At 40.3% G+C, this 288,358-nt stretch overlaps 2 protein-coding genes across 3 annotated transcripts; one reads left to right on the forward strand and one right to left on the reverse strand.

The window, feature by feature from the left end:
• Positions 1-26,107: 26,107 nt before the first annotated feature.
• Positions 26,108-183,223, forward strand: FBXL7 (F-box and leucine rich repeat protein 7). Of its 2 annotated transcripts, XM_074146720.1 has the most exons (4): positions 26,108-26,123; positions 34,587-34,676; positions 172,904-173,515; positions 180,148-183,223. In XM_074146720.1, exons 3-4 carry the CDS (start codon positions 172,918-172,920, stop codon positions 180,882-180,884), a joined length of 1,335 nt encoding a protein of 444 aa, XP_074002821.1. In that variant the 5' UTR covers positions 26,108-26,123; positions 34,587-34,676; positions 172,904-172,917; the 3' UTR covers positions 180,885-183,223. The 2 variants fall into 2 exon arrangements, with proteins under 2 accessions (XP_074002821.1, XP_074002820.1); XM_074146719.1 differs by lacking the exon at positions 26,108-26,123 and having other exon boundaries at positions 34,593-34,676.
• A 26,257-nt stretch (positions 183,224-209,480) lies between these two features.
• On the reverse strand, positions 209,481-239,051 carry MARCHF11 (membrane associated ring-CH-type finger 11). The gene is made up of 4 exons (XM_074146741.1): positions 238,761-239,051; positions 237,501-237,656; positions 216,840-217,032; positions 209,481-209,803 (listed from the first exon to the last, which is right to left on the reverse strand). The coding sequence occupies exons 1-4, from the start codon at positions 239,049-239,051 to the stop codon at positions 209,481-209,483; spliced, it is 963 nt and encodes a 320-aa protein (XP_074002842.1).
• Between the last annotated feature and the right edge of the window lie 49,307 nt (positions 239,052-288,358).

The raw sequence follows: 288,358 nt of genomic DNA on the forward strand, positions 1-288,358 counted from the left end.
GCTACTGATCACAATAATTTGAGCCCAGCAGGTTAGTCGGTTTTCAGTTTGTCTCACTGTCCATTTTAGCTTGTCTATACTTCACCAGTTTGTCTACGAAGGTTCTATGGGAAACAGTTGAAAAGTCCTACTGAAATCAGAATAAAACCACATCTGCTGTACTCCCCTCATCCACTGAGCCAGTCCTTTACTGATCAGTGTCTGTCAGCTTGGTCAGGCATGACTTCCCTTTACAAATCCACACTAAAGGTCCCTTCCAACCTTGAAGATTCTGTGATTCTAATCACCTTCTTAGCTTGGAAATGTTTTCCAGGAAGCTCTGTCACCTTTCCTGGATTGAGGTGAGGTTGACCAGCCTGTGGCTTCTGAGATTGTCCTGCCTGCCCTTCTTGAAGTTAGGGGTGATCTTGGCTTTCGTCCAGTCTTCAATAACCTCTCCTAATTGCCATGACCTTCTAAGATAATTGAGAGTGACCTTGCCGTGGCACTGGCTAGATCACTCAGCCGTCAGAAGTGCATCCCATCCGGTCTCATGGATTCGTGTCTGTCCAGTTTGTTTAAATGTTCCCTAAGTTGATCCTGCAGTACTCCTACTTGTTACTCACGTTTACAAAAGGTACTACTAGGCTTTCAGAAGCAATAGAGTTCAACTGTAGCAAGTTCTGGCAAGTTAAGGCTGTCTTACAGTAGTTGAGTATCTCTAAACAGTGCACTGTAAACTTGTGTCTACAGCTGGTTTGCAGTTTTTAAGCTATAATTTATTTTTACCTTACGTTATTAAGGTTAAAAAAGAAGTCTTCATTTCCACTGTATAAAGAAACTCACTCTTTCTCAATGACTATGCTTTCTCTTGGCAGAGAACAGATAAAATAGAGGAATCCTCTTAAGAGTTGTGGTGGTAGAATCTGGATCTGTTTTTTTCTGTTGCTGTTTCTGGCAGCATAAATGGTCTGTGCTTTTATGAAGAGCTTCTTCAGTGAAGTTTTGCTTGTTTCAGAAGGAACAGCTAGCCTAGGAGCATGTTTCTTTTGCTTTCCTAGAAAATTAAGATTGTTGTTTTAATTAATGAAGAAATCATATTTCTATTAATCACAATAGGAAATAATTTCTGCAGTTTTCAACTTGATGTAGCTGTGGCTGGTAAAAATACTTGACAGTAATCCATATTCTTGCTTTTTTCTGTGTATTCTAGAATTGGATCAAAAAGGATTTAAATCCCCCATTTAAATTATGGTGCAAGGGGTAGGTTAATATTCACGTTCAGAAAAAACAGCTTATTTTTCATGAGCGAAATAATGAAATACAGTTGTCTTAAATTTTCTTCTGAAAGCAAAAATCAATCATTACCAGATGACACGGTTAATTTTTAATCCTTTAAAGTGCTAGTAAATCCTTCTCAGTTCAGAATCTTCTATTTACAACTAAAGCCACGTACAACACAAGGTGTTTTGGGTATTGCTACATCTTCTGCTACTTGGCAATGGAATTCACATTTTTGTTTTTGTACTGAAAAGCTACCTCTAGGTTAATGCACTTGTTCATATTATCTATTCCTTGAACATTTGTTCTGTGTGGGACAGAGGATAACTTTCTAGAAAGATGGAACGTTAAATGCCCTGTGACATAATCAGAGCTCTGAAAGAGATTAGGATCAGAACTATATCCCCAGTGCCTGGATTAAAACATTCAAACATAAGAGATTTTAGGGGTGACTTTTTAAAAACAGTTTTTCTTTCCATTTGTATGTATAGACTATACAGCATAGTTCAGTATGAAGTTTTCTTTGGCACTCGTTAGGCATGAACAGAATATTTTGCTTATGTCTTCATGTCTCTTGGGAAATTATTGCTCTTTATTCCCCTGTGGGTGTACCTTTTGTTACACTGCGTGGTTGTCTTTTATGGAGAAACATGAATGCTTGTTGTGGGTATTTATTTCTCTCGCCAGGAACTTCTGGAACAAAGGTGAATGTGAGACTTCCTCTCCCTCAAACAATTACTAATTTTTTTTCTGCTTTGACTCTGGTTTCAAGAGGCTGTGTGGGAGAGAGCTTTTCTCATATCTGAGAAATTGCCCAAGTGTGAATGGGCTTACAGTATATCAAGAGGTAGCATGGGAATTGTAAGGGGAATGGTTAGTTTCTGTTTGGTTGTCTAGGAATTTATTGATTGAAGTATTGTTTTTTGATTTAGGGCTTTGTTAATGATGTAATTTTCTTCTCACCATGAAAGAACATGATACATCAAGCTGTGTTTCTGTCTCAGAGAGTTGAACTGGGATGACTGCTCAGCACCTTAAGAATGGTACATGTTTCTCTAGCTGTGAGTCAGGTAACAAAGCGGAATTGAACACCTTATCGCTTACCATTTTTGAGCACAGGAAGAAAAGTTGGCAGCGGAAGTTGGACAAAAGTGAATGTTGCAGACTTGTTCCTTTCTGGGTTTCCTGCTTTCATTTTGCCAGGCCTCACTTTCTATAAAAAATAAATCCATGCCCTTCTGCAAATAAGATCTCCTCCTGCCCTTCCCCCGGCTGTGTCCTTCACTGGAGTGTAGGGTTTCTTCATTAAGTCCCTACATGAGCAAAAACATTCCTAGAAAGTGAAGTTTGGCTTCCACAGGATTAGAATCTAAACCAGAACAAGTCTAGTCAGACACAGGAGCCTTTCACGCAGCAGAGTTGGCTGTTAGTGGTTGTGTGGTTTGTCTGTTTGTGCCTTTTAAGCACCAATTAATCCTACCCATGTTTTCCTCAATTTTCTTCCTAATTGAGGTATGGGCACTTGGCTGAAAGGAATGTGGTAGGCAGGACACAGAGCCTGGTCATTTTGTGAACTGAGTCATACTGATAACTGCCTTGTTTCTAATGCTAGTTGTCCATGGTTTTGAGGAAATGTAAGACAAATTGTGAAGGATTCTGAAAATTTAAGAGGTATTTTCAAGCCAAGGCCGGGTCTCTAACTATGCACTTGAGAGAAGAAGAATCCTCACACAATCTTGCTTTAACCCTGTAGATGCTGGCTTATGGGTAGCAAGTAGAGGGTGGATGAAATCCCTGTATTATCAGCAGAACTCATTCTTTTAAGTTTTTCTTTGTTAGTTGAACAAATCTTGTATTTACGGAGGGCTGAAAGCAGTGGTACTTGGTCATTGGGCAGCCCTGTGAGGAGAGCCCTCAAGTCTCCTTGGTCGTACCTAAAAGCAACCATTTTGTACAAGGTGAGTCCTTTACCTCACACAGTAAAATTTTCCCGTAGGTAGTATTCTCCAGAAATATCAGTCCAGTACAAAACCTGTCTATAATTAATAGGATAGATCAAGCTTACCTATTGGTATGTAGTAATCTAGCCCTGTAGTCCTAGATGGCTGCTGAGGAAGCCTGTTTTAGGTACCCTGGTAAGGAGGGGCAGGGTGGGGAAGGTGTCCCTGGAGTTCCTCAGTCTTTCATGCAAATCCTTGACTAGCAGGCAGCATGACCACACTTAAGTGTGCTGTGTTTTATTTTCAGTTTTACATGACAAATCTACTTTGGATATTTGTGTTTGTACCCTTTAGCAATGTTGGAGGTGCAGGATGAGCAATGTGAGAGCTCAAGGGCAAATGCAAAGAATTCTCAGGGTTTTCCTAGATATCTAATCCGTTTTGATTTAACACGCTCTCCAGAAACTGTATGATAACAGTGCAGTGCTGCTCTTTGATACCTTTCCACACAGCTTTTTCCAACTATCCGTTAAGCCCTCCGCAATTTCTTCCATCTCTCTAGAGCTTTACTTTCCCACAGGAGGGAAAAGTATGCATAGTTTCTTCTTCATACTTCTTGCAGGTGCTACACTTCACCTGGGTGGGATTTAATCTGTTTGAGGTTCTGTAGTGTCCAATGAAAAAAATCTTTTTTTATGAGCAAGGACTGCTGCTATCTCTTTTCCGTCCTCATAGGTGTGGATGTGAGTTGCCAATGCAGATTTTCACTACTTAAATCAAGTAGGGTTGTAAGAGAGCTGGGGACTGCTCTTTAGTTGGTGTCAGAACTAACACTAACAAAACTGTTCCACCTCCTCTCCCCCACTTCACAAATGGTAGGTACCCTTAAGTTGATTTGAAGATAAAGATTAGTCCTTCTGAGCACTTAGTGTATTGTAACAACATATGCTGTTCCAATGTGAGGATTTCTGTGTAAAATGTTTTCTTTGCTGTAGATGATAGAAGGTTTCAGAAAAAAAATTAAGTGTAATCTAAACTACATATTCTAGAGTCTTGAGTCTTACAGCTGAAAACACAAAGAGATGGAGTTGCAGTGGAAACGTGTGTGTATGTATAAGATTAAGAGAAAAATCTTTCCTAGACCATACAAGATATTTAGCAGGTACCCAGTAGAAACTTCTCTTAAATTAATAAAAGCATGCTTTGAATGAATGCCTTATAGATAGCAAGGTCAGTCTGTTTCACTAGTGAATCATCTAGTAAACTGAGATGTTCCTGGGTTTAATTGTGTGTATGTTTGGATGACAGCAAATGGTGGAAGATTAGCAAACTATGTGAAGTGTTCTCTGCTAGTCCCTACAGCAATAGCAAAATTGAGTTTCCTTCAGTTTTGAGAAAGGGACCTAATCTCATGGTATGGCTGAGCCTATAGTCTCTGGAACAAGAGCTACTGCCTTTTTAAAAGGGATATTTTTAAAAATAAGGACTGTTTTTAAAAAAAATCATCCTTCCTGATAGAGCCATGAAAAATAAAAAGCAACAACAAAAAACAAAACACCACCACCTCCCCTCCCTCCCCCCCCAAAAAAAAAAAAAGAGACAACCTTAACATGCTAATTCTTGCGTTCAGCTGTCTGGCAGGCAAAATCAAAACCTAAAGTCCTGCATTAGTGATACCAGGACGGCAACAGACTTGGTTGGACTTGGTTTGGACTTCTGCAAAGCTGTATGATGAGAATAGAAATACCTGAACAACAAAATTCTTGAGGAAAATGACCTTAAAATTTTAAATTCTCTAAGGTCAATGTATGTAATGGAGGAGTTGTGTATTCACAGTATGCAGTGTTGTCGGTATTCTGGCCTTTTAGTTCCCCAGTGTAGTGTATTTAAAAAATAAAATTTGCATTCACAACTTGCTTCTGGCCCCTATTTCTTTTTAGTATACGTGCCAAGTTAATGGAATTGCTAAAATTTTAAGCTCTAGAATTCCACTAAGAATCCTCAAAGTAGTTTTGAATTTGGATCCAGTAAAATGGCTTTGAAGAGTTAAGGCTGAGAATATGATTTTCCGTATTCTGTGATCAGCATTGACTTTTGTGATCTAAAATGGATGGCTTATTTCTCAAATACTTCATGTGAGTAATGGAACTGTATTGCTATTATATTTTTTTTATTAAAATTCAATATTCTGATAGGGACAGTCAAATGTACTAAGTTGTGCCTGAAAAAAACCACAAACAACCCAGCACAAGTGATGCCAGAATGAAATTTGTTAAGACTGGAAATCATACTCACTGTACTTTCCTTGAGACTGTCTAATCCACATCAGTTACATGGGAAAATCATTAAATCCTGGCTGTCTTCTGAAATGCGTCAGCTGAGTCCTAATAATTCTATTTGCTAGCAGACCAGAAACCTGGTGTGCTGCAAGCTAATTGCATTTTTCATAAACAGTTTACCATAATGGTTTTGTAGCTTCGGAAGGGAAGGGACTGAGAAACAAAGCAAATGGGGCAAAATCTGTGCTCTTCAACAGATGTATACGTCTTTAACTCTGATGAGTTTTATGTAGGTGTTCTTTTTTTTCACCAGTGTTGTCTGCTTTTTTAAACAAGTTTATATCAACACAACCCCTTCCTCAGTATTAAAAGCTTTAGTAGTGTCTTCATTAAAAGCAGAATGTAATTTGTATTTGAATGTATTCAATATATACAGACAATGCTAACACTAATGCTTTGTGTTAATATGTATTAGTGTAGTGCATTGAATTGACCCAGTGAAATGTGACAGACCTAGTCTTTTTTTGTAGGGCTACACCCTTTGGAGAGTTGGGAAATTAAAATTCATTTATTAATGTAACCTTTTCCTAGTTTGCTGCTCTTCTGGTGGAGAGCAGATGAGACACCAAATGCAATAAGCTGGATGTTCCCCTGGGACTCTTTGGTGTTCTGGGATGGAGGAGACAAGGCTATCTGAGAAGTGGCAAAGTGACTCCTATGAAGTGCAGCTGTGCAGTCATAACTTTTGTGAACTTAAAACTTTTTGCTCTCTTCCATTTACTAATGGACTGACTTTCATCTCTCTCTTTCCCAATAGGTAAAAAGAACTAGAGTAACTTAATACTATCTTTCCTGTTTGGTCATAGTCCAAGACACCTCAAGGATCTGGCATACCAGGCAGTCCTTCAGTGCTTTCTAACTAAGTTGGGAAGAGTGTCATTGGTTTGATTTTTCTTGAAGACTGACTCTTCATAGGAGACATAAGAAAACTCCTCTGGAGACTGCATTAGTTGCAAGGGGTAAACGGAGAACTCTTCCTACCTTATGTTGTAGTTGCTTTTCAACTTATATGAAGATTTACTCTTAAGTGTAATGGACTTATGATTAGATAACACCATTTAAGTAAGTGACATGAAGGCTTTCAAAAGTGTTTTTAAAAACAGCTCTCCACTTAAATTTCTTCCTGTGCCATCTTCCAGTGTGAACTCCTACAAAGCTCTGCAACATTGTTGGAACAGTAAAGATTAGTTAAGAAAGATGTTCTCATTTTTCCAGGTAGGGCTTTGAATGAATGAAGTTGGAAACAGAATAGGTAAGGAATCCATCCAGAAGCTGTCAAAGGAATTTAAGTTTGTGATTTTGGGTCAAATCTGGTATTTTTCCTTCAAGAGCTGCTCTGCAGGTGCTCTTCAATCCTCTCTCTGCAGCTGAAAGCAAACACCAGTCTAAGATGGGGTCTGGATTCACTTTATTGTATTCTGGGAGACAAACATCACTGTTTGTCTCTGATTCTCTGATCCTTGGATTCACCGTTAATCCAATTGCCTGCTGCCCTCTTGTAAAGTCTGACAAAAGTTCCTCATCATTCAATGGCTGTTTTCAAAGTAAATTAAACCTTAGGTCTGCTCCCATGTGGAAATGGTTGGCTGGCTGCAACTGCTGATTGACTCTTTGCAGCTCAGGTAGTGTTTTTCTTCTGTTTTGGTGTAGTTCAGACTGTCGAGAAGTGTTTAACATTGTGAAGAATTTTCCCTTGCACCTCCTAATCCCTTTTGAGTAAATTGTGAAGTCGTTAATAAGCTGTTCTTCCCTTGCTTAATGGCACAGTTGTCTCCTCAGAGGAATGTATTTCTCTTCTGCTGTGTAGTTTGAGGAGAAGTGTGGGAGAGTGGGCACTCCAAGTGCTTGTGTTGTTTTGAAAATGCTTCTTGGGATCCAGACAAAAAGTAATGTCTGGAATATTTCTGTTTATTGTCTGTGAGAGGCACAGGAAATAAGAAAGGCCAACTAAATTATAGCAGCCAGCAAACTCCTCTGAAGCAAAGGAAAATTTAGGAGTGACAGAACTGGGCCTTGCTGCCCACTGGGTCTCTGTTGCACATTTCTCATAAATCTAGTGATAGAACTGGACCAAGGCTCCTTCATTCCAGAAAAGTGGAGGGGGAAACGAAGCCAGAGGTTCAGAGCCTGATTATCAAGTATAAAAGGGAGAAACCTCTCCCTGTCTCTGCCAAAATCTCCTGACTCCGTAGGTGAGTTCTCAAGTAGGTACCAGGGCTGCAGGCAAGTTTGTAGGCAGGATTCTTTCCTACTTTCACTTAGTACTATAGATGGTCTTGATTTCCTCTTGCTAGTTAGAATTGCAGTTGTAGTGGAGGATGCTAAGGACAGATAGTCTGTCTAAGTGTGAGGGCATTGATGTAAAATGTTGGATGATTCTGTACTGCCTCAACTAATTGGGAATCTCCAGTCTTGTTAAAACTTCACCTACGTTGCTGTAAAGATAAACTACCTGCCAGGTTTGCAGGTCCCCTCACCTCAAGGCAAAGCTTGTATTTTCTGCCTTCTGTTTTCTTGGAGCCTAAGCTGTCCAATCTTTAGCTTAAACAGATGCACAAAAACCCCCATATATATAAAATTTAAATCTGGGCATTTGGCCATAGTAAACAGACTAGAGTTGGTGCTTCTTTGAATGTTTAATGACAATAAAATAAATTGTTGCAAAGTACTGTATGCCTCATTTGTAGCAAAGCACCACTTTTATATTAGAATTGTTTGCACGTGTGATGTAAAAATGCTATTTAGACTTGAACATCTTTATTTCTGGTTGCTACTAACCTCAAATGGTGATTGATCCTTGGGATTCGTTGGTGTCCTTTCTGCTAACCCAAAATGTGTACTTGACCTGTGAGAGTGTGCTGCTGTGGGTAATGTGGGTGTCTGAGTTTGTCCTTCAGAGCAGTACTTTTTTTGTATGGGTTTCCACCAGGGAGAGACTCTGCGTGTTGTGCTGTTATGTTTCTGTCATGGAGTTTAATACTAATTCTTTGCTCTTATCCTAAGAAATGTTGTGTATTGACTATTCAAGTGATGCTCATCTCTCAAGGCTGAGAGCTCAGGGTTTGTGTAGTGACTGTGTGTGTCCAGTGATTCATGATTTAAATTAAAATCTTATTGGCAGTTATCAACAGGTGCTAGATGTAGGAATTGGAAGAAAAGGGCTGTATGGGCAAGATTGCTCTCTCTAAAGACGTTCCTGGAAGTACCTTTGCACAGATCCTGAAATACATGTACTGGCTGAAACCTGTAGCCTGGTGTCCCATCCTCCACAGTAACCCTTAATGAATCCCAAAGAAAGACTGGTTTAATGGGATCACATGAAGAGTTATTTGACAGAACCTGTAAGCTAGAATTTATATATATATGATTTTTTTTTAGAGGTATGACTAATACCTGAAGCAGGAATGAGAGATGTGTGGCTGTGCTTTTCTTGTTAGGTCTTCACTGCTCCTTATTTGAAATACTACAGTTCTACTGACTACACCAATCAGTAGAAATGAAAAGCTGCAGTCATATTTTTCTGTTTAAAAATGAAATCCTGCAAGTCATGATCATGCATCACTACAGTTATCTGAAAATGTTTGTTTCTGACACCTTGTGGTTGAGCCCCAGAGCAGCAGCAATATGAGAAATTTCATTAGAGAGGGTGAGTCTGTTTTTTCCTTCCTGTATGCTGCTTTTCTAGCTCTACTCCAAAAGTGCAGCCTTGTTGTGTGACAATGTATTAACCTAGTTGTGTGAACTATTCCTTTCAACATGAGAAAATTAATTGAAGCTCCATCAATTTGCATTGAACGATAAAGGACCCTTCTAGGGTTCTGGAAAATCAGTTTTGTCACATCTATAGTACCTCTCTAACTATTGGATTTATGGACCATAAGAAATAAAGCTGCCTTTTTCCAAGCTTTTTATTTTTCCTGCATAAGCATTTTTATTGTTCATCTGTTTTCAATAGCTCTCAATAAGGGATGGGTTTTATAAAACATTTCTACAGTAAAAGCTTTGAAGCATATCGTTGCTTGAGTTCATCTTACCCTGAAATAGCTTTTTCTCCAATACTTTGCTCATAGCACATGGGACTGCTGTAGCTCCAAGCTCTGGCTTGGACTTGGTGGGTCCGACTGGGACGGTTTTCACTGAGAGTGACTCTGCAAGTCTAAGCCTCTGTTTGCATTCAGAAGGTATGCTTGTTCTTCTCGAAGTCTCTACTTCAGAACAATGAGACTACCTTGAAAACTGAGGGTGAACATATAGTCAGAGCTAATCCACCAGCTAGGTATAGCTATAAGCCCTTTTAGTTTTGCTTATCATGGGAAAAGGGTATTTTCAAATGTAGACTATGATGGTTTCCTCAGATCAGGTAAAGTACCATTGAAGAATCCATTTATTGCTGGTATAATTGTCTAAACTGAGTTCCTCATCAATGTAGAAGCTTTGCATGGGAAGAAATGCTGCTGCTAATGGACATTGCTTCTTCAGCAAAAGTTTCTAAAGTTGATCTGGCCTATGAATTTCAAATAAGTTGTGCAGAATTCCTTTATGGACTTGAAGCCATTCCAGGGGTTTAAGAAGAATAGGATTGCGGGGTCTATGTTTCCTCCTTGGTAAGGATAGAAGACACGCAAATGGACACATTTACTATCTGTGATTATTGGCTGAATCACACAAAAAGCAGATTTTGTAGCTTGATAACAGCTCTCACTCAAAAGCTGCATAATTTGCATGTGTCTCTGTTTGTAATTATCTAATCCTGCTTAGGCTTGCTTTCCCTGAATACTGGTTTTTGTATGGTGAGCATTTCCTCCAATATAGGACTAATATAGGACTGAGGTTCTTTCCCATCACAAGAATGGATGTTCCATATCTAAACAAATGTCTGGTAGTAATGGCTTAATTTTTTCTGACATTTTGTAGGTCATATTTCTCTTTAGACCCAGTGAAGACTGTTGCTCTCTCCTGGATGATACTCTTAAAAGAAGAATGCTAAGTACTCTAAATACCTTAGGTACATTACTAAAAGCATCTGCTGGTCTTCTCCAAGGAGTATTCTTGTTACTGGCCTATTTGTTCATGTTTTGTGTCTACTGGCAGTAAAAGCTCCTGGCAGCTGGATATCAGATACCCACAGGCATGTCACTATGGCTCTGCTTCCCATGTTGGGGAATCTGTGTTAATGCTCTGAATTAAACAGAGCAACTGGGACCTGGAAACACTGACTTGTTCACATGCCCTGGTCTTCCCCATCTCAAATTAGCAAACAGCTGTAATAGGTGATTCAAACTGGGGGAAACCCACGTCAAGGAAACTTGTTCTGTGGAAGTGTAACTAGAGGAAACTTAGGCCTGAGGAGTTTTTTCATCTACACGTGCTGGTTGAATTTTAGGTATACTCTTGATCATGTAATTCTGGAAATACAGAAGCAATTCAATTCTTAGTTAAATGTCAGGTCTTTATTTAAAGCTAAAGCATCTGCATGATTTACCAGTCATTGATTGATTCATTGAAAAATTAAATTTAAAAAAGTTCTAATAAGAACCACTATGGGAATTGTCAAGGTAAGTTCCAAAAACATAGTAGTAAGAGGTAGTTCTCACTTCATACACAAATCATAAATAGCTAAGAAACATATGGAAAATGGCAGCATGAGTAGATATAAGTGTGCTCCCAGTGTGACTGGGTCTTCAGAAATTTTTCCAAGCAGGAATTCAGACTTTCTGCCATGAGAAAATCAAGGTAAATATTTTGCTTGTTTTTAACAGGAAATCATATACATTCTTTTTGTGTTCTGCTTAACTTATATTTCTGTTAAAGGGTCCATGTGTTGAGGATTGCTTTTATCATGAGTTTTCTGTTTCTGTTCATATTCTTACCCAAATCATCTGTAGCAGGCACAGGACCCAGAAGCTTAAGCAGTCTGTCTAGCCTGTTTAAGACCTCTACTTGAGCTAACACCAGTCTGTGTTAAGCCCTGATAATAAGTTGTTATTATTCCCAGGGACTTGTTTATTTGTTTGCACAATTGACCAATGCATCAAGTATTTACTGGTAATCATGGCTGCCCCGCCTTTTTAATATGATGTTGCCTGAAGATGAGGATGGTGACAGAGGTAACTACACGGACCCTAGCATTTACAAATACGACAGAGAGCTCTAGCTTATTAGTATATTTTCTGAAGCAGGTCTGTTAGGCAGTCAGAATAGTTAAAGAGAACATTTAGCATTCGTTGCAACAGTTTTCACTTCTACACAGGTGTTCTTGGGTAGCTTTTAATGCAATTGGTTTTGCAGAGCTGCTAAAGGATATGTAGACTGTGAAGTTTTGTAATTAATTCTCACAATAACTGGCATATAATAATCCAGTTATGGTTTAGAAAGGTCTGGTTAAAAATTGCAATGCTTTAATGAAACCATTGGAACCTTTGACATGAAAGAATAATAAGCATATAGATTCTTTATGTTAAAAATAAAATTTGGCAATGGAATGCAAAGAGCCCTTGTGACTTCTTCTGAGCGAGTTTGGAAGCCGTGTGGGGAATGCCTGACACTGAGCATGTACTGTAACCCATTATGAAGTCAGATGGTAGTTGGAACTTTCAATGTTTCTTTAAGAATTCTGACTCAAATGTAGGTAGTAGTTGAAAAAATACAGTTGTATTGTAAGGTACTGAACCAATGCATGTCATTTACCAGTATGCATGCAGTTACATATTATTTTGATGAAAGGAGATTGAAAGGGTAACTTTCTGAGATGGGATCTGACACCTCTACCTTGCTGGCCCTAAGTGGCATAAGCTTTTGTATAATGTGTTTCTCTGTTTTAGTTCAGCTGTGCTCTGTCTTGCCTGCCTGCCACAGTATTTCTCTCAACTCCACACATAGCAGGTTAATAAGGTCTTTGGTGGAAACACATTCCAGAAGCCTCATCTAAAATGTGGGTGTACAGAAATGGGTGTTTGCTCAATGGGAGCATCAGGACTCCCATTGTCTCTTGCTTAGGTCAAATGGAAATTACTGGCCTAGTTGTAGCCGTGGCCCAGAAAATATAGTTATTATTGGTTTCAAATAGGTAGAGAAAAATAATCTGCTGTTATTAATCTTGATAGTAGAAATTATGTTCACAATGCATACCAGCTTTCAAGGGGTCTCTGTGTTTTGAAATCATTGCAGTCATATGAATTTTAACAGCCCTTAGATTGTTGGATTTTTGTGGAGAATTTTAGCCTCTTTTTTAAAAAAATGTCTCTCTTTAGAGTTAAAATGACTGTGCATACAAGAATTTAAAATCTGATATGTCGGATGGGATTAAATTTGAAATTTCATGTTTGCTACTGTGTCCTGTAGAAATCCAATCTTGGCATGAGAACAACTTATAGTACCATACTGCAGCTATTGTATACAGCAGAGAAAATTTTAAAAGGTTTCCAATGCCCGTAAATTTTTGTTTGAACACGCAATGTGCTTGTAAAGACAGTCCAACTTCACATCTTCCCTGTAAGGTACTTTGTCTGGAAATGGCTCAATTTAATGGGTTCTCATGGCCAAATATACAAAGTTTTTCATACATTGAAGCACTACAGTGTTTGTTTACCAAGATCAAGTCGTCTTGAAAACATGGGTTAGACTTAAAGCAAGTAGCTTGACTTGCATAACTTTTAGATTATTTTAGCTGCAGATATTATTACTGTTATTGGTTTGTTTGTGTGTGGGTTTCTTGTTGCTGTTGTTGGGGTTTTTTTTTTGTTGTTTTTGTGGATGCTTAGCTTTCAATTTTTACATGTGCAAGTATGAATCTTTATTGACTAACTTAGAAGTCAAAGTTCATTTTAGTGGAGTTTGACCATAAATCAGCCCTATGAGTCTTCACTCAACCTTGTGTTACATTTTTGTTTTGTTTTGTTTTAGGGTTTTTTTGGTGGTGTTTTTGTGGTGGTTTTGTTTTGTGTGGGTTTGTTGTTTGTTTGTTTTTGTGTTTTTGATTGGTTTTGGGGAGGTTGTTTTGGGGGGTTTTTGTTTGTTTTTGGTTTTTTGTTTGGGGTTTTGGGGGTTTTTGTTTGTTTGGGTTTTTTTTTTTAGGTTGGCTTGAAAGTAGTTTGATAAAGCGAGAGGAGACCTTTGAATGGATCTGTCACATATTTGGTGTCTTACTCTTCCTTTTCTCTCCAAGTGCCATCAAAGAAAGCTTAATGATTGACAGTTCACAGATAGGAAGCTGTAAGGTGTTCGTAATGCTTGTGGCAATGGCTGTCATTATGTTGAACATGATGCTGCTGGGTTATATTTTCAAACTTTTCTTTTTGTCAAGCTGAATTTTAGTGAAAAATTATATCAAAACCAAACCTATGTCAGTTTTAGTTCCTTAATGAAAGGAAGCTCTGCCCTAAGTTGTTTTTGTTTAATGCTTACTTCAGAAAAGGAGTGCATCTTCCAAAGTTCAGTGTCTTTTCTGCTGGTCAGTACCTGCAGGGTCACTGGAGCTCTTTATTGCCTCATCTCCTTTTTCCCTACCACCAGTAGTCCTTGCAAACCTGTCTCCTGGGACGAGGCATTAGCCTCTGAGCATGCTAGTCCTACTGCTGTTGTAGTCCAAATTTTCTCAAGTAGTGAGGCCAGCCTGTGCAGTTCCTGCCTGTCACAGGCCTTTCGAAGGCTTAAGGAAACTGAATTCACACAGAGTTTGTCTGTGTTAACCCTTCAGCCCTCTTTCAGAATCCTCTTCATGCTGCAGCTGTAATCCTCTGTTGTAGAGGCCCAAAGATCTCTTTACTATAGGGTAACAACTGCAAAAAACCCAAAACTGTACAGTAGCAATTTTCTGGTAGCCTCTCAGGTTGGGGAGCAGATGGCAGTGGTTTGAGTGGAGAAGTGAGAAATTAAGTACTCAATTGGAAATATTTGCTTCAGGTAATTGGCCTGATTGTCGTCGTCTCCAATTCTGTGCATTTTTGAAGGTGAGAGATCAAGCACAAGGGTTAAATGTGAACTCAGACAAGAGATGCTATCTTGGCAAAGGTGGGTTGTTTCTAGTTGAAATGTAAGACATCTACTGCATTAGCATTGCCTGTGTAGATTTAATTAAATCCTCTGTTACAGCTTCCTGCTGGAGTTAAAAAATGGGGATTGAAATGAGACTTGACTTAGAATGAATGAAAGCTTTGCTGACGTGAAGAGTACAATAAGTTATTTTCAAGAGGGAGTTACCACAATGGAGATATTTCTGTTTTTGTTCCCTCAGGTACCTTTCTTGACTAACACTTTCATTATTGGCTTTGAACTAGATGAGCTTCTGCAATTTGTGAATAACGATGGGAAACAGCTCTGCTGCAAAAGGACTATACTATACTACAGTGAAAGAACTTTGTGGAGTGGAAAAGTAGATGTGCCATGAAGTCAGTGGTGCAAAATGCTGAGCAGTGCAGGGAGGAGACCATTACAATAAAATTTTTAGTGGCCGTCTTGCTGTTTGGAGGCAGCTAAGGATCAAGGGTGTGTTACTTGAGTCTAAACTGACCATGGATTGTCAGCATGGCATGGTGTATAGCTGAAGGCAGGAGAAAGGCTGCTGTACACCAGAGAAAGCATTCTTTTATCAAAAATTCTAGAACCTGTGTAAAAGATCCTATTTAGAGGGCCAGAATGGAAATGTTGATTTAAACAAGAACATCTGTAGGAAATTGCTATTAGAGTGCTTGGAGAAAGTAGGAACTCTACCTTCAGTGTAGACTTCCTTTAAGACTATTTTGTTCAGGACTGTGAAACTAGAAACGGGTCTTGTCTCCCAGAGGTAGAACAGATGTTCTGGGCGGATGTGCTTACTCTGTGTGTACTCCTGAGGAGTCATCCTTGGTTCTTCTACAAATGTTCAGAGGGATATAAATCAGTCATGGGAAAAAAGGCTGAAACTAGAAGTTGTAATGCTAGATCACAGGAGTAAAGTTTTAAAATTATCCTCCAGACCTGGCAGCAGGGTTAGGGATTCTATGTTAAAGCAAGAGGTCTTTAAACTGTTACAATGGTGCTGGCCTTTCTCTGTAACACAGGGAAAAAGTCACTTTCTAGGTAAAAATGCCTAAAAAATTCTGACAGTTATGCTTGCTATTTTATTATCTTTCTGTTGGGCCTTACATTTGTAAGTGCCTAGGGAAATATGGTGGTGTGGCTACTCTGTGGACCGTTTCTCACAGCAGAAGGAAATTTGGAAGGACCCAGACCATCTTTTCCTAATAATGGCTGTATGGCTTTCATTTGCCTGAAGTCAGTGTCAACTACGGTTTTGACTGTTCTTGGAAAATGTGAGTGGCTTTTGTACTCCTGGGTGTAGACCACCCCTTTTAGCCTGATTTTAGGCACCCAGTGGTCTGAAATGTTGCATTCCTGGTAGAACAGGACTGCTCATGAAGTCAGGACTGGGCCATAGGGAAAGAGCTATTATGAGGCACATCATCAGGCCTCTCTGTCTCTTGGTCTGCCCTACCGTGGGCTTTGCCTCAAAAAACGGCTGTTTAATTAAATGCCAGGACTGTTGCCAAATTCTTGTTGTATGTTGTAACTAAAACATTCTCCATAGGCAAAATCTGACCGAGCAGCCAGTGTTGATGAGAAACCTGATGCACCCTGGAGATTGTGCCCTCCGGAGGGTGTTCTTCCAGTTTGAACAGAGACTGAAAGGGGATGAACAGATGGAGAGCAAACAAGCTCATCTGCAGTCCTGTAAAGTTGTCAGTGAACTGAGTCTCTTCCTCCCGCCTGTGCAGGAGAAGTAGTGAGTAGCCATGTGCAAGCACACAGCTCAATCATCCGTCAGTTACCAATGCTTTTGTGGATTTTGACAATGCTGTCATGGAAGTCAGTCTAGTTCAGTGCTCTGTATCAGTGCAGACTTGTTAGATGAAGAGGGTGGCATGACCACCTACTTTATCCCCTGATTTTTACAACTTTTTAAAAGAAATAAATCATTGTGGAAGATAGTGTGTATCATGACCCTGCATTCCTTTGCAGGGATCCTGTTATATGTCACTTGGCAGTTTGTTTTACCCGCTGTGGTGGGTACTTGCTCAGCTTGCAGAGAGGCTTTTATTCTCTGCTGCTCTTTTCAGTGAAAATTAGAAGATTAACTGCTTTCCCTTGCCAGCAACAGGAGAAAAAGGTTTCCCTGGGCTCTTCCAGAATTTAAACATTGGTTGGGTTGGTTGTTTCCTGTTGCTGGACTGCAGCAATAGAAAAAAATTCCAGTCCTCCAGAGCTTGTTGTCTTGTGTGTTGAACGAATCAGGTGAACATAGAAAGACAGACTTAAGGAAAAAAAAAGAAAAAAAAAAAAAAAAGAATTATTTAATTTAATACTAGTTGGCTTGATAGATATTTGCTTACTTACTGGCAGACTGCTTAAGTCACAGACAACATTAGCTGAGAGACTCAAAGGGTAAGGTAGCTTTAAAGAGATTTTATTAGCTTGAAGGGCACCTCGGGAAAGTGCCAGTGGACGTCAGTAAGGGAGTAGCTGGAAATGAAGGTTGTGAAGAAAGAGCCACTTGGTTGGTTTGTTCCAGTGGACCAACGAGCAGGACGGGTACAGTAAACCATGAACAAGTCTGAATTAACCAGTCATACCTCCCTTGTGTGAGGTAGTGCCTGGGGATAGTTTTCATTGTGTTGACTTTTAAAATGAACAGTGCAAGCAATGTGGGTTCTTGCTGTAAGATGTTTTTTCTCAGTGGTGCCTACTCTGGAAAGGGAGACTGCCAAAATGCTTAAGGAAGGTTAGTCTGCACTATTGTAAGCCAGTGGGGCGGGGTTATGAAAGCTGAGGCTGAGATTTACCCCTCTGAAATAGGGATAGTTTTAAATAGTGAAAGGTCAACCTGGTGAAAAATGGAGCTTTACATAATGGGTTCCTCAAAAAAGGTTTCCTTTCTAACAGGTACTTACTAATAACCGTTACGTGGCTTTAAGGTAAGAGGAAAAGACAAGGGTGTTATAGTATTCCTTTCTGAGAGAGGTGTGCTTTTCTTCAGTCGGATGAGATAGCTGTGCCAAAAGGCGTCTGCTGTCTGGTATTGTCAGCCAGAGCTCAGAGAGAGATCGACCTTTCTGTCTCACCCAGTCCAGTGGATGTATGCTCAGTATCCATCTCTTCATTTGTGTGCCAAAACCACTTTGGCAAAGGATCTTCAATAGTTGTGTATGTTTGAAAATGCTTTAGATTATTAAAGATGTATGCAGTCATTTGCGAGTGGACTTAATGACAAACATCTCTGGTAAATAACAGATGCCTGTCTCCGCAGCTTCAGGTTTTATGGTGATGATTCCTGAAGCTGAATTTTACTACTGTGGCTCAAATTAGACTATTTTTCACTTCAACAAAAAGTGTCCCGTATTACAAAGGAAAAGGTCAAGGAGCGTCGCACCTTAAAAAGTAACCAGTGAGAAAGCTTGCTGTGAAGCATTCAGTGGCATCTGAAATAGAAATCATGAATTTCAAAGAAGTAATACTGGTGCAGTTGTTGCATTGTATGACTTCTGTTTCTGAAGTGATCTTAAAAATGGAAACACTATTACATTTCTTCTTGATTGTATGCATCTGCCTTTGTGCACTTATATACAGAAATAAAGTCCCTCACTGAGTTTTCTGGTCATCATGGGTTTTCAAATAGTATTTATTCTTTAGTTTAACTATGAATTAGTAGATGTGTCGTGCTGATATCTTGTGTGCTGTACCTAGTAAAATGGTTGCAGACGGAACCTTTCTAGAAAAGAAACAGTGGTGGTGTTACTGTCTAAAAGTCTGCTCAATTATTTTCCTACAGTGACTTCCTTTTGGTAGATGGTGGTTTATTGCAGAAGTGTAGTATGATCATCACATTAGTACAAACATCTGTTCCACACTGTTGGAAGCATAGGTTTGCTTTTTTTTAAAAAAAAAAACAACTGATTATATCACCTCACCTCTGCTACCCAACTCTTTATATTTATTCCTACTTAGGAGAAAATAAATAAAAATAAATAAATATGCCTATTCTGACATAGGCATAGGATAAGTTTCTCTTGTGTTCTTCACTTTCCCTTCTTTCCTCTACAGACTGTCACTGCTGATGTTTTGAGCAAGTAAGATCTAATAAAGCTTGTCATCACCTTTGTCAAAAGGAGCAGCAAACAATGAAAAAACAAGTGTGGATGATTTTAAATATTCTTCCCTTCTCTCAGGTCCTCTGGTAGTGCATTTAAGGTGAACATGCAATTATTTGGTTTAAAATGCTGCCAGAGCTGGCTTGAGCTGACATAGGTTTTTGCACTGAGGCACATACTTCGCGAGAATGTGATCTGCTCCGTTTATGTTTGCAAGTAGTGCTTACTACCCGTGAATGTGGGGCACCAGCTGAAGAGAGGATAATAGTAACATTGACTGCTGCTGCCCTACTGGAACCTGGTCTGGGTACCCAGTGTCCTCCCTGGACAGAGTTAGTGGGCTTGATTGTTCCAGCTGGTGTGGACTGTGATGGTCTTCCTTCTGCTGTAGGGCTTGTAGCTACATTTAGAAAAATGTTGGCCTTAAATTTCCTTTAATGAAGGTAAGGAGTTCTTGAGGAAATACTCGGATAATGTTTAAGTGAGAAATTGCTACTTCCGTATGTTGTATAGTTTTGGAGAAGTCAGCTTTAGTAAATGGGTGCTTTTGTTTCAGTATTAGTACATATCCCACTGGCAATTATTCCCTCATACGTGGAATTATTTTTGCATTTCAGTTCAATTATATTTTGCACTACATACTAATGAACTGGTAAAAGAGTATCTTGAAACCTTCTGGAGGTCCTTTCAGTGTCAGAGCAGTGGTTTTCACTTAATAGCATGGTAGAGAATGAGATAAATCCGCAAAACTTCTAACTGGGTTGGACAAGCAGTACTGCTCCTTGTTGTCACAGTACAGATGGTTTCTGAAGACTAAATTTTAAGAGGAGTAAGTCAGGTTCTTGGCATGGCAAGCAGTGTTTCTCAAACTGTAATTTTATAGTGGCATTTAGTTAAAACATATGTTAGGAAAAAAAAAAAATCCTATGAGCAGTTAGCAGCTCTCCTAAGCATAGTTAGCAAAGGATAAGCTGTCCCTTTAAAAGGATATTGTGGAAATGAACACTGGAGCAAGCTTCCTGCACCTGTGTCTCTTTGACATCAGCTATGTTTTGATCTGATATGCAGCCATGGGCATACCAAGACCAGAGAGATGCAGGTGTTTCCCTCTGGCTCATGTAAACTATATGCTTCCCTGGAAATTAAATGCAGCTTGCTGCTGCCTACAACTACAAAAGTAGATGCGTACCAGTTAAGCAAGTGCTTAGGTACGAAAGGTGCCAAATGGCACCAGTCAAGATTTTTCTAAAAGGAGGGAGTGGGAGGAAATGCACAACTGTCGTCAATTCCCAGGGCAGAACTTCTCTGCTCCATGCTCTACTTTTGCATACAAATGTCCAGACTTGCTCGGTCTGCTAGCAAAAACTTACTAATGTGATTGTGAATTTTATTAAACTTAGGTGCTAGAAATCATCTGACAGGTTGGTGCAAATGTAAAAAGATACAAAAATACATTCCAAATGGCTAAATTGTCAGATCTTTCTATTCCTTTCTTGGAGGTTGCATTGAGAATGTTTCTGGTCAGACAGATTGTGGTCAAGGAGTCAGAGTAGTTAGTTCTCAGAAGTGAGTTAGCAGTGATGACTGCTTTCAACAAAATGAAGCTAACCAGAGAGACTGAAAGAACTGGAAAAAGTTGAGTTGCATTTTGTTCATGCTGGGATACTCGGTCTAATGGGTCTGCCATAAACAGACTCCAGAAGAGCAGCCTTTAATTTCATTCGGTTCATCAGGTCACATCTTTCAAAGTCACAAGGAACAAGGTGCTCATCCTTGAATAGAGCCAATTGGGCCATCTCCCTTCATTGCACTACATAGGTAGCGTAGTCAGTTTCCAAATGATGCAAAAACCATTAAATGAATAATTGTGTGGAAGTTTATGCAAAGAGACAACCAGAAGGAACTTGCAGATAGGGCACTTGGACCTTAGCCTGTTGACCACAGACTCTGTTCTGTGTTTTCCATTAGCCTCAGACCAGTTGACAGCCCCATTTGGATTTCTAGTTTCATTCCCATGTTACCAACCCTTTGATTCTTGAGAGCAATTTTTTCGAGATAATGAACTTTTTCTTCTGGCATTGTTGCTGTTACATTGCCGTAGGCCATTGTACCACTTTATATGCCCTCTCTGAACTTTTAACAACTCCCTCAGTTATTACAAAGCTTAAAAATGTTTTTTGTTGGATCATTTTAGAAAATATTTTTTTCATGTTTCTTTGGTGTGGCTTTTGCTAGTTTTTACCAGTACTGTTTAATTAAAACATATGTGTTAAAGTGGGATCAAGAAGCAGAGATGATTTACTGAGGTTACACCAAGTGTTTCAGGCTGCTCACATGACATTGCAGGAAGTGTGGTGAAGATCTGGTGCCAAATGACAGGATATCAATGCAAGCTTTGTGTCTTTCTCTGCCCCCTCCCCCCCCTCCTCTTCTGTACTGGTGATGAGTTGAGTCGAGGAAGAAACTTAGCATTAATAAATGAATGTTGCAAGAATCAGTGTGGCACAGAGCAGGGCAGTAGAGAGCTGGAGACCGGCCTGCTGTGGTGTTGCTGGGACAGGGAATGATGGACCTGGGGGTTTGAAATTGGGGTCCTGGGCTGTGGGCAGGCAGGGGGAAGCCCAAGGGGGTGAGAGGTGGGCATGAACAGACTGGGCTAACAGCACCTTCCAGGCCATAACTGTAGTAATTTTCTCCTGGTATGCTTTTTGGTTCCCAGAAACCATCCAGACAAGAACATCCTGAGCTAGAGATTGCTTGGACTGTTAACGATCAGAAACACACACACTGCATATAAATGTGGCTAACTCCTTTGGCTTCCAGTGTCCTGGCAGTTCTACACCTTTGCCAAAGGCTCTCGTGACTTTACAAGCCTAACCTACCTCTCATTATCTTTTCTGGTTTTGTCTTAAATGCAAGAAGTCTAGGCTGGTTAAAGTTGAACTGTGTGGGCTACTCTGGCTGTGCTAAAATAAGGTGAAGCAGTTGCTGTCCTTACCCTTCTTCCAGCTGCCTATCTTGCCTCTGGCTATTAGTGGCTGTCCTGTTGTTTCTGCTCACTTTATTTCTGCTGCAGATGTACCTAGCTTCAGTGTTTATTTTTTTTTCTTAATGCGGTGCTGATACTGAATACTACAAATATGATTTATCATACCTAAGAATAGAATCATTTCCTGTCTGTACTGCAGGAGAGAAAGAGGACTGAAGCATGTCTTTTCACAAAGATATTGGATAAAACACTTTTGAGAGCAACACTGTTCTGAAATTCTTACAGAATCACTCAGTTCGGTCTGAGCTTCACAGACATACATCAGAAGGGATTTATTTTTTTTTATTCTCAAAATATAATCAAACAATTTTTATGCTGGTTGCATACATAGTACTTAATAGCAAGAATGAAAAAAAATCAAAAATAATTACTGAATTATCAATAGAGTAGATATTAGCTACCTTCATTTTTGCCTTAATGTGTCCTTTTCCCACTGAATACCTATATAGATTATAAATAACAGTGCCCCAGTGAAGGTTGAAGGGCAGGCTAAAAAGTGTCCTTTGTCTTTTTGTTGCTAGTCTGTTGGGATACCTTGAGTATGCTATGCTTAAAATAGATGAGGAAATTCTAATGTCTCATAGCTGATGCTTTATTTTTAATTCTGAGAGTTTCCATGCCATGTTTCCATGTTCTCTGAAAGGAAAGCTTAAGTGGAAGACAGCTGAAATAAAGATAATGCTGTAGAAAAACCAAAAATGATGAACTGGCATTGAAAGCCACATTATTTCTATGGAGTATTACTGTCCTGCTCATATTCTGGGGACGGATGAGCCTCTGTTGCTGGATAAGCATCAATTCCCAGTGTTCAGGCAGTGACTGCAGCAACAAATTGTAGTGTGCACAGTCTCTGTACTGAGGTAAGACCAGAACATGATTAAGTTGTGCAATTGAAACTACAGAGAGTTTTCAATAGGAATAATGCCATTATTTCTATTATAATAAAATTATCTGTTAAAACTGTGTTTTAAAAACAATTAGGCAGGTACTGTTTTTTGGGGGGGGGATCCTGGGTTGGGGTTTTTTTGTGATTTTTTTTTTTTGTTTGGTGTTTTGTTTGTTTTGTTTTCTGTTGGTTTGGGTTTTTTTTGGTTTTGTATTTTTATTGCTCTAACATTGCCAGACATTCTGTGGTAAGTGCAGTGTTAGTTTCTTTAGATTTCTTCTTCCTTTTTTCTCTGAATTCTATGAAGTTCAAAGTTGATTCTCAAGTATACAGTGTGAAGCCTTACTTTGATTCAATTTTCTTTTGTAACCATATCTTCTTTCTTACTCTTAATTGTTTTCAATTCTGTTATGTGTGCTGATGTCTTTGGTTTCTGAACTGGCTGGTATGGGGCTTATAACTTTGCCAAACTTTATGGCCAGTAGAAAAAATATAGACATATTTCTCAAGTGTGCAGATTTTCTCCTTTTAACTGCCTTTAAGGTACCACTTTGTATCACTGCCTGCCTTTTTCCACAAATCCCTTTTATTTAGTTTTCATAATCCCAGAATTCTTCAAAGTCTCTTTTTACTTGCATCCTTGAGTCAGCCACTTCCCTTTCCCCCCTCCCCCTCCCTGTATCCATCAGTGAAGAAAAGCTGGAAGTGACTGTGCTTATCTAAAGGAGTAAAGTGATCTTTGTCTAATTTTTTTCTTAGCCATCAGATTCCTTTGTTCTTCTTTACTTAAAAAAGTCATCATAGGCTTTCAGGTTTGTATTGTCATGTGAAAAATTTTCACATAGCTTTTCATAGCACACGTTGATACCAGAGTACTTTGTTTCTATGCCGTCTTGATAAAGGTATTTCACTTCCTCACCTCTTTACCATTGGCTCTGTCTTAACCAGCTGTCAACATTCAAACTGGAAATTTGGGGGCTATTGCAAGGTTGGTGATTGTGGTGTTACTATGTGTTATGCCAAAAGAGCTGCTCCTCCAGCACTGCTGCAGCAGCCACCTCCAGCTGTGGGTTCCTTCTGCTTCCGCTGTACCTGGTTTAGTAGTCATGCTGTTATAGGAAGAATCTGTTTAGTTTGCTCATCCAGCTCAGGACTAAGATAGAGGAAAAAGGAATTACTTTTTAAATCAGATTCAGCAATCTATGATATATCTTGTTATGCCAATTTAGTGTCAGACCAGGAAAGTAGGACACCTTTAGTAGAAACTTCCATGGGAATATTTTCAGCCTGGTACCCAAACTTTGTTAGATTTTGGATAATAGCATAAAAAGTAGGCTGTAGGAATGATGATACCATGGGAGGAGTCTTGGAGATCTATTACCTGACTTAAGCATATGCAGAAGCTCCTATATGGGTGGAAAGACTTCTATAAAAATCTAGGCTTCAGTCAAGCTTGATAGATGTCATACCAACTGCTTTCACGCTCTGTGTTGCTGCTGTGCTTGTTTTGGTAAATTGAAGAATTTGCCTTCACATGTCAACCTTTCCCAAGCGATGCTCCGCAAAGTACTCATGCTAAGAACCAAGTCCACAAGGGAGGCTAAGAGCAGGGACCAGTGAAAGTTTAGCCAGCCAGGGAAAGGTCTGGTGAAGTTAACAAACAGTAGTGTGCAGTAAGATTTCAGTAGAAGAGATAAAAGTCAGCTATTGAAAATGGGTTGAGAGCTGGGAAGTAGATTGGGACCGAGACTTGCTTTGGATCCTCCTCACAGATGAGCAAGTAGAGTTATGCAGCCATGCTTACTGGGTAGCCTTGCTTTTAGACTTCCTTTTGGATGGAGAAATAAGGCATGACTGGGGACTAAACACTGTATTCAAGAAAAGGTTCTGTGTGCCATAGTTACATCTTTAATTGCTGACTAAAACTCCATGTGTGAGATTGATGATGTCTTATAAGCAGGGTAGCTGGGCCTTGATGCCAGAACATTCACAGCTGCTTTTGACTGTGAACGTAGTGCATCTGCTCATGCAGCACTGATAGGCACTTTGCATTTTAGTGTACACATTGGATGCAGTTCTAATAAATGGATGAAAATTATCATTGAGAATATCGTAACTCTTGTGCTTCAGGTGAAATGAGCATTAAAATTGATAGTGCGAGTTTAATATTAACCTTTTGTGTTCAAATGCTGGGACTACTTGTGAAAATCTAACTACAGATTTTAACTGTTAATAGTATTGTCATGGAAGACAAACATATATTTGGTGGTTTTGATTTTGGACTTCTGGACAGCATGTTACTACTTAATAAAACTCAGACCTATACCAAATGCCTGATGCATTCCAGCGCAACAGTGGGTTCTGCACCCACTTCAGAATCTATACGGGAGTTCAACCTCTCAGGCTACAGCCATCCACTGGTATGTCTCCTGTGGTAATGTGCAAATGAAGGCTACTAATTTATGTTTCGTATTGAACTGCATAGCCATTGCCTTTTCTGAATGCAAGGGATTAGAATTTCATTTAAATTTTGGTGGATTTAGGGAGAAACAAATTTGAAGCAGCCATCACTGGAGAACCTGGCAATGAAGTGACATTCTCAAAGATAGTATAAAGCCAAAAAAGGGATTTTGTTTTGTTCTGACTCAATTATGTTTATACTTTCTCGTGTTGGTTTAATAATTATTTTCAGCTGTTGGATTAAAATAGTAGAGTTAAGGTTAGGTAGTATGTACTAAGGAAGCATTGTTTCTAACTAAACTTTAGAACAGAATATCTTGAGTAAATAGCTTTCTTAAAACACGTTGGTGATTGGAAGACAGTGTGTAATGAAAAGCCCAATACTGAATGAATGTAAGAGTTTCTAAGAAAATTCTGTGATTGGTAGGATGGCCAAAGTTTTATTCCCCTGTTTTTGCGGCAAAGTAGAAGGCTACAGAGTAGGAACCATTTTTGGAGTAGAGGCTGAGCCATTTCAATGGAAGATAGTATTTTAAGACTCAGTCATGAGACACGCTAGTCCTGTTAACTAATAAAAAGAGGATGTTAGAGATTTCTCGTCTTGTTTTCTCACTTTGAGTTCAAGTAAGAAATGTACTTGCGTTCTTTCCTTCTCAGGCAGTATTACTTAAATAATATTTACCTCCTAGACTAAATTATTCACGGGCTGTTACCAGTGTTTGAAATGTAGAACTTAATGCTTGGAGCGGGTGCAAAGTTTGGCTGCAAATTAGCATTGCCTTCTGGCACACAGACTGCTTCGTAGACCTCAAAGAGGCTTTGCATCAGAGTAGTTTATGACACATTATTACTTCTTTATAAACTCAGTAGTGGTGTGTGCTGTTCATCACTTTGTACAGTGAAATGCTTTTATAAGCAGAGATGTACTATCTTCAAAAATGATCATGATTTTAATAGTCCCATTTAGCAGCTGTTGGTTCACAAGCCTCGTTACTGAGTGTTGAAATTCTCTAGAAAAGTGATCAATATTATCAACTGTTACACGGCAGAGGTATGGGAGTGAGACAGGTTGCTTGAAAAAACTGAAATATGTGCCCTGCCCCTTTTTAGTCATTAGATTAGATGAGTCCACTTGAAGACTTTATTTAATGAAGTCTTTAGCCATTCTGAAATAATAGTGAGTTATTTGGCACAAAGATGTGAGTTAAGGCTGTCCCAACTACAAACCCGGTACATCAAATCTGTTTCCAGCACGGCAAAGTAAGTACAAACTGGGTCTACATGGACAATCTTACTTAAGATTTACATTTTTAATCCAGCCTTTCTGAGTAGGCTTGCCTTGCTAGTATTAAACATCATTCTGCTAAGCAGTCCTGAAAAATTCAATCTCAGCCGTGGATTTTTATGTCAGCTTTTCAAATGTTTTGCAGTATAGTGGATAAACCATTGTGTCTTGCTAGCTGCAGAACTTTCACAGTCATATATTTATGTCAGAATTAAGCCAAGCCTTACTGCCCTCGCTATTACAGCTTCACTCTGCAAGCGGCTTGTTGAACCTTATTGTGGTTCAGCCCCGTGTGAGGGGCTCAGCTGTGCCCTGTGGTGGGGCCATTGGAGCCAGCTGGAACCAGGCCATACGGGGCCGCCCGGCAGCACCCACCACCAACACCGGGGCAACCCACAACAAGTACGAACTCCTAAAAGATATTAAAAATGAGTAAGCTGATTGACTCCCTAGAAGAGATACTTTAGGCATACTCATTATGTTCTGTTAGCGTTTGCAGGAGGTTTTGTTAGCATGCTGTGACACTTGGAAAGGTGAGGAAGACAGTGGCTGGAAGAACGACAATGAAGGACAAACTGGCCTATGCGGCCTGAGTTGAAGTTTAGCTTAAAACTTACAGAAATGCTGCAAAACTAAGTATACTATTTCATAGCTAATTTATGCCATCTTTCAAATTAAGAGATGCTGGAAGTTGGAGTTACGATTTAAAAATAAAAAATAATGTAAAAATTTGTGTAGAGAATGCATTCTGAAATATTTTAAGAAACATTGTCCCGAAACAATGTTTCTTAAGAAACATTAAGAAACATATCTAGAAACTCTTCAATCTTCAGTAGGCTTCCTGTGAACCATTCAGCTTATTTCCTTTCCTTGGGATTGGAGTTTGTGCAGATTATTGTTTGTTTTATCATATCCTGACAAATGTTGGGTGGAATGAAATTTGTAGCCTGTGTGTATTATGTTGACATGTGTTTTATTTGATTTGAAAAAGAAAAAAAAAAAAATCACTTGAGAACCCTACTCCCAAGATTCTAGGGCAGAAGGAAAACATGGACTTTTAAATTAACCTGTAACATGCTGAAAGCAGTTCAATGAATGACAATGCTTGTAGGTAGATAACTTCAATGTTAAATCAGTGGTAGTTTGCTCAGCAGTTAAGAGTTAATAAAAGGAAACCAGTTTTATGACGTATAATTTCCATTGGTAGAAATGTGAAGTCCAGGGAGAATGATTGTCCACAGTGTGTAGTCCAACTTGTGCTTTTACTTTGGATAAATGAATTGATATATTGCACCTTTAAAGGATGCCATATATCCTCAAAGCCTAAGTATGACAGTGGGCTGCTGATTTCCATGGGAATACTTAGAAACGTACTAGGGGTCTGCGGTCTCTGGAGGTGCAGATTGTAAAGGGACACGTTTGAGGTTTTGGAGACTTGGACCAGCATAATGTGTGTCATGGAAACAGGAGAAGGGAAAGAGCTTTTTCTTTCCTCTTGCATGATCTCTGATGCTTTGAGGTTTGGATTTTCTCTTTTCTGGAACTCTTCTTGATGTAGTTGGCATGTATTTGATTAAAAAAAAAAAATCTTGTCTGAAGATATAAAAGAGAAAGTAATGATCATCTGGTAGAAAAGCCATATGTATATGCCCTCTCATGTTGAGAAGTTAAGTTTGACTAATGTAAATTTGTATAAGAATTGATGGCTTAAGTAGAAAAATTTTTCAGACCTTGCAATATAATGCTTTTGGACAATTAAAAAGATTAATAGCTCCTATTATTCTGGACTTTACTGCTTTTTGCTCTTCTTGCTGAATTACTATGTTTTGGTTTTCTGTTTTGGCATTTTGGGTAATGTTTCACTTCAGCACAGCAAACAGTGGATTTGGCCCTGCTGTACATTTAACTCCTGAGGTAACTATCACTGCCTGCTGAAGGCAGGTATCACTGGATTAAACTTGATGTTGAGACTAATACTGCTGTTATTTTCCAGGGTGGCATATTAGAAGTCAGCCTGCTTGATGAGATCTTAGAAGTGTGTGTAAATGCCTGTACATCAGAATGCAAGAGCCAATGTGCTGTGGAAAAAAAACTAAAAAAAACACCAAAAAAATCCAAAACCAAACCAACGAACAAACAACAACAACCCCTCCTAAACAAATAAAAAACCCTAGTAAAACTATTCTAGAGCAGAGTGAAAGGGACTCACTGCCAGAACACACCTTCATCTATCACATGGGTCAACGCATAGTGTATCATGTATCTTATGACTTGCATCACATAATTCAAGCAACCTGTGTTTATGCTGGCTGGATGTGCAGTAACAATGAGGAAAATAACACAATGCAACAGAAGAGGTGGCAGCCACGCAGTCAGAAACACTGTCTGTAATATGGCAGCTTTGCATGTATACTTCTGAAAATGGTTTTTCAGACTTGGACAATCATAGACTGTACTTTTCAGGGTAATATTAAACTGCATTGCTTCTGTCCTGACTGACTTGTGATGTCTTTGACACTTCTCAGCAGTGAGTGTGACTGGCAGAATCCAAAGTTTGCTTTTTACGCGTTCATGCTGCTTCCTTTCCAGTGTTTATCAGATGCTTCCATTTGGCCAAGATGCCTTGTGTGTGTTTAGCCTTACTTCTGTCCCGCAGGTTTTTAACAGCCTGAAATGCACTGATAGAGGTGTTTGGAGAAATACTGCTCTAATCAGTATGCTTTTGGAAAAAAAGATTATAAGTAGCTATACAAGCAGCTGGGAAAAAAGTAGCAATATTGAAATATGCATTAAGACCACCCAGTTCCATGCACAACCTTCTAATAACCTTTCATTGGATAGTCTGTAGCATCTCTTTATTAATATAGGTATTCGTAGTGATAGCAAAACTGAAGATGCAAACACTTTTATAAAACAAACCAACCTGATGTTTTAGTCAGTATAACCATCTGTGATGGAAAGAAAATGGAACACATTATTTTAATTGTCATGACTGAAAAAGAGACCAGATAGATTTAATACGGCTATTGAGTGCAAAGACATCTATGACTAAAAAAAATTCCTTGGGCTACAAAGAGCTGGAGGCAGAGACAGCATTCAGGGGAAGTATCTGTTACATGCTTGCCTTATTCTGATTTTCTTTCCAGCAGGATCAAAATAAAATGTGTAGGAAATAGCTACACATTAGGTTAGATGGCTGGAGTCTTGTTCCTATGACTATTGTAAGGTTTTGGCACTAGTATATGGAAAAAAATATCCATACTCTTGCTTCTTCAGAAGCAGGTCGGAGACATGATTTGAATTGCAACTGTGTAGCTGTGTGATTCTTTGCAGGTGTGGTGAAGTCCATGCTACCTTCACTCCTGGTGTGAATTATGTTGTATTGTAGGAAGATAGCTTTCTTCCACCATATCTACCTACTACCATAGTGCAGTTTGCTTTCTTTTGGATTGCAGCTTCTGGCTTTGAAATAAAAAAAACTGTTGAATATATGAAGGAAACTCTAGACAATAGCAAGCCAAGCTAGAGAAACACTTGGCAGGCCTTTTATTTGTTTAAGCAGAGGATCAAATACAGTCATTACTTCTGTAGTCATTGCAATATTCCCCTCTGTTTGATCCTTCTAGTTGTCATTGGTTTAGAACCCCTGTCAGGTTGTATTTAATTGCTATGACTTTCTCAGCGCACTTTTTGAGTTAGAGAGATGAACTGATCTCTGAAGACCAGTATTATGCTACACATCAATTTTCCTATGGCATTAGGGAAATCATCAGTTTTTGAATTTACATGGCATGTTAGGCACAGGGTGCCCTGAGAAAAGCACTGCAGAAGAACCCTGCCTCTGGTGAGCTCAGATGAGTGTGAGATACCCGGCAATTCATGCTCCTTGGTGAACGTTTGCCAGCACCAGTCCCGTTACTAAACCATAATTTGCCTCTTTCCTTTGCCTTGCAACACACTTCCTGAAAGTAGTATGTGGGCACCAAACACACAACATGGCAAAAGGCTTCTCTGTCAAGTCAGGTGTTTTCTGACTTGAGGACTAGGTGGTGTCTCTTCTAACGTGGAACTTATGCTTAAAACATTTTTATTGAAGTGTTTCCTACAGTTTCAGACCCTTCTTGCTATGGTTTTCAGAGAATGAACCCTGGATGATAGGCCTGCTTTCTTTCATGTCGTTCTAGTTTTGGGTATTTAACTTAGCATACGTTAAGGATCATAGAAGGTGCCTACTGCTCTTGCTGTTATTCATTACTAGTGCAGCTGTCTGCAGATCTTTCTTAAAGAGCTTGGTTGAGATAAGCTGTCTAAGGGAAAAAAGGCAACATCTTTGGGAGCTTTTTTGCAGCTATTTTTGGTATGTATTTGTTGCGTAAATAAGTTTGTGGTGATTTGCATAGTGATATCTAATACCTTGCTATTAAGTTACTATTTTTAAAGGTAAAAAATAAAGGTGTGGTAAAAACTGACTTACTCAGTTGGAAAGGTATTTGTGTAATGAATTTTCTTAGAAGTGCTGAAATCACACGATGATTAACACAGTTTACTGGTCTATAAAACACTGTCCTCACAGAGGTGTCTGAATTATAAAACTATGGAGTTGCTGAAGTGGGAAGGGACCTCAATCATCTGATTCAACCTCAGTACTCAAAGCAGGGTCAACTAAAGCAGACTGTTCACGTCCACCCAAAATGCCCATTTGGGTCTTGAGTATCTCCAACAAGGCAGACTCTACAGCCTCTCTGTGCAACCTGTTCCAGTGGTTGACCATCATCACAGTAAAATAAATAAGTGAATATATCTTACGTTTAAATGTAATTACTGATATTTTGATTTGTGCCCATTACGTCTTGTCCTGTCACTGGACACCACTGAAAAGAGCCTGGCTCCCTCTTCTTCACACCCTTCCTTTAGGTAGTTACATACATTGGTAAGATCTCTCCAAGCCTTCTCTTCTCCAGGCTGAACAGTCCCAGCTCTCTCAGCCTTTCCTCTTAGGAGAGATGCTTCAGTACCTTCATCTTCATGGCCCTTCTCTGGAATTTCTTCAGTATGTGCCTACCTATTCTGTAATGGGGAGCCCAGAACTCAGCCCAGCACTCTAGATGTGTTTTGCCAGTGCTGAGCAGAGCTGGGGAAGGATCACCTCCCTCAGCCTGCTGGCTGCGTTCCTCCTAATGCTGCCCATGGTGCTGTTGTGACCTTTTTTGCCACAAGGGCCCATCACTGACTCATGTTCAACTTGATGTCCACCTAGCTTGCTAGGTCTTTCTCTGTCAAGACACTTTCTAGCTACTCAGTCCTCAGCATGCGTTGGTGCATGGGGTTATTTCTCCCCGGATGCAGGACTTGGCATTTACTTCTGTTGAGCTTACTTCCTGAGGTTCTTGGGGTTTTTTTAGCCCATTTTTCTTAGCCAGATGAGGTCCCTCTGAATGGCAGCAAGCTCTTGGTGTATTATTCATTCCTCCATGTTTTTATCCTCTAGAAACTTACTGAGGGGTGCACTCTCGCCCGTTATCAAACCCAAATTGTTTAGAGAATGCTTAGATACTCTTAGGTGTTGGCTCTTGCATGTGTACAGGAGTCTGTAATAGCCAAATCTAGCCTATTAGAGGCGAATGGCTTTGTTTTGCACTAAAAGAATAGATGTAGTGCCTGCTAGACTATTTAAAACACATTGAAAATTTACTGGAAAGTATCTCCTGCTTCCATTCCCACCCAAATGGAAAGTTTCAGAATGGACAGTGAGCAACAAGGCTTGTCTTGGGGCTGTATACACTAAGAGAAGAGACTAACTCATAAGATATTAAAAATATAATTGCAGGAAGAACTGGTATCCAACCAAAGGAGTAAATGCTATGGATTCTTTTTTATTAATTTCTAGTTTTAAATTCTCACGAGGAGTTGAAATGTCTTAAAGTTCAAGTAGATTTAAATGGTAAATATCTAGACTGGTATCTGGCATTTCAGTTTCTACAGAAGTATGCCACTGTAAATAATATCTTGCTATTCATTGGACTGGAAATCAGCACCTACAGTGGGTAAAATATTTCTGTTGTGCTCTTGGAGACTTGCTTGTATGTGGTGTAAATAGAAATATTATTGATGTTAATGTGGGAGGTATGTAGCCACAGGAAGCATTCACTTTGCAAAAACAATCTATGCCACAGATGACCAGCTAACAACTCTGCTGTTGTTTGGTATCCCTGACTTCCTTTCCCCCAAAAAGGTTTATTTTTTTTTTTTTATTTTTTTTATTTTTTAGAGGAAATCCTGTTTATTTGCTTTGAGGAAACAGTTTTTTTCCAGACAGTTCTTATTTTTTGTTTTGTTTTGGTTGTTTTTTCTTTCTATTAATCTGTTAAGAGTGCCCATACTCCTTGGAAGTTTGTTTTCTGCCTCTGCAGTTGTAGCCCTTGGTACATGAGGAGTTGCTGGTAGTGGCAATACCATCTAAATACCTTTCTTGTTGTTAATGATTTGGTTATCAGCTATTGCAGGTGTTCCGAGTTCTCTGGTCTCGTCGTGGGAAAGAACATTTTACATTTATCCTTCTCTTTTCTCATCTGCCTTTCTTCTACCACAATCCTAGCTGCCTTAGCTGGAGAGCTATTTTGGGGTAGTCATTTCTATAAAGACCACAGTCTATTACTCCAACTCATGTCACAGCTTGAGAGCAATTGAAGTGATATTCTAGAGGCACTGCTTCTTGGGTTTGCTTGACTTTTTAAAGGAATGCAAAAAGCAGTTAGTGAATCACTGAAAATACACTTTTTTTTTCTCTTCACCCCACCCAACTACTAGCCTTAGCCATCTATTTTTTTACTTCCTTCTGGCCTTTTTAATATCCTTTCACTCCACAATCATCTCTCAAATCTGAACATGTTAACTTAAGCAACTTTATGTGGAGAATGATCCTCTAGGGCTGGCTGACGGATTAAGTGGCAGTACCTTGGTTGTGAAGCAACCTACGTTTGCACATTCTCCAGTCGTTTCCCATTAAAACTTAAATCCTTGTTCTGTTGTGGCACCTTTAAAAAGCAGACCTCCTCCTTACATCTCAATGTTATGAAAACCAGGCATGCTGTAACCCAGACCCCCAAGGAATGCTTGATTGAAATAACAGATCAGAAAAGTCTCTTACTAACATTCCTGTGATTATAAGTTTATTCAAGTGACAGAAACATGGTCTCAGCTAGCTTTCTGCATACAGCCTAATTTTGGTCCAAAAACTAACATAGTTTTTAAAGACTTCATGGATGCAGTGTTTGTGAGGGTAGATAACTTCTTAAAATGCAACTGTATTCATTACCTTGCCTCTCTCTAGAATTATCTCACTAACTGCTGATTGAGCGGTTGGTCTGGTTCCTGGTGTGGAGCGGAGTGTATTCCATCTTAGTAGTTACTGAGATTGAGTAGAGTGAGGGAAGGGAAAGATAAATTACTCATTCTTAGAACCTCACGGGTAAACAAAGAGACAACTTCGGGTTTGCACCCTCTGCTCTTCTGTGGTATCTTTCTGAGCTAATTTTTTCTTTGGATTTCTTCTGCTGGTAACTTGTACCTGGTTTAACATCCCAAAAATAGGTAGGAAATGCAAGAAAAGATCTTAATAAAGAAAATAAGAGAAGAAACATACATTGGTTATGATTTACAGTTAAAAAACAAAAAGTGAAGAACAACAACAGTAGAAGTTAGGTTTTTAAAATGGTGTATTACATGAAGCAGTGAGCATGGTGTAGGACGAAACAACAGATATCTGTCTTTTGTTTTTATGTGACAAAGTGACTTGAATACATGTTGTGAACACATAAAACAGAAATTTAAACTCATTTAACACATTTTGAATTTAACCTTTCATGCTGATGAGGATCAGCATCTATTTGTCCTGATCTGTATTAGATGTATTTGAATGAGAAAACTGATCATGGGAAGTTCTTCTAATGTTGTTAATCACAAACTTTTAATTTACAATAGAGCTTAGCAAATACATAATGAGAGCCCCTGTGACACATAAGGCTGATTGCAGCCTTAGTACAAGTAAAGATGTACATGCTATAAGTTATAATGCAGTTAACTCCTACTCTAGTACGTACAAAATTAACATCAGCTACTTTAAACTTAGTTTAAAGCTTCCTGGAATTGTTCCAGATTCTGATATGGAAGGTCTTTCTGTTTCCCTGTTGATACTCATGTTTGTTCTCTCTCCCTCCCACTCTCTCCACCTCTTTCTCCCTTTGCAGGCAAGGGCAGCTCAAGCATCTCATCCGACGTGAGTTCAAGTACAGATCACACGCCCACCAAAGCCCAGAAGAATGCAGCTACCAGTGAAGGTAGGCAGCTGGTACTCATTACTCAGGTCAGGTCCCCCAGCATAATCCTAGCTATTTTCAGAAAAGGATCCCCTCCTCCTCATTCCTTCTGTGTACAGTACCATCATACTAGAAATTAAAAAACAATTCTGCTTCCTGTTTGCAGTTTCCACTCCTACCTGCTGTAGTTTCTGATTTAAGTTTGTGACAAAGCTTTTAAGATTCTTCTGCAGAACAGAAATGTAGAGGGTTTTGAGTAATTTTGCATGTTACTTTTTTAGCAAAGGCTTTTATACTGAAGGTATGACGCGATCAGATTTTGAACTTATTTTTGAAGAATATGCTTTATGGAAGATTTTTTGGCATATGTTCTAGGTTAAATCTCAGCCTCTTATTTTCATACTGTAAATACCATGAAAATGTGAGTTGTTTGTGCCAGGTTTTCAAAAGTGTAGCTATGGACATGATGAGCTGACAACTTAATTAGATCAATGTGTCTTACCTGCAGTTATTGGAGTATGGGATCATCTGGGATTTTTAATGTCAGGGGAAGGAGATGTTTTGTGTGCCAGTATTAACACAATGTAGTACTAACTGGCCTATGAACAGAGAAATGCTGATCCTTTCTTGCTGCCTTATATGTGAGTAGATGTGCTCTGTTAAACGAAAGTATATTTGCCCTGTATTTTACAAGAGTGTCTTCGAGGGCTTGAGAGGAAATCATTTGATCTATATGTAGTTCAATGATGTAAGCTGAAAGAATTTTTTTTTAATAATAGATTTATGTGCCTTAACTAGCATTTCTGCTCAGCTCTGTCACATTGATTGTACTCTGTAATTGTCAATTAATAATTCTGATTTCTTAAACTTCTGTCATCACAAATTAGGTTACAAGCTCTCGGTCTGGCTTTAGTTCTTATGGTTAAAAGAAATCATAGACTTTGAGTAGCTCTAGTTTGGCAAGTCTGACTATGACTTTAGAATCTGTAGAGTAAAAGCAGTTCATGTAAGTAATAAATGACCATATAAATCACAAGAGTTTATTGTTAGGCATGCATAATCCCAAATCAAGAATGAAGATCTGGCACCTGTAAGTTATCAGAGGGACTGGTTTAGAATCTCTGCTTTTTAGTCTGGGCAAAAAATTTAACAATAAATGAATACATGGTAAAGAACATTAAGTTGAATAGTAGACCATGTTTCTCTAAGCCTTAGATTCAAAAGTTTTTAAATACCTGAAGGAGGTGAATTGGCAAGACATGAAATAAATTTAGGAAATGTATAAAAGCATTTTAACTTTTCTGTATGACAGCCGGGGGGGGAAAAAAACCCCAAAAACCCAACAAACCACAAAGGAATAGTGTAAACTCTGAAGTTAGTACTTAACATTTGCTTTAAATTTCTGTTTTACTTCAGTTAGTAAAGGATGGGCTTTTTTCCTTATTTTCAAATCAGATAATGCAAAATAATCCTTTACTAATGTCTAAGATTTATGTTCTTAATTTAACTCATTATAGAGCCAGTGAATACCAATGTTGACCCTGAAATCTTCACCACTGGTTTGCAGCCGATTGATTCATTAGTGAGGGATGCTTAAATGCAGGCCAGCAGAGGCTGTAGTAAAGATAGGTTTTTATGAGCTCTTGTGCAGATTCAGAAAGAGTTCGGAAAGTGGAGTTGTATATTCTATACTTGGAGGCAATTTCATATGTGAGGCTAGTTTTCCTGTGCCCTAGAAGAGTGTGATTTGACAAACACGTACTTTATAGATTCATAGATTCATACATTGGTCCAGGCCGGAAGGGACCTCCAAAGGTCATCTAGTCCAACCTCCCCGCAGTCAGCAGGGACACCCCCAACTAGACCAGGTTGCCCAGGGCCTCGTCGAGCTTCACCTTGAATATCTCAAGGGAAGGGGCCTCAACCACCTTCCTGGGCAACCTGTTCCAGTGTTCCACCACCCTCATGGTAAAGAACTTTTTCCTAATATCCAATCTAAATCTCCCCTTCTCCAACTTAAAACCATTGCCCCTCGTCCTGTCACTGCAGGCCTTTGTAAACAGACCCTCCCCAGCCTTCCTGTAGGCCCCCCTCAGGTACTGGAAGGCCGCCATTAGGTCTCCCCGGAGCCTCCTTTTCTCCAAGCTGAACAACCCCAGCTCCCTCAGTCTGTCCTCATAGGAGAGGTGCTCCAGCCCCCTGATCATTTTGGTGGCCCTCCTCTGGACCCACTCCATCAGGTCCATGTCCTTTCTATATTGAGGGCTCCAGACCTGCACACAGTACAGGTGATTCTGCCCCTCTACTCTGTGCTCGTGAGACCCCTCCTGGAGTACTGTGTCCAGCTTTGGAGTCCTCAACACAGAAAGGACATGGACCTGTTGGAACGGGTCCAGCGGAGGGCCACGAGGATGATCAGAGGGATGGAGCACCTCTCCTATGAAGACAGACTGAGAGAGCTGGGGTTGTTCAGCCTGGAGAAGAGAAGGCTCCGGGGAGACCTTATAACAGCCTATCAATACCTGAAGGGAGCCTACAGAAGAGCTGAAGAGGGACTCTTTGTCAGGAAGAGTGGTGACAGGACAAGGGGCAATGGTTTTAAATTGGAAGAGAAGAGATTTAGATTAGATATAAGGAAGAAATTCTTTACAGTGAGGGTGGTGAGGCACTGGAACAGGTTGCCCAGGGAAGTTGTGGATGCCCCATCCCTGGAAGTGTTCAAGGCCAGGCTGGATGGGGCTTTGAGCAACCTGCTCTAGTGAGAGGTGTCCCTGCCCATGGCAGGGGGGTTGGAACTAGATGATCTTTAAGGTCCTTTCCAACTCTAGCCATTCTATGATTCTATGATTCTATGATTCTACTCCAGGTGAGGTCTCACCAGAGCAGAGTAAAGTGGCAGAATCACCTCTCTGGATCTGCTGGCAACACTTCTTTTGATGCAGCCCAGGATGTGATTGGCCTTCTGGGCCGCGAGAGCACATTGCCTGCTCATGTTCAGCTTCTCGTCAATCAGCACCCCCAAGTCCCTTTCCTCCGGGCTGCTTTCTAATACCTCATCCCCCAGTCTGTATTTATACCGAGGATTGTTTCTTCCCAGGTGCAGAATCCTGCACTTGCTTTTGTTGAACCTCACGAGGTTCAACTGGGCCCGCCTCTCCAGCCTGTCCAGGTCCCTCTGAATGACATCCCATCCCTCTGGTGTATCGACAACACCACACAGCTTGGTGTCATCTGCAAACTTGCTGATGGTGCTCTCAATCCCTCTGTCTATGTCTTTGATAAAAATGTTAAACAGTACAGGTCCCAGCACGGACACCCTTGAGGGACACCACTAGTCACTGCTCTCCATCTGGACTTCAAGCCATTGAGTACCACCCTCTGGTTGCGACCATCCAGCCAATTCCTTATCCACCGAACTGTCCACCCATCAAATCCGTATCCCTCCAATTTGGCAAGCAGGATGTTGTGAGGGACCGTGTCAAAGGCCTTACAGAAGTCCAGATAGATCACGTCCATAGGTCGTCCCTTGTCTACTGACCTAGTCACTTCATCATAGAAGGCCACTAGGTTAGTCAGGCAGGACTTGCCCCTAGTAAAGCCATGTTGGCTGTCCTGAATCATCCCCCTGTCCTCCATGTGCCCAAGCATGGTGTCCAGAAGGATCTGCTCCATGATCTTCCCAGGCACAGAGGTGAGGCTGACAGGTCGGTAGTTCCCAGGGTCCTCCTTTCTTCCCTTTTTAAAAATGGGTGTGATGTTTCCTTTCTTCCAGTCTGCAGGGACTTCACCTGACTGCCATGACTTTTCGAATATCATGGAAAGTGGCTTTGCAACTTCATCAGCCAGTTCCTTCAGGACTCTGGGATGGATTTCACCAGGTCCCATGGACTTGTATATCTTTAGATTCCTTAGGTGATCACGTACCATGTCTTTAGTTATAGTGGGATGGACTTTGTCACCTGGATCCTCAACTTGTGGGCCATCAACACAAGAGCTAGGAGGAGAGGGGCTGCCAGTGAAGACTGAGGCAAAAAAATTATTGAGAACTTCCGCCTTCTCTTCCTCCGTTGATACAAGTTCCCCACTGCTGCTCATTAGGGGGGGTACATTTTCTTTAACCTTCCTTTTCTGGTTAATGTACCTGTAGAAGCCTTTCTTGTTTTTCTTTATGTCCCTTGCCAAGTCCAATTCTAGCTGTGCCTTGGCCTCCCTGACCTCATCCCTACACAGCCAGGCAACATCCCTATACTCTTCCCGGGTTGCCTGTCCCTTCTTCCATTTCCTGTGTAGCCCCATCTTACCCCTTAGTTTGACCAGCAGGTCCCGGCTCAACCATGGTGGTTTCTTGCCTTCCTTACTCAATTTCCTACATGTTGGGATTGAGATCTTTTGTGCTCTATGGAGAGCATCCTTAAAGATCTGCCAGCTTTGTTCTGCTCCCTTGTCCCTAAGGGCAGTTTCCCATGGGGTCCTATTTACTAACTCCTTGAAGAGTTGGAAGTTCGCTTTCTTAAAATTTAGCATCCTGATGGTGTTCCTCTTGGGCTTCAAACTTCTTAAGAGAGTGAACTGCACTAGAGCATGATCACTGCAGCCCAGACTGCCTTCAACTTTGATATCCAACAACAGCAGAAGTAGTTTCTTCCTCAGCCTGTGCTACTACTACTTTCCTACCAAGTTTTTCTGTTGAGGAGTTACTAATGTGGGTCAATTTAATATAAATTGCCTTAATGTGGGTTGCTGTATAATCTGGCGGTTATTTTGAATGTCATAACCAGGGAGCATAAGAGTTCTGGGAAGGCAAGTGAGAGCAGAGACACAAAAGTGGTGTTGGGGAAAAAACAGGGACTGTTGAAACAAGTGCTGTTACTGGAAGGCACATTTATCAACAGGTGTCTGGATTTTTTACTATTGATGCCTCTTTCCCCATATACAGTAGACTTATGCAGGAGGATTCAGCCGAACATAAAGACTCGTTATCTTCTGCAGGATGAGTAAAGTTCCGTGCTTACAAGACTGAGTGCTTTTATACTGTTCGGTTAGAGTAGTGTCTAGGGACCAGCTAAGAATAGGAGCCTGATTGTGTTAGATGCTGTACAAGTAGTGGCAGTTATGTCTTTTCATTGGGCTGTTTACATAACATTTTATAACTGTTAATTAAATTTACCTTTGTAGTACTCCATACTCTACTATTTACTTGCCATCATTACAGTAGTACCTGCCCACCCCAGAGACTGGTAAATGTATCTTGCTCATCACCATGAGAATGGTTTATTGCAGGGAGAGAAAGCTGTAATTCTGCCCTTTGTCTTAGCTCTGTATTGTAAATTCATAGCAGTGTATGCTGTGCTATGAATGAGCCACGCGTGTGTGGTGAGATGTATGGAGTGGGAAGGACTATTAAAGATTACAGGTGAACTTTTCTTTGCTTTCATTGGCATGTGAAATGATCTTAATCAAACAAGTCACAGACAGCTTTTTTGTGCCCCTTGAATTTCTACTGGCAGCATGAAGAACATAGAATTTGTGTCTGAGGCTGAAGGCCTTTCACTGTTCCTGTTTTCCGGCTTTGCAAACAGACCTAATTCTTTCCAGTTCTGCACAGCATGTCTTCTCTTCTGTTTCTGTGAGACAGTTGACACAACACTTTTTAAATCTGAATCAATGAAATGCCTTGAAACAGCTAGAAAGGAAATCTGTGGGACTGACCTATTCAAGCTCTGTGGTGCCCTACAGCAGAGCAGCAGTCATTTAAAGTACTACTTAGGCAGGTATGGATTCCCAAAGACTGCAAAATGGTGTAAAGGAGGACTCTTACTTGAAAGAGCAAACCACCTCAGGAAGTATCTGACAGCAGATGTTATCTTGTCATCAATCTGAACAGTCAAATGAACCACACTCTTCATTTTGTCTACTGCAGCCATTATATTTGTCAAGCTCCAGTGCTGTGATGTTTCTCTATGTGTGGTTTGGGCTGGACTGGCCACTGAAAATGAATGACAGATGCTCTCCCCCACCTCTCTCTCCAAGGAGAGAAGGGAGAGAGAGAAAGAAACTTATGAGTTTAGCAGGAACTAAATGACTTTAATGAAATACTAATAATAAAATAATAAAAAGGAAATAATGAAATATAATTTGTACAAAACCATATCAAGCTCCTAGGATGATGATCACATCACTGACAGGCACTGGGGAAGTCCCAGACTGGACTCAGCAACAGATGGGAACTGGATTTCCAGATCTGGAGTCAGGAGCAGACAGATCAGGATCAAGGGCAGATGAACAGATGGGGTCCTTCTTGGATGTTGGCCATTGAAGAAGGAGGGGCTGACCCTTTGATCCCTCAACTTTTATGCTGAGCATGGAGCAGATGTGATGGAATATCCCCCTGGTCCGTTTTGGGTTACCTGTCCTGTCCGCTCCTCCCTGCAGGTGTGACCCCTCTACACTTTTCTGACCCTCCAACGGGGCAAATAACAAAGTTAGCTGGCCTTGGTTGTTATAGTAATAAGTATAAGCAAGAGCCTCCCTGCATACCATTCCTCGGCGTAATTACAAATGATCATGTTTTTTGTTGCTGAGAGCAAAGAGTGTCTCCACAATACGCTGTTAATTTCAGAGAGTTCAGTTAGTTAGTTAGAAGAGGCTTACCTGCAAAGTAACATTACTAAGCAGAAAATTGGTTCTGTTTTACTTCAAACCAGGACACTCTATAGGATGGGTGCAAGGAATGAGTAACAAGCTGCTTGAAATGGCTTACGTGGTGTTTCAGTCTAGACGTGCTGTTATGGCAACATCAGTTAAATCTCTTGATGGGAGTGGGAGATGCACGTATAGCCAAAGTATGGTGCCCTCCCTCACATGGTAAATTATGAGCATCTGTAGAGTTGTGGAAGATTTTATGTTTCAAAGAGGCAAAATGCTTGTCATGCAGTAAATGTACCTGGGTGAACTGTGCATTCTCTGCCAGTGAAGAACAGACAGTATGTGTTAGCATCCTTAGCCAAGGATACTAACTCACTCAGTGATGCATTGGAGAGCTGACTACTGCCCTGTTTCTGTCGTGTAGAGGAATGCAGACATTAGCTGGCAAGACCATGCATCTTCCTAAATTCAAATTGGAGATACCAGTGATGCACAAGGGACACAAAGGTGAGGCTGTAGTGGTGCAGAAACTGAAGTCCAGTCTGCAGTTAAGTCGCTCTCATTGTGGCTTTTGCTTTCTGTACTTTAGTGATAGGCAGGTGGCAAAAAAATGGGTGTTTGTCTCTGTAAATCAGAGTATGCTGTAAGGACTGTTTGTTTGGCTACAGCTTAGCTCAGCTCAGAAGGAAGCATGGTAGACTGTGGGGTGTGCATGGACACTGGTGCCTCCACACTGTCTCCTCTTTTGGGGGTACAATCTTCTTTAGCTTTGAATATACACTGCCTTTTACTTCTTTTCCAGTCTCAGACATTGTCTGCAATTCTTTACCCCATCAATCAACTACAGTTAGAAACTTGAGAACGCATGAGTTTTTGCTACCCCCCATTGCTCTGCTGGCAAGTGAAAGACTAAATGGATTTTTGTGGGCTATTTAAATGCAATTTGCTAGACACAGTCTCAGCTGGAATGTTATTGTCTAAAAATTGATTTAGAAGATTAGACTGCATGTTTTTGTATGGGCTTACCTTGATCAGGGAGCTTTCTTCTAACACTTACCTGGAGAGGGTGGAATGTTATGTCCAGGTTGGATGCTCCACATTAACTTGATTGTTTTTCAAATTAAAAATCAATACTGTTTGCACTTCATGTGTATGGCTGTTAAATGGGAATCTGGAGACAGGTTTAGATTGAGAGCTCTTCTATGAGCTCCATGTATGAATTCTAATTTATTTCTCATTTTTTTATAAAATCCAATTGAAGGATTAGGCCTGAAGCAAAACACTGTTTTAGCAGAGGGACTCAGTGCTGAAATACCCCTGAATATATCCTGTTAAATGTTTATATTTTGAATTTTGCAGAAATGCAGTGAAGTTGGCTATCATATTCTGCAGAATTTAAAATTATATCTGCTTTTAGTGATGTTGACTTTTAGGGACCTTCAAAAAGTAAGTATTTAACTTTGCTTGCTTGTTTGTTTTTCCTTCTGCAGTACTCTGAGAATTCTAGAGTCTGGCTTCCTCATATGATGTTCATGTACTTTAAACATAACTTTAAAAAGACTGTGGCTGGAAATCAGGAGAATTCAGAAAACACAGATTTTCATCCATTAGCTCTGTGATGTGTGTTTAGTGTGGAGATCAAATGCTTTATAGGCAGTATTTGTGTCTAAGATTGACAGACACTTTTGTCCCTGTCTTTGATACACAGAGGTATAGAAAATTAGTGAGATCTTGACTTTCTGTATGGAAAAAATTGTTTTCCAGAAAAATTTGAGCTCTATATCAGAAAATGTTTATCACTCTTCTACATGGGAATATATTAAGTGCCATTTCTTGAACACAGATTTATTTGGGTTGTTTGCCTTTCATTTCACTTCACAAGTGAGGAAACAAAGTATATAATATAGAATATTTTCAGGGAGGATGTCATGCTGTTAATTTCTGTTGACTTCAGAATCACATTGTCTCAAAAAGCTGGATGTCTTTTGGATCTCCAAGTAATTCTTAATTTATTCAATGATTTAAGAGGAGGGGGCCTTGTGTTGTGCCAAATTATGGACACTATGAAAAATTTGGAAAGGTGGAACAGTTCTTTTTGATACTGAATGCTTTTGGTATTTAAAATGGTTCCTGATGGAGAATCACTTCAGACTTGAGATTCAGATGAGTGCAACCGTCATCTTATTTCAGAAGAAGATAAAAATCTCAGAGAACTAGTTTACAAGTAGGGAACCATTCTGTATATTATGGCTCACATAATGAGGTAGGTAGCTATGTTTAGTATACTGGAGTTCCACTGAAGCTTTTGAGCGGTTTGTCTATCCTCTCAGGGCATTGAGCTCATTAGATGTTGTGGCAAAAGACTTGCTGAAAAGAGGTGCTATTTCCCACCCAGTTTTTCTTGACGATCCTTTTGATCCCTTCATATGTCAGATACCTGTTCAGAAATCTTATCCCTTTTTAGTTCTTTAATATTTTTCCTTTAGTTTTCTTTTTAACATTAGAAGCTTTCTAACCCAGTATCAGAATGAAAACCTATATATGTTCTTTCTGGATGCATGCAAGCATATGCATAATTCCTAATTCTTTTCATGGCAGTTCTCTCCCTGTTTATCTCTGTGCTGAGATGATTCCCAGGATCTCTTACTGGGAACTTGGGCTCTTGGTTCTACTGTTGAAACGCTGTCTAAGCAGACTTTCTGTGCAACAAACCGTGTCTGAATTTGATATGAATGCCTGAATTTGCCCCTGCTTACTTCGAACTGGGCTGAGATTCAGTTGGCTTTGAGTGAACTGTGGCTGTTTTGAGTTGGTAGTGAAACTGGAGACCAGGTAGGTTTCCTAGGGTTTTGTGTTACTTTTCTAGCAGTGGAGTTTTCTAGAAAAGTTAAATGTTGCATTACTGAATGTGCCAAAACAGAATCATTTGAAGCCAAAAAATTGGGGAAGAATAAGAGGAGGGTGGGAGGCGTGACAGTTAATAAATCCAAAACTATAAACACTTTGGCTGAATAAACAGAGCTCACTATTTAAATTCCTTTAACCAACATATCCAAATGCATACGCAAATATAATCACCTCAAGCAGGATGTGGAGGTACAAAGTAGTATAGAGATTGTTCTTAGGCACTATTTTTTGTGTTTAACCACATCTTGTTATGCTTTTACTATCTAATAGGCAGTGTTCCTGCAAAGCTGTTCTGCTAATTATAACAATACCATTGCAATCAGCATTTAAATCAGAGTTCAAATACAAGGCAAAAGTAGTTGGGACATTGGCAAGGTTAAAGCTGCAAATTGAAACCTTACGTTATTCTGGCTAATTTGTACTGAAATGCTATAGCCAAATGTTTAAAACTTGCCCAAATGATACTAAGAACAAATTGGAAAGGTACATAAAACTGCAGTCTTACTTGATCTGCTGCCTGAAATGTGAGACCTACCAGAGCAAATTCATTTACAGTGCAGCTAAAGAGAAATGATCCCAATTTAAAAACCTGGCATTAGCTTTTCCAAAGTAAGGTCTGATGCTTGGTAGGAGTGATTACAGTTTATTCAATTACCTGTAAATCTGATTTTAAGGATTCCAAGATCCCAAATGTAATTCTTTCTGTAAAATGCTATACCAAACTACTTAAATACTGTTATCACAGGGAAGTTCTGACACTAAACTGCTCTTTGTCTGTTATTGCCTATGCTAGATATTTGAAGTAATTTCCTTCTCTGAGAAGTGAAGAGTCATGTTGAAGTATCTGATGATTGCCCAACATTTGCTAGTCTAAACCCCATCTTTCTTGAATGCTAGACTGTCTCTTAAAACTGCTTGAAGAATATATACAACCTGATAATGCGTATTTAAATATGTCGGGCTTATCCTTTTAACAGAATTTATGAACTGACACTAGCAAGTTCCTCCAGATTAATTCTAGTACTTGATCGAAATAATGAAATAAAATTGGAACAGCAAGTTTTTGCCTTCAACTTGACAATCCCTATGATGCTGTAGTTCAGATATACTGCACAAAATATCCTGCCTTATTTTCCTGTATCTTATCTTTTTATGTAATCTTGTTAAACAACTGTATAATGTTTAAGACTGATAATTGCCAGCAGTGCCAAAACTAGCAACATGCTTGAGAAATATCTGCTTAGAGTTGCTGATTCATTCTGTTCTTCTCTTCTGGCTGTTGTACCATAGTGCCTGCTACTGTGTTTTCCTCAAGTTACTGAAGTTTGGCATCTCCTTGTTTCTGCCAGCATTTGTCAGATTTCTCTTGGGAAGTATGTACTGAGATTGGCTGATCAAAATGGCAGTTCCAGAAAGGATGATGGTAACTCTTATGTTCTTGTTAATTCTGACTGCTGGATCATCATTGGTTTAGGCAGTTACAGTAGACTAGGCTGGAAGTATAAGCAGAAATTATGAGCGGGAGTACAATCTGGTGATTAGCCATCTATATATTCCTCTAGCCTTAATCAGCCATGCTTCAACATATAACTTGTGGTATGGTGTTGTGCCTGCTACATGTTCAGCAACTGTCCGTTGTGATATTTTCTTTCATATTTAAGGCTAGTTTTCATCTTGAACTGCGATGATGGATCGGGTATAATTGAACCTCAAAGTATAATTTCTGTTTTAATGGTTTAAATAAAAGATTATTATTTTTTTTCTGATACAGGAAAACAAGTGCCCGTGGCAGCCTACCAGCTATACTGAGCTGGGAGATTTCTACTCACCTACTATGGCCTCTTGCACGTGCATAGGCTTGCCAGAAGGTGGACAGGTTTTCTTTAAAGATGCATTGTAAATGCTTGTTTGTAAGATTTGGTAGTCAATTTAGATTAACTAGTTTGAGTTACCCTCCAACAAAGTGAAGTACAGAGACTTTTCATAGGCATGTAGCCTACCTGTGATGTGTTTATGCTGACTTGCAGATGTGAATGCATGAGTGGGAAGAAGCTTGATGGCTTTACTGGGTGACTGTAACCTGTCATGCTGCTTGCAATGATTTGGGTATATCATAAATCTCCATTGTAAATTATTATCCTCATATCCAGATCCCTGACAGAGAAATTTTATTTTGTACCAGTGGCTAATCTAATCTATAGTGCTTTTGGTTTTCCTTAACATGAAATTTGTTTCCATCTTTTCTATCCAAGAGAGTGAAATTTTACAGCACTATCAAGTATTCATTGTTTATGGGAAGTCTTTTACTTGTTCATTATAGTTAAATAGCACTAGGTGGGAATCTCTGAAAGACAAATATTAATGTTAGGAGATCTCAAATATGTGGGTAGTAGGAACAAATTCTTCTTCCCAGCTATGAAGTTTGTGATTTGCCTAATCTGAAAATATTTATATGTTCGTGTAGTCATATGTAAATGTAGATTATTTTATTTTATTTTATTTTTCCTCTTTCTTAAACACCCCCATCACATTACCCTGGCAATATAAACATTTGTAAGCCTTGGCAGGTTGTCTTTAGCTCCCACTTGAGCAATAGAAACTTTGTGTGGCACCTGAAACCTCAGAAACTGTGTACTGTGCAGAGCAGTTGTTTACCTCGCACAAGGAAGGACTTTTAATAGTAATTTTCCATATAGAACCAGAAACAAATGTGGTCTAAATGACAAAAACATAATTGGACTGTAGTAGGTTCTAGCTTGGGAGACTAAGTTTACTTGGTCTTTCTTTATTGTGGCCTGAGATAAACCATGAACTTGAACTCTGCTCTCTGAAACCATCATGCCTTTTGGTGCTTTCGCTTTTCTTTTGCTTTTGAAACAAGATTTTAGTAACTTTCTGTAATCTGAGACAAAATTACAGTCCAGTCTGATTTTAGCTGTGAGTGTATTTTCTCTTTGCTGTTCCAGTAGGGTTAACTTTCTCAAATTTTTTTTAATGCCCTTGTACCTCAGATTCAGTTGTTCTACTCATTTTCTGTCCAGCCTTGCATCTGTACTTGGAAGGCTTTTGCAATGTTAAACATGGCAAACTGATCAAGAAGCTGATGTGCTTGGTTTTAATGGGATATTATTCTGGATCTGGCTAATATTCACAATATACTGAATCTGCTTTGGCTGCTTCTAGTAAAAAGATCTGATGTCAGTATGTGTCAATTTGTGCTGTTAATTTGTCAAGCTACTGGACAAATATATTTTTGGGGAAAAAATTCTTGAGGAACATTTGTTTTTCTTTTTGCTGATGTGACATTGGATGAATGATGGGTCTACTTGTATCCTTCAGTATTTAGTAAGATCGATTCTATCACCGTCTAATTAAGGAAGTCAGACTCCCATAGCATTTAATGAAATCCGAATATTTTGCTGGACTGTGCTAAGAATGTCACCCCCAATTAAATTGTATCCTAATCAGAATAACAGCACTACCGTTCAGTCACTGGGTTCAGATTTTACAAATCATATTAAATAGCTCTTTGGGATGAAGGAGAATTGGTCTTTTCTCAGCTTGGTGTGTTAACAACTTCATATACGTTTGATTTTTGTAAATTATTTTTGTTTAGACTGTGTATTTGTATATGGCCAAAAAAAGAAATGAACCCAAAACACACAATAAATACTCATAAATACTCATCCTCCACCTAATACTTTCTGTGTTACTGTGATGATACTGGTCTTTTTAAAATATTGCTCACAAGGAGAAGACTGAGAGGCTTCAAAAGCAAACGTGAGATTCCATCATGAGAAACTATTTGCCATGATTAGCCATAGATGTCCATTTTAAATTAAACAGGAGATGAATGCTGATGTGAACTGAAAAAACAAGTCTCAGAACTGATGTAATTTATCTCATGTCCTGATTTCTGTTATTGATTATTCCAGTTCTGATTTGGACAGATGTCTAAAGAGAAGCACAAGGGTATCCTCTTGAAATTGATGATAAATTAATGCATTAATACATTACTAGTGTAACTTTATTGTCCTTCATTCATGCTTTGACTCAGAAAGTTTGAGTGTTTCTGTTGCTTAAATTTTGCATCTGCTAATTTCATAGAAATTGGAACATATAAAATTAAGAGTAACTCCTTATTTATCCCTGTCTAAGAAAGATCTTTTCTCATGTATCTTGGAAATAAGATGACCATAGAAGGACAATATCCCATGCCATGAACTTGTTACTGTTTAACATTTGTGGGCTCTAAATTAAAGCAACCATGTTTAAATACGTAATATTCTGCACTATTTGGGAGGGAAGAATAATGAAACATAATTAAATGGTAACAAAAATATTGGCCTGTCTAAGGGGGGGGGAAAGGCATGTAGGTGGGAACTGCAAGCCGTAAAACTACGTGAAAGAAATTGGAAAAACAGATCATGTTAGCTGCAAAGTCATAAAAAATGAGAATGTGGTTAAAAGTATGAATGACCAAACTTTTGTATCCTACTGCCTATTGCTCAATATGATACATTATGCTTATAAACTTAGCAGGCTCAGATACTACTGAAAGGATAAAGTGTTTCCTTTGGGCCCCTTCATAGAAATTGTGTCTTTTTGTCTGAGTGTTTAGCCATTTCAGGACTGAGAAACAAGCATTTAGTAGTGGATGGTTAAGAGCAAATATAATCATGGCGAATCTTTGGAATTTGGTGGCTGATGGGAAAACTGATATATCGTGTTACTTTGGTAACCAGGTAGGCTTCCTTAATCCAAAAGTAAACTCATAAACTTTATGTGAAACTTACTGATATTTATCTTGGGATTGTGACTGTGGTTCTAAAAAATAATTCACATATTTGTCCCAAAACATTGCTTATTGTACTGGATTAAATTATGCTTTTAGTCTTGCCAAAATCCAAAAGTAAGTGTCACTTACTAATTTCAAGTCCTAACAGAGATCATATTTTTTCAAAAATTTGAAAGAGTTTAATCAACATTTGAGGAGGTCATGGAACCTTGTAGATATATCCCATCAAGAAACTTCAGTTTTTAGGGAAACATTTGACTGCTTGAGCCATTCTTAAAAGAACTCAATTGCACTGGAACAGGGGTCTTGCAGACTTAAAAATGCACACGTCTTCTTAAGAAGCTGTTACTGGACTGAAATAACTCATCAAAAGTTTTTCCTTTGTTAAAGGGATGTAAAAAAAAAATATCACTAGAGCCAGTAATAAACCGTTGTACAAATCCTCTATGGAAAGAAAATAGCTGAAACTTGAGTGAAAATCTGAGGCATGTTTGTCAGCTCCTTTTAACCTCAGGACCAAGGTCATATTTGGTATGAAATGGACCGCTGTCAATGATACAGGTCTCCGTTTATGTCCTCACATATTTCTCTATAGCAAGAAAAATGTGTGCGCTTTAGGTGCTAAGGTGCTATTTGTGTGCTGGGTTTTTTATTTATTTGTGTTGGCATTCATTTGCTTGTGTCCAAGAAACTAAATTCAAGATTTGGATGAACTTCAACTCTTCTCTTCTGTGCACTTCTTGGAATTTTCAAGAAACTTGGCATGGGAGGATGCTCAACTGAAAACACGTCATCAGTCTTCACCTCGTTACACACTGTATAGCAGTGGCTCATGGTGTGTGTGTTTACTAATTAGAAAAACTAGAAAGGTTTTGTTGCCTTGGTTGCTTCTTGCAAATTAAACAAGTAACACCAATTCTGTTCTGACTTTGAGTATGTTTTAATACTACTGTGGTTCAAATATCAACTGAAAGAATGTTTCTCCTTGGACAGTAATCTTTTCATATCTGACCCAGTTTTGTGGGCACTCTTGTCGTGGGCTGTGAATGACTTGCTCAGCTCAGAATTAGGTCTTCTACTGGGCTTGGAAATTTTTAGGCTCCTGTGCTGTTTTATTGACATACTAGCTTAACTTCCTCATTTGTACATCATGTCTGTGTTAATTTGATCAAAATGAAGGACACTCCTGCCCCCAGTTTGTCGGGGCATCCTACGCAGAACTCTGAAAGCGTGACATAACACCTTTGCTCACCGAGTCAGACACATTTAGGATGATTCATCTTAATGCCAATTTACATATTAGCTGAAGCTTCCAGTATCCTGGTTAGAGCCATGGCTATCTAACATCTGGAAGTAGTATAAAAATCAGCATTTTCCCTTTTTCCTTTCTCAGTGTGTGAACATTGCATGTTATATCTTGGGCCCAGGTGAAATACTGTGTAGGATACTTAAATACTGATTTGTAATGATTTTTATTCCTTCCCCCTCCTCATCCGCCCCTTTTTTTTTTAGGGGTGAACTTTTGATTGTGGAGTTAAATCTGATAACACTTGTTCTTTTGTGTCTAATTTTTGAACTTGAATGGAACAGTGATACTTAGCTCTGATATTGAGCTTGTGACTGATGGCTCTGAAATGGACTAGGATTTTTTTTTTTTTTTTTTTTACCATTTCTGCCACAAGTTTGTTTGGTTCCATATCATAGAAGTACCAAACTAAATTTTATTTTGGGGAGGGAAGAGAATACTCAAACTAAAGGCACTGAATTTAGACTGGGGAAAGGAAGCAATGATGACAAAAGATAGCAAAGGTAGTAAACCTTAAATTGAAAATAAATCTCCTGTGGTGTATAATACTAAAAAGCTAGATGTAGTTTGGGGTTTCACATGTAGGGGTAACACACTGCTAAGCAATGGTAATAGATATTAAGGCAGATGTAGGCTGTTGCATTCCATCCCTTGTGTCCCTTTGCAGAAAACTTCTGGTGGAAACAACAACATAATCTTTATAAACTAATATAGGGGTCTAATAAAAGGAACCTTGCCAATTCTAGGTGGATGGAAATCTGGAAATGGTAGTAGATTAGCACACTACTGAAATAGTGAGACCTTGTGATGTTGGATAATTTTGAGTTTTTACTCACTGAAGAATCCTTATGTGCTGGGCAATCCTTGAAACAAGGTCTGTGTCAGGATGGTTGGATTGTTTTGCTCCAGGCAACGATGGCCACCTTAATGTACTGGTTGGAGCTTATGACTGTGGGTATGTACCACTGAACTCAACTGAGCAAACACATTTCAGCTGTGAAAAATGGCATGAATGAGCTAAAAAGAAAGTCCTTGTCTTTACTTGGCATGCAGTAGAAGCTGCTTTTCATTGTGCGGAGAATGTTACTGGTTCAGTATTGTAATCACAGAATCATGATTTTATGATTGCATAGAATAGCATATTACAATGCTTTTATCTTATTTGTGAAGGACAACTGATGGAATAAAAGTTGAGACTGAAATTTGTTATGTTTAACTGAAGGTTACATTGGAAATTGTACAGTTTAGAGTTTAATTCCTACTTCTCTCATTGGAAAATCGTATAGAAATACTTATGTATTTTCTTTTATCTAACGTCATGCTCAAAAATGCAAGTCAGCCCAGCAAAATCCATTTATTTTTGTCTGCTTTCTTGTGGCAAAAATACCTCTTTGCATGGCCCTGGTTTTAGTATTGCTCTGCCAAACTTTGGAAGGTACCGGTAACCAATATACTAGAAACCTGTTAGATGATGGAAATGATGGAAAGGCCATGGGTTTAAAGACCTGCACGCCTACCACCTCCTCCTCTGTCATGATAAAAGCTTGTCTTGCTGGATACTGTGTTCCCTTGGTCGAATGGATGATATCAGACCCCATGTCTCAAGTTCAGCTCCTGGAAATGTCTTGCCATTCCTTATTCCTACATCAGTCTCTCACTTTCTGAATGTGAAATGAAGCTGTCCTCACTGCCAGCTTGTTGTTCTGAGTATGCTGGCCAGGCTGAAATGATATACATCATATTACAGGCTGCTTGCTGCCAAATTTTAGTCATATATATATATTGCTCAAGCTGCAAACCTCCAAAGCAAACACAGAAAGGAAATCAAAATTAAATTAATCCTCTCCAAGGATGTATGAAGTATGGCTGCACTGAGGTTTACAAGTTGAGGGTGAGAGGGACCGTTGGTTGTGTGGGAGTCAGAAGCCACTGGTATGCACAACCCCTTTCTATTGCATTGCTGGTGTGGGCTGGCGTTGCTCAGCATGAAGACCTTAAGGCTTTTTAATGATAGCTAGACAAATGACTTTGCGAAACCATGGTTAACTATAGAACCATAGGGCATTCTTGGCAGTTTGCATTCACAGGATTAAAGGCAAATGACTCACCAGTTTCTCTGGAGCCCTCAGAGCTGTGCATTTGCTTCATGTAATGTAGTCAAAGCATCTTAGCTGAGACTGAACGAAGCTCTGGAGTCTTCACTCTGGACATGGTATGAAGGTTGGGTTGGAGACCCACTTTCTGTTGCTCTTGGTTAAGAGGACTGGTTTAGTTCTGTTGTACCTCTGCTTTCCTTCTCTAATTCTGGGTTTGGTCTAGCCAGCAGGAGAAATCAGTGCATCTTGAAGGCCTTGATGCCAGCTCTCTCTCAGCTGGCACAAGAGGTGAAAGCATGACGTAGTGCCTGATGGCTTTCTTGAAACACCTAATGGCTATATCTAGCCTATTTACATGTGGAAAACATGGATGAAAGGAGTGAGTACTGGAGATAAAAATGAAATGGCATTGCGTGGCAGAACTTTGTGCAATTGCAAAGTAGACTTGAATGCTCTTTCATCCAGAATTTTTTCTTTTTTTTTTTTTTCCTGGAGTTATAAACTTTGAATTTTGATAATCTCACCTAAAATGAAATTATATCCCATATTGTATCGTTATTAAAAAAAAAAAATGCCTTAAGAAGCTATGGCAGTCATAAAGGAATTAATCTACTTCCACAAGCAGAAATGTAGGCTTGATTGCTGCAGTGACAGTCATGACTACTCTTCACCAAATATTGTGCACAGGAAGAAGGTAATAAAAACCCTACCTGTTTTTCTATAAGCTTAAAAGGGCTTCAGGGTTGTAAACCTAATATAGAATGACAACAGTGATCACCATGATCTACCTGCTGCTTGCTCTGAAGTTTATTAAATTATTAGGAACAGTTAAAATGTTGTCTTGGATAGTTTAAATGTCTGTTGAAATTGTTTTGACAAGTAAAGCTGTAAATGAGCAGCTCAATCTTGAGTTTTTCTGGGGGAAAAGCTTTGAAAATGAACACACCTGAAGTAGATGAGTTTGGGGGTTGAAAATGTGCTTTCTTTATCATGCTAATACAGAGGAAAGCATCTGCTTGCAGTCTTGCAATATTATCTGTCACTGAGACTTTGCTACTACTCCCTGTTTTTCAAGATGAGACGTGTAGAGAATAGTAAAGCTTTACCTGAAGAGATCCTGTGGTGGGAAGTTACCTGTGTGTTGTCCTGCTGCAAATCATCTCTCCCATCTTTTGCAAGCTTAATCTTTGTACAAGTCCTGTATGATTAATTTCTACTGAAAGGCAAACAATTTTCCATGGCTTCCCTGCTAAATATGTCGATTTACTGGTGAAACTCGGGTGTCATTAGTCAAGCGTATAAGATAGACCTAGAAGGGAGGGTGTATATTGTCTGTACTTCTTGATGACTGTACAAGGACTGGCCACTTGCCAAAATGGTTAACAGAGTTGAAGTAATGTGCTGTGATTGTCAACTTGTTGATCTGCGGACCACAAATTTTTTCCATGGAGTACAGAGTCCAATCATGAACCTAAGCTTGCTGACACTAGACTTGCTCTTTTTTTTTTTTTTTTTTAATTTTTTTTTTTATTTAATATCATTGACAGTAAAAGTTCTGGATCCCATGTAGAAATTTGTGATGTAATAAGATTTCTGCTGATAAAGGAGCTGTTGTGGGGAGAATCAAGGAACTTGCATGTCTTAAAACCCGTCCCTTGAAGCTGTCACTTATCATTTCAGTTCATTTCCTCACTCACAAATGAAACAGGGCAGCTATCTGGCATTGAAGGCAAACTTTAACAACATGTAAAAACATGAGGTTTTTCTTGTTTGTTTAAATGGTTAATATTAACTTATAATCTTAATGACTCATTTAACTATATTTTTGCTTTGTCCTATGTGTAATAAACCTGTTTCTAATTTGAATGAACAGGTATTAAATATCCATTTGATACTCAATGGCTCTGAATCAAGTTAAGGCTCTGATTTAAATTGTATTATGTAGGAAAAGCTTGGAGCACAAGACTGACTTGATAGCTGTGTAGCACAGCAGAAAATACAGTAGGAAGGGTGGCATGTATCTTGCAGCAGTATTAAAAAATGCTCAACAGATTTGGCAAAGTTGCTTTGGGAATTGCGTGATCATGAGAATACAGTTTCTCCCTTAAAGGTCTGTAAACTACACCATTAAAATTATTGCAAGATATGTTCACTAAGGGAGAAAATATTTAAGACGAAAAATGTCATGCTAGTGGGCAACGTTTTCTCATTGCTTTTGTATCTTGTCTCTTGCCGTGTTGTAGATATGAGTGTCTGCCAAACTAGACTGGTTTGTAGAAGTCAAATGCAGCCCCTGGTAAAAAAGAATTGTGTGATTTTAAGTAGTTTATTTTTCATGATCTATTAGCTTAATTTAAACTGTTCATAACTTGGTTGTGGTTTACTGAAACATTTACTGAAAAATAAAATGGAAGCTGAATTTTGTCAAAGTTAAATTCTTAAATAGAATAAGGATTTTTCTTTGATTTTTCAAGTTCAGTGAATGACAGTGGTTAGCCAATTAATATTTAATTTTTTTCTTTTTTCTTTTTTCTCTAAGCTGTTACAAAAGTTCTTCTGCAATTGGAAAGCTGCTTTTATATAAATAGATACCGAAGTATGCATGTCTCATAGTTGTTTCCTGGTAGTATCTAAAGCAAGCATTGGTATTGTAAAAAGAATACTTCCCTTGAAAGACTGTGTAAAATGAAGTGTAGCTTTTTAATCACTGTAGCTTTTACTTGAAACAGAGAGTAATTTTATATTTCCATTAGTGGATGTGTGTTGGATATATGCTATTTATTTATTTATAGCATGTATGTAGTTATAGCCATTTTGGTAATATATAAATAAAAATGTATATAACTGGGAGCTCTTCAGTCTTACAAGAAATGCTAGCAACTATCTCTTTTAGACGGTTGTAGTAGATCCCTTAAACTATAGAAAAGAGCATATTTCCCTTGTCTAGCTTAACTGAAAATTAGTCAGAGATACTATTTTTATATAACTTTTTCACAAAAATAGGTTTTCATATTTAGCTAATATTGTCTTGTGTCAAGTAGCATGGCTTGAAAAGTAGTCTTTTGAATCTTCAGATTTCAAATGCATGGTTTTTTCCCCATCTACCTTCCGTTTTTGTCCTGCATACTTAAAACTATAGTGAGAAAATTGTTAACAGTATTGAATTGCATTACTTTTTCCTCTTTTTCTCCCTGTCTTATTTTAGAGGCCAACTTAATGCTCCATCTAGGTAGACTTGATAAATGGAATTGTTCCAAGTCTTGTGTGTGAAAACAAGGCAAGGATAGACTAGAGGGTTGAAAATCTGCCAAAACAAACTTGAGTGGAATAGCTTAGTTCGTCCGGTGCTGCACTTTCTAACACCATGGGGCTTTTTAAAGGTATTTCCGTTCTCAGATATATGTGGTCCATTGGGTGTCGCGAGAGGCAAGTGCCTTTGTATTGAATGAAATCTGTGTCCTGTTTCAGTCATCTTGGTTAGGAAGAAGGGACTGAGGTAGACCCAACCATGCTGTTTGACATCATAGAAGCTTGTGGTATTTAACATCAAAACTACTATTATGTAGATAAGTGGCAACAAGTACTACAGGGTCTTAAGAAGAAAAGCTAATGTAAATGAAGTTCTTTCACAATTCTTTCACAGTGCCATTTTGAACGCCTGCCTTCAGTTTGTAAAGCACTAAAGTAGAACATACGAGGTTCTCTCTACGTTGAATTTGAAGTACTTAGCTTTTTAAGCCGTGTGTTTACTTTCAAGAAGCATCTTGGTAGTTGATTTGAGGGTTTATTTCATTACAAGTGTAATGACTAGAGTAAGTTCAAGGAAAGCAAGAATGAACAGAAGTCCAGAAAACCTGACCTATAAGGGAGATCACTCAAAGTTTTGTATTTCTTTAGTCTAGGACAAGGTTGGGAAGGGAAGAGGAAATAAGCGTGTCTTTTGAAAACAGAAAAATCTACTACAAGGGAGAGAGGATTAAGATCGTATCCGCTCTTGCTACGGATGAGAGAATTAGATTTTAATATTAGATCAAACTTTCCTATGTGCATTGAAAGATTGGCCTAGATATTTGCAGGACTTGTAGCTAACACTACTGTGAAATAGAAGAACTAAAGATGAAAAGGGACTATTGGTCACCTTTTGCAGACTCTACCCCTTGTCTGCTGCCATGTTCATTTGTGAGGAAGTCCAACATTTTCCTTATGACAGTGCTAGTTTCAACCTGTAAATTGGAAATGGATTGTCATTTATTAATTAAGAGTGTATATTCACACTGTGGACAGACTCTGCCTGCCTATGTGGAATATGACATCCTTCCAGATTTACTACAAAATTATGGATTTTCCCTTTCGAGAATACTTGTCTAAAGAAAACAGGGATTTGAATTGCCTCACAGGCTGGAAAAGCATCACTGACAATGTAGCTGCTGAGGTAGTTTTTTTGGAAATGGCTGTGAGGTTTTGTTAAAGGGTCTCCAGAAAGCCTTCAGTACTTTTGATCTACCTGTTCTGTTGTTGGATCAACTTTTATAGGCATTAAAATTATAATAAAATCTAGCAAAAGGGCACATAGTGGGGAGTGGGGTGTGAGTGGGGATTATTTGGCCTTTTTCTTCTCAGAAACATGTGAGATAGAACATAGAGGCTCTCCTCTACGTGCGAAGGAGTGCAGTATACGAAAATGTGTTTAGGGAGCTCATTGAAAGTATGATGCATTGTAAAATAATAAATTATTTTGCTAAAGCAAATACACGTAAATAAAAGGGAGCACTATTTGCTATAGATGTGCAGGGCAGAGTGTGTCCTGTTATAGTCTCCACTTCAGGTAATAAAATGTGGTTAGCTGCTGCATCAAAGCTTGTAGGCTCTGACTGATACAGAGTATGTCTCTGGACATTAACCTCACTGTAAAGTTTGATAAAGTTAGAATTTACTTCCAAATTCTAGAGGCTGAATGTCATAATTTCTTTATTACATTAAAGTCCTTCCTCAAACGTTAGGATGAGAGGACAATTGATGTAGGAAGGGACAACGGGAGGTTCCCTTTAGTTTACTGTACAATTCTCCTGGCTTTTTTTTGATGATGATTGCTATCTTGTAGTAGCTTTCTTCAAAAGGTCTCAGTTTTTTTTCTTAGTGAACTGATAAGACTGTAGGCTTAGAGTATTTTCTAGGTGTAGAATCCCCCTCCCACTCCCTTCTCTAGCCAGAGATAACATGTATATATGTGGGTTCACACAGATGCTATATGCAAGTGACAGTGAGCATGATTACCACGAAGAGCTGAAAATTTTCTTTCCTGAAGGTAAAAATCAGTCAGCACTGCAGAGTATGAATCGTAGAATTAGTATGAATTAGGGGCAGACACTGGGTGAGGGTGAGGAAGTGTTTGTGTTTTACAGCCATCTGTGACAAGGAAGCTGAATAGGTATCTTAAGGAGGAAGGAAGGTAAGAATGAAAATCTGAATGGTAAGAGTCCTTGTCTGGTCAGGAAGAGTGGGACAGGGTAGGAAACCTCCAAAGTAGATGGTGGGGGAACTACTTAATGTCTTCTGTTTGTAAATGCCTATGAAACCTGTTGGTCTCTTCTCATTCTAGTCTGCCGGCCTCCACCACAGTATATTACAACTGCTGTTTTTTAATTCTCTGCTTGCTTGATAGCAGAGGTTTGTGTAGTGGATCAGAAGGTAATCAACGATTGTTGAATCAAGCAGGTTTCAACGCAAGACTGCAATTTAAAATTTTATTTTAGGTTGGATTTTTAAAAATAAACTTAGAAGTGGTATAAGACTGAAGTTCAAACAGTAGTCATGACTTTGAACTCAAGCATTCTATAATTAGGAAATTCTTAAAAATTTTAACTTACCTTTGTCATGCTTATGAATTCTAAAAATTTGCATTTCAAAGCTTTTCTGCCTCAATTGATACTAAGACCAGGGGGTGTTCATTCAAGGAGCTACTGTTTATTTATCACTCTGGAAAATATTCTAACCAGTATTTCATGTGTAGTCCTCACAGCACGTTTTGGGTAGAGTGGTGTTTGCCTGCCTTTCTGATGTATCGAGGAAGCTTTGGAGTGGGTTGCATGTAAGCACTCTTCAGTTGCCTGAGAGTTCTTGGGGGTGCAGAGGTAACCTGTCTAACAACTAAGTCATTTTGTCATTGTCAAGTGTCCTACATTTTAGCCTTAATTTTTGCCTTGCATGCGACAATAGGTGAAAGCACATTCCATGCTTGCAAAATGGTGGCTCACAGCTTCAGGGACTTTGTTAGGAGATATCTAGACTCCTGGCACTAGAATAAAGAGCATTACCACAGCAAGCTCCTATTGCAGATTTTGCTGTGAATAAACTAGCCCATTAATAATCTCATCACACAGTTTTTTTTGGGCATTGTGCCTCGTACATGTCACGTGTGCACTTCTTTCTCGAAAGAAGAGTGAAAAAATCAGTATTTCATCTGTAAATGACTATGGTATAGTATAGTCCTACACAGTAGAAAAGGTGAAAAACTAATAGGGCTCTGATTTATTTATTTTTTTTCCCAGCTCTGGAGTGCTTGACTTTACAACCTTACTAGAATTTTTAAATGCAAAAAAAAAAAAAAAAAGTGTATGATTCCAGTATTGCTCAGTCCAGTTGCGCAGGCGACTGAATGGAAGAGTTAAACCCAAACTTCTAGTGTCTGGATTCAGCTCCCAGCTTTGCTTTAGACTTGCTTATGTTTCCTGACTTTTGCAACTCTTCCCAGTTTTCATTTAATTATAGGCTTAGATTTTTGTACTAACTCTTAATGTACTTTAAAAAATATAGTTATATTCTGGATTTCTTAAATGCCACATTTAAATATTCTTTGACTATCTGAACCTCTGAGTCCACCATAAATCATATGAGTTCCCATGACCATCAGATGCTATTGTATGTGAAAGCATTCTTATGCTGCTGTGAACAAACAGGAAGCAAAGTGTATCTGTACACCGCCATCTTCCTTCCAGTTAGCTATGATTTCCGTAAACGTAGGGTCCCATTTGCTGCGACCTCTCTAGGTAAGAGAAAGGGAATGAGTTTATAGTTTGCCTTACTACTGAACTCAGGCCAAATAGTGACTAATGAATGTAGCAGATGTTTCTACTTTTGAAGGCTTTTTTTGGAAAGAACTTTATTAATCAATTTATCCTTCCTCCCAGGAGATAACAGGACAGCAGTGTAGCCGAGATCTGACAATTCATTACATAAGAGAAGAAAATATTAATGTTGACCCTTGCTATGTTGGTAGTAGGATTTGAATCTAACCTGCTGCTCTTTTTGCTCAGAAAAACACATCCAAATAGAGTCATCCTCAAATCTTTCAGCTACTGTGCTGCGTTGTGATGTCAGTTGCTTTTTTAGCAATTTGGAATATAACGAGCCAGATTTTGTGTGCAAATCCAGGGTAGCTCCATTGACTTAATAGTGTTACTCCAGATATTTATTTATTTTACCATGAGATTGTAATCTGACCTCTGTTTTTTATGAACAACCAACCCGTGTTTGATTTGGTTTGCCATTGGGATAAGGAGGGTTGTGGAGCTGAAAGGTTATAGCAAGTTCCTTCTCCCACGTTGTTGATGATCTCTCAAAGGCGTTCATCTGTAGTTAATCGTGTTAAGCATGAAAGAGGATGGCTGTGTTGAAGTTTCTTACCAGAAAGTGCAAGGAACTTTTTGCAGGCAACCTCATTTCTAAAGTCCTTTGTGCTTCAAAGTATGTTCTACCTTCTTTTCATGGCAGGAAGGTGAAGGGTAGCAGCTGTGAGGACCTCTGTGTCAGATAGCCAGTGAACAAGAGATAGTTGTAGTTGCTTTAGTCATTTTTAGTAGTAATGTAAGTTATGCAAGATAATGAAAAAGAGAATACAAGCATGGAGACATCCTCACAGTCTTCGTTCTTCACAGCTTTTCCCCAGGGACTCCCCCTCGAGGTGAAAGGAAGGTCCTCTCCTTGGTACCTGGTCCTGTTGAGCCCAGTGGAGTGGCAGCTGCCACAGGGAGCAAGGTTTTGCATGGCTCCTTTCCCTCCCTTTCTCTCATTATGTACAACCATTCCCCTAATGCCCGACACCCAGCACTTTGAACACTTCAGTTCCCTCATCCTGCACCCAAGAGTTCCGGATGCAAAGATATTTTGGGTACCTCACGCAGGTGGTCTGTGTGTGTGAAGAACTTATGACCTCGAAAATTGGCTTCCTTTGATCACCCTCTGTTCCATTGTTCGGGAAATATGTTTAACTACAAGGGGTGAAGTCAAGAATGATGTAATTGTCATGGAACCATTAATCAGTACAGTCACTGTGCTTTTCCAGGTGGAAAATAGTAACAACAGTTAGTTATACTCACATCTGCATAGAATATGTATGATAAATTATGTACAAAATAAAACATCTTCTAAGTGAGCAGCATCATTTAGGGCATGCTTCCAGAAATCAGAAAAAACAAACCCACTTGATAAGCAGGTAGTTGGATCATTTCAACTGATTGCTTGCAGACTTCTGCTGACACAAAAGACTGGAGCAATGAGGGTTCACAAACCAGTTATTTGTCTTGAGCCACCCAGTTAATGTGAGAATAGTCTCCTTGGAAAGCTTTCGTCTGTGCATGTGTAACATCATGATCTCTAGTTTGTGTACTTCACCTATAAGATTTAGGAGATGTTAAGCTCAAAGGTCAGTAACTTTTCAGTGCTGATTTCTCAGTTTCAGCCAATCCCATGCTGAGATGAATGTAGGAATTAACGAAAGAGTGAGCTATGCCTAAACTTCTTTTGAACATCAAATTTTAAACAATAGGCTGACACTTGTAAAGGGCCATTTTAGACCAAAAAAGGGCTGCTATTGCCGTTCAGAGAAATCAGATTTAGTCCATGCAATCTATCCATGTCTCTATGAAGCAGCGTAGATCTCAAGTCAGTTGGAAAACACACTAAAGTACTTAATTTCTAAGCAGCAAGGATTGTGTTGCTTTTGTAACTGGACACGTGTTCTCCTGTAGTAACATCCCTGTAATGGGATTTGTGTGTGTGCTTACTGCTCCCATACACAATGTGGGCTAGAAAAATTCAGGAGTTTCCAGGGTACATCGTTGTTCTTCCATGCAACATAGAAGCTTCTTGGAGAGTTGTGTTCCTCTGTGGCCTGCACAGGTTTGTGGAAGGGCAGAGACAGTCCTTTTAGTCTTCTGTTTCCTTGGCAGGATGCTCTGGCTCTCGGCTGGAGAGGGGAAGAACAGAACCAGACCTGGCAAAAACTGAATCTGGTGTTTCAGTCTGTGGTTATTGTAAATAGAGAGTGTTTCAGCTTTATACCCTGTGTGTCAGGAGGGTGCATGCAATTGGACAGCATATCTAAAAATGAGATTACTTTTTTCCTCCTCATTTTTAAGCTTGCTTTGTTCCAGAATGTGGTGTCTACTTATAGGTGATTTAATAATAAGATTTAACTGTTGCTTTTCTCTTCTTGCTCATACATTGGACTGAGTGTTTATATCAGAGTGTTAAACTGTGATTCCAAGCACCTCCAGTCTGATCTGGGCCTTATTTTATGAGCTAGTATATGTATGTGCCACATAGTGATAACTTAGTGTAAAGAGCTTTTGAGCTGCTGCTGTTCTTGTGTGGCTTTGGTTTGTTCCATGTGACTTAAGGTGGGAGGGAGGCTCTTGACCTAAATACTGCATTAATATTTCACTTGTCTTCTTGTTAGATGTTTTCATGAGGTTGTAAGTGTACTGGAGGACAAGAAGAAGCTTAAAGATGAGTTCTGAAGTTGTTTAGCTGAACATGGAATATCTTCCTTGGAGCACGACAGAGAAGGAAAGAATAGCGGAAAAAAGGCAGCAACTGAAGGGGGGAGAAAGCTGGATGGGTTTTACAACCATAAATGGTAAAAGTAACCTTGCTCTGCTGCCAGCAAGCAGAACGATGGAATAAGGTTTTGATTTACAGGAACAGCTCAGCAAGGGCCTTGTAGAGTGCTTCATGCCTGCTATAAAAATGTGATTAGCTATAAAATGGGAGAGATTTAACAAGAGAATTTAAGCAACGGCAACAGCGCTGTTTCATGCAGAATGTGGATGCCTGCTTTTAGAGTTCTGGGAATGCAAGCTAGTTTGGAAAACATGAAGTTTTCCAAGGAAGAATGTGGATTATTTTGACTTATTACCTGAAAAAGTTAAATTTTCGTTCTTTGCCCATTCATCATGAGGTCTTTAAAATTAACCAACATTTATCCCTGTAATTATTTCTTCAGATAGTTGTCTCCTAGGTTTACAGTCAGCCGCCGAAGGACATACAGGTAGGTGTAAGATGCTTTCCCTTAATTCTGGTATTCTGTCTTGTTGTTATATAGCCTGTATGGTCTCTCCTTACCTGTATATTACAGCTTTATTCAAGAAGGTAAATTTGTCAGCTTTAAGCTCATGTGGTCAGTTTACCAGTAAAACTTCACGGCTGTGGACAGCAAAATCCTTTCCCCACTTCACTGTTCCCCAACCTCCAACCCTGGAGTGATGGAAGCTCAGAGCTCAGGTTTTCTTAATGGAAAGCTCATGAGCAAATGACTTACCACCAAATGTGCCAAGTGATGTTTGGGGAGTGGAGGAGGGGGAACAGTAACATTTTTGGATGCTCAGTGTCATTCCTTGTGAGGAGTCCACTGGAGGGGAGAGGAAATGGGAATCTCTTGCTGAAAGTGAAGCATCAAGTTGACTGTAAAGAATTATCTGTCCCTGTTAAAATCTGAGGCCAAATGTTTCCTTTAAAGGACTCACTCTTAGTCAAAGACAGAAGGGGGGACTCAGTTGCATACGACTGTATGACTTAAACTGAAACTGAATGCTGAGATTATCTATCACTCTTAATTAAGCCAAGTTAAGCCATCGTCATTTGTTTTACTTGCATCTCAATAGTTTCAGATATTTTAGAAACAATTGGTTTAAGAATAAAAAAAATCCCTGAAATGTGCAAGAAGCAGGACTAAATTATTAATTTAATTGGGAAGCAACTCAAAGGTTGTGGGACACTAGCGTAATAGAATGTATTGTTGGTATAAACTTATGGGTATCTTAAGGCATTATTTTTGTTTCTTTTCAAATCAAATGGAATCTTTCTTAACCTCTAATGAAGAACAAAAGATGTTTTTATCTTAGTTGTTTGTATGGTTTGTCTGAAGACCATTGATGTCATGTCTTTATAGAAATTTAGAAATAATTTGAAGTTTCATTTTTGTGTTTGGAGGTATCAAAATTACACAGGTGAACTATTGCATTTAATCTGCCATTGGTACATTCAAAATAGCAATATGCTTTTTAAGTGTGTATAAGTGAAAGTTAATAAATACACTAATTTATATCAACAGTTCCACAAAGTCTATGTTTAAATATGGTTCTGCCAGTATTTCACTTATGAACTCCTCATTTCAAGGTTTTGATACTATGCACAGTGGTAAAACTGTGTTGCAAACTATCTGGAGGATGTTATCCTCCAGATCAGGAATAAAAGCCCAGTACTAGAAGTATTTCCTTTTTTTTTTTTTTTTTTTTTTTTTAGCATGCACAAAAAATAAATGCAGAGATCCTGAATGTGATATTACACTGTCTACTAATTTTACTTGAAGAATATGTGTTTAATGAAAACAAAATGGTTTAAAACTTATTTTTCAATATATTTTCACAATAGGATCAATAAGTAACGCTTTCAAACTGCTAAGTAATAAATCTCCTTAACTGAAAAAAGTAACTGAGAGGATCCATACAGGCAAACATTTTACTTTCTGTAGTATTGTAATTTATGTACAATCACTTTGGGAGGAAGGATTGCTAAAATCTCTCTCAAAAATAAGATTATTTTTTTTTTCTCTCCACTGCAGATACTGTGTTATTCATTAGTATCATGATATACTGAGAAACTATTGCACTGTAACAATTTTATGGCTCTCTAAGTATGCTTACATCAGAGTTGTTATACAGATGCAGAATGTAGAGTTATATTTGGAATATCTTTTCTTTGGCAAAAATGTAAGTGTAGCTTTCCTCCCTGTGTTATGTACTCTTTAAATATTGAAGGTTTAAAAAGTTAAAATTAAACTCAAAGATGGAAAATTGGTTGCTGAGTAATTATTACTTAAATACAAAAAAGCCAATTTTGTTTATATCTAGGGAAAAAAAGTTGTGATTGAATACAGTGCATTCACCCTCAAAGGGGGAAAGTATTTAAGTAGTTCAAATTTCAAGATCAGTAATGTTTCTTGGTAGTTCAAAAGCAGAAAGAGGTTAAAAATTTGGATAGTTCTGCTAACTCTGAAGATTTAGGTTACGGATGACCGAGGTGAATGATTGGCTTTTCCAAATGATCAGCTAGTTACCCACTGAGGGAAGGGATTCTTGGAAACTGAAAAATAAAGCAAAACTGCATTAGTATATTCAAAATTGAAGGTACATCCCAAGTAGATCCAGGATCCCATGCCTATATAGGATAAGAGAGCCTGTCAGCATCTGTATATGCGCTGTTATTGTATGTTAACTGAAATCTCAGTGTATGCCCCATACCCTGTATGGGTCTGCCTACTTGCAAATCTTAAATGAGGATGCATCCACCTCAAACAACATAATGGTTTAGTCGCATATCTGGGGAGAAGAATGCACAGCTGTGCCTTTTGTTTTGGCTGGTTTTTTTTTTCCCCCCATACTGATCATTAAATTGTGATGTGAAAATTATACTTTTCATTTTGCCTTTAAATGGAGAAGTACCTTGAAAAGGATAGTCATACTATCACTGTGCATTGCACTAAGTAACTCCTTGCTATTTTGTGGGTGTCCTGTGTGCAACCATGAACTTGATCTGCCGTGTTCTTGTTCTGGTCTCTGATTTCGTAGCTGGAAATTTCTTCTCCAAGGTTAAGAAGCATATCTAGTTGCTTAGCAGTGATTTCTTCCTTTCCTAAGTAGTAGTGGGTCAGTGCCTCATTTACAGCTAAAGAACTTTCCCTTCTTAAGAACGTGTTCTTTGCTTTCCTACATTGGCTCATGAGGAAATAGAAAAGGCACTGGTACCAACTTATTTGCAGGTACCAGGACTCTTGGCTCAATGTAGAGCACAGAATTGGTTTCACAGGTTTAATCAAACCTGATCAGTGATATGAGGGTCAGCTCTTGTGTAGGAATATCCCATTTTATGGTTACATCTCAGGGTGGGTCATAGTCCATCAGCATCCTTGTCCACTGAAAGGTGTTACTTATAGTGGGTACGCTTACACACACCTAATTGTGCCAGTTCAAAATGTGTTGCTAAGTACCCACCAGCAAATCTGTTTGCCCATTTAGTGTGCAGGGAAAGAAAAGGAGTGATGACATCTTCAGGACTTGAGAATATGAAGCTGAAGCGAATGGAGTTGCTTCTGCTAAGCTCCAAAAGCCTACAGAGTATTTGTTATAGGATGGGGTGGAGGAGACTTGCTTGTAATTTTCCCAAACTCCAGCTTTTATCCTAACCTGGTTAGGATGTGTCCTCTGGCTAGTAACCTGCTTGTAAGTACGTTGGAATTAATTCCACTGGAACCTGCACAGAGTACTTGGGGTGGGGAAGACCGTTAGTAACTGTGTAAAAACTACTGAGTGGTTCCACATGTTGAATTTCCTTCCCCTTGTCATTCACATCACCATCAAGCGTTCTCTCTGGCAAGCACACCCCTGCTTTCAGGTATTTAGGCTTGGCATTGGGAAACAGAATGTAACATTCTTTTCTCTCTCTTCATGTCCTTGCCTGTATTTTTCCCTCCCTTAAATCTCATATGCTTACTGAACTTAGTTGTGCCCTTTTGGATCCTTAAAACCCCAAACTTTATTTATCCTTGCCTACATTCCATTTTATACCCATAGAAATTAATTTAATTTCCTGTGCATACCTACCTCCCCCCTTTTTTCCTTCCCCCAATCTGCAACTTTGTGCTGTTTCTCATTATGCTTTGTGGTGAGGCTTTGAGAAAATTTACAAAGTAGAGGGGGCTTAATCCCCATAACTATTACTCCCCACCATCCAACCCCCTCTACCCTTCTTTAACAGACACTTAAACAGTTAACTGTGATCTAACCTTCAAGGACAAAGATTGCTTTTTAACTTTTAAAGTTTAGTTACTGCTGGTGCTTGAGCAGAGGGAGTCTTTCCTCTGGGGTGTTCCTGCTCCTTTCCTCTCTTTCTTCATCCTTTTTTTTTTTTTTTTTTTTGTGTGTGTGTGCTGGAATTTGTGAAGCTATATAGAGCCAAATTTCTTGACAAAAGGACAATCATGGTGTTACCTCACCACCATGGTTCTACTTGGTTTCTTTTGGAGGTAGCAGTTCTGTGGGATTGTATGGGGTACCTCTGGGTAAAACTCTTTTCAATAGTGCAGGTTCTACAGTATAACTTCATTTTTGATTTCTTCTCTTCATTTTCCTGGTGAAGTTAAGCTTTCTCCATATAAACTCATGCCACTTCCATGGCCACAATGAAAAATTGAATGTCCGTAGCTGTTCTGCCTCCAGCAGTGCTGTATCCTTATGGCAACTGTGGAGAGAATTCACACCCAGTGTGAATATATTCCTTTTCTTTGGGACCACTTGTCACGGGTGTGATTTTGAAATGGGTGTACTTCAGAATGGAGGGTCACCAGGGCTTTTATTAGTAATAGTTAGGGATATTGAAAAGAAGGGGTTGTGGTTAAGCTTTTGAAATACTCTCTTTTGTCTGTAGAACTGAATCCATGAGCCCAGTTAATGGCCTGGAAGTGTGTGTTGTGTCTTAAGAATTCAATTTGTGAAATTTCATTCTTGATAGATTTGTTTTGGGTAAAGCCAAGAGGCAAGACTTTTTGGGAATAGCAACTCTGGTTACATGTGCTGCTCTTCTGACAGTTTCCTCTGTGAAGGCTGAACTTGCAGGAAACGAATTCTGATCTGGTACGGAATGTATTGTAGTTATTAGTCCAGAAACATTACTCTTCCTACTGTTAACCTAAAATAATATATACTCTTGTACAATTACCATTTTATAGCCATCAGGAGAAAGGGATAAAAACACTAAAAGGCTTTAGCTAGGCATAACTCATAGATGGTAGGGTTACCCATAAAATTATGCTGACAGGAAAAATAGTCTGCTGCATTTTCTGTTACTGCATTTTTCTCAGTCATGCTCATTTGTGCTACCTTTGAGGAGATTATTACGTCTAGGACTTAGACACAAGGACTTAGTCCACCAACTGGCCATGTCATTTTGTGATGGGGAAATTCTTTAACTTTTTCTCTTAATTGCTCCTAGAAGGGAAGAAGTAACAGCCCATCCGGGTTTTCTAGCTCGTTGCACCTGGAAAGTTGTGCCTGGAACATCTTTTATGAAAATGGGATTATGTTCTTCCCTGACATCTAGTGGAAAAGTAACAATTTATGATTATGTGGGCTGTTACCTGAATTCAGTTTGCTATCATAGAATAGTTTGGGTTGGAATATCATTCTGTTCAATTTAGGAAAATCAAATTTAAATCCTACTAGCAGTTGAAAAAGCAGTCATTGCATTGTGGTGAAATGGCAAACAGAGAAGGCAGCCGTAGGTAATGTAACCTCCGGATTATTTCCTGGAGAGTACTGCATGTACTCTGCTTTTCCCATGATATTAAATGATCTATGTTTTTATGACCTTTGTGCTGAACCAAACTTATTTCCATCCTTCAAGCCTTTCCCTCTGATACTTGTTGTCCAAGTTATTAAAGCTTTTCAGTATTAGACTAGTGTAGGAATCCTTTGCAATTGCTCTGATACGGAGTTCAGAATATTTACATCTGTGTAGGCACAAGATTTCTGAACAGAGATCTGGTTTATTCTAGGTAATCTTTGACTGATTACTGCTTGGTGATTGCTTAAGAACAGCTTTGGGACTAGCAGAGAAGAACCGTTATAAAACCAGCACTACTCCTTCCAGTTAGCAGAATTCAGCCTTTAAGAACATTTAGGGGAATGATTGTTTTTGTAGAAACTAGCCTCTGATTTGTGAATTTTATTAAGAACAGTATGATCATCACTATTACTCAATAGATAAGACTTTGAAAAGATATTCTTGTTTGTCTCCAAAGTGATAGGAGAAAAGAGCTTTTCCTGTCCTAGGCACAGAAGAGCAAGCTTGTGATGCCAAATGTGAACTGTATTAATGGTGCTTTTTGGACAAACCATAAATGCTATGAAGAGCTACTTTCCTGTAAATGTGTGTCCTTACACACACTTAAATTTCAGCCTCTTTGCAGATGGTTGTTTGGGGGAGAGAGGAAAGAACAAAAACCAAACAAAATAACAATTGACCATCCTGGTAATAATCAGAAGTTTTCTCATTTGGAAATGTTTTCCCATTTAGAAATTATTGCTTTCAGCTGTGAAAATAACAGGCTTTTCCTGCAAAGAAAAGGAAGAGGGAGGGAGGATGCATTTAAGTATTTAAAATAAATATAAATTCTGTTTTGCAAATATGGAGTCATTAGTTTTAAGATCACACAGGGATTCCATAAATAATACTTGCATTTGTGGATGAGTTATTTCATTAGGTTAGGTCAGAGAAGCCCTACTTGAAAATGTTAAAGCTGAAGCTGTGCTGACACCCTTTTTGAAGCAACCTCTTAAAAAAGAAAATACCTTAGCAGCTGTATGTAAACAGAAGACTGAAATAAAGTTCTTTTATTGGTTGCACTGACATAATCTAGCAGCGATAATTATCTCAGGGCTGGCTAACTGCAGAGGGCTGGGAGAGATTTTCTGTGTTTGAGTGAGAACCACCAGTCTATCAGAAGATGTGATGTTTCAGAACACTGCCAATCAGGTTCGTTTCATATCTCCCATTTTCCTAAAAAGCAGCCAGACCTTTATTCATGGTACCTTCTCTCTGTTACAAGAACAACTGCTGTTCAGGCTTTTTTCCAAGTACAGTCAAATATTTTACAGAAACATACTGTGACTCAACAAAGTGTGACTTGGTAATCAGAGTGGAAGCCTCCAGTGAGCGTGCAGTATCGGATAGCTGGGCAATAAAACTTCTTGCTGGCATGTTGCTTTCTGTGACTGTTCAAGCGTTACTGAAGGAGAAAAGCAAACCTTTGTGTAAAGGGGCTACATGTGCCACCCAGTGAGAGTTTCAGGCCTCTATGGGTTTCTTCTATTTTCTTTAAGAGCAAAGGTCAGAGTACCATTTGCCTGGTTTCTTCAAATTCCCCCACACCCCACAGAAGCGGGTCCAATTCAATTTGAGACCTCCACTGAGCACCCTGCTCCCAGAGCAGTGTTACCTGCTGGTCCCTCCTACTGCAGCATGGAAATCTGCCATCCCACATGGGAGGACGGGCATTGAGTGAAATGGTCCAGTGCTACATTGGTTTTGTGATCATTTCAGGCAACAAGGGTGGAAATGTTTTGATGTAGGGGCTGTTTTGAAACAGAACAGGTAGGTATTGTGCCATGTGCCTGTTGCTGGGTTGTGGTGTTGGTAGTGGCTGCTTTAAAGACTAACTTAAGCCTCATGCCAAAGTATGGTTTAGTGAAAATACTGTGTGAAAGATAATTTAATCAGGCATGTACTATCATTTTTTTTATTATACTAGTCAAAGGAAGAATTTTCGGCAAAAATTTATTAATAAGTAGCCAACGACCATAACTTTCTAAGGAGCTGCAGATATACTACTTGGAGCATGATGTTAGCTTACTCGGCCTGTCTTGAAGCTGATGTACAATAAAAGCCAAATGCAATTTCACATTCAGACAGGCTTAGTTTGCAGAGTTGACTGTTTAAATAGCTTAAACCTATGCGTGTGATAAGAGAATGAAGAATTACTCAGCATGGCTTATCTCTTCAGAAACATGAATAAAATGTTAAATGAAAATGGTTCTGTAAACAGCAGCATGTCAAAAGAATATTACTGCAAGCAATGCCCTCTGCATCCTGGGAAGAGACAGAAATAAGCAAGACACATGCACAGTGTGGTCCCACACATTAAAGCATAACGAGTCCAGTTTTTAATTTTGGGACTTACAGTCCTTTTCTAACATGAATCAAGGAAACAGGGAAAACTACTGGGGGTTTTTTGGTTGGTTGTTTTGGGGTGGGTTTTTTTTTGGTGGTGTTTTTTTTTTTTTTTTTTTAAGTTCTTTCTTTAAAACAGCGGTTCAAACTTAGCCCAGTCTAAGTCTGCTATTGGACAAAAATGGTAACTGTGGTGTGTTCTCCCTGAAGTACCTCGCAAAAAAGAATTGTATTTCCATTTGGCCTGGGTTCGGCCTCGGCAGGCAACGGTGGTTGGATGGAGTTTCTCTTTCAAGGTGGAACTAAAGGTACTGCTCCCAGTGTGTTCTACTGTCGTCAAAGACTTGTAGAGACCGGTAGTGACTATTAACATACTTAGGTTGCCTAGGAATAAACTTTCTATTTACACCTTTAGTTTTAAAGGGTAGACATCTATGGTTGCTAAAGCTTTATCAGGCCAACATTGCCACAAAGTAAGATGGCAGGGGGAAAAAAAGAGGTGAAGACAAACCACCAAAGGCTAATCTGAAAATTTCTTTTAACTTTTGATGAATTCTATGGCACTAGTTGATATAACTAGAAAAATGTCTTTCAATCATTATACTTTTTGTGTTATTGCACTGTTTTGTGTACTTTGGCTCATGAGACACAATTACTTGCTTTCTGATTTCTTTTGGACTAGTTTGTTTTGGAAGGTGAGCAGGCTGCAATAATTAAGCAATTACATTGTCAATTTGAGTTGACTGATCTATTCTAGTTGACTAATCTGATCTATTCAGATTAGACTCAGACCTACGAGTGTAACTAAGGAGGAAATATGCACGCCAGGAAAAGTAAAAATTTTGAGCAGCTCTGATGTGAACAATAAGTTAGTCTGCTCTTGTGTCTTTCCTAGAGGAGTCTAAGAGATTTGACAGAATGGGCGGTTCTTGGGAGTCAAGGGCTTTGTGGTCTGGAAGCCATAATTTCTCTCTCAAATCTCTCTCCAGATAATATTCTTAATGAAAATGATGAGAGTCTTTTGTGGTGGGTTATCAGCTAAAACCTGCCATTTGCCTCTGGGGTTTTAGCTCAGTTTGGAGTCTGAAGTTTGTGATACTTTCTTTTATTCTTTGAAGTATCTCATTTATTCATTAGTAGGAGTTTCTAATGGATATTGCTCATGCAAAGTGGGGATGTTTTTTTCTGATTAAGGAGTTTTGTTTTAAGATACCTTTTGAAATAGTGGAATAATGTGTCATTTGGGTGCAGATTTAAATGATAAGTATAGTTCACAGTTGTAGTTCTTGAACCACTGGAAACCGGTATGTTTCACTAGAAATTGGCACAAAGTGTAATAGGAATGCTCATATGCATCAAACTGAACAACTGTCAGTGAGTGCTGGGTGAAAAACCGAAGAATTCCATCGATACAAAACTACTTTGCAAAAACATCTTACGTGACAAATTTTATTCATGAGCAGTTGTCTACATGCTAGGTTTCAAAACAGGCCTTGTACATGAAGACTCCCAACTCAGACTCAGGGCTTTACACGAGTTTTGAAGTCATGTCTTACCTCTACAACTAGAAAATTGTTTTGGTTAAAATGAATGATATTGTTTCAATAGGTTAAATACTGTGCCTAAATGGTTTGATGTGTGGCTTACCTTGGAACCTACCTTTATTGTTTACAGTGTTAAATTACTCTTATGTGATTTCTAAAAACATAGCAGCAACTTTTAAGTCTAGAAGAAGTGCTGTTTAGATTATTATCATTGATGCTTTTCTCCTATGGTGTACAGCACAACGGATGTGTTTTCTGAATATGACAGAAGATACCAGTATAGCATCAGCTTGATAAGAAATAAAATCTGTGTCTGTTTTAAGCAGAATAAATAATTGAAAATCTTGTATATTAATAAGCTGAACTCTGATTTTGGATAAAGATTAAAACAATTTAAATTAGCAATATTGTCTTTAAACAAGTTTTCTGCCAAGCATGACACATTATAATGTCAAAAATGTTGCATGGCTGATTTCTAGCTATTAGTGTGACACAGGTTTTGTTCTGGGGGTGTTCAAAATATTGGTCCATGGATCTGGGGGGAAGTCTATCAACACAATAGGTGCAAAAGGCAGTATCTTAAGTTATCCTTCACTGTAAATGTGGAAGTTTAGAAAAAGGAAACTTTCTGACATGATTGGGATCATTCTGGCGGGATTAGCTGTTATGGAAACATGAAAGAAAAATTTAGTGACTGTGGTTGTTGGTTTTTCTCTGAGATCATCTAGAAGTTGTGAACTCCTTTCTCATCCCCTGCTTGCAGAGGATTGTTCAATGTTTTATAGAAATTGCTGTACAAGGCACTAACCCCACTAAGACCTGTCATGTAGGGTTCAATCCTACTTCAAATGAAGTGTGCCTGTAAAATCTTTGGGTTTGATCAGTGTTGCTTCTAATGACAACTCTTTTTGTCTTAATGTGGAGACCTATGTTACTAAACGTGCGTCAGCCAGATAATGTTCTCTGACCATATATAGTCTGCCTCAGAAAATGTACTTTAGTGAAAGTAGTATAGAAGCTATCTAAACATAATCCTCTGGCTTCAAGAGTCTTGGTTCTTCATGTTGAGAGCGCATACCTGCTCAAAAATTGGCAGATAACTTACTTTATTCCAGTAGCACAGCTGGCAGACTATTAGCTGATCACCAATATACTAAGTTATTTGGTTCAGGTTTTTTCGTATTATCTCAGTTTAACTCTGGGCTTCTAAGGCATTGCTTTGATGTGAGAGCAAAATTTGACCCTTACTCTCAGGGTCATGGCACTCATTCTACAAGAGTTAAGATGTATCTAAACATTGGCTATGAATTTCATAACTGTGTGAGATAAATATTAGATGGGAACTACAAGTGATAAATACAGCAGTGGAGAAGAAAAGTACTGTTAGGCAGAGAGATTTATTCTTTCTAGTACATGACATTTTTGTTTCTTATAAAGGCAAATTATATGACTCAGTAGTGAGCTGTGATTTATATAACAATGATGTGTAATTTATTCTCAGAGGCATTACAGTCAATGGGTGGCCACAAGAAGAGGAGTCAGTGTGTGTTACTTTGTTAACCAAGGAATTTCCCAATGAGATCTTGGTTTAATGGTCTCTTACAGCCATTTGATACCTAAAAGAATGTACAGTATGTTTAAGTTTTGGACACTGCTAAGCGTTAGACTTTTTTAATGTGCTGGGTCTGATATTCCAAGTTAAGCACAGCTTTCTGTGTTCAGTGATACTAGCCTGTCTTCATCAGCTGATGACATTTGTTTTGTTGTGTTTTGTAGTGGCTGAGCAGCGCACAGATGCCTTTTGTCTAATGGAGTTATCTGTATTTATATGAAAGGGATATAACATAGTGATATAACAAGTAGGATACTTGTTTCTAGTCACTTTGTGGAGGTACCAAAATAATGGGGGGGGGGGGGGGAGGGAGAGTAGTGTTTACTGTTTTTTGGGGGTGTTTGGATGGGTTTTTTTGTTGTGGGGTTGGTTTTTTTTTTGAGACCTGAATATTGACTTGAAGTAGTTTAGAGGATTGTTGCTATTGGTTAACTTTCTAGGAGCTACTAAGAGACTGCAAAGAGAATCACGCTAACAAGAAACCAAAGAGTAAAACAAGTACATCTGTTTAATAATATGAATGGTATGAATATTATGGGAATTGTTGGGGGAAAAAAAGGTGCAATTCATTTAGGTGTTATGCTGCGTTGCTGTATGATCAGAGGGGTGATACATATGTGAGAAGCAAAAGCCACGCCATTTAAAGGATAACCATACGTTTTGTTTGAGGGGGGAGGAAGGGGGGGGAAATCCTATGGGGATTCATACATTCAGGCAGGATGTTAACACTGTAGTTTTCTTCATGTCTAGGAGTGCTAAAATGACACCAATCTACACTTTTGTATTTGTATTTCCAGGTGGTGTTGTACATTGTGTGGTCATTCCAATTATGTAAAATTTAAGAAGGATCATTAACACTTTTTTTTGGTGGATGAGTGGATTTTTGTAATCATAGCTCAAATCAGTCTGTCACATCAAATGATGAATTGTCTGTGCAAGCCTGAGTATTACTTGTATTAATAACATGCACCTTAATTTTCTCTAACTCTATATATGTATATGAAACTTAAGTGTAAGAAAACAGGTAATAGAAATTATAGCTATTTTAAAAAGTTAATTTAAAAGTAACTGTTCCAACTGCACCATGTCTTTAAAAAACTAAAATGTAGCGACTCTGCTGCAAGCTAACACCTGATTTTAAAACAATAGTCATATATTCTGGATGCATTTCTGAATAACTGTCTGTAGGTAATGGTATAAAAAATCTGGAGGGAAAAAAAAAGATTTGTGATTCTAGCAGGTTTTTTTCCTTTGCCTCCCTATAGAACCTGTGATGTACATGCAAACGTTTAAGAGATCCTCTTTCAAACTTGGCAGTTGTGATAGTCAGTTAACACAGCAGTACCATGGATTTCCCTTCCAGTGTTATTTTGAAGGTGGTAATATTTTGTATTTATTGAGAAATATTACTGAGACCAGCCTTTGTGGTTCACAGACACTGGTCTCACAGGCTTGGAGAGTGATACCTGGGCTTCTTAAGAGCCTTATGTAAATGCCTTGCCTCTGTATTGGGATGAATGGATGGTTTTTCAGTGTTGACATGGATGCATGCAACTAACATATTCTAATTTAGTCTCTTGGAGGTTAAGCACCTATTTTGTTTCCAAGTTCTTCCTGACTCTAGGAAGAGTGGATTTTGCAAGGCTACCTTAAGGCAGGAGATATTTTGCATAAATCAGGAGGAAATGTGAGGGAAGACAGAGGTATTACCTGCACTCTTAGTATTGTCCAATTGATGTGGGATTTCAAGGAGACTGGATGCTTGAGGACTGCAGGACTAAGCATGACTAAAGGTTGGAATCTCCAAACAAGCCTTAAAGTGGCCCCTGGGAGGATACTGTAAAACTAGATGCCCAGTTGGTGACAACACGCGCGCTGGCAAGTTGCCTTATACAGATAATATGGACCTCAGTTCTGGGATGATATAGTAACTGGTCAAAGCTTGCTTGCCATGTGCAAAGGAGTCACAGATAGGAATGCTGAGTGGCCACCGCAAGATCACAACATTAATGAAACATCTAATGGACGGTCTAGAAGTGGTTGAGTTGGAACAGTTTAAGAATTCTAGGAACTGAGAAAGAAAATAAAACTGTAAATCATCTGAGGAGAAAAGCGTTCAAAATGAGCATAAACAAAGTAGATCATAATTCTCTGTGAGTATGTCTGCTGCATACACAGTATTAAAACCCAATACTTACTGTTGATTTAGAACAGGCTTGTTGCAGTATAATCAGATTTTTATGACCTAACAACTATTGTTATGATCAATGGTTTCCTTACGCTGAAAGATTTCTCTGCAGTATTGGCTATTCAGCCAGAAGAGCAGGTGAATGTAGTCTGAAGTCCAGAGCCTTTTTTCCTTTTCCTCGGTAAAAGAAGCAGGAAAAAGTAAATGAACTCTTACAGTGCCAGTATATTTCCATTTGAATACATTTAGATTGGTCAGCTGTTAGCCTTGACGTTGAGTTTCAAAGTATGCAGTTCACTTATCTATGCCAAAAGTTAAGTCCTTGACATATGTTTGTAAACTCAAGCATCCAAGCATCACTTAAAATTTTTTGCCCCTGTTAGTTAAATGTTATAAAAACATCTTTACAAGCATTAAGCTTGCAATTAAGCTGTTTAAAGATTTGATGATGACAATAATTCACCTGAGGGCTTGTTTTATTACAGAATTTGGCTACTGAAAGACTTGAGATTGCTTTGAAAATTCTAACCTAATTGTGCTATTCCTGTGTGGAATTAACTCATGTTTTAAAAAGCGCCTACTGTTCTCAAATATGGAAATATGGTTTGTTCCAACTCCCCGTACGCCTGTTTTTATTTATCCTAGAAAAGCTTTTCACTGAGTTTTAACCTATCAAAAGCTAACCCTATCTGTTACATCTAGGCAGAGCGTCCTAGAAATGTGGAAGGCTAATGGAAGGAAGGATTCCCACTCATCTTTTTGACCCCCATGGTCTTTAAGGAGTGTGTTTGATTTGTGTGTGAGATGCTCCAATTCTGTTCTGTTGCCTGTAATTTTAAATCTGTTTCAGGTGAGGCCAGTCTACTTCTGCAGCTGGTAAGCGCTGCTCTTTTAGGGCACTGTAGTTGTAAGCAGGGGAGGTTTAGATTAGATATTAGGAAGAATTCCTTTACTGAGAGGGTGGTCAGACACTGGAATGGCCTGCTCAGGGAGGTGGTGGAGTCACCAACCCTGGAGGTATTTAAGAAACATGTAGACATGGCACTTCAGGGCATGCTCTAGTGCCCAAGATTGTTGGGTTGGGTGTTTTGTTTTGTGGGTTTTTTGGTGGGTTTTTTTTGTTGTTTGTTTTTTTTTTTCCTTTCTGTGTGTGTATGTGTATGGGTGGACTCGATGATCTCAAAGGTCTCTTGCAACCATGAAGATTCTGTAATGAAATCTCCTTGATGTCCATATTAATGTTGACATATGAGATGGGGGATGTAGCTGTGGGGCAGGATGAATAAAGTCGAAATAAATTCCATGTGTCTATCTTACCCAAAGGGTGTGATAGATGAGTTTTGTCCCTGATAGACCTCTGCTTTTTCACTTGCCCTGTGCTTCAGGAGGTTTCAGGAAGGCTCTGTCCAAGTATGGTGCTGCTAGTTAAAATTCAGCGCTGTGTTTCTTGTTGCAGAGCTGTTGGATATAGTGAGGGAAAGGGGGAAGAAGAAAGGGCTGAATTTGTTTAATTGGCAATGGCTTTTTCTGGCACACTAGTATGCTCTTGATGATGCTATTTATGGATGTCCATTGCCAGAAATAACATTCATGTCAAATTATACTTCATGGTTGACAAAAGATTATCTCTCCAGTATGTTACCATATTTAAGCCATTTGTTCACTCTCTGCTGTTATTTGTTGTTTCAGACCCCTTTGGTGAATCTTTTTAAGTCTTTTGCTCATTCTGTATTTTCTTTCACTCTTTAGAAAAAAATGAAGATCTATAATTTAATATTGGAAAGTTGGTTCTGGCGAATGCAAAACAAAAAGTCTTGCAGTAATTTTGCAGCTGTTTGTTTTCTGTATCCAAACTGCTTTCTTTCTCAGACATCAGTAACTCTGTAACTCTCCCACTAGTCAGCTACTGTTCCTTTTGTTATATATGAAGAGCTTTTTTGACTTGTAGCATGCGTTTTTTTATGGAAAGAGGAGGGTTCTTCTTTGTTGTCCAAAACACATGCAGATTTCAAGTCTTAAAGCACAGATTTTTACCCGAATTCCCAAATTTCTTGTCTGATGGCAGTATTCAGCTGGCATCTGTGTCAAGTAGTATGTTCTTCTGTGCTGTTTGAACAGCCAGTGTCTAGTCCAAAGATGCTATGAATTAAACATAATTATCAGATTTCCATTCAAATCTTTTACTTGAATCTTGATGGGAACTCCATGGTTTTTTTTTCTAGAAATGAGCATCTGTTACAGATAAGATGAATTACTATGGAATTTTGTTTTTAAAGGGAATTAAGATCCTATGTGCATTTCCAGACATCTTCCTGGGGATATCTATTGGAAATATGCAAGTTTGAAGGAAAATTAGTGTTTTGACAGTCAACACTACCAACTGCAGGCAGTTGTCTTGTTTTTTCTATGTCTGCAGCTGCCCATCTTGGGTAACCAGATGATTTTTGTATTCTCACCTGTTGTTTGTGCATTTAGAAGTTCTGGCTGCCATGCTAACTCCAGCCGTCTTTTTCCCTCAGGGTTTGGCCATATGTGGTCATCAAATCATAGTGGTCAGCTGCTGAGACCGATTAAGTCATTTAGCTGTTCAGGTCTGAAATAAATTAAGCAGCATGAAGTAAGGCCAATCTCCCCTACACAGTTGTTAGACTTGTATCTCTTTCCAGAAGAAAGACATGTTATTTGCTTACATAGTACATCAAATGGCAAATATGCTTGGGTTTTTGTGCTTGCCTTGGAACGGCTGCAGTCTTGGAAGGGTTGGAAGAACAGTGGGAGCCAAGTGAATTACCCAGAACTCCATGGGACTCATTTTTGCAATTCATCTAGGAGCTGGAATTCAGATCTGCAAGGCAAGAGAAACTTTCATTGCAAGGCAAGACTCTTGAGGAACAATGCTCTGCCATGGCAATAAAGCTACCCGTAGCATTTTTGACTTAAAATATAAATTCGTTTCCTGACAGTTTAGTTTTGGTTTGGTTTGTGGTTTGTTGGTTTCTTTGTGTGTGGTGGTGGGGTTTTTCTGTTTGTTAGTTTGTTTTGTGGTTTGGGTTTTTTTTTTTAGAGTAATGGGAGACATAATCCTAGTTCATTAGGATATACAGATATAGGTACTCTGTGGTAGATTACCCCTATCTAGCCAAAAACATATTAATAGGAAAGTGTTCGTATCCTGAGGCAGACTTTGCCTGTTTGTTTGAAACAGAACAGCTGTCTGGAAATGTGCAACTCATTGAAATCTAAAGTGAGGGAAAGATTCTTTTTGCTTTGCTGCATGCCAGACCCTTTGTATTTATTTCTCTTTTTTTTTTTTGTTAGGTAAAATGGGGAGCTGCTTCTAAACTTTACTCTTTTGTTTATTCAGTGTTTGTGTGGGTTTTTACTAAAGACAGTTTTATATCATGTTTTCCAGAAAAATCCTATTGTCTATAGTGTGGTATTATACTATCCTTTGCATCTTTCTACAGGAGAAAAACTGACATATTAATACATTGAAACACCAGCAATAACTCCATCCACTGATATATCACAGTGAACTGTAGGGTAGGTCAAATGGTCGTAAGCACATAGAAATATATGCCAGAAAGATACCTTGTGTATCATGGGAAATTTGGTCAAGAATGTACCCAGATATGCACATCTTTCCCAATTGGTTTTGTGTTAGGAAAAATCCCGAAGATAAATAATTTAAGTAATCTTAAATCATTTGTAGGGTAGTTAACATCTCAGTAGCACATAATATTTACCCATTATGATGATGTAACTTTCAGGATAAAATCATAGAATCATAGATAAAATAATAAAATAGTATGGTTGGAGATATGGTGGAGTTGAAATACATGGCTGTATTTAACTCCCTTTCAAACTTGCTGTTAGCATTTCCTATTGCTCTCTTACTTGCGGCAGCAATATTTTAAATAAGCAGCATGCTGTCACGGATACCTGCACCTTCTTGGTGGCAAACGCTTAAGGATTAGCATCATTTACTATCCAACTTCATTTAACATCCAAGTGGAACAATGGCAGCTCCGCAAATCTGATGATAAAATATTATAGGAAAACAGACTGGGTTGTAAGTGGATAAATGAAGGACTTAAATTTGCTAAACAATTTGCAGATGCTAGAAGCACAGGGGATTAAAATGAGAACAGCAAACTTAAGGCTAACAAGTATGTACGCCCTGGGCCAAGTTTGCAGAGGCCTCTACTTGGCATCCTGCATGCTGTTTGGTTACTTCCACTCACAATTGACTTGTTGAAGCAAAATTGGAGCCACAAAAAACAAAATCTGAAGTCCTCCTACCATAATGTGCAGAGGCAAACAGCGCCTGTACCCATAAATCAGGTGTTTAACTATCTGCAGTAACTTGAATCTGCAAATGATTGAAAGCTTCCCTCTCCCTCCCGTGTGATGGAAGTAATGCTTTTTGAACGTTTTTACGCATAGAGTAGGCAGCTCTGAAATAAAGGCACCTTGTCACCTTACAGAATAGTTAAATGTTCTTTCAGAACTGCAGCTATACAGTATTAAGCTCAAATGCAGTCGTGGCAAAAAAACCCAGTTTTTGCCATTCACATCTGCACTTAGAAGTGCAATTCAAGTCTTTTCACAGGATAAAAATCTGGAAATTGGCTTTCAGAACCTTGATTCCAAAAGTACTGTTGGGGTTCTAGAAACCACCAGTGGGGATATTCTCACTGTAATGCTGAGCAGTGTCAGCTGTTTGAATTTCTATGAGTTCATATTGTCAGGTATGGTAAGTAGAAGCCTTCTCAAACATTGAGATATACTAATTCCTTGAGCCAAGGGACAAAGTGCATTTGTATTAGCAGTATCTTGAGACTTGCAATAAAACTGAATTACTAATGTGAGCTTTTCTGGCTGCAGATATCAGACTCTTGCTAAAGTGTTTTCATTTGTTCAGACATCTTTCTGGGAGATCAGTGACAGCTGGAATATTCCAAAAGTGAGTCATTTATCTAGATAGCTTCCAAACCGTAGTGGTTGGTCAAAGATTGCAAATGATGGAAGTGGAAAATCTGTGGATTTAGGAATCTTTTGGAAGTCCTTGTTCTGGATCTTCTTCCCTGCCCCCATTTCCAGTGAAAATAAAACGTGTTCTGTCTCCAAAGGGCAAGTCTTTCATTGTGAGAGTAAAATATGATTTTCTACATTAATTTTCTATTTTAGGATAGAACAATATATCAACAAATGCTGTAGTACAGGTCTGTTGCTAAATGTTGTGAGAATCGAAGAAGCATGTAGTAGTACAGTAGGATGATACCTGGAAATAAATGCTACAGCCTGTTTTAGTCTCTTCCAGACTCATTTGGTCAACTTCCAATGTGTTCCTAATTTATTTCCAAATTGTAGATTTGTCCTTAGTGGTTTTGTGATTAATCATGTGTGCTGTAAGCACCTTTAATTCATTGATGTTATAACACTTGTAGTATGAAGTTTGTACAGAGAGTATCTTGTGGGACCAAGGCATCAATATTCAATAACTGGCAGAATGAAGTACTAAATAATTACTTCTTTTTATATGAAGCACGAGTATGAATGATTTAATGCCATGAGGCACTCCTGAGTTTTAGTTCTTGGAAATTTAAGTAGTATTTTTTTCATTGGATTGGATATAGGTTGACTTTGCTGGGAAGAGCTGCTTTGGAAATGTTTGTGTATGTGTAGCTAATGTAGGTTTGTGCTAGCAAATCTGTTGCATCTGTGAGTATATCATTCTATAGTGATGTTTTCCTACATTTATAGAATAATTCATGTTAGAAGACAACTTCAGTGGACAAGTTCTACTTCCTGCTCAGAGCAGGGTTTCCAGGTATTTATCCAGTTGGGTTTGAGGTAAACCTCCAAGGACACTGGCTGCACAAGCTCTGAGCCTGCTGTTCCACTGCTTGACTTTCATCAGGGTAAAAAGGCTTTCCCTTTTATAGTGTCTGACCTCCTCATTTCAACTTACTGCCTCTTGTTGTCACACCGTGCACCACTGAGAAGAGCTTGGCTCTATCTTCTTGATAACCTCCTTGTAGGAATGGGAAACTGCTGTTAGCCCTCTCTCCCCACCACTTCCTCAAGCTGTCTCTTCTCCAGGCTTAAGCCCAGGTCCCTCAGCCTATCCTCACAAGGTAAGTGCTCCAGTACCCTGACCACCTTGGGGGCCTTCTGCTGGACTTGTTCTAGTTTTTCAATGTCTGTCTGCTTTCAGGGAGTCCAAAACTGGAATTATTGGAGATGTGGTCTCATGAATGTTGCATAGAGGGTTTTTAACTGGGCAGTCTCCAGCCTGTACTGTTGTGTGGCTTTAATCCTACTCACTGCAGAACTTTGCATTTGTTCTTGATGAATGTCATGAGGTACCTGTTGGCCCATTTCTCTAGTCTGTCTAGGTCCCGAAGGATGGCAGCTCTGCACTCAAGTGTGTTGACAGTTCTTTTCAGTTTGGTGTGATCTGCAAACTTGGTGAGCCTGCACTCTGTCACCTCCTCCAGGTCATGGATAAAGATGTTAAACAGGACAGGTCCCAAGACTGACTGCTCTGGTGCTTGTTACTAGCCTGGGTAAAGTCAAGTAATCACTACCCTCTGGGGACCAATCATCCAAACAGCATTTTGCCCATCTGGTTGTCCAGCCATCCAGACCTTGATGTACCAATTCAGTTACAAGAATATTGAAAAAGATATCATTAAGAGGCTTAAAAAACCCAAGGTCACTGTATCACTGAAGCAGTCACAGGGGTCAGACATTATTTCCTCTTGGTAAAGATATACTGACTGTTCCAAATCACTTTGTTGCGTGTGCCCAGAAATGGGTTCCAAGAGGGGACCCACTTGAACTTTGAAATTTGGGTCGCTTCTCAGATGGGAGAGGTAATGAATAGAATTTGGATGGGCCCAGCTCAAGAAGTTGTTAATTGCAGGATGATTATTCTGCTGCAGTTTCTCATACCAAGGACTTTGCCATGTAAAGATTTTCATATGCATCGACAGAGCTGAAAACTGTGAATTTTCCTGCTTCCCATAGCTAATACAGATTAACAGCGCGGAAGGATTGAATACTGAACAGGCAAATTGTTTTGACACAAAGCATCATTCCAATACCAGACCCTAGGCTGACCAAAGCATTCAGTGGAATGTCACATTTTAAGATGCTTTGTGTGGTGCAAGAAACGATCTTTTGATGAACTTTCAAAACAAGTCTTGAATTGGCTGGTGGTTTCCTAACTGCTAAGTAGATGTTAAATGTCTGGCAGAGATGTTCCTTGGGCCTTTCAGGAGGCATGAAGAATTTCCGCAGCAATCACTCCGTTGCTATTACTTGTAGTCAGTGCTTGGCTTTGTCAGCTTTGTTCACCCCTTCTAGGTCTAGCCCCACCGCTTGCTTGCATGGGGGCTGCTTTCCTGCAAAGGCATCCAGTCTCACTGCAGCTTCTGCCAAGACTTCTCTCAACGTTCCCCTGTGGCTTTGTTCCAGCAGCACTAGAAAGGGGCAGTATTCACCCTCCTCTTTTGTCAGTATCCTTGCATTTTAAATGCAGCACAAGGTCCTGGAAACAATAGATTTTTGGCTGCTCAGAAGCTCCTTCCTCACAGCCCCTCTCCCCGGTTGCCTGTGCATCAACTGTGTGCCCTCATGGGGGTGTCATCCCCATTCAGCTCTGGCACCTGGCAGTCCTCCAAGCAAGGCTGTGCCACAAAGCCCATGCCCCTAAAGCCCGCACCAGCTTTCTTGCTTCTTCCCCATCTGCTCTGTCAATCAGGACTCCAAGGCTCATGCCAGTTTTCACCATGGTGCTTGTGTGCCCAAAGTGGAACTTAACATTTCCAGCAGAGATGAGTGATTTACTTAATTTGACTCCTCTACAGGGCCTGTAATGTCTGTTGTTGTTTTTTTTAAAAAACATACAAGCAAGAGAAGATTTAATATTTTTATTTAAATGCTTTTGATTGTTGTTGGCTGGGTATTTGCAGCTGCCTAGACGCCACAATTTTAACAATTTTTGCTGTGGTTTATACAGATTGACGTATCACGGCAAAGAATGTAAGCCACAGAAAGCTGAAGATGAAACCAAGCAGGGACTATTAAACTGGTAGCAGCGAACAATTTAGTTGCAGTTTAGAATAGTATTTAATTTATGGACAGTTCAGTTACATTATTCCATTTTTAACTTGACACCCCAGCAGCTGAAAAGAAGCCCTTTACGTATGTACTGCAAATCCCTAGATCCAGCTCTTCCTGCCCCTAAGCTTGCATCATATGCCTTGTAGCATCTTTTGTTACAACAGAAAAAGTGGTACATTCCTGAAGACTTATTCCATTTCAGCTTTTCTTCTAAATTCTGTATTCAGATGGCTAATTTAAGCCTGTATTTAATTGACTGAGAGAATCAAGTTTATTTACTGTGTGCAGAGAGGTCTTTTCTCTGTTCAATTTATATTCTCATTCTAATACATCTAGTAAACTTTTATAAAAGCAGACTTCTGCCTTAACTTTTTACAAAGGGATGAGGGATAGTAAAATTTTAGAAAAAATGCGGGGGTTTATACAGTCTGGGAATATAGGTAATAGAGTAAGATAGAGATCAAAATTTGACATAAAGGTAGCTTACAGTATAAAACTACTCCAAACAGGACAGCTTTTTCGTTATATTGTCAGAATTTTCATTTGTTTCCTGTCAATTGAAAATTTATATCTATTTTGACTTGTAATACCGTTTTCCTGATACTTGATGCAAGAGAAAGTATTCATTTCACAATGAAAAAATTTACATTTATTTCTGAAAATCTTCAACTGTTGTGCTGACTTCTTCCTAAAATTGGGAAAATGATTGGCCATTATACCACTCTTCTGAAAGGCACTCATTTCAAGAGAAGCACATCTTGCCAAAGTATTTCCACTGAAACTTTTCCAGTAATTTTTTCTGTAAAATTGAGTTAACATTGACACATGTTAACAAACTGTGTCCTAAGCATGTCTCAGAATTGAGAGCGATGTCATTAAGGATGGAGGAAAATGCTTTTCAGTGTCTCTTCACGTGTAGAGTAATTTGGGATTTTAGCAACCTTGATTTACTCCCATACAGATCAATCAATTTTTGGAGATGGATTAACTGTATGTGGAGGAGAAAAGGCTATGTAGAACAATGCTTCAAGACTTTTGTTCTTTAGCACTGACACTCATTATTTCTTCAGATGTTTGGGGTTTTTTTTTGCACATAGTGATGAAATAACACTTAAAAGGTTAAAAAAGTTTTGCAAATCGTTACAGTGTGTGAATGTCATACTGACTATTGTAATAAAGGTGGGCAAGGATTTTACTGGCTTTTTCTGGAGGAGAACAAAGAATTTGAAGGGATGTCTTGGGACACTGGGACTGACTGCTCTGCTGTTGGAGCAACCGCCTCATGCAATCCCTTTCATTAACTTTTTGAGTCCTTCTTGAAAGCACTCTGTCCCCTCCCCTCCATTTCTGTGGGAGATTATTTCAAAGCTTTATTTCTCTGAGGATCCAGAATATTTATTTCATTCAAAGCCTAAAATTGTCCAGGGCCAAAACGCCTATTTGTTCTTAAGCAACATACTTTAGCTAAAACAGCTCTTCTCTTACTATTGTATCTTAGTTATCCAGCTGCTCCTAAGCGATCTTCATCTGCAATTCTTTCTGGATAGCATCTATACTACTTATCTTTGATTTTCTTTTTCCTTCCTTGCTTTTTATTTTTTTTAATGTAGCTGAAGAACTTCATACTAGATGTTTCAATCTTACAAGTTTGAATTAAACTTGATTTTTTGGCAGTTTCTGTCTCATCCTTGTGCTTCTTGACTGTGACCAGTGCTTCTTTTGGTGTTTTCCTATTCCCTAACAGCACCCTCCTGTATTCCAAGCAGATGCCTAGATGTCATCTTTCAAGGAAATCAGTGATGCTTTCTTATAGACTTCCTTCCCTCCAGGGCATTCCTCATGTGGGATAATTTCCTGAGTTCAAGCATATATGAATCTTGGCCAGCCCTCCTTCTGTTCCGTTAGCTGTCTTCAAGTGGTTCTCTTATTGTGTCATTGTTTGTCCCTTTTCAAACTGAGTGCTCTCTTTCCAGGTTGACTGATGACATATCACTTTTTCTTGGGTGGCTGTAGAAGCTTGTTGGCTCTAGTGTAGATGGAGTGTTCATTTCCCAGGAACCTACACTGTCAAGAGAGCTTTGGGAGCTGGTGCAGATTCACTGGGATTTTCAGCAGAGTTGTACCATAGACTGGGCATAAATTTGAGGACGTCACATGTTTCAAATAACATGCTTTGAGCTCAACAAATACTCATTTCCAGTGATACTGAGTTAATCAGAAAAAAAAATTAAATTACTAACTAGATGAGTCAATCTGGATTTATTACATTCCCAGCTGCAAGTTCTGAGTCTTCAGCTTTGGAGTTCAAGCCTAGTCTTGCCCTTTCAGGTGTCTCAAGAAACTTGTGACAAAATGATATGGCAACTTTTAACTACTTTGGACTCACTTGGGTATGCTGCCTGTCTTTAAAGAGCAGTGTTTCACTGTCACTAGAGTTCATCTCAAAAGCCCTTTTTTTTCCATTTTATATTTGCCAAACTGAGAATGCTTTTCCTGCTAGTTTTTGTGGATATTGTGGTGCCAGGCTTACAATTTTACCACTCTAATTCTTAACCATTAGGGTACTGCCAAAACCATTAGGTAAATCCTATTAAAGATACCTTTTTGAAAAGTTATGTTTTGAACTTGGACTAGATGATCTCCAGAGATCCCTTCCAGCCTCATTCAGCCTTTGAAGAGAGTCCATCTGCCACCTGTGTCAGATGCCTCTTGTAGGCCCTGTGCTCCATTTGCGTGTTCACCTTGGGGGTCCTCCAGGGTGCTCATTGCAGCTTGGTCATGTTCTTGTTTTCATGGGGAGCCCTGAAGTGGACCCAGCCTTCCAGGTGGGCTCTGACAAGAGCTAGGTAGAGGGGAAAAGTGTTTTTTCCCACTGTGCCAACTCTGTTGTGGCTCATACAGCATGATCAGTGGGTAACCATCTTTGCTGCAAGGATGCACCTTTGACTGGTGTTGGACTGGCTGTGCGTTGGGCTGCTTAGGTCTTCTGCCAGGCTGTTGCCCTGGTCATATGTGATATTATCCTTGGGACAGGACCTGGTGTTTGCACGTGATGGGATTTGCATTGGGCCATTTTTATTTTTCTTTTTTCAACCTGTCAAGGTGTTTCTGCACAGTAGCACATTGACTACTCACCCTGAACTGATACTGTCTAGAGACTTGCTGAAAGTGCACTTGCTCTCATCATCCAAGTCCTTAGTGAAGATGTTGAACGGTATTAATCTCAGTATTAACTGCTGAAAGTTTTAATCTTAAATTATTTAGCTGGCTTAAGACAAGGAATCTCTGTGCTTCATGTAAGTATAGATGAAGCGTGAGTATAAACTGAGTGATTAAACTGCATGGTGCCATCAGCCAGTCAGCTGGTTGCCAAAATATTATCACATTTTTAGTGGCACTGCAGCAGTAAGTGTTTATAAGGAGCGAACAAAAGATATTTCCTGCCTATGGTGCAGGAAATTATATATAAAAGGATCTATATAAAAGGATTCCTCAGAGGAATCACTTAAACTGTGGCAGGTGCTGGTTTATATTTGATGTTTCATCAGATGAACTGTGATGTTTTCTTGTAGTTTACTAAGAAGGTATGAAATTGGATTTGATAGGGCACCATGAGCTTGAGGTTGTTCTTCACTCTTTGCTGCCTTCTGGGGAAATGAAGGAAACTGTTCATCCCCACCCTGCCCAGCCATTTTTCTTTCTTTTGGAAAGAACACAAATGCAGACACACATACGGTCCTTTCAAATGTTAGGCAACAAGTTGTTGCCTAAGATACCAGACCGAGTTGTTCAAAGTTGCTTGGAGGGTTGAAATGGCACTGTTATGCACACAAAAAATAAAAAAAAATGCAAGCTTTTAAAATGCAATTGTTTTAAGCAAGTAAGCTACTCTTGTTCTCTGTAAAATTTTCTAATAGAAAATCCCTCCGCCCATTTCCATGAATTATTTATACAAGTTTCAAGCTTGATATTTAGCTTTGGACAGAAATGAAGCTGCAACTGTTCTTACAACTTTTGCTCCAGAAATGCTGGTGGTTTAGCCCTCTTCAGGCTTAAACTTCAGTGCCAATTTAGCTTATATGAACAATTCCTCCTGTAAAAATGCTAGTGAAACCTAGGCAATTTTATTGTGATTTGAGGTAAACTACATGAGTTCAGCAATCATTTGTAGCCTGTCTAAGGCTATGGTGTGTTGGCTCCAGGTGATTTGCTTTGTTTTCCTATGTTAAACCAAAATAGTATTGGATGCCCCCAAGCAAACCCCATGCTGAGGAAACTTTGTAGCCTCACCAGCACCACTGGTCATACCTTCAGGAGCTTAAGGAGGAGTAACAACCCAACCATTTACCCACTCTTATGGGCAAGTTTTGCAACCAACAAAGGTATCTGAAACAGAGTTAATTTTTAAATGACAAATTTTCCTCGGCTTGCTTATGTACAGGGTTTTTTTGTTCTCTGTTCTCACCACTGTGATGCACAAACACTAATCTGTCTTTTTATCCTAGTAGAAGACCTAGGATAAGTGTATGGGATGCTTAAACCCCTGTAGGCTGGCCAGAAAAGAAGGAATCAAAATGGCAACAATGGAAGGAAATAACAAAAAGCAAAGAAATTGACAGAGGTCCTGCAGATGCAGGTACCCAAATAATGCCTGTTTTTCTCCACCAATACCTTGGATTTCTAACATTCTGCTATGAGTCTATCAAACTATGAAAGCTAATCTGTATGCAGTTGTGAAGGGGAAAGGATTTTTTGTATCCACAGGGAAATACTAAATGCTGAGTAGAACTGTGGGTAGATTTTTCTTGGATGTATTCAAGGTTGTTTAGGTTTGTGGCTCAAGACAGTAATTTGAGGAATGTAAGGTGTGTGATAGGTAGGTAGGCATATCTCAGTGGGGCTATGCCTGTGCTCACACTGATGGAAACGGTTCCGTGCAAGCTGCTCTCAGTCTGGTTTGATATGAAGTCCACAGTACTTCCACACAGTGTATACCTACGGGACAATTGCAGTGAGATTTTTATTTTTTTCTTCCATACCACCTCAGCCACAATTTCATGTGATTAAAAAAAAGCTTACCTAAAGTTTTGATGGTTGAATAATTGCATCAGTTGGTGTAAGAGAATGCAGTGGTAGGCATCTGACATGAGATTTGAGTTGGTAATACATGGCATTCGGTTCTCTTCATGTGCATTGCCTCAGCAATAGCTGTGGTTTATTAGAAGGCCTGAATGGGGTGGATTACATCATTGCTCTGAATGACAATTGCATAGGGCTTGGAATGTGTGGAGTATGTCAGCGATGCATTCTAGAAACAAATAAACATAATATGTAGCACTCTTCCAGTAAACTGTAATTCTGTTGTGTGAATGTAATACATCTCAATGCAGTAGAGTTGGAAGCAGGTGACTTCTAGCACTTAGAGAGGCATGGCCCTTCATGGCAGTTTAAAAGCAGCCTTCGTGATTTGGTAGACCTAATGAATTGGAAACAACCTTCAATAAACTGTAAAGTTTAGTGTTTAAAATCTGTATGTATTGATTTAATTTCCCTATTAACTTGTTTATGAAATATTTGGTAAAAACATCTTGTTTGCCTGTTGCAAGATGTTTAAGAATATTAACTGTGTATTAAACAGTTGGCCAGAATTAATGACTTGTCTGGTAAGATTGTGAAGATGTACCAAGTAGTCTCAAATGCTACTCCAGAGCTAGCATCGTTCAAAGAGCTGCTTATTGTTGGCTCAATAAGCAGCTACCTGGATGAATTGAACTTCTTCCTTTCTGTTGCTTGCTCCCATTCATGTTTTCAAAGGAAGCGGGAAGATATGCAGAGACGTCACAAGAAAATATAAAGTGCACAACTGCAGATCATGCAAGCAGGGAAATGGGGTCAGTTTGTATGTGATTACATATCTCTTCTTCAAACAGTTGTTGGAACTGAAAACCGTCCCACTTTGCCCAGTGTTTTGGCCAGGTACAGCAGAAGATGCGCACAGAGGGAATAAGACGTTACAGGAAGTAGTGTATTGTGTTGCTGTTGGAAGGAACATTATTCTTCGATTTCCTCTCCTTTGTTGCAGTGCGCTGCTGAGTACTACGCAGCATTAATTTTTTAAGTAGGTAATTTCCTTTTCTCTCCTTTTTAAAGTAGTTGTAGCAGAATGTGCACCAAAAATATTTCTGCTTTCTGTCTAAGGTTGAGACAGAAAATGGCAGTGACATACCACAGCTGTCCAGCACGGTGGCAGCAAGAACTACTCCTGTTGTGTGTAAATGGGACTTGGGTTATATGGGAACTGTTTTCTACATCGGAAATAGCTCGAATTGCCTGGAACGTGTGTGCAAACGTTCATTTTTCTAGACAGTGAACCCAGCTGACTTTGTAGTAAATCAGTAGCCTACTCCAGGTTGTATCTAGGTATGGCTTTGGCCCGCTGCCTGAGTGAGAGCCCTGGAACGCTTCAATTTATGTGTGCACCGAGCAGTACAAGTTCCTGATAGTTTTCTCATCTGTGTGAAGCGGCACAAAGCTTCATGAAATCATGTTGCCTTGCTCAGAAGCAAGCTTACAGGCTGTTAAAAGTAATTTCAAGTAAGGAGTCAGTCTACATCAGTCTACTTTTCTGCAAGTATTTGCATTTTTCGTATCTGTTTAAAGGAAATGGATATTTTTTCTTAATTCTATTGAAATTCCAGGTGGTTTTCCTTGAGTTGATGAGAACTAGGAAACTCGTCCTTGAGACACCTTTTTATTTGCTACTGTTTTTCCTGAGCATGGAGGGAGAATATTCTCAGACTTAAAGGAATATTATAATTGGGATTTAAAAATGAATAATTAGGTGTCTTATTTGGGGCTTTGTTTTCAGCTTTTTTCTTACCAAATAGCTTGTAGTATGAAGACAAGAACTCCAGATGTTAAGAACTTGAGTTCGCAGCACACTGGGGAAATTAGGATAAGTGATCAAGAAACTGATGAAAATAAGTGCTCTTTGTAGCACTGTCATAAAAGATGAACTCGTCTGGTCACACATAATGTATTTAGTTGGTGAATAAAAGAAACCTTTCCTAATTTTGAAAGTAATCTCTGTCTTGAAATTTGGTGAATCCTTTTCCTAACATGAGGAGCGTGCATGCAGGCCTCTGTAGGAGCTCATTTAAATTATTTTTGTTCCCCCAAACCACTTTCTGCATTTCTTCATCAAAATGCTATATGAGTAAGCCTCTCCCAAATCAAGAATGGCTGAAGGGCTGAGGTAGCAGATTACAACGTTCTTATAAATACCTTTGTTTATGCATGGTTTTGTGCTCATATGTGCTCTAAAGGATGATTTAGAAAAAAAACCAACCAAATATATTTGGTCTTCCCTGTGCTCTCAGGGCAGTGGCAGAAGAACAAAAGCTGGGAGTAAAGAATTTCCTACCAAGTTGGTGTAAGCATTTGCGATATTCCTTTCATGTGAATTTTCTGCTAGCCAGATGCATCTAGAAGATATTACTTACTGCTGCCAGGGCACTTGTTACAGTCTTTTTCATCTCTTAGGCAGACAGGAATAACTGTCGCTTCAGGGAGACAAGCTGGTGTTCACCTAAGTAGGAGGTTCATAGAAGAACTACCAAATGCCTGTGTCGCTATATTTCTGAATGCAGTGGAGAAAATTTGTCAGGGAAGCTTAAAGGAAAATTTCCCCCAACAGCATTGTAATTCTGGGGTGGTTTATCGACTCTGATCGTGTGTCAAGTTTCACTGTCCTCTTTAACATAATTATTTGGGAAAGGTGGAGTAGGAGGAGAGTGAAGAATAAGCTCCTGATGCCAAGGCAACAGCTGGCAGCTGGCCACCTTATTTAATGTTTTATTTCCTTCATGACCTATTGTTGTCTGCCTTGACCTTGGTTTGAGCTTTTTGGCCCTGGCAACAGTGAGATCAGATTAGGTTAACTACTATATTGTTTAAAAATCACTAGACTGACAACTACAGTAGCCTGTAGTTAGTTTTCTAACAAGATTTTCAATCAAAAACCAACCTGACAGATGATCTGGAACAAAAATACTTCATTGTTTCACCTCCTTACTGCTACAAGAGTATAAAACTTGCAGTGAATTTCAGATTTATACTTTACATACTTTATAAAAATCCCTGATTTGTCCTAAGCACCACTTGTTAATGTCAAGGGTTTCATAAATTCTGTCTTTATCCTGTTGATTGCTGGAAACTGTTATGTCCCTTTTTAAAAAGGTATGGTGTAGACGTTATTCATTTTACCATAAATTGCTATCTTGCATGTTATATAAGTGTAACTATTTTTCATTAACACCGAAAAAATATATTGACAAATTCTGCTTTGTTACTCCAGTGTAGTTACAGGATTCTGTTGCCTCGAGCTGAGAGCAGAACCTGAGTAGCAGTAGTTGCTGGTACTGCTTATAGGCAGCAATTCCCTGGAATTCCAGTAGAACTTCTTTTTACAGTACATTTTGGAAAAGTTAGTCAGTAATTTGGAGTGAAGAAGTTAGTAAACTTAGTTATAAGAGACAAGTGTGTATTAATGAGAACTGCATTTTAGAGTTTGGGGGAGATTTTTACCAAGTGTTACTGTCTTCAATAGAGGAGAGAGGAATGTTTGAAGACTTAATTAAAAAATAAACAAAAAACATTACCAGGTTTTGTGACCAGGGCTTGAAAATGCTAAGGGCCTGTTGTTAGAGACCTGATGCTGCTGTTATGACTGTAGACTTACAATAAGCTTGGGTTGGCAAAGCTTTTGAGCACTCCTAGTGTCACCCTAAAAAATTCAGCAAAATCGACATCTTGAGTAATGAAGCATTAAGTCCTCTTCCCTCCGCCCACCCCCTAATTTCTAATTTTGCTTTATGCTTCAGAACTGACTTTTTTCCCATGTGGTGCCTCTTCCTGCTATGGCTTATGTGGTAAGGGAATGTTGTAATTTAATTTAATTAAGTCTTGAAGGCACTTTCTTTTCAGCTGAGGCTGCTGTGACATTCCTTCACTAGTAGGCAGTGCCTTTTAATTGATTCACAATAGACTCAGGATCTGAAGTGATGGAAATTCTGTTGCTGATTCCCTCATTCATCATGGGCTAAAGTGGTGGGCTGGGTGCTAAGACCCAATGACCCAACATTGTTAGGATGTAGTTTTTTCCTAATTAATAGATTTAAATTTTTCTTCAGTATGAATGACTGGACACACCCAAATTAAGTCTAACTTCTGTCCAGTGGTAACTACTTAACAGACTGGACAAAGGAAATGTTTTCCCCTGCAGGACTCCAGGCACTGAGTGAAGCATACATGCTCCATCTTGTCCTCCCTTGCTGGGGAATTGGCACCTTGTGTTGTCTCAGCGTTTTGCTGCAGCCTCTCGGTGGCTGTCGCTAGAGCATAGACAACCAGCTCTCTGCTGGAGGTTGAATGTAGTAAGCTTTCCTGATGATTTGCAAAAACCACTTAGATCTATAAAACGAATTCCGATCAAGGAGCTAATCTGTGCAAGCTTATTAAGGAATGGTGTACAGTCTGGGTGTACGGGCATTTTCTGCTCTTCCCCTTTAAATGCTACACCATGCCAGGAAATCTCCCATCTGAGATGATGCTAAATGCACTGGCTGTCAAAGTAAATGCTTGCAGAGAAAGGAGTCACAAGAGAATCTTATCTTGTATTATAGAGAATATGATTGGACACAGACTATATAAGGCCACCAGCGTAGGTACTTGGGGCCTGCAGAGATTTCATGTGAAAAACAGCACAACACTTGCTGTTTCGGTCAAAGGCCATCCCTGCAGAATTACGGCTGGTTATGTGGTAACTTGGCAGCATCAGTTCGGTCCTGGTTTGCCCTGTGCTGTTAAACTGTTACAGGCTGCACAGTTTCTCATTGTTGGAAAGAACTTTTCCTATCGTATTATTATTCTTCATCCCTTTTGTTTTCTCATGGTACACCTCTTGGTTTTATAGTTCTTTAATGAAGAGGTACTGTGTCTTCTAGTCTGTTTCCATAGAAACACCCAATTAGAAGAGTAATTTAAAGAGATTGAGATACAGCTGCCAAACTTCTAAAGAGAAAAGAGGAGGGGGAGGGAAAAGGGGAGAAGATTTGGGCTGGCAAAATGCAAACAACATTGCCTGTCTTCTGCCAGCTATTTCCTAACACTTGTCTGTAAACTCATATCTGACTGTACATCTTGCACCCATTTGGTTTGAGCTACATCTGTAACGCATTTTAAAAGTATAATTGAGTCTGGTGCTCAGCATATGTGATGTTAATGCTTGGAATGTGAGAATTTTTTGTTGTTGCATTGCTTCTTTCATATGTTTTTTATCAAGCAGTGGCCAAGGCATTGAGACCAGAAGGGGAGGGGAGAAGAACTGAGGAATCTCCCTCTTGCCAATGCCTCATGTATATACACATGTTGAAAAAGACATTTTTCTGTCCTTGTTTTGGCACAGAGCAGGATAACCCAGGTACCTGTGATTCAATGGATCTCAAACCATTTATAAAGGGAAAAAAACCTAAACATTCCAGAGTCATTTCTCTGGTAGTTGGATGATTAGGTGATCTTCCTGTCTTCTTTTTGCCAGCTGGAGACAGTCAGGAGTAGAATACTACTAGAAAAGGAGAATGGAAAGCAAAATGAACGAAACGGAGTATTAGATGTATCTTTTCCCACAGGTGCAAAATCTATTGTTTGCATAGATAAAAATATACCCCTATCCCAAGAATCATCTCTGAATTTAAAAGGGCAACTTTGCTACTACATTTCACATAGGAAAGAGGATGAAAATTTAAATCTGTCATGGTATGTTAGACTCTGCTTATATGCGTAGAAATCTGTACTTTACTGTGATCACAGCTTGCATGCACCACTTTAATATCTGTTTTCTCAAACAGCGATGGGGCTTCTTCAATATTTTCTTTACTTAGTGTCATCTAGACTGACCAGAAAGAAGGCTCCTTGCTTTCCTTCCTTACTATAGGTCTGCCTTCCAAGACTCACAACAAAAAAACCCAAACCACCTAAGCAAACCCAAAACAAACAAAAAATCCCCTCTTCAAAAACCCAAACAAACAGCAAACAAAAAAACCCCACATAAAGCCCACTCTCGAAACCCCTCTTTTATCAGAGATGCTTTGGCACAGGGACATGTTAGAAAACTGGCTGCCTTTAGGGAAGGCAATTGCAGAAGCGAGCTAAAGTTCATGGTTGATTCCTACTCAGATCTTTAGCAAGATAACTAGGGTGGACGCTCCAAGCCTTTTGGCTGGCAGACTTCCAGCCTCTTCTGGAAGCAGCAGCAGCTTCAGGTATATTCTTATTTGCTGTGCCTCTGCTGCCCCTTGTGCAGCTGAGCAATTAGATCAGTGCTGTCTAGTCGCTTTCCTTCCACTTCTGGTTGTGTCTAACAAGCTGTGTAGAGTTTGATTGTCAAAAGTTTGCAGTGATTGATATATCACTGTTTCTGTGGAAATGGATTTGGGACTACCTGACATGGGGATCCCAGCCGAAATAGCCAACATAGATGCCACCTACTGATTCCACAAGTCTTGCCGGCAACTTTTAGCACAGCATCATATGGTGAGGTTGCAAGGGTCTGGTTTGCATTCCCTCTGTGCTGTCTGGGTACCTGCTCGGTGACAGAGTGGTTGCATTTGAAGTATGCAGGTCGAAGTCAGTTAATGACAACATCCTTAGATGCTCGAGGAGGAGAACGAGAACTTCATGACCTGTATGTTGGCTCAAACAAGCTGAGCATTCTTAGATGCTTCCCTCATCCTACCTCTAAACCTTCATGAAAGTGAGGTGATTTGGATAGTATTTTTAAAACCTTAAAAACTTCAAGAAGTTGTTTCTGACTGCTTAGGGAATTCCTGAGGCTCATTAGGGAGCAAGGCCTTGGGGAAGGAGAAGGTTGGTTCTATGGCTCTACAACTTGCTGTCTCTGAGTTAATGCATGTTAAAGATTAATTATTTGCAAATTTTGTTGTTCAGCTGGTGGGTAATAGGGATATTTCCTGGGTTAAAACAGAGTGGGGAGAAGAATGCAGAAGCCTCAGTGGAAAAGTGACCTTGCCCTGTGTTTGTGGCCTTACGGTAAAATGAGCTCTAGGTTGTCTAACAGCATTCTGTACTTTACTGTGATCACAGCTTGCACACACCACTGCAATTTCTTAGATGTATCATCACTGACTTTGCCACACTGTCAAACTTCCGTGTCCATTAATATCTTGGATCTGACAGATAACTCATAATTGATAACGCTGCAGTGTTTGGGGCCTTCAGGAAATGCTTTGTGGGTTATTAAAATTACCAGCCACTTTTATTATGGAAAGTAGAGGCAATTTAGTTTAACATTTGAAACTCAGTTAATTGAAATGGAAATCTTGTAGGAATCTCCTATGACTACCTTTTGCCAACTACATACATATTACATTGAACCTCAGGGAAAGCAAGAATGCTCTACGAACTTAGGCAGTGTAGTATGTTGTGGTAGATGTGGGAGATGTGGAGGTCGGAGGCTGTCTTGGTCTTAGCGATCATGAAATGGTCAAGTTTTCAATTCTTAGTGAGGTAAGGAAGGAGGTTAGCAAAACCTCCACCTTGGACTTCCAGAGGGCGGACTTTAGCCTGTTTAGAACCCCAGTTGGGAGGGTCCCTTGGGAGATAATCCTGCGGGGCAAAGGGGTCCAGGAAGGCTGGACGCTCTTCAAGAAGGAAATCCTAAAGGCCCAGGAGCAGGCTGTCCCCACGAGGCACAAAATTAAAGGGAGGGGAAAATGGCCGGCCTGGATGAACAAAGAGCTTTTGATGGGACTTAGGGAAAAAAGGAAGGTTTATCACCTTTGGAAGAAGGGACAAGCAACTCAGGAAGAGTACAGAGATCTTGTTAGGTTATACAGAGAAAAAATTAGGAAGGCAAAAGCCCAGCTGGAACTCAGCCTGGCCATTAATATAAGGGACAACAAAAAAAGTTTTTATAAATACGTCAACAAAAAGAGAGTCAGGGAGAATCTCCATCCCTTACTGAGGATAATGATAATGAGGGGGGAAATATTGCGACTAAGGATGAGGAGAAGGCTGAGATACTTAATGCCTTCTTTGCCTCTGTCTTCAATAGTCAGACCAGCTACCCCCAGGGTGTACAGCCTCCTGGGCTGGAAGATAAGGATGGAGAGCAGAACAACCCCCCTGTAATCCAGGAGGAAGTAGTTAATGATTTGCTTATGCAGCTGGACACACATAAGTCCATGGGGCCAGATGGGATTCACCCAAGGGTACTCAGGGAGCTGGCGGGAGAGCTCACCAAGCCTCTCTCCATTATCTATCAACAATCCTGGTCAACAGGAGAGGTACCAGATGACTGGAGGGTGGCCAATGTGACACCCATCTATAAGAAGGGCCGGAAGGAGGATCCAGGAAACTATAGGCCTATCAGCCTGACCTCAGTACCAGGAAAGATCATGGAGAGGTTCATCTTGAGTGAGCTCTCACGGCAAGTGCAGGGCAGCCGAGGGATCAGGGCCAGCCAGCATGGGTTTATGAAAGGGAGGTCCTGCTTAACCAACTTGATCTCTTTCTATGACCATGTGACCCGCCTTCTTGATATGGAGAAGGCTGTGGACATTGTCTACCTGGACTTTGGTAAGGCCTTTGACACCGTCCCCCACAGCGTTCTCCTGGAGAAGCTGGCGAATCATGGCATAGACAAGGGTACTCTTCACTGGGTAAAAAACTGTCTGGATGGCCGTGCCCAGAGAGTTGTAATTAATGGGGTGAAACCCAGTTGGCGGCCGGTCACCAGTGGTGTCCCTCAGGGCTCAGTTTTGGGGCTGGTCTTGTTTAATATCTTTATTGATGATCTGGATAAGGGGATTGAGTGCACCCTCAGTAAGTTTGCAGACAACACCAACCTAGGTGGGAACGTTGATCTGCTTGAGGGTCGGAAGGCTCTACAGAGGGACCTGGACAGGTTGGATCAATGGGCCAAGGCCAATTGTATGAGGTTCAATAAGGCCAAGTGCCGGGTCCTGCATTTCAGTCACAACAACCCCAGGCAACACTACAGGCTTGGGGAAGAGTGGCTGGAGAGCTGCCCAGCAGAAAACGACCTGGGGGTGTTGGTGGACAGCCGGCTTAACATGAGCCAGCAGTGTGCCCAGGTGGCCAAGAAAGCCAACGGCATCCTGGCCTGTATCAGGAATAGCGTGGCCAGCAGGAGTAGGGAAGTGATGGTGCCTCTGTACTCGGCACTGGTGAGGCCTCACCTCGAGTACTGTGTTCAGTTCTGGGCCCCTCACTACAGGAAGGACATTGAAGTGCTGGAGTGTGTCCAGAGGAGAGGCACCAAGCTGGTGAGGGGTCTGGAGAACAAGTCATATGAGGAGAGGCTGAGGGAGCGGGGCATGTTTAGTTTGGAGGAGAGGAGGCTGAGGGGGGACCTCATTGCCCTCTACAACTACCTGAAAGGAGGTTGTAGAGAGGTGGGTGTTGGCCTCTTCTCCCAAGGGAATAATGGCAGGACCAGAGGAAAGGTCTGAAGTTGGGGCAGGGGAGGTTTAGATTAGATATTAGGAAGAATTACTTTACTGAGAGAGTGGTCAGGCACTGGAACAGCCTGCCCAGGGAGGTGGTGGAGTCGCCATCCCTGGAGGTATTTAAGAAACGTGTAGACATGGCACTTCAGGGCATGCTCTAGTGCCCGAGATTGTTGGTTTGTGTCTGTTTGTGGGTGGGGTGGGGTGTGGTTGTGGGTGTTTGTTTTGTTTTGGTTTTGGTGTTTGGTGTTCTGGGATTTTTGGGGGTTTTTTTGTGGTTTTTTTTTGGTTTGGTTTGGTTTTTTTGTTGTTTTGTTTGTTTGTTTGTTTGTTTTTTGTTGTTTGGGTTTTTTGGGGTGTTTGTTGTTGTTGGGTTTTTTTGGTTTTTTTTTTGTTGGTTGGACTCGATGATCTCAAAGGTCCCATCCAACCAAAAATATTCTGTGATTCTGTATTGTAAGAAAGGAAATACTTTGTGTTGTTGAATGATGATTAGATTAGAAAACAGTCATTCAGGCTGAGTAACAGGTGGTTTGTGATTAAGGTGTTGCTGCTTTTTTTTTTTCTGTAGAAAAGACAGGAGATCAGTCTTTTTCTGTTTAGGTTGTCATGCAAATTTTCCACAGAACAAGAGTTTCTCAACATTACCTTCGTAGAATGAACAGGCTTAAAAAATGAAGCAAGCAACTATCCCCTAAGAAACAATCCCTAAAACAAAGAAATTATAAAAAACACTCATTCAAAAACATCTGCAAGAAACATGGAGTGAACTGACAAACTTAAAATCTTCTCTTAAAGGAGACTGACAGTATCATGTTTAATACCACATGTTTATATAAATGTGGATATGTATGCATATAGGCCCTTATTAGCCAGCAGCTCTGATTAATATTGAGTGCTTAAGCGAAGTGTTGACTAGTATGTGTAGTTAATTAGATGTAAGCATCTAATGGACCACTGTCAACAGTTGCTTCCTATTAAATGGTTATCTCTATTACAGAAATATGTTGCTGAGGTTTTCTTTCAATGCTGGAGTGAAAATATATGTATTAAAACTCTATTTCTTGCATAAATTTCAGGTGTAAAGCACACCTGAAGTTGATAAATGCTACCTGTTTTGAGAGATGTCAATGGTATAAAGTTTGTTTTAGTTGTTCCCAGTAATAACTATAGCTAATGCCACTTGTATTTTTGGCAAGTGGTCATGATTTTCCTAATGCATCAAAGTCTAGACTGAATATGGAGAGACTGAAGCACTACCAGCCTGAGCTCGTAACTTCGCCTTTCACAGAGTTTCTTTTTAATATCCCTACATTTAGTATGGACAGTCGATACAGCTTGGCATCAGGAAAGATTTTTAAAGGAATTACCTTGTTATACATAGCTTTTTTGGGGTGCTGTTTAAGTACTTGTAAGTTTACAAGAAAAATATAGTTTCCAGTCTTGACAGAACTGTAGCAAAGCAGGAGCTGGGACATAGTTTCTTGTAGTTAAACCAGCCAAAATCTGCAAAAACATGTGTCTTCTGCACAAGTAACCAATTAAAGCATAAAAAACAAAGTACCTGTTACGACCAGACCGTTCTATAAATGATACCATTCTGTTTGTGTGATGTATCTTTTTGATAGCAAGTACTTATTTTTCTGCTTGTAGATCTGTACGTATTTGCATACATATGGCTTAAGCCATATCGCCTGAACTGCCTGCTTCCTGCTCCTTCCTTTTTATCAGCAAGGGTTGTGCCAGTGTCAGTCTTCCAAGTTTTCTTTTTCCCCTCCTGGTATTCTGATTAATTACAGCTCTGCTGGGTTGTTGGCTTCTTGGGGGTTTTTTTGTTGGTTTTTTTTTGGTTTTTTGGGGTTTTTTTACAGCATTTATTACTGATGTTTTCATAATGGAAAGTTTATGGTCTAAAATTAATTGTTAGATGATTTTATTTGGTAGCAGTGATTTTCTGCAAACTTCCCACGCAATTTTGGGAGACCCCAAAAAAACTTTATTCTGCTGTATTCATTAACTCTTTTTCTGCTTGTATGACAGTAGCATTCTTTTTATTATTTCATAACAAAGAATCCATAAGTGTTGTGGGTTTTTTTAAATAACATTGTATTTAAAAAAAAGGCTGCTTTATGTAATACTCTATAGTAACAATTTTTTTTAGTCCATACTTCTAAGGACATGTGAGGAAAGCAGCAGGAGCCAGACTCTGAGTTCTAACTTTGAACTTGTTTTCAGCATCTGGTTTTAGGATTTGATCCCAGAGGAATTTCATGATGTCCTACTTCCAAAGCTACCTTTTGGATACACCTTGTGCTGTTTTTCTTCTATCCCCATTGACATGACTGAAAACACCCTTAAGTCTTCTCTGAATCCTGAGTACAAGGAAATAAATTAGGAACAAGACTTGTAGGACAGGAGTCTTAAGCTTGTTGCAGCCATTTTTATACCACGTACACACCCAATTTATCTCTAGGATGACCTTAGCACGTGCCCGCTCTTTGCTTACTGTGGAAAAGTGAAGAAATAGTGAAATGTGTTGTAAGTAATTGGCAGATACAGTCCTACTCACCAACAATAAGCCAGAGTTGTGACAGTGAAATGCGTGAAGTTTAAGACGGCCTAGAATGACTTTTTGAAGGGAAGTTTGTAGATTGGCAGTTCTTGAAGTCTATTCTTTGTTCTCAAGGCATTTTTTGCAGGTGCTGGAAAAGACATTGAGTTTATCCGATGAGTGACGGTTATTATTTAAAAAAGTCACGTGTTAGAAAAGCAGGCGCCACTAAACAAGAAGACTTGACAGTTCCATCTGTAATGTTTTTGCTGGCAAAGTAAATCAGATAGCGTTCCAAGGTCTGTACAACGCATGCTGCAAACCTCTAACACTGGAAAGAACTTGAGAGTTTAATGTGTTCTGGCTTCACGTTACATAAACAGGGGTCCCCATGGTCCTATATTGATTGGGCTTGTGTTCCACCACTATTTTTGTGGGTATACGCTAGCCCATAAAATCACATTTTTGTTTTTGCCTGCCAACTCTCTTCTATTGCTTTGTCTATTAGACTGTAGTGGTAAGTGCTACAGCTGGTGTGCTGAGGGATCCAATGCAGAACAGTCAGACCACTAAATTTCAGGCTGATGAGCCTGGGAGAAACCCTTGCAATTTGATAGTACAATTAAATGTATGTCATGAATTGTCAGAATTACTTTATGCTATTTTGAAGATGACTGTGTATCCCCTGGTATCAGCACAGGCTAACATCACAAGCACTACAAATACTTTGCAGCACATCTCTAGCAGCCATAGCCTAATAAAACGACTACTGTTTGTAACCCAGGCGTAGTCAGATGGGAAGAAGACCCTGAAGTGAAAGATCACATTTAGTATACTCCAGTTATTTCATCTGTTCCCTCTCTTAGCCTTCAACTTTTTTTAGTAAAACTTTTTGTCATCCTTACACATGAGTGTGGAACATGAAGTTTTAGTGAAATTGGGAAGCTTTCCTAGCTTTCTTGACTGGATGACATATGACTACACAGTAGGATTTAAGAAGTCATCAAAGTTCTAGGAATTTTTTTTTTTTTTTTGCAGTCAGCAATTAAAATGACTTAATAATCCTTGTACAAAGGAGACTGCAGCTTCCATTGACAGCTTATACAGTTACATGGTGTGTTTAGACTTAATTAAAATACTGACTTAAAATAAGGATGTCTGACACCTGCGTAGTAAAGAACTCTGTGAACTAGCATCCTTAGGCTCAGGATTCAGTTTATGTGGCCTTCTGCTGCTTCCTGACGTGTATATATCTACATCTCTCTGATGGGGGCAGACATTTTAGTAGGGCCAGTAGCAGCAGGACAAGGCATAATAGTTTTTAACTAAGAGAGGGTAGATTTCAACTTGATATAAGGAGAAATTTTTTACAGTAAGGGTGGTGGAACACTGGGACAGGTTGCCCCAAGAGGTGGTAGTTGCCCCATCCCTGGAAACATTCAAGGTCAGGTTAGACGGGACTCTGAACTACCTGGTCTAGTTGAGGATGCCCCTGCTCATTGCAGAGGGGTTGAACTCGATGACCTTTAAAGGTCCCTTGCAACCCAAACTACTCTATGATATCTAGAAGAGCAGTGTAAAACCTTAGCTTAGTTTTCCACTGGCCTGCAAATTTAGTAGGGAGTGACGGGGTGAGAAAAAAGGACATCTTTTTATTTAACTTTCTTGACTGTCACCAGTGTCCATGTGAGCAAGGTACTGATAACTCTAGTTTTACTGCCAAGGAGTGAATGACAATGAGCTTATTTTTCTCAGGTAATGAAGTCATCCTCTTGCCTTCAAGTGTTGTGATATATCAGTTGTTATGGCTAGCATACTTATTTATCTGTAGATTTCCCTGTGCCAGTCTCATTAGGACTTTATCCCAGAATGATCCATTCTCTGCCTTCTCTTTGTGAATGGGAAAAATGCACTGGTCAGCAAATATGTTCTTTTCCTTTCTGCAGCTTCTGTTCTTATGATTCCTTCCCTTTTGCCTGTTTTCACAACACTCCCATGTGCTATGCCATGTGGAGGTAATGATTAATGGACAGAATTGGAAAATTCAGCATGCTGTTCCACCACAAGTTAAGCAAAGATTCACCAGGGGTGTTTGTGTGGAAGTTATGAGCAGCGCATCTTAGCGCTGTGTAGTGTACCACCCCATGAGATCAAATCTTTCTTAAACATCTACTGTCTTTTAAGGAAAGGGGGTTTTATTGACTTCACTCTGGAGTTAGTGCAACCATACTAGAGTGAGATGATGCCCATGTAAAACTGAACCAAGAAAATGTTATCTGAGTGCAAGAGGTACCTCCTGAGTCTTGGAGCCTATTGGTAAAACTGTTGCTTATGCAAACTATAGAAACACAAATATTGGAATAATTTAAAATGAAACTAGAGGCAGAGTTTCCAGCAGATTTGTGCACTCTGGACTTCTAGTAGGGTGACCTTGCAATAAAAAGCCTTCAATCCAGTGACTGTCATGAGTTCCATGGCAGCAAGCAGTTGAGAGCCTGAGAACTAGCATGCATTTGGTCATAAATCCTCTGAATTTATTATAATTGCTATAATTTTGCATAGAGCATTCAGGTGTACTTACTCCTAACTGAACTTCATAAAATTAAAGTCTCTGTAAATTTGGTTTGTAATATTCATAAATTCAGAGTGGGCTGACAGAGGAAGCTATGTGGGTATTTCCTAGGTCATCTAGCACATCTAGTATTCGTAATATGCTGTTTGCTCTCTGGTTACTATTTGTGCCATGGATTGCATTACAGAAGTCATCACTCTAAGGAAAAAGGCATTTTAATAGTATTTGAGAATAAGGATGTTCCAATGTTCTGAGTTCATTTTCTGGTGAGATAAATAAAATCCCAATAATGATTTCTCTAGTTAATAAATAATGTCCTGTGTCACTGGAGGTATTGCACTGTATAACAAATAACTAAGCATTGCCAGTTTAGCTTCCAGTTGTCTAAGGCAATGCTTTCATTCACCCATTTCTTACTGCGGCACTTGCTGTCAGCGGATCAGAAAGTGGTAAATGTACTGAGGTCCCTATTGTGGTGCTATGCGATACAGGTAAGAATATTCCCCCAAACAGTTTTTAATTCATATGGGAAAGATATAGCTGAGGCAGGCAAACTAAAATATCCACAGTTAAACCTCCATTGCATATAGTTTCTTAATGATCAGCACAGCTTCTGTAAAGATGCTGTCTTCTGGTTGTCGATTTCCTTGTAGCAACTCCTGTTTCTTCCTGCTTTTATTTGCCATTTGGATGCCATTTGCCATTTGGAAGGGTTTGCACGTGATTGCATGGGGATGCTGAACAAGGCAGGCCTCCATGTGAAACACACAGTCTAAAGACCTGGGACATGTTCAGTCCTGGAGGGGGTGGGTGGGAGGTTGTTAAGTGTCTTATTTCTACTTCTAGCTTCCATAACTTTGGCAGATGAAAGCTTTCTTTAATCTCTGTAAAATAATTTTTAACTTATAAATTTTACTATATAACTTTACAGTATTTTAAGAGCTGTATCTGTTTTGGACACTTCATTCACCTGAAATTCTCTTTGCCTGTAGTCTTAAAGAGGCTCTCTTTATTTTTCTATGCATCCTACAGCTGATGTCTAAGATGTGGTAGATAACGTCTACTGTGATGCTGTGAATTCCTTATCTGTATGTTGCCTATTGTTGTATTTTACAATTTCTTTAATTATCATCCTGATATGTAATTATATAATACGAATATCTATTATTGTAACACATTAAAATATATTATTATGGAGTATTATCTAATAACTTGAAATAAATTGTTATATAAAAATATTTTTATTTAACAATATTTGGCATTTTTTCTACTGTTGTTTCAGGTAGTATTACCAGGGAGGTTACATCTATATTTAGTTGAGCAAATGCATAGCAGGACAACTTCTATCATTTTATCATGATCTGAAGCAAATTGAAGGACTCCTTCCAAATATGGACTGTACATATTTACCCCAGTGCTTGTGGGGAGATTTTTGTCTTAAGAACAGAGGTGTGTTAGGACTGCTTTAAATATGCTTCCAGTACATGCTTTGTTTACCACATCAGTAGCATATTTTATATGAGATATAATTTAATAGCTGAACATCAACAAGACAAGAGGTAATGTTCCCACCACTGCCTTGCAGGCAGGAGTGCTGCAATGGAAAGAGGTGAGGTTTGAAGAAATTACTAGACTGTCCTCCTTTTTTTTTTTTTTTTTTTTAAGGGGAGGGGAGACACACCAGCACACCCTCACCCCTCAAATTCAATGACTACAGCATGGAGTTCACAGAAGGACAGCCAGACTGAGGTTGAGTAATATCTATCTTAGAACTGTACGGAATTTACAATGAATCTTCTCCTCCCCAGCATGTGAGTCAGAGACTACTTTGGATCACAAGCACCTGAGCTGTTGAGTTAAAGCAGTGTGAGCTGAGCTGAAGCAAGTCTCTTTTTTTTCACGGTATAATTGGATTTCTTGCTGGCCATTTAATCTGTATGGCTTTGCTGGATGGAATATATGCTGTTTAGCATGACTGGTCACCATGTGCAAAACAGATCATGCCTAAAACAATCATCTCTTCATCTACAAGTAACAGATGCACTTTTCAGCAAAGGCTTATAATTGTGGTGAAGAGTTTCACCACTAAGCTTGGTGCGTAGTTAACTCCTTCAAAGTGAAGGAGTAGGGCTTCTAGCACTTCTAGCAGCCCTGCCGCTACATTTGGTCAGTGTAGTGGCAGTAGCAAAAGGTTTTCTAAGGTGGGCATCACCTAGTTCTCCCTTTTTTTTCCAAAATGGGACAATTTGCTCTTATGAATGAACACCACAAAAATTTCCTATTTGCATGTGGGATTCTGATCCACTGAAAAAACAAAACAAAAGCGCAGCATATTGTGATTATATCTGCTAGTAGGGTTGAGTGAAACAGATAACTGAAGTCCTTTGATGCTACAGAGACCAGGCACAGCTGTAAACCAGCTGAAAATCTGCACAGTGACTACTGCTGCTGCACACCCAGAAGGCTCTAATTATATTGTAACCAGCCAAAAATACTTCTAGAAAAGTCTTTCCATTTCTGGACTGATACTTCTGCCCTGGCTACATGATCTGGAGCTTGGCCCTTGTAGGCTGGACCTACCTCAGAGATGCCAAGTAGGGCAGGACCTGGGTTTTGGAGCTTAGGGACTAAACTGCTCAGTGTCCCAGACCCTCCTTCATGTTCAAGGACATAAAGTCAAGATTATTATTGCAAATAAACGTTCCAGCTTTAGGTCAGTGTTCTTGTTTCTCCTAAGAATATCTATGGTCAGGATAATTAATCATTTAAGCAGTCAAAACTGACAGCAGTTATTTGATGGAGGAAATTGCGCAAGGAAAGAAAAATTGGCAAGAGATTGTGGGAATACTGAAGTGGCCTTCTGCATTGTTGGAAGTGACAATTTTCTTCATTGTTTCCCTTGGGCTGTCCTTTATCTTCTCACTAGTCAGCTGGATAGCCTTGTGCCTGCTGTTTTTCGGAAAGGTTGGGACACAGGGCTGTGCGATGATCACACAATTGTGCGCGGAGCTTCGGCTCCTGTATTCTTGCTGTAGAACAAAAAGGCTATTGTTTCCAGCCTAATAATAAAGCAGGAAAAAAATCACAAAGGTCTTTCCTCTAGATAGAAGGCTGGCTTAGCAACTGGCAGGAGAGAGCTAGCAAGGAGTTTATCTGCTGGAAATGGCTTCTTCAGTCTGCAATTTTGTTTCATTTTGGTTTACTGATGGCTGGAGAAGATACTTCATAAAACAACTGCAAAATCAGGTAGGGTACGTCTCTGACTGTGAGCTGATGATGTGAGTACTCTAGCACGGGAAATTGGGGGGTTTTCAGGCTGTGTTACAGGATTTAAAAATCCTAGTGGAGGGGCAACCATGCCCTTGTGTATGTGCATTCCCTTGTTTGACTGAGGGGGGGTTCAGACCATTGTTAGGAGCAGCATACATCAATAAGAAAATACTTAAGGACCTGCTGAAGTAGAATATATAGTACACATTAGTTCTTTCTGGGAGGCAGGCTCTGCTGAAGTAAACTGGGATATGAAGCCTCTTGTAGGAAAATCCACTCATGAAAGGTAATGGTAGAACAAAATACCTCAAGTGTCAAATCTAATTTTTATGGGTCAGCACAACTCTGAAAAGAGTGGCTAGAACTCTTTTTTTTTTTTTTTCATTTAATATCAGACTTAGACTCTCCCACACCCCCATGTCAGTTCAAAGGGGCTATGTGGCAGGCTTGAGTAGTGCTACATGTGGAGAGATGTAATTTGTGTTATGGTAACTTCAGGTGGTGGAACCATGACTTCACTATTCATCCACATGTTGGAGGAAGGAGATACAGAAACTACCTTCCCACATCTGGCCTTCTGCCATTGCCAGTTTGGACTCTTACTATGTCTTACTCTGTTGTCAGTAGGGTTGTCTGGTGTTGACCCAGTGGTTGTATTAGCCAAATGTAAATCTATTTTACTGTTAATATATAGATAGATACACACATATATATAAATAATGAAACAATTATTCTATAATTTCTTGTACTAACCCTTGTATGTTTGCATATAGACACTGCCCTTTCTAGATGAGATCTCTTGTGGCTTTAATCAACTGCCCAACAGGTAATATGATCTTCAGAAGTGCCTATAGTTAACAGCTGTTAACAGTCTGCCTTCTGGCACAAACTAAGCTTTATTGAATGGCTTGCACTAACATGGTAAGAGGTGACTTGTTCCTAGAGATGTACAATATTGAATGCATAAGAAAAATACTACTTCATGGGGAGTTATAACAACTTTATAAGGGGTCTGTATTCATCAGTGATTTCTTAGTGAAACTGAACTTCACTACTTCTAGAGTGAGAAAAATTAGGAATATTTAATTATCAGGTAGAAAATACTGCTTGATAGATTTAGGAAACAAGGGTGACTGTTTTTTCTTTTTTTATCCTTTCAAATGCTATCAAACATACTTAATATTGCAAATGGTAAACGACCCCACTTTGGGACAACAGTCTTGCATTGCCAAGTAAGCTAGAAACATGTTAGTTTTTTTCCCTTGTTGATATCTCTAACAGAAAAATAGGAAATAGTCATTTTAATGTTAGATAAATGAGCATTATATCCATAAGGCTCAGAAATGCTGCTTAAATGGAGTCAATGTTGTAACAGCACAGTAATGAAGAAATTTGAATTTCTAGAGGAAAACCTGGAAAATGGATACGCCCCATTATACATAATGATGGTGGTGATAATACTTCATTAAAAGCACTTTATTAAGACCATCGATAGCTTTGTCTACTGTATATAATGAAGTTTTACCAACACGCTTTGCTCAATTATCACAAACAGTTCCTTCAAGTGCAAAGGGAGAAAGTCTTTGGCTATTTAAACCGTACGTACTGCCTTTTGGCAACACTGTTGTATAGGAGCTGCAGCTGGTCAACGCCATGCCTTGAAATAGAGAAATATTATTTGAAATAGCCACTGCACTAAAAATTTGTTAGCTTTTTTAATGTGAAATCTTCCAGAACAATTTTTCCAGTGTTCCAATTTCCCCAACTTCCTTTCTCTCTCTTTCTCCTCATATCAGTTTAGGTAATTAAGCTTTACCTAGGTTTTGGAGAAGTGGTTTTGGATTCCCTAATCTCTACCTGCCGTCTTACCTGAACATTCCTGCCACATGCCATAGAGCTGGTGGTAATTTTAGGTAATTGGTGGCACGCTCCAGAAGAAGGAAACTAAGTAGCCAAGTCAGGAAGAAAGTTTATGCTGAAATACAAACACTGTAAACCTGTAAATAGAAAAGTTGGACCCATTCTAGCAAGTGCTCTGAAAACCATCTGCAAAAGGAATTAGAGGTAGGGATTTACTAATCTACGCTTGAAACAGTGCAAGGAGAAAAGGAAAGGTCTTCTGAAATAGAAAGTGTATCAGACGGAAGAGTAGGATTTTTCTTCTGGAAGGAACCAAGATTGGTTCTCAGCTTTCTGAGAAGTCATCTCCAGCCTGGCTGGAGAGCAACAAGCACTCTGTAGCAAAATGGAGGGTGCTGTGGCTGGCTTACTGCAATGTCCTGCCCAGAGACTCCTAGTCTGTCCTTCTTGGGATGTGATAAGCTAAGTGATAATGGATACCTGTTGGTGCTGTTTTCTGGAATTAGAAATCATGAGGTATTGATTTACTTCCCTTTGTAAGCAGGAGGCCAAGTTGCCTGATAGCTTCATATGGCTCCCGTTTCTTTGTTGGACTGCTGGAGAGGTTTATGCAGATGAATAGTGAGTTCTGGCCTCACTTCCACCCTTAGGTGTAGAGTGCCTGGTCTGTGCCATTGGCCTGCTGACTGTTCAGGAGAGGCAGAGTCTGTTTATGGACAGAATTTCTGTCAGTTCCCCTATGGACTGAATGAGACAACAGGATGGCCTTCCCTTTGTGCTGCTGCATTACTGTGGGGTGAGACTGAGCAAACTTTCAGCAGTGCTGAATTCCATTTTAAAACACAGACAAGATGTGCTGCGTATGGACAGCAGAACATTGAAATGTCTGCTTGTTCACTTTCTCCCAGTGAGACATTATATTTTTGTATTTTTCTTGTGGTTTTGACACCCATTGAATATATCAGACTGGCAAAGGGACTGTAGCACACATTGGGCACATGGTGCATTGTCCAAAGACTCATAGAACATTTTGGGTTAGAAGGCACCTTAAAGACCATCGAGTTTGAAACCCCCTGCCATGGGCAGGGATGCTTCTCACTAGACCAGGGCTCAAAGCCCCATCCAGCCTGGCCTTGAACACCTCCAGGGATGGGGCATCCACAACTTCTCTGGGCAACCTGTTCCAGTGTCTCACCACCCTCACAGTATAGAATTTCTTTCTGATATCTAATCTAAATCTACCTTCTTTCAGTTTAAAGCCATTACCTCTCGTCCTATCACTGCACTCCCTGACAAAGAGTCCCTCTCCACCTTTCCTGTAGGTCCCCTTTAAGTACTGGCAGGCTGCTACGAGGTCTCCCCGGAGCCTTCCTTTCTCCAGGCTGAATAACCCCAACTCTCTCAGCTTGTCCTTATAGGAGAGGTATTCCAGCTGCCTGATCATTTCTGTGGCCCTCCTCTGGACTTGCTCCAACAGGTCCACAAATAATACTGGTCCTCCCCATGAGGGATACCGCTTGTCAGTGATCTCCACCTGGACATCAAGCCATTGACCACAACTCTGAGTGCAACCATCCAGCCACTTCCTTATCCACACATCAGATCCATGTCTCTCCATTTTAGAGACAAGGATGTTGTGTGGGAGAGTATCAAATGCTTTCAAAGAAGCAGATGTAATATGACGTGGTGCAGAATGTACCTAACTCTGTGATTCTTGACTGTTAAGAAATGCTGGTAAAAGTGCTATTTTAAAAAATGGTGGCAATGTAGACAATTTAAATTGTTCTTTATGCGTGGAGTTCTGAAACTTTGTTCAAACCTGAAGTGGTGGAAATCAGCAAAACACATAAGAGGCAAGATGCTACTTTTGGTACCTGATGGGTAGTGTTCCACTTTCTTTTGAAAGAAGGAAAGGTAAGAACTGAGCTAACTTTCCTTTATCACAACCGAGTTACTGAGAGAAAGTTTTTTGATTGAAATGTGGTATACCTCAGTGTAGTGGATCGAATAATTGGGCTGTGACCTTAATGGTGTTACAGGGGTAGAAAGGAAAGTATGATGGACTGTCTGGACAAGAAATGGCCAAAGGATGCATCAAGTTTAGCAAGAAAAGAGTTTAGATAATTCTAGAAATGTCACTTTGTAATTTAATTAAATGCTAGTAGCATGTCCCAATTATTAATTTAATTACTTGTTTCACTTGTTCCTTTTACTTTGTATGATATAGCTTGACTGTACAAAGTGGAATAACTAATACAGCATGTTGAAAGATCAGGATGAAATCATCCCTGTTTTTCTAAATTAAGTTGTCAGGACTTGATTTAGGCTATAGGAGTGTTTCAGGCAGAACTGATGATCTTCCCATGTTTCTCCAATCCCTTGCCTACTGCTGTTGCCAGTCAAACATCATGTCAAGTTAGGTGATGCACTTAATTTGATATGTTAACCAACTCTCACTGGTATGATGTGTGGAAGCTAATGCTTTTGACCTGGCATTAGAGTTGTATCATCCCAGCAAGCACTATGCTAACATTGCCTGTTAGGTTTTGAAAAACAGCTGCAGTTGTTTTGCATAGAAATATATTTCATGAAGGAAAATGTAAATAGGTTTGGGCCTTGTCTCACTGGTGCTTGAGGAGGTTTTCTATTTGCTTCTTTGAGTGCACTGATTATTAACATGGCTAGGAGGTTGAGCTGGTTATTCTAATTTAATGGATTATAATTTTAATATTTTTTTGCAGTGGCCTTCGGAAGTCTTTGGGATGGGCTGGACTCTGCAGTGGGAAGGTGAAGCTGGTCATGCAGCATGTGCATGTCCTCCTGAGTTGGTTGGTAGGAAAAGGAATGCACGTAGCAGCAGGTCCCTCAGCAGCAATACATAAGTGGCTGCTGTTTTGGCGAAAGAGTGAGAAGTGACTGTGTGAGGCCTGACAGGGCTGTCATAGGCACACGTGAATACAACTCCAGTGCAGATGAGTATTACCATTTTAGTGAGATATCTACATGTCTGTAAGAGATTCACAGAGAGAAGAGAATGGCTCATAGGACACAAAGTGCAAAAAACCCAACCTAGTCCATCTTAGAGCAGTGAAGTGACTGTTAAATAAGACTCACTCCTTTCCTACTATTTTTTTCCAAGTTCTCAAAGTTTTCTCTTTTAACTTTCAATTTTGATCCTTTACTGCTCCAGCCACTGTTAAGTTTCACGTTAAGCATGGCAAAGTTCTGTGCATCAGCAGACGTTAGCTCATCTACTGAAACATGGATGTGTCAGGCAGTTGCATTTGTGTTCAGGGAAAAGAAAAAAGTTGTTGTAACACAAGCAAAGACTTTCTAATAATTCTAAAGAATATCTCCTACAGCTGAGTTTCATGGGAGAGGCTTTTGTGTTGAGTTTTTTGTTTGGTTTTGTTTATTTGTTTTTTGACAACTGGTTAGTCTGACCAGTGTAATTGGAAAAATACTTGTTTGATTATTTTACACTGCTTTACAACAAAGATTTTACTTTCAACTCTCTTAGAACTGATAAAGGCAAGATGCCATTATTTTATCCTGCCTAGTTCTTTCAGTTTGGATGTGGACTAATGAACCTTGTCTATAGGTGTGCTGAACTGGCCTTTAGTTTCCTTTGACAGTGGTTTTCGGGAGACCGCTTACAGTTCACAACTGAACAGACTGCACATGAATGCTGATCTTCTAAACTAAAAGACAGTTTGCCCATATTGTGCTCTTACTCCAGTAGGGTTTTAACAGGGTATTAACATAGTTGAGCTGACTAAAGAAGGCACCTGCCTTTCTGCTTTGTGTGTCTTAATGGAACGCTTTGCCCACTTTCACTTGAACTTTGATGCAGTCATGGACAGGTACGGGGTGGTTTTTTGTTCTCCTTAAGCTAACAGTAACTCCAGCCATTTTTACCTATCGTTGCCTTTGAGTATTTTTAAACGATTCTGTGTAGGTTGACCACACGGAAACAAAAAGATCATACTTGTACTAAGAGTTCATGGCTTGTAAAATGATAATCAAAGCAAGCCAATGAACTTGAAGAGCTGCTAGATTTGAAACTTCCTTTTTAACATGCCTTGAGTATTGCTGTGGAAATCCTTTCTCCAGTTTTGGATTACTTAGTATTATGTTGTGAGAAACCATAGCATTTTCTTTCTACTGTTCACACAGTAACTGTTTTGATAAGTAATTGTGTGATTAATGACCCTGAAGTTGAATACTAATGACTGAAAACTTGTGGATTTTCTGTATGCATATAACAAATACATTTATCAGTATATAGTTTTCAATAGCTAGGTGGGCAGTTGTTCTGCAGTGAGAAAGTGAAGCAAGCAATTGAACAAAGACCCTGCTGTCATTTGGCAACGCTATCATGAGCAAAACCTGTAGTTACGTTAGAGACCACTAATGTTTGGTAAGTTGTTGGCACACTGCTCATTTTATTTGTGATGGCAGGTCCCCGAGCATCTGTATGCTGCAGCACACAGCAGTAGATGTAGCCAGAATTCACATACACACACTTCTTCCTTAAAGCACTTTCTTTTCATAGAGGGACAGCTTAGGATAGGAGCTTTTTAGTTCATGTTTCTTTTCGTCCTGTCATGCTCCCTTCCCAGCTCAGTTTATAATTCCCTGGCCTTTTGTGTGCAGATAACAAACATTGAAATCTCTGCATTATTTTAGTCTTAATCAAGTACTGTTGTTTTTATTTTGGGGCCAGGTTTGTTATTTTTAAATGTTTTCCCAGCATCTCTGCTTTTTGGAAAGTTTTAAGAGCCATTAGTGACGCGTGATAGCAGTGGTCCTGTAAAATGCTGACCACATTTTTTTTTTTCTTTTTTTATTTTGTTTTATTTTTAAGGTCGTTGGAGTCTTGAAGGTCACACAACAGCACTGAAAGTTTGCAAGTGTTAAAATCGAAATCCTATAGTTACCGTTGTCCTTAGAGGGTACAAAATAAAATCTGGTTTAAAAAAAAAAAAAAAAAAAGAAGAAGCTTTCAGAGTTTGTAGTTTTATTTCATAAGCTATAAACACCAAAGACCCAAATTCTATTGAACTTACTCAAATGCAGTAGTGCTGGGTAGTTTTTGTCTCTCCTTCCACTTGAAAGGAACTGCATACAGGGAAATGAATATAAACATCAGTCTGGTCTCCAATCCTAACCTGAAATTTGGCCTAGGAACAGAAAATCTCCATTTCTCCAAAATGTTTTTACAGGATCTGGGCCCCAGTCAAGCTCTGAGAAATTAGGTGACTAGTTCAGTTTCTACCTTTACCATACAAGCTTGTGTGTTTTCACATCTTTATGGCCCTTAAGTCAAACAAAACTAGGCAGTTATGGCTGCTTCTTTTGTGTTGTAATGCAGGTCAGAAAGCAACAAAACTATGGGAGTGGCAAGCCTGTGAAGATAAATGCTGCCAAGTTCTTCACAGGCTTGATTTGAGCTGCATATGTACACTGGTGATTGAGATAAGTACAAGCTGTCCTGGGATGCTCACAGGGAGTTGCTCCTTTGAGCATGTAACATTTTGTAGTTGCAAGATTCCTTTTTCCATGACTTTTTGCATTAAAAATTCTAGTCTAGAAGAAAGGGAAAGACAAATGTAATCAGAAACCTGAATTATAGGAGGTGAGCAAAACAATCTGATTTTCAATAATTATATGTTGAAGATCACAGAAAGCAGTTGCATGTAAAAATCCTTCCTTAGGCACTGCTTTAAAGATGTGTTCAATTCATTTCTTTGCCAGTTCATGGAAACTTGGGGTGCAGCTTTGCATGGCATTGATTTAATTGCATAGCTGTGCTCAAGATGAGATTTTGCCTTTGTTTTGATCCATAAAGTCAAATCATCCTAATCCAGCAAAGTAATGTAAATTGCCCATTTCTCATCCGTGGCATGCCCAAAGTGTCTATGTTCATATTTGCAATCTAGGGTACTAGGGTATCACAACATGTTGTGTAAAGCAGCATTTTTCTACAAATTCCTTGCCAGTCTTCCTGTGTGTCTATTGAAGCACTTTACACCATTTCATAACCATATAGCTTCATTGTCACTTCCCCAGTCATTCTTGCCCATCTCACTTCACTGTGTCTTGGCTAAAATAAGAGGATAAATTCTCTAGACTAGAGCCTGTGTTTAGCTACTGCACTAAGAAGAGGTGCCATAAAATAATATAAATACGTGAATCAGCAGGGTAGGTATGGATGGATAGCTTATGGGACTAAGGAGACTTTCAGTACAGGAGTGTTTTTAATTGCTTGATTTATTTAAGTGGGATCAGTTAGGAGCTCTTCTGAAAACGTATGTGATCTTAATAAGATATATCTTGATTTCTCTAGTTAGCTAGCCTACTTAGCTAGCTAGTTTTGTTTAGGAGGCTGAAACTGCTGTGGATCATAATTCATGACTTTAGGAAGAGTTGGTCCTCTGAATAGATATGAAAATTGCTCAGCTGAATTTACAGCATGTCAAGGACGCTGGAGAGGGAAACCCTGACAAATGAGCAGGCTTCCAACAGCCAAGATCTATAGCTTTAACTTGGGTAGCAGAAACTGGTGCTCAGATAGATTAGCAGTGCTTTACATAGCCTTATCTTTCATCAGTCAAAGAGAGAGTGTTGCCATATTAACAAATTCTTTTAGGACACTGTTTTGTTATTTAACACAAGCTTGGCAGAGCATCAGACAAAATGGTTCTTCTGTTCTCCCTGAGCTATTGTTCTTTCCCTCTAATCTTCCCCAAAGTCTGTTACCCGGACCCACTTCTCTTCTGCAACTTCTATCAATGTTTCTCAAAAAAACCCCCAACAACCCAAACCAAAATAAAATCAAAACACCCTGACCCCTAGCTTGCCACATCTCCTAAGTGTGTGGGGTGTGATGCTCTATTCCAGTGCTGCATTCCCTGAGATGGAGTCACCTCTGAATATGCATGTAGTTTAGTCACCTGCTTTATTTCATGACTATTTGATCTTAGATAGCAATAGAAGTGTGTATTTTATGTGGCTATAATTTGCACCAGTGTGTACACTTACATAGAAAAGCTATGTGTAGTTTGTCACTACAACATCTCTCTGCTAGTGGTGCTGGATGGGCCCTTTCCATTCCTAGACCCTCACAGGGTCTTTTCCCCACCTCTCATAGCTGGAGACAACACCTTGTCTTCCTTGCTACTCAGTACCACTGCAGCCACTTATTTCATTGTGTGAGTGAATAGAAATGGATGTGAGATGACCCTTAGAGGCAAGAAAACATTAATTAACAGCACTGAGCAGTTTTCAGATGAGGAATAACTTTGTTTGCTCCATGGAAACAGCATTCCTCACTAATTCCATTATATATGCAGACTTGTTAAGCTCTTTAAAAGGCTTGAGCCTTTGAGATGCCTGATGCTGTGAATTGCTATGGAAGTCACAGGGTGTTACAGCAGGTGTTGTTTCTTGCTTGCGGGAGGCATTAAGAATCCTAGTAGATGAGGGAAGGAGATGCTGGTGTATTTATTAAATCAGTTAACAATGTTCATGTGACTGTTGCATCTCTAATGCATATTTTAAGCAAAGCAGGAGGTGGATTAACCTCTCTTTAATTAGAAATCTGGTATGTGAGGGAGGGGGGAAAAGGATTCTTCTGTTGAGTAGCAGCAAGTTATGCTGTTAGCGTAACTTATGATGGAAGCTGGTAGTTAAATCTCCCAGACCATAAAAGTGACAGTTGAGGCCACAGAAGCGGTTGGGAGACTTATTACATATCCTGTATTTTCCTGTGAGTGCAGAAATATGGTGTTGCTCTTTCTGAGCCATACAAAAAGCTTGCTAATTTCCATTAGCTAGGTGTACAGTAAATTAGTTTATAGACTTCACATATTTTAAGTGGCAGCTCCCAGCAGGTAGAATGGAAATAAATGAAGAAATAAAATGTTTTTGTGGTGAAGGATATGAACTTTATGTAGTGTTAGGTGGGTGCGGGAATGTTTGCCTTTAAGATAGCCACCAGTGAGAAGAGAAAGTAGGGCTGGATGGAAAACTGATCCTTTCTTGTTTAGGTCCTTTCCCAGCATTTTGAGCACTGCTGGTGAGGTCTGCAGGGTTTGATCAGCCTACCCTCAGGCCTCACAAAGTGTGTAATGCATCTGCTCCTAAGTCTGAAGTCTTCAGTGTGCTTAAAACTTGAGTTCTCTGGGAAGTTTGGGATGGTGTTTATGTTCGGCCCAGGTCTTTCTATAGTGCTGCAAAGGTGTGGGGCTTTTTTACTTTTAACTCTTTTTTTTTTTTTCTTTTTCGTAATTTCTGAGCAGGAAAACTTCTCTGTCAATCAGTACTTTCATGGAAGTCAAGTGATTGCTTCAGATCACCTGTTTGTAGCAGGCAGTAAGGTAAGCTGCTTGCAAATAGTGTTACCATTGCCCTCTCCATGTCTGCCATGGCACAGACTGACAGAGCTAATGAATTCAAAGGCTTTTGTATAATCCAGTTTCATACTGCTTGAGTCCATGCCCTTTAAAAACATTGTGTATTTTACTTTCCCCTCTTCCTGTTCACCAAGGATTTTCTAAACTGTGTGCACACATGTATGTATATTCAAATAAAAACTACATGCACACACATTGTATATGTTTAATTGCCTATGCTATAAAAATTAATCAGTAAGACTTTCCAGTAATATACTGTGGAACTGGAGATGGGAGAGAGCAGATGGTTCATACTGAAATGCCTCTTGCCTTCTGGATGGGCTTAACAATACAAGATTTGGATGCAAAGTTATGGTACTTGATCCTAGGGCTTAACTCAAAGGCATGGCTGCAGATGAAACCAAGCATCTTGATTCAGCGAGAGCGTATCTGTGTGTTGCTGGACCAGTGTCTTGTTTTTCCATTCCCTTTAATCATTTGAAATTTAATAAGGGAAGACAAAGCACTTAAGTAGCCTAATATTTTCAGAGATGGATGTCAAAAGCACTATTCTGTCTATTGACACTGAGAATGTGTCTGCTAAGAGATTTTTTTTTTTTTTTCCTTTGGAAAAAGCTGACTTATTGGAATCAAAACTTTTAAATAGGAATACATGTGTCTGGGGAAGCAGAGGTATCATCTGTTTTTAAGATGGCTGGAAGTCCAGTTACTATGGATATTTGTCTGAGACATGGACCCAAATCTGATCTCTCCTTGAGTAAGGCAAATTCTAGTTTTCAGGAAAGCCTCTTTGAAGAGACATGTTTTTATCCTAGTGTGAAGTAGAAAAATACTCTGTTTACTGAATAGTTTGCTGTGACTACTCAGTATCTTGGGCAGAAAGAGCACCTTGCAGGAAAACAGACACCACTAAATGCCTCAGCAGAGGTATGTTGTGCATGTTAGTCATTCAGTGGTTTTTCAGCAAGGCTGAACCTTCAGGTGCAGACGTGCAGCTGCAGCAGAACCAAGCTACCATGACCTGTGGTGCCCAGGAGGTGCAGCATTGCACAATAAAGCTTAGCCATGACCTGTTTCGGTATTGCCATGAGCTGTAGGAATGCCTATACCCATTTCACAGATCAGAAGAGTGGTTGCTGACTGCTCAAAGGTGACTGGGATTCTCCAGCAGAAGGCCTTGCAGCTTCCTTCTGCTGGTTCATAGTCTGTGGAACCACAAAGACAAATAACTTTCATGTGCTCCTGTTGCTGGAGGCACAGGTCTCCGAAGTCTTTCCTTGCTGTTTGAAGCAGTGTTTGCTAATAGTCCAGGTTCTCAAACTAATGTTGTTTGTACATGGTAGAAGTGTATTTCTATAGAAACATCCACTACAAGTAATAATGAAAGTTAATAGACTGTCATCCCATGAAGAAGCTCTCAAGCAGGATGAGTATATGTCTGGATTGGAAAATTTAATTTAATGCTGAAGTGGAGTGGCTTTGCATTCTAACCAGGTAATTCATAAGCTTTTCCTACCCCCTGCAGGCATGGTCTGTCAATTTTTGAAGATTAAATACTTAAGTATTATTAAATAAATTTCTTCTCAGTAAGAGCCTCTCATACTTGATACCAAATACAGGTCTCCCAAGCAACATTCAACGGCAAATGGAACTGAGTTGGACTAGGTTTTTGGAACCAAGAGCAAAAGTTTTGCATGTGCAGCATCCTGCTTATGGAGAAAAGCAAGCTTCAGTTGTGGGTCTGGGCAGTCGGGATCCCTGTCATATGTACTTCACTGCACTGATTTTGTAGAATGACTGTGAAGTTGTCCATCTTTCTGTGTTAATCTTGACAGACTGTAGTAGAGCTTGCACTTGAGACAGAGCAAGTCTAAGCAGCTCTCAGTGTAAAATATTCCCTGAACTGCGGCATCACTGAGAGTATGTGGTGTTTCCTGGTTAACTTACAGCAACACAAAGTCCTGAACTTGTGCCATGTGGACTTGTAATTGAAGGAAACAAGCCTCTGTTAGGATAGACACTGAGAGGTAAAGAAGGTTTATAATGAACTCTTTTTTTTTTTTTTTTAATTCTTTTTCAAACTATAAAATCCATTTCAGAAGTGGGATTATTGGTTACAATATGAATCAGCAAGTGATCAGCTGCACAAAACTCAACAAGAAGCCAGTTACCAGTGGTGTCCCTCAGGAATTGATACTGGGACCAACACTGTTTAATATCTATACCTAAATGATGGTATAAAGTGTGTTCTCTGTAAGTTTGTGGGTAATACCAAATAAGTGGAGTGACTGATATGCCTGAGGCCTTACAACATTTAGCAAAGGCAGTTCCTGAGTCCTGCACCTGGGAAGGAATAACCCCATGCAACAATACAGGCTAGAGGCCAACTGACTAAAAAGCAGCTTTGCAGAAAAGGGGGACTTTGGAGGGGACCTGGTAGACACCAAGTTGAACATGAAGCAGAGGTGTGCTCTTGCACTATAGAAAACCAACAGCATCTTGGGCTGAGTAGCAAAAGTGTGGGCAACTATCGTGGTTTAACCCCAGCCAGCAACTAGGACCACGTAGCTGCTCGCTCACCCCCTGTGGGATGGGGAAAGAATCAGAAGAGTAAAAGTGAGAAAACTCATGGGATGAGATAAAGACAGTTTAATAAGTAAAGCAAAAGCTGCACATGTAAGCAAAGCAAAACAATTAATTCATTGACTACTTCCCATCAGCAGGTAGATGTTCAGCCATCTCCAGGAAAGCAGGGCTCCATCACACGTAACGGTTACTTGGGAAGACAAAACGCTGTAACTCTGAATGTCCTCTGAACGTTCCTTTTCCTTTCCCCAGCTTTATATGCTGAGCATGATGTCACATACTATGTAATATCTCTTTGGTCAGTTGGAGCCAGCTGTCCTGGCTGTGTCCCCCTCCCAACTTTTTGTGCACCCCCAGCCTACTTGCTGGTGGGGTGGTGTGAGGAGCAGAAAAGGCCTTGACTGCTTAGCAACAATGAAAACCACCAGTGTACCATCAACACCACTCTCATTCCAAATCCAAAACATAGTCCCACACCAGCTGCTAGGCAGAAAGTTAACTCCATCCCAGCTGAAACCATGATGCCAACAAACTGAGGGAAGGAGTTCTTTCTCCTCGTTTGGTACCTGTGAAGCCACACCTGCTGTACTGTGTCTGGTTTGAGCTCCCCAGTCTAGGAAAGACATCGGCCTAATGGAGTCAGTCAAGTGAAGTGCCATCAAAGATGGTCAAAGGCTGGAGTACTTACCTGTAAGGAAACGCTGAGGGAACAGGGCTTGTTTTGTTTGCAGAGCAGTCTTGGGGACATCTTATTGCTGCCTACAACTACTTAATGGAAGAGTAAAGACGAAGTGGACTCAGACTCTTCTGGCCATGCTAAGTAAGGTGGGTTAACCTCTATTTATGCTGTCACACTGGTTGTCATATGAGCATGACAACTGTTGTTTTTTCTGTTTCATGAAACTGTTGTTTCCCCAGCAGCAGAAGTTAAATCCCTAATACCCAACTTTCCATCACTATTTCCAGTTCTTGTGTAGTACCGACCAACCCAGAAGTACTTTGAGCTATAGCAAGTGGTATATTCAGTGACATAGGCATAAAAATAGCAGCTATATAACATCTTCTGATACTGTCATGATATTCAAGTGGGATTTTGAAGATTCAATTGATAGTCTAGATAGTTCCTAGGAAGCTTTTGACTTTCTGAATTTGAATGAAAAAAATCCATTACACTTGTGTATTTGTGGCATGAAAGGACAGCTTTAGTGTAAAATCCTGATTAGAAACAGAAGTCCTCTGAAAACACTGAAGTAAGTTATAATTGATCAGTCCTTATTCAGGTTAGGTTGCATCTAATGGATAGAAGAAAGTAATTAGGCTATTTGCATGCGGCTTGCACTCTTGTAGCTAAGCGTGCTAAACCCAGCAGATTTGCTGAGATGCGAAGTGATACCATTTTGTTAATGAAGGGGGAACAGAAGGCCTTATCCAGCGATACACTGAGTGTACAGAGACTATTCAGAAAAATCTGGCATCCTTCATTACTTCTTAGAAGGGATTTGGCACCTCATTGCTTGTGCTGTTCAATGAATTCAGTGGCCATGAAATTTGCAGGCTTGGAACCTCTGGTAGCAATGGTATGACCCAAGTACATATATATCAGGCTCTACAAAATTAGAAGATACAGAGAGAAAGGTTCTGGCTGAAATTTCATCCAAAACCTAGCTTGTCTCTGTTGCCATTCAGATCTGTGAATTTTCTTGTGAAATACCTGTCATAGTTATTGATTTTTTTTTTTTTTTTTTTTTGCGCTAATTGGGATTAATTCTGGAGTTTTGGCAAAGAGTTCCTGTCACCAAGAGCTTATGACCTTTGATTCTGATTCAGTATTCGTTGTAGTAATTATCTGGGTGGGTGGCAGGGTGGGGCGGGGGGAGGGGTTGGTGTGAGGTTTTTGGTTTGTGTGTTTTTTCTTGTTTGGGTTTTTGGAAGGCTGAAGGGTTTTTTTCTAGGTTCTATTCCAGAACTTTCATTCTAGCTTCTTTCCCAAAAATTTGCTGCTGTTGTATAGTTACGCAAGGAAAAAAAGAGCATGAAGGAGATTTGGGGAAAGAAACAACACCTAAACAGAAATGTTTGGAGGACCTTCAAGTGAGAGAACTTTTACCCAACCCTTGGTAAAACTGCAGAATTGTAGAGTAGAATCAAATGGTAAAGCAGTAGGAGTAGGGCTGGAAACAGCATTAATACCAGACTCATAATTCAGTTCCCAAGAAGGAGAATCTTGCTATCTAAGGCTCCCCAAGCAACACACAACTATCAACTTCTTTTTCAGTCACAGTGATACCACTGAGTGTTATTAAATCTGCCAAGTAAATTGATTGCATGTACTCAGCGAAGCAGTAATTGCTTTGCGTAGGAACAAAACTCGGCAGGAAACTTGGAGTCAGGTCTGGACTTCCTCTTCCAGACGAGGAAGATGAGTGTGAACAATCATGTGGGTAGGGTCATTTCTAATGTATTGGAAATGGTTTAATTTTAAACCTCTTTACATTTGACCTATTAGGCTGAAGACATTCTTTCTTCATTAGTCTTGGCTTGAGAAGATAAGCTTCTCTGTTTAGAGATTAAATGAACTGCAACAAATGAGACCAAATTGCTTTTTCCAAATGTTTATAGACTGTAATAGTGCCTGCTGTCATCTAGAGAACATCACCTGCACTTTTCTCTAGTTGGAGTTTGTTTTCTCTTAAGGGTTTATTAGCATCTTGAAAGTGATGGTTTTCTTCCTGTTTTGAATATTATATTTGAAGTGCCAGGGCTCTAAGCAATAATTTTTAACAGCATTCTGCTTACAATAAGACCTTTCTAATTATTATCTCTTTTTTTTTTAATTATTATTATTATTTTTCTTTATCCTCACAAGTTTATTCCCATCTCTGTGTTATGGTTTGAGAGAACCCGTAACAATCTATTGTCGTTAGACAATTATTCTATCACCCGATGACCCCTCCCCACCCAGAAAGGGGAATCGGGGAACACAAAGAAACACAAGGGTTGAAATATAAATAGATTTAATAGACTAAGACTAAATAATTAACAATAGTACTAAAGAACCAGTATTAATCCCGATACTGATATAAGATATACAGGAATTATACTCAGCCAATTCTATCAGTAGGAAGCTGTGCACTCCCAGCAGGGACAGCAAATGGCGGACACTGGGAGCGCAATGGCTTCAGGAGGAAGGGAAGGCCTCAGGGCTCCGGCACCGGGGCAAGGAGCTGTCTGGACCGCCGCCATCAGGGAGAGCGCGAGCTACGCAGCAAACTTTTCTAATTTATATTGAATGTGACGTTCGTGGTATGAAATACTCCTGTTGGCCAGCCTGGGTCAAATGCCCAGGCCTTGCTCCTCCTTGTCCCTGCCCCTGGCAAGGCTCAAAAACACTAACCTTGAATCCCACGGAGCCTGGCCGGCTATAAAGTAAATATTTTCACAAATTCAGACCCTAGAGTCTTCTAAAAGTGTAATTTTCCCCAGCATTAGAAGAAAAGTTAGTCCTGTGTCTCTCAACCCAGGACACTCTGAAAAGGCTTGTGAAAGTTCTGGCAATTTTTAATTAATTTTTTGATCAATTCATCTGTCTTGACACTCTTCCCCTTTCGTGTCTGTTTGATATCCATCTTCTTGTAGTGTATCTGTTGTTTCATGACTGGCTTCTTTCCTTATTGGTTTTCCCAAACTCTCTGGAGTTCCCGCCATGCAAGTCCTGGGGGAAAAAAGGGTAATTTTCTGGTTGAATTTATGCTTCTAAGATTTTTTTTTTTTAGTGAGGGGAGGGAGGCGTCATTTTGAAGCATGTGTGTCGTGGTAATTTCATGGTCACTGTGCCTGTGGAAAGCCCTTCCCAGATTGCTGCTTTTGCTCTTTTTAAAGCTGATCAGGCAGGCAGGAAGCAGGTGCTGTAGGAGTGTTAATGAAGCATGGAGCCTTTTGTCTTTAGATTACAGGCTCACGTTCACCCTCTGGTTGTAACAAAAGTTGTGGTGACTAGTGTCACGTGTTGCCTACCATATTTGTTGGCTATGCTCTCTCCTGTCTAATTTCTGGTAGAAAGATGGCCAGTATGGAGAAGGATTTAGGAAAACTTTGCTTGCTTGGCAAATTTGCATGAAAACTGTGGGAACAGAGATCCAATATTTGTTGGATGACTCAACAATGAACTCATGGCAGAAATACCACTGAGGAATTTCAGGTTAAACTGTTGTAAGCTACTCTCTGATTCCTTGCTAAATCAGATTACCTGGGGTCATGGTTGCTTTAGAGGCATCTTGACTGATTTCTTCTTAAAAGTTCTTGAGTAATTGTTAATATACACAGCAGAGAAAGCTGGCTCAGGAGAGCTCTCCCGTATTTTCCACTTCAGTAAGAAATTGTGTCACTCCATCTGCTAATTGAAAACCTAATTGCCCCTTTGTTCACCTTAATCCTTATCATCTTCCTCTAGATAATGTAAGACTGGAATGAGTGTGCAACTAGGGCAGGTAACAAAGAAGTAAAACACTGTGTTTGAACATTTATTTTCTATTGTGAATTGTCTGAAGTTTAACGTGTGTTAATTAGCTGCTTCATTTAATTCTAATTCTTTCTAAGCTTCCTTATTTGAAGTGCTTAACATCATCCATAAATGACTGGACACCTTGAATTCCCATCTAGGGACTAATGCTTGCAAAGTTAATCCCTTTCCCTGTGTGTTTATTTTCTAGATAACTTCCAAGCCTTCATTATGCAATGCACCACTCAATGTTTTAGCTGAGAGTTGTTTTCATCTGAGATACCTACAATTGGTGTATTTTGCTGAATTTAATTATTTTCCCTTGATGATGGTCATTAAGGTTGTATACGTCAGTGGCCTGTAGTAGGCCATAACACAAATTAAGAGGACATAATTCAGCTGCCAAACTGTGCAAGCAGCATGAAGGAACAGAAAGAGCTTTCAGTTGAGTAACCTCTACTGACTCGGGGCAAACATAGCTTGCTCCTGGCTGTCTCTTCAGTTTTCAGAGTGTTGCAAAAGCCTTGCCAAGGTTGTTTAGCTTGTTCTGCTCCAGACCAGCATTGTGTGACTGGTGTTCTCTTGCCACTGTTATCCAAGTTCAGTTATTGTAGTAAAAGAACTTTATCCATAAAATCGTAAAGCCAGTTGCAAACTCCCTAAAGGTCAGGTTTCTTGACTGGGCTTTTGCTTCAGGTCTGCTAATTTGTTAAGGTCGACTTTTGTTTTAGGAAAAAGATTCCCAAAACATATGAAAACACATTACACTAGGAAATAATGGCATGAGTAAGACTTTTCCACTTGCAAATGAAAGTTGGCTACTCTTGTCATACACATGGGTTTAAATACAAAACAGTTTTAAGTTGCACTAATTTCTATATATGAAGTATAATGAAACTTAAGTGAAAACAAAACCCTGCTGCTGTTTGTTTTGTTTGGATATTGGCAAAGTTTGAAGCATGCTTTTTCTTCCTCGTTTCATAACTATTTCAATAAAGTGCAGACAAAATTAACTAAGAATTACTCTGTCCCTCTTTGTAAGTGAAAACAGGCATCTCTGAATGCTCTGTCTATTGTTAAGGTATGCACAGTATTAGCATAATATAGAATATTTTGTTCCTGCTGTAGAACTACTTTTTGCAACCTCATTTTTGGGGAGTTGAACATGGAAGAGTGGTTTTCGGTTTTTCTTTAGGCGAAAGAATTTTGCTTTAGAAAAAACAATAAAAGTAAGTGCTAAAAGGCTTTGAAGGTAGCATATGTGTGGTCTGATGTCTGAAGAACTCCAAAGTAAGAGTGTTTTATCAGCATTATCCACCCTTTTTTCTTTTTCCTCTTTCTGCCCTACTGCATCCTTACCTGAAATCAGTGTTTTGGCTAAAAGGCAAAAATCAGTCTACACTACATACTGACAAAACCTGAGAACCTTTCAAGCAAACTATGAAAAAATATCAGGTGTTGAAAATTATTATTATTATTATTATTTAGAGTGTGGCATGTTGTCTTCACAATAGTTTTAATTTGCCTTCATATGCTCAATGTCTAGTTACTCTGAGCCAGGCCTTTTCTGTTTTAACAGTATATTAAAAGTGCCGTTTTGCATTGCCAGTACCTCAGGTAAGTTTCTTTCAGCTTCTTCCAGAGCTGTGGATTGGCAGTTGAGGTATGTTGTCACTGAAACTTTTTGAGGATGAAGCTCTCTGTTAAACGAGAAGCCATTACCTTGAGCTTTACCTTATATGCCTCCATGTGTATCTCAAGGTGGTGAGTCTTCTCATGAGCTTGAAGATTCTGTCTTTTAAACTGTAGACTCTTGTTTCACTACTTCTGATACCTTTTGAATTTCCAGCATTATTTTTTGTCTGACTTGTCTCTTACATTTTATTACTCATCACGCTTATGTTTGTCACCTTATACTTTTGACTCTTTTGAAGCTGTAAGTAACATTTTCCACAAATGTTTCATTTTCATTATTGTAGTGAGTAAGAGGATATAAAAACAAGGTACACTCACTGCAACTGCAGGAGCCTAGTCTTAAAACAGATGCTGTGCTGGAATGGTGCAGTGGAGAATCAGGCCCAAAATAATGATTGATTTTAATTTATTGTAAACATGGGATTTTTTTTCCAAGCAGGAATTTTTTTGGATGAAAAGTACCCAGAATGTCTGAATTGACTCTAACATTACAGCCATCCAAAACATTCATAATAAAATCCAAACCAGCTCAAACGTACTTGGTTTTTAGTGTTTCATTATAAACCCTTAACTCAGCCAAGGTTAGCAACCCCCTGAAAACCTGGCCAGAACCGTGAGGGAATCTAAGAATGAGAGAATCTAGGTCAGTTTATTCTTTGTGGATGGAAACATGTAAAACTTGACGGTTTTACAGGATTTCAGCTTTTTAGCCAGGCAAAAATTCAAAGTTGAATTAAGCTGCAAGTGAGCAGTAGAGCTAAAACGAGTGGCCTGCTTCCTACATTGTGCCTACATGGTCCCCCCCCTTGCCTGAGTTGAATCAAGTTCCGGTGCCTTGCACTGGGTCTGAAGAAGAAGGTGATGCTCAGCTCTAATCTTCTATGTGGCACAAAAGTACCTGTAATAGTCTTCATTTGACCTTTTGGGGCATTATTTCAGAGCACAGAGCAAAGGGAAGAGAGAACTAAGGGCAGATCTTCCAGGAGAGGACAATGAGTTGACCCTCCCACTTGAAGTGCTTTGTTGCAGTATCACAGGACCTGGGAGGGAAACACTTCTTGGAGCCATAACTCTGACTGTATAAGCAGAGTGCCCTAGCCATGCACATGAGAAAAAGGATTTTCTGTCTCCAGCACAGAGTGCTCGTTTATCCCCAGCCTTGGCATGTTTCTGGTGGGTCTGAGGAAGAGGGGAAAAACGTGCCCAGTATGTAACACTTAGCTGTGAACTGGGGAAAAGGCTGTTCCTAGCTGAGGTAGTGGAACATTTGATGTCACCAAGTGTAAGATTTGGTAGTGTTTCTTGTAGTCTTCATCTTTAAGTGTTAGGAATGCATTAATGGGTAGGTAAATTCATTCCCAGAAGGACGAAACTCTGGTGATATAGGGCGCCTTTAGTGCTGACAGCCTGTTGCTTGTTCAAAGACTAATCAAGGCTGAAACAAGCCTAGTGTGGAAAGTGTAGGTGGAAAGGGTGCTGCCCACGTCTTGGCTCATACCCCTTTGTGGTCCTCTCATGTGCGAGTAAGATGTCACAGAATTTCTGAATGCAATGGATGACCCTGTGTGGGTGCACAACGGTTCTCTTCACTGTCCTCTTAGACACATTGTGGACGGTGTTGTGTGGCCTGCTGTGCAGAGACATCTTTTGTGGCAACTTCTTAATAGCAACTGATAAATCTTTACTTTTAATAGCTTCTATTGTAGCTGCACTGTAGCTGGAAGAACTTAGGAAGTTTCACAACAAAAATCATTATTATGAAAGCAGTTTTTCAGTGGAATCTGGACTTAAAACCATCCCATAAAATAAATCACCAGGCTAGCAGACAATTCAAAGTACCAATTATGTCCAGAATTATTTTGGGTGCTGTGACATTATTAGTGCTAAAATTGCTCTATTGCCTCAGCCAGTAGAAACTCTCAACAGGTTTTTTGTTTGTGTGTGTAAGGGAGTGTTTGGTTTCTTTGTTAGTTTGGGGTTTTTTGGTACATTTGAAGCAAACTCATCTTCAGTGCTTGTGTCAATAGTAGTCATTTGCAGACTCACAGGACAAAATCAACATGTGGATAGAAACGTAGAATGTGAAAATGAAGTGTAATTACAAGACTTCCTGGGCAAGTCGTTTGTTTTATCAAATGAATATAACCACTCTTCTTAATGAGAATGGTGGGTTTACCCTTCTCACAAATATAGTGGGGGGGGAAGAGCATTAGAAAAGCAAAGTGTGTGAAATGAAAGGTCATTGATATGGAGGTTGGTATTTCTGATCTGGTTCTCAGTATTTTAGGAGCTCCTGTGTAACTGTAGAAATGGACAGAACAGAAATTTGTTTCTATGGGCAAGTTATGAAGAGAAGAATATACTAAATCTTCTTTTCTTGAGTACTATTTCCAACTTAAAGCAGCTATCCACAGAATTCAATTCTACTTAGTGAGAATTAAAATTATTTTAACAAGGCCATTCACATCTGATCAGGATTGATGAATAAGGCAAAAATACAAGAAACTGGTGGTAAAGAGGCTAAATAGCCAAGTACTCCTGTCCTGACCTTACCTTCAGAAAGAGGAACAAAGCTGATTTTCATTCAGACCCTTCAATTCATTTTATTTTCATTTCTTCTAAGAGATTGCTATTTTATAGAGTTGAATGCCGGGTCTATAGCTTGTAGTCAGCCCCTAGGTTGCTCAGGCTGTGAAGGTGTGGACAGGTAGTCAACTGTAAAGTCTTAGGTGTCCTAGCCTGTCTCTTACAGAGACCCCCCGCTCGTCCTGCAACCCAAAAAGCAGAATTTCCTTTTGTGCCATAGGAGCCAGGTAAGGGCTGATCCCCTGTTTGGGGACTGCCTGCTGACATGGTCATAGCCTGTCAAGCACGTACAGCTTTTACATCGCAGGGGACTGAGCAAAAGCGATTACTTCTGTTCCAGGTAAACACTGTTGCACAGGTTAGGGGACTGGCTGTTGTGCACACAGGTCTTGAAAGTCACTGGAAGAGGCCATGTGGTCTCAAAATCGGGTAAGTCAGCTTGAACATCAAACTGGTAGCACCACTGCTGAAGGTTGTGTGGGATGGTGCCCTGAAGTGAATGAAACTTTGCTGTAAGTTTATAGAATCATAGAATTGCCTAGGTTGGAAGGGACCTTTCAGATCATCTAGTCCAACCATCAACGTAACACTGATATAAACCATCACTAAACCATATCGCTAATGCTTTATAAACATGGTTTTCACCTTCAAATTCTCATATGAAGGAGTATGAATTCGCATATGAAGAAACTGAAGCTTTCCGTTTACACTTTAGCTAGTGATCCTAATTTTCCTGAAATGCATATCAAAAAATCTCACTGGGAGCTGAGAATGTGTTTTGTTTAAACTGCTGGTTTTCACTCCCATTTCTCATTTTTGATGGGGGAGGGGGTAGTGTTGGCATTCAAGTACTACTGGCTCCCTCTTGTGGTTAATGTAAAAAAAAAAAAAAAAAAAAATACATCAGTGTTTGTTGGTTCCTAGTATTGGGTAATTTTACTGTCCAGGTTTTAATGCCTCCTAGAAATAGTGATTTTACTGTATCTAAAACCTTTATAAATGCTTTCCCTGGTTGTCCTGCAAATATTTAACATGGGGAAGAGGGGAGGCAAACTATAATAAAAGGCTACAATTAAGTGGTAACAGTTTATTTCAGGTACAGATGGTCATTTGTGTTTAGACAGATTTCAATGCAATGAACTAGTCGCCTGGGGGATGCTGGCTCTTTGCAAACAAATATTCCTTATCCCTGCTCCATCATCTAAATATTTCTGCATTTCAGTGTTTTCACATTTATCATATATAAATATATATATGAGTGTGTGTACAGAATTACATGAGGTTGCTGCTTACATTTCTGATCATGTTTTTAGTATGTCACCAAAATTTTCACTTCCACAATTACTCAGCTGATAAAGTCGCAGCTGCAGTGGAAAGTATAGTTGTATGGCCAGTGATTAGAAGATTTCCTTCAGATTTTTCTAATGAAATAGAAAAATTCACCTGTGGCTCAGTGGCCAACTTTTTTGTCCTATATCCCCCATTTTCATTCACTTCAGTTAACAGTAAATTGGAGGCAAAGGTCTGAGATTACTGTGCATTTATGATGTCTCTTTGCCTTCTTTGATTTTTTTTTTTTTTTCTCTAGTAACTTATCATACATGTTTTTACTGCTAATGTAGATTCTGTAATTTAGGGTATGCTGCCATCTGATATCTGTTGTTAAAGGCTTAATTTTGGAAGTGCCTCTTAGTGGCCTGGCATGTTTTCTATTCCATCACAGCAACATGGGAATCTTTGCTCTTGCTAGCACGTGTTCCCCAGACTGTTCCAAGGAACTTCTTTCACATGTCATTAAACTACATCATCAGATATTTAATGACTAGATTACACTGCCTTTGTTCTTAAAATGAAGGATTAAAGGCACTTTGTTCATCTGATTTTAGAAACAGTTGTCCCCATGACTAAAGAACTTGTGCGCTTAAAGAAAGTTATTAAATGAAAAGTTACATTGGTTGTCCAGGGATTTTACCTTTTTTCCTGTGTGCCAGTTAAGATGTATTTGATGTTAAGTACAAAAAGAACAGTTTTTTTCCCATTGTGTTCGGGACTTGTTTAAAATACAGAAGACACAAAATATGTAGTAGAACTCTTAAGTGAAGTCATTGCATTTAGCATAGTTTAACTGCAGGATTGATCACTGAATTGAAAACATGGAGGTGTTGGTCATCATTCATCTAAGACCCAATGATCTAGAGATGTACAGATCTTTCTTAGGGCCACCCATTATTTTAGGTTTAGTCTGGAGCTTGCCCACCAAAATTCCCTTGTTTCATTCCATTGGAGGGAAGCACTGCACTGTGCGCAGGTTGTTGGTTACGTTTGGTCCAGTCAGTGAATGCTACTAATCTGGCTGGGTCTGAAATTTGTTTGAAATGCCTGGTCTCCTGAAGCGCATCCGAAGCTGGTGGGAGCTACAGAGGAGAGGGAAGCTGGGAGCAAATACCTACTCCTTTCACATACTTAGGTATACCGTGGTTCTGTATCAAATACACCATACCTCTACGAGGCTTGGACAGCCCCTGGGACATGTCTGTAGATACCAACGGCAAAAACTGTACGGCTCACGCAGCAGGGCACCCAAATGCAGCAAAAGCTTTTAAATCAGCTTTTACTTTGATTTTTTTTTTTTTTTTTTTTTTTTTGGCAACTCAGTAGTAGCACCAAGGAAAGAATATCACCTCAGTTTCTTTAATGCTTCAGGTTTTGTCTCCCTGTCAGCTGAGTTAGGGATCCAGCTGAAAATCTTCCATCTCGTTCCAGCTGGAGAGCGTCTGCCTAGAGCAGAACTGCAGGTCTGTCAACGGATTTCAGAAACTATTGATTCTCCAGGGGCTGTAGAAGACAACTGCTTAATGATTTTAAAGGATTTTTGGATGTGCATTTATTTGCAAAAGGCCCAGTTGTTTAACCTCTAGAATCCATAGTCAGACATATTTCAGCTTCTGATAATGCACAGGTGTACAGTGTAAGTGTGAGTGGACACACTGAGATGAGTAGCAATACTTACTGCTGCTGCTTAATGAGCTGTCAGGCCTCCCTATCCTGGCAGGGAGCAAATCACGTGTTCCTCTAAAGTTCTGCCCGAATAGACCCATTTTCTGTCGGAGAATGCTGCTCCCTTTGAAGTCAAGGTGCAGCACGAGATGCTTCTGCTCCCCCACCTATCACTTGAAGCAAATGAAAATAAGTTTCTAACACCACCATATTTGCCGCCCACAAAATAGTTTTTGTTTTGAAATGTCTTTATGGCGTATGTTTTTCCATGCTCTAATACATTATCAAAATCAGAATTAAGCCTATAAAAATACTCTTCAGACACCTTTCTTTAGAGAATATTTTTTACATTTTCTTAAAATATGAAACAAAGCTAAAGGTTAAACTCTTAAAAACTTGTCTTTCTTTTATCACATATTTTTCAGAGACATGAAGTTTCTGTATTTTACAGTATTTTAAAAGTCACTGGGATTAAAAGATTAGCACCATTGTATCTTCAAAGGATAGGTGTTTATGCCTGGCTTCTAAGGAAAATCTAGATATACACAAAGTAAATTCTGACTCATCACCCAGACTTTGGATAGTGTAATGCTAGACAAGCCATTTAGATGCCAAGCCAAGTTACAAAGTGAGCTTTGTCAGATCTGGGATTAGAATGAATGTTTCTGGCTTTTTGCTGATTATACCATCAAAGTAAATTCTGAAGCCCTTGGTTAATAATTTTCTTATGTCAGTAAGTTCTTAATGTAGCAGTCTGTTGGGCAATAATAGGGAAACATCAATTGTGCTCTCCGTATTTTTGGTTTTCATGGCACAATGGGTTTTTTTTCTCACATGGCTCAACAATATCACATACTGTCTCACACTTTGGCACGTGTAAGTGCTGTGCTAAAGGAACAGTCTAGGTTTTAACAGCATGTATATTTTTATATTATAAGCTGCAATGCATATGTCTTAATTTCATGAATCAGGCTGTGTTGTTTTTTCTTTTTTCTTGCTCCTTTGTAAAAATCTTACATCATTCTGAAAGTGGTCAATTAAAGAACTGCTCTCCCTTTTGCAAACAGGCTTCTGCTGTACAGATTTGTTTGATACAGGACACAGCTTTTGGAGATATCAGACATATAATCAGCAGGGATATGTTTCACCCAGCTCTTTCCTGAGCAGAAAGTTCCAGATTATTTCGTAAACTTTTTTTTTTTTTTTTTTTTAGTTTACATTCTTCAAACTGTCCATTGAATTCTGAATAGGTGAAGTAATCTCCACACACAGCTGGTTCATGCCTTCGTATGTGAGCCTACTTTTCCCTTCTGGATTCATACAAGTAACTTAAGAAATGAAGCTGTAAACCAGTAACTAGCCAGCAGTACGCTCAGCCTCTCTGGTCTCTTCCAGGCTCCTCCTGCTTTGCTCTGTTGGTGGCATCAGGCTGTGCTCCACATTGTGCTGGCAGGGAGCTGACTTTGCAGGGCTCTTTCTGGCTTTGCACGATGCTGGTGGAGTCTTCTTTTAGCTTTTATAACTGTGCATGTCTTCCAAGACAGCTAGGCCTCGTCAACTGATGTTATCCTTTCATGTACTTAAGCAAAGAAGCTCCCCAGATTGGAAAGGGGTGCCAAGCTGGGTACTTTCCCTAAGCATCGGAACAAATGCAGATAGAAGATACATCTGGGCAGTCTCATCAGCACGGTTCCTGCCCTGGGTGGGTGTCAAGTCTTGGGGGAAGGTGGCAGGAGCCTGCAGCCCATCTGAGAACGTGCATGTGGCAGAGCCTTTGTCATATTCGCTTGTCTTCCCTGTGCTCCGTTCTGCTTACAAGTATCTAAAGGGTGGGTTGAAGGAGGATGGAGCCGGACTCTTTTCAATGGTTCCCAGTGACAGGACGAGGGGCAATGGGCACAAGCTGGAGCATAGGAAGTTCCATTCAAATACAAGAAAAAACTTCTTTACAGTGAGGGTGACAGAGCACTGGAACAGGCTGCCCAGGGAGGTTGTGGAGTCCCCTTCTCTGGAGATTTTCAAGACCTGCCTGAGTGCAGTCCGTCCTGAGTACTGTGCTCTAGGCAATCCTGCTTTGGCAGTGGAGTTGGACTAGATGATCTCTAGAGGTCCCTTCCAACTCTGACAATTCTGTGACAAATAGATCTGAAAATTTTCATTGGGTACTGTTATTGATAAATTTGTTGCTATAAAGGAAGTCCACTGACTAGAAGTCCTGGACCTTTGCAGTCAGGGTAATGTCCTCCTTTCACTCTGTGAACACAGACAGCTCTCCAGCATGTCGGTGACCTCTCTGATTTTTGCCAGTATATTCTGTTAAGATCTAACAAGAGACTGATGAGGTACTATATGACAACAGCTACATTTCAGTGGTTGTTAGCCATAGGGGTGGGAGTTTCTGCTTCTCTGAGACTTATTTTCCCATTGAGCTTGAAACAGGTTTCAGCTGTTGATAATTAGTGCCTCTGAGCCATCTATTATACCTGTGAGTATAATGCTCAGCGATTTCCTCTCCAGCGAGGACATATTTGAAGCAGGGAGCAGTTTCAGTGTGCCAAGGGGCTGAGGGAGGCCAGCACTGTGGCAGCAAGCTGCCTCTCAGGAGCCACGGGCTCACAGCCGGCCAGTCCCTAGGACATGTCTTTTAGTAGCAGTGTGGTTGTCCTCCCCACCAGGGCCATGAGGTGAGGTGGCTCATGTGCCGCACACATGTTGTGGCATCTCAGGCCGCAGAGGAGGGAGGCCCGTTGAAGAAGAAGATCAAACCAGAAGAGAAGACTCCTTTTCTGTGGGTTAGTCACCAGATGGTGATGTTGGTGGTACTGGATGAGCACAGGGTACATGAGCAGCCAAAGCTCTTCAGATAGTCCAGAGTAGCAACTTTGCACTCACAGAGGGGAAAGCAGCACTTTGCAAGAGCAGATTAGAGGATGCACACTGGCTGCAGAGTCCCTTCCAACCCCATATCATTCTGTGATGTTTTTATTCCTGGAACTGAAGGCTTCAGATATTATTGGACTGTGATGTAAATTAAATGGTACTCATTCCTTTTTTGGAAGAGTTAGCAAATTAAATGATTTAATGATATGGGAGATGCCTTCCTTGTATATTAGCTCTTGCATCAGGCAGTTCAATAATAAGGTAATATATTGCTGCTTTTTTTTTTTCTCTCTCCGTTATTCCTCTTTCATTCTTTGTAGTTACTTAGGGATAGTGCTTAAGTGGTTGCAAAGATGGTGGCAGAATATTTTTCTTAAAAAGTTGAAACCAAATTCCAGCATAATGGTAATTATTTCCAGACCTAACTGGTGGTGATTCTACAAGAAGAATAATCTCTTTGAAGATGTTGCAAAATATCTTTCAAGTTTCTATGAATTTAGTCATTTCTCACACCAGAAGGGAGTGTCATGAGTGCATTTTACCTCTTGCGTGGACAGGAGCCACAGATCTTTCCTTCCTAATATGACAGTATGCCTTTTTTAGAACTCTAAAAGTCAGCTAAAAAAATGGGTAGAGGCAATCCATCTCATAAGTTGCTCCAGAGATTCATTGGACTTGATGTTTAAAAAAAAAAAAGAAAAGAAAAGAAAATCTTATTTCCAATAATAATGTCTACTGCAATTTCCAAATGTTATACATTATTAGATGTTTTATATCCAAAGCTGAGTGGTCCTCTATCAAATCTGCGTTTTCCGACTGGCACTTACAAACAGTTATCCTGGACCTTCTCTGTAAGATAAATATCTTGAGCTGCTTGAATTTCCTAGTCTGATGAAATATGTTTTAGTCATTCTTGTGGTTCTTATTGATCTCTCTCCAGTTTCTCCATGCTATTTGTGTTGTGGACGGCAGAACAGTGTGGTATGCTAGTAGAGGTTACGTTAGTGCCAATACAGACAGTGTTATCTTCCTACTTGGTATTTCCTTATCCACATACCAAACCACAACTCTGTTGTGGTTACTCATGGAAGATGATAATATTGGATTATATGCTTTTTCCACGGAACAGGGGGATAAAAATCTAGTACCTTTGCAATTTCCTTCTGGTTGAACAGCAGATCCCCTGAATTGGAGTCTGTAAAAGATGGTTATCTTGTATGTATCATGTAAGGAGGGATATTTGTAGGGTTTTCTTACCAGGTTGCATTCCATGAGCATCCCAAGAAGGCTATTAGGATATATGAGAGGCAATGTAGCTTGAATATTTCTGAGGACCAGTTGCAACAGCTGCCACCTTGGCTGATGACAGAGACTGGGAACTTTGAGAATTAAAATCAGTATTTTTCCTGCACTGAAGAGATGGACTCTGAGATGAGCTGTTGAGGTTCTCTGTGGAGATGGGGGCGGGGGGCAGGGGAAATACAGAGTGTTTAAAAACAAACACCACCCCCCCAAAAGCCCATAAAAACAACGAAGAAAATGGATTGCATCGCGTCTTGCATGTTAGAGAGTATGCTGGTATGTGTGATGCTTCCATTTCCCACCTGAAGACAACTTTAGGCAGCACTTAATTTCCCTTATGCCTTTAAGAAATGTTGTTTGTTTAATTGACTGGAGCAGACAGTATCTCGGCACTCACTTGTATCTGTACTTAAGGACTCCAAAAGAGAAGTAAACCTGACAGCAGTGCAATGATGCCTGAGCTGGATCAGTGGCAGCACCACGGTAATATCTAGCTTGGGCCCAGGGAACCTGTAGTACCTGAGAAATGGGTTATATTAGCTTTGCCAGGTGAGAACTGCCTCACTTGCTGCCACAGTACAATCCACTGTCTTCTGGGATACGTGGATACTACCTCAGTGCAGAATCATCAAAAAATGCAGAAATTCTGAGCTTAATTGTTAACAAGTGAAATAGACACTTGGAACACAGTAGAGCAAGGAAATAGATGAATGAGGGAGTGAGAATTGGCAGAATACATCTATTTTTCTTTCTTTAAACCACCAAATTGTTTTTTTTTTTTTAAGGTTAAATGAAACCAAGCAACCACATAATACATTTAAAAAAAAATAAAAATATATTTATTGCATTTTTTGGATAAGCTGCATCTCACTAAGGGATTTAAAATCTTTCTTACCACAGACTTATTTGACAGTTCAGTCACAGTTTGGCCACAGTCTGATCAGCACGGTTAGCCAAGAGCATCACCAGCCTGGAGGACATTGTTGATATTTGATGCCTTAATAAACAGTCTGGGGGCTGTGAAAGGAAATATAAACAGTAGAGAAGTTTTTAGTGTAAATACAAGCACAGAAAATAACCCACATTCCTTAAAGACCTTGTGCAGGATGAATCATTAGCACTGCTTAAGTAACTCACGTGGAGTTACTAAGTGGAGTTGAGGAGGGCCTGCCTGGCAGCATTAAGTAGTTAAGGATGGAAAACAATTAGAAATGACTGTTAGGAGATGAAGGTAAGGATGCTGCTGGCTTGGAGGGCAACACCGAACTGTGCCTTCCTGATGCAGCTTTGGCAGTGCCCCAGTTTGCCGTGGGCAGTGTGCTTCAAGTTTCACAGGTGGGATTTGTAAGGAGAGGTAATCTATTTTTTGGACCAAATAATATAATGTTAATGGGTGGGGGGGAATACAAGTTTTTTGGACGCGTAAGCTGTTCTGTAGATCCAAAATAGCTGCAGCAGTCTTCACAGCTCGTTAACAGTTTAACAACTGTTTGGAGTGTAGACAGACTGCATTGGTCCAGCCACCTGACAGCAGAAGTGATGGGTGACTATAAAGCAAGAGGAAAGGTGGACATATGCTGGGCTCTTATGGAAAACAGCATGACCTGAAACTTATACTGCCTGTGGATTGTGGAGAGGCTGTCTAGGAGGAGGGAGTGGGGTTGGAAATACCTTATGACCAGTATTCTTGTGGAGTCTGTAATTTTATTTATTTTATGTTTTGGTGTCCAGTAGAACTTTTGTTTCCAGATTCTCTTCTGAAGGGGTCTTACACATTTCTTTAAAGGATCCAGACTGAGCAAACACAGGGCTGTTGGTTTTTTTCCTCTGGTAATTTGATATTTCTGGCCTTTATCAACTATGAGTTCATTCAGCCATCTACTGGCTGTCGTTTCTTACCCATACAATTTCCCTGAGGGCATTTTGTCCACCAGATGACATGTATTGCTTATTTGAAGGCACAAGCCTCTGTTCCCATCATGTTGCTGATTGTGTTGTGAGGGGGATTTACTGCCATGGTTTTGGAAATGTGTTGGAAAAACATGTTAGCCCAGGCAGGCTTTAGTTCCTTTTGGCACATATAATTTAAAATCATTAATACATTTCTGATATTGTATGAATTTAGCAAATTGAAGGCTTGTTTAAAAGTGTAATTAGAGATGGGGAAAAGTTTCTAGGGAAACGTTTCTTTGAGGCCAGTATGGGTTGTTGTTGCAGTTCAACTTAGCTGAAATAAACTGGCGGTACATCGCCACTTTGCCAGTCAGGGGTGAAATGTTCAGTCTGGTTCTCCTTGGCCATTACCTCCTTTGAGTTATCCAGCAGACCGTGCAGGGGCTCTACCTGTACTTTGGCAAGCAAAATGTTTAAGCTCTATCCTTATTCTCCTGTGTTACATTCATGTGAATACGACCAGAACCTTGTCCCTGGGTTAATTTTTTTTTTTTTTTTTTAAAATGAAGTCAGGTCCAAACATTTGTCTTACAAAGTTGTCCAACTCTCCTTGTTGGTTAAGTCTTCATTTTCTTCAAACATAAATGGGTGTCTTGTGAACTAACGATTGATATAATGGTGTCGTACTGTGAAGCTGAAAAACAAATCCAGCAATCCCACCCCTCTTCTATAGACAGAATATTATTATTCTATTATAAACTGGGTTATTAAATTATGGTATCTAGCAAATTATGTTTTCTCCTATATGCTATTCAGTTTTTTGTAGGTAAGTTATGGAGGGGCTTTATTCAGCCAACTGAGGTGTTCCCTGCTATGATAGCTTTTACTCATCTAGCTGTCGATCGCCATTTCAGCCAGTGACTATGGAAGTGTGAATGTAAAATGTACGAGAAGCAGAAGTCAGTACTGTGAGAGTCATGTGGCACCTCTGCATAGAGCTACACGAATGGCTGCACCCTGACATCACGTGGGAAAAAGAGCAACAGTTATTTGAGCATTTCCTATTACTACAGAACTACAGTAGAGGTACGCTTCAGGTATTTCTCTGTCAGAAGGAAATAAATATGCATCAACTTTTAAAAAAGCTTTTGGCTTTAAGTATTTGGGAAGGTGAGACATGAAATGAATGTTGCTGAATCAGGTACCTACAGACATCTTCTCTCTGACTAGCACAAGTGTGACTGAGACACAGACCAGAGCCCCCAAATTAAGCCAAGTAGGCCACAAAAAAAAAAAAGCAAGTGCTATATAGTCCCTTTTCTTTTCTTCATTCTTTTGGTGAACAGGAAGGTAATTATCACTATTTGTGAGCTAGTATGGGCCAGGTGGGTTGTGCCTTGCACTGTACTTTAGGGAGAAGAGTAGTAGGGGAGTTCAATGACAGGGTTGTAACCCTCAGATATGCACAGGAGTAGTTCACTTATTTGATGGAGTGGCACATCCACTTTTTGCCACCTCCTTTTTGACCTGTTATGCTGTACATCAAGTAAGTTGGTTGTATTTACCAAAAGAAATTTTGCAAGGAGAATGGATGCAACAGAGCCTTCTTCACAGCATCGAATAAGAAAGCGTAACTGCTTACAATAGGTGTTGCTTTATTCTATAGCATCTTTAAGAAAGGCTGGTGAGATGCCCAGTCAGTAGCAGGATAAAATGTGATTTGATGTCTTAAAGCCCCCTCCGAGTTGGAAGAGCCTGTGATGAGATATAATTTGGTACATCCTGTGCCTTGAGGGCTGGGAGCCTTCAAGTCTAGTTTCCTGGGACTCCCAACCCTTTACCCCATTTTCTCATCACATTGACTAAGGCGTTTGGCAATCCTTGATCTTGGGGTAAGTTTTGTACTGAGTATATGCCTGGTTTCAGTTACAGCATTAAATAAATGTGTCTGTGTTATCTGCTTATGTATCCAATCCAAAAAGTTCATACAATGGACCCATTTATAGGGCAGTAAAGATTATTGGGAAATAATATGAAGCTTCATTCTGGAACCCATCCAGCAGTGTAGCACATGTGCTTGCTAAATAAGACTGGATTTAAACATTTTGTGCTTAGCTTCTTACGCACATTTTCTCTTTTAATTCTACTCAAGCGATTGGTATTTTATATATCATGTTTCAAGAAACAGAATTAAAAAATTATGAATATGATTTGAATTCTGTTGTAAGCCATGTCATTTTCTTTGCAGTCACGTTCATCATGGGAGGGCATTTTGTACTAAAATGAGAAGGAGGCATGAGGGCAGAAGACTTTATAAAGACTCTTTAAAAAAGGCAGCAGAAATAGTTGCTTCTAACAGCCATCTAATCTCACTGAACAATTGAATTCATCTGTGAGCAACAAGGATACTGTCTGGAGTCATTATATGGCAAGAGCATGAGTACTTAGGCAATTCTCCCTGTTGATAGTTTGCAATGATTCTATACTATTCATTTAAAAGACATTTGCTTGAGAACAAAAGTATATTATTTCATATGTCTTACAAGCCTGCAGAGGCTGAGAGTGGTTCAGAACCTACACCTTCATCTCTTTCCCAATGTCTGGATATTCTGTTTTTGAAAGCAAAGGTTAAGCACTGGAAATCCTTTGCCAGATGTCTATAAGTACCGTCATGTTACAGTTTCATTGTCGTGAAGTTAGCTTTCTGTAGGTCTCTTCATTTAGTTGATTTGTGGGTCTGGTCTTGTATTCTTTTTCATTCTTTCTGCGTATATCCCAATTGCAACACACCTCACTAGTGTTGAAGCCACAGTGGCTATCATTCCTTGCTTGAGCTCATGACAGCAGTTATAGATCATGTCTCTCTGCAGCAAACCTGGGGTTTCTTTGTGGCCCCTATTAGAAAACTCCCCAGTATGTGAGATGATGGGGAGCATTACATCTATTGACATTTCAAAGGGCTGCTTTTTGGCCTCTTAAAACTGGCCTCATTTTGGCTGTAGCACAGCACATCCCACCTGGGGTTCACTATCCATTTCTTCTGGCATGCGAGAGAAGAGACTGTGGTGCTGCCGTCCTGAAACGCGAGCTAGAGCCAAACTTCTGAGTGGTGGGACTCAGCTGTGCGAGTCATACAGTGCTGTGACACAATAGGAGGCTCTTACAACTAGAGCATTTCGGCAATCCAGTGAATGATGCGGCTCCACGTGGAGTCGCAACAACCCAGCTGACAGGGTGGAATCTCCTGCGTCTGGCGTGGCACTGAAGAAAAGACATCATGTAGCCCTGTCCTCTGGCGTGACAGGTTTGCAGTATCCAGAAGAGCAGCAACAAGCTGTTAATCAAGGGCAGCTGCTGTTTTGGTCCTTGAACTAAGAAACTGTTCTGCGAATAGTGAGAAATCCCCTGGAACATTTCACCTTGTCTGTCCCTCTGAGCTTGCGTTAGATTCTGCAGAGTTGCGTTCTGTAAGAATAATTACTTTCTGTTCCTTAATGCTCCTGATTTTTGAGAGTTTTTCTGTCCTCATGTGTGCCAAAGTAATGCTGCTGTAATTCCTTCAGTTTGCTGTATAGTTTCTCTAGTCTGAGTAATCTTAGGAGAATGCAGAAACCTGTGAGCCTGTTAAATTGTTGGAAGCACTGGAAACGTACATCCAAGTCATCCAGAACCTCAGGTAATGGAGTGGAGGAATTTCTCAAGAACTGGTCATGTTTTTCTTTCCAGAGAGCATGAAAGGGTTGGTTTGTGCCCATGGATGATGTAGTATACTTCAGAGATAAGCCCATCAATGCATTGCTTTGTGTGCAAGTTTTGACTGCTTTTACTACTACAGTGGCTTTTAGAGAAGGAGGATGCAGTTGGTTTGCATTTTTTCCCCTTTAGAGGTACAATATTCATTACGAGTAATTTAAAAATTTTCCAGTAGCTGCTATAGCTGGCTGAAATGCACATGAAAGGATAATTTTCTGTCATTACAAAAATGTTCATATTTTATACCCAGCATACATCTTTGCAAATAAATTAAATTAGAATTTCCATAGGATACGTACTGAATTTAGGTCAGGGTCTTGGGTGTAACTACACCAATGTCAGTCTGTAGGACTCTTTTTCAACATTATCAGAACTGGTAATGAGACAGAAGTGCAGAAAATTCAGTAATAACAGTTATGTTCCCAGGAATTGCTCGATTATTTCATGACAATCCATAGGACTGCAAAGATTAACCTTGCATATGACAGCTTTTACTTCCCTTCAGATATTTTTGTATTTAGGCAAAATTTTAACCATGCAGAACCCAAGCATCTCTTTTCTTATGCTGTATATGCAGTGCTTATGTTCAGCCTGGACTTTGCAGGGGCAGGGGTGTTCTTATTGCTTGTCCAGTGAAGTTGAGTCCAAACTGTGCTGGTGGACCACAAGTTGCTGTTTTTCTTGATGCTCTTCAGCCAGGCAAAATTGCAGTTGAAACTCAAGATTATTTTCTTTCATGTTCTGGTGAAAACGTTACAATGGTAGAGCAGATTATGCTTGCATCTTCCATCTTCATTCTTTTTCGTATGCCCCATTGTGGAAGCTCAAGCAACTGTTTATGGCAAGTCTGGGTGTAGTCACTCTAAGTGAGCATTCAGAACTGGTGGCTCCCCAAAACCCAAGTGCTTGCACTAAGTATGGAAAGCTTGGCTTCACATAGAATTTCCAAATGGGCAAGGGCTCTTCCATGTGTTCTTGGGAAAGAGATGTAAATAGCATCCCTGAAAAAGTTAATGATGCGCTAACCTAGCATATAAAGTTTGTGGAGTTGCCTTTAAATATGCTAAAGACATTATGGCTTGAGAAAGAAATTAGTGTCTGGCAAGTTATAGGTTTGCATGTAAAGAACAATAGTGTTTTAAAACAGAAAGTAGACTTATGGGAAAATCCAGGCTGTGCACGTTTGTGTGCTGCAAATGTTGTGATGAGGGTGGAGTGAAAATGCCCTAGAGCATTTCTGGAAACTTCAAATGGAAAGATTAGGAGTAAGTGCAGAGGATGATAGTGCGTAGGAGTACAATGTAGAGCATTGTGGAGACTTAAACTGAACAAAAAATATAGAGACCTATGATCAACTTGTGTCACATTTGTTTTCTTATTGTCATTAGACAGAATTCGGGACAAATTCTCACCGTGGAGTAGTCTGACTCTGAAATTGCTACTAACTTAAGATTCAGAATGACTTTCTGGACAAATTCTAGTCTTTCACCTCTTACGTTAGTATCTCTGCTTCTCAGATATGGAATCTTGCAGTAACCAAAGAGGAATGCTTTTCTTGGTCAAGAAAAATTTTCCTGGAACCGAGGAGAGTGAAGGCATCAGTCCAGTTTCCAGCAGAGTCTGACACTTTCATTGGCATTTTTTATCTTATTTAGGACATGACATATTCCAAGAAGCAATTGGACAAACTGATTAAAAATTGAAAATGAAACACCTGATTTTGGTGCTAGGATCTGATTAAGAGTTACTGGTCTTATAATAAAGTTTACTATTTGAGAGATGCTATTAAAGGTAAAATTGAATTTTCACCGTAAAGTTTATATGATCATGTTTATTAACGTTGCTTTCCCTAGAGTCACTTACATTTTGTTTAAGTAAAATACATAAAAAGTTAAATACTGGTCTGGCTGGGTTAAGGTGGTTATATGTTAGGGTCCTTTCCTTTCCTCATTACATTTTTATGAAGATCAAAAGTTTTCTGTATTGGAGTGAAGGCCTACATTCAGGAAAACTTTGTAGTCACATCAAATCAGAGTGAAAATGGAATAGCTTTGCCACTCTTTAATACAAGCAGTGCTTTTGGAATGCTCTGCAGTATAAATGTAAACTTCAGAAATTTGGAAGAAGTTGTAAGTATAAATATTGAGATCAAGATTAAAACATGTTTTACATTGGCATTGAGTGGGTCTTGTGCAAATATATAAAATTAAAAAACTTGCTTGTTAATTATCTCTAAGTAATTCCAGCTTATCACATAAAGATTGAGTCTGAATTCTTTGAAAATAAATCACACAAAGCAACAAAATAATGTCTCAATTTTGAGCTGTTGATAAGTTTGTGAACTTCTCCTTCTAAAAAAAAGAAACAAATTCAGTGTTCTTTGCTCTCCTCAGCCTTAAACTCTTGATTCTTTTATATTTACAGTTTTTGATATAATATTACTTGTTAAATAAAACATTTATTTTTCTTTTCCTGTAGACAGGACCAAATGCACTTTCTTTGACTTGCATTGGGCTTTCCCTCCAGCTGCACAGAAGAGGCTTGCATGCAGCAAATGCTTAACTTCAGTAGGCAAAGTGAAACTTTGGATGCTGAAAACTAAAACTCTAAACATGTCTCTTTAAAGATGTATTTTAATAAAGTGTGCTGACTAAAACTGCTATACCACACCATCTCTTCCCACTAAGAGGCACAGGGAGAGTCAAACTCCAAGGGCTTGCATGGCATTGTGTGGAGTGTTTTGGTTAGATGCAGCTATTCGGCTTTGAATCCAGCACTTTAGACCACACACCTTTTGGCTTTGTTTTCCTTCTCTTTGTTCCTGACAAGGAAAAGGTTTTCCAGGGTGTCTTAGGGTGGATTTTCTATTTTTTAATCTTTTTCTTTTCTTTTAAAACCGGTTCACAATTTGACTCAACCTGTTCCAGGGTTTGTGGAGCTGTTAACAGTGTTTACTGCATAAACTAGGATAGAGTCTGCTTTTTTCTTTAGTAATTTAATTTCTCCAATCAGTTCTGTACTGTTTCCTTCCTGAATGTGCAAATGTGGTGGAGGCTGCGAAAAGCCTATTAGAGTGTAAGGAAGTGGGAATATCAAACAGCAATGCAAATCTGCTTTGGAACTTTGTTACCTGAGGGGTCTCTGAGATGAAGTGTAACAAGTTTCCCTTAAGCTGCAAATTGGTTAGTCTCTATGAACTAGACATGGGTTCGGAGAAGAATTAAAATTATAAATGCTAAAAATAGAACAGGACTTTGCATGAGCTAGGAGAAATTACTGAGGCAGCGCATGAGAGAAACTTGATGACCTACCTCCTGCACAAGCGAGAAGACAGAGTCCCTGGGTGAGATGGGGCTGCTTTTTCGTGCTAGAAAGTCAGCTAGGTGGAGGTTGGACTAGATGATCTCCAGAGGTCCCTTTCAACCCCATATCATTCTGTGAGAGCAACTGCAAAAAGGGCTGTGGGCTTTAGGGAAAACAGGGCAGTGGGTAACACACAGCTTTTCATTCCTTGTTTTGAGTGACTTACACTATTTGAAGACAGGAATTTGTGGGGATTTTGGGGTTTTTTTGAGGAGATTGCTGGCTGCTAACTGTACTCCAAGGCTGTTTGGGTCTGCTGAGGCTCATAGAGGATGTCCTGCAGTGTGTAAACTGCCAAAGTCTTGGGCTAGAAAGTCAACTGGCAGGATCCTGTCCTGACTGGCCAACTCCTGTTCTTACCTTTGCCATCGGAGTGGTTCCAAGAATATTTATCAATATGGTGATAGGTGCTTTATATATATAAATATATATTTATATATATAAAAAGGCATGCTTCTGATGATGAGGTGCACTTGGAAAGAATCAGACGTGTCAGTGATGAGGCTAGTGCAGCAGTAATAGTATCTAACTCCTTTAAGAGATTAGGCAATGCTATGCTCTATTCCACAATCCATTCACAGTAGGGAACTAAAGGTGTGATAAGCATAAGCGTGTACATATTCTGAAGCAGAGGTCTTAGTTGGTTCTATGAAAAATAAGGAATATTGCGAAAAACAGTGCAGAAGATAATGGCAATACGCAAGAATTTTTTAAGGTGAGATCTTTCAAAATGTTTACTGGCCATGGAGAAGAGGGGATGGAAATCAAACGATGGGTCTGAGCAGAGTTTTATTATTAAGCATACCATTAGAGTAGTCTCTCACATAAACATTCAAGCTGGATGGTCAAGTGGACACTAAACAATACAACAGCAGTCTTTCAGAAAGAAATGCCAGAAGTAGCATGAAGCTCAGAAGATGAAGCTAGTCAAATGAAGTGGGCCGAGATAAACACACTAAATAGGAAACTATTTTTAAATAACCGTGTAGAATAAAGATGACTATTGCCTTAAACTGAAGGGGTAAGGCTTAAGGTGAGGAGTGACTCAGAGGTGAGAGGGAATTTACCAGCATTAATTCTTTTTTTTTCTGTAATTAAGTAATGTCAGGTAGACTTGTAAAGTTCTCCTCTCAAGTATGCGATATGCCTTTGTGCTTATACTTTTGGTGCATTGGCAGTGTTCTCAGCTGTGGCGTGTGGGACTGAATGGGTTATAGCTACGCTTGTCAAGTGAGCAGGGTTAACCTCCAGGCTGGGGCTGGCCACGTTCCACCTGCTCCACCAGCTGAATGCCTTCGGTGGCTGGTTGCCACAGCTCCTAAAAACACAGTGGTGAGGCTTTTCTTCTGAAGGTTTGCATGAGGAAAGATGAGGATTTTTTTTTTTTTTTCTGTAGAAAAGTCAATGAATAATATTTCGATGCTCAATATAACTTTTCTGACAACAGTATAAGTTTTCTCCCAGTTTACAGCTGGCTTTTGTGTGTTGATAATACTGCAGTTACCAGCCCAGCCATGGTGATTTGCCTCACTGATAATGTGTCATATAAATCATTGAAAGGAGTGAGGTTTTTCATGTCATGGCAACATGCTTCTTAACTACAGATACCTTATTTCTAGTGATTCAGATTGAGCATCCAAACGTATTTGTAATTCCTTTTTGGATGCTAAGTCATGAATGTCTCTGTTCCTGCCTAGTTCACTTCCCTTTCTCTTAATGCTCTTAGTGTTCCCTACGGGTGTTTGGTATACTCTAAAAGCTGTAATAAAGTTGTCAGATGATACCTGTTCCTTTTCAAATAGTCTAAAGGAAGCTTAGTTCTTAGTTTATTTATTTATGTGGCTCTTCATTGTTAGTGGAGTACAGCAGACCATTTCAGAAACAGCAATAGTGTTGAAAATAATGTATAAAATAGATGAAAACTGAACTCCAGTGAACTCTGTGCATTATGTGTTTTGTTTTGCTGCTTTTTCATTAAGTTGCTTTCTTACCTTCTTCCTCTAACCAAACCCTTTAAAAACACCCTGGTGGAGTTTCCTTGTTTTATCAATTACAGACCTGCTGTGTTCTCACCACTACTGTTAAAATAATGTTTTTGATAGAGTTGCTCGTTATTGCAACAGTGACCTTTCTGCACTGGTAAAATTAGGGCAGTCTCGAAGGTCGGCATGAACAATTCACTGAAGCAGCTTCACTTCAGGTTGACGTCTCCCTTCCTGGGATTAAACCACTGGAGAGACGTGTTCTCCCCTGGCTCTCGGCACATCCTCTGCCTCTTACGCTGCTTTAGCAGCACTCCGGCTCCGCTCCAAAGCAGTACTCACAGCTGTGAGGTGGCAAAAGCCGCTTGCTGCTGCACTTGGGCACTGCTTAGGGCTGCTTGATGTTGTAACTACACACAACTAAGAGGAAGTCGTAGCATAAGTACGCCCAAGGAAGATTAATCATGCTTTGGCTGGGCAGCATTTGGTGTGTGCAACAGAGATAACTACATGCTACGGTCCTGCCTGGGAGCCTTTCTGTAGTATTCAGGGCCCTGGGGGGGTGTCTCTAATTACAGCAGAAGCTCAGGCTTGTGTGCGAGTGGAGAGATGCTGAACTGGGAAAAATATGTTCTGGGAAAATGCCACTGCACAGGTACTCTGTGAATTGTGCAGAAACACCACAACTGTGGCTTAGGCTGCCTGGTAACTCTGTCTGCAGTCTGGACCAGATGTGGTAAGTTATCTAGAGGATCATTCTTCCTTCCCATGCCAGTGCCCTTTTTCCTTTCCTCAGGTGACAACAGCAGCTTTTGCTTCTTCGTTCACTGGAAATGAGTTGCTTTTCCACATCAGGCATTCCCAGGTTGGGGCTTCTGTATGTGAGCTGATTGTGTGAGCCAGTTCCTCAGCTTCTGTTGCCCTCCAGGCTCTGATGAGGGGAGTGTTTCTTCTGTATTACTTTTTTTTTTTTTTTTTTCTGTGATAATATCAAGCAATAACTTTTAGATCCTGTTACTATTAAACCTTGTCTTTCCTTGCCATATACCTACTAGAGTTCTATTTACTCATCCCGAGATTTGGATAGCTGGGAAAATAGTCTCCTTTCTTCCTTGGCTAGATTTTAATAAAAGTAGTGTCAAATACCAACCATTTTCTGGATGTTTTTGTCTTGCTGGGCCTTGTGGGGAAATAAAATTTCTCGTTTCCACCAGAGTTCTTGTGTAACACTGCAGGTGGTCAGACATGGATCACAACTCCCCTGTATGATTTTTACAGATGGTCTTTGGCTGAAATTTAAAAAATCTGACAAGAAAACTCTGTCAACTTTGCAGAACTCAGAATTAGTTTGGAGTAATGCTAGCTTGAGCCATTGGCTTAAGCATATAGCCAGTATATAGGTCCTGGGAAGGTTGTTTCCAAAGATTAGTCCAAGAATTATTCTCCCAGTTCTCTGAATTTCAGGAAGGCCCTATCCCAGTTTTAGTACTAGCAAGTAGAGGACCTTGCTTACACGCTACACACACACACACACACCAGTCTTCTGTTCACTAATTCCTTGCCTGTTACCTAGGTCTACCTTACCTTTGTGCTGTTGTCAGAAAATGCCCATCTCTTGCTGTATTTTTTCTTACCTTCAGCCCTGTTTGTTAGGAAGCCTAATATTTACCCGCTTAAGCAATTGACTGCACATTAATTTTGTTAGTCCTAAATGCCAGATTGCCTGTTTATAACTTAGCCTTTTCTTGACCCAGTTCACAGCTTACTTTCTTGACTTATGGCCCTCACCATTTTTTCACCACCATTTGGCTCCAGCTGTTCTTATAAAAAGAGACATTTAATTGCACCTTCCAGTCAGCCTTAGGGCTTGAGAACACTCATCAGTTTTAATCATGTTTGCAATACTCTATAGAAGAGACAGCAGCTCTTAACACTTTGCAGTATAATGTGTTTTCAGTTCTATATTTATTGGAAATGCTTGTATGGTATTCTTACAGGATTTTAAAAACCACGTGGGAGAGGAAGGGGTGAGATGTAAAACAGTGGTGGAGCTGAGCAAGAAGTATAAGCATTATGAATAGGATAGGAGGAGAGGTGATGGTTCTTGTTCTGCAAATGCTGCCATCCTCCAGCTAGAGATTGTTACCGTCTCATGTCCATTTGTTTTGAGCCTGTCAATGGTTAGTTTGATTTCTGTCCTCTGTTCTCAAGTGCAAGAGAGTAAGTGAGGTATAGCTTTTTAGTGCCACTTGTAACTGTACGGATCTTCATCGTATTCTTTTTCAATTGTCTCTTTTTCTGACTGAGGAATGTTTAGTTCATTTTTATGCAGAAGTTGTTCTTTATTTTTCTTGTCCTCCGCACCCTCCTCTGGATTGCTCCTGCTTATACTAAAGTGTTTTGAGAGGAGAGGACCAGCACTGCACGCAGTGCTTGAGTTGTATTTTTGCTCTGTGATGATGATTGCTTTTTCCTGTTCTTTATTCCTTTGTGAGAGTTTTGCTTTTGCTTTTTGTTTGGTTAGGTGTTTTTGTTTGAGACGATATTTAATTGGAACTACGGTGTGTAACTGTCTATTGCAATCCCAAGATCTTACTCCTCAACAGTAATGGTCAGCTCAAACTCATTCACTTTGTATGGAAAATTGTGTATTTATATGTGCATGCCTGAAAATTTATCCAAATTAATTTCATATTTACATTAAATTATTTGACAATGTAATGTCCGATAACAGTGTGATTAAGACTATTCTGCAGTTCTTCAGAGTAAGCCCTCATCTTTATCTCCTTGAGCAACTGAATGTACAACAATCATATTCATTGTTTTGATATTAACCACATTTTCTAGATTACTTATGAGGATATTGAACTGTCGAGATCCTTCCTTTAATCACAAGAAGCAACTGATAATTCTTTGTTTCCTGTTCTCATAAATAAATAAAGAGCTCATCTTTCCCACTTCTTTCTTTCAGGACCTTCCAGGTAGACATTAATTGAGCATCTTCTGGAAACTCAACTGGACTATATCCACCAGATCTTTCTCTGTCTTTTTAGTACCTTTTTTGGTTGAGGCTGCTGTCTGCAGCAGTTTTGTTTGCCAGCTTACGAGTAACCCTAGATTTTCTGTATTTTGGTCCTCTATATTCAGAGACCTCTCAAAGTGCTCAATGCTGAGCTATGCGATAGGGGTGAGAGGCTTTCTGACTGAAAGACTAGTTTATACATTTTGGTAAGCCAACAGTTTCTCTTCTCTGTCTGTAGCTGGTGAAACTTGGGTAAATTCCTCTCTCCGATTGGTTAGCTTAAAACCTACAAAGGAGATGCTGGTATCCATGCTCTGCCGTCCAGCAGGATTGTTTAAAGCAGTATCAGTGGGAATGGTTCCAGGATAGTCTCTGCAGCACAAAAGACCTACTGTGAGCCAGATCTGTGTCCAAGATGTATTCACATTATGCAAGTATTTCCTGTTCAAGATGACTATTAATCAAACCAGACAACTCTTTTACAGCAAAAGCTTTCTATAAAATTCATATTTAGGACATGGCGTAAAGTTACTCCATAAAAATAGCTGTTGATGGTTTAAAAAAGTTGGGGTTTTTTAGGAAAAAAAAGAGGATTGGGGAGTAAAAAGACTGCTTCTGGAAAGTAGAATGCCGTTTAGCTATTGTATGATCTCATCTTCATGATTTTCATGATTAATACTTCATATTTCTACCAAAAGATGACTGTATTCATTTAACCTTGAAAGCAGGTTCTACAAGAAGGGGAACTTGTGATTTTATTTCAGAGATGCCTTGTTGAGAGTGTAATGCATCCTGCATCATGAAAGATAAGCTCCTGTATTATAACTCGACAACTGTCATGAAGTCCCATTACAAGATCTCTGTTAATCATATTTGGACATGGAAACTGTATTAGGGAGTGTCAGTGACACCCTTATAAAAAGCAAAATGTACTTAGAGCCTGCAAGTGACTTCTCCTTTCTTCTTTCTGCATTGAAACATTGAATTTCAGTGAATAAAAGTCACCTAGGTGATGGGCAACTCCTACACGGAGGGCAAAACAACCACTGAACTTTACTCAAAGGCATGAGTTTTCCCTGTCATATAATTAAGAACTCCCTAATTTAGAAAATGCATTTGGCTTCTGAAGTATCTTCTCATCAGGCTTTGTAGAACAAAACAACTGCCACTTTCCTGGAAGGCTTTTTCCATGCTGCCTTTCTGTTCTGTGCGCCAGCGGCTGGTTGGTTGTGCAATGACTTTGCCCACTGAGCAGCTTTTCTTGCACCCACCAGCCCTGTGTTCCCTTCTGGTGATATAGTTTGCAGCACTTGTTTTATAAATCTTTTTTTTTTTTTGGTCCCAAGATAAAGCTCAGCTACACTAGATCTGTCCCATCTTCCTCTCGGAAAGACATCCATGGAATTTCATACTTGGAAGTATGGTGGAGGGTTTCCCCTACCCAGGGCACTTAATATTAAAGCACAGTTTCAGTAGTTACTGACAGTGAGGAGGTGTGTGGCTGAGGAATGGGGGACCTACATCACCTTTCTGTTTCCTTTCCCTGCTGCTGCTGTGGCTTTCCAGGCAGCTCAGCTTTCTTTTTCGTTAAGCAGATGATTTCAAAGGCTCAGCCTGGGTGTTGCCTTGTGTAGCAGAGGGCGCGTGATGCAAATTCTGGAGAGGAAGGAAGAATAGCAGTCCTCAGGGTAAATAGCCCATTGGCTGCAGGCCACAGGGCTGTTCAGGTCTTAAAGTCTTGTTGGAGTTACAGGAATGACAGAACTGATATGTAGGATCATTTTTCTGAAACCATTAAAGGAAATCCATCTATGTTCAGTACTTGATAACTTGCTGGGAAGCAGAGTCTGACAGCAAAGTGTGCTTGCTTGCAAACCTCAAATGTGTTTTATGCTGGCAGTATTAATTCTGAATAGAGCGGTGTTACAAAGATATTTTTTGTTCTTTTGGAAGTTATAGTTTAATCCATTCTCTAGGGATAGCACAGTCTTTTTAAACCCCCAGCAGTGAGTATTTACTTTCCATCTCATCTGAACCAACTACAGAAGAGTTAAATGTTAAAACCCTACCTTGCCCTAGTGCCCAGTGACATACTTATTAACCGATGCGTACTATGATTTTTAAAAATTTTTTAAAGCAAAACCAGCCCAACTTTATAATGAATTTTAGAGAGGTATAAAAGCAAAAACTTTATCTATTCCTTCAAACTGTTCCCTTGTCCCGCTTTCATTTGAACCGGAGCAAGGCTCGATCTCTTCCTCCCCCTCCTCCCTGCCATCCAATGGTTATAGCAGAGATTTCCTCTCATTAAGTGAACTTCAGATGGAGCCCACCCTCAAATAAAAATCCAAACATTTTGCTTTGTTTTGGGCAAAGGAGGCAGGGAGGCATTTGAAAGGCAGGAGAAAGACAAATAGCCTTTCTAAACAAACAAAGGATAATTGCTCTCATAAATGTAGGTCCTCATAATTTAAGAGCAATAGTTTATATACTTGGTAAGCCTTATAAACAGAGAGGGGAGACAAGGGCCAGAGTTGTGTTCAATAAAAGGTCCAACTCAACAAGGCCCTTGATTGTTAAGTTGTGTATTTTGTGAGCCTCCGCCAAGTTTACTGGCTAGCGGCGCTGTGCTGTGTGTGCCGATAGTGGCACAAAGGAGCAAGCTCTGGGAGTTTCGCTGCAGAGTCACAGGAGTGAGAGAAGTTAGAGGCCCAAACCAACCTTCCTGTGGATGGCATGGGATGGATGTTGACGTGTGCAATGTGATATTTTGGGTTTTGCAGGTGGAAGGCTTGTATACAAAGCTTAAATTTAGTATGTGTTTATAGTATAGTACATAGAAAACTGAAATGTGTCATGTATTGGCCTAATGGTAGGAACTAGTGGTAAAAGCTTTAACTTCACCCTCACTACAGGCATCTGACAGTAGGTAACTCCGTGTTTTAAGGGAGGCTGGTTAATTTACCTGTTTTGATTAATTTTATTTTTTTTTTTTAAGTGACATCAAGTATTTTGTCATAAGATTTAAAAACAGTTAATGAGTGAATGTTAAACAGTCTTCCTTTTGAATCACTTTGTTGTGATTATCCATTTACTAGTAGAATCCTCATAGCATGTCTCAGCTTGGGTATGTTCTGTCATACAGGAAAACAAAACTCGAACTGAAAACTGAAACTATTTCAAATAATGAACCTTAGGATTTCCAGGTTTTTCAGAGTTGCTTGCAAAGATGCTGGTGATTCCAAACTGGATAGTACAATAGTGTGTCCAGAGAGTTGTATTTCAAGTCTGCTAGCATTGCTAACTTGAGGCATTTGAGCAGTTTGTGTTAGCTTCTTTCTCAAGCGCTTGCAATCTGCTTGCTTTTTCTTTTCCCTTTTTTCTTTAAACTAGAACACTTTTTACCTGCATATTCAGATTTTGTCTGCTGCAACTACTTCCTGTGATTGTGGACAAATTATGCCTGTCTCTGGCTGCATGGTTTTTACTACTAGTGCTGGGAAACAACAGGTTGCATTTCAGCAGCTGTATCTGAATGCTAAGAGTAGTAGAGGGACCTTAGGACAGAGAAAGATGCATGGCAGGGTGGGCACAACTATTAGGTGTGCTGCTTACTGTGGTTTCCAGTATATATGTGATGAGGCTGTGCTTACTGTCTGAGAGCTGCTTCTCAGGCTGCTAAATGATTATTGGTGAGTAATTAGATGTGATAGTAGTAAGAAGCCAATGCTGTGGTGGGAAATGCAGGGGGCAGTTAATGCTGTGGCACACACGCAGATGGCTGATGTAATTTAGGTGTCTGTGAGCTGCTTTGAGAGCACGGGTGTGTCAAAGTGCCCCCGGGCTCCTTCATTCCTCCCGTGTTACTAGGATCACCTAAGTGCCAGCTCTGCTGCATGCCATGGCTCACTGCCTGCTGGAGCTGGAGGGTGCCAATGCCAGTGTACTGATGGGGAGCATAAAGCCAAGTGGCTGAGATGTTCCACTGTCAAAAGAACATAGGGAACTTATTTTCTCAAACTGGTGAATCTGTCAGATGCAGCAGTATCAGGACTGTTGCTTAAGCTTCTCAACCACCCTGACTCATAAAATTTGCCTAGATGTCAAAGCACGTTCTGGGGAAAGTCTTAACAATCTATTTGATGCAGTGTTTCTTTTGGATACAGCCTTTTGAAAGAAGCAGAATATGAATTTACATCAAGGTTGCCAAGACATCCAACAGCATCTGAAGCCCTTATAGGTTAGTGCAATAGTTACCACGGCTTATTTTAAAATACACAATTAAGTATAAACTGAATTTCCTAATCCAGTTTATATTGGTTAAAACATAAGAATAAACGTCTGGCTTCATCCTCTGGCTCCACTCATCATTATCTGTACAACATTTTTGACATCGTATTGTGCGGTGGAGTTGTGGGTTTTAACAGAGAGCACGCAAAAGGGAAATGAGTGAAATGGCAGCACTTCTACACCGTCATACTGAAGCCAGCTCAGTGCACGTGGTATCCTCTGAAACCACAGTGCTTCCCATAATTTGGGAATGTGTCCTGTTTCTGCAGCATGTCTCCTACAGCTGCAGCTGCCCCCGGCTCTGGGCTGCGCTCTGCATTTCCCACAGTTGGGAGTTCGGGTCCTGCATTGGTGCTTCCCCACCAGTGGTTGCATCGCCCTGCTGGCTGCACTGGAGATCACCTGAGGACCTGATACAACCCAAAAATCATTCTCAGGGTTTACTGTGGCTGTGCTTGTGCCACTCTGCTGAAAGTGGAGACATGTTTAATAAGGGAGAATACAGTTAAAACATGGGTAGGAGCCTAGAAAAGACTATAGTGTAGTTGTGCCTCTCTCAGGTTAGTACAACTCTTAAGTAGCATTACTCCCAGGAAAGTGAGGAGAGCCATTGCTTGGCTGAGTTACAAGAATGCAGTGGACACACACTGGAAGCTGTTTTCCTGGTGGTGTAAATTTATAGTTACAATATTTTGGTAGCTTGGAATCTCTTAAAGGTTTATAGCTCATAACTATCTGCTTTCTGAGCAGTGCTATCAGAAAGTGTCTCAGTTTTAAATATAGCAGATGAAACCTATGTGAGTGCCCCTTATTGTAAAGGTATATCAAATACTTGTCAGAAAAATATTCTGTGCCTTAACTAATTAATTTTTAATTAATTTTAGCATAATAAGCTAATTTTAACTCAGCTTAAAAATATTCATTACTAGTGTGCTTCTGGTTCCTGTTTTTAATTATATATATATAGAATTCTGCAAAGAAACTCATCTATCGTAGCATGCCAATTCCTGATCTTAAATATTTTAAGAAAAAAAAATAAGAAAAGAGAGAAATTTAATAGGGTAAAATCCTTCTGTTTTAATTGTGTGATTGGAATAGTCTCATAAGGAATTTGACACCTTTCCTCAGAAAAATGTTTTAAATAATTTAACTAATTGTCTTTAATTTCGTTTCCTAATTATATTAGGTGTACGTTATTAAGTTTTCCCTGGCACACACTTTTATAAATGAAAGGTAAGCTTTTCATTCAATTATAGCACTTCAGTGGTTTCCAGTACTTTCCATACTTAGTAAGAAAATTCAGAGCCTCTGTTTCATTTCTAGCCATCTGTAATTATAGTAATCTGCCTATAGGAACAGCCAAATATAGCTATATATGGAAATAATATACATCTATGTATGGAGAGATAATTAGATTACACCAAGGTTGTGATTCCCTGCTGGAGAACCAGAGTCTGAATCAGCTGCAGCCCTTGCCAAGGCAGAACACGATCCCTCGGTGCAGGTGTTCAGCATCTCCCTGTTGCTCCACTATGCAGCGCTACCGGTGCTCCACAAATCCATGGTGGGATCTAGGTTGCTTTTGGAGTTTGTCCACAGCTTTTCTAAGCAATGGCTTGTTGCAGCTGATTAAACAACACTCTTTAATCCCTAGCTTTATTTTGAAACTCTTGTCAACACCTGCTTTAAGTCAGTTTTCTCATCCTTAAGAATATAACAGAAACAAACAGCAGTGAGTGATGAATCACAGCCATGTGCTGCAGTGGAGTACTATTCAGTTCATGTAGTTTAAACCAAAATTAGGTTTTGGTATAATAATGACATGAAATAAGCAGTTTAATAATGACATGAAATTAATCAGTAGTCAATGAACTGCACTTTTGGGATCAGAACCAGTAATATCACAGATAAATCACAACACTGAATAGTGAATAAATGTTAATAAACACCTACAGATAAACAGCTTTAATCCCCAAAAGTTCTAGTCTCTCTTTCACAGGTGCACAAACACACTCTACCAGCACATGTGTGTTACAGTCTCCCCCTGACCCATTTGGGGGTCACCCACACCCTGCAGGGGACGTGGGTGCTCTCACCTTGTAGGGCCCCATGCTGTTCCTTCCAACTGATGAGGCAGCACCCACGAACTCACGTTCACGCCATGAGGTGTGGGTCCCTGCCTGCAGCAGCCTGCCTGAAAGCAGGCAGCTCATGGGATCTGACTGAGAGGTTGTTCTATGCGCCTGATGATTTTCTTCCTCTTTAAGGTGACTGGTTGGAGGGGGATGATTTTCTTCCCTTTTAACACGATCAGTTTGGGGCAACACCCACTGGCTTCATGCATTTTTCACACGTGTACACCACAAATGGTTCACACACATTCCAACACCAAATTAAAAGGTGGTGTTACCCAGACCATTTGCCAAAGTTGAGCCATGTGATCATCACATGTTCCTAGATCCCATTTTGCTATCAGCAGTAATCTCATGCTGCACAGGCAGGGTGTAGAAGCACACCCTCCATCCATATCTTTTTGTACAGCAAGGCTGCTGAATGCAGCTCAAGTGTGATGAGACTGCTTTGTGTTCTTGACACTTTGGAGTTTTTCTGTGAATAAAAACTCAAATTCCCTTCAAGAATCAAATAGCTGTTCACAGAAAGGCTAGTGAGCTTGCTGCGATGTACTGCAGGCGGATGAGGCTTCGTTGTGTTACAAGGACTTAAGCGATTAGCCAAAGGAGCAGGCTCTCCCAGCTGTAGTCTCAGCTAAAATAACTTATTCCCCCTGAATTGTTTCCCAGATACGGCTGCACTTGCATGAAACTCATTATACTCAGTAAAGAAGACTCAGTAGCATCACTGGTGAGCGCTGTAGATATGAAAAGTAATGAAGAGAACTGACCGATTGGCTGGGGCGTGCAGGAGCCATGGCTCAGTCCCAAGGCAAGCATCCCACCTTTGTTTCAGAGGAAGGAAAAGCTGATGTCCGTGTCTAATGATCAGCCCTTGCCTTTTCTTACCGTGTGGTTTTCAAAACGCTTCTGGCTGCTTTATAAAATAGCAGATTACTTGGGAATATAGGCTTCTCTCCTTCCAGAGTTTATGAAATAGATATTTCTAAATCAACAGAGGCCATTCAACATAAAAACCTCTTGAGTCAAATATCACTTCAGCAAGGCGTGTGTGTGTTATCTCATTTCAGTAATCTCAAGGCCTTATAAGCTATTTTCCTTAAAATGGTAAGATGATCAAAACTGGGTTTTGTTAAATAAGGGGTGATGCTCCATGTGAAGTGTGCAGTCTGTTTATCAGTCTTGTGCTCTGCTCATGCAGATTCTGGGAACAGACACCTTTACTGTAAGGTACAAGCTACTTTCATGCTAGGGTTTTATGAATGTAAATCACAGCCGGAGGCTGTAGTGGCAGAATTCAAATACTACAAAAGCCACATGCAAAGAAGCTTGTTGGAGAGACAGATCATTGATAGCTTGTTTTCCATCTCCAGGTTGATGTACAGACATCCCATTTCAGCAGGTAGTGAACAAAAGACCCATTTCATGTGGTGTGGAGATGTTCTTAGGGAGAACTTAACTCTTGAGATTCAAATAGAAGGATTTCAATGCTCTAGTACTAGAGAGGCCCCTGTAAGACATAAGGGGCCACGTGCACTCCTGTCATTGAAAATGTCCTGCCTCAGAAGGAGCAATGCTTTTGTCACCTGTGTTTCCTTCCATGTCACATGTCAAAACAGAACAAGAGGGATGCCTCGTGATGCAGACAACTATTCTGACAAACTGAAGGGTGATCGAGAATTGGCAACAGATTTCACTGCCTTCCAAACTGAATAAGGTATTAAATTGTGAAAGCTTCAATATTTTGTACTAGTTCTTGAATCACCCTCAGGGCTACAAAAGTATTTTCCTGAATTGTGTGTAATACCAGTGTTATCACTGCGTTGCATATGGCTCACGTGTTCTGTAAATGGAGATGAAGGAACAAGTAAATGTCACAATAACTGTCCTATAGTATAGTAGCTTAGTGGCCCTAATGTTTGCAATCTCATCTCACTTCTCAATGCAGCATTTCTCATACTGGCACTTTTGCAGTGTCATGTTGCTGTACGTGCTATATGCTACAAATTGTCACGAATCCAGCATGAGTGGAGTGTAGCTCAGTATAATGAAATGAAGGGAATACTTTCCAGGCAATTACTGGTGTTAGAAAAGTCCCTCTGCCGCAAATAGAACAGAGAGAGTGAACCAGCCCAGCAGTGTTTCAAATTTAGCGTGGGGTGAGGGGAGTTGTGATCCTGTGAGATGCTAACTGTTCTGAATTTACAGTAGCCACTGGTACTCCACACATCCCAGGAAGTACTTGGCATCCAGATACTGCAGCATCAGCCTCTTTGCTTGCAAATCCAGTGAGCTGGAAAATGTGAAGTCACTGTGGGTCTCTAAAACATTTCCTAATATAAATTCTGTTTTACCTCCTCATTAGAAGTTTTAAAATGTGACTTTGTGATCTCTCTTTATTGGCTGTGCTCCATGTTTCCAAATTATACTGAAAAATGCTAGAAATACATTTTTATAAACTTCTTTTTTGTGTTAGTCTTTTGCTTGAAGTCTTGTGCAATTAAGAAGGAGAAAATGAAGTCATTACTATAATTTGTCCACCTGAAACTTCAGTACCTAGTGGAACTGTAGCACAGTGTTAAATGCCTTTTCTAGAACCGGAGGCTCATTACATGTACCTTAATTTACATCACACAACCTGTGGACACAACCTTGTCATCACTTTGCTGCTTAAACATAATAGTAGCACACCAGTTGGACACTGCTTTGCTCTCTCTGCAGCTTAACAGAGCATAACTTTCACCTCTGCTTTGTGTCAATCAGTCTAACTTCTGAAGTTGGTCTTACAAGGAAAAGTGTCTGAACTGAAGGTAGTCCGAGTGTCAATTCACTAGGACTTCAGTGCCATTTTAGTAGTTCAGGTAGTCCTTGTCCACAAGCTTAACATAGTGCATCCTACCAAGAAGTCTGTAGCCTCAACTCTGCAGAGAAGGAGAACACATGTTACTTCTGCACCGAGGAGGAAGACTAGCGTTGTAGTATGCTGCTCAGGAGTCTCAGAACTGAAGCCAGTGAATGCTGTCTTTCCAACTCAAGTTAGAAGTTACAAGGGTCTTCAGTATATTCATTGTATTATAGGAAAAAAAGAGAGCATCTTGAGGAATTTTCTCTGAAGCACAGCAGTCTTATCAGCCCACCTGAACAGGGTTTAATATGCTTCTGTGGATCACGTACATTGCAGGGAACCTCATTCTCTTTTCTCCCAAAATGGAGATGTCCTGGGTTGAGAGACACAGGACTAACTTTTCTTCTAATGCTGGGGAAAATTACACTTTTAGAAGACTCTAGTGTCTGAATTTGTGAAAATATTTACTTTATAGCCAGCCAGGCTCCGTGGGATTCAAGGTTAGTGTTTTCGAGCCTTGCCAGGGGCAGGGACAAGGAGGAGCAAGGCCTGGGCATTTGACCCAGGCTGGCCAACAGAAGTATTTCATACCATGAACGTCACATTCAATATAAATTAGAAAAGTTTGCTGCGTAGCTCGCGCTCTCCCTGATGGCGGCGGTCCAGACAGCTCCTTGCCCCGGTGCCGGAGCCCTGAGGCCTTCCCTTCCTCCTGAAGCCATTGCGCTCCCAGTGTCCGCCATTTGCTGTCCCTGCTGGGAGTGCACAGCTTCCTACTGATAGAATTGGCTGAGTATAATTCCTGTATATCTTATATCAGTATCGGGATTAATACTGGTTCTTTAGTACTATTGTTAATTATTTAGTCTTAGTCTATTAAATCTATTTATATTTCAACCCTTGTGTTTCTTTGTGTTCCCCGATTCCCCTTTCTGGGTGGGGAGGGGTCATCGGGTGATAGAATAATTGTCTAACGACAATAGATTGTTATGGGCTCTCTCAAACCATAACAGGAGAATAGTCTGTATATTATGAATCAGGAGTACAAAATCTGTAAAAGTGTGTACTGAAACAACCTTGAAAAAGTTGTAGCAAGGACATTGCTTCTCAGCACAAACTGTGTGTCGGTGCCAGCCTGATGGAAGAATGGCATAGTTATTCTGTTCTTCATTTTTCATGCACCTTGACAAATTCTTTCAGTAAGAGTTTTACTTCTCTGTTTTAGAAGAGCAAGCCTGGCTGGAATCAGGGCTGGCTGATGATAAAGGGTGGGAAAGTTCTTGGGTCATCTTGCCTAAACAGCAGTTTAACGCAGAATTTTCTTAATAGATGAATTCCTCTATTGTTCTGTTTTTGTTTTTTAACCTCACTGCTTCCTAGAAAGCTCTAGATGTTAATCCCAACTCACCCTCTCAGCAGCCTATGCCTTGACCTAATTGTGTACTGTATGATAATTTTTAACCCTCAACTACAATGTTTTCTCTTAGTCTCAATCTTTGCTACTGCTCCTTCTTACATACCTTCTCAAGTACAGTAACTTTTCCATCTGTCCACCTCTGTCTTCTATCTACATACACAGGAGGTAAGGGTACATATAGCATATACTTTTTGATCTTCTGCTGCACAGATCAAGATTATTTAGCCTCTTCACTCAAGAGTTTGTGAATTAATACATTTATTATGGCATTTTCATGAGGGTTTGATTTGCTTTAATTAGACATAGTTTGTTCTTCTATGTAAAGCCTCAAAGAGAAGAAGCTTGATGAGTTCAGTTGAATTGGTAATGACAGAATAGTTAAGTTTAGAAGGAACCTCTGGCGATTGTCCAACTTCTGGCTCAAAGCAGGGCCAAATACAGCATGTTGCCCAGGACACTGTCTTCAAGGGTGGAGACTCCACGCCTCTCTGGGAAACGTGATCACATCCTTGACCACTCTGACAATGAAAAATTTCCCAGCTTCAGCTCTGGACGGGGAGGGGGCAAACACTGCAGAATAAGTGTCACTTAAGCCAGTTCTCGCTAATGGCCGTGTTACCATCTGACAATATTTGCCTGCTTGAGCTTTAACATTTAATGATGAGGGTGATCATTTATTGTTTCAGTCACAAAAGGTGTTTTTGAACAGGAGGATCAGACACCAGCTGAGATGGAGCTTGAATTGGTGTAATGAAAAAACTAAACTCTACGAGACCCCCATGATGAGAGACCAGAATTGAAGATGCCTGGAACAATAGTGCAAAGGTTCATACAGTGCCTGTTTGAAAGTGGGACTTAACCTTCACGTGCTCTTTGTAGGAGATGTATTTAGAGTTATTTCATAGAATTACAGAATGGTTGAGGTTGCCAGGGACCTCTGGAGGTCATCAGGTCCAAACCTCCCACCTAAGCAGGACCACCTAGAGCCAGTTAACTGGGACCATGTCCAGATGACTTTTGAAGATCTCCAAGAAGAGAGAGTCCACAACCTCTCCGGGACACCTGTGCCAGTGCTCAGTCACCCTCACAGTAGGAAGTGTTTCCTGATGATGTTCAGAGGGAACCTCCTGTGTTTCAGTTTGTCCCTATTGCCTCTGGTCCTGTCACTGATCCCTACTGAAAAGAGCCTGGCTCCGTCTCCTCCACACCTTCCCATCAGGTATTTATATATATTGATGAGATTAACCTGTCAGGTTCACTTTTCTCTTAGGCTTTGTAAAGAAAAAGACCTTTCTCTTTTGTCAAGATGCCAAATATTTCTTGATTCCAAATGCTGCTACTGCTGTCCTGTTTTTGAGTTTGCTCACTAAGATGGCGCCATAAACTGATGATACTGAATCTGAGGTTAAATGTGAAATTGCATATAGAGCTAGAAATCAGTGATGGTCTTTAATATGATTATCTTAGGCTAATATGAAAAGTAAGAGGTTGAAGGATTTAGATAATTTCAGAGTTCTTACTTTGAATAATAGCTCTTCCAGCGATTGTGTAGATGTAAACATCACTTTTTCTGCATATTGATTTTGATTTAGTGAAATCAAAATGACATAAAAAGAATCAATGAATAATTTTGTTTATCTCATTTCAGTAAATTGAAATCACAATGACTTGAAAAGGAATAATTACAGTCAGTTAATATTTTATGCACAATGAGGCAATTATTTATCATGGCTTTCAGTAGACTGGGAAGTCATTGAAGTTGCCATAAATACAGAGTGCTGAATACTTGATTTACTTGCATGTATGTACATCTGATACTCCTCAAATGTCAGAGTACCATATGCTATTGCATATAAATAGCAATCTGCAATTTATACATCACAAGTCACAGACACAGCAAGTGGGACCTCAGACAGCAGGTCTGGATTTTAGAAGATGGCTAATGCACTGCTTTTGCAGTTGTAAGTACCATCTGTTTTGACACAGTCTGGGACTGCTTCACACTGGTGGTCAGGAATCCACGTAACTTAGCGCACTTGGGCTTGAGCCAGTTACATTTTCTAGTAGAAGAAAGCTGCCAGTGGCCATGTCTCTTTCCCAGCTTAACTCCTGAATTTCCCATAAACAAAGTTTTAATCCTTGCGGCTCTGAATAAGCACTATGTGCTTGCTCCGTGTATCGTTGTATGAATATTGCGTGTGTTTGTAACAGAAGAGGGGACTGCTGACTGTCACTCCAGGGGTCTTATAACGTGAAGCATGTATTATGAAAAATCCTCGGTTTATGTATCTTTGTTAGAGAGGTGTTGGAAAAGTTAGATTGGGCTGGTGTCCTGGGTTTCTGCTTTGGAGAGCTATGTTTCTTTTCTTTCATCCCCTCCAGAGGGTTCCTCTCACCCAGATCCCAAAGGTGATTCTTTGAGCAACAGGTTTTGGCCAACTGTTTGCTGAATTTGTTCCTTTGTAAGTGTAGTGGTAGCATTGTGGATTTGTAAGAAACTTAAAACTGTGGATTAGATGAAGAGGAGGGACGCAACCCTAGAAATGAGGTATTTGCCTGCAAAACAAGAGAATGCTTGCCAGGATGCTAGCAGGTGCTTTTGAAGGGATCTCATTCCTGGGAAAGAAAATAAACTTTGGAAACTGAAGTGTAAATGGATCAGAGCTGACCAGGAGCAGGTGTTGCAGGTTGGCCTTCAGTTATGCTTTGGACAATTCTGCTGATTTTCTGTAATAGGTGGCCATTCTACAGACCCAGACGGGACACTTGATGGAGTCCCTCCTCATCTGCAAAAACATTAGTCTAGGAATAAACACTTCTGCTGATTTGTAAAGCCTGGAAAATTCTTACTGCCTCAAGGCAATTCTCCTACAGGATTGAAAAGAGCTCACCTCAGTCACCCTTGATGTCAGCCTAGCAATGATATCGTAACTAATTGAGCAGTTTTTATGGAAGAGGGTTGTGTTCTTTCTTCTATCAGTAACGTTTTTGTTGTTGTTTTATTATCACTCCCTTACTGATAAGTTAGCTAGTGGAGGGATACATCATCTGCTTTGGCATATGACTCCTCAGGTGGAACACCATGTAGGCACTTGCAGGTATCTCACAGGACAACCCAGAAGGAGCTGGGTTGAACCAAGATGAGTTGGGATTGGCTTTGCTTTGTCATTTGGATTTGGTCATGGTGTGTTTTTTTTTAATCTAGAGGCCTCTTCTTGTGCTGTGTACAACTCTGTCCCATAATTTGGAGGGTTGTCTTTTCCTGGGTTATCAGCAAAGCCTATGTTTACAAAGCTTGAATTTATTTTAGGAAGGATATTTGGACTCTTTTATTGAGTTAATGAATCTTTAGCATCTAAACTTGTGTTAAGAGAGGAGCACAACTTTGTGGGTTTAAATCTCTTGCCACTGTTCCCTCTTCTGTTCAACCTATTGCTTACCATTTATTTCTTCAATTTTGAAGCCTAAACCACAACAAGGTCAAATCCTGGATCCCCTGTTAATTTGAAAGTGGATCATTTCTGAGACTTGTGAGCTTTTAGAATTCCAATATTTCATTATGAAAACCAATGTTCTTTTACACAAATAATTCACTTTTGGTGAATATGCTGGAAACAGTCGTTCTTGGGGGAATTATTTGTCTGCTGTAGAGTTTGCTACCAACTGGATGCAAGTCATCTTGATTACACAACAAAGTGATTATATTGTCAGCTTTCCCCAGAGGCAAGCATTCCTCTGCTTTGTATGTTATTTTCCATTTATCATGGAATCACGGAATTGTCAGGGACCTCTAGAGATCATCTAGTCCAATTCCCCTGCTAAAGCGGGATTTCCTATAGCACATTACTCAGGACTGCATCAAGGCATGTTAGAGCAACACATATCTACCAGAACTACATTTCAGGGTTCTGCAGCTCCTCTTAGTTTTGATCCATGTGAACAGCTGGGGATTTTGGAAATGTTTCCCTCCCATAAATTTAAGTCCATCAACTTATCTTGAAGTTCTTTAGTAATGTAAACTGATTCATCTTTTATTCCTAATTTTTCAATTTTTGAGAGATGAAATAATGGAACAGCTACACCTGACTGGAGCAGCTGACTGGATTTCTGCATTTTGAAGTTGGAAGCGATTAGGCATTTGTTCAAGTTTTCTATATAAATTGCAAAGATACATTTGCATCAATACAAACTTCATGTCAGCATATCATTCAAAGACAGAGTAGTATCTGTTTGCCCCAACTCAGTGTCACTCTAAGTGACTCATTCTGGCCATGTACGTATAGCTTGAGAGACAGTATTAAGCAATGTGTCCTCATCTATATTCATGTAAAGTAGGTTTTAAATGAAAAATGAAGATCAATATATAAAAAAGTGGAACATGGAAATGTAAATGTTGCCTAGTCAGTCATGAAAGTGGTTTACCTGACAAAATTTTGACCTTGGATTAAGTCAGAGTAACTCAAAGAAAGGGCAGAACACAGTTGTAAGCCTGTTTCACCGAACCAAGTTGTTCTTTAGGTGAATTCAGAAGGTGTTTTGTATTCACCAGGATGGAGTTCCTGAGTTAATTAAGATTTTCTAACAGCTTGTCAGGTGGAGAGAGAGAGAGAGGATGGCAGGCTTTTTAGTATGACTTTGAAATTAAGCAAACTTGCTATCTTTTTGTTCTCTTATTTATCTTAAACCTTTATATAGAAGATGCTTATATATAAGCATCTTGTAAATGCTAATTTTCATTTTAACCGCAGTTGGTTTGCACATTTCAAAACAATGCATTGGACAGCAAAGGACTGGATCCCCATAAGGTGTGGTAATCCTGAAAATGGCAGACAATGGAATGCAACGTGTCCAGTCCCTTGATAATCCAGTCCTAAGAACCCAGCAGATCATAGAATGCCTCTCTTCTACATGGTAAGGGTTAGGTTGGGAGGTGACAACTCAGGGCTTGGGCGAGGTGGACAGGGGGTTCCTCACTGACCAGTGGGTTCATCTATACTAGGATTTTTGTTGAGATATGAAGCTCAATTTTGAAATTACTCTCCCCTAATTCCCTGCTTACCACGCTTTAGTTGCCACCACAAGGTGTATGAACCCAATTACTTTCAGGTGAAACTAAAGCAACAAGCATGTTCGGGCAGGACACCTAAAGCACCGAGGCAACCCCTAGTGAGCATTCAGGTTGGGGGATGAAATTAGATGTTGTCTGAATGCTGACACCCGTTTCCCAGCCCTGTCAATATCAGGTTCTCAGCAGTAACAGTTTTGGTCCACAGATCTCCTCTTTCTGGGCTGCTAGTGTAGACATAAAATAGGTCAGCTGGAGGAGCTCCCTGGCATACCACAAGGAGTTGGAAGAGCATCTGACCTGAAGGGGTTTAAGAAGAGCTTGTACTTTAGCATGTATGGAATTCATTTTGGGGTTAGATATTTACTGAACATGCAAAAAATGCACCATCCCATCTATGTCTGTGTAATTTCCCAGCAATGATGCACTGGGAAATGCTTTTCTCAGCACTGTTGTGCTAGTATCATTAGTGGTACTGAGGGCAAAATTAAGATGCTCTGACTTCATAAATTAATAGGTTGATTACTTTTTTCTACCCCTCCTCCCCCCCAGTCTTTGTATTTTTAGCTCTGTTCAAAAATATGGGGATGAAATTAATTCTTGCCAAGTGGCAGGGGACAAAGTTAGTAGGGGGAAAATTAGTTCCAGCTTTTGACAAATGCATTCTAAGGAAGAATTATTTGCTTAATAAAACTATAACGATTACTTCACTTGCAGTGCTGTTTGACTTTAAGCATCCAGTGTGACTATGCCAGGAATGCAAGATCAGGTCTCCAAATGTATGTGGCGGAGTTTATAGACTAAAGAAAACTGGATCTCAACATCACAGGGAAGTTACACCAGTATAATCCAAGGTGTAAAATGTCACACAGAAACTACTATGAAAAGGCTTCAAGTTTAAGTTAACGTATCCCTCTTCCACATGGTCTTGTAACAAAGTCTCTAGTCTTCTACAATAGGTACGGTTTCTTATTACATTCTATGGGAGGTTTTTAAAAACTATAAAAGGTTATTTTAAAAGTTCTGTGGAACCTTTCCTTCCAGGAGCATGTGGGTGCGATTACTGCATGAGCTCTGAGGCTGCTCGTTCTTAGACTGAAAAACTGAGCTTTGTTGCAGGTCTTTGCTCTCACAAAGAGAGTTGAACAACCTACAAGATCTCACAGGATAAGAAAAGTTTTATCTTTGTGGAAGTGTTTTTGTTCCCTTGTCCTTACTCTTCTTAAGTTTTCAATCTAATTGTCTGTGTTGGTAAGAATAAATTGTCTGGTGAGAGGGAAACAGTAGCTGTTAACCTATTAGATTTATTTAGACTTGTGCATGTCTGTGTTGGAAACAGGCTGGTGAAATAAGGACTAAATGAAATCATCAGAAGGTGGCCACTGAAGGGCATAGTATATTGCATAGTTGTCACTGGATATTTGTCAACTGTGATGATGTTTCAAGAAGGACCCTTTAGGAATCTGCAGTGCTGTACTCTACAGTATCCGTTACCAGGTTGCAAATTTTTTCCATCCCTCTGCAGAAGTCATCTGTTTGAATTGAATTGAGATATAAAACTACCAATATACAGAGGAATGGGCTAAGATTTATGATACTGGACCTGCAGTATATTTGGAAAACTGAAAATGAGGGCAACTTGAGAAGGTTGCTCAGTACTCAAAATGCTCTTGAAAAAACAGAAGATTAAGGAGAGAGAAAACATACTACTTTCTAAGAAGACAGGTGCGGGGAAGATTAATAGATTATATAAACATGGATGAAGAAAATAAATGGCCAGGCAGCTGTATGGCACGTGGGAATCTGAGCAATATGTTGTATCACATCCTGAATGCATCATCCTTTGGGACTGCCAACCTTCCAGATTTCAACAATGTGGTTTCCGTGAAATATTGGTGGGAAGGACTCCACTTTAGCTACTGCTGGTGAGATGTGGTAGTGTGTGCTGCTCAGTTTGGATCATTGTGCTTTAAGAGAAATGCGTGCAGATTGGAGAAAATCTAAAGGAAAAATTAGGAGAAACTGTGAATATTAGTAATGTGACTAGGAAGAAAGGGCTGAAGTATGAGCAAATGCACGTGAGAAACCCTTGTATGAAGAGTGGAGACCTCTCATTCTTCACAACCACTAGCTTCTTGTATGAGTTTGGTAAGAGGAAAAACTTAGAAACTTGATATGGTGACAACACTGGAACAGGCAGCTCAGTGAGCTGAGTAATAGCTGTCCCTAGAAATTAAGAACAGGGCAGACATGCATGTTGGAGATGGTTTAAGTGTACTTGGAGAGAGACGAGAGAGCTCATCCAACTCGCTTTCTCATTCTGTACGTTCTTGGTTGTAAAAGGCTGCAAAATCACGTAGGTATCTCCGCTGAGCAACCCTTTCCCTCTGGCTTATTTGACCACTGCTGTCTCGCACAAGTTCACATGGTGAGTTTTGTTCCAGTTGCCTCTTTGCTATCGTGGGCTCTCTGATTTATCCCAGCCTCCTGGAGCTGGGAGGAACCAAGGTCAGTTGGGTAACAGCCTGAGAGGAATGCCTGAGGATGTTTGTGATGTGGAAGATGCTCTTTTGTAGGTATCACTTTTTCTGAGACTTTGTCTGCACCCAGGGCCTAAGAAAGCAAATGGCCCTGTTGTAGCCTGCTGTCCTAACTGACTCCTTTTCCTAACATCCTCTGAGGGCACACAGCCATATTTGACATCTGTCTGTCAAAGTCACAAGTCTCTCCTTGAATCAGCCCACAGTGTTCCCCCTGTAGAAGCCTCTCAGCTGCTCCTGTCCCTCTTTGCACCATAAACTGTAGCTGCTACAACCATTAAGCTCCCACTTTCCACAGTCTCTGAAAAAGGAGTAATTCCTTGGCATGCACAAAGTTGATGGTATCGTGGTAAAAATGCAAAGTCTATACCCACATTGCACTTAGTAAAATATGTAATATCTATGCGACACTGTTATTGATGAAGAGATGCTAAGTACGTGACGTTTCTGTACCATGCATAAATGCTTCTTGCATACATTATTTTGCGTCTGACATTTTGACAAAAATGCCAATTGCTTTTTATTTTTCTCAACTATACTGACTTTTCAGAGCCTGAATATAGTTTGGTTTAATTCTTGCCTTAGTTTTGCTAAAAACCTCAGTGGTGGCAGCAGATCAACATGAAGGATCCTGTTTAATTGTCAGATAAGAATCTGAAGTTTGATTGATATTTACCAAAATTTTCATTTTAATTTTGTTAACTTGAGGAGCTCAGTATAGGATTCACTTTAAAAAGGGTATACCCGCAATACCATAGTGGAAGGTGAGACTGAATGGAGTCACACTTTAAGCATGGAAAATGGTTCAATCTTAAAAAGTCCATGCTGGGATCTGGACATCAAGTGTCCTGTGTTAGAGGACATTGCTGGACTAACGAAAATACCACACCCTTCTCTCTCTCTGGTTCTGAAATTGGAGACTGCATATTGTTGTCAATGCCAGAAGGAACAGAAACTACATCTTGATTTAAAGCATATATATTTAAAGGCTCTTTTTTCCCAGATGTATGTATTAATTGGGAAACAAACTGGGGAGGGAAGGGGGGGGTATTCCTTTGAAATAAACCAGATTCCTAATGGAATAAGAAAACTCCCTCCAGTGCATTTTCTCCCTCTGTGTCAGCTTTTATAGTTCTGTTTCTGGCACGCATCTTTTGAGATTTCTTTAACGATTGTTAAGAAATATTCTCTTACATCAACAAACAATTTTCAGAGCCGGAGCAAAGCTTTAATAAAAAGCATCTTTGCACAGAAGATTGGTAATTGGGGAGGGAGAGGGGCAAAAGAGGTTGCAGGGAGGGAAGTGCAGGGCTGCTTTGTAATTTGTTTTTTACTTTCAAAGATCACCAAAATGTAAAGCTGCATTTCAGGCTTGTGAACAGTTGGTTGTTTTCAGGAAAAGAAATGCTTGTATAGGGCGTGTGTGTGGAAAGATGTGTAGTGAGAGCTGCAATCAGTAACGCATTTGCACTTGCAGGGTTGCATTTATTAATGTAACACTGTCATTCAGTTGCCCTGTCTCAGACTGACTCAGACTTTATCTAGCACTCAGTAAATGGTGAAGAACAAAATTTAAAGGAAGCCCTTAGAGGTTCAGATAGTGCTATAGGAAGCCCCTCCCAACAATACTTGAAAAGTCTGGAAATGTACAGTAGACCAAGTGTTTTGCTGAAGCTTTAAATGCTAGCAAAAAGCTTTCCAAGTTTTTACTGGCAAAAAGCTCCTGGACTCACCTGCTAATTTTTTCTTTCCCCCTTAGGGGTGTACAAGGAATAGTAAGCAGGAATACCTCTGTACAGAGTTCAGCTGAGCTACCAGCAAAATTCCTGTCTGAGAGCATATTGCATTATGGGCTTAGCAGACGGGCAATGCTCTCTCGACTCTCTTGTTTAAACTTAATGACAACACTACAGTCTTTTTCCAAAATACTTTGGGGTGGGGAGACAGGCTGCACACTTATGTATGTGTATGTGTTTGGCTGGAAGTCTGTGCCCTGAAGGTGGAGGGAGCAAGTTTCACATAATGCACCTTCAGGATGGAAGGTAAAGGAAATACAGGATGCACATCTGGAACTGCTATACTAATGAGAGAATTAAGAGAGCACGAAGAAAGCACGGAGCATACCCATAAAACAGAAGGTCAAACCTTTTTTAGCTCTAGGTCTAAGTTAAAAAACACATTTTGGTAATTCATTACGCACACAGAATGTCTAAGGTATTGATTATTCAGTGTGCCCAGGAGTGATGAAGGAATGCCACTTTCAGTCCAAAAGGAATGGAGATTAGCCATATTAGCTTGCTGCTTTGATCCTCGGGGTGGGGAGAATTAAACCCTTTTCATACTTACATAGGAATGGAAAGTAGGGAAGGATGTAACTCTGCAGAGATTTTTAGGTGTTATCAATGATAACTGACTAAAAATCTGTGTTTTCTAAATATGCTGGGAGATTGTCTTACGAGAGGGAAGCATTCCCACAGTACTAAAAAATGTTTATAGCAAATGTTAAAAACCAAAACTTTTTGCTTTTGATTTTAGTTCCACCTATTTTGTGGTGTTGAAACAAGTGTTTGTTCTATGGGTTTTATTTATATCATTTTGTTTTCCCTTTTTGTGCTGATTTCTGTAAAAAAGGAACAAACAAGAACCAACCAAACAAAAAGCCCCGAGCAAATGAAAAAGTAAAATGAAAGGAGAGGAATTCACAATGCCAAATACATATAGTAGTGGAAGATACATCTAGCACTTGAAAAAATGTGTGTTCTTTTATATTAGAATCATGCTCTTAAAATCTCAAGAAAAGAGCAAAAACTAAAGGCTCCAAGTCTGCCACATCTTCTGCACATGTTTAACTTCAGGCATTGTCATTGGGTTTGGTGGTAATGTGAGGGAGGTCAAACATATGGTAAATCCTTGCAAAAATTAATCTAGGGGGCTGTTCCCTAAGTGTTCTGTGGAGTCAGTGCTTGTCTGCAGGAGCCTGGCTGCTGCTGGTGTTTTGGTTTTTTTTCTCTCCAGCTGTAAATCTCATTTTTAAAATACTGGAGTACACCAGACACTTTCCAAAGAACACTCCTCGATGCAATTATTTGCAATAGCTGCCAGGGGGCGCATTAGGAGGTCTCAAAGGGGAGCAGAGTGTCTGCAAAACTCACTCTGCATTAAGATATGGTTCTTGCTTAGAAATACACAAATCCTTGGGTTAGGTCCATGTAGCCATAGCATAGACTTAGAAGCCTTGTTTTTCCTGTTGCTTGCTGAAATACTGAGTTTCTGTCTAAGTAAAACAAGATAGAGAAGAGGAAGAGGGAAGGAGCTGGGTAGCGTAGGTTCTTCCTTCACAGTGTGAAATTATGATTTTGATCTCTCTTCAGCTGAACTACATGATCTTGGGCAAGCTGCTGGACTTTGTGCCTTGCATTCTCCACCTAAACAGTTCTGCCTCTCTGCCTTGCAGACATGCTGTGAAAATGCAGGCCTGTGGTTGTTGCTGTTGTAGCTAGTGAGATCAGTGCATGTCTGTGCTGGGCTAAGTGAAAGCTTGATGGGGAAATTAATGTGCAATATACTGATCAAATTAATCTAAAATGTACTTAATTTAAAAAGTCTGCATACACCCAGATTTGGGCAGGTTTGTTGAATGCATTTCTGACTGAACCAGAGATGAAAGGAGTGTGCTCAGCAGTAGCATTCATCTCTCATACATTGGTTGTGTCTTGTGTAGCGTACTGCTGACATATCTCAGGGTCTCCAAATGTATTGCCCATGGCATTTGCTTGACTATCAAAATTATACCCTAGTTTTCTTCCAATCTTTAACTTGCTTTGCTTGGAGAGCTGGGAGCAGGACTGGAAATGACTCGCAGGTAGCAATGTCAGCACAGAGGGAAAACAGTTGAAACAATCTTACAGCAAAGGCAACCTTTCCTGGTAGCAGAGGCTCTCTGTTTTTGTGCCTGCTTGTTGCCAGTAAAGTGAAATAAAGAAGGGGAAGAAGCGGCAAATTGTTTTGTGTTGGATTTTTTGGGTTGACTGCTAGTGGCAATTAACACTAGCGAAAAGACTGTGTAAATATTGCGCAACTGCGCTGTAACAAATTTCCGGGCATGGTGTTTCTTCCCTACTTAGTTCTCTGGACCTGCTTTTTCAAATCAAACTGAAGTTCACTTTAGTCCATTGGAAAGTAGTGCTTTCTGCATGCGCGTGAAGAGGCATCACCACCCCCCCTTCTAGAAACTAGTCACTGGGCTCCTGGTTAAACTATTGAGTCCCTGTTTGCATAAATGAAAAATGAACTTTTTTGATGACACAATGAAAATAAGTGTATGGGGTTGTGCTTTTCCCATCTGCCCAGGTCTGGTGGACGAAGCAGCATTGGCCTTGTGAGCTCTTCTTTGGCCTCCCACTGAATGGCTGAAGGAGTTGAGAGGCCAAGGACCACAGTATTCCTCCCCTAACAGCTCACAGCTGCATAGGTAGTGCCAAAGTTATTGGCAGTTACTCTATCAAAAAAGCCTCTGACTCAAATATACCCATTTCTTACAGTGCTTAGTCAAGAGTATAAAGAATTAAAATCCCTGGACTTATCCACTGCTGTTTCCCCTTCATTACAGGTCTCAGACCCACAGCCCCTCCCCTGCTAGCGTAGCTTTGACAGCACGCCTCAGAGTGCGTCTCTGTCATGTGCCCAACACTGAGGTGAACAGTGTCTCCAGAGTCTATCTAAGATGGGTTTTAGAATATGCGTTTCCTCACTCTTACTGGTAAAAATGACTGCTTGACTGCAAACCGTGAAGCCCATCATACTCCATTAACCAAGGGGCTAGCAGGGTGCTGTGCCGCGCAGAGAGCTCTGCATCCACCCACCGCTTACTGAAATTGTGCATTTTGTCTTCCAGACTCCGACCTGAGCATGCGGACGCTCAGCACGCCCAGTCCAGCATTAATATTTCCACCGAATTCCCCCGGTTTCCAGAATGGCAGGGGGTCGTCGACATCCTCATCCTCGGTCACTGGGGAAACTGTTGCCATGGTCCACTCGCCGCCTCCAACACGTCTCACTCATCCTCTCATCCGGCTGGCGTCCAAGCACCAGAAGGAACAGGCCAACATAGACCGGCTGCCCGACCACTCCATGATCCAAATATTCTCCTTCCTGCCCACCAACCAGCTGTGCCGCTGTGCCCGCGTGTGCCGCCGCTGGTATAACCTTGCCTGGGACCCCCGACTTTGGAGGACTATTCGCCTGACCGGCGAGACAATCAACGTAGACAGGGCTCTTAAAGTGCTGACCCGGAGGCTTTGTCAGGATACACCCAACGTATGTCTCATGTTAGAGACGGTAATTGTTAGTGGCTGCAGGCGGCTCACAGACAGAGGACTCTACACCATTGCCCAGTGCTGTCCAGAACTGAGGAGGCTGGAGGTGTCTGGCTGTTACAACATCTCCAATGAGGCGGTCTTTGATGTCGTGTCACTGTGCCCAAACCTGGAACACCTGGATGTGTCAGGTAACAGGAAATATTTAAATATGGGTGCCTCGGAGTCTAAAAGCCTCATACTTGTCAAACCTCTGGCTCCTGTCATGGTTTTAACCTGACCTAAGCACTACACAGCCGCTCACTCGTTCCCCCACAGGAGGGGGAGCCACAGTCTCATCAGGGGTATACCTGCTACGGCATAGACTTAATCCATAGCCACAGTTGCTTTGAGGTGCATCTGTTCCAGCGTGGCCTTGCCCATGGGTCGCAATGCCTTCAGAGATATACTCACAGCCACAGTCCCTTCATAAGTAAACCTGCTCCAGCATGGCCTTACCCATGGCTGCAGTCCCTCCAGGGGTGGAGTTGATTCCCCTTTCTGTGTTGTCTTTCGAAGTAGGAATGTCAGTCTCCTAACATGATACTCATGAGACAGACACCACTAGAATCTCAATGCCCCAGATGCCAGCAGCACCTCTTGAGTGGCCAGGCCTCCTCTGATGGAGGAAAGCTAGCAGAGATGGCCCATTCAAATAGCACAAGGACTAATTGGAGATTTTTGCATAAAGCACCCTTATAAGGGCCCACCTTGCAGCCTTCACTACGTCATATAGTGAAGGCTAGCTACTAGAGCAAAATTTGTTTTATCTATATATCATTTATAAGTAGATTATATATATATATATAATGTGTATATATATATGTAATCTCACGAGTGACTTGAGGAGGAGCTCAGAAGCAGTGCTAGACTTTTTTTCTGGGTATAAATATCAATTGTTGTCCGTCGCTAAGCTTCAAGTTCCCCTTGTTTCCATCACTATTTTAACCAGGTTTTAAACAGACTTAGCTAGCTTGGGCTTTTTAATAGTGTATGTATTTGCTTAGTGGCTTTCTGTTTTTCATTTCACTCAGTTACAATGTATCACTGCAGCTGTTTAGATCAGCAAAATTGTTTTAGACAGTTTTTCGCAGACGTGCCGTGGGGAAACAAGATGTTTTTACCAAAAATCAGCCACACAGAATTTCCTCTCTGCAAACAGGTTGGCACTTAATTAAAAGGATGCAGCCAAGTAATGCACTGAAGTAAATTTGATGTTCAATACTTATTTTGTGATCTCACCTTGTAAATAGTTTAATGTTGATATTAATTGATATTAATCAGCTGGACCACGTTTGCCATTGCAGAGGTACTGATGGCTACACAAGCAGGACAAAGTGGGGATAGGAAGCAATGCTGTGGAGTCACTGATACCTAGATAAACTGATTTTTCCAAGGCTGCCTGTCTAGTGTACACTGGTTTTCTTTCTTTTTCCTGCCTTGTCTTTTTTTAAACTGTTTTATCCAATCTTTCACCTAGTATTTCCTAGTACGGCAGAATGTCATGGATGGCATCAAAACAAATAGCGACAAATCAGAATTACTCACTTTTTGTGCTTACTGTCTGAAACCATCAGATGATAGGGGTTCTCCATTGGAGTCCTGTCCCATGGAGTCTATTCACGCTGACCTTGCACGTGAATTACTTATTGTCAGTGCATACTGACATTAACTCTGGATTGCTAATTACACGTTCAGGTTGAAGCATCTCCAACACCAGGAGAAAATGTATGTGCCTGTGTGATTTAGAACTAGAGCTACATATCAGTTGAAGGCTGGCTGTATCCCAGGGGCATTTATGATTTTCTTACTAGATCCACTAGGATGGTATGAAGAGTTGAGTGGCTCAAGTATCCTGGGCCTGGAGAGACAGGAGAAGTAAAATTGCAGAGCTGAGGGTGAACTGTGTTGGCACATCAGTTTGTTAGCTGGCACACGGAGTGTACTTGGGGACTTTCCTTATAAGTGGCTGAAAATGCTTTCGTCTACAGCTTCTACTGATAGACATGATATAGACCAAATGTGACTTTTTCAAAAGCAGGGAAAATGAAAAGGTGACACCAGGTCTTGAAATATGTCCTTTTGGCATCTGTCTTCATTTGCGGTTTTCCCAAGTCTGTTACTCTCAGACCTAGAAGCTGGTGTCTGTACCTAAGAGCTCATCAGTTTGGCTCAAAGTGAGTAGGAGGTGAGTAAAGTTTAAGAGTTGTTTAGATGCGGTGTTGGGGGATATGGTGTAGCGGAGAACTTTGTAGAGTAGGGTTGATGGTTGGACTCGATGATCCCAAGGGTCTTTTCCAACCTGAATGATTCTATGATTCTATAAAATACCAGTCTTCCTTGAATTTTGTCTCATCAGTGGAACAGGAAAGTAATTTTAATCTCACATTTTTCAAAGTTATTCTTCCTTTTTGGAGCAGGTGAGGGAAAAACCCTGGTTTTGAACATTCACAGAAGTCAGGGTGTTTTGGTTCAGACTTGGCTTTTGCTGCATGTGCTTGCATATGAATTGAGGATAATTGATCTCTAGGGTCTTGTTTTGAGCACACTTTTTTCGTTCTGACATGGGTAATTTTGGAGGGTGTTTCAGAAGCAGGATTCCATTTTACTCTCCTGCTGTCTGGCTGAAATAAAATATATTATAATGTTTTTTACTTCTTGCTTGTCAGATCCTGTGGTTTTTTTTGAAGAGTTGCTGCACAGTTTGTCAGGATATGTAATGATCATTTCTGAGTAACTTGATTGTTCATGCCATGAACATGGCATGTTCACATGTTCACATGCCATGCTGTCCTTGGTGGCATGCGCAGAAGGAGGGGAAATGAATCCATCTCAGCAAATGGAATGCTATCTGCTAGGGCTAGAAGTGACCTTAGTTGTAGCAAAGCCCACAGTGCTGAATACAGCACAGCAAAGTCCTCAAATGAAGACTGAGTCTCATCCGTCTTCATAGTGTGTGTGCCAAGGATTGCATGCACCTCTCATGATTTGACTCCTGTGGAGGCTGCTGCTTGTATAAGGCAGAACCTCATCCTTTTAAAAAAGTCAGTTATCCACAGGAACTAGTTTAAGCCTGCCAGTGATGTCCCATTCATTTCTCCTTTGCTGGAAGGGCAGGACATCCCTCTGTAAACCTATCGGTCTTCAGTGAAAAACAGCTTCTCTTGGAGTCTTACCAAAGAGGCATCTCCACTCAGTAACAAATTGCAGAATTGGCAAGGAAGGGGCATCTTACAGCACGAGGGAAAGGTAGTTCCAGAAAGTATTCTGCGAAGAGAGGAAATGGATTTAGGGGAAAGAAAGTATAATTGTTTTGGTGGACAACACCCCAAGGACTGGAGCAAGAGAAAGCCTTGGTTGAGCAAATGGTGATGCCGTGGGGCACATTCAAATTGTTTCTTAAAGCTTCACCTTGTTCTCTCTCTCTGCATGTTTCCTATAGAAGTGAATTTTCTTGCTCTCATGCTTTCTCTCCTCTCTCTGTTTCTCAAACAGAAGGGGTGATTCCTGGGCTTACAAAGGAAAACCAGTCCATACATCTGTAGCTGTAAGTCTTCCTCTTCAAAGGGCAGGGGCACAGATTTTCACTAGTCTGCATTGTGGTATGACGGCAAGCGCTGAAAGCTCTTGCTGAGCCCTGGTTCAGACTGTGCCATGAGTACTTAGGCAGCTCCCTCTTACTGCCCTTTGTGTACTAAGTGTTTAAATAGAAGGGAAGACATGGGAGGCCAGGAAGAAAAAAAAAGACACAATTTATTTTCATATCTGAGTTTCTTATGAAAAGAATTCCAGGAATAAGGTTTCAGTCAGCAATTTTGTTTGCTGTACAGGCTCTCCCTGGACTTGTCTGAAATGGGGCTGCACTCTAGGTCCTTGGAAAAATTCTGGGCTAAATTGAGGAGGTCTTACATGAGAAGATCTTTTCTGTAATCAAGTCCAAGGAGTAGTTAGGAGGACAAGGCTTGCACCTACACACTCAAGCAATTCACAGGACTGAAGTGGTTCACTGGTTTGGTTTTATACTGAACAAGAAAGGCTGGGTACGTGTGCTGGAGGATAATGTTATACTTGTACCGAGTTAATTAAAACCCAGTTCACAGTTGTACGTCTAGTTGAATCCCTCTCCCTCTTGGATGGTTACTTGGCAGCAATAACATAGCAAAATCTGTAATGTCAAAACCAGACATTCATATTAACTTTCAGAGTTTTCCACAATGTAAGTTCTGTCACTCTCAGCATCCACTTTGTGGGCAGATCTGAGATATCTCTAGAAGTCGGTTGAGCTTGACTGCAAGTTATTATCTAACATGCTAGCCAACTATTTTTTTTTTTTTTTTTTTAATCTGGAAGTTTCTCCTCCCTTTTAAAAATCAGTTATACTTACTTTATGGAAAATCCTGCTACAAGAGCTTTGTTTTTACATTTTTTATTATTTAGGACAGCAAAATTGTTACAGACCCAGGAACCTGTCATTTTGCCTAAAAATCAGGCAGTTCTGTATCAACATGGACTCTTTTTCTGGTGAAACCGTTTTGAATACCCTTCCCATAAAATATTTTACAGTGTAGTCAAAGTAACTAGACAAGACGATGCTTAGCTTGTCAAAACAGCGGTCACACACTGATGTACAATGACTCCAACCCTGCTGTGAGACTCCTGATCCATTCACTTTCTAATTGTGGTCATTAAACCATTCCCCTTTGTGGATGCTCAGCAGACAGAACATTTTCCTCAGCCTTTTTGACCCTTCATTCTCACTTAGCCAGATTTTAAAATTGAATTCTGGTCAGCATGTGAAATATCCAGACTGATTCCTTAATCCAGCAACCTCCTCAGGCAAACGCAGTAGTGAGAGCTACGTCATGTCCAGCAGAACTCTGCCTCAGTGCCAGCTTCTTCTGGGGAAACCCAGCTCAAGGATGGGGACTTTTATGGTGCATTTTGTATCACCTACTCCAAAGAACATATTAGAGGTGAAATTTTTACACCATTAGTATTGTACTGCTTCTCTTTAGAAAAATCAGTGTGCAGTACTGAAGGTGTATGTAGTATTTCTTTGAAGGCAAACATCTTTCCAAAGATTGCACCATAACATAGCCAGATCTGCAATGCAGTCTGAAGAGAAAATAGCAGCATTCAGTTTTAAGAAGATGTTGTTTGTTGAACAAAGTGCTTTCCTTCAAGGGCCCAGGGCTTCTGCATAACCTGTGGACAATTTCCCCATTTCATTGTGTGAGGCCTGAGGTAAAATTTGCATCTGTTCAAATAAATTTTAAGCCTAAATTAAAAATCCAGCTACAGGTTCAAATGATGAGTGTAGAAATCTAATCGCAGGTGGCAAACTGTTACAAGTCCATATCCCATGCTTCTTACAGCATTTGTGTGAACCCACTGGGTTATCTCAAGGGGTTTCTTTTCCTTTTTGTTTTTAAGAACTGAAGCAAATTCATACCTTCCACTAAGCCTCTGAATGAGAACCTGTTGTATCAAGTGGTATGGGTTTGGGTCATTCAAGTTTTTGAGGTGATCTCTGTACATTTTCATGCTCTTTACTTTCCGATTACAGGATTTGTGCAGCAATTCGGACACAGCTCTAAGGCCATCAGCCTAACTTTTCTGGCTTTTCACAGGTCACTTCATCTCCCCTGGCCAATGTTTCAGCCATACAGAAAAGCTCCTTTTATCCCTACCTGAGTGGACATCTTTAGGCATAAGCTGCAAAATTTCTTTGAGTAGACATTTATGGCTAAAGCTGTTGAGCCTTGGTCACTAACAGGTAGACCCTCCCTTCTTCCTTGGGGAAGGACCCTCCTGTTTCTAGCTATACTAGAGCAATGTGCCCGGCCAAACTTGGCACAGATAAGAATTTCCCTTCAGGAGCCAGGGACTGCCAGTTTGCAGTGCAGCAGAAACAGCACTTTCCAAAAAAAAAAAAAAAGCTTTCATTCATCACCAGGCACAGAGTGACAGAGTGGAGGTTAAAAATGGGGGAAGTGTGTGAGCATGTTTTTCCCTTTAATCTAGGTCTTTATCTTTCCTTGCAAGGTCTGGTATTTCTCCTCTAGCCTAGTTACCTTCATTCATGGCCAGACTTTCTCACTTTAAAGACTCCTTTTCTGTGTCTGTCTGTGTCCTCTCATGCCCTTACCAGTCTGTTGGCTCCTGCTGACTCTCCCCATTCTCTCTAGGATACCCAAATTTCCACCCTTCTGCGAACACATAGTCTTGCCACAGTTTTGTATCCTTCCCACATTTCAGGCTTGGGGCTGGATTCACATCTGTTCCTCAAATGTTTTTTTTTGGAGGGTGGGTGGGGTTTGTCTTTTTTATAATGGGGTTGGATGGTGTAAGAGCCTCTGATGTTGGTTTACAAACTCAGCCAGTCAGCAATGAGACTACCTCTGATCAAAAAGCTGTGTTGGTTGTCATGTAGTGCCATTTTCTCAAATTGTCACTGGATGTATATTGCAGTAACAGACCATAGATTGTCCCTAGATAAACCCTGGACCATCATTTTACATTTGGGGTATGGACAAAATTGGTCTGTTGCTTTGCTGGTGCTCAAAATCCCAAAGCAACCTCTCTGACTCAGTGGAGTTTATTATTTTCTCTGATGTAGGGACACATCACAGCAAATCCAGGCTAGTTAGTTGGGATGATTCTGCTCTTGCAATGTGAAGATATCTTCATCACATCCAGCATGCAGTTTCATGCCCACATTTCTGGTCCTGCTGTGTGATTTGTTTTTACTGCTTGTTTAACTTTGCTGTGTTTTTCCACTTAGGCTGCTCCAAAGTAACATGCATCAGTTTGACTCGCGAAGCCTCCATCAAGCTGTCTCCCTTACATGGGAAACAAATCTCCATTCGCTACTTGGACATGACAGACTGCTTCGTCCTGGAGGACGAAGGACTGCACACCATCGCCGCTCACTGCACTCAGCTGACCCACCTGTACCTGCGCCGCTGCGTCCGCATCACCGACGAGGGTCTCCGCTACCTGATGATTTACTGCACGTCCATTAAGGAACTGAGCGTGAGCGACTGTCGGTTTGTCAGTGACTTCGGCATGCGGGAGATTGCCAAGCTGGAGTCGCGCCTCCGATACCTGAGTATCGCTCACTGCGGCCGGATCACAGACGTGGGCATCCGTTACATTGCCAAATACTGCAGCAAGCTGCGCTACCTCAACGCGCGGGGCTGCGAGGGCATCACGGACCACGGTGTGGAGTACCTCGCCAAAAATTGCACAAAACTCAAATCGCTAGATATTGGCAAGTGCCCTCTGGTCTCAGACACCGGCCTGGAGTTTCTAGCCCTCAACTGCTTCAACCTGAAGCGCCTGAGCCTGAAATCATGTGAGAGCATCACTGGGCAGGGCCTGCAGATTGTTGCTGCCAACTGTTTTGACCTGCAGATGCTGAATGTGCAGGACTGCGATGTCTCTGTGGATGCCCTGCGATTTGTTAAACGACATTGCAAGCGCTGTATTATAGAGCACACCAACCCTGCCTTCTTCTGAAAGGACACCCCCACCTGTCGTTACAATGCAGTATTAAAAACACTGTTGTATAAACACACACACCCACATTCAGTAATGCTGTCTTTTCTATAGCTCACGGGAGTCAGCTTTTCTTGTATGTTGTGGGTGAGGGAGGGGGTTCTAGAGGACTATTTCGTTTGCTTTTTTGTATGATCACTTTTTAAGGTGCGGTGGGTCTCTGTGGAGAGGCTACCTTAATGCAAAAGCAATGAGTGCTCAGCATCCCTAGTGGGATGCCATTTCCATAACAGCCATGATCTCGTCCCAGGCTACAGTAGCTACCTCCAAAGGAAATAGCACATAATCCCTCCTTTGGAAATGCTACTAAGCTGTGTCAACTACATCTGAATTCCAGCTGTGCTCGTGAAGCTGACTATGCAATATGTGTCTGTGTTCCCCAACTTCTTCCAGTACGGCTGATAAAGCATCCCTGCATCTCAAAGTAGTTTCTCTTTGGTAGTCATCCATTGTAATCCCTCAGGAAATACTGGGTAATGTCCTTAAACATACTTGATTGATGCAGAACGAGACCTGCTGGCCATTGCCAAACACTCTGCTGAGTGAATCTGGAGACTGTGCCTGTGCATGGATTCTCCTGGAAAGCCCACCTCCAGGTCACTCGTGCGTCATCACTACTTGCCTTCATTTCTAAATCTGCTCTCTCCTGCATGTGTAGTACCACTCTCTGGTAGCAGATAGGGACTTCTGGGTCTGATAAGCAGTGACATATTCACCCGAGTGAAGGAAAACAGGTGAGATATTGGTGGCCTGGCAAAGGGGAAAGCCGACAAATCAGCCTGAGAAGCTCCTGTAATCCTGCAGCAGGCTGACATAGCACTGTAGTGCACCGGGGACTCTCTGAGGCGTTGTGACACAGCTTGCATGGGGCAGTCCCAATTGCTGTGCTGCCCTGCTTTCACCAGGAAGTCTTTGTTCCTTCACTGTATCTCTTCAGCAGCTGTGGCACCACTGCAGTTGACACTCCCTGAGCAAACCAGGCATGTGCGTCGAGGTAAATTCAGTATGTGCCTTAATACATATAGAAACCCAACCCTTTTCTGTGGCCTTCCAGTTCAAAGGGTAGATGGCTGATCTTGAGACTTCAAAGACGTGAGCCTGATGTTAGATAACACCCCTGGGGACAGAGTGTTATTCACATTAGATTTAGATTTTGTGAAACCTTGTCTGTGTGTGTTCCCTTTGGCTGGAGAAACAGCTGCTGTTTAACAAAGAATTAAAATGCCAGCGTTGCCCTGTGACACTGGGAACCCCTTGTACTCTGATGGTCACTCTTGGTCATGCAAAAGCAAGACCTGTTTGGTGGTTCCCTCATCTCATTGCCTCCTTCCCCTGAGCATGTGGTCATTCCATGGTTACTCTCTTCACAATTTTCTGGCAGCTGTTTTTCTGCATTTTCACATGTAACGCTCAGATCTGAAAGCCAGACACGTTAGGGGTGATGATATTTTCAGGCAGCCCCCCTGCGCCTGACTGACAGGTGAATTCATACGTTCAGCTCAAATGCTATAAATGTCTCGGTAGAGAACATAAGAAGGGAAGCACCGTGTCTGGTTTTCATAAGCAGTAGTTCCATCATCTCCAGACAACACTAATAAAATCATTGATATGAAGTGAAAATCCATATGCTCAAGAAAAATACGTAACTGCTGAGGAAATACTTGTAGCAATGCTCTCTCAAATTACAAAAAAGCCATGGTTTGGGCATGTCCCTGCAGAGGGAACTTGTCCTACTGCTACAAAAAGTCCTGTAGCTTATGTATGTTCCTCCAATTTTGAGTTTCTTAACATACAGGATGTCATCAGCTCTGATTTATAAATCAGATTGTACTAAAGCAAAGAGGGCCATGGAAAATGAATTTGTCATTGCTACTGTTACTGGTCAGTGACTAATAGGGGATCATACCATCCTTTGGCCAGTTAATATCACTTTGGTTTTCCTTTCTGTAGTTTTAAAATTAGAGATTTTTCCCCAGCAAGTAGTACAGTATATTTTATTCGAGCCAGCTATACTCTCTGTTTATCCTTTATCTCAAAATGGCCCAGATGATAGTTAACTGTTAAGCCCAGTCCTGAGGATGGCGGGATTTTGAGCCATTTGCACTCATGAAATATAAGGCCTCATTAGTAACATTTAACTGTTTATTAAAAAAAAAAAAAAAGCTACTTTTCTGGCTATGCTAAATTGAGTGAATAGTGCTACGTGGTTTTTAAGGTTTCTAATGTTTAAATTGGCCTGTACTGTACAAATCTCACTATAAAGCCTTAATTTGCTACCAAGAAATAAAGCAGTATATTGGTAACTGATAAGCGTGCATCGTCATTTGCACTAACGGATTAACTTCCGGTGAAAAAGAACAGATTAAATACTTGTAAAACTTCTCTTGGAAAGTAGGTAAGGTGAATGAGCACATCAGCACATCAGGTAGGTGGATTAAAAAAGGAAAAAAAATATTTGTTATACATTATGACCTTGCCTATCTGTCTCTTTAAAATTTGATTTTCCTCATGTGGTTCTTCTTGACCCTGAAACATAATAAGTAACTGGAAGTGTAAGTAACTCTAAAAATAGTATATAAAAAGCACATGTATAAAAAGTTCAGGAGGGCCTCTGCATTGGTTTAAAGGCAAGTTAACATATTTGATGTGAAAAGTAAAATGGAATGACCGAAAGGGTAGAGCACTTACTAGTGCAGCATTTCCTTCTAAATGCTCTAAAAAACCCGTGCTGGGGGGGACTAGTGGAAAACGAATAAAGGTATTTTTTCAAAGCCAAACATTTTTAAGTATGTAGTCTTACACTATCTGAGTTGGCACTCTGAGACTGCTACTTATTTGAAGAAAATTTGAATTTAACTTATTGATACAGCTTGCCTGTTTTGACTTTTAAACTTTTTCCTATGTCTACCTGCAAAATGACATGACCAGAAAAAAAACTGAAATAGTGCAGGTGGAGCTGAGTTTGCTGGAGAGGCTGCGGCATGTGAGTGATGTGTCTTCATTCCATTTTGGTGTTGGCAAAGGCTTTAAATTTCCTGAGTGAAAACATCATTGATTCTTGAACCATAAAATTCAAACTCAGGCACTGGGGCTTCTTCTGCTCTGCAATAGCATGTGGTGATCTCATCAAAGAAAGCAGCGATGAATCACATCAGTCAGGCTGGCGTGTTGTTTATGCTTTGGACTAACTTGTGTCCTGTCGAGCGAGGTCTCTTAGAAAAGGCGCGTCTAAACTACCGTGCACTGTGATTATAGCCAAAGCTCTGTATCTCGGTATTCATCCTTCTCATTCCCATTGGCTTTTGTAGAAAGTGGAACTGTATTTCCCCTGTTAGCAGCACGAGATTGATGTGAAGTGCAATACTTTCTCCCTTTTTGATCTACGATCATCTGGCTTCCTACGAAATGCGAAACAGCTTCTGTTGGATGTCTTGGACTCAGAACCATGGTCCAGACGGTAACCTTCAGTAGTGGCTTACGTGGTTTCTGCAAACTCCTAGCCTTTGAACTGGAAAATGAAAAAGCTAGTAAAAGACCTAATTTTAGCACTAGGCTTGAAGCAGGTCCAAACTCTCATTAAAAAGAAATACAGTGACCATTTGGACTGCAGACTGGCTGCCCCACAGCTGCCAGTGTTAGTTTAAAGGGGAAAGGTTCTCTGACAGAGTTGGTGCACGTCTCCCCTTCCCCCAGCGGTCCCCAGGAAAGTAACCCGCCCTCGGATTTTTATAATTTTGTCAGTTTAGCTATTCGTGCTGAAACTTCCCATGCTGGGCTTTGAAAATGTTAGTTGAAATGGTTCATCTGGTTCTGTAAATAAAGCTAGGAGGAAATGTCATTTTGCTCATGTTAAACTCCTGGTGACCTTTCCTTTGAAAACGGTTCATTGCTCTTCATCTCCTCTAAGGCCTTCAGAGTGAAAGCATGAGCCTTGCCAGGAGGTCATCTTTGGGACAAGGATGTGTCTTACTCATCTCCTAGTTAAAAATTCACCCAAATTTAGCTGCATTACGTGTCTTTGAACATCTCCAACTCCATGACTAGGGAGAAGAGGGACACGCTCAGAATTTTTGGAGCTTATAGTCTGGCGAGGCTGAGATTTGGCAAAGCTAAGAGGCTTTTATCACTCTGGCAGTGTGAAGAAGGAAATGACCTGAATTACATGGAAGCTGCCTGGAAAGTCAGGGCAAGGCTGAAAGATGGGATTTTGAAAACTGGGACAAAAAGAAGGGTGAAGGAAATTTCCTGCACAAGGAGGGCTGGAATTGAGATGAGAAGTGAAGAGACTGAATGATTTTCAGCAAAAAATCTGGGGTTGGGGTTAGGAGAGGTGGCTTTGTATAGCTTGTTGAACAGGGAGAATTGGGCCAGAGAAAGTGTAAGTACTGAAGAATGAAGTTTGGGGGTGGAGCAGAAAATGAAGAAAATGGCCTGAACATCATGTAAATACAGTACCACCGCCCCCAACCCCAACCAGGGAAGGCTTTGAGAAAGGCTGACAAGCTGTTTCTGTGAGGATATCTCAAATTCGAAACAGCCTTTCAAAAATGAAATAGTAATTTTGCATTTAAAGCATCCAATATCTACCCTTTTCATAGCAGATGCTTTGCCTTTACCGCCGAATGTGCACTGAGGGGTAAGACATTGTCAACCTCCGTGTCTAGTTACTCCCTTAACACCTTCACACAAGGGAGTCTACTGAGAAGAGCAAGGGGAGGCAGGTTTATAACATCTACTCTTCCTTTGGCTTTGTATTTCAACAGCAACGCCAGCTGTTTGGCTTTGCTAAGGTGCAGGCGTCAGTGTGGAGCCAAATCAGTGCCCTTTTGATGGCTGTGAAAGGGTATAATAATAATAGGTTCAAGTTACTGCCAGGCAGTAGACATCAGAATTCAAACTTAACTTAACAAAAGTGCATTTAACTGAACAGCATTACGGCATGCTATTAAGCAGATTAAATCAGTTTTCTCCATAAAATAGCTGAGCGATATTTATTTTCGTGCACCCCTGCTGTACAGCTGTGTGCTTCAGAGCAGGATTTTCCTCTATTTTTGTCTTCTGTGAAAATGGGACCGAAACGTCGGGTCATTTTCCCCTTGTCCTCTGGATGATCATAGAGGCGCGTCTAGATTTAAACTAGTTAACGGAAATCTTTTCCAAGTAGGCTCTACTAATACAAATTTAAAAAAATATTGAGTGCAACAATCCAGTTGGCTATAGATAAGTCATATTAAGCCATTATAAATATAAAAGTTACTAAACAGGCACCAGAGAGAGAACCAGAGCGAACAGAAGGAGGGAACTTTTTAAAAAATGAAAAAACCCAAGCTTTTATAAATGACCCTGATACTTTTAATGCAGAACAGAAATCCTAACCGTTCCTTCTAGCACTAAAGATACTGTGTTTTGGGGGTTAGAATAGATTCGTTCTCCTTTGTTTTTTAAAGAAACATTGCATGTTGTAGCCTCAAGCTCACATAAATGGTAGAGATGGAAAAAGTAATCTTAAAAAGTTGAGAGAGAATGCAAAGAAGGGATTTGTGCCAAAGGGAATGAATATTTTTAACAGTTTCATGTTGCATTGTCTCTTTGATGGCTCCTAAAATATTTTTTTAAAACCAAGTAAGTAGCCACTCTTGAGAAGTTTCTGTTACTTCTTGAATATACTCCATTCACAAGATTGCATCAGCAGATAGACATCAGAACTTTAGAAAAACTGAATTTCTAGCTATAAAAAATAAGTGTGGCTAATTTGTTTATAATTTGCCTAATGGAGTGTTTCCACATCTTTATCACTTGTCAGATAAAGAATGTATCCTAAGCCTTTATCAGGACAACTGAAAAAATATTTCTATATATTTATTAGTAACAAATTATATTTTTCTGACACCCAAACTTTGCTCTCCATGTCTGTTCCTGGTCTATCGTATGCTGTGAAAATACTTTGAAGAATAGAGCTTATTTCTGGACTTGAATTGCACTGTATTTGATTACTCTGTGGTCATATATCTCATGTGGTATTACAGTTATTGATGTGTCTTTTGTGACATGACACTGCAGGGTGGCTACCTGCATTTCAGCACGAAAGTAGAATTGCCTAACCCATGATGTATGTGAGAGGTAGCAGTTGTCGGAGCTCAGATCTCGTGTGCAACTGGCTACTGGGGGTCTGAAAATACACACCCACAGTTGTGTCAGTACTTTTGCAGTGATTCATTCCTTAACTGCATGAAGCATCTTCTGTTTTATTTGGCATTAGGAGCAAACTCTAACTTCAACACCTGCTTTGGTGAAGTTAGTAGAGCTGCGACTTTTTCTCCATACTGTCCTTTCCTTTTCTCTTCTGCCCTTGGAGAGTTACCCAAGCTCCTGCAAGAGTCTGATGTATTCTGCCTATGTAGTTATTGATAATACACTTAATTAATGGCTCGGTATTAATATAGGATGAGTAAGGCCACTTACTTGGCAGGCCGTCCAGGTGGTGGATGCAAGTCAGTGACCACTCGGTGGCCAAATCGTGCTCCTGTTTCTCACTGGAGGTGGGATGTCCATGCATGAATGTCAGTAAGTATGATGCTTTCCGGTGCTTGTTCTTCTAGTGATATGTAGAACTACAGTATGAATCAGCTGCGGGGGAATCCACATAAATAATTAAAATTGTTAAAGTAGCATAGTAGGAAATCAGGTATATGTCTCTCATGAGCCATGACAGCTTTCACTGGTTGCCAGCGTGAGACTGAGCTGCTGGTGAGTTTCCGTAACATAGCAGGTCATCATGCAGTCACACTGCTGGGCCAGCACCAGGTTGGTTTTTTTTTTCTCTCTGGCATTGTATTCCTGTACCTGGACAGCAGAGAAATGACCCAAACTTTCTCTCTCTGTGTTTGTCCCCCAGGTGACAGGTTAGTTCTAGAGTGTTGTTCTTTAATGTCCCACAGACTCCTGTCCTGCCTCCTCTTTTTCATCCGCTGACGTGCTGGGCAGCCATCCCAAGGGCCCTCCTTCAGCGGGATCTGGCCAGGAGGCATCATCTCCGCTGCTGCCATCTCCCTGCTTGGGCTGACAGCTTCTCTCGCTGCTGAAACTTGAATCCCTGCCAGTGTTCCCTCTGAAATGTGGCTGCCTCTCCTTTTCCCTTTCCTTGAGATATGCTTGCAGCAAAAAGCTCCCTTTCACGCTGGCAGGGTAGGAGAGGTGCCACTGGGACCTGCTGTGTTTTCCAGAGCCCAGAAGGAAGGGAAAGCTCAGGCAAGCGAGAAAGTTCTTGAGGTATGACAGTAATGGCAAAGCTGTGCAGCTGGAGAAGGGAAAGGAGTGAGGAGGCACTTCATCTGTCAGGACAGAGAGGAATGACCTGGAAATGCAGCTGCCTGAAATGGCCTGGGATGCACTGACAAACCTGGGAAGGGTTTTGCAACAGCTCATCCTTGCTGCTGTGATGGCATCACAGCGTTTGCATGGTTGTGTGGGCAAGGGGACCTGAAGTTTAAAGTGAGGAGCCCGCTGCCAACATCTCACCAGTGGAAAGGGAGAAGAAATGCCATCCTTCTCTGTGGAGCTGTGTCTGAGAGGAAGGGAAGTGCTGGGCAGTTGGGAGGAGACTCTGAGGTGCCCTGGGGTGTTTGGCATCTTGCATCACTTTAATTTAAATGCCACTTGTAAGATCCTGGAGTTGCAAATGGGTGGAAAGTCTTCTTTGTGTGGTGTGGCTGGGTGAGGTGTCCGTACTGCAGGGGGTATCAGAGTCCTGTCATAAGCCAAAGAGAGAGGGGAGAAAAGGGCCCAGGGGCTCCTTCTAGAAATGTGCATTTTGCAGCAGGGGCTCTCCTGGCCTCCGGATCTCCTGGCCTGATCTTCTTCAAAGAGGTTACGCAGTGCAGGGACTGCTCAGAAGCAGCGAAGGGAGCTGTGACAAGGCAGAGGTGACTGTGTCCTGATAAGCTGAGGAGAGGTTGTTGAAAGTGCAACATGTTAAGAGACTCCAGGCTCTCCAGCGTATTTTTGTAAAAAGAGAAGGGGGGACGGGTGCTTTTGTTGGTTTGGGTTTTTTTTTTAAGTAATGGTCTTTTATAGTTACTTGGTATTTACCATCTGTAGAGGAAATCTAATTCAAAAACAGAGACTGCCTTATCTTCAGATCTGAGGGGTGTCCGATTTATGAACATTGGTTTACTTTTTTGCAAGGCAAATTGGTGAAGGCACAAGAGGGCCTTGCAGCCTGAACTTTGGAGTACATAAACCTCTGGCAGGTTAAATTTGAGCATGATAAAGCAGCCTTACCTTCCCCTGCTGAAAAAAATAAAAAAAAGCAAGGGAAAATTGCATAAAAATGCCCAATACAGAGAGTAAAGGAATTCAGGGCTGAAAGCTGACTGCAAATGGTAATGTTTAATCTCTTGTTTGAAAGATATTTTCTCCCACGGAAGTCAAATATGAAGTCCTGCGGAGCTGGAGGGTAAATTGAAAGCTATCATAAAGATTACATATAGTGAGCACATGGATAAATGTGGCAGTAGGAAAGAATCAACACAGCTTTTCTACAACAAATCCTCCCATGGGATCAACAAATTCATGGAGGCACCTGTCAGGCCAGGGTGCTGAGGGCACCAGGAAAGGTTTGAAGGTTTGAAGATGGCTTCTGTGTCTGGCATCGCAGAGTGGGCTCCGGTGCCTCATGCGGAAAAGAGGTAACATGATGGGAATGACAAAGGTCACTGCATCATGGATGGCTGAAGGGATGAAGGGACTGAATATTTGCCATGACTACTACTTAAATTAAAAAAAAAAAAAAAAAAGTGAGAGGGCATCAAGTGAAGCCAGCAGGTAATGGATCCAGAACAAATTAAAGTAGTTCTTTGTTTCCCATGTGTTAAAGCCTTGGACTCTTGCCACAGGGCATTGTGGATCCTGAACGTTCACAGCGTTTAAAAAGAGACTGGACAAGTTTGTGGAGGAGAAGTCTGTGTGCAGCTATTAAATACAACAGACAACCTCTGGCTTGGGAAATGCCTGAGGCACACAGTGTTGGAGGCTGGCAGGCTGTGCTGGGAAAATGTGCTTGCTCTATTCTTGTGCTTTTCTCCAGGCATCTGGTTTTTGGCTACTGTCAGACAGACTGCTCAGCTACACGGACCTTTTGTCAGCAGCTGTTTTCATATTTTGATATTTGTCTCAGCTGATCCCTGACACAGAGCACACGCTCACTTCTTGCTTGGATGCTGTTAGTCAGAGTTGTTCATAGTCCTCCAAATTAAGTATTTTTTGGCACCCTCTTTTCAAAAATCCTTATGCTCCAGAACACAAAACCCAATATTGTTGGGAACTAACATCCTCATCTATTGACTTTCATGGGAGTAGGCACTTGAAATTTTGCTGGGGGCTTGGTGCTCTGCATATTTAGGCCCCATTGCTGCAGGCCTGAAGCAAAAAGCACCCTGTATTCGGAAGAAGGACCAAGGGAAGGTGAGCACTTTGTGCTCCCTCAAACTCCTGCAAGTCAGGAAGCTGGTCAGGGAGACACAGTGCTTTTTTAGGTCTCGCTCACTCTTCTCATCTACAGTGAGAATCTGAGAAATCAAGAAACCTCTTATTTCTTTAAGGCAGCTGTGCCACATCTTTGTAATCAACACCAGAATTTGCCTGTAGCTTTTGCTCAGCCAAAGAAGTTTAAGCATCTCTGCTTCCCTTTATTCATTTTTGAAAGGGCTTTTCCCATTGTTCTGGTAATTTCAGATGCAAGAGGCTGTACAAGGGCAGTTCACCGCTCATTCAGGTATTCAGCAGTATTCAGGCAACCGGCTCTGATGCTTGACATCAAAATGTCATCTCCTTTAGATGTCTGGAAGCCAGAGCACGACCAGTGAACATAGACTTGGTACAAATCGTGCAGTCACTAAGTGGCAGCTCATGGGCGTGCGATTTCCAGGCTGGTCTGGAGGAGGCAGAAATGCTGTCCAAATCGGCAATGCAAAGTCCCTTCTCTGCTTCTTCAAACCCTTCGCCTACTTCTGGCCCTGCGCCCACACAAATACCCAAACACAGCGAGGAATATAAACTCGCAAGGGTCTCAGCTTTCATAATATGACTAAGTTGTTTTGATTTAAGAGTGCTCGTCTTGCCAAGATTGGAAAAAATGAGTCTATTCTCTTCACGGCTGGATGTCAAAGTACACCCAGGTTTTCAGACAAATGCCCCAAATGCTCTTACTTAAATGAATGACTGGACCAAGACTTGAGTGTTGGAGAACTTAACTGTTTCTTTAATGTTGCTTTAGGAAACCTGGAGAAAAATAAGAAAAGCAAGACCATTATCAACCTAAAGTAAAAATAGAGCTAAGAAGATGGGGAATCATGTCTTTGAAGCCAGCAGACATGTTTGGCTGTTCAGGGTGCTGTTCTGTAGGGCACAGAGCATCATCAGTGCCTGGAAGCAAAGAGGGAGGAGGGAACTTGACCCTGTTAGAGGGAAAAGTCCTTGCTCTGTGCATGTCTCAAGTCACCTACGTGAAACCAAAAAAAAAAAAAAAAAGGTGTATACAGAATTACTGTGCTTACCTTAGAGTACTGAGATACTATTTGAAATGCTTCTGGACTTCACTTAATTTTCTCCACAGAATTTGCCTACAGTGCTGCGATACTTCATGTGTTTAAGAACTTCACTCAATTTGCCCCTTAATGGACAAATAAAAGGTAGAAACAACACTGCTGATGTTTGAACATATTCTGGATCTTCTCTAGGGTCATCAATAGCTACTCCTCGCTGTGTAAGCTCAGCCTGCCTTTTTTTTTTTTTCTCAATAAAGTGTTCTTCCTGTAATAACCTTACAGCTTAATATAAGTGTAGACTCATATTGGGGAAAATCACACAGTATAGAGCAGCAGTTTGCAGGGAGACCAGTCACTGCGAAGGAATCCACACATTTGTGAATTCCTGGCACATTTGCAGGCCTACATTTAGTGCTTATTAGAGCCGGAGTTTCAGGAAAAGTGTTAGACCAAAAGCTCAATTTAGTTGTCAAAACACAGGTATTGGGTGCCATTAGAGACGCACAAGGGTACCTGAGACATTCCCAGAAGGCTGGCAGGGATCAGACAGTCCCTGAGGAATACTTGTGCCCTTTTGCATCCGAAGAGGGAGGCTGGGCAGATGCCGTCAGGCATCTCAAATACCTTGAGCTGTCCTTACTTAGGCAAACAGGCTTCCGAAAGTTATAGGGAAGATGTCTGTGGTTAAGGTCAGACAGGCTTTTCACTGGGCCACAAACACATGAAAAATAGACCACAAATGATTGACTATGCAGGCAAGTATAGAAATGACTGTCATGTGAGGGTATGATCATTCTGTAATGCTGGCTGCCACAATTTTTAGGCAAATATTTATTCTTGGAGAAAGGACCATTCAGGCTTCCTTTTCAAAACCAAAATGTTTCTGATGTTTAAAAAAAAAGGAAAAAGTCAGACATCTTAGCTCTTACTGCCTGGGCTTTGCTGAGGTTTCTAGGCCCCTTTCTGGGATTTGAAGGAAGAAGTCATCTCAACCTGCAGCACTGGCTCCATCCTCTGCTGAAGGGGAAGGGATGTTGAGTCACAGTTTCGGAATCGCTGAGGACACCCTAATGCCTAAAACAGCTGCGAGGATACAGCCCTGCTCTGCTTTTGGTTCTCCTGTTTAGCTGTGAAGAAACAGCACCTCATGTTGGGCCTGGGGGTGACGGGAAGAAACATGGAGCCAGTTGCACGTTGCGGTCCTGTCTGTGCTCCTCTGCAGCCCTGCAGACGGGACAGAGCACAGCTCAGCATGCCGTGCTGTGCCGTGCCGTGCCAAGGGTGCTGCTGGGGTGTTGAGCAAGACCTTGCAGGGCTTGTCTGACTTTTGTCCTTGGACCCCGGAGCCCAGGGCTAGAGAATCCTAACTCAGCCCCTAGCTGGGGACCTCCACATCGGGATTCCAGGAGGGCTCAGTGTCCTCCTCTTCCTCCTCTGCACATCCTAGGCGTGAGCAGAGGCAGGGAGGGATGAAGACCTGCAGCCCAGCAGGGTTTCTGCAGCAGGGGTCTTTGCTGCCAGCGGCTGCACAATGTCTGCTCGCAGCACACCTGGACGCTTCAAGGTGTCACAAGTGCTGTCCTGGGTTTCTTTTCCTGCGTTATGTTCTACAAGGCAATGACAATTTGCACTGCTGCCTGCTTTCCAGCACTATTTGTTCTGTCTGTTTGTTTGTTCCCCAAACAAATTTGTTCTGTCTGTTGTTTTTTTTTACTTTTCTCTCAGAAGGCCAAACTAGGAAGACTTTACTATAAACCATTAACTGCATCTATAAAAGAAGAGCTAGACCCTTGCTTTCCATGATTTCAGATTATTAAATGTTGAAAGCTATCCTCCAAATGTTTTGAGGTTTTTGGGGTTTTTTTTCCGGTAGCTACAACAGTTGATAGATCCTTTGCAAGTAAAGGCTGATTTGTGTGGAAAACTTTTGTGGCTGATGACAGCATGAAATTAATTTACTTTTGTTTTGCACGCAAATGTTTTCCTGTAAAACAGTCATCCTGGATCATTACCCAAGGTGAATGATTCACCTTGAAATGATAAATGTTTGTGCTGAATCGTGGTGTTTGTGATACTCACTGAAGGCAGTATCAGTCTCGTTGCTAAGCAGCAGTGCCTATTTAAATAAAAAGGTAGGGATGCCTTTTCTATCCTCATAACCTACAGAAAGATTATCCTGGTTTATTTTGTAAGAATGAGGTGTTAATGGGATTATTCTGCAGAGGAAATTTCCATCTTTCCTTCTTCATCCTTTCTAATAAAATTTAATTCTCTTAATGAACAAGGTGATCAAATTTCCGTTTCACTTAAGTAGTAGAAGTTACCCTAAATTGAGCCATGTATTGTCACAACAGTGTTAGATTAAAAGCTATGGTTCCTGTAACAGTCCATTCTCATATTGGGAAGTTTACATTCTCACGTTGGGAAGTTTTACTAGGAAAAATCATGTCACCCATGACAAGATGCTTTACATTTAAAATACCAAATTATACAAGCGCCAAATAGCAAATATAATAGATATAAAAAAGTATTCTAGTTACATGGCTCCTAAGTTTAAATTTTTAAAGTTAGACTCTACTGTTTATATTTCTTTTGTCTTGCAAGGTTGGTCTGAGCGCCCTCTGCTGCCTGTGTCCGTGGAGAAAGATGGCACCTCTGAGAGCAAGGGAGACCTCTTCCAAAGACCTGCTGTCTGGAGACAGTGGTTCCTTGAGAAGATCCTTGCAGTCTGAACAACCTTTCCTCTGCTGAAGGTGTGTTGGCATTCAGTGGTTCCTTTGAATTCTTTGTTTCTTGAAGAAAGGGAATACATAGGTTTTGCCAGATTGACTCAAGACAAGATTCAGGTGAGAATCTGGGAGGTTCCATTCCAAACTGATGAAGAACAGTTCCAAACTGTATCACAAATAACTAAATATGTTTGTAGTATCACACAAAGTTTCACAATTGTGGGGCTCAAACTTCATTTCCCATTGGGAAAGCAGTATATTCAGTACATGCATTTTTCTTCATCGTATTTTCTGAACAGTGACATTAGCTAATGTCACAGCTCTTGCTTTTCCTGGAATGCTGTTGTGTTTCCTCATAGCCTGACCAGATTCAAAATACAGAGGACTGTCTCATACTGAGACATGCAGTTATTTCTTGGCCTGCTATTATTGATAACATCTGTCTCAGTATTATAATCTAGTTCTCTGCTGCATTGGCAGCCAAGAAATGTGGTGCTTCGGGATCAGAAATATTGCTGGTTTTGTTCTTGAAAAAAGATTTTTTTTAGATGAAACTATTTAATTCCCTGTGAATTGTGAAATGAGATCAGTTTCAGTGACACAGAACAAAAATATTTTCAAAACAATTTAAAAACTGTTTTTTAAATGCTGGGCTTTCCATTTTGGGTTGGATAAAACCTGTGTTACATTCCCATCCTTCCAAGTCTGACCTGCCTCCTGACCAACCTGACCAGCCACTCTCCAAAAATGTCTCTGTTCGCTGTTTGAACAAAAACACTTAAAAACAATTCAATGAAATGATAGCAGCTTCCAAATAAAACATTTGGAGTTCATCAACTTGTATCATTTTACTGGGTTTAGCATGATTCATTTGGATGTATAGCTCTGCTCTGCAAACACTTTTAAAATTGTTTTCTCCTAGTTCAGGATAAAACAAAATTTGAAACCTGCAGTGTTTTAGGGGGAAATGGCATTTGCAGATTTGTGTTGGCTCTTTCCAGGAGACGTGGCTTGCCATGCTCAACCACTCACCATTCCTCGTGTATGGACGGCAAACTTAACACACACCTCACCTGTGCAACCACAGAGGGATCCACATCTTACAGAAAGGTCAACTGCTGATCACCAGCAACGACAGGAAATAGGATCAAAACGCTGTCAGGTTTTACGTGTTCCTGTGGAATGGGATCTTTTCCTGGCAAACAAAAAACCAACATGGTTACTTGACAACTCTGCTTACATATTTCTAATGTATTTTCAAGTCCCTCCGTGATCCCCTGTTATGCCAGCAGCCAGCTGCCAGTCCCACTCCACGCTTCTTCACCATCCTAGCTTCTCCTGGAATTTGCTAATAAAACCAGCTCATTTAATATAGATCTCCCGGGGTGGGAGAAAAAAAAATAAGAATGATAATCACAATCTGATAAGACGGAGCAAAGGAGAAGCTGAGACCCGACTGTGCAGCAGACCGGGCGGCTGCACTGCCGCTCGCTTGAGCAAGGGCTCCACCTGCGGGAAAAGGAGCAGCATCCTGGCCCAGGAGAGGTTACAGTCTTGTAAGAAGAGGAGAAAAATCCTCTGGATTTCTTTTTCTCCAAAATGCATTGTGAACCGCTAAAACGCATTGCCTGCAAAACCCAGCCCCAAAAAATGAACTCTCTGAATCCATGCTCCAGTAGCGAGCAAAGCAAGCCATGCGCTGCTGCAGCCGTCATGTTGGTGGGTAAGGATTTGCTTTCTCTCATGTAAAGTTACTACATCTTTAGAGCTTGCCTGCAACCAGTACCAGTACAGGTTGCCTGAGCTTTTCAAGTGTGAGAGCAAACTGGGAATGCTCCCTTGAGTGGCTCTGTGTGTGCATGTGCGTGTGTGCGCGCATGTGCACGCTGCTCCCTCTCCATCTGCATCCCCACCCTGTATTTTAGTCTGCTGTTGCCATACATGCATTTGGCATTGTACCTGTCAGAAGGAACACATCTTCTGAACGTGTCCCCTTGCCATGGTTGAGCCTGTTGACTGGCGGTGGCAGCAGCTGGCGTTCCTAGATAGTTTTACGGTGGGAGAGCAGCTGAATGTTGACGCTCCTGGAAGTGCCTAGCAGGGTGAACATTTTCTCACAGCTCTTGCTCATGACGCTCCGACAGGCAGTTCCCTATTACTTTTTTTATTACCTCATGTACTTTGTCTGCGAGCTGTCATCTTCTGAGTTTATATGCAGCTAAATGCAATCCCTCTGTTCAGTAAGGGAGAAACGTGGCTTCCTGATAGCTGGGGTCTTTTCTGCTGCTGTGAAAATGATGGTGCTTTATTTCTGAGGGCAGACACCTCCACTTCATAGCTGTCATCTGTTATTTCTGTCATCAGCTAGTGAAGGGTTCCATGCCTTACCACGCTGGATGGTCTTAATGGGACTTCTGTTAGTTTTTTTTTTTTTCTTTAGGAGGTCCAAACTCAGCTGCTTGTTAATAACAGAGAGAGGGAGGTTTTGTTCAAGGTCCTCATATGTTGACCTGTGTTTTGCAGTCTGGGCTTTGCAGGATACCCACCTGCCTTATGAAAATTACTCCTTTGGACCTTAGGGGCTATGAATCCATATCAGTGATCTCTTCACATGAGAGTCTTCCTATAGCTTGGCAAATGACTTAGCATGAGACCAAAGTCCAGTGAGTCTGGGTGAAAAATGAAACACTGCTGTAAACTTGCTCTGTCTCTGCCTGTGTACTTTTTGTGCAGAAAACCAACAAACCTCTCAAGCAAGTAAGTTTCTTTATACCCACAGGCAGCAAAATCCAGAGCTAGCACAACTGAATACAGGCAGGGTCATCAGTTTTCAAAACACACCCTCTCCTACCTAGGGCTTTGCCAGCTGAGTAGAGCCATCCTTTAAAAGCCCAGGTGGACCCCCTTCCTCTTTTCAAGGAGGCTGTGTTGCTACTCTTCCTCATTCAACTCTTTGCTGGCCGGTGGGGTGATGCTACAGTGGCCTCCTACCAGCCATGTCAGGGAGCAGGATCCCTCCTGTACACAGAGGGGCCGAGTCAGTGTTTGGCTTCAGGGTGTGTGGGATGGGCTGCAGCATGTGTTGCCTTTCCATCCAGATATTTCTCTGAGTGTATTGGTGACTTGCCCAGGAGTTGGATATTGAACCGAGACTTCCCAGGCCTTGTTTCAAGAGAATTTTTCTTCCTTTAAGTAAACAGTGTATTTCTACCTAAAAATTAAAATAAAAATCTGGTTAGTAGTCGTGGTTAAGTATTAGCTGGAAGCTCTTGTGCTTTAACAGCAATCCTTTTAACTCTGTGGATTATTACAGCTGGCCGTAAGCAATTCCCTCTGACTTTAACAGGAAAAGGTCTTTCCTTGCTGTCTAGGTCAGTTTCTGAAATATACTGTGTATTCTTTTCTGGTTTAAGCTTTCTTATGAGATTCATCATAGAAGAGGTAGGAAATACTTTTACTGCCGTCCCTCCGTATAGATAACTGCTTGCTTACCTTGTAAAACATCAAGGCTATAACCATTAGCAGCCTCACTGCACCATTCCCCCTCTAGTGTTACCGAAGTAAATATTTCCATAATAGGTAACACAAAAGCTCCCTAGGGAAGAAAAGTATGTATTGTAATGCAGGAAGGTTTCCTTTGCTTGCTTTCAGCACTGCTAACACTGTGTCCTTGCCGGGCTCTGATTAATTGCCCTGCTTTTATCGTGATTAGCACATTTACCATCAGGCTGGCCAGCTGTCAAGCTAAATTCAATCACAGCTGACAAGTGCAAACTGCCTTTAGGATTTTACATTTCTAACTGATCATCCCAAGAAGATATAAGGCCCAAATATCCCAGCTCTGCTTATTCTGGGCAGAAAAAAAACCTCCTTCCCGTGCAACTAATGGTACTGGCTTAATTAACATAACTTGAATAGGGCATTGCACAACAGCAGAATTGAATCCATTTTCTTTTTTTTTTTCTGTAAGAACAAATTTTATGCAAATTAGATAGTGGAATTGCTTATGCACCACCCGATATTCAATTACATTGGGCTCTAGAGGAAGAAACCCTTATCGGACAAATTGGATATCATTTTCTGCCTGCTTCTGAAATGCGCACATGGGTATCGATGAGTAACAGGAAGCCGGGATGCAGGGGAGAGGCAGGGGGAGCTGGTTTTCTTACAGGTCTTCACATCACTGCTTATCACTGCTCTCTGACAATGGAGACAGCAGACACAACTGTCATCCAGACATGTCATTTGAAAAACAAGCAAAAAAAACCCAACCAAACATCCTCCTCTATTTTTTGGTGGTGGGGAATGAATTCTGTGTCTTGGGTAATACAATTCTGCTGTGATTTGAGAAAGTCTCAATCCATGACATCAGGTTCCAGCCCCTGTGCTATGCAGCAGCTCAGCACGCATATGCTTTCTTTTACTTTGTGGACCATCTCACCTTGTGCTGCTTCACTATGTCACTGCTATCATTTTTTGTCATTGCTGCTAATTCTTTTCAGGCAAAATGACTGGGGAATGCATAGGATATTGCAGTGTGTTGAAGATTGGTATCTTTCAGATTCCAGGGTTCTTTCAGATTTCAGGGATGCATATATGTATGCTGGCAGCCCACTCTGGATTTCCTGAGGAACCCCTTGGTCATCAAATAGCCCAATCTGCTTGCAGACTGGAAAGCCTGAACTTCAAATTAAAAATAATACAGTGAAGGGAGTGCCGTTGTGGAAAATTACCCATTCCTCTATCATCTGTAGCGAAGCTTATATTTACACTACCTGGCATTCAAATGTCTGTTCAAACCAGCTGGTTTATGGGACAGGGAAGGAAGACTGCAGCACATCTACTCTTAGGACATTGTTGTCTCTCTTCATCTGCTAAAACTAGAGCTCTGTAGGGATGTATCAGTCTCTGAGCACTGTGCATGAAAGAAGACTAGTCTTTCAATGCCAGAACAACAATTACATTTTAGGTCTAATAATTTTGTTTTCTAGAGAATTAATGTAACTAGACTGAAACAGCCTAAAAAGTATAGTACAGTTGATGTAGCACAAGTATTTCACTGTCCCAAAGTAGCTGGTATATAAGTGGTTGGATTTTTGCAATTGTTTCTTGGTGTAAATTGTTAAGACCTGAGCTCATTGCAACAGGGGCTGCTGATGCTCTCTCTGACACTTGGAGACGGCTGACAAGGTTTTTACCAGATAAAACAGACAGGAGTATATTCTGGATTAAATAAACCAGAATTGTACCCTGCTTGTTACTTCCAAAAGTCACTTTTTTTTTTTTCCTTTTTGGTACATAACAACATTATGATCTTCTAGATTCAGGCATGTTAATCCTTTAGCTTCCTCCAAACACAACAGCCAGATAGCCAGTATTTACTGGTGGATTTGCAGTGTGTATATGGAAACTTGTGTGAGAATCTTTTGTTCTTCTCTTCTCATGGTCAGAGTCAGAGTCTGGCTCTGACCTCAGGTTCTTAGAGGTGGATTTCTGTATTACTCGGTCCTCTTTAGATAAAACTTGTATTTAAATATACTGTGATTTAATGAAGGCTCTCCAGAAAAAAAATCTAACCTTTACTCTGTAATATTTCTCTCTTCTGCTCTAACTTCTCCTTTAAGCAGCAGTATGCAATTCACTGGCATTAATCTGTGGACTTTACACTGCAGAAGAGGAAAAATAAGTGACTGCTCACAAATAAGTACAGTTATCCCCTTTCCCAGATACCATCAAGGCTAATTTATCTAACTTGCAGATGAGACCAAGTAAAGGTTAGATTTTAAGTGAGAATGGATTCTCTTTTAAACAAGTGGAACAAAATATTTAATCATAGCAAATTCCTGCTCTGTGGGTTGTAGCATTCTCAGTGCTCTGGGTTAAAATAACATTATTGCCTGCTTTTGTGCAACAGCAGCATCCTCAGCTTTAGTTTTGCAGAGGAAATGTCTCCATCACTGCCGAAGCTGAGATAGTGCATACAGTGTAAGCCTGAGACTAATAGCCCAGAGCAAGCGTGACTGTAGAGAAACAATGTACTAACGCAGAGGAGGAAAGGCTGCATGGAAGAGCCAAAGTGCTAATGTTTCTATGATTAATAATCACCTACTGCTGTTCCACTTTACCAAATGCTACTGTAAATAATGATGTACCTTCAGCATAATGAATTTCCCCCAGCTCATCTGAAAATCTCTTTATCTGAGTATTTTGGCTTTCCTCCACTTTGGCTGAGTAGAGCTGTTTCGTCATTGTGAAACCACTTGAGAATTTGAGTTGAACAGGACGAAAGGAAAAAACAAAAATCTGAAAGAGCAAATGGTAGCTTAGTTTGAAAGAGTCTTCATGTAAGCAGAGAGGCCCAGGCTGGCAAAAGCTAATATACTACAGGGTCTTAAGTTTCTTTGTATAATCTGGATGACCATTTTTTCAGAAATGTGTTTTTTCTTTTATAAAGGAAGACGCTATAAAAATGTTGGGGATTTTCTCCTAACCAAATCTGGCCTCAAAATCTTAGTCACTGGCTTTATATTTTAGTTTTAAAACTTTGTATACAGCCACAGTTTATATAACAGGGAAATATATTCAAACCTAAAACTATATTAAGATGAGTTAAGGTTTCGGGTTGCCTCTAATGGTCTGGAAACTTGTGATTCTAGCCAAAGCTCCATCCTCACCTCATCCTACTCTGCTCAAGCACCTGGCTTCTTTGGTTTTGCACTGCCATTTCTCTGCCTTTGTTTCCAATAGACGCAGGAGAGAGGTGGTGCACTTTCACACAGGTCTGAGCTCTCACACCCTGACTGGCCAAGCTCTGGTGGGCACTGAGGGCTCACTGGCAGCTTTAATACACACCCACCCACCCCCCAACAAATTTTCCCCCTTCTCATAATGATGGTGTTTGAATGCATGCAGTAGAACCTGAGTTTCAATACTCCCTTGTGTTTCTGTAAATATTTTCATGGAAACAGTAAGTCTATGTTCCTGAATCTGCACATGTTCTTTTACACTCCATCTTTACTTATTAAATCAATTGAATTCAAGCCAATATCAAATACTGGATTCATATTTAGTACAAATTTAATATTATCCTGGCGATTTAGAGTGAAGATACTGTTATATTACACTACTTTACATTTAAGTAGACTTTAAAAGGCTCTGCTGGAGAGCAGAGGCTTCTTGTGTATTCTATGTATGTATTCTTGTGTATTCTATGTATGCACAGCAAGGAAGCTGTATATTAAAATAATAAAAAAAAATCTAAGAATCTAAAATCTAATCTAGCTACATGAATGGTGAGGAGGATCCAGGCACAGAGAAACAAAGTGAGTAAAAATTCATCAGCAGAACTTGGATGAAAACCTAGAACCCTGTGTATTTGCCAGTGTCCCTTTCCATCACTAACTTTGCTTGTCCTGTACTACCTTGGCTACCTACCAACAGAAGGGCTTTATTTGTGATTTCTTCAGCCAGTTAATGATTCACATTGTCAACATGCTTGAGTTTTTTGGTAAATATGAAAATACCAACCTTACTGTAAAGTTAATGATGGAACGATTGTATTTTTTTCTTAAAAGAGTCATCAGTTGAAAAGCATCAAATTACTTTCAAATACAAAAGGAAGTGGCACTGATAAAAATCCATCACCCAACAATTTTCTGTTTTCTTTCAGTTCATTCAGATTTAGAGCTGGTAGTGTCGGTGCAATGAGATCCAGCAATGTCCCGAGGGCTCGGCTTTAGATGCAGTCCCTCTCCTGAGGAGCATCATCCTCACTGGCGGTTTTGTTGAGTTCACAGAGTGCTGCAGTACAAGGATGTAGCACTCCAGCTATTGCAGCTCCTTCTTGCTGCTGCTAAAGGACAATACCTGCTGAAGAGGCAGGACATGGGAGGGCACAACTTCAATCTCCAAGAAATCTGGTTATAAGTAACCTTCCTTTTTCCTTCTAGTGGGGCTAGATTTTTCCACCCATGGTGCAAGACGAACAAGGTGTATTCATGAGAAGAGAAAGGCAGAATGGGGAGACAGCAAAAGAAGAGAGGCCTGTTCAGCTGAATTTTGCAGCAGGTGGTCATGTTTCCTGTTCACATAAGGGAAGAGATGCTGGCTTCTGATGGTTTGCTCAGGGCAAAATGTGTCTTAGCTCTTGAGGTTGCTGTGGCACAAGCAGAGTCCATGTCAGCTGGGGAAACAGGGGCAAATGCTGACATGCAGCTCCTTACCCACAGCATTTAGCACACCTGGGTGATGCTTGAGAATAGACTGTCTGACTTCTCCCCCTTCCACCAACAGGGTGAAGGCCCAAGAGCTGAATGCTAGTTTGACCTCAGTGATGAGTTTAAAGCTATCCTACCATGCAAAGCAAATACTTTTCAGTGGGTGAGTCACGGTGTGTCTGGGGCTTTTCTTGAGTGATGGGTTAGAAACTGTCACAAAAAAACCCATAAGAATTTGGGAAGAGGACAGGAAAACTAATTTATCCTTATGAATGACTGGAAATGGTGGGTTAGTCATTAGGGGTTGTTACTTACCATGAGATTGTGTTTGCATTTTCTTAAGTGTTTTAATTAATAAACAACATGAAGAACACTTTTCACCACTGCAACAAATGGGTGTTTTATTAAATATGCAAAACCCAAATTAATGTCCTATGAAGGTGATAAACACTCGATGTGAGGATAAATGTTGAACAGGTCTCTTAGAAACTCTTGTTTCATGGACAAATGCCAAACTGTCATTAGCGGTAAAGTAGGATGTGGATAAATTACCTCAATGTCCGGGTGTGAGTGATAGCCCAGATGTATTTAGTGGGAACGAACAAATGCCCCACCCCAGTGTGCACTGAACGTGAGGCACGAGCTTGAAATGTATTGCTTATATCTGCCCGTGTACTGAGAAGTTTCCATTTCAAAGTGTAAAAGCTTATATAGATTTTTTTTCTAAAGTTCATTAAACAAGCTGAACCTGCATGGGGCAGACAAGAAACAGTAAAGTCTAACAAGAAACACCACCCAGATGGAGCCAATCTCTGCCTGGATGGTAGATTTTCTTGTCTTGTTAGATCAGTAGATTAGGGACCTACTTCAAGGTTTGAGAAGCTATGTCTGAGGGGACAAAACATATTCTATTAAAATTATTTGGGACCTTCCTGGTTTTAATTGCTTTCTTTATTAGAGATAGAAGAGTTGTATTCAGGGATACTCCCTGATAGGAGAAATGCAGCTGGTTGCATTAGGAAAAACAAAGCCAACTATGTCTGTAAACCCACGCAGGAGGAGTTTGTGCGTTTGTGACTGATGGTAAAACTCTTTTTCTTCTTCAGGTTCCTGTGGGGTGTGTGGGGTGTGGTGGGCAGGAGGGAGGACGGCTGCCTGTTTGCCAAGCCCTGACCACAGCTCCCTGGCTGAGCTGCAATGTCAGGGAGGAAGGGACACCTTCCTGCAGGGCAGCTCTGCTGGTGGGGGCATCTGAAGTGGAGCAGAAAGGCAGAGAGGGGCTGAGAGCTGTTGCAGGCATTGCAGAATCACAGAATCACAGAATGGCAGGGGTTGGAAGGGAGTCCAAACCCCCTCCAAAGCAGGTTCACCTAGAGCAGGCTGGACAGGAATGCATCCAGGTGGGTTTTGAATATCTCCGGGGAAGGAGAGTCCACAACCTCTCTGGGCAGCTTGTTCCGGTGCTCTGGCACCCTCAAAGTAAAGAAGTTTTTCTTCATGTTCAGATGGAATTTCCTGTGTTCCAGTTTGTGTCTGTTGCCTCTTGTCCTGTCACTGGGCACCACTGAGAAGAGCCTGACCTCATCCTTTTGCCACCCATCTTTTAGATATTTACAAGCATGCAGGCAAGGACGTGCCAGAGTCCCCTGCCTGCAGCAGAGAACAGAGCCAAAGCCAACCCCAGCAGGGACGGAGGCTGCTGAGGTTCCCCAAGGAGGAATTTGGTTCAGCAGTATTTGCTTGGGCTGGTGTTAAAACAAGCTTTGTGGTTGGGTCTGGCCAGCTGCTTCATGCTGAAAAATGTCATTTTATGAGGCTTTAACAAATTTTCTACCAGCTGATATGTCTTTTATCCTTCAGAGTACAGCCCTCAAGCCCGCTGCTAAGGTCTTATGAAATAAGGGAGCAGATCGTGACAAGTCAGGGTCAAATTCAGCTAGAGTTAGTACGTGTGGAGACTCCAGGGGAAAGAATTGTTTCGGTCTGTCAGGCGAGAACTCATTAAGCAGGAGGATGATCATGGGTTTCCACATACCTGCAGGATAGCTGACTGGCCACAGCAGGAGAAAATTGTGCTACTGATTGCTATTTTTCTATTACCTGTGGGAGATCTTTGAAAGGTGTTTATGCTTCTCAGAGACCTGTCTCCTAGTGTTACCTTTCTATTTTTTGCCATGCGACTGGTCTTAATGTATGCATTACCTTTAATTCAGCTTGTGGTTGCATTCTGGAGCGCATTATAACTATCTCTTCTTAAATCCAGGAGAAATGCCAGTATCCGCCTGAGAAATTTCTGAATGTAGAAAGATCTGAAACCTCATTTCTGATTCTAATAAAATGAATTAGAAGTATTACCGGTTTTTAAAGATGTCTCTGGTGTCCTCTCTCAGCCCTGAGCACTGCTTTATCTCTTCTCACACAACAGCTAACAGGTGATTCTAGGAACTGGTAACTCAGTAGGGTTTTTTGAAATTCTTATGAGGTTTATGAAAATGAATTATTTTATGTAAGGCAAACAAGAAAGATGAAATGTTTTAAAGAGCATCTTCACTTCTCTTCAGAAAACTTGCTAAAAGTTCCTAGCCATTAGAAAATGTTTATGTTTCTTAGTACATAATTATTGGAGTCACAGATCTGACAGATAATAAGAAACTATTTTCAAATTTAGTCCTAGAAATCTTCAGTTCTCTTTAAATCACCTGTTAAGGTTTCAGAGGGAGAAGTATGCTGCTCAGCATAGTTGCCCCTGCTTGTACTGTCCTGTGCTGCTGTAGATTGATTTGAAGTAGATTTCAATATCAGTAATTATTCCTTGGATATGTCATTTACAGAATAATGATGCAATAAAGTAAGATATTTTGTAGTTAAAAAAACCCCAAGACATTATCATGCAACTAGTATGAAATGTCACCAGGCAAATCACATATATTCTTTCCTCTGAGTTCCTGAGTAGCTCACAGAAGTTTGTTTCGCAGTCATGATGGGTTCAAAGGTATGAATGGAGTCATAAAATCCCAGTGAAACTCTTGTGGCTTGGTCTGGAGTGCAATCAGACTGGCAGAGCTCAGTAAGCGTGCTGCCTGTTTCATCGCAGTGCTGTTTGAATTGCTGAAGTTGATTTACACACGGGAGCGAGCTAATATTGATGATACTCAGTTTCAAGAGGAGAATATGTGAAAAGGTTTTCTTTAACTATTACATGACTTGTTTTAACAATAAGTTTAATTTTAAACATAATTCCAAAGGAAAGAAATGAGAATCCAGGGAGCTATTCTGTAGAGGCCCCATCAGATTACCCTTCTGTGGTCAAGAAATTGTTTATAAAGCAGCTTTATCTTGCATAATTATTTCTACAGTTTTAAAGTAGAGTGGTTGCCCAGAGAGGTTATACAATTTCCATTCTCGGAGAATTTGAAGACCGAACTGTTTAAAGTTCTTAGCAACTTGTTGTGACCTTGGAGCTGACCCTGGAGCTTGGACTAGGTGTCCTTCCACAGGGTCTTCCAACTTGAATTGTTGTCTGTGATTCATTATATGAATATTTTAAAACTACCTTGAACTTCCAGCTAAATTTATTTGTGATCTATTTGCGTCTTTGAGCTCTTTTGCTTCTTAGGCTTGTTCTTTGCCTAAAATAAATTTCATTCTGCAATGTATTAACTGAGAACAATAACATTCGTTTTCAACTTTTTTGAGCAGAACAAGCCACGATCTTCTAATTCCCTCATGTGAAACAGAGTCTCTACTCCTTTTTCATCCTAATATCCCCTCTCTGCACCTGTTCTGATTGGAATTCATCCATCTTGCATGTAGGTGTTCACAGCACTGCAGTACTGCACAAATCCAAATACAAGGTCAACGGAAAAATATTCATATCCTGCACTAGGCACTCTTGCTATTGAAAACATTCTGCAGCACAATGCAGCCATAGATTTAATTTATTTTTTTTCACAGCTGCACCCTGCCCATATTAATCCTCTCACTGTTTATCACTTCCTGATCTTGCTTTATATATATAGAAATATGTAAATGTAGACATATGCAAAATTATTGTGCTATAGAAACGATTAATGATGACAAATCCTACTATTAAAAAGGTTTCTCTGTTATTTGCCCTAAACAATTCTCTCACTACTGGTTTTTTTTTTTCCTCAGAAACTGCTAAGCGTTTGAGACCTTGGTGTCTTTCAAATATTTGTACACAGAAATCTTGTCCTTTTTTAAACTACATCTATTGATCTTTTCCAGTGAGTCATTTTTTCCAGCACCTTAATTATTTGGATGTGAATGAAAAAGATTTATTTCCAACAAAATGCTTTCATATAGTTCTCAATTTTTTTTTTAGGATTCTGTAAAAAAGACCCCTGAAATATTCTTTAAATCCCAGGGATAACAAGTACCTAAGAGGTGTGAGACAGAACCTTTTAAGTTTATTGATGACAGAATGCCTTATTCTCCTTGTATTACAAGAGTCTTTGAGATACTGATTCCAATTTAGTCATGTGGAATGCTGGTCCTTCTGGGAAAGCAGGCTTTATTTAAGTAGTAATTAAGATCAAGAAGTTCCCAGTGATACAGCATGTTTTCCCAGTCATAATTTCTCTTATCTGCTGTTTCTCCACAAATCCCTCCTTCGGGAAATTGTTTAAAGCTAATCTGGAAGTGAATCTTCATAGTTTCTCAATGAGATTGCCAGTCAGATGTCGATAATTTGCCACGCAGGAGATAAGTTGGCTTTTTTTGAGATAGCATTTTGTTGTTCATGCTTTACGTGCTGCTTTTCACATTAATTGTTTAAAGAGCAGTAAGTCATCTGTAGGTTTAGTAAGTAAGATTTGAGCTTGTGAGACGGTAACGCAGAATGCCGGGTCCTGCGTAGAGTTCATTGGCTAGATGTTTATGAATATATAAGGAGCTCTTAGCTTCAATGCTTAAATTATTTCTATCTCCCTTCCAAGTGTAGCTGCAGAAGCCTCCTGTGTCTGGTCTTGGCACGAGAGCTTCCTATAAAGGGAAATCAAGCACGGATTCCAGCACCATCCTGTTGATCCCCGAGAGGGAATTTTCCAGCTACAGCACCCCAGCTACTGCACAAAATAACTCTAAAATTTCTCAGCCATTGGTTACTACTTACTTCGAAACAGAAAAATGTTTAACTGTGTACTGGGTGCAGGTGGCCAGGTCGGGGTGGGAGCTGCAGGAGCGGCCTCTATGAGGAGAGGCTGGGGCTGCCCTGTGCCGGACACAGCCGGTCCCTAGCAGAGATTCCCCTGTGACCCTGGAGAGATCCAGGTGGGGCAGGAATTTCCCTGTAGCCCCTGGAGAGACCACGGTGGGGCAGGTATCTCTTGCAACCTGTGGATAGGACCAGGCTGGAGCAGGTATTCGAGCTGAAGCCCCTGGAGGACTCCACACCCCAGCAGGTGGACGTGCCCTGAAGGAACTGTGGCCGTGGTCCATGCTGGAGCAGATTTATCCTGAAGGACTGCAGTCCCTGGGAAGGGCCCAGGCTGGAGCAGGGAAAAGCGTGAGGAGGCAGGAATGGCAGAGAGGAGCTGGCACGGACTGACTGCAGCCCCCATTCGCCATCCCCCTGTGCCGCTCAGGGGAGAGGAGGTCAAGGAGTCAGGAATGAAGGGGTGAAGCCGAGCCTGGGAAGAAGGCGGGGGGAGAGGGGGTAGGGGGTAGAAGGAAGGTGTTTAAAGTTTTGTCTTTGTTTCTCACCATCCAACTCTATTTTAATTGCCAATAAATTTAATTTATTTTCCCCGTGTTGTCTCTATTTTGCTTGTGACAATAATTGGTAAGTGATGCCCTTGTCTTTGTCTCAACCCACAAGCTTTTTCATCTTATTTTTTCCCTTTGTCCTGTTGAGGAGGGGGAGAGAGCAGCGGGGGTGGGGATCTGACAGCCAGACAACATCATCCCACCACAAACTGTTTTGAGTAATCTAGAGATCTCAGAGTCATTTCAGCCCTACTTTTTCATCTTGATCTTCAACAGCCTGAGTTATTGTCTTGGAAATTATTTCTATTTCCATTTGATTACATGATATTAGAATTTTTGCCATGAAACAAAAACAGGGAAGCAAACTTCACAGCATTGATTAGCTATCCTGATAAAGACGAATATTGGCTCGTTTTTCATACGATGTTTCGTTACCTGGCAAAATTAAGGCTCTACATTATTTCTTTCAGTTTCCATTAGAATTTATTATTATTCCAGAACTTGTAATGTACATTTCTTCCTTTTTTAAAAAAAAAATAAAATATGGGATGTCGATGTGCTACAGTTAGAATGGTACTAGAAATTCAAAGGCTGCTAAATTCAGCACCACTGCTTGGAAGGTAATGTCATTTCTGCACACAGGCACAGCCCCAGCATCCTGCAGATCTTAGACTTGGGAGGAACTGCAAGACTCTTCCCCTGCCTGTGTCATACTTGTGTCTGACATCTTGCTAGTTCACGTGGGAGAGCTAAAAGAAGAGTTGGCATCTTCCCTCATATTTTGTAGAACATCCATTGGACTTCTGCTTAAAGGTAAAGGACAATATATCCTTTACTTACTGAGTAAGTACTTACTTTACCTGAACTGAGCTACAAACAACAACAAAATAAAGACAGAAAAGGAAGAATGCTTCACTTGTGTCAACACTGTTTTCTTTTTGGAAGAAGCTTGTTCAGTTTAATTCTCATGAAAGTGGGAAAAATAACAGTAGTGGATTAAAGCCAGAGTTTAAGAAAATACATTTAAATATATTTTTTTACTTAAAAATGAATTTCCTCATCATTCAAAGACCTAAGAGTTAAACTATATTGTATACACCTCAGGTACAAATTGACAAAAGATCTAATAAACCAGACTATATAAAAAGCAAGAGACTTTTTTTTTTTCCAGAAAAATGTATTTGTGTTTTAGCTGATCATATAAAAAGCATTAAATTTTAAAAAAATTTGTATATATATTTTCAAGTGTTAATGGTTTCACCATTCATTGTAACTACATTCCAAAGTCCAATAACGTCAGGGCACATTATCCTTATCTGTGTAGCACAGTGAGCATAATCTTTACACTGAGGTCACTCTCATTACTACTTCCCCAGAGCCGTTATCTTCTGATGAATCTTCCTGAGGTCTCATGCGGTTGAACAGATGTAACAATACATAGCCACACTGGAATCTTGGTGAGGTTAACTGTGTTGGATGAACTAAACTTCTGTTTCTAAATGCAGTCAGCGGTAACCACAATGTCCTTCCTGCTGAGGCTTCTCCTCGATTGCTCTCTTCTATGTCTGTGGCTTTATCGTAATTTAACACATCCCAGTGTAGATTAACAGCCCTCCAGCGCTTAAACACTCGATAAACAGATGCACCTTCATGTACTATCAGTCCTGAAATTAAGAAAAAAAAAAATTAGTTTGTACAAAATGTGACTGGATACCACTTTGAGACTACAGATGTAACACATTGTAATGAATCTGGCAATTGCCAGAGCTATTAAATTACTTGTAACTCTGATAATTCAAATAAATGGTACATATGCAGTATAACTTGTTATTCATGTGTTTAACATTGAGAGGCAGGACCATGTAGTGGAAATAAAATTGTTCTGAATGAAAGTTCAACATAACCAATACTGCAATAATGTGAGCATGCCCACCTAAATAAAGTATTTAGGTTTAAGTAAACTAATATAAAAGAACCTTACTGGCAGATTTGTAAATTGACTGTTTATGCAAATGTATCCTTGTTCATTGTAAGTACTATTTACTGAGATTTGTACTAGTGTAAGTAGATCTTTAAGTAAGTTAGATCTTCTGTAATAAGCAAGATGGTCTTAAATTTGTTTAAGAGTGTTTTGTACAATTCAGTACAGATACAAACAACTTTAACTATTTTCACATTCTTAGTTCAACTTGGGAGCACAGAAGATTTATGAAAACCTGAAACAGCTGTAAGTATAATGACTTTCCTGTCCTGCTTCAGTAGAGCAAGAAGAAATTAAATGTTAATATTAACTATGATGAGCATGGCAGGGATGATAGACTGTCTTCTTTCTCTTCAAAATTCAGTAAATAGAAGTTGAGAAACATCTTTTTTGTTGAGACCCAGGAAAACTTTTAAAAGGTACTTCAAAGGAAATACAGAGTATCTGGAGTCCTCAACAGACCAATCTGCTTATGAGCTTCCAGGTAGTTAATACTTATGCTTACTGTATGCATGCAATCAATTTATTTACTTAAATTAAACTCTTCATTTTTTGTATGTATGTATATATGTACATGTACTTATACACACACTCTTTATGTGTAAGTATTTCAATTATGGATTTACTGGGGAGACACATGGGGCTTCAGTGTTCTTAATAGGTTTTTCCTCTGTTCCTTAATCAGCCTGGTAACTTAAATGGTTCTGAGCAATGTCACTTTTTTCCTCTGACTCCCTGCTTTCGGAGGAGAGCAATCTGCCTAGAAAAAGACATTTATAAATTTTTTGTCCAGTGTTTCTTGCCTGTACATGGTCACATCTGCAATATGATCTGTGGTGCCACAGGTATAGTCCTTTATTGTATATATATTGTATATCACCTGTTCCTACACAATAAAAATGTGATTTAAGTGTCTGAGGTCTCTTAGCATGGTTAACTGATACCAGAAAGGAGACATTCAAAGAAAGATGACATGAGCAGAAAAGATGATAAAAACATTTGTATGAACAGCAAACCTCAGATTCAAGTGCAATGTTTTGCAGATAGCAATGCCTACTCTAACACATTTTTAAAGATCATTACACTGAAAGATGGAGAAACAAGATTGCTTTCAGAAGGACATGTTAGCAAATGCAGCATCTCTGTAAAGCTTTCAAGTTGTCTAGAATTCATTGAAGTATCCAATACAGCAAAACTAACACAATATAAACTTAATTAAATGTTAAATACTCTAAATTTATTTTGTATCAGCATAGTATTTTCGTGAAAAATTTTCTTGATGTGCATCTTCATCTTCTCAGCTATATAAAAAGCAACCAGTCTTAAAAATTTAGCTGCCATGTTAATACATAAATGCATCTTCAAGACTGGCTGTATTGTCTTAAAAAGAATAAATGTGTTTGATCACATACAAAATCTACACACCAAATAATCCACGGTTTTATTACTGTGACAAATATCGCCCCTTTTTTATTCTGTTGGATTTCCTATAGAATGATATTGAGATGAGCATAATTTTCCCGCTACTTGTCACTGGATCACAGTATTCTTTGGCCCAATTTCCCTCAAGACCGCGATGAAGCAAAATTGAGAAAACCTGTTTACCCCAATGTAAAGATTTTTGATACCTGCCTGCACTCTATTTCGACCTGAACAGCATAAGGAAGCAGTTAAGAAGAGATCATTTTGGTACATGAAGTACATTTGAACAGTCAAAAGTATCTTCTCAAAATTATAACAGAAAAATTCATAGGACTTCTTCTTTTAGAGAGCTCTTTTTTACTTTTTTTGAGCTTTCAGGATTTACTGAAATTATGTTTTCAAAGTTTTTGCAACAATGGCAAGGAAAAGAACTTTTCTTTAAAATGGAAGGTGTTATTCATAGGTGCTCCAAAAGACCTAACAAACAAAGGATCAAATATTGCAAGGCTTGAAATAAAGTTGTCAGATTTGGAGAAAAGGAGCGCTTTGGTAATTCCTCCCATAAAAAGGTTTATTTCCCATCTGACAACACTACAGGTTGAAAAAGACCTATGTAGACGAGGCAAAAGAATTCTGATAGATCTTTTGTCTCTTTGAAAGATATTTTCCACAGAGTGGGGGACAAAAGCTCTCAGCATCAACAGTTCCAAGACCACAAACAAGGGGAAATCTGGGTAAAGTTTAAAAGCTGGAGATTTTCCAGTTCCAGAGAAGCTTTGATGCTCAAAATATAAGTAGTTAGTCACTAAAGTAAAGCTGTAAGAAAATGGCAAAGAATCTCCTTTTTCTTAAGAGTTTCACAGCAATGAATGAGGATACGAGAGAGAAAACAAGGATAAATCCATGAATAATACTGACTTGTTCCAAATACCATAATTTCAACAGCACAGAAGACATAGTTGCAGTCCTAGGGAAAAAACATTACTCATTTACCCAGATGATCCCAAGAGAAAGTGTTAGAATTCTCTACTGTCAGCTGTTCTGATATTCTGTTCAATTAATAGCTACAAGGAACAGAGCTTTGGGGTGATGGACCTGGCAAAATGTACTAAGACTCTAAGAAGACTTTATCTTCAGGATTTATTTCTAAGATATAGGGATTGTCATGGGAATCAGACAATGGGATTATATAGAGATCATAATTTTATTTTCTTTTTATTGCCAAGAACTATGTGATTCTTTCACTCTTTCCAAAGGATTTCTTACCCTGAGTCACAAGATCGCTTGAAATTTTTCATACTGAACATCTTTATAGGCAGGCAACTCATTTTAGCTCGTTAGGATTTGGTGGTTTTAAGTTCCAAAGTTGCCTTATTTATCATGCTAATCTTACTCATAATCATTTAGGAATGGTCCTCCCAGAAGCATCACAAAATTTTACCAGGGAATTAAAAAAAAAGACCCTTTTCAGAAACAGACTTTACCACTGGACAAAATGCCATCTCTTAGTACTATTCTAGGGCCCATAGATATAAAAAAATGCAGTAAATTGTTCAAAGCATTAAAGTGAAATGTTTGCACTCCGAAAATAGCGATCTCAATGTAACTCTTTCTAAACTACTTAGAATTAGATCTAATGTGAAAAAACCCCTCCTTTCTGAGCAGAGAAGTATTAAGTGCAGCTAGATGTGTTCATTTTAAGTAACTTCAGCCCGTACGTTTCTAAAACTAAGGAGTTACATGAATGTTGTCAGGCATCAAGCTCCTTGGCAGGGTAGAAAGAGGCATTCAGAGGGCTATTCACACCTCACATTGGCGCCTATCTCTTACTCCCTTGCCATAGTGGTAATGGCACCACTCATGCTTCTAGTGAAACGTTACAATTGCTTTTCACACTCTAAAGGAGCTGTGGTGGTGTTCTGAGATTGCGAGTGAGCTGCTATTATTTGTGAGAGATTTTATTCATGTTAGAACCATTTATAGCTAGTAGTTATGACTATGTTCTGGTGAAAATATATAAGATTATATGATTTCTGTTATGAGAAATAATTGCTAGATCTACAAAATAGAATGGCAAAGGTTTCGTGTACTGTCCTTCAGTGGTTAAATAAGGGATTTATGATATTTATTCCTTTCATATTAGCTCATGAATTTACTTCCTTTGGTAATCCCTGCATGGATGGTCTGATCCTAGAACTACCACTGCCACAGCTCTGGGTTTTACAGGCAGTAGTTCTACTTGATTAAAATGTTCAAGGTTTGCCTTAGGAAAACTTCTGTCATCAGCAAGAAGCAAAATAACAGCTTTATACCCAGCTTAGATGCAGAAATGTACAAACTAGTGACTTGTACAGTTGAAACTAACACTGATATGTCAAAATGATCCTGTTAGGAAGAAGTCTGGAAAAATTTAGAGTAGAACAAGAAGAACAATGGATACCAATAAAATACGCACACTGGAATGAATAGAATTTACTATATTGGTGATCTGTAGTCTTTGGGATTATTTTTTTAGGGGAAAAGCAAAACTAGACCAAGAATTAAAATACAAGTTACGTGTAATTTAATTGAGAAGGAGGTGGGTGGTATGCTAAGTATGGTATATAAATCAATCATTGGGAAAACAAATTAATATGTGCACGTTTTCAAAGACAGCATAATTTTATCAGTACCTTTAGGCAAACTGCTTTGCTTTTTAAAAAGTACAGATATTTACACTTCACAAATTACCAAAAATATTCATATTGTTTATGCAAAGCTATAGGAGGCATAACCAAAGGCAGTTGGAGTAAGTCTTGGTCATACCACCAGTAACTCAAGCACCTGTCTTAAACTATGTGCTTCATGTGAAAACCCATATGTCTGCGTAGATTTTTCACTGAAATAAAGAGAGGTGCAGTATTCACTCACTGTAAATCCTGTTGAAAGCTAAGAGAATGCCATGGACGACTAAACACAAATAAGAGGAGTGGAGATACTAAGTAAGAACTGTGGCTGGCTGTAAGCATTACAAGCCTTATGATATAACAGATTATATATAATATGCAATGGTAAAATCATATGTTAATGCCTTTGGGAAGTGATCAGCATAATGGACAGTGTTGGGGTTTTTTAAATCATTCATGAGTAATAATTACATCTATCTATTAGAGAACTTTATTGAAATGTTTTAAATTAAAACTATCAATCTAAAATCCTTCATTTTATGATGAAAGAAAAAGATAAAATTGAAAGATGTTGAGTTGATTAATAAAGATTTTCAAGAGTTACAAGGACTCCTGGTCTTAAAAGCCTACAGAATTGAACTTATATGCAGAATAAGTGGGTTGAATGAATTTGGACCATCAGGATTCTACAATTACCAAACCTCCTTTGTAGAGCTTTCTGAATTTCCAGATACAAGTTAGTAAACTGTTAAGTCATATCTGCACTGAACTTTGTAATTACAAAACAGTGTCCAAATGTTTAGTCAGTTTTACATAAATATTTCCATGTATTGTTTATAATAGGACTATGAAATATGGATTTATGCAATTACAGACAAGTCAGTTTATCTGGTGGGTGAAGACAGGTGCACGTCCACTTCGCTGCCGCATGGTGCCAGTTAGGCTAGAAGCTCCATGGCCATGTGAGGTACATGTCAGTTCAGTAGTCTCCAGTCCAGAGGTGGCTTGAGCCTGGCTGGCTTGAGAGGCAGCGACATAACTGCATGTACCAATCTGCTGAAGGCTCACCTTACAATAGGTTACTTATACAGATAAATACACTAATATTTCTGATCACCCACAGACGTTCTCCATTGATTTTGAGATTCATTTGGTTTAGGTGTTTTAACAGTCAAACAAATGGAAAGAAATGGAAATAGTTTGAAAGAACTGGTTATTCAACTATGTTGATGCATACCAAAGTAAATTTTTTATGATTGTAATCTTTGTGAAAAAACAGAATTCTGTATAAATGAAAAGTTAGAATACTTTTCAATTAGTGTTTTTTTAAACAAAAGCAAAAACCTCAATATTGAGTGTTAAGCTGGAAAAAGTGGTATTCAGGAATCAGCATGTAAGAGGACATGTAGATGAGCCCTTTTTTTTTAATTTAGAAGCTGAGCACTTGTCTGGAGTATTAGAGATCTAGACTTTGTTCATTTTTCTGTCTGAGAAGATCCGGGTTCACAGAAGAAAGCCTGAGTTCTATATATTCCAAAATGGGCTTCCCTTAGAAAAATTACAAAATAAACAGAACTGCTGATCCAGCTGAAATATAAACACTCTTACAGTAATGTGATTGTTTCAACAAATGATGATATGGGTTTATGGTTAGAGCAAAAGCTTTGATATTAGGAATCACTCTTTTTCTTTGCACCTTATTGAGTAGAATTCAGCACTGTCCTTCTGAATTCCCATAGATGAGATGAGGATAATATCAACATTTATCATTCAAAAATCTCAAAGAAAACATCAGATAGCATTTGTCCTGGATTTTCTTGGAATTGCAAATCTAAGAATGTAGTTTAATGTTTACTGCAACTGTTAAATTTTCTCTGCAAATAATTGTAGCTATTCTAACAATGAATTCAAGATTTTTTTATCAAATACTAAAGGGATTTCTATTAAAATTTCTGGGTCCAGTGTATTTTCAGAAATGTCAAAACTGGTCAAAATAGCTTTGCAGTAAATTGCATTTTCTTTTATAAGATTTCAGCTAAAGTAAAATGACTTGAGATTTTTTTAAATAGTATCGTAAGTTATTATAGTTAGCACTATTAGAGTGTTTCATAACTGTTTATGGTGTACAAAGAATTCATGCCTGTCTTCTCTGTTCTTTTCTATTACCTACAGTAACCTATATAAGCCTGTGCTATTTAATTTTGGATATGTAGTAGATATGTAGCCCTTGACATCCTCAAGGGCTTCTTCTGCACTCCATGATGGTACAATGTAATGCAAAATGGCATTAGTAAAAGACTTGACAGCATGTAATATTACTTATTATTTTAATAATATCTTGTTATTTTCATCAATTTAACTTCCTGAACTTTGCTAGCTGTCTACTTTTCAAGAAATTCAAACTGATCTTGTTCTCACCACTAAGATCTTGAGGAGACATTTTGATGAATCTGAGAGTAAAATTTCTTTTGTTCTTTCATCTTTGCAGTATTTGTAGCACTGTAAAAAGCCAAAGGTACCAGCTGAGAATAAATCTGCAAAGAATTGAGTGATCAGAGTGACCAATTAGAAAAGTAAATATAGTCACAGTCTTAAACCACAGACTCTGCTGTTTAAAGAGTTTGAGCTTACCTATGCATACTAGATCCATAAAACCATACATTCCATAGCAGATTTGAAAAAGGATGTCCTTTCTTTGCCATACTGCATAAGGGCTGAAGGCTGACCATAGAAGCCAAGTCACACTTGCTACTAAGAACAGAGATCCTAGGATTACAGCAACCATCTGTACTTTCTCAACCAGTGTTATAGTAATGCTTTGCCACTAAAAGAGAAACAAAGTTGTATAAGATAAAAATGTTATTTTCTGAGATTGAACATTCAACTTCACTTTTTTCCTGAAATCAGAAATTATTTTAATATGTATACATATCTTCATAAATCTTTACTAATATCCTCCACACTGGCATTTTATATAAGTTTTTTTACCTATTTCACTTTTAGCTAAAGTGAAACTAATAGTTGCTTCCACAGCCCCTCCAGCATCACTATCATCACCATCTAGCTGTGAACTTCAGAAGAGTTAATAGTTTTATTTCTGGTTTGAATACATAGGCAAAAAATTATTTAGTCTTCGGAATGGAAATCAGCCTTTCATATTTGTAGGCTAATGAGAATAAAAAAAATGTTGGGAAGACAATCTTCAGTATGTTAGTATGACAGGTTGAAAGCGACAACTCTCCTTCCAGTCCCACCCCCCTCAAGTCTGAAGCCACTTTCCGCTTTCCTGCTGCTCATCAAAGAGGTTTTCCAGGCTATCTCCAGACATACCAAGGGAGTTGGGTTAATCAGTGTTAACATTACCAAGAGACACCTGCAGCCTAGTATGGAAGCAACCTGAAGACTCAGAAGGAGCCCTGAATATAGGTACCATGAACATATCTTTTCAGTGCACCTCAATGAGGTCCGCCTTTCCAGGCAAGGCTGTATCCTCTGTAGGTGAGGTGAATCAGATTTATGGTGTGACAAGATTTAAAGATAAAGGAGTATGCTTATTGAATTCTGTCAAGATAAGAATAGAAATAAGATTTTGTTAAAACAAAGAGTCACAAAAGCAAAACACAACAAAAGGAAAAAAGCATTCTAGATTACCCTTCACATATATGGTCTTTCTTGGCCATAATTGTCTAAATTAGCTTGGCAGACTCCCCAGTCTAGCTCCATCACCTACTCCAGAGTTAGTATGCAGACTTTGTAGACTGCCATCTTTCATGTTCCTGACTTTGAACATACCTGCCCTCTTATACGGTCGTAATAGAGAAAAAGTGGAGAAAGAGCTACTGAATTAAGGGCTCTATTACCTCTTTTCCCATCTGCCAATAATTTTTCCTTTTTGCTGTTACTTTATGAAAGCTTTCCCTTTTTACCAGCAGTTGGGTACCCAATACTGTATGATCACAGGATGCTAGAATAATTCAGGTGGCAAGGGGCTGTGGGAGGTCTCCAGTTCAACTTCGTGCTCAAAACAGGGTCAGTGATGTGATCAGACCAAGTTTTTCAGGGCTTTATTCAGTAATACCTTGAGAACCTCCAAGCATGGAGACTGTCCAGCCTCTCTGGGCAACCTGTTCTGCTTTTGACCGTCTTCAGGTTGAAAAATTTTTTTCTTATATCTAGGCTGATTCTCTTTTGTTCCAATTTACACTCTCTTCCTCCCATCAAGTACCACTGTGAAGAGCCTGAGCAAGCAATGAGGTCCTCTGCCCCTTTCTTCTCTTTCAGTTTTTTCCAGTAACTTTTCTACTGTTGCCTGCCTAATTTGCACATCTAGTGCTGCATGCCTTCTCTTGTTGCAGCCTTCTGAATACAATAGTACAAAAAGATAGCTGTGTAACGATTTGTAAAATGTCTATCGAAATAATCTCCTTTTATAATGAACTTATAAAACTCACACTAGCTATTTCATTGAACTTCGGGGTTTGGAATGGGGCTATTCATATTAAATAATACCTTTTTTATGGTAAAGCAACTATGGATATCCTTTCCTTTTTTAGAATTTTCTTTATAAGGTCAAGGAAGGTCATTAACAAGTGATGCATGGCAGAACAGTGTGAGCATCTCATGACTCAGCTATTACTTTTATACAGGTTTTAAATGTCAGGACTGAAATTCATAGAACTCTCTTTAGACTCTATAGGGATATGTTCAACAAAATTATTTTTCATTTCTCAGCTGAAGCCACATAGTGCAACTTGGCAGAAAACTGTCAAAAATGCTATTGGTTATGTATCTCTTTCTATCTTCTCTCATTATCAATGTGAGACAGACCTGTAATGAATTTGTTTGGAATGCCTGAAATCAAAGTAAATTTACATGAAGTAAAGCTTTAACTGTCACAAAATATTAAACTGTGAAATTCATGGAAGAAGCTGGCAATAAATTGAAAAAAACATTATATCACTGAAATAAACAGCAGATCTTTCACAGTACAATTTCAGCAATGCAGAAGTTCCTAAACTCACTTCCTCTTATTTTGATTTTCTTTCTTTCTTTTTTTTTTTTTTTAACTTAGATTACTCATAACTATTCTGCAAGATAGCACTGAACAGAAGGAAAAGTAGTCCAAGCATTTGGGCTAAGTAATGTAGCATGTAGTCTAGATATAAAGCCTATCTCTTATTCTGGTGGTGTCTGACAACCAATTTCTGTTCCTATCTCCCACTCCCAACCAGAATAACCACTCCTACCACCTTTTTCCATCTCACAAGGGCTTTTGTTGGCTTACCCAAACTTCTTCTTTCTAGAAAAGCTTGACCTTGAAAAGTCCTAAGAAACATAGATATGATCCTCATCTCTTCCTAGCATCTTCTCAAGAATGTATTCTAGTTATTTTCTCCTGATAAGATGAATTTTCTATCAAGAATGGAAGCAATTAAATCTCTCAATCTCAATAAATCCAGCAATTTCAAAGATTCAGTATATTAGCATGCTACGATCCAGGAAGGAGAGGCACCCCAACTACTGAGAAAATGCTCAAGCATTCCACAGGTTGTAGCTCCTAACAACTCCTTTGCCTTTAAAAATCAAAGAATACTTATAAAACAAAACAAGACAAGACAAAAACCAAAAAAACAGAACAACCAAGAACCCCAAAAGTGGGTTGGATGTTTTCTTGTATTACTAATCTACTTCAGCCTTTCTGTTATTGTCTGTCTGTCTTCTACAAATGAAACTTTTTAGGAAAGTTACCTCCCTACTAGTGTAATCAGTAAGTTAAACTAATTGATGAGATCCCACAGTAGGCAGAGGAGAAAGGACTGTATGTGTAAGATGGAAGGCATTCAAGAGGCCCAGAAAGATTTATGCAAAACTCCTAAGCTGCCTCCTAGCGGTATATAGCAGCCTCCTAGCAGCAATAATAGCAGTATTAGCTATTAGGCAACAAGAGGAACTATGTAGGACAGTACTGTTTGGTGGCGTTGCATTTCACAATGTGAAAGAGGAACTGGAGTTGTGGTCACACTGTTTTCCTCTACCTGAAGTCTTACTCACAGCATAGCTAATATGTGAGTACACACTCTGACAGACACCTAGGAACAGAATATTCTTTTTCTAAGAGTAAGATTCTCTTTATAGTACCAAATGCCAATTAAACTTCACTTTATTTCTCACAGTCATTTACCTTATTGTATGCCCTATTGCATGTTGTTATAATCGCTTCACCTTTTAATGTCAAATTAACGGCTTAAAATAAAGAGGTCACAAAAATAATGTAGTAAAATAATTCAGTGATAGTTAATGTTGAGAAATTGTGTTTAGAATTTAACAGACTGAATTATTTAACATTCCCTAATGAATGATCTCATTATTAGTCTGTCATAATTTAAATCCATTATTTCCAAAGTTTCTCATTTTCTTCATATAACTCGTCTCACAACTCGTAATTCCTCCTGATTATAAATTCACTTCCTAATTTTTTTTATTTGCTGACTATACATTCCTTAATCAGTAACAGTTCTTTTAGCTAAGCATTTTGCCAACTTAGAAAAGATCTATACAGCCATGTAGTGTCAGCTTCTGTAAAGTACATGACCCTAAAAAGTAAATACTATGAGAAAGTTTACAATTTTTGCTTAAAAACTAGAAATTGAAAGAAAATGTTAAAAAATCTGTATCTAGATAACTATAATAATACTCTGAACAATTTTTCAGAGACAGATTCATTAAAAAAATTCTCATTTACATTTCCATGAAATGGGATACCGTTTCATATTCATTCCCATCACATCTGTAGTGTTATGACGTACCATGCCGGCCCTGTTGCCCATGAAAAGAACACATTTTACTTTAACAGACGATGATGATGAATCTTCCTTTGAAAATGATTCCTTCAAAAACAAAATATAATTCATGCTTCTGATTTTAATATAATACTGTCTGTCCCTTGAAAACTTCCTACACTTTTACTTCTACTGACACTTCATTGTGTTTGGCTCTTTTAATCTTTTATTTACTGCTGGTCTTCCTTTCATGAATCATTTGGGAGTCTAGTACATTAATGGTACTCTAGAGTTCTAATGCTGATGCCAGAAACATTGCTCCTCTTTTCTTCTAAGGGCTCTGTCAAGCATAAATACCACATAATTATTTTCTTTTTTCTAGGTTGAAACTTCCAGAAGTTGAAAGAAACATATTACTTTGATGGACTAATTGTTAAAGAATAAAGTTAATAGAGTTCTCACTAAGATGGATATAATATTCAAGGTCGGTCATCTTTGAGATAAATCAACATTAACTTGGCTTGTGCCTTGTAAAACCCCATTGATTATTGTAAAATACATGGCAGAAAAGTGATCTAGAAAGTACTGACTGAGACTGTGCTTGTACTTAGAATATATTACATGAAAAATGTCTGCAATGAAACTACAGGTTTTCAGGTTTTCCTACATCCTTAATAAAGAACATGAAATTTCCTTATGGCTCCTCAGATGCCTACCTGTTTCAACTGTCACGGTTTGTAATCCACCAAAACTCCTGAAACCAAAGAGCTGTTGGGCGTTACTCCTCTTTGTTCTCTCAGAAACACAGCTTATTATGGACATTGCTGACTGAAGCCTCCCATGCCCTCTAGTCATTCTGGAATGTATATTTTATATAAAAGTAACTAAAAATAGCTGGCAGTGACCTATTATAACATAACATGATCAATCTGAAGACATATCAATTATATGACTTCAAAAAGTTTTTGTTAGATTGCTCTAATTGCTCCGATTGCTAGAATCGGACAGCTCTGACAAAAAAAAAATCTTTCCTACTGTCATTCATTATGCATAGTAGGATTTGCAATCTGTGTACGTATGAATAAAACTCCTACAGAAGCAAAAGAACACAATGATTTAGGCCCAACAACATTTTTGAGATGCCTGTTCCTTACTTTATCTTGCTAGTAGTTGAGAAGATTAGATAATTAATTTTCTAACAGGTTTTGCAGTAAGTACGCATTGGACTACATGATTTAATCTGCAGTGATATTATTAACTTATTGACCAGCCTGAATAGAAGTTTTGAGCACACACACACATACAAACATTTGAGATGTCATTTTTGGCTATAGGCATCTATTATTATGCCTTTTTTAAAAAAAGAATCAATGCCACAGAAATTGCAGCTCACCATTAATGCTTACCAATTTTGATAAATTATTAACATATAGAGTGCCTGTAGTCATAACGGCCATTATCTTTTCATTTATCAGAGGGCTCACGAATACAGATAGTTTGGCTTGCATGTAACGTCTCAGTCTGCTTGGAAGGCTGTACCAATATTTTACTTGGGACATTGTGAAAGGATAACATTTACTGTGGAGATACTGTCCATCCGTACACCACACAAGCAATTTAGTTGATAGTTCCTGGAAGTGGTGGCTTACTGCATGTACATGACTGAGTAGAACATCTACACCTACATTGAATGTGTGTTGGATTTCTGATTGACCAGAAGCCTGAACATCCTGAGCAACGTACAAAATCTACATTCTATTACATTCACCTTTCAAAATCCTACTATTTATTAAGCAGACTAGTTTAGCATTCTATCTTATGATTTTTTAAATGATGTTAGAATCAAGATCTGAGACCACAAGCAGAGCTGTGATGAAAACTGTATTAGTTTTACATTATTTTTTCTCTGAGAAATTAATAGTAGTTATCTTTTGCTGCTGCCCCCAAAATAAAAGGAATGAGGCAAGACTGCAGGACTGTGTGAGCATTTTCACTCTCTTAGAGACAGAAAGTGAATATTTAATTTTAAAGGTATATGCAGGTGAAGTCCCACTCCACTTTGAGGCATTCAGAGTTTCTGGAAACATCAATTCCTGTTGACTAAAATACATTAATCCTGTGTGTTAATCATCCTGTCTATTAAAATAAGGATTGTAATTTTATCCAGTCTCAAAAGAAAGTCTGGCCCTTTACTAATGAGCATACTTGAACCACACTAATATAGTATTCTCAACACCTAAAAGCATATGAAACAAAAACGTGAAACCTGCTAAATATCCTGTTTGTACCAAGTAGTATTTTTTTTCTAATTCCTGGTTTCAACTTTTAATTAAGAATTGCCTCTCAATCTACCACGATAAAATCCTGCCTCAAATATATATCACAGAATACTTAAAAGTCATGGTATGTTGTAGAGATGTATCTGTGTATACGTATACACAGATGTATACGTAAAGTTAAAGTGAATTTTCCTCAAGTCAGCTTTTAACTCATATGAAACTCTAACCGATTAAGTTTAGCTTAGTGGCTTAGTTCATCAGTATTTTGAACATTCCACAGACGTGCATATTTGGTGAAAGCCAATGAATGAAAATTACCACTCTGTGTGAATAAATACTATTCCTACTGTGAAGTAGGAACTGTTCAATTTCTGTTGCAGCTTTGTGGGAAATACTGAGCTTCATTGCAACCCAGCTTGGTAGCATTATCTGAAAATTAAATATGAATGAGTGTAGGAAATGAAAGCCTGCCATGGTTGTTGCATTCTCTGCAACTTAAGGATGATCTGCAAAATTAAACTGAAAACTTCGCTCAAGCATAGACTGTCTCATTATGGATAGATCCACATTCCTGGAATAATACTGAGAAAGAAACATTTATTCTGATTACTCGGAAGAAGTAAGTCTCAGCAAGATTAGAAACCAGCTCTGTGAAGGACATATTAACAATTTTCATGCCATCTAGTCACTTAACCATGTTTTGCCTATACAACTCTGCACCTCTCTTTGGATACAAACAGACAGTATCAGAAAGGCTTCTGGAGTTGCTTTTTCCTTTTTTTTGGGAAAGGAACTGTTTGTAAATTCTAGCTAAAACTGTTGAATACTTTTCCATGAAAAAATGCTGAGCGTGAGGCTAAGATTGTGCAGCTCGTTATGATACTAATGCACTCACCAAAGATATGTAAAAAATTACTCAGCATGGAGAGACAGGATAAGCCTCATCCATAAAAATGCCCTGGCCACCAGTCAGTAGATGGAGGGATCATCTGTTCTTGATTGTTCCTGTTGATGTCTTCTTGTCTATCTTATTGAAAGTATTCAAGTATTAAATTCAGTTCATTTATCAAAACTCACATTTCATCTGCCAGCTGGACTTTCCAAAAGTGCTGACTACTCTTTCTCTGTCTTTTTGGCTCTACAAATAATTAAATATTTTTTACAACACATAGAAGAGGAAACACAGGGGGTTTATCTGAGAATATTCTACACCCTAATGGTTGGTACATTCCCATGTGAGAGACCTTGACTCAAACCCATTGTTCACCTGAGCTAAAGCAAGGTTTTAAACTTCCATTTCTAAAGATACTATTTTAATAACTGAGATTTACATGGTATTCAGGATATTCAATAGTAGCACTCCTTCCAAGTAATTTATTGGAACACTTTCAGTTCCCATACAATACATAGTTGTTCACTGAACCAAAGAGAAAGCAAATTAAATTGATTACTCTATTCACATCACCTCCATAGGGAAGAGGAGGGAGATGATTTTAGGATGGTACAAAGTATCAGGAACTATTTCTGACACTGGCCTATTTCAGTGGGTTCTGGATGCTGAAAAAGAGGCAATGGAAAGGTCTTTCCTGGAAAAGAACTATATAAATGATGTAAAGGTGAAAGAAATGCTGTGTAATTGGAATTTTAAAGTTCAAAGTTCCCAGCTCACTAAAAGAACACTGAAAGAGGACTCTTGTAAAGCATTTAAGTCCTGTAAAAAGGGTAGAAAATGCTAAGTATTAATGTGTTTTTCCAAACCAGGCACAACACAAAATGATAGTTAGAAGATGGAACCAAAGAATGCAGATGTACAAAGAAATTCAAATAGATAAGCACAGTTACGAAGTTGTAAAGCATAGATTACCAACGTTTTATTTAAAATACACAGTATTTACCACTTTCCACTATCTGTTTCTAGGCAGTCTATGAATCCAAAGACAGGAAATCAAGTAGTGCATCACCATCTATCGTGACTAGATTCCCTTGCATCCTGCATCAACATTATTCACAGCTGAGAATCAGGGACTTCACAATAGTTCTGGCAGAAAACAACTCTGTACTCTGAAGAAGCGCCTTCACTATCTAGTCTTCTTCCTATTGCTATATGGCAATGATGTGTTTCAGCAGGCAAGAGTACAACCTCACCAGAAAACAACGGAGTACAAATATTGGCCTCTTGCCTTTTTGGCCCTGAACAAAAACTAATTCACAGAATAGGATCAAAATATTCATGTGAAAATCTGGAAGATGCACAACATAGCGAAGAGACAATCCTGATTTCATGTGCTTCATTGTAAGGCAGAAAACAAAGGAAACTTCAGATTTTGAGGGCAACAAAAAGACTAAAAGATATCCTGAGTTCAGAGGAAAGGTTGTTGCCTTGTCTAATCCCGAAGCAAGATTATGTGCATCTTGGGCAAAGGTTAAAAGGCAGGATAATACCAACACATTCTCTACTAGCACATTATCATGAAGAAGGCAATTCTGGGTTCTGGCTTGTACAAAATCTGGCACAGCCTGCTCAAAAAGTCAATTAGAATGCAATTTATTAGATTAGCAAATTAATTAGATTGATTATGTAATCAATTAAATTAGCAATAAATCTTCATTTGAAGACAATTTAGTCATAATTATAAAATTTTAGACTGTGCAAATGAATATGGTAAATAATATACTGCTTGAAAATTTGGCCTAATGGAAGAATTAACTTATTTATTTATTATAATTGTTGTATATATTACATATTATGTATAATAATAAAAACTTGATATAAAAAGATGTGCAATGCATATATAAGAATTAACAATCTATGCTTACCACAATTATTAATAATAATTATTTAATTATTAAGTTATTAATGAAAAAAACCTAATAAACAGCACAATTTAAAAAGGTCAATTGCCATAGTTTTTTCAGGTACTGCTGCATAATCATAACTGCAAACTAGTAGGTACAGTTGTTTGAATCAGCAATCAAATTTTTTCTAACAGTTTGGGGTAGCCATGTTTTGGGTTTTTTTTGATTACACAGTTACTTATAAGACTCTATTTTTTGGATCTGAAAATGTGTAAAATATAGTGCTTAATTACAGAAAATGGCAATTTAAATACTAAGTATCATCAAATATGATAGCTCCATCAGTAAAAAATAAAATAGTTGCTTTTATAGTACACACTACACTGGAAACTGTATTTCTCTCCAATCATATCATGAATATGTCTGAAATCCCTTAGAATAATTACTTTATATTGCACAATGTAACCGATGCTCTTGAACACTGAAGGTACCCAGCTTTCTGACTTGTTATATTGTGCATCAGCATTCATAATATTGCAAGAAGCAATGGTTGTAATATCAAAAACTGTAATATCCATTTATATCATTGTGTTTGAAAATCCCTAAACTATAAATTCTTCTTGGCTTAATGGTGCTTATATGACTTACACATAACCCGTGTACCGTCTCTTGTAGTACAAATACAGACATAAAGATAAAAGTAGCCTCACTTTCTCTCAAATATAAGAAGTACCTAAGAGAATGAAAGGTAAGTACATGCTGCCCATATGGAAAACACGCTTATCAAAGAACAGGACAGGCTAAAGTAGAGGATTTTGAAATCTTTAAGATGCATTTGATGGTCCCTCTCCTTATACTGAATACTGGATGGTATGAAGATCTTTCCCTTAAGTTTTATAGATATCAGAAGGCATCAGTAATTAATCAAATTATTATTTGGTGCAAGCATCCAGAAAGCAATGAGATGATAGGCAATACTCTGTAAATGCTACTTGAAGAGAAAGTGACCCTCTGTATTAAGTCTCAGGAAGATTTTAAGTCATCGTTCTACATTTAAATACAGGCAAATTGTCCTTTTTGGAAGATGACATTGAGTGATTGGAGCTTCTCATGATTCTTGTGGCCACTAAAGAAGGAGGTTATGTGGAGGACAGTGTTGCAAGTACAGGAGAAGGCTGTGAGTGTACGACTCCTATATTCTATTTGTGTTATTCTGATGTGAACCAGTGACCTCACATCAGCTGTTACGCCCATTCCTTCAAGTAAAATATGTCACATTGTTTTCCTCCTATGAAACAGCAGCTCTGAAATTGAGATGCAGAATTTAGTCATCCAAAGAGGAACACAATGTGCTGGAAGTAACCACTGGTTATAGTAGATTGTAAATTGCAGATTGCTCAGATAATAGCAATGAAAGATACATAAAGCATTCCATTAAGAAGTAGACTCTGTCTGTCTGTTCTTGCCCGATGAGCAGAGAGAGCTTCCTTAGCATGAAAGAAGAGAAGGCATACAGAAGTTTACTCTCATTTTCTCCAGATACAGTTTCCTCAATGACAATTTTGTTGAATTTGCCTTTTTCAAGATCCTTATAGTGCTTGGAATAATCTTCTTCCAGTGTCAGCAGAGTAGGTAATACACATGAAGCTAGCAAGTATTTCATCTTGATGATAAGGTTCATGACCTTCTGAAACTCCCATGGAATTATTTTTTTTTTCAATTATATCTGTTGTTTGGGCATAAAAGACTAGAAAAAAAATGAGTCTTAGCTCAGGAAATGGCCTTCATCCAGTAATATAGTTTGTATGGGTATCAATACAGCATATTCCTGTACTAGGAATATGCTTGTCACAGAAATGGCTGTGGAGGGAAGACACTGCCAAAAGAATATGCAAAAATACAGGGGAGGGCGGGGGGGAATAATAAGGGGAAAGGAAACAGCATGTGGCTAAAACTGGAATATTCATTCTCCACCAACTTCACTGAAATGTAAACAAAAGTAGCAGGAAAAAAAAATGCAGAAATAAAGAAAATAGAAAGGAAAGGTTAAATAAATTAAAACAAAAACCAAACCACCCTATGAGAAAAGTCATGCAGGCAAAACTCACAATGGAAAGAGAGTCTTCTGACTCAGACAAGTACTCCAAAAGAACTGAGGTCAAATTGTTCTTTCATTGTCGCACTACTGGCATGAAAGGAGGCAGGGGCTGTCCTTCACACATTGCCGAAGCAACAGGAAAGCATTCAATTTGAATCTACATATGGGACAAAAATGAAAAAAAAGAAGAAGTGCAATAGGTTGAAAAGCTGTCTCCCCAGCTAGCAATTTAAGAAAGAAGTATGTTAGCATGACTGCCAGTCATATGGATGAAGCACTGAAGAGTTCAGTGCAAACTGAACAACATTCAAAACCAAGAAGCATTAAAAGGAAGTTTCAAAATGAATTCAATAATGCCAACTTTCTTTGACAAATTTCAGTTGTGAAAAAAAATACAGTGGCACTTCACAGCTGACATGGCATGACTGGTAGAGAAAAGAGATTATGACAGTATTTGGTGTCCAGGGCAGGCTACTTACATTACCAAATAAGCATGAGCAAAGGAATTATATACAAGAGGTATAAGAGCAGTACAGTATCATTTATTAACAAGTTTTCATATTGAGAAATAGAAGAATCCTGCTGAAACAATCAGTACTTGTTTGCAATGTTTTTCACTAATCTGTGTTGATAGGAATTAAAATCTAAATAATCAGGATTTTTGACATATGACAAAAAGACAAAAATTTGTGTGTGAAAAACTTAAAAATCTTTCATTGTTTAATTTCATCAATTTCAGGCTAGAAGATCAAGATATTGGAAAAATATCCAGTCAAACAGACAAAAAAAAAAAGACCAAAACGGTAGCTCAAAGGTTCCTGAATGCAAGCCTCACACTGTATCTCAAGCCTTGCATTGTTTACTTAGGTATCTTGTCTACTTTGATTTCAGCAAGGCTTTCGGCACCATCTCCCACAGCATCCTCACAGATAAGCTTAGGAAGCGTGGTTTAGATGAATGGACAGTAGAGTGGATCGAAAACTGGCTGAAAGATAGAGCTCAGAGGGTCATGATTAGTGGCACATAGTCTAGTTGGAGGTCCGTAACAAGTGGTGTTCCCCAGGGGGCAGTACTGGGTCCAGTCCTCTTCAATATATTCATCAATGACCTGGATGAAGGGACAGAGTGTACCCTCAGCAAGTTTGCTGATGGCACAAAACTGGGAGGGTTGGCTGACACACCAGAAGGCTGTGCTCCCATACAGCGAGACCTGGACAGGCTGGAGAGTTGGGCAGAGAGGAACCTAATGAAGTTCAACAAGAGCAAGTGTAGGGTGCTGCACCTGGGGAGGAATAACCCCATGCACCAGTAGAAGTTGGGGGCTGACCTGCTGGAGAGCAGCTCTGTAGAGAGAGACCTCGGAGTCCTGGTGGACAACAGGATGACCAAGAGCCAGCAATGTGCCCTTGTGGCCAAGAAGGCCAATGGCTTCCTGGGGTGCATCAAGAAGAGTGTGGCCAGTAGGTCGAAGGAGGTCATACTCCCCCTCTACTCTGCGCTGCTGAGGCAAAGCCACCTGGACACGTTCCTGTGCAACTTGCTCTAGGCAGGCCTGCTCTGGCAGGGAGGTTGGACTAGATGATCTCCAGAAGTCCTTTCCAACCCCTATCACTCTGTGATTCTGTGATATCATAAGCATTCAAAATCGCAGTAACTATGTATATGGAGAACCTTGATTCCCATTCCCATTGCTCTTAACTTTTGTATGTATTTTTCGAATGGAATCTGTTGTAAATATATAATTTATGCTTATAATTCCAGTAATAACTTTTATTCAAGATATTTCATCTGATAAACAACCTGGCACCGTGTCTCATACTAGACATTTTGCCTCATGAAAATCTTATGCTAAAAGGAATCAATTTTTTTTTTCTGAATTAGTTAACTCACTATTTAATACTCCAAGATAACGACAGTCTTTAAATCTTTATATCTATATATCTATCTTACCATTAGAACAGGATGACACCTGTAATTAAAACTTTATTTTCAAGTACAGTTCACAGTTTACATTGTGCTAACTGTTGTTTCACACCATTTAAGCAGCCAAACTTGCACATTTCACAAACAAAACAAGAAAACAATTGCTTTTTTAATAAGCTACAGGAAATAAAGGAGTAACATATGATGGGAACACACCTACATACCTTTATTGCTATTCTTTTTTAAAAACAGGCTGTTTTATTTATTTTATGTAGGTACTTGATTACCTTAGTATACACTTTAGAAGTCCAACAGAACTTCCTATGTGAATGAAAGAGAACAAGTTTAAAATCACTATCCATATGTTAGTAGAAATTGTTGTCCATGCTAGAATCACTATTTTTTTGCCTAATCTATTTTTTACTGATAATCCCCTATCTTAAATAGACGGATGTGAGCACCAGAGTGGCTTGTCTAGCTCCCTGCATGCTGTAGCTGATGGTTTGACGAGAATAACAGATTTTTCTGAGTTCTATCAGTTGAGTTGCCAACTTTGACCAAATGTTCCATCTTGCAAAGCATGAACACACACAGAATCAGGAAAGCAGATCTCAGGTGTTTGCTGGTGGCACTCCAACCATTGTAGCAAAATCCCAAATATTAACTACACCTGCTAGATCATCTCTTTGATCTTCATCCATTCCAACCAGTGAGAAAGCTTAATTTTTGCCATACAATGTTAAAATCCTCACTAGACTAGGACTATCCAAGTTTCTGAACTGAATCATAGGTTTGAAACATTTGGTTTCCAATTTGTCGCAGTTCTGACGTAAATCCCACCCCTCCCCTCTTCCTCACTCTCAGTTCTTTCATAGGACTCTCTAAAACAAAATCAATCTCCTTCCTCTCTTTCAAACTTCTAAGTTCTGTGCACTTAACCCCTTTCCACTTGATGCATTCAATTTCAATTCTTAACTCTCTTTATAATCTCCCACGTTCCTTCCTGATGGCTTCAGCTCCCGTCTTGATGACCGCTCTGATCTCTTAGATGAATATCATCTCTTCTCATTCGACTTACAAATATGGTTCAGTGTTCATAGTCAACAAAACAGCCATTCATCGCTTTGATTAGCTTTTCACCTAGGTCTGTATCTAGTCTTTTGTTATTAGTCCTTCTTTATCCCTACCCAACTATCACTGTGATATCACTGTGATAGAATCAGTTCATTTGTTCACATATTATTCTTCATTATTTCATGACTTTCAGATCATTGTTACTGATGATTCTTCTGTTCCCTGCTGCCTCTTACTTGTCATTAGTTACCAATTCTCTCCACTCTTCTAAGGCTTCTACAGTTTTGTTCCTCCTTTCCACTGTAACATCCATCTTGCACTCCTTCAGCTCTCTATGCTAACAGCCACATATTTTGCTCCTAGGATGCTAATAGTGCACCAGTGGCCTGCTCCCTTGTTCCATAACAAATTTGTTCTCTCATCTGAATGGCTAACCAAATGTATTTCTCAAGTTTAACTGACTTTTGTTTCCACACCTTTTTGCTACCTTTATTTCCCAACTCTCTACTCCTTTTATCTCCAAGTCCCTCTGTGCATTAATTACAAGAAAACAGAGAAAAGATAATACAACATGAAATTAATTATCACCTTAGTATCTTTTCTCTGTTGCTTTCTATATTTGCGATTCTGTCCTTTCCATCAGTGGTAAAATTTTTACTGTCCAATCTTCTTCTATAATCTCTCTACTTTGCATCAGAGACATCATTTTGTCCTTCCTCCTGATGCACTCACCCAAATTCTCTTTCAGAGACTTCTCTCTTCAGATCTTTCCCAGAAAGTACACAGGAAATGTATTTTGCCTTTTCCACCACAGAAAAAAACTACAACTTTGACACCACTGGCCTCTCCAACACCCCTGCTGTTTCTAAACTCATTAGACACGCTACATAGAACTGATCGTAATCACCAGCTTCCACCCAGCCATGTCACTGAAATGACTGAGAGTGCACCAAATCAAAGGGTCTATCTAGTCTAGTAACTTGTCCCTAGAAGTGGCCAAAAGTAGATGCTTCGGAAAAGAAAGAGTGTGAGAAGTACAACTACTGTATATATGCTAATGACTGACAGATCTACTTTTCTGTTTCAGACTTCTCTCTCCTGACAAAACTAAAATATTAATCTGTTTCTACCACCTTTTGTATGGATCTTACCATATATTTAAGTTCATTAAAATCTCTAGGATTTTCATGTCCCAGTCTTCCTCAGGCAGTATGGATTCACCCTCCAACCCATGAATCTGTCTGGCAATCCAGGAATTATCTTAAATTTAAATATGTATTTGGAGCTTCCTGTTCACGATATTTCTAAGACTTGTGGGTGTTTTCTATGTAGCATATCTGACTATTCATATATAAAAATATAATTTCTCATCACTTTCATTTTATGTCTCAATTACCGTAACAAAGCTTTTAAGCTCATGACAAATGTAATTTACTCAGTGACCACAAGACTGCTTCAAATACAATTTTGTTTAGTCCACTACTTTGACCATGTTACTGCCCTTCTTTCTCCACTATGCTGGTTCCTCTCTTCCCCATCACATCAAATAATAAAGACTTGACTTGATTTTTAAAGTCCTTCCTGGCTTTTACTGACACATTAATTACCTTTTAATGACTACTCAGACATCGAATCTCATCTCTGTTCAGTTCACAATACCTATCTAGACAAGTATTTTATTTTCTAACAGCCCTTCCTTATTTCCTTCACATTCAAAGGGTACCTGCAAAGCTTCATTATTTTCTTTTCAAGAGGCATCTTAAAACTCATCTGAGATGCCAAAAACTCAATAATAGTTAAAAATGGCCAGTATACAGAGACCACTGGTTTTATACATCTCCATAGACTTGCCCTTTATCTCCTGTTCACACTTCTTTGTAAATTGTCTAAGATTGGGACAATCCTTTCTGTTATTTATGTGTGTTAACATAGTGAACAGCACAATGTACCTCCTGGATCTTCATTACAGGCAGTGTCATGGCAGCAACATTAGCAGACTATTGTTAGTACATAGCGTAGTTTAAAAAGAACTATTGGAGATTTGAGCCTTCTCCCTTCCCCTTCTTAGCTATGCCTACACACGTTCATACACAAAACGTAAATGCTTTCACCCAGCTGAACATAGTCATTAGCAATAACTTTTACTAAACATCTACTACACATTTTTTTCTGGACACTGGCCTCCATATTGAAGTATCTGAAGAACTTGACTTTTGCACTTTTTAATATAATATGCATATTCATACATGCAGTCTGCTACAAAGTCTTGCTCATACTTATCTAATTGATGCCAGTGAGATTACTCAAATGAGTAAGGACTATTCACATTAACAAGACTTGAAAAATTGAACCTGTAATTCATGAAAGCTGTTGAACATAGTAATTTTTATGCTGAATATTTCAAATGTTAACAATCACAATTTGAGCCACTGAAAACGACTGAATTCAGGAGCCATGTTCCACCTTCAGTAACTACATATTTGCTTAAATAATACTAAGTACAGCCTTATTTTTTTCTTCTATGTTAAGAAATCAGACCTAACAATTAAGAATTTACTTTTTAAAATAACTGGTCTGTGATTTTCCTGATGTCAGAAAAGATGTTGAATCGCCATCCAATAAGCTTTTAAATTAGCACACCAATCTACTGTATCACTTTTGGAATAGGTCCAGTTCACCTAAAGTACTAGAATATAACGTTTTAATGAACAGAAGCACAGGGTATATTAAACTTTTAACATAATACTATTCCATGAAAGACTATACTAACAGTCTAGAAAAGGCTATTCTCTAATTATATTTATTGCTTATTTTTACAGAAAAGATGTGGTTTAGCACCAAAGTATATTTTCTGAACCTTTGCATAACTGTATTCCACTTCGTAAGATTCAGAAATAATCTTAAAAGAGAATTTACATTCTCCAATATACATTCATGTTTAACTGCAAGTCTAGTAAGCTAATTTGCTAACACCTTACTAGTAGTTAAGTAGCACCAACAAAAAATAAAGCTTTCTAAATTTCCTTCAGGAAATTATAAAGCTTAATAAACCAATATAAAAAATATTTCTGTTTATGTTTTCTTTCTCTTTATTAATCAGAAATGTAATTCTACATGGGTTTAATTTCCAAGTCAGACATTTCAAGTTTCTCCCTCTTTTTAAAGTTGTTTCAAAAACCTTCCAAAACTCCTCACCCAAACCAATATTTTTTCCATCTCCCCTCATTATAGTTTGGGGTTTTTTCTAGTTATTAACATAACCTTGCCTATTATTGGATCAAATTTCACCCCATTGTAAGAAGCAAGTCCAGCAATGCGAACATGTGCTTTCATTAATGGACTAGTGCAAGGCTAAATGTCTTTCTGATATGATCCAGAGAACTATACTGAAAAAACTCCAAATTTGCATTTGTCTGTGAAACACCCTATCAAACATCATAAATTTTTTTGTATGTTCATCTTCCACTGTTAGTGCATTGGTTAATTTGTTATTTTTTTATGTTTTAAGATCTATTCTTATATTAAAAGTCTACGTATTTCCAGAATTGGGTGCTTAAAAGTGAATTAAATAGTAGTTGTTAAAATTTACAAAGTGACACTGGAAAAATTTCTATCGGAATAGTCACTTACCATGGCAAATTTTGTTCCTTGAATGTACTGCCTCCAAAGAGGCCCCCCTTTGGTATTACTTTCCCTGCCATGAAGCAACAGAAACCACAGAAAACGTTAGATATTAAATGGAATGTTCACATCTATTCCACTGTTCTGGAAGAAAACACAGAAAAATCTCCTACTTCTTAACTCCCTAAGCATTGTTACATTCCATAAATACCTGAGGTAAAAGTAAACCTGAGGAGCTGGTGTAAATCTGCATAGACAAATCACTGGAGAAAAAGTTATTTTGGTAAATAGCATCCTTTTTCTCTCTTATGACACTGCCTACACAGATCTAATAAGTAAAAGGCTGGTAGAGACAATCTGAGAACATGGACTGAGGCAGACTACTGGTTGTAGAGAGAGTGAACTACTTCTGTCCAAATATCGTGAGTCATGTAATGCAAGAAGTCTTGCTTGCCCGGGAACTTTTAAGTACATTAGCTACCTCAATGAAGATGTTGCAAACTACTTCTATCCTGAAACGGTCTAACCCTTAGCTTTTTACCAAACCTGACCAAAAAGCTACCTTAAATATGGCTTTTGTGTAGTCAAGCAAACGATTCAAAGCCTGTTGAAATGCTTAAACCAAGCCAGCTGTTAAATATGTCCAATACTATTATAATCAAGAATATGGGAGAGGAGGGAGGGCATTTTAAGACTGATCGTCCTTATAAAAATACACAGACAAGTGCAGTTTTGAGAGTTCCTATTAGATTCTGTAACTACAAGAGGAATATTCAGTGTAGGAGAATGAGAAAGGTAACGTTGAGTCCCTCCAAAGAGATGCGTGACCTTTTGGATGTCAGGAGTTTGACCCTAGGAATGTATGTCTAGCTTATTATTTGAATATGCAACTCCATGAAATTTTTTTGCATGTTATTTTGTCAAGAATAAAAAAGGACAGACTTAAATAATTTACATAAAAAATAAACGATAGGGTTAAGAATAAATCAAGCTTTTTTTAAGCTATTGAAGGAGAAACATGAAACTAGTTCTGCCCCTCCCACCAAAAACGTTCCATAACTCATGAAGAGAATGGTATTTAACTTTTGGCTCTTCAGTTTCTTTCTACTTGACTTGTAGCTTGGCCAAACATTGTTGTCTATTGTCACCTACTGACACTTTCTTTCTTCTTTGCTTCTGTTTTCCACAGAAATTGAATAGCTGTTCTTCAAACTGGGGTTTGATTCTGTTGTCCACAGATAGGTGTCTAATGACATTTCTGATGTCCTTTAATATCGCACTTGGCCTCCAGGTGCAGTTCCAAAGTCTCTTGTAAGTTGTGTCATATCTCTACCCTGCGTAGATATTTTGGCTACCTTGGGGACATCTCAAATAGCACTAGATGCCTCTTTGCAGGCCACTGCACTGTCATGTCCTTGCTTCAAACAACTATTTTCAGAGACTGCCATTGCAGATTGTTGATAACGATATAACCTTTGCCAGGAAAAAAATGAGATTGCTCTGGATACAGGAAATAAATATTTTTCAAAGGTTAAAAAAAGGAAAAAGTATCAAACAGAATCCCATAACAAACTGCCAGGTAAAGTCTATGTAGAAACAGAATCTAGCACCTTGATTTTCTGGAGTGTTTTACAAAACCATGGCTTTTTTACATCATACAGGTTCTACCCAGGGAAGTTCATAAAAAAGTTTCCTTCGTGCATTTATAAAGAAAAAACTTGAAGTCACAACTGGGTCTGAAAGTACTTGCACCTAATCTGAACAGCTGTAAGCAAATACTCCAGATATCCTATATCCAAGGAATGCTTATCACGCCCACACAACTGCCATTACCATCCAGGCATGTCTTTTCTATAAAACTTCAAACTCAGGCACAGAAAAATGACCCGAGTGATCTGGCCTTTGAGAGCTCCATCATCTCTGAGCTCATAGGATCAAAACTAAAAAAAAATATAATGATCTTACTAAATGTGTTCCTCAGATCTATGAAATACAATTTCTGGGATGAAATTTTAAGCCTCTAAAGAATTCTGATATGCAAAGTGGTACTAAGGCTTCCCTAACAGATCTGCTAAAGCTTTAAGCTTCCCCTCTCCTCTCCCTGAACACGCTACCACTATAATATTCCAACTTCCAGCTGTGTGTTGTGATGCTGTTAAAAGGGAGCTGGGAAAAATGTTACTGCACATTTCAGCTTCTGAAACAGTTATTGGTGGACAAAACTTAAAGAGCGTTCTTGTGCCAAGCCTGAAAAGTCACCTCCTTCTGCATTTTTACAGTAGGTGAATACACACACAACACAAGTTTTCTTCGCCTCTCTTCTCTGGACCTCATGCTTGAAGAACGAAAGAAACCAACTTTTGACTGAGTCTTTAACAAATTATAAAGACATTTTTAAAGTTTAGAAAGTGAATCGGGGAGATCCAAGTTCCGTCACATCTCAGTATGACTTATCTAATTACAGAATTTAACAGTCTCTGAAGACAATTTCTATGGCAAGCCAAAAGCTAGAAGAACATAACAGAATCAAATGACTGCACATTTTAATCTGTAACTGTTCTTAGAAACAAACTTAAAGTGGGTGAAGTGCTAACTGGTAAAGCATATAGGCTCTTCCACTGTATTTTCCAAAAACCTTTAAATAAACCTAAGTATCACTTTTTTAAAAAAAATTACTGGAAAGACATATTTTTTAAAACAAATAAACACACAAACAAATTACCTGGCATGGCGTCTTCATTTTAATTGCTATAACATGGTATCTGTAACAGCAGAGTTCACAGGTCCATGACCCTCTTTCACTTATCCACTTTAACAGGCAAAGCTGATGTGTGTATCGTACTGAGCCATCGCAGCGGCAAGGATTTAACAATTCCCCCTGAAAAGGCAACACGGAAACATTAATTTTAAAGGAATCTTTTATGTACATGTATATTCAATATCAAAATATTTGCAGGTCTGTAACAATGAATTGGTCTCAATTTCAATACACGAAAACACATGTCTTTTGGGCTATAAAAATATTCAAAAATTAAACTGTCTTAAAAACAGCTAAGTGCTTCTAATGAGACAAAGCCAGATAACTGTCTATGCATGTATATCTACATATGTGAAACAAGCGAAAGATTACTGTGTATCAAACAACAGTAGTATTAGCCCTTTCAAATTCCTCAAATGGTAACAAAAGTGGTTAGATGCATTTCTCCAACAGTTATTCGCAGTCATCACTAGGAAAGAAACTGGTGACGTCACAGAAAACCCTGCTCTTGGAGCAGGGTTCTGCGTTGCTCAGCTAGCTGGCTGTCAGGCAGGACCTCAAATACTATAACTGAAAACTTCTCCCGATAGTTCACATATTTCTGGATTATGTGTCAGCTATTCTCTTCTTTCCTTGAGAAGATTTCTTTTAGCTAAACTACAAGACAAGCTATAAAATGCTAGTTACAGCTACACTACCGATACCGTGCCCAGCAATGTAATGACAAAGGAGATCCTTGGAGGTCTTCTCAACATTACCTGTAAGCTAACACTCTCATTTTAAAGTCTAATAGAAACCTGAGAAATTCTTATTGTTTAAAGTCCCTGAGGGGAGAGCCAGCAAGCCAGTGATGGCAAGAAGGTGTACATAGAGCGTGCAAGCCAGCCATGGCAAATATCTGATTTTCCCTAAAGCTCCGCGCTGGCTCAGAATTGCCCCAAGCGTTTGTCACAACCACCTCGCACGGCAGCCGAGGCTCGCTACGCCCGACCCAGAGGAGGGCTATTCCCGCCGGCGGGCAGGTGTGCGAGGGGACGCCGGGCCTCCCCGGGCGAGCGGGCAGCAGCGCTCGGCCCCTTCTCCGCCCGGCCGCCGGGGCAGCGGCGGCGGGGAGCGATCAGCACCATGGAGAGGTCTCGGCACCGCCTGCCCGGCCCCCGGCCGCGGGGCTGGAGGGGGCGCGTGAGGGTGGGTGGGTCCGCCCGCCCGCCCCGCTCTCCTCACCTGCTCGGGCCCCTGGAAGCAGATCTTGCAGATGGGGCCGGCCCCGCCGGGGGGGCTGCCGCTGCCGCTCTCGCTGCTGCACACCGACCGCGTCTCGGGCTTGTCGCCGGCGGCGGCCCCCGCCTCGGAGCCGCCCCTCCGGCCCTCGCCGGCGCTGGGGCCGCCGCTCTCGCCCTCCTCCGGGGCGTCCCCGCTCGCCTCCCCCGCTGCGGCCGGCAGCTCCAGCGGGGCGGCGGGGTCTCGCTGCGGCTCCCCGGCGGGGAGGACGACGCTCCCCGCGGCGCAGCTCATGCCCGCGCCGGCCCGGGGCACCCGCTCAGCCGGGGCGGGGACGGCCCAAAGGGACGGATGGCGGCGGGGCGTGGGGAGAGAGCGGCGGGGGCGCCCCTTCTTGCTGCCGGCAGCCGGAGGGAAGGTGACCCGGCGTGGCCGCCGCCGCCTCCCTCCGTCGCGCTCCGCTCAGCCGCCCCAGCGGCGTGTGCCCGTGAGCCGGCGGGAGGGTGTGCGTGGGGGAGCGCGTGTGCGTGGGCCTGGCGGGGCGGGGCGGGGCAGGGCCGGCACACGCCGGCTGGGCTCCAGCCGCCAGCGGCCGCCCCTCGAGAGAGAGAGAGCGCGAGCCGGTGGGCCGTTATTCGGCGGCGGATGGGGGGGGGGGGGGCAGAGTCCGTTACCGCAACGGCCGGGGGCCTCCCGCAGCCGCCCAGGCGCCTGCCCCGCCTCCCCACCCTTCTTTCCCCCCCCCCCCCCCGGCGCGGCGGGGAAGCAGCCGTCCTCGCCTGCACCCCCGCGGCTGCCCGGGCGGGAGAGAACCCTTCCCCTCCCCCGGGCGCCAGAGCCGCCCCTGCCCCGGCTCCCCCCCCCAGCCCCAACGGCTGTGTCCCCCGGCCCGCCGCCGCCAGACCCCGCCCTCACGGGGGCGGCCTAACCGTCCTTCCCTTCACGGCCACCTCCTTGGCCCGGTGTCTGGCCTCGGCCGGGAGCTGTGGCAGGTTGTTCTCCTCTCCTCGTCCGCCCACAAACCCCGGTCCCGCTGCTGGTCACGGCCCCCCGGCGCTGACAGGGCTCCTCAGGGCCGACACCCCGGGGGAGGACCCGGCCCCCTTCCAGTTCTTTTTACTTTATTGGGTTTTTCGTTGCAAAAGATCGCACTTGTAAAAGCTCAACAGAACGAATATTCAACAGTTGTTCTTTGGGTGTGAAACATTAGTCCTCTTAAGTCTTCTGCGGCTGGCTTTTTTTCAAATTCATTACATCATCTCATTTTCAAAATTAAACCTGTTAAAATGCATCATGATCAAATACCTTCTAAAAACAAACCCCACAGTGGTTAGAAATTCTTTAAAGTTTGGCTGGGGCTGCTAAAGGAAAGTATGTGTGAATTTCAGCATCAAGCATAACACCAGTGCAACTTTCATCTCGTGAAAATGACAGCAACTGCCTGTGTGGGGAAAGAGAAAGGGAAAAAAAAGCCAACCTCAAAAAACAATTGTGAAGCCATATGCTCTTCCATAGCCACATTTAGATTCAAAGTGTGATGAAATCACCCATCATCTTCACTGGCTGCTTCATATGTAGTCTCAAGATGAGGGTGTACCTGGATGACCTCAGCCAACGCCTTCACTAGCCGTGTTTCGATATCGGTGGCTTTCCTGGTGTGGGCATTTGATTAGAAGATCGAAGAAGCGCAGAGAACCAAACCAGCACTCCTTGGCCCGTGATCGGCTGTCAAGCTCTCTGGAGAGGCTTGCTGAGTATAGACCAAACACCCGGTCCCACCTTTGGGCCTGGCTGGAGACCAGCTCAGGCAATACGCTCTCTGCAGAAAAGCCGCAGCCCCATATTCCAGAAGAGTGACATTCAAACTAATTGAGGGCAAGGCGCAGTTAAAGCCGTTTCGGTCCTCCTACAGCCTGCATCTATTATGGAGGTCGTGCAATAGGTACATTAAGGACAAAGAACAACGCTGCATTTCACAGCATTGCTCTAAGAAAGGTGCATTGTCAGAGGTTGTCTTTCTATAGTGTAATAAGAGGTGTGTATCATTATACCTTTTCTCATCATCCACTAGTGCCCATTCTCATGAAAATCTTGGTTCTGGTGGCTCTGCACTATCTAAGCCAGCGCCGGCCATTTAGCTTGGCATTAGATCCCCCAACCCTAAAATTACTTTCGTTCACAGGGTGGTTGTTAAGTAGGTGTCATGGATTTGTCCAGATTTGGTAATGTAAACCAAAAAAATATCACATTAACAGTGACATTTTGATGAATTACAGACACTGTGGAGTTAAGGAATTCTATATATAATTTTTTCATAGCAAAGTAATACCTGAAGGGGTTGCCAGAGAGACTAAACAGAATTGGAGACAGAGTTAATCAAATAGACTAATTCTAAGGAAAGAAGGGGCAATCACAAACAATGAAAAAACACGAAATGTCAGAACAAACAGATGAGTCCAAAATACTGGGTAAAAGAGAACTAAAGCAGAACGAGAAGGAAAAGACAGAGGAACTAAAGCAGTGAAGTGAGAAATGAATGTTAAAAAGTTACTCGTCTGCATCAGAGGAATACAGCGTGCCCTTGCCATTTTCTGTATGTGGGGGTTTATGCCATTTTTCTTACTCATCCTTTTGTTTGTCAGCAAAAATTCAATAAATAACATGGCTTTTGGAAAGGATATAAAGAGAAGATAAAAATGTCAACACAGAAATGGAATGACTTCTTAATGTCAGGAAAAGAAAGAAAGATGTGACTATAGAGAATAATAGGGTGTGTTAAGAAGGTCATCCTTTTCTGCTTAATCTTGCCCAAAATAAATGTATAACGTGACTCTTAAAAGGGAACACATCTAATTCAAATTGGAAGAATGTTTCTTTCACACATACGTAATTTGGAGAGCTGATTGCGAGTGGGTATTTCACAGGCACGAGTTTTTTAATACATCACCTGTTTGCATGTCTACCAACAGCTACTGGCACACTAGCTAAAATAAAATCGCAAAGGCTATTGATCCCCGCGTTTCAGAGTGCATTAGCGTTGGTTTGCATGCTGGGGGTGGGAGGAGATGGGGACAAAAGAGCAGAAGGGGTGGAGAGAATTATATGACACAGCCCCCAACTGAGGTAGCGTTCAGCCTTCTCCTGAGCAAGAGAGGGGGCCAGGAGCCAAAACCAAAGATCGAAACAGAAAGAAGAAAAATTTAAAGCAGGAAAGGATATTCTGCTTCGTAACAGCAGTAGTGTAGGTGGTTGGGAGAAAGAAAAAAAGAGAAGCTGAAAACAGGAAGAATTAATTTGTGATTAAGACAGTGAACTGGAGCTCCAGGGATTTATGTTCAAGCACAGCTTTCCTTCTACTCCTTGAACAACCTTGAGCAAGGGACCCCAAGTGAGCTGAACACAGGCGTCTGGCTATCTAACCCCAGGCAGCTGGCCATGCTCCCAGGCGGGTGTCCAACAGCCTCCGGAGGACTGTGGCTGTCACTGCTGCCATCTCGTTCGGGAACAGTGGGACATCCAAACTGGCACTAGACCCCCAGATGCAGGCACATCTCCCTTAGTCTGTCTCTGTCTTGTTTTCTACATAAAACTGAAACAATAACGTTTGCTTTCTCTGTTCTTATTCCCGCTTCTTCCATTAGAATTTGCAATATTTTACTGGCAGATTCAGGCCATATTTGTAGTGTCTAGATCTTGGCTGAGGTGCCTAGCCATTATAACAAGGCAAATAATAAGGAACAGTGCTACAGATAAAAATAACACCAAGGTAATAAGACTGTGGGACAGTGAAATGAATTGCATTTTCAGCAAGCAATGGAAAAGGCAGGAGATGAACAACCCCTGAGGGAATGGAAGTTGTCTCTCCTCTATTTTCCTCTCATTTCTGCTCCAGGTACATTCTTTTTTCCCACTACGCCAGCTCAGCACTGTCGCGGTTTTGACCAGATTGACCAATCAGAATGACAGTCCTCAAACCAGGACAAGCACTGTGCAATTCTTTCCTCCAAATAAACTAATGGAAACTCAAGCCCAGTTGTTTTATCTGAGGATGATCAGCCATAGGTGGAATATCCAGGAAGAAAGAACAGAGGAAGGCATTTGAACAGAAAGGAAATGTTCAGGGAATGGACAGAATAGGATGGGGTTTTTTTTAATTATTATTTATCAGGATAAACACAGTATGCAAAATTTTATGTACAGAAGAGCTTGCACAGGAATAATGTATGCAGGTAACAACCTACTCGGGGGATATTATAAGAACGGAAGCACTGTGTTACTGCACATTTAAAAACCAACTCCTGCTCTTCTTTTTTTTCAAAAAGTTTCCATAATGCATCAGCCTGTACCACAAATACAGTAACAGAACAGCTCAGTGATGGGTTTGTTCCATCTTGCTGCTTCCTGTATCTCTGAGGAAAACAAGATGATATAGTTTTAAAATATTAATAAAGGAGTAAAGAGAGTAATTGCCAGTGTATTACATTCAAACCAAAATACTAATGAGGTAGTAAACAGTGAAATCTACTTAAATAATAATACAGACACATTATTTTTCTATTTACTGAGAAGAATGCGTATGTCCCTTTCAGAAAACCAAAGGAGATAACCTGTAAACAAAAATAAGGCATTTTGGCTGTAAGCAAATGTTTCAGTTTAATTTGAAATGCACTGTACATGTTTAATGCAACATAAAATGTGGTTCTGAGTAATATACCCATCTGTTAAATTTCCATGTTCAACTTTATTACACTAAAAGATCTGTGCAGATGGTTAATAGCCGTGCTAGTGACTGTATTATTTGCTGGTTCACTGAACATGCCCGATTTTTGTTATAAACACACACTCGTCCTGCAGTCGAAGCTTTTGCAGTTGTGTCAACCAATTAAAATCTCAAGCAGACAGAAACCCATTGTCTAACGAAAATCTTTATTTTCACATTGCTCTCTTGCGTTTCTGGAAATGAGTACCTGGGTTCCTATCCAACCCAGTATTGCTCAACACTGGTGCATCTGTACGTAGCAAAGGCATCTAGTCTTAGCAGCTACCGGTGTTTCATCCTCAAACCTTCGTAGGGATTTCCTGTCTGGGTTGGGGCCCTGGCTGCATCCCCCCTCCCGGAGGGCTGGCTCCCGGGGCTCATGGCTAGCCCAGGGGCAGGGCAGCTGCAGGCTGTCCCCTTCCCTCCTTCTGTGACTGAGGATGGTGGGGGAGCCACAGCCAGGGCCAACCCCTACCTGTGGGAGATGCTCTTAATCTGAGCCTCTGCCATTTGGCGCCTGCCTGAGCTACATCTTCCCCTGTGTCAAAGGCCATGCTGGCCATCGCCACACTAGTACGGGCCCGCCCATGGGACCACGTCCCATCCTGGCCCCATCCCCAGGGAGGTGCGTGATGCCCAGGGCTGGGGATGCCCTGGTGCCCTGAGCTGCACTGCCTTCCAGGCCCTGCCATCACCGACACAAGGAGCCCCCAGCACTCCTGGCACAGGAGCCTGTGGTGCCCGGACAGTTCTCTGTAGCACCTTTTTTTCTGTATTGTCCAAGAAATGGTGATTGGCATCCTTTTCCTTTTACAGGAGACTTATGAAAACATGCATCCACTAATTATTTTAATGTGCTTTCAGATGCTTTCGTGGATAATGATATAAAAGTTTCAAATTTTTATTTTAATACAATTTTTCTTCTTGGAGTATTACCGTGCCATTCATAATCACTATGTTTTGCTTACTGAATTCCTGTCTTATTTGCCAGTATGCTGTTTTAATTCAGAGCTGCTAATTTATTTTTAAAACATTTGAAACTACCTATGATTAATTTTTCTCCACTGTGAAACGTAGCTTCCTGAGAAATACAGTCTCCCTTTTGATCTTTAACTGTTTGGAAGTATTTTTTTTATATTTTTCTTTGTACCAGCTGTTGAGGGGGAAAAAAAGGCTTAGCATGGCTTCCAGAATGAGGTAATCTTTGTTTGCAAATAAATTTAGTTCCTTGGTTCATTTTGGAAACAGATCAGCTGTCACAGATTCTAGAGGGCGGCATCACTGAGTTCAGTTTATTGAAACAGAAATGACAGAATGTCAATTAGCTTTTCCATTACATGTTACATGAAAAAAAGCTACCGTGCAAGGCCAAAGTGAATGTATTTTAGTATCAGCTGTACAGATCCCTTTTTATCTGTTTACAAAGGAAAGAAAAATAAACCTTTTTTTTTTTTTAATAAGCATTTTCCTTGGATTTCCTTGTCTATAGGGAATTTCCTTGCCTATAGGAATGCCTGTAACATGCAGCACAAGCAATCTCAAACGTGTGTGTGTGTGTTGAAAAGTAGTGGTGAGACATCAAAAATAATGTAACAGCTTCCCAAATCCTTACCCGCTGGCTAGTGGTCCATTTTGTATACCTCCAGTGTATGTCTAACAACTTTAAAAGTTGTAAACTGTCCAACATTTGTAGCAAGGAAAGTGAAATGTGGCTTTTACTACTGAAACGCCTTCTGGGGGATACCACCATGATCGGAAACCTGGTGTGGTCAGCACTTCAGTACACACGAGGCAGGAGAGAGATCTTCCCCTAAGTAGTTGCAGGCAAGAAGGAAACGCAACAGTGAGTTTGTGGTGGTGGGAACTGGAGCTCGTCAGACTTACATCATGGTATCAAAACTCACATCAGATACCCATTAAATGAGAATGGGTGTTTTTCTTGATAAACCAAACCACAAAGGGCAACAAAGTATGTATTTTACTGAAATATTTTATTGCTATTTATGTGGTGAAAGGAAAAGGGCATGCATCCAGATTTGAGATGTTCATTCCTGGCTGAGGAAGCATTGGTCTGGTTGTTTCTCACACTCATAGGCAGTTCTTGACTGTTTTGTCTCCAAGGGCTCAATCTCATTCTGGAAGTAAAAATACGAGCCCCTATTATTTGAACTAAAGACCAGATCTTCCACCCTTGATGCAGCAGCAGTTGTAAACCTCTCTGTGCGGTCTAAGCCACAGAAGGTGTCACAGCTATGATGAATCAGTGCTAACTTACAGAATTACCTAATTTAGTAAGTGTTCTGAGAAACTGGCAAAACTGCAAACTGCCAGGTTTGCATCTGGTTGGACTGAGAGTTTTGCAGCTCTACCAGAAGTGACCTGTGGAAGTTACCAGTTATCTGTTGCACAGCAGCTAAAAGAAGAGACCAACTCCTTCAGATGTGAAACTTTGCTTCCTAAGGGGTTCCAAAACATTAATGTGAATTGATAGAAGAGCTGGAGATAGAATTTATAATTCCAAGGTTGCAGCTGGAGTGTGCTTTTCTGTGAAATAACCTCTTGTTCTTTTTATCTTGCTACCCACTAGCCTTCTCAAAAAAAAAAAAAAAAAAAAAAAGAACGTACTATCTCATGAGATTGCCCATGTGTACTGGGAGCCAAAATTCTGCTTCTTGTGATAAATTTGTAAGAAAAATATATAATAGTCACCATGGGCCATGCTGGATTAGATTAGGAAGGTGTACATCACTGAAGAGGATCTTCTAGTTCTTACAAAATCCACTGTATTTGCCAGTTAAATAATCTTGTTTCAGAAAGACATTTATATAAACCAGAAGAAGTGACATGTTTCATGTTTCTTAAAGGGGAAACAGTAAATACTCCATTCTTGCTGATCCCTCAGTCCTGCCACATGACTACTTTATCAATCTGAGATGTTAGCTGAATCTGTTTTTTTAGCTTTTTTTGTTTTCATTTTCTTTCTCTGGAGACACTTGCAGAAAATTTGAGGTAATGCAGGAACATGTCATCTGATGTGGGAAAGGAAAAGGAAGTGGTTGGTTTTGGTGGAAGCTCACGAGTGTTTAATCAAGGTCTGTGGCCTGAAATCTATAGGAAAGGAAATGCAGGATTTCCTGTGCATTGGTGATCAGGTCCTGGAGGTGAGTGTTGAGTAGAGGTTTATGCAGAGAAGTGAAGGAGAGCTTTTAGGATGGATTCTTTATTTATGGCACTGCGACACTTTGCAAGCAAGGTAGGACGAGACAAGGACAAAAAAGGGAACCATGGACATGCCTACAGTGCAGGAACACCCGGAGCTGATGTGTGACAAGAGTTACTGTCTTTCAGTGAACTTCTTTCATGCGTGTACTCCCAACACACCGAGTACACAAAGGACAGAGCACAAATCCATTGGATACCTGCTTCTTTCACTGCACACTTTTTGCTTTCACTACAAGAAAGCATGCTAGGGACAAGTGTTCTCACTAGCGGATGTAGCTTCACACTGAGAGTCTGCAAGGTTACTGACATTACTGCAAAGAGAAATTGGACAAAATATGCTAAAGAGCTGCAGAATCGGTGGTTCATTAACTACCCCTCCCTGGTGAACTGTGCATTGTCCAACCTGAACACCGAATTGAATAAGATCTCGTGCAGAGATGAAGGCATTTGTTAACTACATACATGAACCTTTTGATGCACAGCTGCAGGAAAAAGACTGCAGGTTAGTCTTGCAACCAGTTTGAACATTCCCTGCCTGCTAAAACTGCAAGATGAAGCATGCTAGAGTGATATTGGACATTGTGGAGACACTGGGACAGGAGCGGCTTCAGATCCAGTACCAGACACTTTGGCGAAAATTTTAAGCGTGCTCATCTGAAATCGGTGTCCCGGGGAATGCAAGCTGTCGTTGCATTCCTCTGAGACATTCACACAGAGCTTGCAGATATGCCATAGGACCTATAAGAAACCTGTGCCCTTCTGGGACAGCATCTGGAGGTCTGGAGATCAAGCAGAATACTTAAGGGCATTCAAAATAGCACCAAATACCTACGTGCGTGCAGCTAATTAAAACGTGAATGAGAAATGGAAGTGGGGCAAAGTCAGAGTGCACTTCAGTGCGTCTCAACCTCTCACTTTTTCTCTAGACTTCTTGGGAACGAAAGCATACCACTCCCACTTCTGTTTTGGCACAGTTCCTTTTCTGTCTGTCATTTGCGGTGGCGATGGTAGAGAAAGAGATATGTGGGCAATGCTAAACTGGATGAACAGATCCTGGATAAAACTTTAAAATTAGATTCCTAGATTAAGGAATTGCTAGATTAAGCCTATTGCTAATCATCAATCTACAATTAGTAAACTTCACCCTTGTTCTGTTGGTAACAAATGCTTCTTTCTGGAACAATTGGTTGAAACAGCAAGCAATTACCTTCTTCTGTACATTTGATTACTAACTTCTTACCAGAACAAAAAAAAAAAAACAAGTCACTTCTCTTGCAGCCCTCATATTACAATTTCATTTCTGCTGCCAAAGCATGCCTGGCTTCTGCTTTGTGTATTTGATGTGCAGCTGTGGTAGGAAGCCACAAATAGCAGCACAGCATCTTTAAGAGTTGTGCTGCCAAGGGTAAAAGGACCCTGCAGGGCAGCTATTCTGAGGGAGCCATCCTAACTGTTTGGAAAGTAGCAAATCATGTTGTGATGAGAAAGGTGCAGAACTAAGTAGAAAAGCATTCTTTTTCCAACTCTTCCCATTGCAGGAAAGCAAGTGGCTTTTGGCCGACATAAACGAAAAAAGTCAGTACCCTTTCTTGCTAGTTTGAAAGGCAGCCATAGGCTGCTCTAGCTGTGCTATATATTTATGGAAGTGTGACACAGAATGGAAGTATTATACCATATATTGCTGTTTATTTTTTTACCTACTATAGTAGATGAGGGATACTTACAAAGAAATCATTTTATAGGATGCCTTAGGATTAACTAAAAGGATTTTTTTCATCATTTACAATAAGAATGGACACATGGCATTTGTTTAACTGAAGAACCCTATACACTCAAGAGTTAAAGGGAAGCATCCTTAAGCTGTGCATACTACAAACTAATTGCTATCCCTTATTGAATTAGAATGCATGAGTATGCACGGGCAGCTGTGTCTGTCTTCAGGTGAGATAGGGCACCCTTTATAAAGCTTACATGACTGGCTGTGAGCTTACCGAATTCTGCGTGTCCCAGAGCCTCCTGTCTGTTTTTAGGCAAGTGAATGAAGCATAGCACTCTTGAAAGATAAGCCTGGATGTTTAATTAAAATCTGAAGAAAGATGTTTGAATATGTTACCTTAAATTTCAGATCTGCATCTATTTTCTTCTCATAGATGCTCCTCCTGACAGCATCGGCTTTTTTGAAATTGGTCTGTCCTTGTTTATTTGTAATAAGCACTCCCAGCTCTCTCTTGATAATATTGCAATAAATCATTCAGAGAGTGGAGCAAGTTGGATAATTTGGTCCAGAGTAAATAGTAATAACCAGTGACTTTTATCTTTTTATGTCTGGGTCATGTTCACCTGAATCACAGGGAGAATGAGCTTTAGCATCTTTAATAAAAAATATTCCCTTGGGATATGTACCCAGTTTGCAATGATTGTCAGTTACAACAGCTGAGACAGATGTAAGAAGTTACCAGCTAACCTTAATTAGCACTTTAAAGCTGTAGATCCTGGGAACAAAGTTCAGTAGTACAATTAACTGATCTTTCTACCTATTTATGTACTTTACCTTCTGATGCCCATGTACATTCACTAGTAACTTTGATATCAAACAAAAAAACGTTGTGCATACATTCTTATCCAATAGCATGCCATTATTGACTTTTTCTCCAATTTGATATTGCATTCTGAATAAACTTGAAACTGCAGCACAAAAATCTCTAAGGGATTCCAGGGCAAGTACATGAACAGAAGCCTGTGGTAACTGCAAATATTCATAGGAACATAGGTTTCAACAAGCCAGAAAAGATCAAGAGTCTAAATGCTAAAGTGTCCTGCCTCTGGCAATGGTCTTTAAAAGAAAGTTTATGTGGCTTATTTCCACACTGGGTCAGGCCTATGTGGGTAAAAATGTATGTTCGAATGCTAATCATATTGGTGATATGCTTGTGCCCTAAAGCACTAGACTTGCTTTCCTAAATCATTCTAATATGAGTTTGCTTTTCTTATTGTTCTCAACCACACTCCTTTAATCTCATCTTTGATACTTTGGAGAAAAGTCAGTCCAAAAAAATGAGACTCCTTTAGCTTAGTGTTTTCACATGATTTCCCTCTATTTTTCATTAATACACTGTCTTCATTAGAGGACATCAAAAATTCTAGTGACATAGAATTTAATTACTGTACTTTTTCTCAAGGGATCTTCATTGTAATCTGTATCACTACTATTATATTAACTAATCTGTATCACTAATATTATATTAACTAATAACTAAAAGAGGTCATCTGCTAGGTTAATAGCCTGCAGCTGCAACGTAGAGAAATGTGCAGTACTAAATACTGCTATCTAAATAAACTAGATATAGATAATAGTGCTATCCAATGATGGTGAGTATTTGCACTCAGATGTTGACATTAATCTTGAGTGCCAGTTCAGTTCATTTCATTCTACTTGAGTTTATTGTATTTGCACCTACATTAAAAAACAAATCACGTCTGGAAACAGCATGTTGGTCAAATAATTCTTTCAAGCTGATGAATTTCTGAAGGTGTCCAGCTGGAGAGAAAGGTGTTCAAACCAATGAATTACAGGTGGTCTCAGCCATCTTGGTAATCTTCACTTCAGATACTTTTACACTCACTGTCAAAATAGACTTTGTGAAGACTTCTTCATCTGTCTGTTTGAGGGAAAGTAAATCACAAATCCCACTTTGACTTCAATAATACTTTCAAATTTTTAACAGGGACACTGACAGTGTCTGGCCAACCAGGGGAGCCTATTGACAAAGCCTTCTTACTCCAGCTACAGAAGGCACTGTGCTTGCAGGCTCTTGTTCTGCTGGGGCACAGGACATTAACCACCCTGACATCTGCTGTAAAAGTAGCATGGTGAGCTGTAGGCAATCCAGGAGACTCCTGGAGTGCATCAAGGATAGCTTCTTAAGCCAAGTGATAGACAGCCTCACCAGAAGGGATGCGATACTGGACCCGTTGGTCGCCAATGCAAATGAGCTCATCAGTAACATTAAGCTTGGAGGCAGCATGGGCTGCAGTGACCATGCACTGGTGGAGATCACAGTCCTGAGGGATATGGTTCAGACATAGAGTAAAATCAGGACCCTGAAGTTTAGGAAAGCAAACTTCCAGCTGTTCAAGGACTTAGTCAATAGGACCCCCTGAGAAACTGCTCTCAGGGACAAGGGAGAAGAATAGAACTGGCAGATCTTTAAGGACACTTCCACAAAGTGTAAGAGCTCTCAATCCCTGGGTGTAAGAAATCAGGAGAGGAAGGCAAGGTACCGGCATGGCTGAGTCAAGACCTGCTGGTCAAACTAAAGGGCAAGAAGGAAATGCACAGGCAGTGGCCACAGGGATAGATATCCTGGGAAGAGTAGAGGGGCGCTTCCCAGTTGTGTAGGAATGGGGTTAGAAAGGCCAAGGTGCAGCTGGAGCTGAACTTGGCAAGGGATGCAAAGAACAATAAGAAAGGCTTCTAGAGGTATGTTGGCCAGAAAGCAAGGTCAAAGAAAGGGTACCCCCCTTGATGAGGAAGACTGGCAAACTGGTAACAATGGAAGAGGAGAAGGCCGAGGTACTCAACAACATTTTTGCCTCAGTCTTCACTGGCAATCTCTCTTCCCACACCTCTCTAATGGATGAACCACAAGGCAGGGACTCAGGGAGCAAAGTCCCTCCCACTGTAAGAGAAGATCAGGTTTGTGACCACCTGAGGAACCTGAATATACAGAAGCCTATGGGACTTGACAAGATGCATCCCAGAGTCCTAAGGGGATTGACTGATGCAGTTGCCAAGCCACTCTGCATGAGATTTGAAAAGTCACAGCAGTCCGATGAAGTTTCTGGTGGCTGGAAAAAGGGAAACATTGCACCCATTTTTAAAAAGGGTAGAAAGGAGGACCCTGGGAACTACTGCCTGTCAGCCTCACCTCTCTGCCTGGGAAGATCATGGAACAGATCCTCCTAGAAGCTGTGCTAAGGCACATGGAGGATGGGGAGGTGATTTGAGACAGCCAGCATGGCTTCACCAAGCGCAAGTCCTGCCTGACCAACCTAGTGGCCTTCTATGATGGAATGACTACACCAGTCGACAAGGGAAGAACTACGGATGTCGTCCATCTGGATTTCTGTAAGGCCTTTGACGCAGTCCCCCGCAACATCCTTCACTCTAAATTGGAGAAGTATGGATTTGATGGGTGGACTGTTTGGTGGATGAGAAATTGGTTGGATGGTTGCATCCAGAGGACAATGGTCAATGGCTCAATGTCCAGATGGAGATCAGTGACAAGTTCTGTCCCTCAAGGGTCCTTACTGTTCTCAAGGGTCTTGGACTTGGGTCTTACTCGGACTCGGGTCTTACTTGGACTTAAGGGTCCAAGGACTGTTCAATATCTTAATCAATGACATAGATGGTGGGATTGAGTGCACCCTCAGCAAGTTTGCAGATGACACCAAGCTGAGTGGTGTGGTTGATGCACCTGAGGGGTGGCTGCTGTCCAGAGGGACCTGGACAAGCTTGAGAAGTGGGCCCAGGTAAACCTTTTGAGGTTCAACAAGGCCAAGTGCAGGGTCCTGCACTTGCATCGCGGCAACCCCCAGTATCAATACAGGCTGGGGGATGAAGGGATTGAGAACAGCCCTGCTGAGAAGGATTTGGGGTTACTGGTGGATGAAAAGCTGGACATGAGCCAACAATGTGCGCTAGCAGCCCAGAAGGCCAACCACATCCTGGGCTGCATCAAAAGAAACGTGGCCAGCAGGTTGAGGGAGGTGATTCTACCCCTCTACTCTACTCTGGTGAGACCCCACCTGGAGTATTGTGTCCAGCTTTGGAGTCTTCAGAACAGCAAGGACATGGACCTCTAGGAGCGAGATCAGAGAAGAGCCAAAAAAATGATCAGAGGGCTGGAGCACCTCTCCTATGAAGAAAGGCTGAGACTGTTGAGGTTGTTCAGCCTGGAGAAGAGAAGGCTCTGGGGGACACCTTGTTGCGGCCTTTCAGTACTTAAAAGGGGGTTATAAGAAAGATAGGAACAAACTTTTTAACACGGCATGTTGCAGTAGGACAAGGGGTAATGGTTTTAAACTAAAAGAGGGTAGATTCAGACTAGATATAAGGAAGACATTTTTTACAATGAGGGTGGTGAAACACTGGAAGAGGTTGCCCAGAGAGGTGGTAGATGCCCCATCCCTGGAAACATTCAATGCCAGGTTAGACAAGGCTCTGCACAACCTGATGTAGCTAAAGATGTCCCTGCTCATTGCAGGGTGGTTGGACTAGGTGACCTTTAAATGTCCCTTCCAACTCAAATTATTCTATGATTCTATGAAAATTACACTATACTCAGAACTTGTAGACTACTGCAAATCAGTCTGCATTTCCTTTCCCTCAAGCCTAGTAGCCAAATATCTATATATATCTAGTCAGCTATCAGGAGCGGACCTAGAGTGAGAAATAATTCTCCTCCTATATCTAACATGCCCATCTTGCTCAATCAAAACAGTTCTCACAGTCTCTTGCTTGTGCCTTCACAATTCATTATTATACAAACAAAAGAAGTCTTTGTTGTATGTGTCCAGCATGGCCACACTAATATAGATGATAAAGCTATCATCTATATCATCTATATCATGATAAAGCTGTCTCTTGCATTTGCATTTCATACATGAGAAACAGATGTAGGAAAGTACAAGAAACTGACTGGAAATTTCAGAATAAAACTTCTATGCCCATTAACATTATTCTTTAAGGTGGTTTGGGTTTTGGTGGCTTTTTTTGTTTTAAATTTATTTAGGAGTTATAGGATTTTCAGTTTGCATATTTGTATGTTTTAATGTCTTCCGAGGAAGAACTGCCACCATTTCTTTGTTTATACAGGTATTTTGCAGTCCACAATTCCAACTATTCTACTTAGTGGTGCATCCAGAAACTGTTACTGAGATGAGAGGTAGAAAGGTGCCAGAGAATGTCACCGAATTAAGAAAGACTGAGATAAGAATGTAAAGAATGGGAGCTATGTTGGCTATGGAGAGGGAGTGGGATATTATTCACACCTACTAACAATAGTCCTAAATGAGTCTTGACACTCAGATGTCCCACAATTCTGGATTTCAGCTTTGATAATGATCCATATGCAAGCATGAGACCCTTGTCACTACAAGCATCTCTGCAAGTGTCTAGCTGAGACTAACAAACTTTGCAGCTCACTGTTTCCCCACACTCAGCTATTGCATGTATAGCTTGGTCAGAGTTTGGAACTAACTCTAGTTCCGTATGAGAGGCAACTCCACCAGCATCTGGTGGGCAGACATAGACCTTACCCACTGCACAGTTCCCACTCTGCAGCGAGAGAAACAAGTATAAAATGAAAATAAAGGCACCATACCACTGATTTTCCTTGCCTTCTGCTTTAGGTATGTTTTACAGATTGCATTTTGTTACATAAAAAGCACAACTCATTACTGTTTGCAGCCAGCTGATCTGTCTGCCTTGTTCTTTTCCTTTCCTTCCAGAAAAGGAACACAAAAATATGATTGCCTTCCACCAACAATTATACCAAAAAATCCCCCAAAATTATTAAATTGTCATTACCCTCTTTGGCAAATATTGGAAAAGAGCAAATACTGTAAGAGCTGTTGTTGTGGCATGCTATGTAATCAAGCAAGCAAGCAAGCGTGGAGATTAACATAATACATGAGATTTTACTCGAGTAGACATTAGCATTCTCATTGTCTGAGAAGTTCAGGAATGCAGCAGAGAATAAGATATCAAGAGTATCATTTTCCCAGGCAAAGCACATACAATTGCAGTGGATTATTCATTAAAATTGCTGTACCTGGCACAGAAATGAAAACATATGGCATTACAAATTTCCCTTGCCCCCCAGATCCTAGTGTAATTTTATTTATATGAGTATTTCCTAGTTGTACAAATTAGACTGTCAATTTCCAGAACTTTTACCATATGGAAAGAGTCACTTACAACTTTACAGATGTTCCATGGGGCACAGATGGCCACACACACAAAAACGGTGTTTACAACATTTACATCCCAGGTACTTTGGAAACACCACCATCTTGCCTTTAGCCTTCAAAATGCGCACTCTACTGTCACTGTGCAGCTATTAAGAGAGTAATTAATTTTTCTGTGTGTCTTACAGTGCTACAGTAAGATTTTGAAATCAGTGATAGCAGAAAATAGGAACACAGTATGTTTTATTTCATAGCTTTTATCCTACAAAATAGTCATGATACTTACTTACACCCTGTTGCAACAGGTCAGATGGAAAACATCCAGGCATGCACGTGCCTCATCTCTTCATCATCTTGGTGCTATTCTCTTTACCAGTGAATATTATGTGAGAACTGATGAACCTGCCCCTACAAGGTCTTAGCAATATATTCTTAGTCCCATTCAAGGGCTCAGACAAGTGGTGTGAACATCCTGTCGTGTTCCCAGCAGAGTTTGAAAACCCTGTTCTCTCAATGGCAGCTGTTCTCTTCAGTTTGATGTGCCCAAGTCTGTGAGTAAATGAACCTCATTGTAGCTCCACAGCCCCCATCATCATCATCATCATCATCAGCTGGCTGACTGACTTACTACTACTACTGCTACTAATTAGCTTGATTAGCTGAGTGGTCAGAGCTGAGGCAAGTATAGCACCTTTGTGTCCTAGGATACATACTGAACGGGCTGATAAAATTTCAGCACTGCTAAAAATTACCTTTGACAATTTATGGAGAATGGGTAGCATTTCAGATAACGGGAAGAGTAAACATGTTGCAATCTTTAAAAAGAAAGGAAGAAAATACAGCTAGTCAGCAAAGTTTCTGTTTCTGGAAACAGAAGTACTGGAACAAGTAAGTAGACAGACTTCTTGGAGGATAATAAGGAGAGAGGGAAAAACAATGTCACTTTTTTGTGAAAATAGATTATATCAGAATAATCCACTTTCCTTCTATGATGGGTAACAGACAGTGCAGACAAAGGAAAAGCAATTGCTATCATATTTCTTGACTTCGGAAAGGCTTTTGATGCTGCTGTTTCTGATATTCTCCTTAGCAAATTAGAAAACATAATGTAGATGAGTGTAGAAGAGAACAGACACAACCCACATTGGAAAAGCCATTCTTAGAGACAGAGACACTATTGAGGGGCACAGTCAACGTGGAAGTTTGCATTTAATGGGTTCCTGAGGGTTAAGTGACATTCTGCAGCAAGATATTGCAAATTAGTTCTTCGGGAAATCTTTCCTGGTAAGAGTAAGGATAAAGACACTAAATGCCTCTCAAGACAGTGGCATTCTCATTAACAGAGCTTTTAAATGACAAACTAGAAAAAAATTATTTAGAAAAAAACACAGGTAAGAAGCTGAGTATCATAACCTCTCAACATCCAATTTAATTGGTTGGTTTGGTACTCGGGGATCTGGGCAAATACATCTCAAACCCTCTTAAAGGTTCATTTAGCTTAGTGCTCTGACTCTAACCATAAGAAACAAGGCAAATAGAAACTAATGCATAGTCTTTGTATATGCTTCTGTTGCAGTTTCCTGATTTCTGTTAGCTGTTTAAGGCCCATTTAATGGTTTCTCAGGCTGGAGGTTACATCTAGAGCTGATAGCTTCTAATGCATTCATGGATTTTCCAAGGCTCTCGTTGACCTGCTTATAGTTTTGACCTGACAACATGCAGAGTTATTGCAATCGACAGTGCAGTCATGTGTGAAAAAATATTTCCTTTTGTTTCTTTTTAAACCTGCTGCCTGATACTTTCACTGAAGTCATTTAAACCTTATCATACACAGTGAGTGATAGAGACATGACTTACCTCAGGCAGAAGTGCTGGAGTTTCTGCTACTTACCCCAGACTGGCAAGGAGAGAACGTCCTTTGTGTTGTCTTTCAAGAAATTTAGTGCACACCTGACAGCACATGTCATAGTAACAGCAAAAATTGTCGCTAATTGTCCCAACCTCATTCTTTGAATTTCTTACTTGTTTCTCACAAATTGAGGTCTCTCCCTATCAACAACGTAAGTAGTTCACCTGTTGACTACAGCAGCTCATCTAATGGAGTCATGAGTAGCAAGGATGATCAATTTTATGTTGTCTTTTCCATGGTAGAAATTAGGGAATATCAGATGAAAGTAGTGGGTAACAGTTTCAGAGCAAACAAAAGGCAGTGGTTCTTCACACCAAGTATTTACACTGGCTGTGGAGCTCCTTCCTGCAGGATTTTGCAGGTGCTAAATCTTTTATGCTGGTTTAAGAGAGGATGAGTCTATTTCATGGAAGAGAAATCCCTTGAGGATAACTAAATATGCAGGAGCCACATTTGGCTTTAGGAGTTCCTGACTCTCAAATGGTTAGAGGCCGAAAGTATTACTAAGAATTATCATATAAGCTTGTCCAGTTCTTATACTCTTCACAAAGCATCTGCATTTGATCATTAACAGAGGCTACTGGGCTAGATGGACCTTTGGTCTGACCTCTAAATGGCTGTTTCTGCTCCTGCAAATTCATATAGAAGTAAAGTATCAAGTAGCATGAAAATAAGTCTACTGTTGGATTTGTCTAAAGACAATGCCTAATAATGCATTACATATTATTTTCTATAACGGTCTTGCTGTTATAGTGATGAGGCATGTGAATCCTGCCCCACAAATCCCAGACATGACCACGGATAGACACAGTGGTTGTTTCTGTGCCTAAGGGGGCAAATGCACTCCACAACGTGCCTCATGGTCTTGGTCTAGTGCTTGTTCAGATTGAGGTGTTTGCTGGTGTGTGCTGCATCTGCCTTCCTGCCTGCACTCCTGGGTTTTTGCAAAGGAAACCAGACATGCAGGAGGGAAAAAGTATCACCCATGGCTCATCCTGATACGAATCAGGCTGCTCTTGAGAAGTTCACTTTGTATATCCACCCCACATTGTCAGCACTAGGCTTTGTGAGGTGATGTAACCACTACTTGCCACATATGACAACGTGGTCCAGCTGGTTAGAAGCCTTCCATCAGCTAGAAAGTGCAGCTATCTTGCAGTGTAGATGTATCCGTAGTTTTTGCTTGCCACGCTTATGAGGGTGTTAATATTTCTCTTCATTTATTCTATCTAGGCTTCATTGTACAACTAGATCAATTGTAATCAATGTGTTGCACAATTGCACAAATACTTCTGTACACACCTCGGAAATATTCTGTCTTGCAATGCTAAGCTGGTGTACAAAAGAGTGACTATGCTGCTGCATATTATCATTTCTTGCAAATAATTTCAGCAGAGCTGTACAATGGACTTTGAGACAAGCCTTAGTCCAGTGTTTTGCTCCTGTGCCAATCTATGTGAGGTAGCCATTCACATCAGTTAATGCTCTGCCAGAGGCTGATATCAATCAATCAAGGCATTTTCATAAACTTTGAATTATGACTATACGTGGCAGATGTAGGACTGGGTCTGTTTATGTTTGCCATAGCTTTTAGCTAAAGTACTAACAAACCACCATTGTAATATCAAACCTTTACGTTCCAGAAATTCCTTCCTGCTTGTAAGAATACAGTGTTAAAATAATCAAACAACATTCAATAATGCATAAATAATCTTTATTTCTTTTTGAGAAGACAAATTTTGTCACTATTTCAATGAGTAGCTCCTTCTCTAAGAATGGGCTTCTTTGGTTTCATTTTCATGGTTTTGTTTGGTAATATTGACAGAAAAAATATGACTCAACAGGCATTGGAATATCAGAACCCGGACCACTATAGTTGGTAAGAAAGCTGAGCTTACTAGAAAAAAAAACAAAAAACCAACAAGATTTGGTATCACGATAGAATTTCTCTAAAGCTAATATAGTCTGAAAATCTAAATGTGACTGACATTAAGAAAAAATTGTAGCTTTCATTGTTCCTCCACCTTTAGACACCACAGTTTTGTGGAAGGATCCCTTTGTCGTGGTGTAGCTGGATTGACCATGACGGACGACAGATGCTCTCCCCCACCTCTAGCTCCAAGGAGAGGAAGGAGAGAAATAAAGAGATTTATGACTTTAGAAAGACCTGAACTACTGTAATGAAATATCACTAATAAAATAAAAAGGCAATAATGAAATAGATATATACAAAACCGTATAAAGCTCCCAGAATGATGTCAGCAGCAGGCACTGGGAAAGTCCCAGGATGAACTCAGTGACAGATGGGAACTGGATTCCAAATCTGGAGTCAGGAATGCATGGAGCAAGATCAGGGGCAGACGAAAGGACAGGGTCCTCCTCAGACGTCAATCATTGAAGGAAAAGGGCTGACCCTTTGATCCCTCAGCTTTTATACTGAGCATGGGGCAGATGGGATGGAATAACCTATTGGTTAGTTTTGGGTCACCTGTTCTGTCCACTCCTCCCCACAGGTGGAACCTCTCTAAACTTTTCCATTTCCGACCCTCCAGTGGGGAAAATAATGAAGTTAGCTGACCTTGGTTGTTATAGCAATAAGTATAAGCAGGAGCCTCTCTGCCTACCATTCCTTGGCGTTAACTATAAACATAGGTCTTATGACTCTGAGAACGAACAGTTTTCTGCACAACATGCCGCTAATTTCAGAGAGTTAGAAGAGGCCTAGCTAAGAAGTAAAATTACTGAACAGAAAGTTGGTTCTGTTCTACCTCAAACCAGGACATCCTTATAGCTAGAAGTGCTTTCCCTCCACATGTGTAACTTGGCTGCTTGGAGTGCTGTAGATGCTGTGTTGTTGGATGGCCACCTAACTCTTAGGCATTACACCACTGAGTTTCACAACATCATGTATTTCAGCCTAGCGGCCTGAAATCATTAAAAAGACATTACATTATTGAATTGTTTTGGATCAGCTCTCCTTGTTAATCATCATCTGACTAAACCAAGACTACCCATGTAAGAGTTTGCAGAATCTGCTTTACACAGCTCCTGGAGTACTAACCTTTTGAAGACTGCTGTTGTCAAATGCTGTTCCCAGACAACATGGAATAATTCAGTGAGAAATGATGGATGAATGCCAGATGACATAAAGTATTGCTGATTTTTTATTCCAGTCTTTGAACCATGTGCTAATTGCAAAAAGATGTGTAAGGCTGGTGAAAATGTGGAAAATGCAGTCTGCTGGGCTACTCTGTACACTGATAAAATCTATAAAGAGCTAAGACATGTGTCTTCATTTAATCTTATAATTGCCAAAGGCAATTCATAGGCCTTCTCCAGTTCCCTTCACTTCTCCCCCAAAATTCATGGGCTACAAAACCTGGCATGTTTTCTGTTCTGCCAATTAGAGAAAGACTTGCAGAACCTTCATGTTGTGACTAGCAATATCATCTCATGTTACACCAAAGGTATGACATTTATTAATGCTAGAAGAATGTTGTATTGTCAAATTACATCCTAATTGAAATACAAATCTTGGCATGTCAAAGTTCAAGAATGAGTTCTTCCCATGTGACACATTTATATCAAGAGAACTGGATATAAAAGCTACCATTCTGACCTGACAGTTTTACACAGGCAGCAATGACTAAGGTAGGCTTGGTCTGTACTCTGTTCTCATAACTTTCACCAGGGAAGTTCTCTCCCAATTGTAGCAATACTGCAATTTATTATGGAAATGAAAATCTAATGTTTTTACCAGACATCTAAGACTAACCTGAGCAGAATAAGGTGCAAAGCAGTGAAAGTCTGCAGCAAAATGTCTTTTCGTATTCCTGACAAGATTTAAAAACTTGATTTTTCTCCTCTCATTTTACTCCTCTTAATCATCTCCCTGAAACAGGTCTTCTCATGTTTGCAGAACCTTTTTTATGAAACCCCTGTATCGCAGACCTTTTGAAATCTGGTGTTGTTAAATATGTTTTCAGATCAGTGTGAAATAGATGCCTTGAAGGGTCCTGGGACTGGATTTGCTTGTTTGTCCTGAGTAAAACTAGTGCAACACTTTTTTTTTTTTTTTTTCCAATCATAAGAAAGTCTTGTATCTTCCTCCTCAAGTCTTCAAGGTCTATGATCTGTTGTCACCTTCTCCTTCAAGTACTGCTCCTACAGCATGACCCATAAGTCTTTCCTCTCTCTGGCACTTGCTAGTCCCTTTATTACTCTATCATAATCAATACAATGAAGAAATGGCAAGTATAAAGGCAGTGAGCCCCAGGAGATCACTCAAGCATCATGATAGTGCTGTTTTGGAAGGTATAGCGAAGAACTATCTGATCTCACTGAACCACCCACATGAGAGAATACGGTTTAGCAATAGGCCTTGTGGGCACGCTCTACCCAGTTCTTTTTATCTGCTCTTTAGAGCTGCTGGCAGTTATCATGATCTCTCCCAGGATCCTTCTCTTTTCATTCTCACTCCTAGAGCCAGGCGATTTAGTGTCTCTAGCACATAGACATTCATGAAGTCCTAGATCTCCTCCTCCCTCCCATTCTGCCTCCATCCATGGGTCCTCAAGCAGGAGTCACCTGTTCAAATGACATGGTAGCCAAGGGGCTGTCTTGGTATCCTAACTAGGTCAGTCTGGCCTATGGTCCTCACAGAATTACAGAATGGCTGAAGTGGGAAAGGACCTCTGGCGGTCATTTCATCCAACCCTCCTGCTCAAGCAGGGCCACCTAAAGCCAGCTACCCAGGACTGTGTCTAGATGGCTTTTGAATATCTCCAGGGATGGAGACTCCACAACCTCTCCAGGCAACCTGTGCCAGTGCTCAGTCACCCTCACAGAGAAACAGTGTTTCCTGATGTTCAGAGGGAATGTCCTGTGTTTCAATTTGTGCCTGTTGCCTTTGGTCCTGTCACAGGGCACCACTGAAGAGAGAGCCTGGCTCCATCCTCTTTGCACTCTCCCTTCAGGTACTTATATATATAAATAAAATCTGCCCCCACGCCGCCCCACCCAAGCCTTCTCTTTTCCAGGCTGAACAGTCCCATCTCTCAGCTTTTCCCCATAGGAGAGATGGTCCAATCCCTTCATCATATTCGTGGCCCTTCATTGGATTCTCTCCAGTATGTCTCCTGGGCTCTTGTCCAGGAGCCCAGACCTGGACGCAGCACTCCAGGTGTCACCTCATCAGTGCTGTGTAGAGGGGAAGGATCACCTCCCTCAACCTTCCAGTAATGCTTTGCCTAACGCAGCCCAGGATACTGTTAGCTGCTTTTGTGGCAAGGGCACATTGCTGGCTTGTGTTCAACCTGGTACCCACCAACACCCCCAGGTCCTTTTCTGCAAAACTGCTTTCCAGCTGGTTGGCCCCCAGCATATACTGGTACATGGATTTGTTCCTCCCTGGGTGCAGGACTTTGTGTTTTCCCTTGTTGAACCTCATGATGTTCCTATCAGCCCATTTCTCCAGCCTGTCCAGGTCCCTCTGGGTGGCAGCCCTGACCCTCTGATGTGTGTGCCACTCCTTCCAGTTTGTGTCATCGGCAAACTTACTGAGGGTACAGTCTTGTAAGTACGGTCTCCTGGGTACTCCTCAGCTTATCCAGAGAAGATAAAAGAAGATGAAAGGTATCAGAGTCCTTGAAACTGTGATCCCCGCTTTACTCGCAGTTTTGCAGCTGCTTAGATCAGTCCTTATCCTTCCCAGTATTACAGCTCGGTAGATTGTGGCCACGTTCCCTCAAATAGAGAAAGAAATTGGGTCCTCTTTTACTATACTCTTTTTTCATCCAGTTTCTTTAAAATGCATAAAAAGACTTTTAAACAGAAATATGGACAGGAACTATGTAAAAGTGCTCTCTGAGACATGCAAGAGTAGCTTCTAAAAGCTTAAAATACAATATTAGGGCCTATGCTAAATCTCTGCAATTTCGGGATGTGCAAGATTACAAGAATAACTGTAGTGATGGTGAAAATTAGTAAACCATATAATTATTGCTATGTATCTGCTATGTAACCCTGCTTAAGAGTCATGCATATCCTTCTGCTCAGCTCAGCTATAGGGACAGATGTCTAATATTTTTTTTCTCAGAACAATGCTTTGGAGAGGGGCTGTGTGTTCCAGAAATGAAAATCAATATTATTTAAGTTCAGTAACTCCCTCTGCTACCTGGCTTTAAATTGCCACAATTTACTGAGGAAATAAAAGCATATATGGCTTCCTCAGCTTTTCTTCCAATTTTGACTCAGGCAAAGGGAGAAACACAGTCATCGCAATCAGTTTACCCACATCCCTAGACGTGGCATCGTCCTTCCAGGAAACAAACAACTTCACATGAATTATAACTGATCTCAGAGTCCAGATAATAAAATCTCAAGTACTTTAAGGCAACTACTCCAACAGCAATAGGAAGAAGAAGGAAGCAGTGTGATGAATAACTATCTAAATGTGACTCTGATGGAGCTGGTCACTCATAGCCATCCTGAAACGTAGCTTTCTCGTTGTTAGCAATTCTAACAACACTGTTAGCTTACAAAGTAAGGTGCAACACCACCATAGGGAAACTCGTTGCTTTAAGGGGAATGAGTCTAAATTAATCTAGTTTGTAAGTTACTCATTATAAATCATTTTCTCAGCTCAAACCATGGTTTTTATTAGTGCCTCTTGTTAAATCTATTAAAATATTGAGATGATGAGTGCAGCATAGAGAGGAAGCAATATGTCTGGTTTCACTTGTAAAATAAATGCTTTCCAAAGCTCTGTATGTGAATTCTGGAAAAGAATGGTTTTGATTTTCCCCTGAGAAATGGGCTAAAGCATTTTTGTCAATAGATGTTCTTTTCATATAGAAACCTAATTCATTCTGGCCCTGCTGAATGGTTTCAGAGCCATGCACCCTGGCAGCAGTAATACTGTCAGCTTTACTCTCATATTAAATTCACACTTGAGGAGCTGTAAATGATGAATTTCAGATTTCTCTAACCCGTGATGCTGTTTTCAGATTTTTGAGTAAACTAAAGCAAAAGCTGCTTGCCAAAGGAAGTTGATAAAAAGTCAGTCTGTCAATAAAAGCCTGTTGATAAGGATCTGAGCCTTGAAGTCATATAGTAAAACATTATATATATATAAAAATATATATTTATATAGGCATTGTATCAATTCATCTATAGGTAGCTCAATGGCCTTCCTTTAGGCCAGCTTAAATCAGATATTTTAACCATCTCTCTTTCCTTTTAGGTATGTATATATACTACATTATCTATTATATACATTTTTATTATTTTTATATATGTATGTATATGTATATGTACTACATTGAAGGCTCCGGAGAGACCTTATAGTGGCCTTCTGGTATCTAAAGGAGGCCTACAGGAGAGATGGGGAGGGACTCTTTATCAGGGAGTGTAGTGATAGGACGAAGGGTAAAGGTTTTAAACTGGAAGAGGAAGGGTTTAGATTAGGTATTAGGAAGAAATTCTTTACTATGAGAGTGGTGAGATACTGGAGCACATTGCCCAGAGAAGTTGTGGAGGCCAAGCCTGATGGGCTTTGAGAAACCTGGTCTAGTGGGAGGTGTCCCTGCCCATGGCAAGGGGTTGGAACTAGATGATCTTTAAGGTCCCTTGCAACCCAAACCATTCTATGATTCTATGATATTTATAGTTCAGAAATCCTCGGATAGAACTTATGTTAGGGTCATTTAAATAAACTAAGAAGGGAGCTGGTAGTCCAAATCCAGGACAACTAAGACATTGAAGTAAACTTCAGTTTTAAACCTAAAGTTTAGAAATACAGTATTTTTCTCCACTCTGATATGCATTGTGGTGTGGAAGGGAGGCAATTTCTGTGCCTTGCATGATTATACAATGACTTGAACATTTAAACAAGAACTTGACTTGAACATTTAAACAACCTTACAAAGGTAAGGTTTTGGATTTTCCCATTCACCAAGGAAAACAGAAAGAAAGACAAACTGAGAATATATGGTTACCTTACAGTCCTGCTCAGCAGCATGGTTTTTTTCCCTTCTTGGTACAAGCCACAAACTCTCCCCAACCTTTACAATGTCTGTTCAGCTGATCTGTCCACCAGAGATTTCTTCAGAACTAAACACTGCAATTTATTACTGGGGAATGAACTTCCCAGCCTTGCCTCACCATAGGAACGTGGCTGGATCTCAAACGGGTTCTACCTAGAGGTTTTACTTTCCTCTTCGGCCTCTTTCTTTTCCTAGAGCTTTACCCTGTTTCTGATTTACTGGACCCAGCATTTAGGCAGAGTACACATACACCTTACAGTCATTATGATGAACAGTAAAAAAATGTTGATAGGTTTCAGATTGCCAATTAAGTCTAAATTAAATATTCTTACAGTATTCACTATTTAATATGGCTTGTTCAAGAGAAGATTAAAATAAATATGACAAAAACATTGTAGCACGATCATGGAGATAATTATACAATTTGTTTCAGTTTTGAGGAAATTAGACTCAGTGGGAGAAGAAAAAAATTCCTCAGCCATAAGAACCAGCTGTAGCACTAAAACATGGACAATAAAATCAATTCCTAATTAAAAAAAAAACAACATAAGTATTTGGGGAGATGTTTCTTTGGAGTTCTTAGGGCAGCGAGTGTTGTAGATCTGTGAATATTGGTCTTTATTTGCACATCAGAATGTCTTCTGAAACTATCCCCTTTGAGCCTGAAATGAGCAGAGTTGATGCTTCACATCAGCTTCTGGGCATCAGTCTTTGTAACTTTCCTTTTACAGTCCTCAGTCCAAGCTATGATGCCACCTCACAAATCCAGCCACCAGAGACACAAACCCAAGGTGTTTTTACTCATTTTAGCTCTAACATCATAGAATCTGGCTTCTCACCAGGGTGTCAGAAATACCTGGAAGTAGTGTTCAAAGATACAATGTTTAGCTGTACTACATATTAAAATGGAAAACATTTCAATTCACTCAACAGAATACATAGAGACAACTTTCCTCAGAGCACCAGATTCAGGTAACCCCAAGCTAACCCCAAGCACTGAAGAAAGCTGAAGCATGCTTAGCTGAAGATTACCTAAATCTACGTCTTAAACCTGGTAGCAGCCAGGTTTTCTATACACCATAGATGTAAAGATTCTGCAAAGAGAGTAAACATTTCCTGTTGTACTGCAGACAACATGTGAGGGAAGCTCAGAACCAGGCACACGTGCAAATGCTGCACTTGCCAGTCCATTAGAAGTCCTTCCTACACCCAAAAAGGGAAATGCTGCAAGGGAAAAGAAATCACAAAAGAAACAAACAGAAAAGATTCCTGTACTCTGAGATGGCCCCAAGCAGTAATAAATGCAGGGAAACTTCAGAATAAGTTTCACACTGGAATGCTCAGGCTTGTCACTGGTATTTGTAGTATATGGACATAAAAAAAGAAAAACAATAAAGGAAAGGATTTCCTGCCACTGAAATCATTCTCATTCATGGATGTCTGAGGCACTCCCTAAAAGCAAGATGTATAGATATCCTGAATTAAACTGGGGAAATGCAGCATTCCAAGTTTAAACATCACCACTGGACAGTAATAATGAGCATGAAACCGCTGCATCGTAGTTCCAGCCGGGCATTTTACAACATGATCGCCCATTCACTCTACTCAGCCTGCCTAGAGACAGAAATGGAGCAGCACCAGGACAATACTTACTCAACAGTTGGCTCTTGTTTTGTGGTTTTCTCCCTCTCCACATTTTAGCAGTATGTGGCTGTTTCTATTATTTCCTGATCTGAGCCCTCTCTGTGTGTAGAGATGTCGCTAATGGCTAATTGTATTCACGAAAGTTTAGCAGGGAATGCATTTCAGTATGAAATACACTGTATATCCTGCATTTATCCTTAATCAGGAAGCTCAGCTTCTAAGGAAGTGTGCTGATACATCTCCTTTATTTTTATGTCTGGCACCTCACAAAAAAAAAAAAAAAAGATTGGCAAGACCTCAGTCTTTTACTAGACTGAGATTTTTAACTCCTTCAGAGCTTTGTGTTAGGGAAAGATGAATCAGTTTGAATAAGAAAGGCATCCTCATCCTTCATGCTCTACATATGGTGAAATCTGGTAGCCCTCTGAGGGTGGAATTTCAGAGTAATGTTATTTCTGATTTCAAGTGCAAGCAGGAATTTGAAAATGCAGATATCACCAACCTACTCAAAACTGAAAGACTGTATCCTAAGATTTCCTAATCTGCCAGCAAGATTTCCTGATCACAAGAACTTCAGTTGCAACGCTGAAGTTTATCCGTATGTCTACATCTCTTCTGGTTTATGCATCTCTAGAGAGACATACACAAACTGAGGAAATCTATTTAGCTCCCCTTTCAAGTCAGGCCTCGTCAATCTCTCAAGACGTACTCAAAGCCCCAAAAAGTCAAAAAAACACTGAATCTTTGTAATTTCACTGGAGCTATGCCATCATATACCAGCTTAGATGTAACTGCTGAGAGAAACAGTTAACATTGTTTTTTGGCCTTTCTGTAGAATGCCACACAGTTATTGAAAGATTAGAAAAGTATTTTTCTTAATGAAGTGGGTATCAGTGCAGCTTGAGAGGACCTAGCAAAGAATAGGGATTTAATACAGATCCTTCTGAAATCATGGGAGATTCATGATTTCAGAATTTGCTATTGATTTCTGTGAACTTCACATCAGACCCTCAGTTAGGAAAGAGTTAAAGAAAGCAAAAATGCAGGTTTTCCTTGGTGTGATGCAATGGTAGATCTGCAGGCATGCTGCATGCACCCACTTTTCTCATTCCTCTTTTTTGAATAAAATATTAAAAATAACTTGTAATTTTCAGAATTTACATCTTAGACCATATTTTTTTTCCTGCCAAAATTCATGTAAGAGTCTGGCATACTTCTATCTGCAATATTTGCTTGAAGCTTGTTTGGTTTTATATGGGTGTAAGTTGGCAAGATTATGATTAACAAGTTATCGTATTCTGACGTGGGCACGAACTGACCAAGTTAGAAACTGCTCTGTCAGGATGGATTTGAGCAACTCTCAAAATGTGTCTTTTAACCCACTAACTTAGTCCAGTTCATTAGTATTTATTTGCCCAGAAATCTAAAAAGAAAGCTACTATTTAGAATGGCAAGGTTTAGCAGGAAAGTTTTTATACATCTACTATTTGAAATGGAAAAGTTGGTAACTGATTGAAAAATGTGCAAGTATTCTACCTGGCAACCACTCACAAAAGGACGCCCCGGGTTTCAGTGTTGGAAACCACGCGAACACGTTCCTGTGAGTCTCGCCTGTTATGGTAAGGAACTGGAGGTAAGGAAGCTAGAGTTGCTACCTTTTTCCAAACTATTTTCTTAAATAAGCTCAAATAACCATCAGAAGAGTGGAAACAAGCCTCTGATAACATGTCATGCCTTCAAATTTTCATTTTTGGCCCTGACAATATGCATGGCAATTTTTAGCTCTGAAACTTTGGGTTCAGCTGTTTTTCTAAGTGGGGGCTCTTTATGCGTAGGCATTCGTTAACAGGTGATGGTATGTTTATTTTTCAGATGGGACCATACAGCAACTTTAAAAAATTGGAAGACCTTTTCAATACTAGCAGAGGTTGGTATGGACAATGATATTGTGTGCCATTGTTACCTACTGAAGTACTTAAAAGCAAGTGGAAAAAAATCTGGGTGTATACAAAAATGTATCCTGCATCCTGTGATGCAGAGAGTTGCATCCTGTGCAGCGCTACCTATATGCACAGCTGCATATATTATGCCCTTCATTGCTGATCCAGAAATGCAAATCATTTAGAAATCATCTAGGGACTGAGAAAGGGGGAGCTGGAACACACACTGTTACAGTGGTAACAACTGGGCCCCTCACTCAGCTGAGAAAATGGAGAAAGGGAATCAAGATTTGGGGTGCCTCAAAAAGACCCCACACAACTTACCCTGAGCTCTTCCAGCATATAGAAAAAGCTAATGGGAGATGTAGGAAGCTACAGCTACTTCCCTTCCACTTGCTTAGGGCAGCAAAAGATCTGAGCCATTACCTTTTGATTATCTAATAGTGCTATTTCCACTGGATGATTTGCCAGGCTTCAATAATACAGTCACCTCAATATACATGATGATGCATTGTCATGAGCTCGCCTTAACGCACAGGTTCGGGAAGGGGAAGCATATAGACAGTGCAAGTGCTTGCACACAGTACGAACTGTTACCTCATAGCTACTCCTAAAATGAAACCACAGCTCTAGATAGTCTATGCGTTGGCTGCTAATCTTATTAGTATTTATGGGAATTGCTGTGTAAAGTTACACATGGTGTTCCTTGCCAAAGGATCAATTTAATGTTCTGCCCTTAAGGTCCATCAATTGTCTGAATAGTTTCCTCTTTATAGATTTGAGCAATATGAGACTGCATTTTCAGATATTCCTGGCTGGGATCCAGTCCAAGATTCACAAATACATTGATTCAGAGAAGGAAATGAAGGAGATGGAGAGGAACAGGGGGAAGTACAGACCTGATAGTCTCTGTCAGATAGATTGAATCAGTCTCTTATTACCTGCATTGGAGGGACGATATCAATCAAAGATATGTTTAAGAAATGGCTCTGAATCACTGAGCTCTGTTTCTAAGTAACCAGGAAGCTTACATTGCTGTGATTTTTATCGACCTTTTAAAATTCTTCTTTAGAAATATGCTTATGATAATGTCTACTACTCACCAGATTGGCATCTGTCAAAATGAACCCAGCTTGGGTGTTGAAGCACACTCCCTTCTTCTTCCCATCCCATCATCTTCAAGCGTCAGTTTCATTCCATAATATTTTGGATGCATTAATCTACTTGGAGACTCCTCCTCAGGATCTGGAGTGCCTTTTTTTACAATTTCTGTGCCTGAAATGGAATTGCATTCAAGAATGGTGCCCAGCTTGCATGTCCCCAGTGAAACCAACTTACCATCTTCACTTTTCCGCTGTAATTCTTTCTCTCAGCTAAGGCTGGGAAAGTCCTGATATTAAGTCTGATTTCTCTCATTTGCACAGTGTCCACAGAGCTAAAACAAGAACAATATAATTACTGACCAATTAATAAGAGGAGGAGATATGCTGATACATGAAAGATATTTGCAGGGAGGGGAGATTGTTATGAGCCATTAGACTATAAACCAGTCCAGCTAGGTCTGGTCAGAAACAGACACGTTTTCATCAGATTTGCTGATTCTTTCAGATAGAAATCTTTTCTGTAGATTACATGATTTCAGTGGAATTTGTGGCAGGAATTCTGCCAGAAACATGGGTCAGGGGCTATCCCAAGCATAAATACAGGTTGGGCAAAGAATGGATTGAGAGCAGCCCTGAGGAGAAGGACTTGGGGATGTTCATTGATGAGAAGCTCCACATGAGCAAGCAATGTGCACTTGCAGCCCAGAAAGCCAGCTGCATCCTGGGCTACATCAAAAAGTGCGAGGCCAGCAGGTCCAGGGAGGTGATTCTGCCCCTCTACGCTGCTCTCGTGAGACCCCACCTGGAGTACTGCATCCAGCTCTGGAGTCCTCAGTGCAGGAAAGACGTGGACCTGTTGGAACAGGTCCAGAGGAGGACCACAAAGATGATCAGAGGGCTGGAACACCTCTCCTATGAGAACAGGCTGAGAGAGTTGGGGTTGTTCAGCCTGCAGAAGAGAAGGCTATGGGCAGACCTTATAGCAGCCTTCCAGTACCCAAAATTTTCTTTCCTTTCATAAAAGGAGAGACATCGTTTCATGAAGTGATATCATTGATGTTCATCTCTGCACAGGACAAACCTGGATTTCCCCATAACCCACCTTCCCATCAAATGCAAAATTTAATTCTCTCAGCTTTTCACTGTGTCTCACATTTAGCTCTTCAAAACAGGAAAAAAAAGCAGAATTTGGTGCTTAACTGCTTAGAAAGAGGTGAGTGCATGGACAACCCATTTGAGAACTTTGTATCAGTAAGGGAGAAAAAAAAAAAAACAAACCACAAAACATGCCAGCTGTTGCTAAATGGTATGTAGAAAAATCAAACCTTTAAGATATGTTCGTGAAGTGCAACTGAGCTATCTGTAATATATACCACATGCTGCCTGACATGGTGCCAAGGTTTTAAAGAACCTTCTGAAAATTTAAGATGACGCCTTTCTTTTTTTCTAATCCTTCTCTTGCTCATTTTTCATAGTGGATCAGGTAAAAAGGGGTTTCTACCATCTTAATGTATGTTAGTGATAAGGGAGTAACGTAATCTTTTGTTCAAACATTTGATGTATGGTATTTATGCCAAAGGGTAAATTTCATCCCAGGTACTTTCTTTCTCCACAGGTATTTGCTCCCTTACATCTGTGTTGATGTTGCCTAACTAAAAAAAGATATCTTGCAGATGAACACATCTCCTCTGAGTAACTGTTGTTACCACCAGAGCTGCATATCCACCCTCTGCTGGAAACTGAACTGTTTCCACCTTCTGGAAATTGAACTATCATTGGACTTAATCTTGTGGCACTTTATCCACACTGTGGCTCCTGGAAGGAAAGAAATTGCTGTAGGATGGAAAGGGAAGGACAATGATAAACAGAAATACTTATAAGCTCAAGGTCCGTCTTCAGCCAGATGAGCTCAAAGTGAAAAATAAGTGTCCTTCTTTCAGAAAATACATTACAGCATCCTCTCTTTGGTCACGAAATGGCATGAGCACTGCTGTTACATGTATCTGCAGTCAGCTGGAATTAGCAGAATGGGAAGAGCTACTTAAATTCTGTGTACCGATTCCACAGCACCTCAGAAGCCACTAGAAAAACTGGCATGCAAGGGAGGAAAGAAAAAGTGTGTGTGGGAGGGGTGGTATAGGAGAAAGAGAACTAGAAAAGTTAATTGTGATTAAAAAGTGTTTCCATCCATTGTTGGGGGTTACATTTCTGACCTTTTCTTATTGACTTCCATGAATGTAAATACGTACTTTCAGATATCGCTGGAAGAGTCTGTCCTATTTGTCAGTCCAAAGGAACTTGCTCTCTTGATGGTCATGGGCAGAGAGTAGCTTCTCATGGAAACTGCAAATATATCTGTGCTAATTTCTCCATTATGTAACGAGCTCAGCCCAAGACACTTGAGAGATATCTCTGAAATTGATGAAAATTTAGTATTTCACCAAATTGGCCACATTATCAAAGACAGGTCCATCCTCTAAAACACCTGAAAGTGTTCTCAGGGGGAACAAGTACTATGAGGTTATCAATATTGCCCTCAACTATCAGCACCACTGCTTTCAGAATGCTTTCTGGGCTGTTTTCCTGCTCCCAGGCATCTGTCACAATGGCATCCAGGCAGCTCAGAAATCCTTGCATTTGTTTCATTGATGTACATGTACCAATGTAATAAAAATAATAAGTTGACATGAGCAGGCTATCACAATCCTGCAAGGACCACTTCTCCTATTGGAAGTCTCAAGGAAAAGGCTGCCAACTGCCTGCCTTATTTCCCTTTGAGGCATTTTGGTACCATGGTGATGAATGCACAGAGAAGATCAAACACTGCTTTTCTATCAGATAAGAAATCAGAATCCTTTCAAGGAAGGAAAAAACCAGCCCATACCATTAAAATGCTTTAAAAGCACAAGAACATCTTCTCATTGCACAGTCTGACTGTCCAGCCCATTTACTATTATTTCTTCGTTTTATTGCCAGGGTAACTTCCATAAAATCTATAGTTGCATTTAAAAAAAATAAATTCCTGGAAAGACTGCTCTGCAATGGCAGTACATCAAGAACAATGGTCACGGGAAGAGCATTTAATAAAAGATCTGTCAAATGGCATTTTATGTGTACCGTGTCAGTGAAATGCAGCCTCCTCTGGGGTAGACCACACGTGCTGTTGAGCAGTGCACATTAGGAACACTGAGCAGTGGAGAGAACCACCATTGTGTACCCACCTGAACAGAAAAGCCTGTTCAGAAGCCATTATTTGGAAAGAGTCAACTCTGTTGACCATGAGTGGTTTATACTGGTGGTTTGTTAATCGTAGCATGAATGCATATGCTCTCTCACCAGTCCCGTGTGTATCTTTGGTCTGGTCAGGCTTTTTTAGCAATTCCTTCAGGAAAACAAGCATGCTGGTAGAAGGAAAGATCTACTGTCTCTGATGAGATTTGTCTTCCCGCTCATATCAGTGTTCTCGTGCACTGGATACAATTCATCAAGAAAAGGGACCTTCAAGGGCAAGAAGAAAAAGGTGGTGGTAGTGGGTTTATTACTGGAAACAAACAGCTGGATTTGTGGAAGCTGAGAGGATGACGGAATGGCAACTTGCTTGCTAAGCACCAAGGTAGTGAAGTTGATGCCTAGGGAGGGTACTTAAGGGGGCAAGAATGAGCCCACAGCTGTGTAGGTCTGCTGGTACCGCATGGTAGGGAAGGATAGGAAGGTAAGCTGTAGGATAAGGTCTGCTGTTAAGAACAGGAACGAAGTCCAAGACCTCTATCCTGACTTTTTCAGAATACTTCTAGTTTCCTGGGAGGACCCTGGGGACAGGTAGAGGTCCTGAGTGCCAGTGTGGGGTTGAGTCTTGGGGTAGAAAGGAGGCATTTATGTCTGTAAAGACCAGGAGACAGGAGTAACCTGTAAAGGACAGACAGGCTATACCTTAACAAAAACAGATCCAGTTTGCTGGTGCAGGAATCCAGGGCTGAGGGAGCTGATGGGCATGGAAAAGTCTCTTTTTACAGCTAGCACACTCCTCAGAAGGGACATGGCTAATGCTCGCTGGGCCAGAAGGGAAATAAATAGCAAAATCACAATGAACAGAAAAAAAATCAAACTGCCTACAATGCCAATACTGACTGACAGAACAAGGGCAGTACTTGCAAGTGCACTTACACCAACCCTAGAAGTCTAAAAATGGCACGGGGAGCCAGAACACTTGGCATCAAATGGCAATCCTGATCAAATGGGCACCTTGGGGATGCAGTGGGAGGAAGATAATCAATAGTAGCTCTGCCACTCTACCCACTTCACAGGAATGATCGGGTGGGACATACAGATGGAGAAGTGACACTGTACATGAAGGAATATATGAACTACAATAGCAGAAATACATCACAGGAAAGAGACTCATAGAATGCTTGTAGGTTGATATACTCTAATGGTAATAGTACCATGATCAGGCTGATGATAATGTTTAGGAAATGCTATCTCAGATCAGAAAACCTGAGAATTTATGACTGGTAACTGTAGAAGTCTTAAGCTACCTCTACACAGAGTGAGTAAATGCATCATCAGGATGAGACACAGAATAAATAGTCCCAGGAAGCACTTCAGGAACTTTTCCCTAGACTCCTCAAGGGGTGTGGGACCTAATTCATGACACACTAGCAAAAGAGTTGGTCTGTAACAGTACCCATAACCAGCACTGCAGTGGGAAAGAAGAAGCCAAATAGAGTCAAGCTGGAGCTATTAAATTACAAATAAGAAAGCTATGTAAAAATGAGGGAATTGATCAAAGATATAAAGACCAATTCAAATGCCTTCCAGTAGCCTGGAGACTGTCCAAAGATACTATATCAGAAACCCAAGTAAATGGTATAGCACAAGTGAGAAAGAAAACAATAAAAACCCTCTACAGAAGTAGAAAACAGAAGAAAACAGGAAACAAAATATAAAATAGGGTAGACTCAATAGAATGTTACCATTGGAGAGGGGTAAAGATCAATACTTAAAAACAGAAATGTTGCTCAAAAGAGAACAAGAATGGCCATAAAGCAATTCAGGTCAAACATAAACAGGAAATTAAGAAGCCTAAAAAAGAACTTGAGGAGCACCTTGGAATGGATGCTTATGCTGACTGCCAAGAAGTTATGTAAACACTGAAAGGCAGGAAGTACTAGGAATTGTTGAGATGGTTGGATGACCAAGGTGTATAAAGGCATTCAGGAATGAAAAAGCCATGGCAAAGAAGCTCAGTTAATTCTTTGCTTTTCTTTTTGCTGATGAAGATGGTGAGGAGATGCCTGCTCCCAACCAACTCTGTGTCGTGGATAGGTCAGAGAAGCTAGCTTGGTATTAGGTAAACCAACAGGAAGCATTACATGAAATGAGTAAGTTAATGTTAAGACATCACCAGGACTAGTTGATGTTCACCTGGGAGTCCAATGGGAATGTGGCTGTGCAACATATCCCACACCTTGACCAGCAATGCTGCAACACTGCACTGGCACACAGCCAGTCTGGCAGGGTAAGACCCACCTACAAATACAGCCTGGAGGAGGTCCTGGGAACCACAGGCTTGTGAGCCTCCCTCCCACCCCTTCGATCTGGGACTCTGCAGCAGCAAGGCAGTTGTGTGAATTCAGAGGCAGACGAGGAGCCCGTGTAATATTTTGGAGGAGGGTAAGAACACGAGTAGGAAACCTAGAAGACAAAGAGAATCAAGGTTATATACAAAGATTGCATGCTGCTTATACAAACTCCTCCTCAGACTGTTTGTGGTACCCATGGAGCAGCGCTGCCAAGGTTTAAAGTCTTGAGGCTTTTAAAAGGTTTTCCATTAATTCTATTCTCTCCTTCAGCATATTGTGGATTCTGGCCTTGCCTTAGAGACAATTGCTATTTCCAGTTATAAACTTGAGGACTGAGGAGGAAAACTGGCAAAAGCAACGTAGTCAGCTGTTAAAGCCCTGGGGGGATTACAGGGGTAGAGAGGGAAAAGACTCAGGGCTGCTCCTTAAAGCTGAAGATTCATTGACTGCTTCAGCTCCAGGAGATCCTCAGTATCTTCAGGGCAGTAGGGAGAGAGGGATAGTTAATAAAAGCTCTTGCTCCCCTCTTTGCAGAGAAGCTTAAAAATACAATCCTATTGTATTTTTACGTACATCCTAGAGGTCCCTACAGGAGGAAGGAGATGAGGGCTGGATTTGTCACCTTTTGCTGTGGGGTAGGGTTCAGTATTCCAGACAGTGGGGACTGACATAAGACTTATGATTCCTATGAAAACTTACTTCTGTGACACTGTGACTCTCTTCTTCACGGCTTTTTTTTCAGTGCCATGTAAAAGGAAAGAAGTTAATGCAACTATGCGCAAAAATATTTTAAAGGCTTCTTTCAATTTTTCTGCCATATTTCCCTTTCCCTCCAGTTTAAAAAAAAACAACAAACAAAAAACCCCAACAAAACCAAATAATTTGGAGAGTGGAAAAGGTGGTAAAGAGCACCTAGAACCAACTGCCACCAAGAAAGAGAACTGCACCACGTACATCATTGGTCTGTGCAATTTCGACTTCTATTAGTCTCTACAGTAATGTGAGAAAGATGAAAGCAATCTTTTGTAGTCTCTCTTCTGAAAGGATTGAACCTCTTCCAGTGCTGCACTTAAGGTATTTTAAAGAATATAAAGTTCAACGGGACAGATTAGTCCATAGGACAAGAGCATGTAGTTCTCCACATTAAAAAGGAAAACAATCAAAACCTGAAGTTTGGACTCATCATTCAAGCTGCAGTAGCAATGCACTTTAAAGTAGACTGTAGTAAGAAAATTAATATTCCTCTTCCTTGCCTTGGAACTCCTTCAGTTGCATATTGAGCCTGAGGGCTTGTAAAGAACAGACTTTCCACATAAATATACATCACATGTAATTCAGTAGGTGAGGCTGACTCTTCTGATTAACATATTAATTTTTGTCCCGTTGATCAATGATCACGTCTCTTGCCATTCTGCATTATCTGTCACTCTCCCAGGGATGTTTGCTTGCCAAAAGCAGCCACCAGTCAGCAAAATGCTGCTAAAATGCTGCAAAATGTCTTGGGCTTTTGTTCTTGACTTCAGCCCAGATCTCAGAAGAGGAGACTTTTTAGTGAGGTTAGGGGGATTTCCTGTAGGTCTCCAGTACTTCTTGGTTTCCCCTCCTCCCAAAAAGAGTCCCCTCTTTGTACTGATGTACTGTCTTACATCTCTAGGAATGATGCGGAGGAAGAGTTAAGGTAGTGGACAAAGCTTTACTGCTGAGTATGGAGCCTGCTTATCTGCCCAGACAGTGGAAGATGCTGTCAAGGATCGAAAGTGAAGTACATATGAAGTAGCAAAGCCTAGGCACTGAGTCCACAACATTGTGCCTACTGTGTTAAGGCATTTAGCACAATTCCCATTCACAAGTAATTTAGGCTGATCAGCTGCACCAGCGGCACTCTTGATATTCTGAATGCTTCTCTGCCTCCATTCAGTCATTAACTCCTTTAAGCTTGTTTAACCACGCTAATAATATGCAAAAAAGGTTTTCATTTACAGGGCTGTCTTCTCAATACAAACATTTTCTAGTTCATTATTGCTTCCAGAACGTGATTCCAAGTAAGATAAAAACTTCAGCTCATGAATGCGGTTAATAAAGCTCTGTATGCTGATGAGCTGAGCTTCTGCCTTTAGGAGCCAAATAAAAAGCAAGCCTAGGTGAATCAGCATATGCTATGCTGCTGAGCCATCTAGATCTCATACAGTGACACTATTGACTCCTATTTAATCATACAAGATGACAGTACTGAAAGGAGATAAAAAAAGGAAAAAAGGACATTTGTGAGGGGGCAACAAATCTAAAAGCTGCCGCAGCTTGGCTGGGAGGCTGGGGAAGGCGCGCTGGATAGAGAGACTATAATTTCCTTTAAGATTACACAGGGTTTACAACTACTGGATTTGGACCATCAGGTCCAGTTGGTTATTTCTCTGACCTTGAAGAAATAAGAAGACTGAGCCTTGAAGAATTTCACATCTCTGCTTGGAATGCAAAGGCTGACCCTGGATTTCTCCTGGTTGAAAATCCTAGGGGCTTGACACTCAGCTGGAGCCTAAATGTGGTTGGGGACAAGTCACAGGAGCAGAAGCGGAGTGGGGCAGAGGGAACCCCTGTATGTGAAACGAGGGGGGAGAGCTGGGGGAGACAGCAGCGGAGAGCGCAGCTGCACAGCCGCAGCCCTGCTGTGGGACCCTTCGTCACACGGGCAAGTGCCATAGAGAGCGTGCGAGCCACCTAGGCACGCTCCTCCGGCTCTGGCTCCGTGCAGGAAGCCTCAACACTTCCCACCCACGTGGTGCCTGAGCTAACATTAGAAGCATATGGCTTGTGTGAAGTACCAGCTCAGGGAAACGTAACAAGGCTGCTCCTAACAAATGTGAAATTCTTCATCCACTTGTTCCCGCACGCCATCTGCCCCATTCTTCCCCCATGCGAGGGCAGCTGGAAGTAGTTCCAGAACAAACAGCCTGGTGGAAGCAGAGAGAGCAGAGGGCCGACTCTGTCCCCAAGAGTCCTGCCAGCATCGTTTGCCAGACTGGTATCACCATAGGTGTCCATGTTTTCTGTAACACCCATCTTGATGGTGTTGAAACACCCATCTTTTCAACAAGGCCGAGTGCTCAACAAGGCCAAGTGCCAGGTCCTGCACTTGGGTCACAACAACCCCAGGCAGCGCTACAGGCTTGGGGCAGAGTGGCTGGAGAGCTGCCTGGTGGAAAAGGACCTGGGGGTGTTGGTGGACAGCCGGCTGAACGTGAGCCAGCAGTGTGCCCAGGTGGCCAAGAAAGCCAACAGTATTTTGGCCTGTATCAGGAATAGCGTGGTGAGTAGGACTCGGGAGGTGATCGTCCCCCTGTACTCAGCACTGGTGAGGTCACACCTTGAGTGCTGTGTCCAGTTTTGGGCCCCTTGCTACAAGAAAGATGCTGAGGTGCTGGGGCATTTCCAAAGAAGGGCAACGAAGCTGGTGAGGGGTCTGGAAAACAAGTCTTATGAGGAAAGGCTGAAGGAGCTGGGGTTGTTTAGCCTGGAGAAAAGGAGGCTGAGAGGTGACCTTATCACTCACCGGAAGGAGGTTGGTCTCTTCTCCCAAGTAACAAGCGAGAGGACAAGAAGAACTGGCCTCAAGCTGGACCAAGGGAGATTTAGATTGGATATTAGGAAAAATTTTACACTGAAAGGTTTATTAAGCATTGGAACAGGCTGCCCAGGGAAATGGTTGAGTCACCATCCCTGGTGGTATTTAAAAGACGGGTAGACATAGTGCTTAGAGATACGGTTTAGTAATGGTTTCTGTCAGTGTTAGGTTGACTGGTGGACTAGATGACCTGAAAGGTCCCTTCCAACATAGACAATTCTATGATTCTGTGATTCCTTTCTGATGCTAATGGAAGATTGGCAGATAGTGTGGTCTCTCAGTCAAGCACTCCTGTGTCCAGAGCAGCATTGGTATGTCAGGTGAAATGGGCAGTGTGACTGGCCTGAAGCCCTGGCCACGTCTCTCTGCCAGGCAGAAATGCAGTCACGTGGGATGAATAAAGGTAAGGTGGTCTTTATCACAGTTCACAGAAGCTTTTTTCCAGCCATGGGTCTTTCCTTGCACGTTTTGCCCCTTTCCATCTTTTTACCTGCTTACCTCGGGGCCCTCAGGACAAATTCTCCCTTGTCAAAACGTTTGCTTATGCTTCAGTGCTGTTTTCAAGCACAGGTTCAGGAAAATCAGATCTTTTACTGTCTGCTTTTAGCACAAAGAACTGAGACCCAGGAGACCCAGCATCAGGCAGCTGCCTCCACTGGATTCTGCCAGTATGTGTGCAATGCACGTGCCTGGGTTGGAAGCAGAGGTGGGATTTCTTATGTGAGCCCCTTAGCTTTGCAGGGTGCATCAGGTTTTCCTGAGAGCTGCAGGAGAAAGTATTTATTTTCCCTCTCACACAGCCACTCTGCAGCTGTGATGGAAGCTGGGTTTTGGTGGAAGCTGTCAAGGTACAGCACAGAAGCTCTTACATTCCCAGTAAGCTGGACTGAGCTGCTTCCAGCCAGCTGGCTGCAGTTCATTTTGTGGTGGTTGACTTCTGGAGACAACTTATCCCTGTGACAGAACTGGTTTTGCTTTTTAATAGCTGTACTACAGACCACTATCACAAAAAGAAATAGTCTGCCCTGTCCTCTTGTTGCTATTGTGGGCTATATTTTATTTCAAGGAAATTTCTGTGTTTGCTATTGAATGTAGACAGAAGTTGGCATTTTCTGGGAGGCTGGTATGCTATCTATAGAGTTTTACACCTCTGGTCAAAACTGTAACAAATTTTTGGATGTAAGAAAGAAAATTCTGTCTCACCTACAAAAAAAAAGCAAGCCGTGGTTTGTCCCTTTTGAAGCCATTCTGAATGTACTGGGTCCTTGCAAAGATGAGTATCTTCTGTAACTGAATGGATAGCAGACACTGTTGGAAGCAAGCTTAGGGACTGCTGCCCACGGGACTGATCTGACGACTGAATCAGCAGGGTTTCTCTGTGTTTTAGTTTCCAAATACAGGATGCAGGCAGACAACAGACAGCAGGAAGAGGAAAGCAATCAGGTAACAGCACATCCCATGTTAACCAAAGGTACTGAGCAACTAAAATCTTGTTTTTAAATAATACAAATTATGTTATGCCAACCTCAAAGGTCAGCTAGAGTCAGAGCCCTTCCAAAAGGTTACGCTTTTGGGGACAATATCCCCAGTATTGTGTGGCCCTCCAAGCTATAGGAGAGATCTTGGTCCCTAGTACAAGATTTATTTTTCCTTCTATCTGGATACATTTACCTCTTGCTTGCTGTAACCTTGATCTGTAGCTGTACTCCAGGTAGGGCACGTCAGATGGGAAGATGAACAGACATACAAGAATGCTGAGGCTTTTTGCAATATCATCACCTTGGCCAAGGAGGAAGACAGTCTTTCAAAAGCTGCTGCATACTCATTCATAAATTGATGCTGTTGTATTAATGAAGGAATCTCAGTTCAGTCTTCAATGGCTCCATAAAATAGTTAATTGTAGCACTGTACAGAGAAAAAGGAGCAAAAACCCCATGTGCATGATGACTCAGAAATAAGAGAAGCAAAGAAGTTAAAAAGGAACTAAATCAAATAAATTACATCTACTTGACAACCAGTCATCAATTCCATAGCTGGAAAATGCTGAAGTGGCTACAGTTCACATTTTTCTGAAGCATTTGGTTAGTTTATAGGAATAGCTCACCTGCTTCTTCAATGGACTTTTAGAACATTAAGCAACTACTCTGTAAATATTATCCTCTAGAGGTCCATTGGGACTCCTCTCTTGCAGGCTGCATACCTTTACACATTCAGTATGCAGGGGTCTTGGTCTGCACAAAATCTCCTCCCCTTATCATACTACTTTTTTCTTTTCCTCCAAACCCTTTAAGCTGTTCTTGCAGATTTCATTTTTCACTCTGATAACCTTGAGAGGTGCTGTTAGGCAACTAATGAATTAAACCAGGAAAGATAAAGATATGTGTATTCCTGACAATATTCTCAAGAGATTCCCTTTGAGATAGTAGCCAAGAGGAATGAATGCTTTGGTCATGCAGACCTCCAGAGCATCCCAGATGTAACTGGTACACAATAAAACCTGGAGAAGATTTATTAAAGGTGCAAGGTCTCAGCAAGAGTGGAACGCTGATGAGGGAGGAAAGCCCATAAACTGCTCTTGTAACGTTGCTTTTAAACAAAAAACAGTGCGGGGTCTGATCGAGTATATCAAGGCAACTGCTGCCTTTTAATCTCCTTATGATATTTTTTTGTGTGAAGGTTTGAATGACCTACAGGAAAACTGTTCGTAAGAGCTAGCGATCATGTGGGCAGGGGGGGCAGAGTTAAGCTGGATTCTCCTGACATGCGTTTTAATGCATATGTATGACCTTCAGTCCTAGGCACGGAGATTTCTTGCACTTGCCACTGGACATCAAACAACACAGCCAGTCAAAATGGGATTATTTCCTCACAATCAATGAGCCAGTAAAATATTATACAGAATAACAGAGGATTTATTTATTCTCTCTGCTTGAATGATTTGCTGTTAATAGCTGCAGCTGTCACAGACAGGCATATAAATGGGCTTGAAAGTTCAGGAGCCTGCATGCTGGAAAGCCTTGCTTAAGCGAGCATGCGAGAATGTGAGCTGTGATCCGCTCCTGCTGACATAAACTGCAGGAAGAAAAACTCGTAACGAATTATTTTGCCATTAGATTTCCCTTGGTTGTTTGCTAGAGTTATCAAGGGGCTTCTTTTACTTTGAATTCAAACTCCTAACAGGGCTGTTGTCAAGGAAAAAAGCACGGACTTGGGGGTACTCCATTGAGCTCTGGGAGCTACGAGCCAGCTAGAGATGCCCTAGAAACAAGGAGATATGAGCAGGAGCAAAACAAGTCCACAGCACAAGGGTACCTAACCATTGGTAAGAGCAGGTGGGTTTCCAAACTTTTCAATGCTTGGTGACCTCTTAAGTCTGGGTGATCTTGCCACTGAGACATGATAAATGTTTGAGGTGGGCTGACTGCAGTTTCTGGCACTAATTTCCTGTATACAGGACCCCGAGTAACTTAGGTATGCACGTACAGCTTTGGCTGTAGTCCGGCCCAAAGTACCTCAGCTATTCTTAATGGCTGTACTGGGATTGCTTATTGGAGCTATGCCACAGTACAGAAAAAAAATGGATGATTCATGGGGCCAGAGACCGAGTCATTTAAAATAAAACTTCAAAGGCATCTGGCTGATTTCTATATTTAACTGCCTAGTAACAAAGAATTTGAACAGCCGGACTATTAATTCAGAAGTGAGCACCCTCCTGCAAGCACTTAAACATTCAAATGGTCAGTCATCTGAAAAGCACCTGCTCTCAGGAGAGGAGCCTCTGCTTCAGATTGCAACCAAAGACAGGTGCCCAGGCCCTGGGGCAAGGTGAGATGTTGCATTGGATCCTGTTGATTAATTCTTGGTAGCTCCTTGCTAGAGAGTTTTGTGGCCACAACTGAGCCACCTAATCCTCTCTTTGTGCTCTGTAAATGGCTGTAGGACCAAGCCATGATTGTACTGCTCATCCTCTCTCCTACAAAATGCTGCTTTTCTATCCAGAGTTGTGTTGCTGATAGAACCACGGTGCCTTGGACTCTTAGGGCTACGAAGATGATTAGGGGACTGGAACATCTCTCCTGTGAGGAAAGGCTAAGGGATTTGGGTCTTTTTAGTCTGGAGAAAAGAAGACTGGGGTGGGAATCTGATTAATGCCTATAAGTACTTAAAGGGTGGGTGTCAAGAGGATGGAGCCAGTCTTTTTTCAGTGGTGCCCAGGGACAGGACAAGGGGCAACAGGCACAAACTGGAACACAGCAAGTTCCACCTAAACATGAGGAGGAACTTCTTCACTTTGAGGGTGGCAGAGCCCTGGAACAGGCTGCCCAGAGAGGTGGTGGAGTCTCCTTCTCTGGAGACATTCAAAACCCACCTGAATACGTTCCTGTGCAACCTGCTCTAGGTGAACCTACTCTGGCAGGGGAGGTGGACTAGATGATCTCCAGAGGTCTCTTCCAACCCTATCATTCTATGATTCTGTGACGTAGGGGTTGGAGGAGTCAAGGACAAACTTACGCATAAGATGGTGTCTCTCATGCAGCTACAGCAGGCATGGCTGAGCTAAGCAGACAAGTAAGCAAACAAAAATACACTGTACAATGAACTATGGGGCTTCTACCGACACCAGTTGGCCAGTCTCTAAAACATTCAAGGATGGCAGACAGAGGTCTGCACTGTACAGGCTACTTTTCTCTTCTCTGTGGAACAATGAACCTTCTACTGGCAGGAAAGCAGATGCAACTGGCAAGTGTCCTATGTTAAACATGAAGAAAGATGATGCCATTTACCAGGCACTTACCATACATCATTTGAATAACCGTCCAGGTCTATCCTTGTTCTACGGCCAGTTAAAGGTAATTTCAGTTGGTATTGCTTAACACTCAGTGGAAAAAAGCCCTGAAACAATTCTTCATCTGCTGTATTTTGAAAGCATGCACTTCATCAGTACAGTTTAGTTAAAATATGGTGACTCGAATGGCAGGATTTATTGAAATACCATGACTGCAAGGAATTAAGTAAGCTAAGTATGAGTGCACCTATGAAAGAAGTCAGAAAATATCTGGATTTTGGAACACTGCAGTGAATATTTTATCAAGATTTTCAGTGCATATAATGTAAGTAAACACATAGTTGCCCTACCTGTTCGGGTGTTAGTGGTGGTTAGCATAGCAGAATTGTGGGAGACTAAAGGCAGATCTTGCCCAGGAAAGCCAGATTGCTTTCACACCTGTAAAGAGGGGAAATTTAAGGGTGGAAAGCTACCCAAGCCGAAAAAAAAAAAGCCAACATATCTATAGATGACTGTATAAACCTTGCAAAACATTAACAGGCACTGGCAGAGATAGGAAATGTAAAATTTTTTTTGTGGGGTGGGATTTGGTTGAGGTGGAGCAATGGAAGGCAAACTGGCCTTGAGCTTTACACACATGCCCTCCTTTCTAGCTTAAAAGAACCACAAATAACAGAGGAAGCTGAGGCAAGGACACCATGCTCAGGCCTCAGCAAGTATTTGGGGCTGCGCCTGTGTGTTGCAGAGCCTGACAGAAGTGTGCTGTAGAGGCAGAAATCCCCCCCAGAGCACTGCAGCCCATGTGCCACAGGAAGCGTGCGCAGGAAAAGCTCTTTTTTCCTTCCCAGCTTGCTGGAAGATGTCCCCTGCGCTGAGTGCCAGCGCTTCCTGCAGCACTCCTACACATCTGAGGTGCTTGGTTTACCCATTTGTTGTGGAAAAGCAACTTCCATTTCATTTTGTGAAACATTAGGTTATTCTTTGTGTCCTCTAGAGCTCATAAGAAATGTACAGGCTTTCTTTTTTTCCCCCTTCTTTAACCAATAGCATTTGCTGCTGCTAGTTCTGTTATTGAAGTTATTGATTGTCCGTAATTCCTACCCAGACCTGTTTCCTGAAGATCCTTCAAGAAAGGAATGTGATGATACAAGGTCATCTGATGATCTGAAAACACACTTCTTCTGAGTCCTGGTACACATTCACTTGTTGTGAACAAAAGCCTCTTCCTTCCATACCCAAGGCTATGGAACTTACCACTGTAAATTCTGGGCAAAGAAAAAAGTTGAAAAAATAAATCCAATACAGTGGGAAGCAAATAAGAAGCAAATTATACAGGTAGCGTAATGAATGATAGAAAATATGTCTCAATGTTAGACTGCCATTTCTCTTACATCAGAGAATGGTACAAAGACATAAATGTTTGTTTGGTAATGTCATTATTTAAAAGCCTGTTTAATGATCCCTTTTTGCTTTTGGGAAGGGTCACATAACTTTACACTGTGAAGCACCGATTACTTTTAGAGGAGAGCGATTCTGACGCTCTGGCTCACCTACTATTTATTACTCTGTTTTTAGACACGTGCAGAAATCCTTAACACAAAGCTGGTTACAGGTCTCCTGTTACTGCTTCTATTGCTCCTGCAGTGCCTGGGTGCTTGCATCTCATGCAGGCAGGGTAGTGTGGGGTGTAGTGGGAGAGGCAACAGACATTTCCCCTGGGTCAGACTCCTGACGAGATGGTTTGGCTTACTCTGACATATGAAGTGCCATCACTTGGTCATCTCGACTATCCAGGCTCTGCTGACTGCTGAGGATTTAGGACTTGATGACAGTCTGGTGACTGCTATTTTCCAGCTGCAGTATGGCAGCTGGAGTAGAGCAATTGACCACTAAGATTCAAAGCTTTCAAGACATATTTTTAATTTTCGGTCAGATGTGCCCTAAAGATTTTCCAACCTCTCATCTATTACAGGTCATAATAGTATAAACCCACTTGGGTCTCTGAAGTGGTTTTCCACCAACAGCTTTATGCAGATAGCATGGAGGAAGATGACCATACTCCTGAGTAGATGAAAACCATTAGCACAGGACGCCTCAGTTTAAATAGACCAAAAATAACTCTTAAAAGTTGTAGCATAGGAACTCACTCAGATGCTCCTCAAGCATCAAATGTTAGCTGGCAATGGTCCAACGCCCTTACATCTCAGGCCCTCTACCTTGTGGAAACCAATTAGGGATCGATAACACACTATTAAAGGGAGTGCTCACTTTAAATAGATCTTTACTTGTTGACTTGCAACTTCATCATAATAAGCTGTTAAGATGTTTTATGTATCTATCTGACTCTCCTGTGTCTCTGCCACTCTACACCCCTTATGCTTCTCTCTTTCCCAGCCCCTCCCTTCCACATAATGGGTATGTGTTTTTCCTTCTAGTACCACTTGGGTCGCTTTTAGATAACTTAAGTGTACAAAACAGAAAAACTACGTCCAAAAGGAGACAGCAGATGTACTGTCAGCTTCGCCAACTCTTTCATTCTGCTGATTCATTCTGTGATGCCTGACACAGCATCAGGACCACTTCAACATTCAGCTATTACTGGATCAACAGACAAGCAGAACCCCAGCCTTGTCCAATACGGGATACCTTTTCTATGCTTCTTCCCAGCCTTTCCTACTCAAGCTGGTGTATCCATAGAAGGGATCATCTCCTCCTCTGGGAACAGCACACCCACTGAATTACAATCCTATCAGGAAGTTCTTGCCCCAGAGTACCCACTATAGCTAGAGACTGTCTTGAATCTACATGGTTGCCTCTAGACTTTACTTTCTTCTCATTCTGGTCGTAAGAGCCAGAAAATGTGAGGTCAGAGCAGGAGAGCATAAATACAAGGCTAGGTGATAGCTGGAAACATAGCTCCTTGATGGAAACCGTCATCATTTGGAATTCCTTCAGGAAACAAAAACCTGCCCTCATCTGTCCTTCGTACAAGCTTTATGATTTAGGCTAGGGAGGTAAAAGACTAAACTGTAACACTGTGAAGCGCATTTAATAAAAATACTCTTGGATGTTTTGACATAGCTGGAGTTACCTACAAGCTGTGCAGACTGTAGCACTGTTGCTGAATACCATAGACAACCTGCACACTTGTTCTAGCTACCCTTTGCTAGCAATGCTCTCCCTGGGCCTACATAAAGATATTAATAGCAATTCATCTCACAGAAGTCTAGTGCTAATCTTAATTCATCTTAGTGGTGAGCTTTGCCGTCTAACCCTACCAGTATTCTGCATGAATGTGATCTTACTAGACTTTATTTATTTTCATAGTAAACACAATTCTAGGAAAAGCTTTCCTATGCCCTCTGCTGGTTTTCCAAGGCACCCATTTTCATCTTACAGTTAAAACTCCTCCTTTAAAATAGCAGTAGGTTTCCATGCCTCTCCTCCATTTTCTCCTGACTACACTGCAGTAAGACATATAGGACAGAATCATAGACGCATACTATACAAGTTGTCTCCTTCAGCTTCCCTGTGACTTGCCAAATGATTACCAATTTTCATTTTTGCTTACTTGCATTTCTTTCTGAACTAGACTGTTCAGGAAATTCAGGCAATCCCCATCTTTTTCATAAGCATGAGCCTTCTTTGAGCAAGTCTGCACAGAGAACAGAAGCTTCCTTTGGTTGCTCTTTCATGTTGAGGAGAGCAGCAAACCCCACGCACCTTCAGCCTGAACCTTATGGACCCAAAGTCATTTGTCATTGGATCAATTATCTCCTTGTATTTCTGTCTTCACTGCCAAGACTCCTTTAACACCTACCTCTAAGACTTTAGCAACTGCACTAGGTTATGCTCAAGACTCTTCCAGGATAATTGTCCTGTCCTTAATGTAAGTTTTGGATATTCCACCAGTGTTTTCCAAAAGCTCCAGCCTGAATACCACTGACACTCACTGATGACTCATACTAACATTCAAAGCCAGTTCAGCAGGCTTCAAATTAAGATTCTGGTTAAGAAGACTAATCCTTCTATTTCTACATTTTTGTGACATTTCACTTTGCTCTATGTGTAAAGACAATCTAACTTGCCTAACTTACGCTTGTAAGCATAAGACATTTGATAATAAGGCATTTGATCATGGTCTCTAATTTCAAAGAAAAAGGTATTAGCAGTTCCCAAGGGCCAGATGCTGAGGTTTGAAAAATACAAGTAGGATATACCCTCAGTGATAGAAATTCATATCATAATTTCAAGTTGGGCCAGGTTATGAGTGCAATAAAGGATACGATATTGTTAAGATTCACATAGCTGAAACTAGATCTCTTACTTCTAACTTTGAGAGTAAAGCCCAATAATCCAGAGCAAACCCTCTGGAATAAATTCAAATACACAATGGCAGTAGCTCTGCCTTGCCAGGAAAAAGGAGGTACTCATTTATCAACTCAACTTTAGTTTAAAATTTTGGATGTGAACACAGCCTTTTTTAAAAATTCTCTCTGTTTCAGTCTTCCCTTAACTCAAATCTATACCTTTTTCAATGTATTGGACACTTGACTTAGTAAATGCTGTGTCAAATCTACAGCCTGCATTACTGATCAAGTTCTGTCATCTCAGTAAAAGCAGGAACAGCAAAAAACTTTCAAGGCAGCAGAACTTACCAAGAAAATAAAAAAAAGCAGAACACCATGGTCAAATCCACAAAACAAAAATACACAGCATGCACCTCCACTGTGAAATGATCACTTTCCCAAGAGCCCCATAAATACACCACCCTTGCAGAAGTGCTGATATGCTAACAGTACTACTTTTTCTAGGGAGTCTTTAGTGGATTATTTTAAGAGATCAGTGGATGATTTTAAGAGGTCAAAATATTGTGTTAATTGACAAAGTCTCTGCCTACCATTCCCAGTGATTTTATGTACACGCCATTCACAGGAGAGGAAGAAAACTTGTATTAAAAATCATGCCAATGAAAGCCACTACTAGGGATTTCAGAGTAATCCTAAAATGCATTAAGTGCA

This window comes from Numenius arquata, chromosome 4 (assembly GCF_964106895.1).
Source record: "Numenius arquata chromosome 4, bNumArq3.hap1.1, whole genome shotgun sequence".
Taxonomy (NCBI): Eukaryota; Metazoa; Chordata; class Aves; order Charadriiformes; family Scolopacidae; genus Numenius; species Numenius arquata.

Bases quoted from the DNA above. Each gene is read 5' to 3' on its own strand.
- FBXL7 (XM_074146720.1), top strand. From the start codon at position 172,918: ATGCGGACGCTCAGCACGCCCAGTCCAGCATTAATATTTCCACCGAAT. The intron at 173,516-180,147 runs GTAACAGGAAAT...TTTTCCACTTAG, and splicing joins GGAACACCTGGATGTGTCAG to GCTGCTCCAAAGTAACATGC.
- MARCHF11 (XM_074146741.1), bottom strand. From the start codon at position 239,051: ATGAGCTGCGCCGCGGGGAGCGTCGTCCTCCCCGCCGGGGAGCCGCAG. The intron at 237,657-238,760 runs GTGAGGAGAGCG...TTGCCTTTTCAG, and splicing joins GCTTCCAGGGGCCCGAGCAG to GGGGAATTGTTAAATCCTTG. The intron at 217,033-237,500 runs GTAATTTGTTTG...TTTCTCTTTTAG, and splicing joins AAATGAAGACGCCATGCCAG to TGGCAAAGCATTACTATAAC.